Source organism: Lepidochelys kempii, chromosome 6 (assembly GCF_965140285.1).
Source record: "Lepidochelys kempii isolate rLepKem1 chromosome 6, rLepKem1.hap1, whole genome shotgun sequence".
NCBI classification, from domain to species: domain Eukaryota; kingdom Metazoa; phylum Chordata; order Testudines; family Cheloniidae; genus Lepidochelys; species Lepidochelys kempii.
This window is the reverse complement of record NC_136385.1, coordinates 84,596,578-84,884,935: the sequence shown is the minus strand read 5'-3', so window position 1 is coordinate 84,884,935 and position 288,358 is coordinate 84,596,578. Positions and strand designations below refer to the sequence as shown.

At 41.6% G+C, this 288,358-nt stretch overlaps 1 protein-coding gene and 1 pseudogene across 4 annotated transcripts; one reads left to right on the top strand and one right to left on the bottom strand.

Annotated features, from left to right (window-relative positions):
* Nucleotides 1-104,423: 104,423 nt before the first annotated feature.
* NUBPL (NUBP iron-sulfur cluster assembly factor, mitochondrial) lies at nt 104,424-256,680 on the bottom strand. 4 transcript variants are annotated; one of them, XM_073348971.2, is made up of 11 exons: nt 256,488-256,675; nt 253,110-253,257; nt 248,543-248,577; nt 230,576-230,666; nt 209,735-209,774; nt 209,540-209,630; nt 164,326-164,419; nt 147,347-147,432; nt 134,484-134,604; nt 125,786-125,868; nt 104,560-109,972 (listed from the first exon to the last, which is right to left on the bottom strand). In XM_073348971.2, the coding sequence occupies exons 1-11, from the start codon at nt 256,590-256,592 to the stop codon at nt 109,910-109,912; spliced, it is 957 nt and encodes a 318-aa protein (XP_073205072.1). In that variant the 5' UTR covers nt 256,593-256,675; the 3' UTR covers nt 104,560-109,909. The 4 variants fall into 4 exon arrangements, with proteins under 4 accessions (XP_073205073.1, XP_073205074.1, XP_073205072.1 ...); XM_073348974.2 differs by lacking the exon at nt 104,560-109,972 and adding an exon at nt 118,068-118,751 and having other exon boundaries at nt 256,488-256,680; XM_073348972.2 differs by lacking the exon at nt 125,786-125,868 and having other exon boundaries at nt 104,424-109,972; nt 256,488-256,677.
* Nucleotides 142,725-142,894, top strand: LOC140913968 (U2 spliceosomal RNA; annotated as a pseudogene).
* Nucleotides 256,681-288,358: the final 31,678 nt, after the last annotated feature.

Genomic DNA, 288,358 nt, shown 5'->3' with positions numbered 1-288,358 from the left:
GAGGTTACAGTGGACAAGAAGCTGGATATGAGTCAACAGTGTGCCGTTGTTGCCAAGAAGGCCAATGGCATTTTGGGATGTATAAGTAGGGGCATTGCCAGCAGATCGAGAGATGTGATCTTTCCCCTCTACTCGACATTGGTGAGGCCTCATCTGGAGGACTATGTCCAGTTTTGGGCCCCACACTACAAGAAGGATGTGGAAAAATTGGAAAACGTCCAGCGGAGAGCAACAAAAATGATTAGGGGATTGGAACACATGAGTTATGAGGAGAGGTTGAGGGAACTGGGATTGTTTAGTCTGCGGAAGAGAAGAATGAGGGGGGATTTGATAGCTGCTTTCAGCTACCTGAAAGGGGGTTCCAAAGAGGATGGATCTAGACTGTTCTCAGTGGTAGCAGATGACAGAATGAGGAGTAATGGTCTCAAGTTGCAGTGAGGGAGGTTTAGGTTGGATATTAGGAAAAACTTTTTCACTAGGAGGGTGGTGAAACACTGGAATGCGTTAGCTAGGGAGGTGGTGGAATCTCCTTTCTTAGAAGTTTTTTAGGTCAGGCTTGATAAAGCCCTGGCTGGGATGATTTAGTTGGGGATTGGTCCTGCTTTGAGCAGGGGTTTGGACTAGATGACCTCCTGAGGTCCCTTCCAACCCTGATATTCTATGATTCTATGCCTGCCTCCTAAGTCTTTCTTGGCAGTATGGCTCCTGCTTTTTTCTCTATGTCCTTCCCCAACATTTCTAATGACTATGAAAACAGAAGCCCGCATGTACATTCAGTCTCAACCTATGACCTGACGTATTCAGTGATGTCACAATCCAGTTGCATTTGCCACTTCAGAATACACTAACATAGCATTAATCAGAAATGGTGACAGAAAATGCAAAGGAGAGATCCTAATAAGGTCTTTTAAAAAGAGGACAGTTTTCCCTCTTCAAACCCAATCATTTTATTTTATATTGTTTGATCCTTCTCCCATTGAAATAAATGGCAACATTCCTACAAGCTTAAGTGGATACAAGATTTAGCTCGTAGCCGCATCTGTCTATACATAAAATGGATCATGCAGTAGAGAACAAATTCATCATTTGCTTCTCTGCGACTCGTTGTTTTTGAACCTATGGTCAGATTAGGGAGTTTGACAGATGGTACTTTCAATTTAAATGGATTTATATGCCATTAAAAGAAATATTTGCTGTGGCTAACAAGGGCATTGACTGAGGAAGTCAGAGCTCTAGATCATTTCCTCTGAGAATATATCAGTATCCTTCCAATTAGTCAGTCAATATAATGTTCTTATAAAGATGATACTTTATTTTTCTCCAGAGGTTTCCTTCTACCCACATTCAGGATGTTTCTGAAAAGGACTAAACCTTTTTCAAAGCATCTACTCCTCCAGCACAGTGTTTATGATTAATATTCATTCCCATGTTATGAATGATAAAGAAACACATGTACTACTGCTTGCTCTGTTCACACAATGAACATTTGCTGCAGTTGGCTATAAATCAAACTTTCCTTTTTTTGGTAATAATTAGATAAATTATACCAGTAACCAATCATCATAATACAATAATCAATCGTACCCATAACTTCCACCAAGGACCTTTTCCAGTACGTAGTTGAAAAATATAACATTGTATTTGCAGTTACATAATTCAGTATAGATTTCTCATCATCTGCACTTTTTTAGAAAAACCAACTCTGGTATTAATCACAGCAACAACTTTCTATCTGCCTTCTTAAGCCACAAGTTATCCTTTACAGGACTAGTGATTGCAAATATTTCAAATGGAATCTTAATCTTAAGAAAAAATGTAATTAAGCTTATTAAAAGATCCTTAGGTGTTTAATTGGATTCTAATTAAACAAAAATATTTTCACTAATATCTCATTTGAATAAAATATATCAATGTAGGATTAAATTCATCCCAGTGTAGAAGATTCATGCAAGGTTGTCCCCACCATTTAAATGCCAAATGGCTGCCTATTGCACTAGGATAAAGAAAAAACAAAGTTAACATTTATCATTATCACTATACCAAATATCAAACCCAATCCTAGAAATACTTTCTACTTCACTCCTGTGATTAGCCTCTTTGGAATTATGATGGTAAGTGCTACACACAATGTTTGCTGGACCAGACCTTTATAGTGTGATGCTGCAAACATAGGGTTTGATCCTTCAAACAAACACGAGTAATTTTAAAAGGGATGGGTTTCAGAGTAGCAGCCGTGTTAATCTGTATTCGCAAAAAGAAAGGGAGTACTTGTGGCACCTTAGAGACTAACCAATTTATTTGAGCATAAGCTTTCGTGAGCTACAGCTCACTTCATCGGATGCATCAGCTGTAGCTCACGAAAGCTCATGCTCAAATAAATTGGTTAGTCTCTAAGGTGCCACAAGTACTCCTTTTCTTTTTTTAAAAGGGATGATTAGTTTCACTGAGTTCAATGGGACAACTCACATGAGTACAGTTACTTCAGGATGAGTAAGTGTTTACAGGATCAGGACAGTCTTACAATGGGGGGCGGGAAGGGGAGGAGGGAAAGAGACAAACAAAAAACAACCTACGTGTTTTGCAAAATTTCACTCCCAAGAAGTGAAATTCTGCATGTTTGCAATCTGAAATAAAATAGCAGAATGTTAGTAAAACATTTTGCAGATCTGTTTCACCATTTCACACAACTCTAAAACCAATCACAATCCAGGAAATTTAGACTCTTCCAGCATGCTGAGATTTTGATCCTGGCACAAGAATTATCTAGCGTGTGCTTCTTTTAAGGCTATAAAAATACTCCTAAAGCTGAATCCTGGTCCCTTGTGCAAAGCCCAGGTAAACAGTCCTTTCACAAGGGGAATTCTGCATAAGCCAGGTATATGTAGTTTTTCTCTTAAGCCGAGGAGCACCAGCAAAGCTGCTGTACATCTGATGTCACAAACCATCCCTACATGGGTGAGTCTGACCAGTTAATCCACATAGTCATAGATCCAGTGTTTGTACTCTTTACCCCTCCCCCAAACAACACACTACACTGCCCTCTTGTTGAAGCAGCTGCACCAAAACAGCAATCAGTGGCATATACAGATGCAGACTCCCTCATGTGGCTTCTCCTTAATATAGCCCCTGACCAGCCAAGTTGTCTGAGCTCTTCAGCCCTTGTTCATGAGACTTTGATCCTTAATATACATTTCTGATGCTGAGTGATCTAGGAATTAAGTGAACTGCTGTGTTAAAACTGTGGTTAAAACATATCTCTTTGGCAATAAGCATCTTGATACAGCCCTCGACCAGATAGGTAAATCCCCATTTTAATAAACTGGTATGGAGATGGAGATATTTTTAGTGTTTGCTTTGTATTGTTCTTTTGTAAGGAGTTTCATTCTGTAACTAGCTTTTCTACTTTCCTCTTTTTTGGGGGGGTGGGGGGGAGGGTTCTTGAAAACAGTTCTTGTAGTAGCAAAGAGCTTGTACTGAGAGGAATACATATGCTCTTGCTGAGTTTGGGTAATACCAACGGGGTAACTGGGAGTTATGGATGTACACTCAATTCCCTACTGTCTTCTACTTGCTTTTGAAAGGGAAATACAGAATATTAACATTAACATTGGAAAGAGCCTGAATGGCTGGAGAAAAAAGTTCACGTAAAATAAGGAATGTGTTAGAGTCTGGGGGGTGATTTTTGAAAGCTTGTAATATTTCAAAAACTATTCAAAAGGAAGAAAATGCTTTGCTTTTAAAACTAAAGATTTTAAGTGACACACAGCTCATGGATATTTTAACATATCATATCCTATAGAACAGCTCCAGTTCTGGAGAAAGATATTTATTGAATACAAAGTTTTATTGATAATTGTTTTTCCTCTAGCTCTGAAAGTAACAGTAACAGACTCTAAAGCTATGAGGGAGAAACTGAAAAAAAAAAACTTATGTTTACATTTCTCCAGTTGGCTGGAAAACATCTCTTTAAAACCTATATAGTTTGTTTTTTAAATCTAAACAGAATAATTACACCATTTCCAAGGTGTGCTTGAACTTTTCCCATCACTACAACCGCACACATTGATCTTAAGCAACCCCAGAAGGTACACAGCCTGAGCTACTATATGTTGTTGGTAAGAATTCCTGACAGAAGAAATGCCTGGCCCCAACCCCCACGAAAAACCAACAATGAGCCTAACCCAGTTCAGCAAACAAGCTGTACTGTAGATGTGTCATGTAGGGCCCAAGCCTATGGTTTTTATGCAGACAAAAATCTCATTGACTTCAAAGGAGATGTTGTTTATGCAGATAAAAACTCCTTGAGGAATGGGGCTATTAGTAACAATATACAACTTTTCATATAGTAGTACTTAATCTACAGATTTATAGTTTGCTTTTCATCAGGATATCAAGGGACCAAATACAAAACTAATAAAGAGGTATGTTATCTATACAGTTTTATTTTTGTCATCATTTGAAACTTACAGTTTAGTTTCACTGTCCAAACAGAATGATAAGAAAAGAAGTGTATACAGTGAACGGTCAGTTAACAGAGGCGCAAATATATATAAACTCTGGGCCCAGTAGTGGAACTTACTCACATGAGTAGTCCATGAGATTACTTGCATAAGTAAGTGCTCCCTACTTCCTGGGAATTAGAGTCCAAACACTGCTCAATTTACTTAAGCAAGGAGGCCCATTGACATAAACAGGACTATTAGTGTGATTCAGGGCTTCAGGATCAGACTGAAGTTTTGTAAAATAGCGCTATACAAACTCTTGCTGTGATGGGCCTAGACTGTGCTCCTTTGGTGTAAAGCTGCCAAGTAATTCACTGTAGGTGTCCACACAGCTATGTGCTACCATTGATATGATGACAAATGTCAGCTCTATGGTATTTTCACCCCCTCCTCTTACTGCCTCTCTTTTGTTCTCCACTCAGTTTGAGTCATGAAACTTAGTATAGTCATGAACAGAGAAATGCAAAACCACATAGAAGAGTTATTTCCTTAACCCAGATACAATGAGGGTTTGGGGAAGGAATAGATTTATTTATAGGTGCATCGTCATTAACATTCAAAATGTGCAAAGGGGGAAGGCTGACTGATTACCAAAGAACATTTTTGCATTTCTTTCAGTTATATTTAAATGAGCTAAATTAGCAAAATGAACTAGCATTCATGTTCACTTTTACTGTGTGCATCATAATTACATAATCTATAATATTTGTAAATAAGTGCCTTGCTAATTAGAACAGAAAAAAACCCTGTGAACCTCAATCCTGTTCTGTATCCAAACGGATTTCTCCCTGTACCTGCTAGGTAGGGCTAGTGAGGTGTTGAAAACCCCAGTCCCACTGAAGTCAAACAGGAGTGAAGGGTGAAAAATGCCTTGTATTACCCTATAGGTCCAGATATTTAAAGGATTAAGGCCTCTAAAGATGCAGATAGGGGTCTAATGGGATTTTCAAAAGCATCCAGATGCGTAACTTATTGATTTCAGTAGGAGTTAGGCATCTAGGGGTTTTGAAAATCCCATTAGACCCCATCTGCATCTTTGGGGGGCCTAAATCCTTTAAAAAATCTGGCCCTTCATTCCCAATTATTTAATTAAAAAAATGCTTTTAGCTACATAAGTTTAATTCTAGTGAATTTACTAACATAATGGGAATTTACAGACTAACCATATTGCAGCAAGTTTGCCTTAGTGTTAGTCCTTATGCTGACACACAGCCCTGGTCTACACTATGAGTTTAGGTTGAATTTAGCAGCATTAGATCAATGTAACCCTGCACCCGTCCACACCACGAAGCCTTTTTTCCCTACTTAACGGGCTCTGTACTCCTCCCCCGACAAGGGGATGAGCACTGAAATCGACCTGGCTGGGTCGAATTTGGGGAAGTGTAGGGTAGCATGGTCGCAATTTGACAATCTTGGCCGCCGGGAGCTATCCCAGAGTGCTGCATTGTGACTGCTCTGGACAACGCTCTCAATTCAGATGCACTGGCCAGGTAGACAGAAAAAGGCCCAAAGTTTTGAATCTCATTTCCTGTTTGGCAAGCTGCAGGTGAGTGCGGATCTCATCAGCAGAGGTGACCATGATGGAGTCCCAGAATCGCAAAAGAGCTCTAGCATGGACCAAAGGGGAGGTACTGATCTGATCGCTGTATGGGGAGACAAATCCGTGCTATCAGATCTCTGTTCCAAAAGATGAAATGCCCAAACATTTGAAAAAATCTCCAAGGGCATGAAGGACAGAGGCTATAACAGGGACCCGCAGCAGTACCGCATGAAACTTAAGGAGCTCAGGCAAGCCTACCAAAAAACCAGAGAGGCAAATGGCCGCTCGGGGTCAGATCCCCAGACATGCCACTTCTATGATGAGCTACTTGCCATTCTAGGGGGTTCAGCCACCACTACTACCCCACCCCTGTGCTTTGACGCCGTCAATGGATTATCATGCAACAGGGATGCACATTTTGGGGAGGAGGAAGATGAGGAGGAGGTTGAAAATAGCTCACAGCAAGGAAGCAGAGAAACCGTTTTCCTTGAGAGCCAGGAACTCACCGTGGACCTGGAGCCAGTACCCTGCCCCGAATGCACCCAAGGTGGGCTCCTGGACCTGCCAGGCAGAGAAGGACCTCTGGTGAGTGTACCTTTGTAAATATAATACATGGTTTAAAAGCAAATGTGTTTATGATTAATTTTCTCTGAAGACTTGGGATGCATTCGCGGTCCATACAGTTACTGGAAAAGTCTGTTAACGTGTCTCGGGATGGAGCAGAAATCCTCCAGGGACATCTCCATAAAGTTCTCCTGGATGGTCACTCCTCATGGTCACCTGGTTGAAATAGGGTAATTTTATTAAGGGGACATTCAGAGGTGGCCGTTCCTGCTGGGCTGTGTGCCTGTGGTTGAAAAGAAATATTCCCCGCTGTTATCCACGCAGTGGGGGGAGGGGTGAAGCAATCATCCCAGAGAATTGTGTGTGGGGGGGTGGTGGTTTAGTTGGGTTTGTGCTGCACCTTAACCTGAAAACTGCAGCCCCTCCTTTTAAATTGCCAACCCATTTTAAATGGCCAACCCAACGCTGCTTGGTATGGGAAATGAGGGTGCTGCTGTTTGAAACCATTCCCACATGTTATGAAGGTTAAAGAAGCCAAGAGACTGTGGCTTATCATGGCTGCCTGCAAGCTGACTTCGGTTTCCCAACCCTGCATGTGTGATCTCTCACACCAAACCGGCAGACCCTCAATATAAGAGGCAAAATGCGACCTTGTGCTGAAAGCACATGTGCTACGTAATGTTAACTGCAAGGTTCACTGTCAAAGAGTCTACCCACTGTTCTCTAAAATGTGGGTTTTTACCTACTACTCTCCTTTTTTCCCCTCCTGCAACTGCAAATGTTTCAACGCTCACACTATCATCTCCGTCCCAGAGGCTAGCGAAGATTAGAAGGTGAAAAAAAACACACTCACGATAAAGCATTCTGAGCTCATGCAGTCCTCCCACACTGAAAGATCCCAGCAGAATGTGTGGGGGCAAGCAATGTCAGAGTCCAGGAAAGCACAATTTGAACACGAGGACAGGTGGCGGGTTGAAGAGGATAGGTGGCATCAGCTTGCTGACAGAAGGCAGGCGGCAATGCTTCAGGGCAGGGGAAAGGAAGTCACAGAGTTCCATGAAAGTGTCCTTAAGCATGCGAAAGTTTTGCAGCACTGGAAATCATCCCAGATCTGCAACACTGTGCAGTCCCACCAGTCTGTGCTGGTTTCCCAGGCCCAGAATCAGCATTCCATGGCATAAACCTGCTCCATTACCACCATGATGTCCAAATTGCCGGGGCCTGTACTTTGAGAGAAGTCTGTGTCCATGTCTTCATCACTCATCACCGCGCTGCCATCGCCTCCTCACCTGCTTTTGCAGGTTCTGCATATACTGCTGGTGTTTACAACACTCTTAACTGCCGCGGTGATCTGAGCGGGCTCCATGCTTGCCATGGTATGGCGTCTGCAGGAGAGCAGAGTGGCAGCAGAAGCAACGGGTGGATGATTATGCTGACAGCAATGTGGCGCCCGCAAGGAAAAAGACGCGAAAGTGTTGTCGGCTATTGCTTTCATGGAGGGAGACAGTGAGGAGCAAGGGGTAGGCTGACAGCAGACAGTAGCTGTCATCATTTCCAGATGGACTGAATCTCCATGAGATGAAATTTATGGGAGTGACTCCAGGTCATTCTCTTTTATGTCCAGGCACCCCTGACAGACCTCACTGAGGTCGGCCAGGAGCACCCATGTCTGCCCAGGCACCCCCAACTGACCTCACCGAGGTCGGCCAAGAGCACCCAGGAGACAATGACGGCTACCAGTCGTACTGCACCATCTGCTGCCACAAGGCAATGAACTGCTGTTGTGTAGCAATACAGTACCACATCTGCCAGAACCCAGGACACGTATAGTGATGATGAGCTGAGTGGGCTCCAGGCTTGCCATGGTATGGCGTCTGCACGGGTAACCCAGGAAAAAAGGCGTGAAACGATTGTCTGCCGTTGCTTTCACGGGGGAGAGGGGCCCTGACAACATGTACCCAGAACCACCCACAACAATGTTTTTGCCCCATCAGGCATTGGGATCTCAACCCAGAATTCCAATGGGCGGCAGAGACTACGGGATAGCTACCCACAGTGCAACGCTCCGGAAGTCTATGCTAGCCTCGGTACTGTGGACGCACTCCACCGACTTAATAGTCTTAAGTGGGGACACACACACACTCGACTTTATAAAATAGATTTCTAAAAATATCGACTTCTATAAATTCAACTTAATTTTGTAGTGTCGACATATCCTTAGATAAACTAGAATTCCAGCTCTGATGAGAAACAGCATGATATTAGTCTCTGGCAAATACTTGCAAATTAAAAACCAAAGGGAGTAAGGACAGCAGTGTAATGTATTACTCCCTAACATCAGAAACAGCTTCTCTTCAAGACTTGGCTAGCCAGCCTCACACACAAGCTTACCTTTTATGGAACAGAAGTTTATTGGTTCTTAATTTTTATTCTTAAAAAATGTGATCTAATCTATAATTTGGAATGAGTGTGTGATTAAGTTAGAAACAGAAGACCTAACACCTGTGGAGTTACTGTGGCATAAAGCAGTGGTGAATCAAGCCTTATGATTCTAATGAGCCAGAAACACCAAGAAGGATCAAGAAATTCTGGCTTCTGTAAGTGTAAATTGACTTGTTCAAGGATCCGTTTTCATTTCTTGTAACCTTTATGCTATCATAGAAATTCTAGTCTTTTCTCCTCTGCCCTTTACTGCATGATCAGCTAGCCTATAGGTTTTTGCTATACACTATTTCCCTGGTCAGTCTTCAGAGCACCGAATGTTAAAATTGAAATCTTTGAGGTGTCTGAATCAGAAGTTGTTTTTTTTAAATAAAACTCTCACTTGCCAGAGTTACTCATCCCTCAGTAACATTGTGAAATCAAGTTTCCCAGTTGCTTACAGCTCTCAGCATTTAGTTAATTACTGCAAGCAATGAAAGTGATAGACACTCATATCAGCCAAAGCATCTTCCTCTCTAGCGAAGCATGCAGTTGAAATACTGTGCCACTGGCTGATTCAAGGATCAGAAAGGAAAAATCCGCAGCAGATACGTATTCTTGACTCTGAACTCCTTTGGATGGTCAGTTATTTATTATTATTGTCACTCTTTTTGAACCCAAATGACGAGTCAAATTTCAGAGCCGTGGGGATGTTCCAGTTGGAAGTAGAAACTGATGCAGTTTTGTTTTTTTACAAATGTGACAAAGCGCTTAGAAGGGCAGGCAGCCTAGAAATTAGTGCACCTGCTCTTTGGCCCCTTACCTCCATCAGGGCAGTAGAAGTGCCTGGTTCCTGCCCCTAAGCTGGGAATCATCTGCCGCCACACACATCTGGATAACAGCCTTTAAGGGGATGTGGTAGGGGAACCCAGGCTCTCCCTCTCCACTGGTTTCCAGCCCAGGGCCCTGTGGGAAGCAACACTAGGAGGTGCCTTCCTGCAGAGTCTACATTCACAGCCCTGGACTACTTGCTACCTGTATGTCCCTTCAGTCTGGGGCATGGCCCCGATAATTCAACCAATCACTTTAAAAAATAAAAAAAGCCAAATGAGCAGGGCTTTAGAGGACTTGCTGGTTCTCAAGGAAGGGTGGGGGGTGGAGATTGGATCTGTCTGAGGGTCTTACCCACTCTGTTGTCCCCTCTCTGTCTCAACCCTCTGTTTATGTTCCTGTAGGAGAGAAGAATTCTCCTTTAACCTGTCCACTCACTCTTGCATGGCCTTCTGAGCTCCTTTTAGCCCGTTCCTCAGTCAGAATGTAATATTGAGGCACCCTGGTGTTCTGCAGGTGGGATCGAACCTAGGAGCTCTGGAGCTAAATGCATGAGCCCCTCCTATATGAGCTAAAAGCCACATACCTCTTAGCTAAGACTGTAGCAGACTCATTAATCTCCAAGTGGTTTCGGTGCCACTAGAGGGGTACAAAGCACTACACCCAGGAGGTGTGGGTTACAAGAACATGCTCTGCAAGCCTGGAGAGATGGGGCTATCTGGGTCCAGTATTGACCTTTGGCCTTTTTGGGCCCAGTGTGGAGTGTACACACCCCATCACACAGACAGAGTACAAAGTCTTGTATCTCTGAAGGAAGAAGGGATCAAATAGCAGGAAATAGCTTATTTTGCTCACAGCACCAAGAACATTATCAGCCTGCACCCTGACCCAAAAACCTCTTCCCAGGTTTCTTCCTCAGTCAGTGTTTTCAGCTGCTCACTCAGGCACTTTCTCTCTCTCTCATATATCATATGTTGTCAGGGTTCCCCCCCTCACACACACAGTGAACTCTGGGGTATAGATGTGGGGACCTGCATAAAAGACCCCCTAAGCTTATATTTTACCAGTTTAGGTTAAAACTTCCCAAGGCCCAAATTCCTTTCCTTGTCCTTGGATTGTATTGCTGCCACCACCAAGTGTTTTTACACAATTTCAGGGAAGGGTCACTTGGAATCCCTATGCCCCCAAAATATCCCCCCCCCAGCTGCTTTACCCCCTTTCCTGGGGAGGCTTGAGAATGTTAACCAATTGGTTGGTATATTAATGTGAGCATAGACCAAACCCTTTGTTTTTAGGAGACTGAAAATCAATCAGGTTCTTAAAAGAAGAACTTTATTTATAAAGAAAAGGTAAAAGAATCACACCTGCAAAATCAGGATGGAAGGTAACTTTACAGGGTAAATAAAAAGATTTAAAAACACAGAGGATTCCTCTCTGGTTCAGCTTCACAGTTACAAAAACAGGAATAAAACTACCTCTGGAGCATAGGAAAATTCACAAGTCAAAACAAATGATAACCTAATGCATTTCCTTGCCTTACTTACAATTTCTGTCATTTTAGATGGATCATTCCAGGTACATTTTCAGGAGATGTTGTACCTGCTTGGTCTCTCCCTCTGTCCGGAGAGGGAACAAACAAAGAGCCCAAACAAAACCTCCCCCCCCTCGAGATTTGAAATTATCTTCTTTTCTAATTGGTCCTTCTGGTCATGTGCCAACTAGGTTATTGAACTGTTTAACCCCTTACAGGTAAGGCAATTCAGTACAGCTGCCAAGGAGGGATGTTATGCTACTCTTTTCTCTATATTTATGACATGTCTATCCTACAAGTGCTACAGCAGTACAGCTGCAGCTACACTGCTGTAGTATATAGACACTACAACGACAGAAGGGGTTTTTCCTTTGCCCTAGTAAATCCCCACTCCCTCCAGAGGTGGCAGCTAGGTCAACAGAATACTTCTGTTGACCTAATGGTGTGTACTTGGGACTGCTTAACTACATCTTTAAGGAGTGTGATTTTTTTTACATCCCTGAGTGACATAGCTAGGTCCACCTGAGTTTTAGGCATAGACCAGGGCTCAGCCTTTCAATATTCTGTGTGTTCTCTCTGCCCCACACACCTAACTAGTAACACCTAGATGACGCTTCTGCCCACTTGGTGCTAATTTCTGAGCAGACTATTAGGCTTTGTTTTAGGTGTTGCCCCTTAACTCTTACAATTGTATTAAATGAGGGACACATTCACACATTTTTCAAATGAGGTTTTAACTCAACCCATAACGTCCATCATGCTCATAACCTTATTCTAGCCATCAGTAATTACTGGTTACGAGCAGGCCATGGCTATATGACAATGATATATTGTGTGTGTGTGTTCGTTCCTCTTCCATTTAGAAATGCAGCTTGTAAAAGATGTAAAGGAAAGGGACAAATTTATTATGGTATCATAGCATTTAGATTTTGAATTTAAAAGGATTCCTATGCTAAACTTTAATTAAACTCATTACCTATTGATGAACATGACAGCTTAAAGGTTTTGAAAAAGGACACAGGGTAAAAGGTTAGCCCATGAAAGCTCATGCCCAAATAAATTTGTTAATCTCTAAGGTGCTGCAAGCACTCCTCGTTCTTTTTGTTGATACAGACTAACACGGCTGCTACTCTGAAAGAAGCCTACAAGTGAGACTTAGCAGCTTCTGTCTCTTTTTCAAAAGTGATTTTGTGCTAAATTGATGATATTTAGACACCTAAAGATGATGATGGGCACTTAACTAGGGACCATCGTAAACCTCACCACTTTCTGCTCCAAGGTCAAGGCACATTTCTTTCATCTTCCCTAAAATACATAGCAACATGTATATTTAAAACAAAAAATTAAAACCCTTTCAAAACAAGACACTCCACTGAACACTCTTCTCCCCCTGGGAAGAGGGTGAGAGAACAAAACTACTATCTGTCATACTGCTTAATGCACTACTGAAAGACACTTATACTATGTTCATCACCATAATATCTAAGGAATGACAAATAGAATAGAAAAGTGCTGAGCAAGCAAAAGAAACTCACCTCTTAGTGAGTCCAGAAAGAATGTACCCAGGCACGAGGCAGGTTTTTGCAAATGTGAACTCCTCCATACTTTCCTTACAAAGCACATTCTTTTGTTTAAGAAAGATCCATATTATTCCTATATATAAAAGGACAACCCTGTAAATAAACCCTCGGTTAAAAACCTGAAAGGTGATCAGCACCTCGAAGGTGGTGCTAAACACTTGTAAGTTCAGAACCCATATAAAAAACATTATTAGAACTAGCAAGGGTTGGCAACAGAAGTCTATAAATTGTGTAATGAAAATTATCAGGTTATATCTGTCAAACAAACAGAACAAACGAACTATTACAGATCCTTTAGGGTTTGTCTATTTACCAGAGACTGGTATTTCAGCCATTAACGATTAGGGCAATAAGATGTTAACAAAAAGCTAAAAGGATGGGGGGGACCACAGTTTTTTGTTTTTCCATCTAATTCAGAGCAAAATTACTGTTAAAATAATGTAGGACTTTCCTGGAATTATTAAATTATATTGCTCCTAAATTGATTTAGCTGAGAAAATCATTAAATATTTTACTCTAACTCAGCACAAGAGGACATTAACAACAAAGCTGCTGTCCTGGTAAATTTGGCAGGAGCATTATTCTGCTACGTAGAATATCCAGTTTTGCAGTGAATTTAGGCTTCACTTCTGGTGGTTCCATGGTTCAGACTGACTAACAGACAGGCATGTTAAGACTCCAATAGAAGAAAAAGGTGAAAAAAGCAGAGGATGTTAATAGTGCAATATTTCTGCATCCTTACCCTCAATTAGCACCTCTGCTTCCTAGGCAGAGATACAGTACTGGATTCTGACTTCAAATATAACTTGTTAATTCAAATTAACTCAACTGAAATTTGTGGTGCAACTCTGGATTGAGATCAAAATCTGGCCCATAACATGTGACCCTGTGTGTCTAATGGAAATGGGGATACATTAGTTGCCTTAACTGAAGTGAAGGAACCAGAGGATGGACATTTGGAGGGTCCTTTGTTAGCAGTAGGTGCAGCAAGAAAAATCTCATGTCCCAGCTGGAGCAAAGAAGGGCACGAGTGCCAGTTCAAAACAGAAAATAAAAGCTTAAAAGTGACTTACAATTTATTCTGTTCCAAATTCAATCATGAGTTTTATTTTCTAGTTTCCACTGTGTAGGTCTATGTAAGTGTCACCAGGACAAACATTAATAAATAATTTCAAACATAATTCTACAGTATTAACTCTGGTCTGCACACAAACTTGGACTGAAATAACTAGACCACATTTAATTCACACTGTTATTTTGGAACAGATCAGTGTGTGGACAGCATTATTTCAGAATAAAGGTGCTCTTCCTTGATTTTCCATAAGTGGATAATAAAACTAAGTCTGACACTCATTCTGAAATAAGATCATCCAAATATAGACTTACCAAAACAACAAAAGATGTGAATTAAAACCAAGTTAGTTATTTCAATGCAAGTTTACATATAGACCAGCTTAGTTACACATACATTATATACAATCCATAAAAAGTGTTATTGCAAGCCTATTACACTATCAGAACAAGTATTTACAATAGTGTTTCCCCATCTATAATACACACAATATATATTTCAGAACTAGGTCTCTCTATTTTTAGTACTTAACAAATCTTCTATCATTCAACAGAACAGACCCAAATCTTAAAATCTTTTCTCTCATGTTTCTACTTTGAATGGCAAGATTGTAAGCTCTGAAGATTCAATTTCTTTAAGGGCACAGTGGCAAAACAGTAAAGAAATTATCCATCTGTATAACTAATAGTACCTTCATTTCATGGATTTTCTCTTTTTCTTTAGTTTCAATTTCCCATTCTCATGCACTAGCACAAACTTATTCTATTTGGGTTTCTTACACTGCAAGGGAATGTTTAATTCTAAAAATGATATGCACTAAGTGAAATTAACAAACATTAATTATCCAAAAACCCCACCCAGTTCTGTTAGCTTTAGTTTTTTAAAGTCCTTCTTTAAATCCAACATTTAGCTTAATTTAGCCTAAAATTTGAGCTGAAACCATTTGTTGATTTCCCTTTAAATTTCAATGAGAGAAATTGAGGAAGTTGGAAATAATTCCATAGCATCTGAATCCTTTGTCCTACTCATTACAAAGGGCAGGTCCAGCCTTTACTGTAGCAGTTCAGGAAAAACTGCATACCAGTGCAACATCTTGCTACAGTGCAATTCAGCATGCTGCAGCTACAAGGAAATCCCTAGTGCCTTTCACTATAGCTAATATGCTGTCATGGGAGAAGCAATACAATGAAATATGGTAACTTCTAACTGCCACTCATTATATCCCTTCTCTAGAGTAATCTCCTTATCTGTAATTAGAAAGAACATGCATCTTAACTTCCTGAGATAAGCTGTTGTGTAGAGTTGTTGTGTGCTGTTAAAGAGTTGTCACATTCCACCCCAGAGATAGTTACATTTAAGGATGAAAGAAAAGGAGGACATGTAGCACCTTAGAGGCTAACAAATTTGAGCATAAGCTTTCGTGAGCTATAGCTCACTTCATTGGATGCATGTAGTGGAAAATATAGTGGGGAGATTTTATATATACAGAGAACATGAAACATTGGGTGTTACCATACACACTGTAACAGGAGTGATCAGGTAGGGTGTACCAGCAGGAGAGCGGGGGGGAGGGGGTGAGGAGAAAAGCTTTTGTAGTGATAATCAAGGTGGGCCATTTCCAGCAGTTGACAAGAATGTCTGAAGAATAGTGGGGGTCGGGGGGAAATAGTTTTACTTTGTGTAATGACCCATCCACTCGCAGTCTCTATTCAAGCCTAAATTAATTGTATCCAGTTTGCAAATTAATTCCAACTCAGTAGTCTCTCCTTGGAGTCTGTTTTTGAAGTTTTTTTGTTGTAATAGTGCCACTTTTAGGTCTGTAATCGAGTGACCAGGGAGATTGAAGTGTTCTCCGACTGGTTTTTGAATGTTATAATTCTTGACGTCTGATTTGTGTCCATTTATTCTTTTATGTAGAGACTGTCCGGTTTGACCAATGTACATGGCAGAAGGGCATTGCTGGCACATATCACATTGGTAGATGTGCAGGTGAACGAGCCTCTGATAGTGTGGCTGATGTGATTAGGCCCTATGATGGTGTCCCCTGAATAGATATGTGCACACAGTTGGCAACAGGCTTTGTTGCAAGGCTAGGTTCCTGGGTTAGTGGTTCTGTTGTGTGGGGTGTGGTTGCTGGTGAGTATTTGCTTCAGGTTGGGGGGCTGTCTCTAAACAAGGACTGGCCTGTCTCCCAAGATCTATGAGAGTCATGGGTCGTCCTTCAGAATAGGTTGTAGATCCTTGATGATGCGCTGGAGAGGTTTTAGTTGGGGGCTGAAGGTGATGGCTAGTGGCGTTCTGTTATTTTCTTTGTTGGGCCTGTCCTGTAGTAGGTGACTTCTGGGTACTCTTCTGGCTCTGTCAATCTGATTCTTTACTTCAGCAGGTGGGTATTGTAGTTGTAACAATGCTTGACAGAGATCTTGTAGGTGTTTGTCTCTGTCTGAGGGGTTGGAGCAAATGCGCTTGTATCTTAGAGCTTAGCTGTAGACAATGGATCATGTGGTGTGGTCTGGATGAAAGCAGGAGGCATATAGGTAGACACAGTGGTCAGCAGGTTTCCAGTATAGGGTGGTGGTTATGTGACCATCGCTTATTAGCACCGTAGTGTCCAGGAAGTGGATCTCATGTGGACTGGTCCAGGCTGAGGTTGATGGTGGGATGGAAATTGTTGAAATCATGTGCAATTCCTCAAGGGCTTCTTTTCCATGGGTCCAGATGATGAAGATGTCATCAGTGTAGCGCAAGTAGAGTAGGGGCATTAGGGGACGAGAGCTGAGGAAGCGTTGTTCTAAGTCAGCCATAAAAATGTTGGCATACTGTGGGGCCATGCGAGTACCCATAGCAGTGCCACTGATTTGAAGGTATACATTGTCCCCAAATGTGAAATAGTTATGGGTGAGGACAAAGTCAAAGTTCAGCCACCAGATTTGCCGTGACATTATCTGGGATACTGTTCCTGACAGCTTGTAGTCCATGTTTGTGTGGAATGTTGGTGTAGAGGGCTTCTACATCCATAGTGGCCAGGATGGTGATTTTAGGAAGATCACCAATGGATTGTAGTTTCCTCAGGAAGTCAGTGGTGTCTTGAAGACAGCTGGGAGTGCTGGTAGCGTAGAGCCTGTGGAGGGAGTCTACATAGCCAGACAATCCTGCTGTCAGGGTGCCAAAGCCTGAGATGATGGGGCATCCAGGATTTCCAGGTTTATGGATCTTGGGTAGCAGATAGACACACCCCTGGAACCCAGACGAGGGGTATTCTGTGTGGTTTTGTTCTTGTGCTTTTTCAGCGAGTTTCTTGAGCAAATGCTGTAGTTTCTTTTGGTAACCCTCAGTGGGATCAGAAGGTAATGGCTTGTAGAAAGTGGTATTGGAGAGCTGCCTAGTAGCCTCTTGTTCATATTCCGACCTATTCATGACGAAAGCACCTCCTTTGTCAGCCTTTTTGATTATGATGTCAGAGTTGTTTCTGAGGCTGTGGACGGCATTGTGTTCTGCACGGCTGAGGTTATGGGGCAAGTGATGCTGCTTCTCCACAATTTCAGCCCGTGCACGTCGGCGGAAGCACTCTATGGAGAAGTCCGGTCTGTTGTTTCGACCTTCAGGAGGAGTCCACCCAGAATCCTTCTTTTTGTAGTGTTTGTAGGAAGGTCTCTGTGGGTTAGTATGTTGTTCAGAGGTGTGTTGGAAATATTCCTTGAGTCGGAGACGTCAAAAATAGGATTCTAGGTCACCATAAAACCGTATCATGTTTGTGGGGGTGGAAGGGCAGAAGGAGAGGCCCCAAGATAGCCCAGCAGAAGAATCTGTCTTAAGAGTATAGTCAGATTAATGATATTGTTGGGTGGGTTAAGGGAACCACTGCTGTGGCCCCTTGTGGCATGTAGTAGTTTAGATAGTTTAGTGTCCTTTTTCTTTTGTAGAGAAGCAAAGTGTGTGTTGTAAATGGCTTGTCTAGTTTTTGTAAAGTCCAGCCATGAGGAAGTTGGTGTGGAAGATTGTTTTTTTATGAGAGTATCCAGTTTTGAGAGCTCATTCTTAATCTTTCTGTTTGCTGTACAAGATGTTGATCAGGTGGTTCCGCAGTTTCTCTGAGAGCGTGTGGCACAAGCTGTCAGCATAGTCTGTGTGGTATGTAGATTGTAATGGATTTTTTACCTTCAGTCCTTTTGGTACGATGTCCATCTGTTTGCATTTGGAAAGGAAGATTATGTCTGTCTGTATCTGTACGAGTTTTTTTCCATGAAGTTGATAGATTTCCACTCCATATGGCTAAATTCAGTGCCTTGCATAATGACAGGTTTCAGAGTAGCAGCTGGGTTAGTCTGTATCTGCAAAAAGAAAAGGAGTACTTGTGGCACCTTAGAGACTAACAAATTTATTTAAGCATAAGCTTTCATGTGCTACAGCTCACTTCATCAGATGCATGTAGGCTTGAATAAAGACTGGGAGTGGATGTGTCATTACACAAAGTAAAACTATTTCCACATGTTTATTTTCTCCTCCCCTTACTGTTCCTCACAAGTTCTTGTGAGCTGCTGGAAATGGCCCACCTTGATTATCACTACAAAAGGTTCCTCCCTGCCCCCCAGCTCTCCTGCTGGTACACCCTACCTGATCACTCTCCTCACAGTGTGTATGGTAACACCCATTGTTTCATGTTCTCTGTGTATATAAAATCTCCCCACTGTATTTTCCACTACATGCATCCGATGAAGTGAGCTGTAGCTCACAAAGGCTTATGCTCAAATAAATTTGTTAGTCTCTAAGGTGCCACAAGTACTCCTTTTCTTATTGCTGCCTTATGTTTCCCTTTGAGTTTCATGGTGTCTCTGTGTCCTGGGCACCCAGAATCTGGCCCATAGTTTGTAAATCAGTTTATAAAGCTTTTGGGGCTCATTCTGGAAGAAGGGTGCTAAATACATTAAAGTAAATATTACCTACATTGGGCCAAACTTTCAGAACTGAATACCTAAAATCATATCCACAAAATTTATACCCAACATAGCCACAAACAGGCAACTGTATTGTATTTATTAATTTTATATATGTGAATTTATCATCGGAGTATTGCACCAATCACTTACTAACATCTCTTATTTTATATTAGAAATACACGAGCATTAAAGGGAGTAAAGAAAAATGTTTTCAGTTCCTTTATTTTGTAGTTGAAAAAAAAGTAACATTAAGAAGCTGTTTAAAGCATACAACTCTGTAAAATGCTTTAATATAAAAGCCACAAAATGAGGCCCAAAACGCATATTTGTTTTGAAATTATTCTTTGGGGTAAAATTAAAGTAACCTGTATCCCTTTTATCACTGTGCTAGCAATTCATTAGCTTTCTGTTAAAAAAAGATTTTACAATACAATATTTTAAAATGGGCACGCCACCACCATTGGAATCATGCTTTACAAATCCATGAGTTGTTTTCGCAAAGCTAGTTTCATATGTTGTATTTCTTCTCTCAGTTTCAGAGTGCATTTTGCATGTACTATATGCCAACACAAAAAAGCAAAAACAACAACAGATAGGCACTGTAGCATTGCAGTAATTAATTTAAAATAAGGTTGATTTGTTCTACTGCTTCTTTCCCTGAGGCCAATAACTGGGAGCTAGTTATACTTCAATTCAATAAGACAGAGGAAAAACACCTGTTGCATATGATTACAGCCTATTAAAATGCAATGAATAATTCAACATGAATATTTTAAACAGCAGCACTGTTGTCTTGCCACCAGCTTCTCAAGAGTATGTATGAGGCTGAAGAGAGACAGGGTCAAGTCAACCCAATAAGTTTCTGTCCTGTCAAGTAACTCATCCCCTCCACTTCCTCACATCTTGGAGGCATTCTGTTGTGGCTTTGTTTTCTTTCAGCCACTGACTGAAAGAGAAAGAACTGTGGTATTGTGCTTTTAACTTAGACTCCGCACCTTCTGTGTTTAATTTTATCTCACACAGAGATGAGCCCAAACCTAAAACTCGAATCTGAACAGTGGCTGGCAGTTATGTATATAGGGGGCCAAATCAAAAACCCTGATCTAAACACCCCCCAAATGCTGGGAAAGTCTGGATCTGAATTTTTTGTGTTTAGGCCCTAATCTTAAAAAGTTATTGCTCCTTCTAGAAGATACAAGTGTTCTCTCAGGATGAAGGTTCTACTTCCATCTGTTTTTCTTACAGCCAAATCCTAGGCTCTCTGAAGTCAATGGCAAAGGTCCCATGTACTTCAGCTGGACTAAGACTTGACCCATAGGCTCTAATCCAACTCCACTGAAGTCAATGTGAGTTTTTTCATTAACTCCAAAGGGAGCTGGAATGGATCCTTACTGCATCCTGGTGCCATGTTACTACTACTTAGATTAGAAGCTCTTTGGGACAGGGACTGTCATTTCAGCTACCCTGAGGTTAAGGACTACGGATTCCGGTAGCCTAACCTTAACTACTCTCGTGGGAAGGAAAGGAATATTAATCCCTGTAGCAAAGCGAGGTCAAAGACTCACCAGCACAGCACCTCCTGGTGGTTGTCTTGGGAATTAGCTCTTCCCAGCCTTCAGAGCACTCGCTGCCAGCATCTCGCCTGCCTCAGGCACCGTGTCCCTCCCAGACCCTAGTGCCCTTTTCCTCAGGGTTCTGCCCCAGCAATACCCCCACACTCTGGGTCTCCCCTCCCAGGGGAACCCCCAACCCTCTAAACCCACCTTGCCTCAGTGGCTACTGCCAGTCATCATCTAGCCCCCGCTCACTGCAGTCTATAAACCACTCATCACTGGCAAGGGGGTTTGGTCTAGCTGCCTCTGTCTAACCCCAGAATGTACTTCTGCAGCCCCAGTACCTTCTTTAGGCCTTACACAAGGCCTGCAACCTAGAGAGTTACTAGGCTGGAGCTCCCCGGCTCTACTCTACCTCAGGTACCCTTCGCTCCCAAGCAGCCAGGTCCTTCTCTCTCCAGAGATCGATAAAGACTGACTCAGCTCCTGGCTCACAGCCCTTTTATAGGGCCAACTGGGCCCTGATTGAGCTGGTCACAGCTGTGGCTGCTTCCACAATCAGCCTCGCTTGGCTGCTTTTAAACACCCTGTTCCCCAGGAGTGGGGCTGCTGCCCTCTTGAGGTGACCAATCATTCCCCACACATTGAGCCAAGGTAAGCAGAAGTCCTTCTCCTATCTGGCTCTGGCTCTTTTGCATTTTCACAGATCCTCAAGTGGTCAGAGACTACGGAAAAAAGTCCCTTCTCCTTCATGACTGTAGTTACTTTTGTCATCTCCCAAGCAGCTGTCTTACACTCTATTTGGGCACTTCCCACCCTGGTGTGCGTGTGTCATAGACTTAGCAGTGCACTACAGCTGCCTCAGTGTCCCTACTTCTGGCTAGAGTCACTGCCATTACCACGCTTTGAAAGCCTACCTTCACCAGGGACCCAGAGGCGAAAGAACTTATTTCTCTGAGACCAGAGAATTCTCCTTGAAGCCAGTAGTTCTCATCACTCCCCTCTTCTTGGGTATTTGTTTGCCTACTCTGGGAAAGTAACTAGATTCCTCTTCACCTCTGGCAGGGGGAATGCCACCCTTCCCCCAGCTTTTCTATTTGCATTTTGGCTCAGAATGTCTCTTGCCTGTCTGGAACTTACTTAGGGGACCCAATTTCCTCCTCCTGCTTTCAAAACTATAATATCATTGCCTGAAAGCGAAGATTATGGACTATCTAACAATGCACCTACAGTCACCACCTGTGACCCTTCCTGGGTCTGTATAAAAAACTGTACTGTAGGTAGAGTGAAGGCTTTACCACAGTAACTTTAACCCACATTTCACACATTGGGAGCATTTGATGGGGCTTAAATATAGCCTTAGCTGTCTCAGTAACCCCCATGCAGTGAATGTCTCCCCGTTAATTACCATCTTCCTCTCCTACTGATGATCTAATGGACCTGCATCTGGGAGGGTGTAACATGGTGTGTAGGTGGTGGATTGGGGGGTGAATGGTTCAGCATGAACATTATATGCCATCTGCAGACTGGCTGTGTGACTCCCTCCCTCCAGAGATTCAGTCACAGAGTTAAATCTGAGGTTGGGGTGAAGCTGGTCTTTCCAGCACTGCACTGGTACTCAGCGGGCAACATGGGTATTCTGGTCAAAGTCACCCCGCTGGTTACACAGGGAACACTGCTTTTCCCTACCGGACCCAGAGCTTCTCAGAGGTGTTTTCATTTTCCCCTGGGTGAGGGTCTCAGCATAGTCCTAATACCTATCCTCTGAGCTCCATTCCATTCCTACCATGTTTTCTATTAACCCCAGGCTGACTATCTGGATATTGGTCTTCCCATTTCCCAGCTATGTTTACATCCCTGGGGTTTTTGTCTATTAACCATGATTTCAGATTAGAGGGGCAGAGTTTAAAGAATTGCTCTATACCCATTGCAAAGAGGCCCATTAGTACTAGCTGGCAATGGGTTCACTACTCTGTGTCAGCAACTCCTAACAGGCCAGACAAACTCACTACAACGAACACACTACTTTCAAAGTGTTTATCCATAAAGAATATCATGTCAGATCTTAAATGAAAGCCACATCATGCAATGACCAGCATGATCCTATGTATGGATGATATTTAAAAAGTTGTGGGTATGTATGAAAATATATCCTGAGAGTCTGTATCAAGGTATGAGTCACCAGCAAAGATAGATTTTCCCTCAGACCAAGACTCTGTGTCCATCTAGTTAATTGACATGTAAATTAAGCATTGTATTGTTTCACAATGGGCCTGCCCTCACTGGTTTGAACTGAATGCTAATTAAGAACAGAGATATGTGAAGTCAACAGGAAAAACAAGCAATGAGGGGAAGAGTCCTATCTAGGGGTGCACTTCAAAGGTTTACTGGCCTATAACAGGAAGACAAACATTTTGTCATCTTTCTGAGTAACAGCCGTGTTAGTCTGTATTCGCAAAAAGAAAAGGAGTACTTGTGGCACCTTAGAGACTAACCAATTTATTTGAGCATAAGCTTTCGTGAGCTCATGCATCCGATGAAGTGCTCAAATAAATTGGTTAGTCTCTAAGGTGCCACAAGTACTCCTTTTCATTTTGTCATCTATTCATGGAGAAAACCCATGGAAAGGTGTGGGGTGTTCATGAAAGCTTGCATTCTGGCTCTGACTGAAAACCAGCAACCCTGTCTCCCAAGGATTCAGTCTTTGACAATCTACTTTATCAAATATGAAAGGTAACTATTGATAAGTTAGGATTATGTTTTATGTTTTGTTTTATTTGTGAAACCATTTCTGTTTTCATTATCCTTACTCGATATCTCTTAAATCTTAATATTTGTTAATAAAGATATGATTGTTTTCACAATAATTAAATCTCAGTGCAGGGGTTCTATAAAGGACCTGATCCTGAGTTGTATCGGTCAAGCTGTGTCTCTACGGTTTCTTTGGGAATAGCACACATGGTAATTACTGTGAGTGGGGCTGGATACTAAAGGGTGAGGCTTTCTGAGGGCCTTGGGGTGCAACTAGTGTTAACCTGCAAGGCAAAGTAAGGGCTGGCAGAGCTCTGAGAAGATTAGATTGTATGGGTTGCTAATAGATTGGTGGGGTCAGGGAGTTGATACCCAGGTAAGCACAAGTCTCTCTCTCAGTGAGGTGAGGTAACAAGGTGGCTCACAATCCTGGGCACCCTGAGCTGGAGTCACACCCATTAATACGTAGGCCTCAGTGACTCTTTTCTGGACTCCCTAAGACGTTCTCCTACAAGCTTGACAAGTCAGTTTAAACTTTTGCAAAAAATCTTGTTTTCATTCATAATCTTTATAGTTCTCTGTCCATAAGGGTGAAAATGTCCAAGGCCTTTGTTTCAGTCCATAATGGAGCCAGGTTCCATATCATGTCCTCCTTCTCCTACCTTAGTCAATTCATAGCCAATTTCAAAAGCATTTAGAAACACATCCATGTCATTCCCCTCCCTAAAGTGAGGAATAATTTGGAGTCTATGTCACCCACCGGGACAGGTTCAGGAGCCCTGGCTTCACCTACCAGCTTAAAGTGTTGAAGGAACAGTTTCCTCCATCTCAAGCTGATATTGACGTTCCTTGTCCTTCTCTTTCTCATCATAATGGTGCTACTTCTCCTGTTCTTCTGTCTGGTGCTGGTTCTTCTTCTCCTCTTTCTCATAGTGATGCTGGTTGTCCTCTTCTCTCTCATACTGATGCTGGTGTTCACGGTTTGCGAGCTTCTGGATCTCCAGATGTACTCAATTCCTCTCCAGCTGCAGCTTCCCCCTGTCGGAACTGTTGCTGGGGAACAAAGGGACACCATGCACCCACCCTAGAACTGCCAGGGAGGTGGGAATGGGAGGAGCAGGTCTCAGGTTTACACCAAAATGTTTTGGGATAACAAGGGGCATATGAGAACTCCGCCCCAGAGGTTTGTAAAGAGAGACATTATACAGGATGATTGACAAACTGTATGGATTTTTGAAAGATGTATGCTTGCTTCCTAGCAGACTCTTTATTATGTACATAATTGAAATATGAACTTATGAAAAGTAATGGCAGAAATGGCAGGGAATAAACCTGTCCAGGAAATAAGTCAATGGGTGCCCCTAGGATGCCTGTCAAGCACCCTAGTTATACCCACTTCTTTAGAAGGGAGAGGTGACGGAGATGACAATATCCTGCAATAACCTGGACAAACCTTACTGACTTAAGTTTAAGTATTTTAGGAGTTCACTTTATTAAAAATGCAAATGTTTATGTACTATTGAGGGATTGTATGTATTTCCATGGGGGATGGGGACCACAGCTCTCCAGGAACGAAGAACAGTGAGGAGAGGCTAGGCAAATTCATGCAAGTTGTAACATGTCCAGAGAGCTTCCACCACCTGGGTGGGGAGAGGCTCATAGATACTGGTTCAAACTGAATTTTCCAGGGACCTACAGAAAACAAAAGGATTTTTGGTTACATAGCCTGAGTTAAAATTTACTTCTTTCTGATTTAGCAAATGGACATGACCTTGGTTCAAGGGAGGCCCCAATCCTTAGGAAAAGGTTGGCAGGACTTTGGCCTACTGGGGCCCCATAAGACTGAGGGGGCTTGTTCTGAGCTGAAGTTGTGATGAACTTGTGGCCACAGGAAAAACTACTGTGTAGGGTTTGGAGAACTGTTCACCAGCCAGAGCCCTTGCTGCAGTTGGGGGTGATCTCTGCTAAACTTATTAGTATTTGTGTAAGTTCTTATAAGATGTTTTTTTCTGTAATGTTTGTATCTTCAGAATAAATGTGTTTGCTTAGACAGAGCTGTGTGGTAACCCAACAGTGGCAATTACATTGTGTACTGTCTCTGAGGAGAGAAGCAAAGCAGGCCTGGTTTGCTAGGGAGTTGGGGAACTGTGCAGCCTTTAAATGCCCCAGTCAGAAGAGAGAGAGGTAACAGCTGAGGAGCCTGGACCCGAGAGTGAGTGCCCTTGCCAGATCATAGAGGGGGAATACAGGTGTAAATGGTCTGAAATGTGACAGATACTAGATTATAAGCTCTTTGGAGCAGGTACTATCTCTTTGCCAAGTGTCAGAACAGTGCCTAGCACAATGGGATGCTGGTCCAGGACTGGGACTCATAGAGGCTACCAGAATATAAATAAATAATAATACTTAACATTCATATGTCCATATTTAAATCTTAAATACTGCAGTGTTGGAGTAGTAGCAAGTCAGAATATTGAGAGGAAGCTACAGCTCATGCAAATATTTTCAAGGGACTTTATAGACTAAGCTGTTTTGTCCCTAATCAGCTGCTGAAAACAGGGTTTATTTGCATCACCTCTATATCACTGGTTCAGATCTAGGTTAGTTCAGTAGTGATGAAAAATTGTGGGCATCTGAGGGAATTTTTCAATGGCCTATATAAAGTTAATTAGTGGTGTTAGTTAATTTCATAATAGAACATCCCAACACAATCTCATAAAACTGCAAATAAAATAATCACAATCAGCATCTGTCTAATTACTGCTGCAACTAAAAATAAACAATATTTTGCACTTTTCAGCCAGAGATCACAAAGCACTTTACACACCTGACTGAGGATTACCCTTCCTGTTTTGCAGATGGAGTATCTACCTTAGGAGCAGGTAGGCTAAAGGTCATGTCCCTCACACAAGAGTCAGGCGTAAAACTGGAAATAGAGCCCATGGACTAGATTCTCATTCTAAATTCAATCAGCACGGAGAATAAACTACCCTCTACCTTAAAGACCTCTACAGATGGTCTCTCCAAGTCAGGAGCATTGAGGCTGAGGCAAACTGATGTGGCAGCATGGGAAAGCTTATACTGACACTGACTTTCCATGATTTACCCACTGGGTGAAACCCTTGCCTCATTGAAGTCAATAGAAAAACTCCCATTGACTTCAATAGGGTCAGGATTTCACCCTCTCTAACTACATAGAGGACATTAATTGCCAAAACAGTCAATCCAGCGTATTTTACAAGCAATATTTAATTTAAACCATTATTGAAAGTCATAAAAAGTTTGTACACATTTCTGAATACCCATGTTTAAGAGCCTGCTATTGTGAAAAGCTCAAAAACATAGATACTAAGGTCAGAAGGGACCATTATGATCATCTAGTCTGACCTCCTGCACAACGCAGGCCACATAATCTCAACCACCCACTCCTGCAAAAAACCTCTCACCTATGTCTGAGCTATTGAAGTCCTCAAATCGTGGTTTAAAGACTTCAACGAGCAGAGAATCCTTCAGCAAGTGACCCGTGCCCCATGCTACAGAGGAAGGCGAAAAACCCCCAGGGCCTATGCTAATCTGCCCCGGAGGAAAATTCCTTCCCGACCCCAAATATGGCGATCAGCTAAACCCTGAGCATATGGGCAAGATTCACCAGCCAGATACTACAGAAAATTCTTTCCTGAGTAACTCAGAACTCCACCCCATCTAACATCCCGTCACAGGCCATTAGGCCTATTTACTATGAATATTTAATTACCAAGGATTCAAATTTGCAAGATATGAGGTACCTAAAAGAAAATGCTGAGTGGCTCTCATTAAATGCATTGGGAGTCAAGGGATTCAGCATATTGCAAGATCAGGCCCTAATGAAATAAAAATGCCTTTTCTCACCATAGCTGGAAATGAGATAGACACAACAGTTGGTTTTCACCCAGACAACTCAATGGAAGAGCTGCTTAGGTGTTAATGAGGATTGTATTTGGCCCAGCTACAGCAGAAAGATGGTGATCCTGAAAAGAGACTATGGGGGAGATTTTTAAAGGCACAAAAGGCCAATTGGCTCTAATTCTAACTAGTTTCCCAATAAGGAAGCTGCATGCTTTGCCCTGGATATAGGGGAGAGAACCACAAAAACAGCAAGTAAAGGGGCTGCACTCATTCTCTGTGGGAATCTTAATAACTGTTCCAATTCCCCTGACTTTTAAAACATTTAATAAGTCATTCAGAAACTGTCATGGTTACGTTTTAACTGACTTCCTCCTGAAAGTCACTGTGACGATGGAAATCTAAACTCCAAATCATTTACATCTAAAAGCCTAATTCATTCAGAAAACGACTTACAGAACCAGATTGTACTGTTCTTTCTACGGTTTTACGATATACTGGGAAGACAATCAATAGTACCCATGATGATTCATAAAGGGAAATATCCCTTTTGTTAAAGTGCTACCTACTGGCAGATGGGGCAGTGAATTCAGTCATTTGGAAGCAGGCTTTTTTATGTCCTTCCATGAACCGATTGTTTAATTCATATTCTCACTGGGTGTCCTGTTCCTGATTAGAGCTCTGTGTAAATACTTGTACCCAAAGGGAAACTGACATATTCTCGGCTTTTCAACAGCTATTCTTTTTGGGTTTGAAATTTCTAATGATTCTTTCTCAAGTTTTGCAGTAGCAAAAAAAAACAAAAAAAAAACAAAAACCAAAACTTTTTTAAGATTGACTGTTTTTCTCTCAACCCTAAGGAAAAAATTGTAACATTCCGACTTAAACTAGGCCAAAGGATATTTTAAAACTTCTCAATGTGGATGCAAAGGGGAGAGGGAAGTTCCTCACCCCAGTCCTTTCTTGCTTATTTTCCACAAAAGGGCTACAATTGCTTAACTATTGGAGTATCTGGTGACGTCCTGCACTAGGCCATACAGGAATCAGGGTTTAAACAAGGCAAGACCCCATCTTACGAGATAGACAAGTCTTCTGTCCTGACTAAAGTTTTATTTTCCTTTATTTTCCAAAGACTTAGAAGGTCCTTGTTTCACATCATTTCTCCACTAGGCTGGGATGGAAGGTTGTAGATGTCACTATTTTCATTTTCACAATTTTCACCAAAACATTTTGTGTCCTGTTCTATTCATAAATATTAATAGCCACCATTTCTTTGCATTTGCTTTACCAACTATAAAAGTGTAGTGTATCACTTATGCATACTAGAGCTCTCCCTTATATTTAGTATCCCCTCCTGATTCCCTCCTTTTATCCCAGATTCCCATGATCATGTCAATTCCTGGGCTCTCTGGACACATACCATATATAGTACATCATGCATTAAACATCATCTCCACATCATACACAAGCTTCTTGCCTTTATCATTAAGGCTCTTCGCATCTTAGCCCCACCCTACCAAGTTGATCTAGTAACATATCATAACACTGACCCTCAACCTTCACTCTCTGATAACATTTCCAACCTTTAATGCCCACCTGTCAGCTTCTGCGCTAAACACCTTTGTGCTTTCTCCCACACCACCCCTTATGGATGGGGAAAACTTCCTGATGTGAACCATACAGCCACGAGCTTATCATCTTATAAATCCATCTGCCATGATGCTGATAAAACTCCACTTGCTGACCTTGGCTAGACAGGTGACGAGCTGTGGCTGTCTCTCTTCCCTTTCCTTCCTTTTCCTGCTCCCCTTTCATTCATTCTTGACATTCCCCCTCTCTCTACCCTTACCCCTGATTTTAAAAATTGGGAGCAAAATGAAAACAAGTAACACCATAACGTAACTAAGAAAGTTGTGTCAATTCTTCACCGTATTCATTTACTTGTATGTTATGCCCTTATCCCCTACTCTTTGTCTGTTTTTGGTTGGTTAGACTGTAAGTGCTCTGGGGCAGGGATTGTCTCACATCCATGTTGGTTTGTACAGCAGCCAGCACACTGGGCCTTTGGGAGCTGCCATAATTTACTATTTCTAACAGGTTATGCTGGCTCTTAAAGGACAGGCGCAGCCTCTTCACACTTCCCAGGGTCTTTTTACATCCTGCCTACCTCTAGACTTCCTCCAGGACTGTCCACAGGCCCTTTTCCAACAGATCCTCCTGCACTGCCTCCCTGCCTCTTTTGGCGGAGACCCTTACACAGGTCTTATCTCAGCCCCAGTTTTGCCAGACTGGACAAGAAACTTGTCTTACATAGTCCTGCATTTTCCATCCTCTCTTGCTACCCCAGCCCTTATTTTGGACTGAAGTCAGGAACAGGCTGTGCTGGCCTGTGCCTACTCTTAAAGGGTTACCACAACTTGTTACTTTACTACAGGCTACTGATAATATTAATAATACAGTGACTGATTTTCTACCACTATACTATGATTTCACGTACCACCTTCACCAAGCTATACAGGTGAGATCTTGGTATAACTGGAAAACAACCTTTGCAGCTTTCCGGGGTCCAATTACATATTAAAACGTATAAGGTGAAGCACTGTAAAAAATGCAAAACTCTTTTCTCTCTCCATCTATATCTACATATTATAAAGACATATTATAATAATCTACATATTATAGACACATATACATGAAATTTCAACTATATACAGAATACCACCAACATAAAAGCAAAAGAGAAAAATGGAAAAGATCCCTGTGTGTAATCTGGCAAGTATTGCCTCTGAGGTACATTATACCATGCCTGTATCTGTTGATCTTTTTAATTTGATATTTGTTTATGTTACCTGTAACAAACCCGAAGTACTACCACTTCTCACACTAATCCCTCAGTATAAATTTATATTGCCTTGAGTCAGTTTCTTCAACAGAGACTCTCCTGAATACAAAATAATAAACAGGTTGTGGTTTAATTATTCTTGGTACTGATGTCTTTAACAGGTTTAAGAAAACACAGAACTTACATATAATGAAAACACACAAAAGCCCCATGTGCTTTCTATTCTTACTGAAATCATTAAAACAACAGATTTCCCTCAGTTCAGTTTTGTAGCAATTACTGTAACTCCGTACTGGACTTTTATTATTTGTAGCAATTTTCTATTCTTTGTCATTTGCAGCTCTCTGCTGTTTTGTTCAAAGCTACAGAGTAAGAAGAATCATGTCACTAATCCTCAGTTATATGAATAGGAAGAAAAATCAATACATTGAGCCCAAATATATCTGTAAATGGAGTTAATCCATTATAAGTTCATTATGTTGTACTGGGACAATATAGGGATTCTTTCCTTACTTTGGAGAATTCACAGCTGTAATATTTCAGTTCTGCTTTGCAGGGTTTTATCACCATTTTAATGAAGTGTAGTTGATTTTGAAGTAAAATCTGTCAGTTTTCATGAAAAGAATTAGATTCTTGTCTTGTGTCGCCTGATCAGTTTTAAAATAGGACTTAATTCCCATTATCCTGTGAACAATATATTTTCTAAAAATTAATTGTAGTGGTATATTTTAACTTGATGTGACGACAGGCTCATTATCAGGAGTAGTATGCCAGCTGGCAAAGATGGATTATCCAGGAAAAACAGATTCATGGAAAGGAAATTTAAAAGATTAGACTGTTTCCTGGGCAAAGGGTCCCTTTGCTGAAGGGAAGAACCTGAAATTACCCTATCTCTCTGTATCCACATGCACTTTTTGTAGGAAAGCCCCCCTCCACCACCACCACTACCCCCACACCATCATTTTGGTCTATTAGTTACGGTAGAAGGTAAGAACAGTGGGAGGCAGGCCAGTAGGCAGGCACATGGATATTCACCTTGCTTCTTAAAAGGTGCCTCTGGGATAACCTTTCATGTCTGACCCTCAGTTCCCTCAGGCCCTGATGTCGTCAGTGGGCTTCTTGACAGTGGGCTTGGCTCACTAGCCACATTGGTTGTTTCACATCCTTCATTTAACAACTTCTATCAGTGGGTGACAGACTATAAACTCCCTGAAATAACTGGAAGTGGTCAAAATATAATTATCTGTCCTCTCTCTGCTGTACTGATGCCCAGCTAAAACTACCCCTTGGGACTTCCGATGCCTGGGTCCCTCCGTCTCTTTAGAGAATTGCTTCCTTGCTCTGAGACCAAGTTGCTCAGCATGTGCTTATCAGCCTTCCCCACAGATTGGCTGTTTCCTCCTTCCTTCCACAGCAACCAGTGTACTGCTTCTACAATTCCCAGATCCTAGATCCCAGTGCAGCCTCAGGGCTGCTCCTGCTGGCTTTGCCTTGTCCCTGCCTGGCTCCCTGACAGTTACCACAGCAACTCCAAGGCAGTTCCAATCATGACTCCATTTCCAACCCCTTAGGCAGAAAGCAGGATCAGCAAGCAGGATCTTCTAGTTCTGTTCAGGCCCGTGCACCCCCTCTGTCACAGCTGAGTTGATTGTGTGTTTCTGAGGTTCAGCGGCTTCCTTTTCCCAGGCTCTCAATATCACCTCCCTGCATGGTTGCCTAGCAGTCACAGGTAGCTACTGTTTGCATGCACTGCTGTTTGCATGCTACCCCAGCGTCTCCACGCTACAACCACCCTTTCTAGCCTCTAGTTGCCCTGAGTCCTACTGTCACCTCCTCTGTGCTCTGATAGGCAAGGACTTCTCAAGCAGTAGGTAGTGATCAACACACTAATTATGAAGAGGTATCCCAAAGGGTCTCACCCTACTGGTTGAAAAGCAAAAACAATCAGTAAACATCCTCTGGCACTAAGGCCCAGAGGGAGCCTGTGAAGAGAAGGAAAGGAATAGCATGCTCCTTGTCTGCCTCCTCCACCCAAGCCCCACCTCACCAAACTTCAGAGACAGTCAGACTGCCTGTCTACTTCCCTCTCCCATGCACAGCATTCAGCTCTGGTGAAGAAGTGCTGCTTGGAGATATAGCGCAGCTAATTCTGCTGCCCCTTGAAGCAGTGCTTGTCTGGAACTGTGCTCCGCCTGTAGGGAAAGGAAGCAGGGAGGCTAATGGACAAATACATTAGCCACTTTAAATGGCCCTTACATGAGAAAGAGGACGGTTGATGCAGTGTAGTGGTTTTACTAAAAGGGAAGCAGAATGGGCTGGAGAAAATCTGTCTCAGATGGTTTGGTAGTGAGAGAGGAAAGAGCATGTCAATATTTTTAAAATCTCTCCAACACACAGAAATTTTGGTCTGCCAGAGAGTGCTGTTATAATGGGGATACAGCCAGGAAATGGTGGCACAGAATATATATGAGCCTTAAAACAGCAATAACAAACAGAATGGTAAATGTCTGAGAAAATCAAGAACTTGGAGAAGACCAATAAAACTCTTAGGAATTTCTATTACAAAGTTACATTCTTCACAAGGGGTTAGACAGAAGGAAAGACTAGAGAAATATATATCTGTAGCTTTAAACTTCCCAGAGAGGATACAAAGAATCTAGGCAGTCCTATACAAAAAGAAGAATGGAGATCTGTCCTAAAAGATTTAAACAAAGGGGAAATTCCTAGAGGGAGACGATCCTGGTGATATTAAAAAAAAAAAAAAAAAAAAAAAAAAGGGCGATCACCTAATTCCACTGGTTAGTTAGTGAAGGCCTTGAATTAAGGAGTCTTGCTGGGAACTATGAGTAATGCTTCTACAATTCTCTTTACAGAACCTGGGAGAGACCCAACAGATTGAGGAAGCTACAAACTTGTTTCACTTCTAAACGATGACTGCAAATTACTGGCAGAAATTCTGGCTTCCCAGCTGCAAGATAAAACACCCCAAAATAATATACGCCAATTAGGTGGGGTTTATGAAGGAGTGGCTGCTGCCTGACAAAATGAGGAAACTGATAAATCAGACAAAATGCATTAGAGGCAGCTGCAGTTTTTGCAGTAGACTCAGACAAAGCAGTCAGCAAAGCTGAATGGGGTTTTCTGTGTAAGATTATGGAGCATTACAGGATAAGAAATTTATTGATTATGTGGATTAAACTTTAACACAAGGCACCCTCAACAGTAGTTATCACCAGTGACACTACTTCAGAAAACTTTTTCCTAGGCCAGGTACAAAGCAGAGACTGCTGCTATCCCCCATTGCTCTTGCTGTTGGTGGTGGGATTTCTTGCACGGCAATTGTAGGATCACCAGGAATAGAAGGAATCAAATTTTGGGATATGTAGGTAAAGGCCAGCCTACACAAAATAGGCTTGAGGAACTCTGAGAAAGCCTAACAAACTGGAGAGAAAAAATGAAGACTATCCAGGAATTTGGGGCATGGTCTCATCTTACTGTCAATGTTCTTACATCAGACTGTATCCTTAAATGAAAAATGCATTAGGCCCCAGATTGAATTGTGGTTTAAATTAAAAGACCAGGGCCTCAAATGCCTGCAAGTTAAAATACACCCCAAATTAGGGATATGCTCGTTGTCCCACCCTTAGCAGATTCTGTTAAGCAAGTTTTTAATTGATGGAATTCATTACCCCTTCACATCTGGGATATAAATGATTTGTTACAGATGTCTTTAGACAGAGTGATAAAAAGTGACTAGATCTAGTTCTCACAAAATATTAATATATGTTTAAAGAATAAATATGGAGCATTAAGGCCCCTAAATTGTATGTTTAACGTTATCAATATTATCTGAATGGTATGACATTTCTTTAAACTGTTAAAGTGGTTGGTGTAGCCATAGCTGGATTGCTTATTTTGCAAAAAATTATACTGGAAAAAGTCTATGGAGTTCATACAAAAAAAAAAATCCTGTCCACAATGTTGAAAAGTGGAATACATACTCTTCATGGGTTTGAGCCAAAAATACAGCTGTGCTCAAATATCTTTAACCAAAGCTTAAAAATTCTCATTTTAAATTTTTCTTTAGTTCTGCTTTTGGATATAAAATTTCCAGTATTTCAGATACTTTTTTGTGACTAGGAGAGAAAAAAGTTTCCACAACTAAAACCTGCTTTTCTTGACTGAAAAAAACCCTTTCCTCTTATGATTTTTTTAAAGGGAGGTCAATGAACAAAAGAATTTTGAAAAAATCATCCTTTTCTGAGAAACATGAGGAAAGCGGGAGAGTTTTATTTGGGACCCTGGGATAGGACTAGCCTGACTTGTTTTGTCACACCTCAGCTTGCTGAGAAGTAAATGGGAGTCCCTGAGGTACATCTCTAGCCACAGGTTAAAAACAACTATCCCACAACTACCAGCTGCCACCACAACAGCTCGCATCCCTGCAAAATTTCGTTTTGTTTGACGTGATCTTTACCAACTGGAAGGACTCTGCTAGGCAATTAGCTCGTCAGACTTACAAAACCATTAAAGGAAGGCCAGCACTGGACCAGAAGGTCCACCAGAGAAATTGTCTTTTACTGTTTTTCTTCAGGAACAGGAAGGTGTTGTGTGATTTTCCCACCATGTGGAAATATATTATGTGTTATGTATGTATATTACTTTTACTAAATATTTTAAAGTAGATTAAATTGCATTAAGATTTGTATTTTGCCATTCAAACCTTCTGCAATTCCCAGCCCTGCAGGGAAGAACTAGCCCTGCTGTCATATTCCATGCAGGGGTGAAGCTTATGCTGGCCTGTACTGCGGGCCTGATCCATTGGCCTGTATGTTTGGAGTCAGCGCCATAGCCCCATTTCCTGCCCCTTTGGAGTGGTTTATGCCCTACAAGGCACAAGCAGAGAATAGTCTCTGCATCCAGAAGAGCACACTAAAGCTTCTCACACTCCTTTCCCCTTCCCCCGCCCCCCACCCTTGGAGTGGAGAGACAATCTATCATCTAGCCCACAATGGGTCTGATCTTACTCTCAGTAAAGTCAATAGGAATTTTGCTATTGAGGTCAAAAGGTGTAGAATTGGTCCCTACTTTTTTAGCTAATAAATAAGAAGCATAATGACATACAAAGATCAGGCACAACAGCATCATGCAGCATTCAAAATTACCCTATTCTCCTTTCTCAAGTCTCCCCAAACCTCTCTCATTGTCCTTTACAGCCTGTGGAGAGTAAAGCCTTTTCAGCACCCGAAGGAAGTTGAATGGATAATTTCCTGGTCCAGTTGCTATGAGAGTTCTATTACTATTGTTTTCATCATTTTAGTTTTTTAGGTTGTAATGTGGTTGCTCACTTTTGAGCATTTATTCAGTCAATTGAAATAGGCATAACCTCTGAAAGACTAGCCCATGTTTCATGGGAAACTGGGTGGAAAAAATACTGTTGGGTAACAATTCTCTGTTGCCTTAGCCCTGGTGTATCCATTTATACCTGTGCAAAGGGATGCCAAATGCTACCAAGGCAGAATGGTGCACAGGTGTAAATGATTTCTCCTGTCATGGGCTTTGTGCAAAGGTCCTTGTGCCTATTAGAGCTGACATTTCCTGTTTTTTCCTCCTCGGTGCATTATTACCAGGGATATTACTATGGAAACAAGAACTTTTTTTCAGCTGCTTCTGCTGTTTATTTCATACCTAAAGCCCAGGGACACATCTTGGCCCCCACTCCAGCCCCTTTGAGACACTCTGACGGTACTAAGGATGATAGACAGCTGGCAAATACAGCCAAATGGAGATTTCTCCAGCAATGGGGAACCTCTGGCTCTGCATCAACCCATTTGAGCCCTCCTGGTGCAGGAGCATGGCTGTTACCAGCCAGCACAAATTAGAGTATTAAAGCCGCTGTAAATCTACTTTAACTTGGGCCAGGGACTGAATTAGCCCTAGCTCCATTCAGGATCCAAAGGGAGGGAGTTCTACAGTACCAATTTCCCCTACAGCCCTCAGTCCTGTGCTAAGCAAAGCATGGCTGCACACAAGGATTTGATCTTTAGATCCTTTCTTCCTTGATGCCTGTGTCAATTACTATAGTGTCATATACCGAATTGTAAGATTTCAGATGGGACATTTGAATGGAAGCAGATGAACACAGATCCCACTTTCATGCCACTGTCCAGGCTAAACTAAAAGTGCGGGGAAAAGAATACAGAAAATATGATACCTGCAGATCTTCCTCACCTCCTATGCATGTGGTTTTTTACACAGTGGATCCATGTAGTCACAGCTTTATTTGACATACCTCCATTGCTCCCCTAGACTGGTAAAATAGGCAGAATGGTTATTAAACAGATATTCATCAAACTTTTCCATGAAGCGTCAACAGGGATAAGTTAAAATGTACCAAAAGGTCATCCTCCTCCTCTCATCTACTCCTCCTCTTTCTAGACTGTAGCATGACTCAGAAAAATAAACAACTGAAGAGCCTTTGTTAAACTCTGAGATGCAGATTTGGTTTTGGCTTTTTTAAAACTTTGTTTTATTCAGGTCATTGTGTGGACTATGTGGAATAAAATAAATTCTTAAAAACGTTATAGGGAAAGCAATAACATTTTACCTGTGTTTAACAGTATCTTAAATGTAGTGTCTTTATCCCCAAGAGATCTCCGATACAGAGATCATTTTGTAAAACTGGACTCCCCCGCTATGTTTATATATATATATATATAATGGAATTGTACCTCTTCTCTACTGGGTATTCGAGAGACAAGGTAGATGAGGTAATATCTTTTATTTGACCAACTTCTGTTGGTGAGAGAGACAAGCTTTTGAGCTTACACAGAGCTCTTCTTCAGGTCTGGGAAACTAAATCAAAGTATCAACGTTTGAACAGATTGTTTATCTCTCTCACCAACAGAAGTTGGTCCAATAAAAGATACTACCTCACCCACCTAGTCTCCCTAATATCCTGGGACCAACATGGCTACAACAACACTGCAAACATTCTGCTGGGGAGTCGGTTATATTCTCTAGTGCCAAATCCTGCAGAAGGGCCACGGAAGACCTCAAAGGCAATGGAACTGGAGCAGTTTGGCTGCACCGGGGTATTCTAGCAATGAAAAGGACATACAAAGGAATTTTGTTCACCTGAGCAACAGTTCACTGCAGCTGTCTCTGCACCACTGGATGGGGGACAGGCTAGAGAAGCAACAGAGGTGTAGCAAATAAATATGTGACTACATGGATTCACAGTGCAAAAAACACATGCATAGGTGATAAGCAAGGACTGCAAGTTGTCCTGCTGCAGTAGCAAGAACTCCTCTGCTAGGCAGAAATTCAGCTCTGTGCGGTTGGCCAGTGCAAGACACACACCCCACTTAAATGTCACTTAAACTTTCAGAACAGGGCTTGGGTGGTGCATAGGCTTTGTGCTGTTCCTCTGCAAAGGTTTGGATTTAATTCCTCTAATTTTGTGACCCACGGGGAATTCTCTCCCCTGTGACTCCCTTGAATAGCCCTGTATGCAAGACTCATCTTGAATATGGTTTGTGTGTAGAAAATGGCTGTTGGTTTCTTTGCTCTGCTCCTTAGGGTATATTTTCAGAGTTACAGTGAGTTTCAATTTCACAGTCACCTTCCATTGGCTTGAAACCTCATAAGTTTCTTTGACAATGTATCTTCGAGGGCTTCTATTTTACCTCACTTTTTATTTCAATTTCCCTTTTTATGTGCTTTACTTCTGAGTTTGGGGTTAGTTTGAATGAGAAGTTGATTTTCAAGGGGATTTTCCTTTTATGTGACGGCCAGTTTGGATGTGTTCTGCTTTCAGCCTATCCTCTTGTTATTTTCTGTTCTACTTTTCATGAGTGCATTTTTGTTGCTGCATGCAATTTATTTTGTTTGTTTGGTTTGTCAGCATGCATGCAAGCAAAGCTTCTATTACCTCCGAGTCAAACGTGTATAACCTTCTGGTGAGTGGTTTTATAATTTAAGTGTAACTGTAAGCTATGCCAGACCCGCAGCACTAATGTGGTTATACAATGTAATCAGGGCCCACCTGAGTCTCCATAAAGTGTTTTCCCTACAGTGTCAGTGCATTTTTCCCTTTTTAAAAAGTAACATTTTTCAACCACTTTCACACAGAAACTTTATAATAATGACTCATGTGCTACTATAAAGGTTTCTGTATGAGACACAACAGCCAGCCTCACTGATGACTCAGGCTCTGAGCTGCTGAATGATAACATGATCCACTACTCAGACTTCTGGGCCGGCCAGATTTAGGATTCCCATGTGGCATTTCTTTTGTGTGACTGAGGCATGCTCCCCTGTGTTGATAAAAATTGATTTGTTTCCAGAAATTCTTTAGGTATTCATAGTAGTAATTATTCCTATTTATACACAAAGGTGCACATGACCATAGACTGTTGAACAAAGGTGCCAGAAGATCTGGTGTGCATAGTTATTTCTCATTGGCAGCTCTGTATTATCCTAACGATACCAGTTTTGTTGTCAGTTGTACAGCTGTCACTGTATTGTCAGCTACAGTGAAATACATCCCAAAGGTTAGGGAAATGAAAATTTCTCTTTGCAGCGTTTAGACATATGGCCAGAGTTAATATCATATACATTTAAGCCTTACTTGGTTGCAGGCTGTTAATAATTTAAAATCATATTAAGAAATTATGCCAGCACAAAGAATTTCTTGGGTGCTGCTTCAAGACGATTGTCCTGATTTTGAAAGGAAACCATAAGAGAATCAGATTATCAAAGCTTTAGAAGGACATCCCTCCAACTAGTAACAAATCTCCAGAAGCATCCCTCCATCCACAGAGGCTACCAGTTCTTCAGGCCGGAGGCATCCACTGGTGAGAAGAGGTTGCTCAAAGGAACACTACTTAACAAGGTTTCTAATAGTGTTTTAAGAGAACGCTCACTCATAGAGAGAAGGGGCTCAATTCTCCCTTGTGTCCATGCTTTACTCAGTACAGCAGAGTTGGGGCCAGTTGGGAGCTGGTTGAGGCGTCTTTATCTGGGGCTGGGCAAACCCTGGCATTAAAGTAACTGAGGAGAGGCTCTAACATACACCCCCGGCATAAGGTCCATCTCTTTCCTGACCCACCAACATGCATGCCCCCAAACTGGCCTGGAAGGGAGTCAGTTGGTGCAGAGCCAGCTCTGCCATCTCCACTGACTTAATACCAGTGGGGGAATTCCCCTCTGCAAGGGAAATTCTCCATTGGATGTTTCTAGCCAGAATCTGTCCTCTTTTTGTGCTGCCTGAGGACAGCTAGATTGTGTAACCTCTATTTGCATTCGTGAATAATTATCCACACAAGTAGTTCCATTGACTTCAGTGGGATTAATTATGTGAGTAAATGCTCACCATCATGGGGAGAGTTGCCTAATCCAGTTCTCAATAGATTACACTGGGGGATTAGCATACGGTAAGTACCGTGGTAGACAGAAATTACCTCACTCAACTGGGTCCATGTAGGCACCATAAAATAACTGCTCTGAAGCCAGCTTTATCCATGGTTGCATTTCAGAGATTACGTTAGACTGTTTTCCCCAAGAACGACGTGAAGATCATGCAGGACAAGCTTTTAATACAGACCAAGGGAAATGTCTCTCAGGAAAGAGAAGACTCCACACAGTTAGATCTTCCTTCCACTGTCAACTCAATGCAAAACATCCTCCTTGTAAGTAGAATGAATGCATCTGTAATTTGTGTACTTGCTAGCTGACCAACCATCTATTTCACTGTTGATATTGCCATTCTGCTTTCACTGACCACTCCACTATCTCGTATCTGTGGAAAACCTGCATTAGATGCAGTGAAGGTCGGAAGCGCCTATTATTTTGGTGGTGAAAGCTGGCTCCAAAGAGACACTTATATATGGGCCTGAGCCACAAAATTCAGATCTGGCTTTGAACTTTCACCAGTTCAGGAGAGTTCAGATGCAGGGAAAGTTCTGGTTCAGGCTTTTACCTTTTAATGAGAAAACACTGGATATTCTTCTTTGTAAATCAAAGCCAAGTATTTAAATTCTTCTGGGCTATCCCTGATAAGAAGTGGCTTACCATAGCACTGGACTGATTAGTAACTTGGAATTGATAAGTAGAGGAATACTCTAAAAGCTACAAATATTGATTATTGTCAAATGGGACTAAACCTGCATGAGTTTATATTCCTAACTGAAAAAACTTGTTTTCATCACTAATTAATCTAATCTATTATGTTAAATTAAATTATCTTTCTACTCCATTACCTACTATAGTAGTTACCTTTTCTCATCTTATTTTATTCAGAATAAATATATTTACTTTGATTAAATCCTAGTGGCAAAAAGAATATGTAAGACTAACTTTCACCTTACAAATAGTTTCAATCTTTTCTCCAATCTCCAAAAAGATTTTCTAAGTATGCAAGCCAATATGAATACTGTTCTAGATATATAGATACACACACACATACATACATTGCCTATATCTATTTCTAATGATGATTAATTGTATTCTGTTTTTCTTCATGAACACAGACTTCATGTATTTTTAGTTTTAAATGACTTGTTTGAATGCAATGCTGATTGTTCAGCAAAGTTCCAGATTCAGCGACCTTATATCAATGAAATGCCAAAGAACTGGAAACTGGAAATTTCCAATGACTGGTAGAGGCAAGTCTTCCTATTCAGAATCAACAATCTCTTTTTGTAAAAGTGAAAACTAAAAACCATGGCTTTATTTATTAGATACTGCCCACCAATAATCAGCTGTTTAAATGATAGAATAATGAGGTATCTGGTAATAAAGGCCTTAAATTCAATTTTAGTGAGTAATCACACATGACTGTTAAGCATTTGTATACCTACAACAAATAAGCTAAATCGATAAATAGATAAGGACATTTAATTAGCATGTTATATTTATCACAACTAATCACCAAATTATAGTAATTAGAATTTCTCCTCTCTATAGGTGAATAATGAGCAGCATTTTAATCCATTATGTATTTAAAATATGCATTACTAATATCACTTGATTATATATTTCAGTTTGATACATTTAAGAGCAGAATGTGATTCCCGCCCCCCCACCCCCGGGGTTTGGAATGCCACCATTTTTAGTGTCAAATATCAGTGATGCTGTAATTACAAATCAACATTATTTTCCTCATAGACTGTGCATATCTAGCAATGAAGTTCAGACAGTTGATTTGGTCTTTGCTGCACAATGATACATTTATTTTTAGTGAATGTCAGATAAAATAAGAGCATGTGAAAGAAGAAATTGGGTCACCTAGGGACATTACTGGGAGCAGAAGAATATTCAGGAGAAGTAAGTTCATATGTGTGTGCAGTCAGACGTGCAGAGTTTCATACGAGAAAATGACAAGGTGACCACAATAATTGGTTACAGTGCTGGAGCAGAGAGAAAGGAATGCCATAGTTACTATATTCAATGCTCTTCACTATTAATGAGAAAATACAACATACTAAGGGTGAATGCCTCCAGTGCTCCCTCCTGATTCTGGGCTACTCTGGGGCTGGAATGACCCCTACCATAATTCAGACAGTCATGGAGGACTGTCTAACTTATAGCAACCAATCTCCAGTGACCTACAGCAATAGTGTTGCTCAGAATCTCCACAGCACATTGGGCTCCTGCCCCATCCTAGACAGCTCCCTATGCTAGAGTATGTAAAGGGGTACTCGGTATTCTTCCCCAGTTCCCATGGTGGGGGAATTCTCCCCTGGCTGGATATGGAGCTTTTAGAGCAGTGTTACATTGCGCCAGCCACTTTACCCAGCATACAAAGGCTGGAACAAGTGTGAGAAGCTCACCCCAAGAGAGTGTGCTAAGAGATACTCACAGACTCCAACACCTCACTAAGCTCTTTGGTACAAGGACTGCCTCTTGCTATGTGTCTGTACCATGCCCAGCACTATGGGGACTCTAGGCACTATTCACTGTAATACAAATAGATAAATAAACAACTTACTCTGCATGTGATGTTTTTTCTTTCCAGTATTGTAATATGCTGGGTAGTGTGCTTGTGCATCACTGCCCTCTCCTTCAGAGGATCAGACCTGCTCAAGTATGCATCATCATTTCACCCTCTGGGGGTGACAGTAGCTGATAAACTGAGTAGCTTTCTGTCACTAATCTCAGGTGAGCAATCCCGGCCAAAATTCCTGAACAGGATTATACAGCATAATACATAACCCCTGCCAAAAATAACAAATAAACTAATAAAACATAATAACCAAGAGAGTTCAAAACTCATCCAATGCTAGCCCCAGGGTTCCGCCACCATCCCCATGTGTTAATGAGGGCTTTCGGTTGTAGGGTCTGTGAGCCAAGACCTTTGCCCTGTTTTAGCTGTAGGGTGCTGCACACCTACCGTGCAGTGTAATTTAATAAATAAATAAAGCAAATAAATAAATGTCATTGTTAGAATGAAGATATGAAGGTTGTGGTTTATCTGAACACTCCCTTTTCATTCAGTGGTTATGGCAGAGATATAAAGAAAAAGTCTACAAATTTTTGTTAATTCAAGATCTATACAAATCTGGGCACACACTCTTCGATAGACAAGTCAAATGCCAGTTTTATTTGTTTGGGGAAGCAAAAAAGTCCTCATTTACAAACAACAAACCTCTAGCTGCTGCACTGGCTGATCACAAATAGCAGAATGGCAGGGCATCTTGACCTTCCAACCTACAATGACTGAACTGTATTTAAAGGAAGGAGAGGGCCTTCCTCCCTGATGCAGTCCACTCCTTTTAATTCTCTCTCCCCCTTCATGAAATGCCCTGGTATCATGGTAACCCACCCGGTGTCTGAAGAGCATTGGATGCAATTCCCTTTGGAGTGTGTCTACACTTCTTCAAAAATCAGCCTGTAGGGGTCACTCAAAAGCATAAGGCAGTCTCCTCCACACAGAAGCTAAGGGGCCAAACATGTTGTCTACATAACACTCCCACAGCTTTTCCTGGCTGAGGAGTCAAGCTCAGCACCCAAACTTAGATCTCTGGGATTGTGTCTGCACCAGCAGTTTTCAGGAAATCTTTTCCCATTGTCCTGGTAATAGTGCTAGTATGAATACGACACTGGTGTTTATAGAACAATATCCTTTGGTTATGCTTTGAGCTGGGGTAGGAGATGCTGTGGTAAAAATGCCTTTGCATGGTCTACACCAGTATCTTACCTTTACCACCATTGATGGAGCTGCAGGGCTAAATTAGGCCCAGCCTGTGTGACACACTATACAGCCAAAGGACTACCAGAGTGTCCCAGAAAAACAATATCTAAGGCACCCTTTATGCACCCAGTTATACAAGGCTGAATTAGGACTTGGGCATTTTTGATAAATGAGGAGCTTTACAGATATTACAGAGTTTGTTTCACTGAGATCAGATGAGATATACGTGCTGCGAAATTCCATAGGTCAAGCACTTTTAAACTCTGAAAGGAAATACATCAACAACAAAAGAGCAAGCACTGGTCATTCCAACAGTAATATGAGACATCAGAAACTGCAGTCAGTATGCAGTTCTGGAGTTTCTCACTAGTGCTGCATGGAAGGTGCTAGGGAAATGATGTTCACACTATTTCTGCCACCTGTGTAACACTATTCCTGACTTCCTGTGTTCTAGGGAACACCCTTCACTGAGATTCCACACAAAAGAGCTTTGTGGGGTGTAGGCAGGGTAGACTAACATCAACCAAGAGACTGACTATTCTCTGTTGTTCCATCCTTACCGCATGGAAATCCAGGAAGGAATACAGTTTAGCACTGTATAAACTCCATCCAGGTCTTGTCTGCTGCTGATACTGAGCAATGACAGCAGGGTTCCTGTAGGAGCCAGAGTGACTAGGGAATCCATGAAACAGCATGCAAGCAAGAGCAATCCATGTGGCTGGGTCCTTCTGGTATGGATTTGGGGGACAGGAATATCTAAGGGTGAGGAAGCCTCACCCATTCCAAATTCCATAGGCCTCCAAGTCCCTTCCTCTTGAGAGGATACAGACATCACAGAACATTCCGCAAGGAGAGCTTTGTCATGTTTTCCTGTTCCTTCGGCCTCTTCCCATGTGTTCTGCCACATGCGTTCTGTAGCTCAAACTTCCCCCATGTCTGTCCCTGTAAAACAAAGCCCAGTAGTATTTCAGTCCCGCATTATTTGTGCTTCTGCCCTCCATGCATTAATCTTTTCACAGCAAAGCAGTTGTTTGTGCTGACACGTGATACCATTGTACCAAACATCACTGTGTATCCCACTAAAAAAAGAAAATGCATCTCTACTAAAGAGCAGTGTTCACTGGAATCCTGTCTGAGCTGTACATTGAAATTATGACGACACAGGTTTTGAGCATGAATAGGAAGTGGCTTTGGTGAGTTTTATTTGAAATAAATGAAACCTTAGAAATAAAAACATCTTCTGTAGCTCGAGATCTAGAGTCAGATGCTTTACGGGGGTGTATAACAATGTGTGCTCCTCCAATCCACAGGGCTGCTAGTGTATGTCTATGCTGCAGTATAAGCCTAGGCTCGGACTCAGGCTTGAGCCCAAGCCCCACTTCCATCTGCACACAAATCTCTCAGACTTGGGCTCAGACCTAGGGTACTGGGACCCTGCTGGGGTAGAAGGTCTGAGCCCAAGTCAAGCCAGGACACAGGGTTTGAGCCCTACTGATTTGCAGTATAGATCCAGCTCCATTTGACTCAGGTCCTGGGAGTCCTTCAAAAGTACCCACAATCCCATGGGCCAATTTCCTTTGTCCTCTCTCAAGAATCTCCAGTCAACTCAAGTGAAAATGGAAGCAACCCCCCTTAGCATACAGCAGCATGTGAGTCAGTGTTAACCCTTCCATTTTCTTCTGACCACCAAGCTACAAACACACCATCAGAGTTTATTGCTATCACTGCATCTCATCATACAATCAGTATATGAAATATAAAGCTAAACACATGGTCAGGAACAATTAGAAATTAATAAGCAAACCCTATTCCTCTATGCAATTAGGCACAACAATCCACACTTCAATCATTCCTTATATAACTCCATATTGTGAATCATCCCGCATCTCCACCCCTACTTCATAAGTGATCGTGTCATTCATAAGTACATTGCATGGCAATCCAGTTCTCAAGCACTGACCCCCGAACCAATTAGCCCCATCCTCCTGACAAGCACATTAATAGAAGTACTATTCACCCTCTTCCATTGGCCTATGCAAGTCCATAATGTGGGAGCACGAAGCATCCCTGGTTTCTGTTGCCTGGGTGCGTCCAGCTCCAGGTGTGTCAATTGCACTTTCTGGCTGAATGTACTGGTTCAGCAGCCCCTCACTGTCATCGGTCCAGTCGGGGGGAAATGGCTCGCCTCTGGCTTCACAGAGATTGTGAAGAGCACAGTAAGCCACGGTAATGCAGACAGCACTGATGACACTGGCATCCAAATGGGTCTGTAAACATCTTGAATGGGACTTCAGCCTGCCAAAAGCACATTCAGCAACCATTCTATACCTGATAAGAGTATGATTAAACCATCTTTTCCCAGGGCCACTGAAATCAGTCTATGGTTTCACAAGCCTCGGCAAAAGGGTGTATGTGTGGACCTCCAGAATAACAGGTGGGACAGTAACTCTGTTTATGACAATGTCATTTAGTGGGACTTGTGTCCCAGCCTGTCCATCAATGTAGACTCTCAATTGGTGAAAAGCCCTGGCATCATGAACTTTCCTAGTGCAGTCCACATTGACATTCAGAAATTGACCCCTGTGGTCCACAAGGGCCTGCAGAACAATGGAGTAATGCCTATTGCTGTTTATGTACTTATGTGCTCCTTCAGGAAGGCAAACTGTGGGCACATCAGCCCAATAAAGGGCTCCAGCACAGTTTGGAAACCCTGTTCTCTCAAATCCAGCAATTACCTCGGGAATATCTTTTATACCCATCACCCTGGGGTAAACCACAGGCCTGATTGCCTCAGAAATCTCTGCCACCACTTTACCCACAGTCAACTTTCCAACACCATAGTGGCTGGCAATGGATCTGTAGCAACCTGGGGTAGGCAACTTCCAGTCAGCTATAGCAACCCATTTCTGGACTTGCAAGGGTGGCCTCATGTGTGTCTCTTTGTGCTGGCGGATCAGGGCAAGCTGCTTACAAAGCTCCAGAAATGTATCTTCCTTCATTCAAAAGTTCTGGACTCACTGCTGGTCATTCCAGGTCTACATGATAATGTGATCCCATCAATCTGTGCTTGTGGCTCTGTTCCAGAAGCACCAGTCTACGCAGGGGGCATCATCAGCTGTACCAAGTGTAATGAACAGCATCAGCCAGTGCGAGTCTGCCATGCCTGGGTACTGCTCCTCTGCCTCCTCCTGCTCCAGCCTAACCTCTGTCAACTGCCTTTGGTGGGTCAGAAAACATTGCTGAAATGTCCACCAGCACCTCAATGCAGCTCTGCCCATTTTCTGACATTACAGAGAAGTAAAAGCAAAAGCAAGAGAAGTTCTTCCAAAGGGGTTCTTCCAGGATGTGTTGGCAGCCTGTTCAACCTTCCTACAATGTGCAATATGGCAGTAATGTTTTCATAGTCAAAGAGCTAGAGTCAGGGCCGGCTCTACGCTTTTTGCCACCCCAAGCACTGCAGCTCCAAATGAAGACAAAGTTTTAACATTTTGGCTCTTGATTTTTATATATTACCTTTGACGCTAAACCAAATACTAGAAATGCAGTAGGTGTTGGTATGTTATAGTATAGCACATACTCTACATATATATACTGTACTTCTATAGAGAAATATGTATTACATATGCAAAAAATACAGGATATGAGTACATACTGTAGCTCATCCTACTGACAGGAGCAGTAATCTGGATCCTTTCAATGGGAGTAAGGACTTCAAGATTTGGCCCTATAATTAAATTTCAGTAAAAAGTAACATAATAACGTACCAAATATTTTAGATATAAATTGCATTTTCAGACATTTTATGAGATGCTAGGGAATACTCATTAACTACTGGCACAAATATGGATGTTTAGTGTTTGTATGTAAATAGTATTCATGGTGCTACGTAGTCAAAAGAAAACAAGCTCTATTCATCAGCCCTTACTCACACTTTACCTCAGCCAAACTCCCACTGACTTGACTTGAAGTCAGTGGGAGTCTGGCCAAAGAACAGAGTGCTGAAGAGGGTTCTTTGTTGATAAGAATTATTTCTGTGGTGTATGTCAGTAAGTATATAACTGAAAGGAGTGATTGTCATTCTGGTTTTGCACTACTGCATCTTTAAAAGAAGAGGAGTCCGCCTCTTTGTGGCAGAGGCAGATACTCTTGTCCCACACACCACTGGAAGAAAGACAACATCAGGAATGTAGTTTAACTAGGCAACAACTTTATTAAATAACATGTCTGGGAACTACCCAGCAATACCCATCCAGTGCTCCTCATCCTTCCTTTATAATTTGTCCCATCTGGGGGAGGGCTGCCGTCAGCTCCACACCCCATTAACCTGCTTCCAGGACCCTCAAAACTGGGATGCCCACAGCAAGGACCCAGAACTCAGTCCTATTCTAATCCCAAGGAGGAGGTAGGTTTACTTCGCAGGATAGACTGGCACTCAGAGCTGGGGAAGGACTTAAAAGCCCTCCCCTTCGGTGTGTGGGAGCCAACAGGCTTATATCACATCTCTCCTTCCAACCATTCAGTCACAGAACCCCGTCTCCTCTTCTCAAGTACATGAGGAAGGTGCAGTCCTTAAAAGAGCCAAGGGTCTTCTTTCCCCTTCGGGTACAGACAAAGTCCCCTCACTGCTGAGGTTGCAAGGGGAGAGGCAGGTGGTTTTTGTGTTTCAGTTCAGTTGTGGCATGTTCCAGAATAAGTCACTGACCTCCCTCTCACACACATAGGGACTTTCTTTCATGTTTTCCTGTGTCTGAAATGAATCATCAAGATGGGAAATACCTGTTTCGTTTTTCGCATTTCAGGAAGGCAGCTTCTCAGAAGGCAAAAGGAATAGAGTGAGACATGGTTTTATCCATATTAGATACAGTACAGTGACATCAACAGCTTTCAGATGCACCTATCCTTTCCAAATATCTGAAAAACAAACCTGTTTCACACACACGAAGAAGCTTTCTTCGCATAGGACTATACAGCATTTTGACAGAGGAATTGTGAGTCTGTTAAAATGTTACTTGGAGTTTCAGTGGTGTTGCTGGAAATAAGCAAACAAAAATATTGTTTCCCCCAAGTAATACATCTACAGCTTAGAAAATTTCCATATTCCCAGAGTTTCTTTTCAGTGGAGCAAACATGAAAGAAGCACTGTGAATAAACAAAAGGAGATTTGGACTTCAAGATACACTGCATGTAACCCAGGCTTTTAGCATGCAATATAGTTTGCTAGGAGGCAGTTTTGATGCCACTGTTCTTTCCCCTGAAGACACCCCTCATTACTGAAAGCTACATGTTGCCCTCTTGGTCTGGAAGAAACATTTAATTAACTACAGTATCACTGTAGATTGCATCTAGTTGCCATAGAAACTTTAGAGAAGAAGCTTGGTTTTATCCCTTGGACTGGACTTACTTTTGCCACCCGACATCATTACTACTATAAAAAGATTGTGTTTCTCTTATTGGGCTGTATCCTTAAGTTTAAAAACTGAAAGCTGTTGATAAATCACAGGGGGTCTGTGGCTGTCCAATATTTTTATTACAATATACACTATTCAGTTGGGAAGTTAATTGGAAAATCTGTTTAACTGGAATCTCTCTCAGGGAACCATTTTAAGACTGGGTGAAATCCTGGCTCCATTAAAGTCAATGGAGAAAACTTTGATTGACTTCAATAAAGGCATGATTTCACCCCAGCCATTTAAGAGCTAAAGCTGCTGTATAATGGGAAAGGAAATTCTGTTTAATGGGGACACCTTTCTGGTGACTAAGTGGTACAGTACTTGGAAAGCAAGAATGTTTTTCTGGTTAAGGTTTAGGATGAAGAGTCAGGAAATTTAGGTTCTGTTCCTGGCTTTGTCACGGTCTTCCTGTGTGACATTGGGCAGGTAATTCAATCTCTGTACTTCAGTTTCTTCTTCTGTCTAATGGGATAACAGTCTATCCCATCAGGTTATTTCCAGGTTTAATTAATTAATACTTCTGAAATGTTTTGAGATTCTCAAATGGAAGGTGGCTGTTCTGGCCTCACCCCAATCCCGTAGGCCTGTCCAGTCAAATGATGGGTTCTGCAGCTCCCTGTACAGACAGCAGCAGTGCTATTAAAATGGCGTCCTCTGCTATCTGTGATTTCCTCTTAATGGGTACAAAAGACATAAACTCCAGGGTTTCACGATTAAGAGAATATACTTCTGTCTTCCAAAGCCAAATGACAACGCTTTCTGTGGTAGCTAAATAGTGCATGCTCTGAGGAGGCATCAATTCCCTCTACAACTGGCCGGACAATTCTATATTTGACTGCACTTTGGACTTGCCCTACACCACATTTTTACTCTGCTGGTCTCATTTCTTGCACACAAAAGTGAGTGGTCTGTTGATTCTGCCACTTCCCATTCACACTAGCACAAGGGTAAGCTGTGCAAGGGTGCGCTATCAGTCAGTGAAGATTCCTTCTGTTTTGCCAGACTACATAAAAATGCTAAATGTTCTAGCCTCTGAGAGGTCTCAAGCCTTCTGTCTCCTTTGTGTTCTCATTTCCCTACCTTTTACAAATACATCAACTTGACAAACAAAAATTTAAAGTTGCAGCAGTGGAAGGCCCAGTGTTTGTCTCCTGCCAATGTTCTTTGCAGGGTGGCATCTGCACACTGGCACTATTGTTCTTTTTGCTACAAGCTCTTTTCAGTGTGAAAAGTTCATCCTCTAGTTACTGCTGGTTTTGTTCCGAAAGAAAAACTGAAGGTCTGTGTGTGTGCGCGTGCGTGTGTGTGTAATTTGATATTAAGATTCACTGGTCTACATTGTGCAACCCTCACTCATGCTGGTGAGCACTTAGTAACCCAAATAGTGCCACTGAAACCAATGAAAACGTAGTACCTTATTATTTCAAAGCATATAATGTTAATTGCAACAGAAATGATCATAACAAATCACATTCATTGTGAAGTCAATGGGACTATTCGTGCAAGTGTTCACCAGCATGAGTGAGGATTGCACAATCCAGCCAAGGACATGCTATTTTTCAAAGAAATAACAGCTCAGTATTTTCTGACAGGTTTAGTGCCTTTACTTGATAAAATCAGCATTAACAAGAGTGCCTCACCTGAGAAAACTATACAGTGAACCTGTTTCTGCTTTGAATAGCTAATTTGTCTCCAGGGCATAGCTCCCAAGGAATGTAGTTATTGCTTTGGAAGCACTATTGGATTACAAAGAGTTTGATGCTTTTAGCTGGTTGGCTAGCAGGTCGTTTGAACAAAGGATTTTGCGTCCTTGAGCTGCGTTGGCTGTAAATGGTGATACTCAATTTTAAATATCTCATAACTGAAGTACCACCTTTTAATGAAGCACGCGTGGAAATCCAAATGAACGGTAAATGGTTCATTATGATAATTTCTATTATAATAACTATTATATGATTTTAAGTAATAAAATACTACAGTGAAATACCATCACGTGAATAAAGAACTTCAAACCGTCAGTCTCACCTTCTACAGGTGTTCTATATTTAAGTTTGAAAATAAAAACTCCAGTAAACTCAGCAAGCCCATGCAATCTGAGAGGAGATATCTTGTCAAACGTAATCCCAGCTGCACACACAGGTACCGGTTTAATATGACATTACTAGAAAAACTGCTACAGATAACATCTTGTGAAGTTATTGCTCTTGCACCAGGCAATAGCAGGTTCTCAGGTTACAACAGTATGGTGGCTTTAAACACATATAGACACAGGTACACTGTTCTGAGAGTATTTGCCATTGCATGTTGGAAGATTTGAACAGAGGTCTCCCCAGGCCTGTTCAACTGCCTGCCAAGTTCCATTCCTATCTCTCCTTTTATTTTTCAACATGAAAAAACTGGAATGCAAACCCACAGTCACAAGACACAAAAAATTCTTTGAGTTTTATGCCATTGACCACTTTGAAAGGACAGCCTCAGTTAGACTTTTTCTGGAGGGTCCAGACACTGCACTTCTCTTTTTAGAGGGTGCAGAGTGCACTCCCTCTTCTTCTGGGGCACGAGGAGAGAGGATGAGGCTATGACCTTGTCTCTTCTTGTTCATTTTGGGAGGGTACTGTCACTAGCAGCTGTAGACTAGTACAGTGCCTGTGCTCCCCACCTTCAGCTGGGCTGGTCTAGCCCTCTGGGAATAAAGTGGTTAGGTACTGGCAATGCTTTGACCCGGGGGAGTGTTTGGAGAAGAAGAGATGACCTCTCGTGGTCCCTGCAGCCTTACACTTCTATGATTCTATGAAAACAGAACAATGGGAAATAGATACCAAGTCAACGCAGTTCCATTTTATAATGAATGTATTTGTTGATACTAATCTTTGTTTGAATACAAGGATGTTCTTCTTTCAACTGTTTAAAGCCCACCCTTGCTATCCCACTGATGTTTCCCAGAAGTAGAAAGAAAGTGAGGATAACACCACTGTGACCTCTCTCTCATGCTCATCATCTGTCCCTACAGAGTGATTGATCACTACTGGGATGTACAATTCCATAATCAGAAATCTTGGGAATGTAGATCTCAATATTTCTAGTGCACTAAACTTTCTTTTAAGACCTGTTCCCTTACCTGTCCCAAATAGTTTGTCTATGGCAGGGGTTCCCAAACTTGGTTTGCGGCTTGTTCAGGGTAAGCCCCTGGTGGGCCGCAAGACCCTTTGTTTACCTGAGCGTCCGCAGGTACAGCCACTCACAGCTCCCAGTGGCCACAGTTCACCGTTCACTCTTTCACATTGCAAACTCTCAAGAATTGGGTGCTATAAAATAATTTGGGATGAGATTGCCCCTACACTTTCAAAACTGGATGGTGGCATTTAGGGGTACATCTTATATTAAAGTCAATGGGATTGGTTTCCCTAAATCCCCACAGTCGAATTTGAAAATGCAGAGGGTGCATTTTCTATTAAGTAGGGTTTGTGTCTGCATAAATATTTTATCTATAATAACTCTGTAACTTTCTGAGACAAAACTGTAACTAACATATGTAACGGATGCATTTCCACAGCAATTCTACCTACAGACATCCAGTCACACGGAGACCAAATGTCAATTCAACATCAAAAAGACAATCTCTTGAGCCTCAAAAGAGCAAATAGTTCTTACAGAGAAAAAGGGGAAAAAAAACATCTGTCTAAACATTCTTGTACAAAACACTACAGTATTTAGAAAAATAATCAAAAAAACCATGTAGTAACAACTATTGTGTTCTGGACCATCACTGCAGATTATAGTTGATTTGCTATGATTTTCAGAAGTGGTAAGTGTCTTTGGGATGTCCCAAGTTTTTGGTGCCCAATTTGAGCCAGCCCAGAGAAGCCTGATTTTCATAGGGCAAGTGTTCAGCACTGACTGAAAATCAGATCCTTTTAAAGAGTTGGGTACCCAAAAACTGAAACACTGAAAATCACTAACCACCTTTGAAAATCAGGGCCTACTAGTCTTGTTTTGTTTTTAAATAGGTTAGATTATTCTTATATGCACATGTATTTATACCACGGGCTTTTAATTTTAATAATAAATTGATACTTAACAAGAATGTGCCAAAACAGCAGACATACCAATAAATGTTTTATTTTATTGACTTAAAGTTGAAACAATATACACATTCCACAGCTATTGAGCAGCGTAGTCCAGTGGCCAAGCTACATGACTGAAAATTGGGTGACCTGAGTTCTATTCACAGTTGTGCCATCATTTGATGTGACAAAAGCCAGTCATTTGAAATATGTGTCTCAGTTTTCTAGTGTGCAAAATGGGGATAACAATGCCTAACAATGCCTCTGTAAAGCACACTGAAATCTATGAATGAAAAACTGAATGAATGAGTGAAGAGGTATTATACAAGTAAAAGTAATATCAAATAAGTGATGCTAAATTAATTACAAAATTAATTTGTAATTAAAAAATTATTGCTACCCAAAAATATAAAACAGATATACCTCTACCCCGATATAACTCAACCCGATATAACACCAATTCGGATATAACGCAGTAAAGCAGTGCTCTGGGGGGTGAGGGGGTGGGGCTGCGTGCTCCAGTGGATCAAAGCAAGTTCGATATAATGCAGTTTCATCTATAACACGGTAAGATTTTTTGGCTCCCGAGGACAGCGTTATATCAGGGTAGAGGTATACTTTTTTCAATCAGCTTTTAGGCTCAGCAGACATCATTGCAAATAAATCACTGGAAAACAAAAGTTTATGTTTTTTTAATGATTTGAAAAATAAATGGTTAAAACTGAAAGCCCTACAGATGTGACTATTTGTTAGTGCTCTTCATACTGTATATTCATTATACCACAGATATTCAACTGGTCTTTGTAAGTGAATAATAAAAGACTGAGAAACGTTCAATACTCAATCACCCAGTCTTATTGACTGGTTCTGAGACAGGAAAACCCTTGGAGTGATATTCAAGCAGATTAAATGAAAAGGATTATTTATCCACAGATCTTAGACCATGAGTTAATTGCACTTGGTGGAGTACAAACAATGTACTATAGAGAAAATTCCTGAGTCACTAAAACTAGTTTACCACCTCCACAGGCACTTTCACAGTATCTTTTATGAGGCTGAGAAAAAGTAAACCCTTGAGATAGATGCATTTACAGTGCTAAAATTTAGTAAAGTGTATAGTATGTCATCGAAATCCTGTTTTAAGATGAATGTGTAATGCCCCCCCTGAATCACAAGATTCAGCTTTTCAAAGAGAATACTGTTTATCCTGGGTATGCAAACATTTTGCTTTAGGAGCTTCTTGCAGACAGAAATCTCCTCAGGGCCTAGCTAGAGGCCAGCCTCCTTTGCTGGAGCAGCAATCCCATGCTCCTGCTCTCTAGCCCCTGCAGTAAGTAGCTCAGTTAGTTTGCCCTTATCTTATTCTCAAAGAGGCAAATAAAAATAGATAAAATAATAAATAAATATTCAAAATGAATGCTAACTATAAAAATGAAGCTATTTCTAAAGCATCTATTCCACAGACCCCACATAAGCTAGCTACAGCAACCACTATTGACAGAACACTTGCTGCTGCAGAAGAGCAATGCATATCTACTTTTCCTTCAGTTTTGAACACAGAAGCATTATAACAATCACAAATAGATACTTAAAAAGAAAAGGAGGACTTGTGGCACCTTAGAGACGAACAAATTTATTTGAGCTTAAGCTTTCGTGAGCTACAGCTCACTTCATTGGATGCATGCAGTGGAAAATAGAGTAGGGGGATTTTATATACACAGAGAACATGAAACAGTGGGTGTTACCATACACACTGTAAGGAGAGTGATCACTTAAGATGAGCTAATACCAGCAGGAGAGCGGGGAGAAGGGCGGTCGGGGGGGGGGGGGGGGGAGAAAACCTTTTGTAGTGATAATCAAGGTGGGCCATTTCCAGCAGTTGACAAAAACATGTGAGGAACAGTGGCGGGGCGGGGGGGAATAAACAGGGAAAATAGTTTTACTTTGTGTAATGACACATCCACTCCCAGCCTTTATTCAAGCCTAACTTAATGGTGTCCAGTTTGCAAATTAATTCCAATTCAACAGTCTCTCCTTGGAGTCTGTTTTTGAAGCTTTTTTGTTGTAATATTGCCACTTTTAGGTCTGTAATCAAGTGACCAGAGAGATTGAAGTGTTCTCCAACTGGTTTTTGAATGTTATGATTCTTGACGTCTGATTTGTGTCCATTTATACTGTTACATAGAGACTGACCAGTTTGGCCAATGTACATGGCAGAGGGGCATTGCTGGCACATGATGGCATATAGCACATTGGTAGATGTGCAGGTGAACGAGCCTCTGATAGTATGGCTGCTCCCACTATATTTTTGCATGGTTCGCTCTTCAGGGACACAGTATTGACCCTAGCCATCTTGCCCAAGTCCTAGTATGACTGAATGGGTAATTTGCTGTTAATGTCAATATTAATTGTCATGGGAAGTGCTGTGAGGTGACTTCCACAGTGCTAGGGCTTGATGTTGGCTTAATATCTGCAAGTCCTGTCTATGAAGGTGAGTTATTTCATGAGGTGTGGTATGGCTAAATCAGATGTTTATTATTTTCTTTGGCTTAAAGAAATTATTCCTGCCAATATTTTAAATTAATGGCATTCACACTTTAATGTTCTGCATAATTTGCACTTCCTAGTAATCAGTGCTACACTTAATGAATTTGTTAACCATCCACTACCTTAGCTTGCAAAAAAAACCCTGAAGTCTATGTTAATACTGTCATGTGGTCCTCTTTTAGGCATGGAACACCATGCCAGAACAATTTTATTTGATTATGCTATTTATACACATAAGTTTGTGTACTTATTAGCCTACACTACTATATTCAGTCAATGTGTACTTACTGTATCAATCTCCTGTTTGCTTTGCCCCTCCTGGGATACAAGTGGTGACAGAGGGAGCGGAGCATTCACAGGAAAAGCTAGAGACAGCTTCAGAATACTTTGCTGGTTTACATGCAAAGCCCCATCTGACTGTCATGCCACTCCCCAGACTTATTAGTGGTGTTCATAGGGAGAAATTGGGACCCTTGGGCGACCAGTTCAGCTGTAAAATCTATCCTGGGAAGAGGGCGGGAGAATCAGGCTCAAATATTTTAAGCCAAATAATCAGCTGGTGTCAATTATGTGTTGTCAAGGTTCCTTCCCCACTCTGAACTCTAGGGTACAGATGAGGGGACCTGCATGAAAAACCCCCTAAGCTTATTTTTACCAGCTTAGGTTAAAATTTCCCCAAGGTACAAACTATTTTACCTTTTGTCCCTGGACTTTATTGCTGCCACCACCAAGCATCTAACAAATATAACTGGGCAAGAGCCCACTTGGAAACGTCTTTCCCCCCAAAATCCCCCCAAGCCCTATACCCCCTTTCCTGGGGAAGGCTTGATAAAAATCCTCACCAATTTGCATAGGTGAACCCAAACCCTTGGATCTTAAGAACAATGTAAAAGCAATCAGGTTCTTAAAAGAAGAATTTTAACTGAAGAAAAAGTAAAAGAATCACCTCTGTAAAATCAGGATGGTAAATACCTTACAGGGTAATCAGATTCAAAACACAGAGAATCCCTCTATGCAAAACCTTAAGTTACAAAAAGACACAAAAACAGGAATATACATTCCATTCAGCACAACTTCTTTTATCAGCCATTTAAACAAAACAGAATCTAACACATATCTAACTAGATTGCTTACTAACTCTTTACAGGAGTTCTGACCTGCATTCCTGCTCTGGTCCCATCAAAAGCAACACACAGACAGAGAGAGAGAACCCTTTGTTCCCCCCCCGCCCGCCCCCCGACTTTGAAAGTATCTTGTCTCCTCATTGGTCATTTTGGTCAGGTGCCAGCGAGGTTGTCTTAGCTTCTTAACCCTTTATAGGTGAAAGGTTTTTCCTCGGGCCAGGAGGGATTTAAAGGTGTTTACCCTTCCCTTTATTTTTATGACATGTGTATTTCTGAGCCGACCCCTCTGTAGGCCGCTGTAGCAGCGGTCCAGATATGGTGATGGTTACATCCATTCTAGAGATCGCCAGTTAGTGATTTCATTGGTACTTTCACAGTCTCTGCACTGTTTCCAGAGATGGATAAGAATGCTGTTGATTTTAGTGATAATGATGAGATAGAGAAGATAATGTCAAGCAATTTCAGCCAGGATTGACTCTGAGGTCTGCAAGGACAATGTCTTTTAAAGACAGGTGACCAATCAGCATACAAGTTGGTAACATGTCACAAATAAAGGCTGGGATTTTCAAAGAAGCTTAAGGGAGTTAGACACACAAATCCAATTGAATTTCAAATGCTAAACCCCATACAACTGAGCACCTAATTCCCTGAGGCTCCTTTGAAAATCCCAGCCAAAATAAAATAGGTGACTGATGTTGCCTCATATCCACCCTGCTACTTTGCACAGTGATCTTGTATGTGAGATTATTCCTGCGAGGAGACCTCCAGGAGCCTTTCTTCAAAGAACAGAGTGTGAACAACATGGGAACATTAAGCAAGACCACTGCAGTGCGATGGTGCCTTTTTTGGCTTTGGAAGATTTCTGGTGGATGTCACAAAGGTGAATAAACTTGAAGAGGATCCCATGAAAGATGCTGAGGTTGAGACACAAATATCCCAGAGAAAATAGGTATGAAGTCAAAATTTTGGAGCTATTATATAAATGGGCCTTACGGGCATAACCCTCTTGTGTGTACACTACTGAGGGGTACATCTGTACTGCCATCAGAGCTGCGATTGCAGCCCCTGTAGATGTACCCAAGCTAGCTTTGGTCCAGCTAGCTCAAATAACAGTAGTAAAGCTACTAAAAACATCCTCACTGCATTTTCCACTTTTCTGCAGAATTCATTTGCAAATTGGATACAATTAACCTAGGCTTGAATAGAGACTGGGAGTGGCTAAGTCATTATGTAAGGTAACCTATTTCCCCTTGTTTTTTCCTCCCTGCCCCCCCATTCCTCAGATGTTCTGGTTAAACCCCGGATTTGTGCTGGAAATGGCCCACCTTGATTATCATACACATTGTAAGGAGAGTGATCACTTTAGATAAGCTATTACCAGCAGAAGAGTGAGGTGGGGGGAGAGAAAACCTTTTGAAGTGATAAATACCCATTTTTTCATAATCTGTGTGTATAAAAACATCCTAACTGCATTTTCCACTTTTATGCATCCGATGAAGTGAGCTGTAGCTCACGAAAGCTTATGCTCAAATAAATTGGTTAGTCTCTAAGGTGCCACAAGTACTCCTTTTCTTTTTGCGAATACAGACTAACACGGCTGCTACTCTGAAAGTAGTAAAGCTTTGGCAGCAGTAAAGCTGTGGCAGCCTGGGCTGTACAAGCCTGCCCAGAAGAGACAGGACTTGCTATACTTGTCCCAGGAAATAACCAGATGGCTATTAAGAACAAAAATCAAAACAGAAAGGTGAAGAGGAAAGTCCAAGGCAAATCATAAAAACGTAATAGATGTACCCATATTATTGCAAAGCAGGCCTTCTGGCAATGTTACAGCTAGGCTTCAGCTAGTGGTCCATTATACACCCCAAATATAAAGCAGGCTCATCCTGCCACAGGCCAAACAAAAGGGAAATTAGTATTTACATAATTTCCTTTTTTGTTTTAAAATAAAGATTTTAAATCTGCATTGTGTACACAGTGGCATTGTAACAATTTGTATAGTAGTGGTGCTGAGAGCCACTGAACAAAACTGTAAACCCTGTATATGAGGGAAACCACTTCAAGCCAGATGGTGCTGCTGCACCCTCAACACCCCTACTTCCAGCATCACTACGTGTGGATGTATGTGTGCTTGAATATAAATATGTAACTTGCAGCTGAGAATCGCTGCACACAATATGCTGAACTGCTTTTATTTGTGCTGGAAGAAGAAGGAAGGGAGGCTGAAATAGATGAATATAGCTCAGGGGAAAGGGTAGTCAAAGGTGCTGATCACCAGGCTTATGCCCAAATAAATGTGTTAGTATCTAAGGTGCCACAAGGACTCCTCGTTGTTCATGCAAAAAAGGTTACAGGAGATAACTACAGCTTAATATTGTATGGAGGGGTAGGGTGTGATTGAAGAATGGAAGTTGGGCTCATTTTCTGTGAATGTTTGGCTTTAAGGAAGAACAATGACCAGGGAAACCCAACGCATGTTGTGTTTCTCCCTGCAGTAAAGTGTTGTTATGTATAATTTATGTGCTTAGCAAGAATATTAACAAGTAACTATCATTAGGAACAGTGAAAGCCTGAGAAATTCAATCAACAGCTGGAAGAGCCCCAACCTCCCCAGTGCACAAGCTTCAAGCAACTAACAACAAGACTCCAACAAAAGGGAAAAAGGGGAGTAACACATTAGTGCAGTGTAGAATATACTATTCAATTATGAGAAAGCTCATGTGTCCAGGATAAACACAGCTCAATGGAGAATGGGAAATGTGTATGACATGGTGATAAAGCTGCCATCTGCTGCGCACCACTGGAAAAGATGTTGCTTTTGTTTATATCACAGCTTGCAAGGAACATTTTATAGTGCTGACAGTGAGATAGAAAAAAATTGTTATGGAAATGAACAACTTTTTAAGTGTGGCCAGTGTAGCTCATCACTTTTCTTATTGCCGTAACTCTGAACAAGAGAATTCGTATTTGTTAACTGGTATTATTGGATCATCAAGCAGAAATTCTCCAGTTCATGAGAGACAAAGTAAAGTTCCCAATGACACTATTCACTTACTCACTGATGTGGTGATTCCTTTTTAGGGGAAATACTTTCTACCATCACTAACTCCTCTTTCACTTTACTTGTCACATCTGGGCAACAGAGATTGAGAAATGTGGCCCATTAACCCACCTCAGCAATTCAACTCCACCTAGACAACATAATCTAGCGGTGAGGCATATGTTCAGCAGCCTGGCACCATTCCTGTTACACCCGTGATGAGAAACTCTGATGTAATATAAATGTGACCAGACTCAGTCTATTTATTTGACAAAATATTAGAATATTCATCTAATCCACATTCTATATTTTGCCTGATGTGTCAGAGCACAAAGGCAAGATAGGCATACACAACACGGTCCCTATTGCCAGTTTGGTTACTGCTTTGGCTTTAGTCTCCTCATCCCTGCCCCTTAAATCAAAGTAAAACTGCCTGTCAATGGATTTTAGGAGATTGGGAAGTCTCTAGCGGCTCCATTACTTCACTACAATAATTTATTCTTGATGAGAACACTGTCATATATTATCCTTCAATTATACCGGGAAGAAACACAAGAAGGAGGGTACAAGACAGGAAACCTCCTGATTCATATGGAGAAAGTAGGGCAATCGACTAGCTATCTTAGGTGCACGTACACAAATGCAAGAAGCCTGGGAAACAAGCAGGAAGAATTGGAAATCTTAGCACAATCAAGGAACTATGACATGATTGGAATAACAGAAACTTGGTGGGGCAATTCACATGACTGGAGCACTGCTATGGATGGGTATAAACTGTTCAGGAAGGACAGGTATGGGAGGAAAGGTGGAGGAGTTGCATTGTATGTAAAAGAGCAGTATGATTGCTCAGAGCTCCAGTTTGAAACTGAACAAAAGCCAGTTGAGAGTCTTTGGGTTAAATTTGGAGGGGAGAGCAACAAGGGTGATGTCGTGTTGGGCGTGTGCTATACACCACAAGATCAGAAGGATGAGGTAGACAAGGCTTTCTTCGGGTAACTAACTGAGGTTTCACAGTTCCTGGTACTAATGGGGACTTCAATCACCCTGACATCTCCTGGGAGAGCAATATAGCAATACACAGACAATCCAGGAAGTTTTTGGAGCTTGTTGGGTACAAGTGCTGGAGCAACCGACTAGGGGCCGTGCTCCTCTTGATCTGCTGCTTACAAACAGGGAAGAATTGGTAGGGGAAGTAGAAGTGGGTGGCAACACAGGCAGCAATGACCATGAGATGGTTGAGTTCAGGATCCTCACAAAAGGAAGAAAGGAGAGTAGCAAAACACAGGCCTTGGACTTCAGAAAAGCAAACAGACTCCCTTAGGGAACTGATGGGCAGGATCCCCTGGGAAGCTAATATGAGGGGGCAACAAGTCCAGGAGAGCTGGCTGTATTTTAAAGAAGCCTTACTGAGGGTGCAGGAACAAACCATCCCGAAGTGCAGAAAGAATAGCAAATATGGCAGGTGACCAGCTTGGCTTAACAGTGACATCTTCAGTGAGCTTAAACTCAAAAAGAAAGCTTACAAGTAGTGGAAATTTGGACAGATGACTAGGGAGGAGTATAAAAATATTTCTAGAGCATGCAGGGGTGTAATCAGGAAGGCCAAGGCACTGTTGGAGTTGCAGCTAGCAAGAGATGTGAAGGGTAAGAAGAAGGGTTTCTACAGGTATGTTAGCAACAAGAAGAATGTCAGAGAAAGTGTGAGACCCTTACTGAATGGGGGAGGCAACATAGTGACAGATCATGTGGAAAAAGCTGAAGTACTCAATGCTTTTTTTGCTTCCGTCTTCACAGACAAGGTCAGCTCCCAGACTGCTGCACTGGACAACACAGTATGGGAAGGAGATGAGCAGCCCTCAGTGGTGAAAGAACAGGTTAAGGACTATTTAGAAAAGCTGGATGTGCTCAAGTCCATGGGTCCAGATTTAATGCATCCAAGGGTGCGGAGGGAGTTGGCTGATGTGATTGCAGAGCCACTGGCCATTATCTTTGAAAATTCGTGGCGACTGGGGAAGGACCCGGACGATTGGAAAAAGGGAAATATAGTGCCCATATTTTAAAAAGGGAAGAAAAAGAACCTGGGGAACTACAGACCATTCAGCCTCACTTCAGTCTCCGGCAAAATCATGGAGCAGGTCCTCAAGGAGTCTATTTTGAAGCACTTGGAGGAGAGGAAAGTGATCGGGAACAGTCAACATGGGTTCACCAAGGGCAAGTCATGCCTGACCAACCTGATTGCCTTCTGCGACGAGATAACTGGCTCTGTGGATATGGATAAAGCGGTGGATATGATATAGCTTGACTTTAGCAAAGCTTTGATATTCTTGCCAGCAAGTTAAAAAAGTATGGATTGGATGAATGGACTATAAGGTGGATAGAAAGCTGGCTAGATCACCAGGCTCAACGGGTAGTGATCAACGGCTCGATGTCTAGTTGGCAGCCAGTATCAAGCGGTGTGTCCCAGGGGTCAGTCCTGGGGCCGGTTTTGTTCAATATCTTTATCAATGATTTGGATGATGGGATTAATTGCACCCTCGGCAAGTTCGCAGATGACACTAAGCTGGGGGGTAGGGATAGGGTCCAGAGTGACCTAGACAAATTGGAGGATTGGGCCAAAAGAAATCTGATGAGGTTCAACAAGTACAAGTGCAGAGTCCTGCACTTAGGAAGGAAGAATCCCATGCACTGCTACAGGCTGGGAACCGACTGGCTAAGCAGCAGTTCTGCAGAAAAGGACCTGGGGATTACAGTGGACGAGAAGCTGGATATGAGTCAGCAGTGTGCCCTCGTTGCCAAGAAGGCAGACGGCATATTGGACTGTATTAGTAGGAGCACTGCCAGCAGATCGAGGGAAGTGATTATTCCCCTCTATTCGGCACTCGTGAGGCCACACCTGGAGTACTGCGTCCAGTTTTGGTCCCCCCACTACAGAAAGGATGTGGACAAATTGGAGAGAGTCCAGCGGAGGGCAACAAAAATGATTAGGGGGCTGGAGCACATGACTTACAAGGAGAGGATGAGGAAACTGGGGTTATTAGGTCTGCAGAAGAGAAGAGTGAGGGGGCAGCCTTCAACTACCTGAAGGGGGATTCCAAAGAGGATGGAGTGAGGCTGTTCTCAGTGGTGGCAGATGACAGAACAAGAAGCAATGGTCTCAAGTTGCAGTGGGGGAGGTCTAGGTTGGATATTAGGAAACACTATTTCACTAGGAGGGTGGTGAAGCACTGGAATGGGTTACCAAGGGAAATGGTGGAATCTCCTCCTTTTTCGGTTTTTAAGGCCCGGCTTGACAAAGCCTTGGCTGGGTTGATTTAGTTGGTGTTGGTCCTGCTTTGTGCAGGGGATTGGACTAGTTGACCTCCTGAGGTCTCTTCCAACCCTAATATTCTATTATTCTAATAAAATTCATACTTCTTGCTTCTTTAAATATATTCAATACAAAGTATACTTAGAAGCAAGGTCATGTAGACAAACACTTGTCTGGGATTGTTTAGGTTTACTTGGTCCTCCCTAAGCATTAGGGAAATGGACTAGATGACCTCTCAGGTCCCTTCCTGCCCTACATTTTTATGATTCTATGTAAAGAAAACCTACAGAACTACAAAAGTCTAAACTATTTAGATATTTATGATGCATTCATTGCCACAGTACCTAGGACAAAGATCTCTTGCTTTTATACAGCTAACTTTATTGACATGTCAAGTTACACCTGTATTGTCAAAGCTAGTAATATAATATAAACTGAACAAATACTGCATAATTAACAGACTTTTTGGAAAAAAATATTATTTTACATCTTTCTAATCTGGAGACAAGATGAACATATGAGATTTTTCTGTTTCTTTCATTTCTCCTAACGTAGAAATACATTTTATCTCTTTCACTTTTTAGCATGAAGGTTTATTATTTCAGATAACCAAAGGGAAAAAAAAATCTTATTTCCTGTTATTCCCTCTATTTTTTAAACAATGGAGAGCAGACCCTCTCTGTGTTTAGTTTTCTCTGCTCTTAAACTGCTAGCAATAACTCTTTGGAGCGAGCGTTAGGTCTGCCAGTTTTGACTTTGACTTCATTGTGGGCAGGATAACACAGTTTATCCTGCTCCCATTCAAGTCAATGGAAAAACTCACCTTAACTTTAATGGGGCAGGATCAAGACCTTTGAGCACGAGCCAGGGCCCACTGAATGACTTCTGTTGATTTCAGTGGGCTTCTGATTAGACTTTTGCTGAGGTGTTTCCCAACATTTGGAATGTGCCAACCTTATAGATTAATCTATTAGAGTAGTCTCTATTCAGAGACATTTAACTATCTAAGTAGACAAAAATATTATTTGTTCTTTTCAACAACTTTAGTGTTTTCAGAATTACCCACTCTCACTTTAAGCTGCAGAAACCCTGTATAATCACTTGGCCTAGAAGGGATGATAGATAGGCAGGTTTTTGATTTAGGTCTTTTAATGGTAAGAAGTTATGTCATTTGGGCTGAGTAGACATCATTGTAAATTCCTTTTTTTACATGCTGATACAAAGAGGAAATCAGCCTAGCTTTGCTCTGCAGCCAGTGTTGGGAGAATTTCTGTACCAATGTAGGGAGAAGGTCTGCTGGCACAACCGCCACTGCATGAGTTATTTCTAGTGGTGTTTGGCCCTATTCTGTATAATTTGTATGGCCTGCTGGACCTCAGACTTCACTCCCATCCCATACACAGAGAATGTGTATAATAAACTCTCAATAACTGCGATATTCACCACAGAACACTGGTTCTATAAGCAGTTTTATTTCCCAACTTATGCCTTTTAAATTATCTCATGTAGGGGATAGAGTCATGTGCAGGGTCCTTCTGCTGTGGAGTGCATTTCACTGTTAGGCCTTCAGCTGAGGAGCAAATAATGGGGCAAACCAAATTTGAAAATGGGTATGAGGTTTGAGCAAAATTACTACAGTTAACAACAAGAAAAGTGCAAATGTTCATACTGAGAATTCAAAATAACAGATTCCAAAATTAGCTTTTACCAAAATTAGATGTTGTACAACATCATAGTGTAGCAGAAAAGCAAAAGCTAAAGCTTATCATTTGCAAAACTAAATCATACCCCTGAGAGGGAAGAACAACTGCAGGATCTGGCACAAGAGTTCTTTAGTTGCTTCAGAAAGGGGGGACTTTTTCTCCTTTGGTGGATGGGTTAAATCAAAACTATTTCCAGCAGGTAGAAACTAAGGCAGTGGCTTCACCACACAATATGGAGGTGGGCACCACTGCCATAGACCCCTGTTAGTAACAGAACTGGATTGTTTCACATATTGTACAAAGAGAGTAAAAGATGATCTGTGCCCCAAACAGCATGCAAGCTGATTAAGACCAAGTGCAACAAGTGGCTGCAATAAACGATCTGAAAGAACACGAGAGAGAGAATGAAGGAAGCAGTAATAAGAGCATATTTTTTTACAATAGGCCAGAGGTGAGCACAGCTAGATTATTTCAAGTCAGGTGTTTATTGTAATAAATTGTAAGATATGGAGTACCTACACAGAACAGCAAGAGAAGTATCAGAAGTCCCTACAGGCCATCTATCTGCTGTTACCAGTTGGAAGTCACTGTTGACATTCTACTGGAAGTGGGTCTTGAGGAGAATTTTGAAGGAGGAGAGGCTTGAGGAGTGTTCTTTGCTGTGTAAAATGATACTACATTTGTTTCATCTTTCAGATTATATGTCCCCCTGCATCCAATCTGTTGTCTGTCTTTGGATTGCCTTGCAGCAGCAACTCTCCTTCTTATGTGTATGCAAATTGCTTAGCACATAGAGAGTGCTACCACTAATAATAATCCTATGAAGTTCTACCTTTATTATGGACAAACAGTGCTGAAATCCTTATGCAAAATGTCCATTGACTTTAATGGGAATTTCCCCTGAGTAAAAACTCCAGCGAAGGCTACATTAGAGAATTTACAGTGGTGCAGCTGCGCTGCAAGTGCAGACGCTCTAAGTTTACAGGAGAGAACTCGAATGAATCCACCCCCAATAAGCAGCGGTAGCTATGCCAGTGGGAGAAGCTCTCCCGCCAACATAGCACTGCTCACACCGGCGCTTAGGTCAGTGTAACTTACATCACTCAGGGGGTAGCTTATTCACACCCCTGAACGACATAACTTATATCGACCTAGGATATAGCGTAGCTGTAGCCTAAAATCTAAAACTACATCCTAAGGCAGATGGTAATGCAGTGCTGACAAATCCACTTAATTTTAAGCTTTTTTTATTTTCTCCTTATATTGTCAACTACTGATCACCTCTAATAGCTGGGTAAAAAAAAAATATAACCATGTAACCAGATAGACTGTCTCTTCTGAGACTCCTGTCATTTAATCCATTATTTATCATATTTGGGGGCCACTCCCTTCCAGTTGAAAGCATTATCCTTTTCAACACTCAGTGCCTCTTCTTGGCTAGAGAATAAAAGTCTCGTAATTACCATAAAACTTGGAGTTCATACATTGTAGGCCGTTGTGCAACCAGGTCAACTGCTACTGCTGCAGTCCCAGCCCCACAAGCAGATACTTATAATTTACAATAAGGGCTAGTCCCCTGACTTTTCAATGTATATAAGATTATTTTTGCAACTGTTTATAAACACTTATCTCTATCATCAGGGTGTACATAATAAATTACTCTATTATTCTAACGACGGTAACCTAAGGATACTAAAGTTATTGCCATATCAATTCAATTGGAACAACACCCAAAATCAAAGAATAGTTACTGTGAGCCTTTGGCAATTAACTATAACAAGTCACAACCCTAGTAGCCACAGTACTAATGATCACCGAAGAATAACTGAATCCTCAAACAAACAAAAAACAATAATGGAGGCTTGTCCCAAACAGGAGGTGCTACTCAAATTTGCAAGATCCTCACTTTACTTTCCATGATATCTTCCCATTGATCTCAATGGCAGCTCCATTTTCAGTGCTCCTTGGGATTACTGATTTCTGGTGCATGCATATAATGGTTTTCTCTTCAGAGTCCCCCATATATGTCTCTAACTCAGTCCTGTGGATTCCCCTACATTCCCTCATCTGTCATCCCCACTCTCAGTGTCTCACATCCTGGCCACCATTCTCCTGGCAGAAGAGGATTGGATGGGACTGCCTTTGGAGCCCATCAGAGTGCAGCTTCAATTACCCCAAACAGTTATTACTGAGCAAAGCAGGGCATGCCCTTGTTCACATGGACAAACATGCTGCCTTCACGTCCCTTTGCCAATCAAGGGAGTAAGAGGCTGGTAGCTGAAACCCGGTCTCCTACATGGTGTTGCAGAATGCTCCCATTATGCCAATGGGCTAGTACTGGTTTGGGTGAGTTGGTGCATATGCTGTCCTCATTGCCAGAAGAATTGCCTAGAGTCTGTGTCTTGGTCTCAGACTGGGTTACTTCTGCTTTCAGTGGGGTTTCCAAAGAAAAGTATGAGTGAGGTTTCCAGTAATGTATACAACAGAGACATTAACTGAAACACCAAAGGTAATGAAGAGATGCAGAATTTGTATATTAGTTTTAATGCAGAAGCCTAGAGAGAAGGGAATTGCTTGTCTTGTAGAGCCTGATCATTGCATTTGTTGCTTGCTCTTTCTCAATTTTCAGTTCTCCAATCTTTTTTTTTCTGCTTGCTTCTGTTGCATCAAAGCACTCACATAGAAAAGGGCATGGCAGGACATGCCAGGAACAAGATTGTGTTCAGTCATGAGTCTTTGATCTTACGGACTGTTCAACTGTACACTGGGCAGAAAGGTGCAGGCTCAGTACAAACTAGACAGAGAAAAAAGACCAGTGGTTAGTTTTGTACAGTGACTGAAGAGTTACTGTAGGTCAATAAATGCAGTGTGCACCATTTTCCATTGCTGATGTGTAGCTTTAAAACACTGAGGATATGTAGAAGGAAGCCCCAATGGGCGGTAAATTGCTGCATCCAGATTTTTCTATTTTTGTCATACAGTGCATTTTTAGAGATGTACAAGGAATGAAATCTTCTACCAGCAGAAAGTGTAAATGTTACATTCCAACCGACAGTATGCTATTGATGTTTGCAAACCAAATACATGCAAAAAATAGGGTGGGTAACATATTCATAGTTTTTAAGGTGCTTTCTCATAATCCTGCCTCAGCATAGTAGGATTTAGCCCTACAGTTTTATAATTCTATGCTCATTATTATCCAAATCTCTGTTGGATACTTTGAAAGCTGGACGAGCACAAGTCCATGGGGCCGGAGGCGCTGCATCCAAGAGTGCTAAAGGAGTTGGTGGATGTGATTGCAGAGCCATTGGCCATTACCTTTGAAAATTCATGGCGATCGGGGGAGGTCCCGGTCGACTGGAAAAAGGCTAATGTAGTGCCCATCTTTAATAAAGGGAAGGAGGAGCATCCTGGGAACTACAGGCCAGTCAGCCTCACCTCAGTCCCTGGAAAAATCATGGAGCAAGTCCTCAAGGAATCAGTTCTGAAGCACTTAGAGGAAAGTGATCAGGAACAGTCAGCATGGATTCACCAAGGGCAAGTCCTGCCTGACTAATCTAATTGCCTTCTATGATGACATAACTGGCTCTGTGGATGAGGGGAAAGCAGTGGACGTGTCGTTCCTTGACTTTAGCAAAGCTTTTGACATGGTCTCCCACAGTATTCTTGCCAGCAAGTTAAAGTAGTATGGGCTGGATGAATGGACTATAAGGTGGATAGAAAGTTGGCTAGATCGTCGGGCTCAAAGGGTAGTGATCAATGGTTCCATGTCTAGTTGGCAGCTGGTATCAAGCGGAGTGCCCCAAGGATCAGTCCTGGGGCCGGTTTTGTTCAATATCTTCATTAATGATCTGGAGAATGGCGTGGTCTGCACCCTCAGGAAGTTTGCTGATGACACTAAACTGGGAGGAGTGGTAGATATGCTGCAGGGTAGGGATAGGGTACAGAGGGACCTAGACAAATTAGAGGATTGGGCCAAAAGAAATCTGATGAGGTTCAACAAGGACAAGTGTAGAGTCCTGCACTTAGGATGGAAGAATCCCATGCACCGCTACAGTCTAGTGACCGAATGGCTAGGCAGCAGTTCTGCGGAAAAGGACCTAGGGGTTACAGTGGACAAGAAGCTGGATATGAGTCAGCAATGTGCCCTTGTTGCCAAGAAGGCTAATGGCATTTTGGGATGTATAAGTAGGGGCATTGCCAGCAGATCGAGGGACGTGATTGTTCCCCTTTATTCGACATTGGTGAGGCCTCATCTGGAGTACTGTCTCCAGTTTTGGACCCCACACTGCAAGTTGGATGTGGAAAAATTGGAAAGCGTCCAGCGGAGAACAACAAAAACTATTACGGGACTGGAACACATGACTTATGAGGAGAGGGTGAGGGAACTGGGATTGTTTAGTCTGCAGAAAAGAAGAATGAGGGGGGATTTGATAGCTGCTTTCAACTACCTGAAAGGGGGTTCCAAAGAGGATGGATCTAGACTGTTCTCAGTGGTAGCAGATGACAGAATGAGGAGTAATGGTCGCAAATTGCAGTGGGGGAGGTTTAGGTTGGATATTAGGAAAAAACTTTTTCACTACGAGGGTGGTGAAACACTGGAAGGCGTTACCTAGGTGGAATCTCCTTCCTTAGAAGTTTTTAAGGTCAGGCTTGACAAAGCCCTGGCTGGGATGATTTAGTTGGGGATTGGTCCTGCTTTGAGCAGGGGGTTGGACTAGATGACCTCCTGAGGTCCCTTCCAATCCTGATAGTCTATGAAACTTCTCTGTACATACTTCTCCCCTTTACTAAAGCAGCTGTTTCAGTGTTTCTTTGCTCTCGTGATGTTATGACTAGAAAAACCAAAACCAAAAACAAAAAAAACCTTTCTTCCTAGTCTAGAACTTCACCCCAGGTTCTATATTGATAACAAACATAATAGAATTTTGTTTCTGAGAAAGAAAAGGATATATATAATTAATTATGAACCATATGTTTTGATTTCCAGGGGCAGCCACTATCTCTACTTAGGAAACAAGCACCAGTCCATGGGGGGGGGGGGGGGGCGCACATACCACAGTTGGGAAGAGGTTGATGATGCCATTGTGATTTCTTTTCACTGGGGTTTATTAAGTCTTTATTATACTCATGTCATTACCAACTTGGTGCTATCAATGGGTAAATGCCAATCTGTCTAAGTATTAATTGAATTCTTTATCTTATCAAAGGCACCAAGAGCTTGTAATGGGTGATCTTTTGTACTAGCACAAATCTAAATTTAAAAATATATACATACACACACACAACTGATCGGAACTGGATGGGTACCTTGTGTCAGCAAAGTGTATATGGAGGATATTGCTGGGTCAAATTCATGTTGGATTAAATTTGCTCCTGCACAGATGGCCTCCAGAAAGACCTGTATACATAGCTTAAGGCTCAGGCTAAGGACTTAAGAGACAAATAAGGCCTCCTGGAGCCATTTGCACATGGGTTACTTTCACCCTTACAGATACGCCAATAAAGTGGTAATTTTTTTGCAGGTTAAAATACATTTCTTGTGAAAAACAAATAATTGACTACATTTGATGGACTAGCCATCACCTTCAGCCCCCAACTAAAACCCCTCCAACGCATTATTAAGGATCTACAACCTATCCTGAAGGATGACCCAACACTCTCACAAATCTTGGGAGACAGGTCAGTCCTTGCCTACAGACAGCCCCCCAACCTGAAGCAAATACTCTCCAGCAACCACATACCACACAACAGAACCACTAACCCAGGAACCTATCCTTGCAACAAAGCCTGTTGCCAACTGTGCCCACATATCTATTCAGGGGACACCATCACAGGGCCTAATAACATCAGCCACACTAGCAGAGGCTCGTTCACCTGCACATTCACCAATGTGATATATGCCATCATGTGCCAGCAATGCCCTTCTGCCATGTACATTGGTCAAACTGGACAGTCTCTACATAAAAGAATAAATGGACACAAATCAGATGTCAAGAATTATAACATTCATAAACCAGTCGGAGAACACTTCAATCTCTCTGGTCACGTGATTACAGACATGAAAGTTGCGATATTACAACAAAAAAACTTCAAAACCAGACTCCAGCGAGAGACTGTTGAATTGGAATTCATTTGCAAATTGGATACAATTAACTTAGGCTTGAATAGAGACTGGGAGTGTCTAAGTCATTATGCAAGGTAACCTATTTCCCCTTGTTTTTTCCTCCCCCCCAAGATGTTCTTGTTAAACCCTGGATTTGTGCTGGAAATGGCCCACCTTAATTATCATACACATTGTAAGGAGAGTGATCACTTTAGATAAGCTATTACCAGCAGGAGAATGGGGTGGGGGGAGAGAAATCCTTTTGTAGTGGTAAACACGCATTTTTTCATGCTTCGTGTGTATAAAAAGATCTTCTATACTTTCCACAGTGTGCATCCGATGAAGTGAGCTGTAGCTCACGAAAGCTTATGCTCAAATAAATTGGTTAGTCTCTAAGGTGCCACAAGTACTCATCATCATTTCAGTGTCTGTTCCATATAATTACAGTGTAATTGCAAGCTTGCCGGGGGAAAGCTATCTGTCTTTGGAATTCTTGTAATGACATTTTATTTAAAATAAAATATCTAGTGTCATAAATATAAAGGGAAGGGTAAACCCCTCTGAAATCCCTCCTGGCCAGGGGAAAGCTCCTCTCACCTGTAAAGGGTTAAGAAGCTAAAGGTAACCTCGCTGGCACCTGACCAAAATGACCAATGAGGAGACAAGATACTTTCAAAAGCTGGGAGGAGGGATTGAAACAAAGGGTCTGTGTCTGTCTATATGCTGGTCTTTACTGGGGATAGACCAGGAATGGAGCCTTAGAACTTTTAGTAAGTAATCTAGCTAGGTATGTGTTAGATTATGATTTCTTTAAATGGCTGAGAAAAGAATTGTGCTGAATAGAATAACTATTTCTGTCTGTGTATCTTTTTTGTAACTTAAGGTTTTGCCTAGAGGGGTTCTCTATGTTTTTGAATCTAATTACCCTGTAAGATATCTACCATCCTGATTTTACAGGGGGGATTTCTTTATTTCTATTTACTTCTATTTTTTATTAAAAGTCTTCTTGTAAAAAACTGAATGCTTTTTCATTGTTCTCAGATCCAAGGGTTTGGGTCTGTGGTCACCTATGCAAATTGGTGAGGCTTTTTATCCAACATTTCCCAGGAAAGGGGGGGTGCAAGTGTTGGGAGGATTGTTCATTGTTCTTAAGATCCAAGGGTCTGGGTCTGTAGTCACCTAGGCAAATTGGTGAGGCTTTTTACCAAACCTTGTCCAGGAAGTGGGGTGCAAGGTTTTGGGAAGTATTTTGGGGGGAAGGACGCGTCCAAACAGCTCTTCCCCAGTAACCAGTATTAGTTTGGTGGTGGTAGCGGCCAGTCCAAGGACAACGGGTGGAATATTTTGTACCTTGGGGAAGTTTTGACCTAAGCTGGTAAAGAGAAGCTTAGGAGGTTTTTCATGCAGGTCCCCACATCTGTACCCTAGAGTTCAGAGTGGGGGAGGAACCTTGACATCTAGTCTAAGGGAAAACAGTCAGGGACTTTTCAACATCTATTGAAGCGCACACTGCTTTTATTAGAACATTGTAAATGGCGTTTTCCAATGAAGTAAACTGATTCTCCGAAACTCTGATTCCAACAGTGCCATTAACACAACTTATCAGCTAATGAGAACTCACTCCTCTTTACTAGGCACAGATGATATTAAAAAAATGAATCTTCAACAGACCACTTCCCTAATACAAATAATTTATGCCCCAATCCTACAGACAACTCCACAAGGTGGACCCCTGTGCTTGCACAGACCCCCACTGAATTCAATGGAGCAATCTCAATTGGTGTTAATCAACTATGGTCAGCAAAGCTAAACTAGCTGAGGACCTGGCTCAATGTGGCTCTGTGCAGTGCTCATTGCGGGATCAGGGCCTTAAAATGCAGAGGAAAGAATAAAAGGATTCATGTTACACAATCCCGATGTTTTTAGAACAAGAGTATTTTTACAGTTTAAAATGGTTTAAAAGATTTAAAACAAAATAATGTGACTAATTCAACAACCGAAACTTAAAAAAAAAATACCACCACCACAACCCTCACTACTTTCCATTTTACCAATGCCAGCAAGCCTAAGCATAGAGAATTCAGTCCTGCAAGGCACTGTACACCTGGGCGCTGAACCAGCAAACGATTTAAATACATGCTTAACTTTAAGCATGTGAGTAGTCCTATTGAACTCAGTGGTGCTATTTATCTGCTTCAAATACTTGCTGAATTAGCACCAGAGGCTCAGCACCATACAGGATCTGGTCTAGTAGTAGCAAATACACGGTTTCTCATTGTAAGGGTCTCATCCTGGTCTGTAGGAGTTACAGACTGGTTTAAATTTTAATGCATGAGGTCGAATGTCCATTCCAAATGTTTTTTTTATCATTACATATGAGAACTCTGGATATTCTTGATATTCATATAAATGTCCAATCCCTTTTTGAATCTTGACAAATTCTTGGCCAAAATGACTTCCTGTGGCAATGACTTCCACAATCTAATTACACCTTGTGTGAGAAAGTATTTCCTTGGATCAGTTTTGAGTTTGCCACTTTTTAACTTCATTGCACATTACCTTGTTCTTATGTAAATAGGCAGTCCCATTTGTAATGAAACAATGTGACTTTTGGTAAAAGTTAGCTGTGATAGGTGAGTGATACAATCATTCAAAACACAATGCTGCACTGGTACATACTCAGTGTAAATTGAAGCTTGTGGACTTTCCTAAGAGTGACATTCCAAACCTCCTTTTGCATTTCAGTATCTAAACTTTTAAGGGGGGCAGTGTCATACATTTTATTAAGTGCATTGGAGGAACAAATAGAATTTGGAGATTAATGATGAACTTTAAGTTCTGCTTTATTATGCTGGCTTCAGGCTGAGGTGAAAACTAAAAGTAGATTTACAAACAAAGAGTTGGAGATGGACAATATATAATTTGCTAGTTAAATGAAAATTATGTTTAACCTCATATGAGAGACACTGGTTGTCTTCAAATCAGTCTGAGATACTACTGAGGCCATTGGATATCTAGCTAGTGAAATGTTTGTTTCAAAGTCTGGTAAGGAATGTATTCATTCACGTATATATGAGAAAGGTGCAATGAACTCGCTCATACATTTTCAAATATTATTCCAGGTTTGTAACAATCTTTTGTTGTAGTAATGATTTGATCTAGCAATGTGTTTGTATGATATGGGACTAGGGGGAGGTTATGTGTGGAAGTAATAGGGAAAGCTTATAAGGATGTATTGTCTATTTTTCTGTCAGATGGGTCCTGCACAGGGAAATGTTGACATCCACAAATGGTTCAGAATGACGTTTCACAACTGAATCATATCATTTCCAGTTTTAAAAGGCTACAGATCACTTTTAACATGTTTAGTTTAAGCTTTTAATTCTTCCTTAAAATTGCCTTATGACTTTACCTCGGAGTTTCTTATGCTGAGAGAAAAAGTAAATAAGTAATATTTGAAAGGGGTATAAATGTCCTGGAGCTTTTGCTCATTTTAATTATGTGGATATATAAGTTTAACCATATCTTGCAAGGTCCGAATGTATTTTTGTTAGTAAAGAAGGGGGAAGCATTGTAATAGATAGTGATTGCCATGCCTAAACATTTAGATCATAGGGTGTTACCCAGGGTTCTCTCAACCCAAAGCTCTTGGTAACTTTTACTCTGTGCGAGGTGGTGTCAGGAAATAAATCAGGGGAGACACGGCCGTCCGATCAATAGATGGCTGGCACAAACAGGACAACACAAGAGTGCTTTCACTTGAAGCTAAGCACTTACACACGTCTGCAACAGGTTAGTAGAACACCCCCAACCCTTGATAATTACCAAAGCTGAGTGTGGCGCTCAAGTGGCACAGCGGCAGGCTTCTGGTGGCCAAATCTTCCATCTGCCGCTAGGGATGGCAAGATGTATCCAGAGGGAGAGTCCAGAAGAGTCCAACTACCTCAAACTTTTCCCCCTTATTTATACATTAGTAATACAATGACATGTCCCTTAAAGAAAATTTGTTAAACAAGCAGTTTCAATGGTCAAGCAACAGGTTCCTTCTGATTATTGATTAACCAGGTGTGGATTTTTCCAGAGTTTTCAGCCTTGAGGCCCTAATAGACATTCCTGGGGACATGTCCTGCTCTTCTAAAATGCATGTATCAGCAATTTCAACACAATTCTTATCAGGAAGGATGCGGGGTCAAGCTGCCCTTTCTGTGGCACCCAAAACTCCCTCTCCAGCCTTGGTCAAGCCGAGGTTGCTGCATAGCCACTTTATGGCCTGCTGACTTGGCTGCTTTTAGCAATCAGCCATAGTGGTGTCAGGCACTTTACTGGTTTGCCTGTACCTCCCCGTACAAGGGCTACCATTTCAATTGAAAGTCTTGAAGTAAATCTTTTTGAAAAGATGGCTAACAGTAGTGGCTACTAATTTCTGAATGTCCACATTGAGTCTGGAGAGATCACCATAGTATTTGAACAGACCATGTAGTTGTGGGTGAGAGATGCTGGATGATTTTGTGTCTCGTTAGTTACTGAAAAAAGATGTATGTATGTAAAGCCAAACATTAATTCCTAAATTATTTGGTTCTGCACATACTGCTGTTGCCAGAGATTCAATGGCCACTGCAAACCAGAGAGTAGGAGTAAGTATCCCTGTCTAGTTCCTCATTTGAGATTAAAGGATGGTGCTTATATACGGGTCACACATGAGACTCAAGAAAATTAAGAGAGTATCTGAATCCTGGAAATGCATTATGGACAAAACCCTAATGCAAAGAAATTAAAAAGTGAGAGCTATCAGAGAATAATAAACAGCTCTATCACCCTAACATTTATGCGCATGAGTAACTTTATGCATGTAACTTCACGTATATCTGTGCTTGAGTAGCACTTGTAAATTAGAACATGTATGTTAGCATAAATGGAGATGATTTTTAGGTGAAACAGCTGGCTGGGAATACCAGGGCTATATTTTTCAGCTCCATGTCCCTTACGTTTTGGAAATGTGCTGGAAAGGTCAGAGGGACGCAGCTATAGTGAGCAGGGTGTGGTCACAGAAGAGTTTGCTGCTCCTGGGACACGCTCCAGTACTGGGGCTTGTGCAAAATGTGTATGTTTGTTTGATTCTGATAAAAGTTTTAATAGATGTTCAACTTTAAACAGCACCCTGCTCTGGGAATGTAATATGTGCAGAATCAGGGCCTGTGTGAGTATCTATTTGTTACATATGTTTAAGGACTAAGAAGACTTCCAGTCTGTGAAGCGTTGAGTACCTTCAGTTCCCAGTGAAGTCCCATGATCAGGATTTCCACTTAAGGCTCAGATTTGGGACCATTCATTGCTTGTTCTTTCAGTTACATCCAGACGCTTGCTTACTGTTGGGTTATAAAAGAAGAGCTAGCCAGGATCTGCAAAATTTCTGGTTATTTTAACCTTTTCCTTTTCTATTTAATACTTTCAATAATCCAATAAAAATGCTGCTGGCCATTTAAATCATTATATTCACAGAGTATCAGAAGGGTAGCCATGTGAGTCTGGATCTGTAAAAGCGGCAAAGAGTAATGTGGCACCTTATAGACTAACAGACCTACTGGAGCATGTCACAGAGTGGTAAATAGTGAGGGAGTGGAGAGATTGTTGCGATAACTATTGATGCCACCTCTCAAGCAGACACAGAATGACAGCCTTATCACCTGGATTAACTTCTGAAAGCACACATTAAAATTATTACAGCAGCTACCAGGCAGTTCCTGAGAAGCATCATTCACTTTAATGGCAGACTACTGCAGCAGAGTGTCAGGATCCCTGGATCCTGAACCCAGGCCTCCAGGCTGCTGGCATGTCCACACCACCACCCAACAGCTCTACTAATGCCTTGACAATTTGGATCCGTAGGGCCTTACTTGCCACAAAAGAGACAGCCCACAGGGACCTGCTTAGAGGAGTCCTGGAGCCCATGATTGGACCAAGTACAGTATTTCAGTCAGAGACATAGGAAGTTGTCTGTGCAACAAGGTGAATCCTGGCTTCTTGCTGCTACAGGCCCTGCTGACTGCTACTTGACTTCCAGTTTCATTCCCAGTTCCTGACTTCCCTGCCTCGTCCCTGGCTCCTGCCTTGTTCCTGGTCCCCACCCCCCCGTCCTTGTTCGCTGATTCCAACTTCAGCTCCAACTCTGACCTTTGGCTTGGCTCTGACCCTTGGCTTTGGACTCTGCCTCTGCTCTGACCACTAGACATGACTCTGGATCTGACACAGAGTAAAATTCAGGGAAACAGGAGGGAGACGACCTGTAGTTCAGACTATTCTTACTTTTGGGAGGACAAAAATCCACAGATAATACCTAGGAGAGTTTGGGGGTTTGTCAGGAGTAAAGCCCTGCAGCAGCACTTGCTCAGTATTCCTGACACCCTAATAGGGCAGCTAAACTGCCTGACCGGCTAAGGAAGCCAGCAGACTGGTTCTTAAGCCTAGCAGCAGCTCACTGACTGCTCAGTGCACATGCCCATGGACTCTGCCTCCCTGTGCTCATCTCTCCAAGCACTGCTCCTGCTCTGTTCCTCCACTTCTCCATCCCAGATCCTACCCTGCACCAAGCCTTGTTCCCATCCTGTCCCAGCCTTACTCCTGCCTCAGGACCAGCCCAGGTCCTGCCTTCCCTAACTGCTGGTAATCTTGTTCTGACCCTCGGCTCTGATTCCTGTCTGGCCCTGTGTTGATCTCTGGCTCTGGCATTTGGACTCAGACCACTAAGCCTGACTCCCACTCCTACCACTATGCCTGACCACGGGGCTTGACACTGTCCATAGACCAGGTCATACTACACATAATTTAGGTTTGACTCACCTCTCACCCCAGTGTATGAGAGATGTAATTTCATTGACTTCAACCCACCAGTGTAAGTGGGAGGAAAATCAGACCTGGTGGGTAAAATTGTCAAAAATAATACCACTGAATTTCAGTGGTGAACATTTGCTGCCTAGTCCCCCCTCATTGTGTTGAGAGGTACGATAGCACCCTTCACTGAAACTGGCAGACTATTCCATGGATGCACCTCCCTCTGATCACTAAAGAATATACTACTCAAATACACACTACTCAATAAGAGTCTTGTACACTGCAAACATACTGTACAAATAAATATATTAAAATGCATTTTTACTTAACTTGTGAAGTTATATTAATAGCCTCTGCATGATGACAGAATCAGCTTTGTTTACTGACCTTTTAGACAAACCTTAAAAGGGAAGGATCGCTCAAACTCTTACTACACAGGCAACTGAGAGTTTACCACAGCTAAATCGCCTTATGTGGGAGAGAGACACTTACCCTTATCCTTAATCTGTACATCATTTTATTATAATTGTTGAACCACCACATTATTCCCAGTAGTTACTGCCTGGAACTCTTCTACTTTCCATAAATGAGCAGTAAATATTAGTACTCTGGGTGTGCACATGTGTACTCAAGTTGGACCCCTAAAGCAAATGAATGGAGCTAATTAAGCTGCCTATTTTATTATTGCTTTTATGCTTACACCCAGCTGAGTATACCGTGTAGCAGTAAGTGAGAGATATAACAGAAACATTTCACAAAGCCCATTTAAAATGTAATTAGTTTAAAACACTGTTGAAACCAACAGGACACCAGTTTAGCGGACAAATTGGTAGCAGTTTAAGTCACAAGATACATATATTGCTGAAGTGGAAACTACTGACCATTTAACTACTTAAAAATTATTATGTAGTGGCATTGCAAGAGCACAGTAAGTACCATATCATTACAGGATTATAGCCTTCTAAACCACAATGCCAGAATTAAGGTTATATGCTTGCTAATTTTGGATTTACTAAAGGTAATTACACAGTAATCTGCATGTAGTTACATGGTATTCATTAGTAAGCCTTATTACTATGTAATTAAAGAATGCTTGCATGATATTCCTGCCTTGTAAAGTCTATTATTGCCAGTAAAGTTAAAATTAACAGATGTTTATAGTTCACATAGTTTACAGTGCTATAGTTTATACCTCTCAGTATCAGGACAAGCATAAGGCAGCAAAATATACACAATCAGAGGAGATGCCACTTTTTCAATCCATGGAAAATGATGCCACATTTCGCAAACCACTATCTAGTTTCAGTAACGAGAGGGAGGACAATCCTACTGTGGCTCCTGTTTTCACTTCTTTTACTCTTCTCCCTATACTTTTCCTCAACACCTTTTCTAACATCTTCTAAGGTCTTCTAAATACTGTTTGGTTTATTTCTGCCTCTTTACTATAGCTGCGTTCTCCTAAATTCTTTTGGTGTATTTAAGCCAGATTCCCTGCTAACTCACCTCTGTTATACCCTCCTTTTCTTTTTCTCTTCTTCTCTCCCTCCCATCAGATTTTGCCTTTCAGTAATTTTACTCCTTTTTCCTGCTGATTTATGTTCTCTGTTTCACTGTATTTTTTTCCTCTACTTCCTTCTGCTTGCTTTTCTTGTGCACCCACTTTGCCTCATCCCCTTTCTGCAGAGGGGAATTTGCATACTGCGTTCAACTGGCCAAAACTCAAAATGTCTATTCTGTAGGAAATTCCAACATTTCAAAAACTCTTTCATTCCAAATTGGAATGAAAAGTCAACATTTGCTGCAAAACACAATTTCTGAAATGTTTTATTTCAACTCAGTCAGAATATTTAGTTTTGATTTTGACTTTTTATATCTTTTTATTTTTTATGTTTATATTTTTCATTTTATTTGAATATTTATTTTATATTGTTTAAAACTATATGCTCCTGGGAAAAGACTATATTCAAAATGAAAAGCCAATCTGAAATGGAAAAATCAAACCATTCTGTTCCTAGAAGCTTGAAACACTTAATTTTGATTTGTTTTTCAAAACAAATTTTAATCTAAATCAGCATGTTCCCACAGAACGTTTTGATTTCAATGAATCAGCATTTTCAGACAGAAATTTTCCACCAGCTCTGCTTCTGAGTTATAAATCTGCCCAAGGTTTTCCTTGCCTGTTTAACTATGTTGAGGCACAGAAAGGGAAATGTGTTAATGGTGACTCCTACACAAGGATGCAGAAAACCAGGAGAAAGTCTTGCTAACTGAGTACTAAGAGCACAATGTTCAGTCACATATGGCACAATGAAGTATGAGAGGGCTTTGCTCTCTGCATAGCTCCAAAGTACTAAGTGCTGTGCACTTCCATAGTAGGAATCCAGGTATAATCCCTGCTCTCTGTCCTTTGCCCCCTGGACCAATAAAAGACCTGGAAAGGCTCCAGGGAAGGAAGTGCCTTGCATTACTCAATAGCACCCTCTCTGGCTGGCTGGGGAGCAGTGTTGAAAGACCATAGGGGGTACTATTCCATCTTCTGCAAGTAGGAAACAAAACAGAGATGTGGGGTTGGATGGGTGTTAAACAGGGAAAGTAAATGGAAATTCCTCAAGGCTCCAGTATGGTAAAAGTCTCACAAAAATAAGTGAAGTTGTTGGTTAGTGCACCCTATAGTCTATATTGTCTATATACTGAGTTAGTATTATCCATAAAAGTGTGCTAGACAAAGAAAAGACAGAGCGGAGGCAGTGATTAATAGTACAGTTCAATACCAGTGATGACAAATGCAATGCCCTGCTCTGCTCTCTTCTCCTTTTGCTCTATTATTTCACATCCCTTCACCCTCCGCTGCTTTTAAAGACACAGCGCTAGATTCCTCGGGGATCAATCCAGGCAGTTGGCTCTGACACTGGGGAGGCTGTAGTAGCCTTTGAGTTGTCTGGTAGAAGGTTAGCAAAGCCCAAACAGTGGGTTGTGCCGCTCAGGGAGGGCACACAGACAGGGTAGCTGGAGAATGCACTGAGTTATTGCTTTCAGCCTGATCAGCTCCTATAAAACATTGGTGGGAATGATAGCTGCTTCCCTTCTCTGCCTAGAAGGAACCTAAAAGAGCATGGAGGTAACACCATCTGCCTGCCTCTGGATTGAATCTGGTGCCAAGAGAGTCAATAGGGGCATTACTATGCCTTTAAGTAGAGGCAACATCACATTCTGCTATTCCCCATATGACCTCACTCCATGGTGCTGTGGCAGCAGGACCATTTTTTTTTTCCAAATATCAGAAAAGCAGAAACTGGACAGAAGTGCAGTAAGGATCCACTATTTTTAGGCTGTTGCACAATAGCTAGTTCTTCAGCACACACAGCTAGTCTATGCTGTAATAGCCTATTATTTCTGCTTGTTTGCTTTATCCATTGATTTTTGTCCTTTAGAGAAGCCTTTGGAACAGGAATAGTCTGACTAGTGATTTTGATGCCTAACTTGACATACTGTAAATGGGCCTGATTTGCTGAGGGCAAATGTTCATGGCTTATGAAAATCAGGCCACTTGATGATTTCTCAAGTCGACAGTCGAAAATCACTAGTTAGTTTGGAAAATTTAGGCCTCTATATTTATACTGAGCCTGGCACAGTGGGGCCGTAACCTGGTTGAGGCCACTTGATGCGAACATAATATAAACAAGAACAACAACAGGTGCACAGCACTGTTAGTATTTGCCTCTCCAATTGTTGGCTTAAGCCCGAAATAAAAGGAGAAGTTTCTATTTTTAAAAAAATTTCGCCTTTCATTTTATTTCACCTTTCAAGATTTGCCACCTTCCGTTTCTCTCACAGCTTCCAATATAATTCGATGAAATCCAGGTTCTATGGCCACTGAGAAAATAAATTGGATAAAAAAGTGTGTATTTTTTCAACATGCTTTCTAATCCAACTCCACACCAAACCAGGGTGCAGGAAGGGGGAGGGGGAGATGAGGGGAGGGAAGAGAAGCTGTATACAGTAACCTTCAAGTCTGAAATTAATTTCACTTCCTGGATCACTGACCACAGGCTGATGGCTCAAACAAAAGAAAACAAAAGTCTGCACCATGTCAGGAAGGTCCACTGAAAGGGGATGTCACACTGAACAATTAAGTCTGATTGCAAAACTTGCTGGCTCTGGAACAAGTCTGCTGGGCCAGTGCATTCACACTACAGAGTAGCTTACACGTGTTCAGAATTAAATGGGCAGCCTTCTAATGAATGCTCCCCTTATATATTTACATAAGGACTTGGCATCCAGGTTAGCCACTGCTGACTCAAACTACTGGAAAATTAAGTAATGCTAAGCAACAAGTACAAGCATCTCCCACTATTACTTCAACTTAGAGATAGCAAAGGCTGTTATTAATTAACAGCAAAGGCTACAACGGTAAAAGAGATTACGATTTCTCTATATGTATGGCGAAACTGGGTCTTTCCAGAAATTCAGTTACATTTTATTAGCATGCAGGCATATGCTTCCAAGCAATTTATGGCCTATTATATGAAAGTAGTGCAAAGAGACCACTTTGCCCCCATTAATTTTTGCTCTGCAACAAACAAATCCAGAACCTGGATCTAATTTAACCACTTCCAACCTCTGGGGAACCTCTCTGAGATGTTTCACAAGGAGGCACTCATTGGATTGTCTGCCAACTGAAAAGGAGAAATATCAGCACAATTCCTCAGTTGATAGGGCCCAGCAGAAGCCAAGGCAGGGGAGAAGTAATTGCCTCCTTTCTTTCTTCCTCCTACCGTTGCCCCACTTCTGTGCTGCCCAACTCTCCCTCAAAGGCAATCACAGTGGTGCTCACTTCCTCCTTTCTCCACCCCTCCCTGCCACAGCACTCAGCTCTGGGTCAGAGGAAGAGGCTGTGGAGCGGTCTTAGAGCAACCCTGTCCCAGAACTGAGGTGTGGGTCACTGAGCTAGGAGAAGTGACATACAGCACATACACAGCAACTAGTCCTCTGCCAGCCCTAAAACAAGCCCTCCACTGTATTTCAAATGTCCATTACCTCACATTTTCAAATGTTAAATAAAGAAACACTCTGAAACACTGGGAAAATAGTAAGTGGGGGATATCCTGGGATTACTGATGAATAACACGTGTGGTCAAAAATAGGACCTAAGAAGCATTATGAAAATATGACTTGGCTGATCTTTTAGAACAGGCTGGAATATTCTTAAACCCATTGTGTGTGAATAGTCATGGTGGAGTTTAAAAAGCAGAGTAGCTGCACCACTGTGTACGCAGGAAATGGATTATAAGTGTGTGCTGGTAAACTTTAAGCATAGTCAACTCCCACAGGCACTATTTTGGTCAGACCACCACGTTAATGGAGAAAACATACTGAAAGACCCTGACAGCTGTATTCATGATTTTTGGATGGCCAGGAACACCAATCAGAAAGCATCTAATAGGCATCAATTACTAATATTCATAGTAAGAATGCTCTTCAGACTGTAATGTTGTCACAAATGCTTCTGAAGGGAATATTTTACATAGTGTTTCTTTCATCCTGTTCCTTCCATTCCAGTTCTGGGGCTGCCTTAGTCCCCAGTTCCCAGCACACAGCCAAAGGTACCATGCCATCAAGGAGGCCACTGTGCTAGAATTTTCTCATCTAGGGTAAGGAAGGAGACCATGGGGAGAGGAAGCACACATTAGAAAGGGTGGTGCACGACCAGTAGTTAGTAAAGCTACAGAAATCCCCTTTCCTCTAGAGTGCTTGATCTCTGTGCTTGTCTCTCCCCAATTTATTAGCCAAGCCCAGTGAGGTCCAACACTCAACTCAATGGCTTTTCTGTTTGTCTGTAACATGATCATTTTGGAATGCTACATCCAAGCCATTCCACAATTTCAGGGGAGAGTCTAGGCACCAGTGAGCACAAGTCTGTTGATTCTGATGCCAAGCGGAACACCAGAAAAGCCTGATTCACATGAAAATCAGGGCCCCCACATTGCCCAGTGCTGCAATCAGCAGAATCTCTCTGCCACCCTCTGCTGCTGCCTACACATATCAGAGCCAGCAACTTAACTTGCTGCTTGAGGACGGTGTCTATACTCTGGCAGCTAACAGAGCCTTATAGGGATGCTTTGTTAGGGGGGAAGCGGGGACCCAGAGGGGCTGACTCGGGGGAAGCAGCAGGGACCAGAAGGATGGGACAGTGGGCACTGGGGAAAGCAGGGACCCAGGGACTGGGGTGGAATTGAGTTGAAGTGGGAAGGAAACAGGACCCAGAAGGCCTGAGGGGAGTGGTGGTGGTTAAGGGAAACAAGGACTCAGGCAGAGGGTACTGAGTATGTGTGCATGGAGTGGGTTGGGGGGAACAGAGTTGGTGAGGAGAAAGTGGGAAAAGGGGGAAAAGGAGTGGGAGGAGGGACTGGAGACAGGGAAGTGGGGAACACCAATACCATATGAGGGGAGGGAGTAATGGGAGGCAGAGCCCCTGATATGGGGGAGATGGTGAGGGGACTTTGAGGGAGTCCTTGAAATAGAGGCAGTTGGGAGGGTTGCACACAGGGAGAGAACGGAGCAATGCAAGATGCTTCTGGTAGGTGCAATGCGCTCAGCCAACATGAGATATGAAATGTGTTCCCCTCTCGTTAATAAATAGAAGAAATAATAAATAATAATTCCTAATGCTTTATAAAATGTTTTTGATGGGCAATCTCAAAGTGCTGCGTAAGAAAGGTGAGTATAATTATCCCCATTTTACAGATGGAGAAACTGAGGCACAGAGCAGTGACATGCTGAGGGTTACGAAGTTGCAGAGCTTGGAATACAGCCCAGATTGCCAAAATCCCAGTGCTCTACCCACTAGGCAAAAATGCCTCTCTTCCCCTTTTCCTCCTTCTGCAATGTGTCGGTCTATGCTTTCTCTTCCTCCTCAAGCAGAAAGAGCTGAGGGGCCGATTAGTCAGATTTCTCTTTTCAAAAGGATAAGCCAAATGGGCCAAAGATTTTCCCTTCGCTGACTCCACATAGCAGAACGAGCAGCCTAACCACAAGATTCACCATCTCCACCTTCTGCTCCTTTCCATTAAGCCTAACCACTTTGCAGCAGAAATCCACAGGAGTCAGCTATCTGAACTGGTGGTTAAGGTATTTGCAACGATGTATGCTTCAATTTGATTATCACACACAACGACCAGGTTACTGGGCCAGAGCAGAGGTGGGGAATAAAATAATTAGAAATATTGCTAAGACAGTGTGTGAGGTTTCTGTACTGTTTCTTTAAAACTTCAGTAGGAAGACCAGCAGGTGTGGGGCTGGGAAATGTGCTATAAAGTTCTACAATGAAGCAGAGGCAGAAAGGCTAGCAGAGCACCATCAGGGGTAATAATGTTTTTCTTATTCTAATAAAGGTCCATGTACAGTGTTATAAGAAACTCTCTTTCTGCAATTCTTTACTATTATCACCTGATACACTGTATTCACTGCATACATATTACCTCACTTCAGGCATTTTGCCCATGGTAGATCATTGCACCAGCACCGAGGTGCATTATGGCAGGGTTATGTCTCCCTCTGAAATAACTAGTATAGTATAGAGACAACATACTGAACTAGATGGACTATCTGTTCCAATATGCCAATTTCCAAAGGTATAGGCCTGTCCTCAGATTTTAGAGTAAATGGAAGTGTGTGTATTAAGTAAATTCCTCATTCTCTCAACAATAGCACTCAACAAACTCAGCAGGCTATGGTGGCTCTCATTAAAATAAAAGTTTCTAGCCATTTTCATTGCAGAGCAAAGCATGAAAACATGAATCCTAATGGCTCAAAAACCAGACAGCATTTAAAAATCCCCAACATTTATTGTTTTTAAATATCTTTTAAGCCGGCCACGATTTAGGAGGCAAGATCTGTCTTATATTTTTTAAGCTCTTGGGCTTGACTGTACTGAACTTGGATACACTGTTAAGTCAATGTTAACTGTTGGCTTTCCGTTCTCACCTTAACTTTTGTTTCCATTTTTAACTGAAGAAAGGGCAGATCAGCAACTAGGAAGTATTTTAAAATATGAACTAAAAATTCGCCTCACTTTATTTTTGCCACTCTAACCTCTTTTTCCTCTGGAAAGAGAGCTGGAGAGGTCATGATGACAGAATTCTCACATCTCAGCTGTTAACTGCTGAAATCTACAAGGGCTGATTGAAAAAAAAAACAAAAAAAACCACAGTAACTCACTTGAGGAATCTTTTGACTCCTAAGGGTACTAGATTTCAAATTGGAGAAGAGTGTATTTTCACTCATGTTTTAATTCTTATTTTTTGGTCAGTTTTAATTATTAATTATTTTATTAATTTATTATTATTATTTTAGAGGGCAACTTGTCTAACAAGTTTCAGCTTATGCAATGACACTAAGTATTCACATAGTTGGATCCTGTGTCAGCCAGACAGAACCTCTTTTGATAATTCCTACTTCATTCTGCCATATAAAGAAGTAAAAATTTCCATTAATTCATACCATGCAGAAAAAAAAAATCAATTGCTTAGTGAACATCCAGAAGGCCTGAAAGGCCACATGCAGAAAGCACCAACCTGATAATTATTGCAATTTCCCTATAAGATGTGCTAGCACTGTAATTTGTGTATGAAAGCACATTGGAAAAGGGGTGGGAGAGTGTTATAACAGCTTCATTATACACTGGAGCAACATTGAAACACAGACTTTAACGATAAACGTGAGCTGTAATTAACCACCACTTAGTGGGGAAGAGGTTTAATAACATCCATAAGAAACAGGATAAGTTGACTTTTTCAGATTAAGAAAGAGACGTGATTAAGGAACCTGATTTAACATGGAAGCACAAGGCAAACCTACGTATTATTTTGGTTTATTTTAAACTGTTCAAAGTCAAATGACCTTCCAGGCCTGGGCTCCCTGTTCCACAATCTACTTACCTCACTGTGTTTAGAGAATGTTTTCCTCAGCCTTTGGAAAGTTTCCTCTTTTGTGCTGGACCTGCTGCCTCAATCCATAGAAAATAGATATGTTTACAACAGGCACAAAGGAAACAAAATTCATCCCCCAAAAGTAATTCTCTCTCTAAAAGAATAATAAAAGTATTAATTCTTAATGCTTTCTACCAAAAGGATAATGTATTAAGCAGCATACATTAATGTCCTGATTAATAAATTTCAAAACAAACAGATGCAAAAGTCACTTACAATGTGTTATAAAGTTGTTTATGTTAATGCTCAAGATCAGAGGCATTTTTAGAAGTTTGTTTGCATAGGGAAAATACCAGAATGTTGCTGTGCCAAGAGTCAGCTTTGAAATAGATGTAATGAATAGTTACCTATTGTTCTTAAAGAATATCCGGCAGTATTTGACTATATATACACACAGAAGATGACCTTCCTCTTTAGTAGCAATTTCCACTCATTATTTCCTAAGCTCATTATGGGTGTGCTCCAAAAAGAGCAAAAATGCCTGATGCTTCTATTAACAAATAAGATTCACATCTGGGCATTTCAATCAGGTATGGAAAAAAGTCTAATTTAATAGAAAGAGTGTTTTAATGCCTATATGAAAACAAAGAATGAATCACTAACAAATAGTTTTAAATTCTTTCATAAAAAACAGAGAGAATAACTGACCGTCAAATAGGAAGTTGCCATTTTAAGAATCTGATCATGGAGAGTGGGACAGAAAGGTTATCTCCTATTGGAATGCATGAAAAAGCAGGGTTTCTCAAGCCTCTTGAGGTAGGGCCTTTATTTGGATATTTTAACTCAACAACTAAGAAATACAGAGTTTATCTTACAACAATTTTGAACACTGTTAATTTTCTATTAATTCAAGTAGAAGCTCCATTTTTCAGACTACTGCTGCAAACATCAAACTAGAGCTCCTACTGAGAAGTGTTAGGTACAGTGGCAACTTCTACTGAGTAGCTATTCACACTTATGGAGACAGTGAAATAGTGACAGATACTTAACAGGTTGCAGTTTACAGTGATGTTTACAGTTAAATCTACATGCAAAATACACAGGTCCACATAGATCTTCTGGCATATACCCAGTATTATCAGGTAAGGCAAGGTAGGAATAGCTGTAGTTGGTACAGTGTCATTTCACACAAATATATACACAAATACTTACAGGGCCAGCCCACAACATTTTGGCACCTGAGGTGGAGAGCTCAAATGACGCCCCCATACCCCCTTGCTTGGGCCAAAACTTTGAAAGATCTCAATTCTGCCTTCTTCCTGTTCTACTCTCATGGTAGCGCTCTGCTACCTACCCCAATAAAGGAGAACAACTTAAAATGCCTTGTTCAAAAATGTTAAGTAACACTTAACTTTCAAATGTGTGAACAGCAAATGTAACTTTTCTTGTCTGCATAGTAAACACTGGCATTTTTATCTGTTTGAATAATCAAAGCGGTGCTTTCCGTGCCTTCTTGGTTGCAAAGATTTAAACTGCTTCCTGAAGGTCCACAGTCTGGGCCAGCTCATGCTCTACTGAGATAGTTGCAAGGCCGACCAGCCTCTCGTGTCATTGTGGAGCGTAGATGTGTTTTTATTGACTTCAGCTTGGGAGAAGCTGTGTTCTCCACTGGCAACTGTTACTGGAAGTGTTTGAAGTATGCGCAGAGCAATAAAAGCATTTGGAAAGAGGGTGGTTATCTTATTTGTGCACATATATTCCAGAACAGCCTTTGGAGTTGATCCTGCTGAAATGCATCTTGAAAGGGCTTTCAGTTCATCACCTAAATCACTCACATCAATATCGCGTATGTCATCATGTGTCAACACTGTCTCTAGTGCCCTGCATTGCTGGTGTAGGTCTTCTTCAGGTATAGTGAGGAGTTCTGGAATATTATAAAACATCCCAAATATACTGCTGTGTTCCTTAAGCTGCATGAAACATTCTTCAACTGACTCTATTGCATAATCTAGCACCTGGTTAAAGAATTCAGCTTTGAACTGTTGTTTGGGGTCTTTTATGGGATTATCCCGTGCCTCGTAATGAAAATGTCTTCTTCTTCGGGGACTCTTGTATTCTTGAATGGGTGGGAAAATAGCTTCAGTGTGAAGTTCCTCTGCCAACTTCTGTGCACTCTTCAGAATGTTTTGAAATCCCTCATCTGACCGGTAAGACTGTAGGTATGACTTTGCTTTGTCCAGTTGTTCCATTGATCCAGATATATCAAGGTCAACACCTTGGAGTCTCTTGCTTACAACATTTGTTTCAAACAGTATGTCATGCCACAACACTAAGACACACAGAAATTTGAAGTTATGTATGTTTCTGGTGATTCCATTTCCCCCCTGCCACTGTTCTCCCACAAACAGTTCCTGTCATAGCATTATCCACCATACTGGCAACTATGGCATCATCTATCTTCCCAATTTGGTGTTCGATAGGCTTTATCGCCTCCACTTGACTTTCCCATCATGTGGTACTCAGTGGTTTCAGTGTCAGAGAGGATGTTCCCAGATGTTGCTTCAAAATTTACCATCAGTGAGTTGATGCAGAGAAAAATACATAGATGCTTTGAATTACATTGAAAAATTCAGCAGCCTCACTAGAAGCTGATGCTGCATCACTGACCACCAAGTTCAATGAATGAGAACTGCATGGGACAAAAAAAGCTCGAGGATCCATGTCTGCACTCCTCTGTTCTTTCCTCTCATGTTGGCACCATTATCGTAGCCCGGACCTCTCATGTCAGCTATAACAATTCCCGTATCTTCCAGCTTTTTAAGAAGCACATTTGTCATACCAGCTCTTGTATCATCAATGTCAGTAACTTCTAGAAAATGCTCTTTGACAGTCACCATTTCAGGGACATTTTCACTAGGTTCTGTTGTTGTTACAGAACAAATGACTTTAATGGTGTGTTTTGTATGGCTGCTGTCAGGTGTGCAGTCCGGAATAACAGAGTAATATCTTGCTGACTTCAGATCTGCCACAATCTTCAGTTTGACTTTTGTTATCAATAACTGTATGATCTCATTTTGAATTGTTTTTCCAAGGTAGTGGTGAGTGTACATTTCTTGGGTAGTGACTCTTCTTAGATGCTCCTGGAGTACAGCATCAAACACAGCCAACAACTCCACAATTTTAAGGAAGTTTGCATTGTTTGGCACATAAAGCTGATCTGAAGTGCTGCGCAGTGCTAGGTTTTGGGTAGCAAGCATTCTGACAATGGCAATGAGCCTTTTCAGAACATTTTGCCAGTAAAGAGACTCTGATGCAATCTTTTCATGATGCTGATCATCTATGGTGGCCTTTAACCTTAGTCTCATCTCAAGCTCTTTCCACCTATGGAATGCTCTCTGGTGATTTGCTGCCTTCTCATGGCATGCCAGATTTCTAGCCAGATTTTTCCAGTCCTTTGTTCCTGTAGAACCCAATGTGGCTGGAACATTAGACTGGAAGACTTTGCAACAAAAACAGTATGCAGCATTCTGAGTTTTTGAGTACATAAGCAATGGCCTCTCCACTTTGTCACCATTGGGGAGTTCACGCCAATAATGTGTTGGATGGAAACTTCTATTTTTATTGTCTTTGGGGAACGTGAAGTTTTTCACTTGCTGTGGCCCATGCAGTACAAGGAAGTCCCTCAGGCTACTGCTCAAGTGGGTTCACAGTCCTGGATCATCTAGACTTAAGGAACTAAACTCAGCAGCAGCTGTTTCTTTGCCTCCACCACACTCTTCTCTGATCTACACTTTCCTTCAGGAATGTGCATGGTTATATCCATTTGAGATGGAGATATGGATGCTGCAGTAGCTGCCAGGTCAACTGCACTCTGACTAACCAGAAGATCAGGCGTTTCCTCACCACTCACATCCTCACTGCGGCCAGAAGGCTCACCGTGAACATTTGTGTCTATGTATCTCAGGAGAGCTCCTTCCTGCTTAGATAGAAAAGCTTCCTTTGCTTTCTTTCTTTTTCTGAATGCTGCCCCAGAGGGGCATTTTCTTCTTTCACTCATGACTGCTGTTCTGTGCCAGCTATAGTGGCTCTCAACACTCAGTTGAAGGGGACAAATAAGCAGGCTGGTAGCAGGGCCGGAGAGAGGGAAGATATCAGCGTCTTAAGGGCCTAACTGGCTCCTACTACTTCAGTTGACTGCCTGTTTCCTCAAGTGGGTTCAGGGAAGCCGCAGGAAACAGGAAGCTCCCTGAGAAGCTGGTGTTAATCAGTCCAGGCTCCTGGGCGTGCTAGAGAGGTACAGAAGAGGCTCCTCCTCCTCTCTGTCCCTGCAGCTCCAGCTGCTTTCTGTTATTTCCTCTCACCTTTTCTCCTGCCTGCCTGTTATGTCTCTTGTGCCCTCCTTCCTCCAGCACAGCACTCCACCATCTCTGTGCATCTAGAGCAGAGAGAATACATATGTGCCAGCAGCAGACACAATTTTCTACACTCTGGGTCCTAGTGGCGCCCCGCCCCCGACAGTCTGGCATCTGAGGCGGCCGCCTCAGTTTGCCTCATGGTAAGGCCAGCCCTGAATACTTAGTGCAGCACTACTGTATACTGAAAATAGAGTGAGAGATGAGCCTAAGTGACAAACTTCTGCAATGCTCACGGAAGGGAATGTCTCAAGATTGAATATTACAGTTTAAGAATGTTATATAAGTAATGGGCAGGCATTCATATTTCAGGCCCATTTGTTCACTGGAGCAGGGTTTTTTAATATATATACACTGGGGCAGTTGTATGGGGATTTTGTACAGAATTGCTATACCCTGAGGGTAAGCAGGTATCAGTTATTCAGTTTATAAATGATATATTTCTAAATACTGTAGTTTAAGATATTCAAGTTGGTGCTTGAGGTCACTGTTTGTCTTTGTTTCCTGTGTTTGGTTGCAGCTGTGTTCCTTGAAGTTCATTGGCTAAAGCCCAGTTTTCCTCCATCTGGTCGTGGAGCTGTTCTAATCCAAGCTGTGATCTGGACCATCTCTCATTTCTTGTATTCTGTTTAACCATATTACATGTGTTGTATTTCTCCTGTGAGCCATGGTGTGGTGATGCATTTCTTTACCCCTGCTGTCAGTGTTCTGAATAAATCTCTGTTTTGTAGATTTTTGGGAGGACGACAGTGGGATGACTCAGCACAAGAATCACAATGCCATGCAGAAAGCATTTGTAGGACAGACCCCCTGTTTAATAAGCAGATATGTTGTTATACCTTGTCAGATCGGTGTTCCTTTAAAAATAGTTTTATTTATTTTAGCTTTTTTATTGGGTCCTACTGTAAATAAAATCATACTCATGGCCCCATCTTAACATCTTAAAATTAAAAGCAGTCTAAGTATCTGCTACAATGCTGGTGAAATAACAGATGGAAAATATCTTGTGACCTGCATAAAGACTAAGTTGTTTGCAACAGCAGATCTTCAAGTGGGAGTTGTATTTTTTCAGAACAAGGCAGGACAGAGAGAGATGATTTATCCACAATCAGTCACCGCTTTGCTCCACGTGATTCTCTCGCTTTATCCTTTCCCAAGACTGCTCACACAGTTGCACAGCTATTTTTTACCATTTTAAATTCATGTAAATAAGAGTAGCTACAGAAATAGAGGTTTAAAGAGAGCTGTGATCTAGTACGTGACGTATTAAAATCTGGAAAGGGCCTTGGAGTCCCAGTTCATTCAATGTTGGAAATAAAAGCCTTGAAATTTCCAGTTCTGTTGTGATCAAGTGAACAACAATGTACTTATTTTAGACATAGAAAAGGTTCAATAAGTGAAAAAAGCTTCTGTTATTAAACCTATTCTTGAGGCAGGAGTGTAGCACATGTGTTATCCATGCACATGTTTCATTGTTCGTGTTATGAAAATAGACGGCCAAAAGATTTGCCCAAAAAGAACTGAGTAATGATATTGGCAATTACCACACTTTTTTAGATTAGTGGATTCAGAAGGACTCCACCTAAACTGTAGTGTAAGCTCCAAAGACCACTAGTATCAGGAATTTGTAAATGAGACTTTGCCTCAAAAGATTATTGGTCAAATAATTTTCTTCCTTTAAAGAAAGTGAAAACTCAAAGCAGAATCTAAATACAAAAATAAAAGAAATTTCTTGATTATGTTCTAGGAAAATTTTGGCTCAGAAGACAAATTATTCGCAGGACCGGAATTCACATTTCTCTCTACTGCTTTTCTGATGATGCAATTTACATATACCCTGTGTAATTAGTCATAAAGACGACATACACAACATTTCTAACAATATAATATAAACTTTTAATCCTATTAACTCAAATAAAAGATAATGGTAAGATAAACAATGATGTCTTATTTCACTCTGTTACAAACATTTAAAGAAAATCTGGCTAATGCATCATAAGGATTATGAAAATTGCAGTCATAATGGGGCAAATTTGTCTGTGCAGAAGTGTCAAAGAATTTAGCTCAGTCATTTTTCCTCTGACTTCAAAAAGTTGAATCCACATGACAAAATAGTAGGGGCTAAATATTTGTGACCTGTGAGCTTTACTGTGTGAATTGAGAGCCAGAGCAAAAACTTCCATTGAGCTACTTCTTTTACATTAGACCAAGCTGCTGAATTTTTGTTTCTTTCCATTATAGTTTTCATTCCCCTTCCCCCACCCCCCATGCCATTTTGGGATGAAACACTCCATTATTTTTACTTTGGAAATGATGTCTTGCAGAGTACATGCAAAGCTGAGATTCTGAACGTGTAGTCATGAAAAAAAAATATCATGGCACTTTATGCGAGGAAGAGGATGTTGGGATGCTGGTCAAATTTCCAGCTTGGAAAATTAGCTTCTGCCTAACACAATCTTCCCAATAGTTTCAACTGGCTATGGTATTTGTACTCTATTGCTCCAAGTGTTATTAAAACAGAAGTCATCTTTCACTCCCATGGCTGGCTAGATTTGAGTGGAAAATGATTGATTACAGATGGCTAAATCCTGACAAGTGCACAGGCCATTGCTCCCACATAGATTGCCTGCCATGCAATGGTTTAAACCAATCCCAGGACAGTTAGGTCAGTGCAGAATAGGATTACCATATTTGAACATCCAAAAAAGAGGACACTCCACGGTGGGGGGGAAGATCAACTCTCCTTTGGGGAAAAATAATAATGGCAAAATCCTGAATGTTTTTAGATATTTAAAAATTCCTCCCAGACGGTGATTTAAGAACTAAAAAGCCGGACATGTCTGGGAAAATATGGACATATGGTAACCCTAGTGCAGAACAGGGTGCAGCTTTAATTTTAGGGTCCCACAGAGCAGTTGACGGGGAAAGGAAACTCATGCAACTGAGGAGCAGTAGGGACAGACTTGGCCCTTGAGGGTAGTAAGATGGGATCTGTGCGATTCACTGCTCTCTCCAATTCTCATAGATTCCAAGGCCAGAAGGGACCATTGTGATCCTCTAGCCTGACCTCCTGTGTGACACAGGCCATAGAACTTCCCCACAACAAATCCCAGAGCAGATCTTTCAGAAAAACATCCTATCTTGATTTAAGAATCGTCAGCGATGGACAATCTCTCTTACCCTTGGTAAGTTGTTCCAAAGGTTAATTACTCTCACCATGAAGAATGTATGCCTGTAGTGGTCCCTCGCTCTCAAGTGGGGAGGAAGGCCACTCCGCCTCACTGCACCAGGCAGCAACACTCAGGCTTAGGTCCCACTGGCAGGGTTGAGCAGTAAGCAATCTATAGCTCGTAGCCTCCTAGCAGGGGCAAACAACTGTTAACAGTCTGGAGCTCTTGCCCCCTCCAAAGGGGTAGAGCAGTAAGCAGTCTTTAGTCCAGAGTCTGCCAGCTAGGGCTGCTGCCAATCAAGAGTCTAGGGCTCTGGCCCTCTAGGTGGGGCAGAGCACAAGTGGTCTTTAGCTCACAGCTGCCTGGCTGGGGCAGACAGCAATTAACAGTCTACAAGGGATGCTCTGTCCCTCTGGGCAGGGCAGAGCAGGGAGCAGGCTTTACCGTAAGCCTCCTGGCTAAGGCAGCCTGCAAACAGACAGTCTAGAGTTCAGTCTCCTGGCTGGGGCAAGCCACAAGCAACACACAGGTCTTTTGGTCTAGGCGTGAATAGGTCATGACCCCAGCGGTGGTGTTGATGGCAGGGGGTAGAGGGACCTGGGCCCCACTCTACTCCTCTGAATTCCAGCCCAGGGTCCTAACAGTGGCGAATGGTTCTGCCACTGGGTCAACAGACATCCTACTGAAACACGCTGACTCATGATCTGGCAACAAAACCGGACTAAAGTCTGGTTTCCCTGGGCTACTTCCTACCACGGTCTGGGCGGGGTGTTCCGTAGTCCACAGGTCCTTGGGGTACACTGTGGACGGCAATCCCACAACTCCTCTCCAGGGGCAGGTGCTGTACAGTGCAGGTTCAGCTCCGGAGTTCTGCAGTGGGCTGGAAGTATCTGGCTCAACTGATCGGCAGGGTCCTCTCTTTATACTTCCTGTCCCACCCCAGTATTTCCAGCAAGGGGGGCGGAGCGGTTTTGGTTCCATCCCCCAAGGGGAGTGTAGTGGTCCCTCACTCTCAAGTCTGGAGGGAGGCCACTCCGGCTCACTACAATGCCTTATTCCCAGTCTGAACAGGTTGAGGGGAGATATTTATTGTGAATAGGCCCAACCTGTTCAGTTGCGAGCTCTGTAACAGGGCTGGCAAGCCATTTCCTCCCTGCTAATTCTGTTTCCCCAGGGGTCACTCATCTGGGGGAACTGCCCATTTAGAGATGTTAGGGAAGATATCTCCTCCCCTTGACATCACTCCCTGAAGCTCCCTCTGCCATAAGCACCAGTTAAGGAAATATAGTCTCCCTCAAAAATCATTTAGTGCTCTGTGCCTATGCAGCACAAGGATCGGAATTTGGCCCATGGTTTGTACAATTTGCAAAGTGTTTTGCAATCTGTTTAAACTGAAGCACCTGTAGCAAGCTCATCACCCTCACCACCACTTTGCCTTGAGCCAGTCTCCTCCCTCTGCCTTTCCCCCAGCATAGCAATCATAGACTATCACAGCTGGTGACTGGACCCTAAACTGTCTGAATATGACTCAGTTGCTCTGCAGAAAGCTAACACATGATCAGTTTCTACTGTAGTGCTAAATACTATGTCAAGTTACATTCAGCTACATAGCTGTTGTGGATAGTTGAGAAAGGAGGTGGTAGATTTGCCATTCATAAAACTGAGTATGCAAAGTACATTGCAAAATAGAAGTATCAGTTTCAGTAGTGAGAGACTTTACCACAAGAAACAATGTGATTATGCAATTCAGTTTGCTGCTGAATGAAAATGAACACTCCTCAAAGAGATGTGCTAATTTACAGAGCAAAAACTAAAGTACAATTACTATATTGCATCAAAACCCTAGAACGCAGTACAGTTTACTACCATTGTTGAATCTCTTGACACTTACTGAAGAACATTAGTAATGAACCAGGATAAATTAGTTTTAATTCAATTCATACCCCTGCAGGGACAGGCCCTGTCTTTCCCTTTTGGTGGTTAAAATGTCACCATCCCCAAGGGTATCCCTCAGGGGAGGTGAGGTTTAAAATGTGACTAGGGCCCTATAGAAACCCTGATGGCAGAGGCTGCCTGAGGGATGCCCTGAATTGGTGCAGTCTCTGAGCAGCTGGGCCATGCTCCTTCTCCCAGCCTCTACCCAAAGCCATTCACTTTTAGGGCTGCACTGAATTGCGCTGGGCCCCCCAGCCAAATATGAGTTGCAGGTGCTTTGCAGCATTTCAAGCAGGCAAACATTTCACCATCAGGGAACCAGCACTCTGGGCTATGTCAGTAGAAGCTGATGTATCCCAGGGGTGAATGAAGCTTTCTGTGTATCACATTACCAAAACTTAGAGTTTTTATCTGAATCAAAATGCAGTAAAGTTATCTAAGAGTAATAAATTTGCTGCTAACAAACTTCAGTTTTAAAGCTGCCCCTATCATCAAGTGGAAATTGACCACCCACAGAGACAGTTCACTGGTTCTCCACAATACATCGCTTCAGTGAAATGAATTCCCATTTACTATCAAGGAAGCAGAAGTTGTAAATTTTACTTTAAATGTGCTTGTATATGCAAAGCTATGAGGATTCCAGTGAGATCACTGCAGTTACAGCTCAGATGGAAGAGAAAAGCACCTTCTTGCCTCGCCTCTGCTACAATGCAAATACCAAAGTGCCCCCCCTTTTTTGATATTACAACAGCAACTCTCCCCCACCTGCAAAATACACAAACACACACTGATTCAGTCACATGAAACATCATCCTTCTTGGTGTTAGATAATTTTAGTGGCATTTGTACTGATGAATACTATATGAAAATATGAGCTAGAGACAGTATGATGGATAGTGGAGAGAAAGATGATTATGTAAATAAATAAATAAAGAGTATGTTGATTATGAGTGACGGTTGTGCAATCTTCTCCAAGTATTTGCTTCTTAGTTAAATTAATTCAATTTTGTCACATCCTACAGAAGCAGCCACGTCTTGTAAAAGGATATAGACAACATTCTCAAACAGACACTTCAGGAGAGTAATAAAAGATACGCAAGGCAAGAATGTCCTCATTTTACCATATGGATTTTGCTGACAATAAACCAATTCCAAGCCTATTTTCCATTCACATTTTTGGAGAAGGGCAGGAGGCTGGAAGGGGGTTATTAGATTTGCTGCACTGAGTTGGGGTATTAGTTTGTTAGATTTACTGGATACGTTTATTTATTCTACAAAGTGGGATAAACAGCCCAGTAGAGTAAATTATGTAATTTACATTGTGAATGTTAACAGTGTGTGTAATGGCCACCCAGAGTATATTGACATTTATACTTTTATAAGTATCAGAACACTTTCCACTGGACTGAAGAGCAATTTGAAACATATGTATATATGAAGCCTCTGTTGTAAACCTACTTACCCTTTTATGGGTACAGCATACAAATATTAATGATAGGGGGTTATCAAATTACTACCTTACAATGTTGCACAAAAGGGGAGCAAAGCAGCTCAAAATCCAGAGCATGGTCTTCGGGGTGAAAAGTTAGTTCTTAAACTTCTTTGAATAAGAAAAAGAGAAGAGCAGTTCCAGGTTCCACCAAGGTACCCTTTATTGAGTTCAGAGTCTGACAAGAATGCGGCCAGCTGCTTACTACATACTATCTCTCTCTCTGTTATTGGTCATACTTATCTAGGTGATTTGGAATCCCAGCCATTCACACAGGCCTTTCAAGGCAAGAAGGGAGGGGGTCACTCTGTGTTTCCATTGGGAGTGCTGTTGCCTACAGTGTCTGTCTCTCCCCACTCTGCCTAAGGTCCTGGAGTTACAGGACCCAGCATCCTTATTAAAAGGCCAGTCTTGAGACAATATTTGACTCACATGTCACAGCAACTGGAAACACTTGTGCAAGAGAGGGCCACACAGACCACCCATAATACATGCAGTATTATTTAAACTAAATAGCAGATAAAAGTTACGTGCACAGTGTTAAATTATGTCTGGCTATGTTGTCATTGTTAGAAAGCATGTTCCCCATTTTATATACCTTTTAGTGCAGGGCATTGCACATTATTATCCTTCAACAAAAGAAAGTACTAGATACCAATCTTTAAAACCAATACAATAAAGATTGAGCAGTACAAACCTTAAGTACAAGCATCATAAAGACAGATAAAGAGCAGTGACACATAAAAAGTCAAACAGATTCCTACTCTTCAGGGAGAGAAAGCCATCATGTGAAGAGTAAATATTTAAATGAGTCATTTCCTATGTTAAGGAAATATGAGTGCACAGTCTAAAAGTTTAGCATTATTACAATTCAGGGCGTGGCTTCTTATCTCAGTCTCAGTTCAGAGCCTGAGCTGTTGCACTTTGGCTGTTGAAACTGTAATATCTTTAAAAATCAGAGTTGCTATGGCATTACTTAATATGGCCAGCTTTTATCATGCCAATGTGCACATACTCTGTACTGAAAATCTGGGCTCAGGAGAGAGGGTGTTTGTACTATATTTAACTCCAAATAATTAATTCACATGCTTCTCAAATGCCCTTTCCACTTTATCTGCTGAATCCTAACAGTTAATGATTACTCACATGCCAATGAGGATAAAGGTAACATAAAGAGACATTTAAACAATATAAAAGCAGACTTTAGTGGTAGGTAAATACCGATAGTCTCAAGACTCAGGTTCTTTCATAACTAGTCAAAATAACTCCATCAAACTATGCAATGGAGGACGTTACTAAATGTCACACTCACTAAGGGGAAGATGACAAAACTCCTCCTGTAAAACACCCCCAAACATTCTTTTGATTCCATTGAATAAGGTAAAGTGGCATTCAGTTAGTTTTTTAGATGTCATATAATCTGACAGCCAAATTAAAATTTCCCAGAAAACTCCCAACATGCAAATGTATTAGAAATCTACATCTGATCAAGGAACAGTAACAGTAAAGTCCAGAAATAGGAAACTTGAAATGTTTTTGAAAGGCTTGTTGCAAAATTGATTGGGATGGGATGAAACTTTCAGTAATTTTGTGCTCTGCAAGAAGAATTCAGTGAGCTGTCCAAAATGACTCCTTGATTTTTTTAAGAGGTATCAATACAGAAAAAAACCCCACCCTACTCTGCAGTGATTGTATAGCCATTTTTGTATCCAATTCATCAGTATCTTCTCTACCAAGAAGTAATTTTAATACAGGTTGTGGAATGGTTGGTATAGTCTGTACCCATATAGTCTTCCACCTCTGCAACCTCTCCCCTACAGAGGTCACCACTGATATGCTACAACACTTACCAACAATCAGGGCATGTCTACACTTGCCATTTAAAGCGCAAAATGTCCCTTTTTTGCACTAAAACCGTGGGAGCATCTACACTTGTTATTGACTTCTCGCAGTGAAACTCAGAAGTTCCACCTCAAAAAGAAAACCGCCTTCATGAGAGGCACACAGTTCTTTCCGCTGTTCTTTTTGCGTTGTTGTGAAAGTGAAGACACATTCTTCCTATGTAAACACCTTTTGGCCTCTGGAGGATATCCCATAGTTCCAAAAGTGACCACTTTGGCCAGCATCTCAGCTGCTCTGACACCAAGTAAATGGACATCCGCCCCTCTCCCTGTAAAGCCCTGGGAAGTTTGAAACTCCCTTTCCTGTTGCAAATGCTCATCTGCCCAGGTGACCATGGCTGTTCCATGTAGCAAACGATCCCCTGCTTGGAGCAATGCCGAGCTACTAGACCTGATCAGTGTTTGGGGAGAGGAGGCTATGCAGTGCCAGCTGCATTCCAGCAGTATGAATTTCAATACCTACAAGCAGATTGCACAGTGGTGCGTTTCTTACCAGTGGTGCGTTTCTTACCAGTGGTGTATTTCAATGTACACTGATTCCCGTATGTATGTTTCACAGCAATGTCTTGCTTTTGTCTCCCCAGAAATGACGGTGGAAGACCCACCCCCCACTATAGCAGACTGTCTGTGACGCATAAGAAAGTGGCCAAGATGCACTAAGGCAGACTTGTTTCGTGAGGGGATTCTGCACTCCCAAGTGGAGACACATGATAAAAATAAATGGAGAGAAACCATGACAAAGTGGAAAGAGGGAGAGAACAAAGACCAAAACGAGAATAATGCTTTTCATAGGGAAGCCACGGAGAGGCTAATCAACATTCTGGAGCATCAGACAGATCTGTTGCATTCTCTCATTACACTGCAGAATGACCTGATTCGTGCCCGCCCCCCCATTGCAGCAAGTGCAGAATCCTTTCCCATGCACTCCCCAAACTCCCACTGCACATTCTTATAGGCTCGCTGCAAATTTTTCCATTCCTCAACAATCCACACCCCCAGACAGCTTGTCAAACGACAGCTGGCGTTACACACAGCTGTGAGGTATATGGGGCCCCCATCCTGTTCCCCACCATCACTCAGGATTGATATATGTGCATGTGGTGTTTGCTCTGTTTTTAAAATAAAAGCACACATTTTTCAAAAAGAAGCAAGCTTTATTTGTGTGTTCACAGTTCTGTACATGTCATCATAGCTACAAGTCAACCAGCACTTCATCTTCACTGAAATTACAGACAGAACCGCCAGGCAGGACAGCAAGTACTGATAACACTTCCTTTCCCAAGCACAGCAGCAAGGTTTAATTATTTTAATTTTCGAACTTTTCCCTCAAGGCATCCTGGATCCTAACTGCCACGTGTTGTGCCCCTCTAATAGCCCTGGTATCTGGCTGCTGCAACTCAGCAACCAGGCGTTCGGCCTCCACGCTCCACATGAATCAACCCTTCACCCTTCCCTCCTCACTCATTTCCTGTCTACTGTATGAACATCTCCAGCGCCCTTTCAAACGGCCAAATGCACATTCGATAGCCATTCTGCACCTACTCAGCCTGTTGTTGAAAGATTCCTTACTGACATCTCGGTTTCCAGTGTATGGCTTCATGAACCCTGGCATCAGTGGGTAAGCTGGGTCTCCCAGGATCACAATGGGCATTTCCACTTCCCTGACGGTAATCCGCTGGTCTGGAAAGAAAGTCCCCACTTGCAGCTTTCTGTATAGGCCAGTGTTTTTAAAGATATGTGCGTCATGCACGTTTCTGGGCCATCCAGCATTAATATCAGTGAAACGCCCCCGGTGATCCACTAGTGCCTGCAAAACTATGGCGAAGTACTCCTTATGATTTATGTACTCGGTGCCAAGGTGGGCTAGGGCAACAAGAGGGATGTACGTTTCATCTATCATCCCACCACAGTTAGGGAAGCCCGTTTCTGAAAAGCCATCCAAAATGTCATTCACATTACCAAGAGTCACGGTCTTGTGCAGTAGGATGCGATTAATGACCTTGCACACTTGAGTTACCACGGCACTAACTTGAGTTACCACTGCCCTAGAGCGCTGCTCTCATTGGCAACAGAAGTGCTGCTAACATAAACACTCTCTGACACCTGAGGAATGAAGTGAGTACACAGACCAGTGCTTTACTTTCACCAGTTCCCTGTCACTGGCAAAACTTACAGTGCAAAAACTCTGCGAGTGTAGACAAACCCTTAGTTACCACACAGCGGACACTACCCAAGATGTGGAAGGATTCCCCTAGACTTGAACGGGAAATAATTTCAATATTTGGGCTCACCCTGTGTGACAATGTTTTGCAAATGTTGACTTTTAAGTGCAGATCTTTGTATCTTTCCTACATATGGACAAATTATGTCAGACATTGGCAGGAAATGGATGGTATCTAATGAACTATTCTGCCCCACCATCTCTGGGACATGTCAATCGAGTCAATGTTGTCCCCCAGTGCCAAGTAGTTCAGCTCAAACCTATACTAGTGGACAGCTATAATATTGGAATCGAAGCATGTGTGATTGTATTTCTGAAAGTATGACTATTTTTCATTCCTTTTTTATGCCAACAATATTTATTAACTGGATATACTCTCCTTTACCATGGCCCATCTTCTTCTACTAGAGACATAATTTTACTTGTATTTCTACCTTTCCTACCAGTGACTTGAAAGCTTCTCTGCACCCCAACGCGCATGATATCTGCCAATGCCCATCTAAGGCCCCCATGTCCCTCCTTGGCACTCCTCCAGCTGTAACTGTGGATTTACACATATAACTGTTTCCATGCATGTTGACATTGAATTATATATACATTGTACGGGTCAAATTCTATGCTGGTTTAAGTGGGAAAAATTCCACTGAAGTCAATTGAGAAGCATCCATTGCCCCAGCAGAGAATTTGGCCCTATGTCTTTATTATAATCCTTGTTTTGTGAAAAATGTTGTGTTTGGAAAATGGAAACTCAAGAATATTTTAAATGAAATAAACTATTCTGGAAGTTTGTAATGTTGTTAAGTTTCATTAGATAACGCACCTGTTAATTAAAAAGTATTTTATTAGTACCTTTCATTTCATATTAATAAGGTTTCCATTTCCCATTAAGATATAAAGGCAACGACATGCATAGAGACGGATTACAAATTTCCTGTGTAAACCCCACTCAGGGAATGGGGTATTCTGCTTCAAACAAGCCTTATCACTTTTCCCCTAAGTAATAACTTTCTAGTTTAGTTACCCATAGTCATAGAAAACCATGTTAGAATAAGGGGTTTATTCACACTGTAGATAAATGAAGTCAAAACTGAAGGGGCAGCATCTATTCTAACAACAAATGCATTTGTAAAATGTGCAAACACCACATAGCCAAAGGATTTCTAAGAGCTGAGGATATTAAGGTGTTACAAAAGAGATGTCAATTGTGCAGGCATTCACAAATAAGTGGGTGTATTATACTACGTTTTCAAAGCTTAGCTGCTTATGAGGCACATTTTCCCAGCCTTTTAACACTTATTTCAAAAAGTAACTCTCCAAAATAGCTATTGGATCCTATTATTCACCAACAGGAAGTGGTTAGTGTAAAGCTGAACTGTGACTGCTTCAATCTAAAATGACAGGTTTCAGAGGAACAGCCGTGTTAGTCTGTATTCGCAAAAAGAAAAGGAGTACTTGTGGCACCTTAGAGACTAACCAATTTATTTGAGCATGCTAGCTCATGCTCAAATAAATTGGTTAGTCTCTAAGGTGCCACAAGTACTCCTTTTCTTTCAATCTAAAATGTAATTAATGAGAGGCCTCAAGGTATCAGAGACAAAAGCCTGCTTACATGGAATATTTTCCAATAGAAAGAAACATAGGAACTGCCTGATTCAGCAGATAACATATAAACTCATCATAGCCTGCCTTCCCTTTCCCCAATCAACTCTCACACAAAAATGCACAATTTTGTAGAACAATGAAATGTTCAGACTCTTTGTGCCCTTATCTGTTTTAACTTAGTTTTTTTTAATAGGATCTTTAAAAAAAAATCAACAACATTCTATTAGAAGCACCAGATCTATCTACCAGTCGTAGCACATAGTAAGTTTAAAAATACCAGTTTTGCCAACCATTTATTCTTCTCAAATATACACCTAAAGTGGACTTAAAATTACATCGTCACATTTTCTCCAACATTAGTCTGAAAAAAAACATTTCCCCTTGCAGGGAAGGGAAAAAAGAAAAGAAAAATCACTCACATACTAAAGAAAAATCTATGAAATGTTTCACAGAAAAAGTTCTTAGGTCTTCTTAAACTAAACCCTGTGTAGTCAGAGAAAACATTCACAGGGTTTGGGTGTCCCCCCCCCCGCCCTTACAGGAAAAATGAAACAAATCTTTGGACCACAGGAAATAACACAAGTATTAGAAAATCCCAGTGGTCTGAGTGAAAATACTTTAGAAGGATCTGTGAGCCCTCTAAACGATGTTAAAGGACAACAGATGTTCATCCCCCCAAGCTTATTCTCAAGACTCACGTATTCCAAAAGAGGTTTTATTTGTGAATACTTGGTTCAATACTCATATAAACAGAGATACTGAGGGTAATAGATAAATAAGGAAAGGGAGGCTGCATCTGCCCTCTACCTGCTGAAAAGAGAGCAGAAAACTCCCACTGTGTATGTGAAGATAATGGAAAAGTAAAGCTCTTTGGGTACAGAAAATGGTATTTGTTTTTCTCTGCTATGTCTTATGATGTAAAACAGAATTCAGAAAATATAGTCTGATACGTGATTGTAAAGTTCTTTATGGTAGGGACTGTTTCTTTGTTGTATGTTGTACAGTGCATAGCACAGTGATTTTCAACCTGTGGTCATCAGACAGTTGGGGGCCAGCAAACTATGTCCACGATAGGTTGCTGTTACCATAGAACGGTGGTTTTCAACCTGTAGTCCATGGATCTCTGGGGGCTTCAGACTATGTCTAAGATTTCCAAAAGGATCCACACCTCCATTCAAAGTTTTTTAGGGGTCTGCAAATGAAAAAAGGTTGAAAAACACTGATCTAGTAGAATCTAGTACCTGGCCTGTAGGTACTGCTAAATTACCAAAATACTATTAATAATAAAAACCCAGTTCATTATTAATTAATTCTGACACTAAATCACAGACCCCATATTGCACCTTAGTGCCTAATGTCACTAAGATCCTTATTGAGAAATACTGACTGGTTCCAGTGGAAATCTTGCCCTACTTGGTCAGAAGGATGGTAACTTGATTCTTGATCCAGCCCCACTGAAATCAATGGGAGCTTTGCCATTAACTTCAATGGATGCAAGGTAAAGGTAGCACAATGAACATGGCTGTATAAAGGAAACAAACTATCTGAAGATCTCGACAGAGGCACAAAATCTTTGAGAAGAATAATAAAAGCAGTTGAAAAATGTCAATCAGCTGCTAATGATTGTTTAAAAAGCACTTTGAAGTGCTGTAGAAGTGTTACCTACATACATACATTATATACACACACACTCACCCTTAAGGAAATAAAGAGGTTCTTGTCAAGTGTTTCTTGAACTAGACCCCTTTTTCCATTTAAAGTTTGATTTTATCTCTCTTTTTTAACTCTGTTACAAAAGGAAATAAAGCCTTAGATACACCAATTGGTAAAGGAACCCGATGGCTTTGTTTAATTAATTCCCAGGAATACCAGATACTGATTTAGTAAAAAGTTAGGTGGGTCAAGTTTTTTAAAGTAATTCAAAATTTTATTTCTGCTGTCAGATCTATCCTGATCCAGAAACGTGTTTCAGTCTGTTGCTAACTACTGTGCTGTCATTTCTGAAATACTTTTATTTGCACAGTATTGAACAGGTAGTTATTAAAATACACACACAAGAACAATGTAACATACATAACAACATTAAAATGGTGTTTTAAAAAGGTTTCCATGCAGCTTGCAGACATTTCACTCTTGTGACATTTCCATTTAACCACCTTCCTCATTTTTGTGTAGTTTACCTTTTTGAAGTGAAAAAGCTGCTATGGTGGGCTTCTTTGGTATTTTCCCCACCACAAAGATGTTAAATTTAATTACATTGCTGTAATTTATTACTGAGTTCAGCTATATTCACCTCTTGGACCAGATCCCGTGCTCCACTTAGGATTAAATCAAGAACTGCCTCTCCTCTTGTGGGTTCCAGAACTAGCTGCTCCAAGAAGCAGCCATTAATGATTTCTAGAAATTTTATCTCTGCATCCTGTCCTGAAGTGACATGTATCAAGTTGAAATCCTCCATTATTATAGTGTTTTCTATTTTTAAAGCCTCTCTAATCTGCCTAAGCATTTCACAGTCACAATCACCATCCTGGTCAGGTGGTCGGTAGTATATTCCTATTGCTATATTCTTATTATTCAAGCATGGAATTTCTATCCATAGAGATTCTATGGTACTTCATTTAAGATTTGGTAATTCATTTAAGATTTTTACTAAATTTGACTCTATGCTTTCTTTCACATAGATAGTGCCACTCCCCCATCAGCGTGACCTAGTCTGTCGTTCTCATATATTTTGTGCCCTGGTATCAGTGTCCCAATTGATTAATCATTTCACTACGTTTCTGTGATGCGTCATTTAATACCAAGTATCAGAAGGGTGGCCGTGTTAGTCTGTAGCCACAAAAACAACGAGGAGTCCGGTGGCACCTTAAAGACTAACAGATTTATTTGGGCATAAGCTTTCATCGGTAAAAAACCCGCTTCTTCAGATGCATGGCGTGAAAATTACAGATACAGGCATAAATACATATTGACACATGAAGAAAAGGAAGTGTGACTTTACAAGTGGAGAACCAATGTTGAAGGCCAATTCAGTCAGGGTGGATGTGGTCCACTCCCAATACTTGATGAGGTGGTGTCAATACTAAGAAAGGGAAAATTGTTTTTGTAGCGAGCCAGCCACTCCCAGTCCCTATAGGTCTCTGAAGGCTATGAGCTCCTTGCACCAAATGCACTCATACAGCACCTGTCCACAAGGCAGGTAATCATACAGGCTGAGCCAATGGAGCATCTTGCAAAGCAAACTCACCATATTTTACAGCAATCATATTAACCTTCAACCATAGGCGCGGACTCCGTAGGCACTCCAGGTCTGGAGCACCCACGGGAAAAAAACAGTAGGTGCTCAGCCCCCACTGGCAGCCCCACAGATCAGCGCCCCCTGCCCACCAGTGGCCATGCCGATCAGCTCCTCCCCCACCATCCCACTGTGATCAGCTGTTCAAGCAGCGCACAGGAGGTACTGGGGAGGGGGAAGAGTGGGGGCAGGAAGAGGTGGGGTAGGTGTGGGGGCTTGGGAGAAGCGGTGGAGTGGAGGCAGAGCCTGGGGAAGGCTGGGGTGGAACAGGAAGAGGCGGAGTGGGGTCCTGGGGGAAGGGGTGAAGTGGGGGCAGGGATCAAGCATCCCCCGGAACTGAGGAAGTCAGCGCCTATGCCTTCAACTCAGGATGGCACACCTGGGCCTTATGCTCCACAAAAGGAAATAAAAGTCTTTTACACTTAAACAACATAAAGGTACATTTAGAATTAGGCTCATACCAAACCAGGCTTTTTGGGTTAAGACAGAAAGAAGATCCATCTTCTCCTGTCCTAGATTCACCCATCCCTAGCTCCTGACAGAAGCAGCCAGCCATTTTTTACTGGCATGTTGGGCCCTAACTGGCCTCTGCCTGCTCTTGGCCCTTCTAGACACTAGAGGACCAAGTCTCACTATTTCCGCGTGCAGCTGATCCTGGGAGGCCTCTCTAGGCAACCCTTGGAGGTCTGAACTCACAGCACTTTTCTTCTTAAAAGGAGAGCTCCATAAAGCAGGGCACCACAAGGCAGCAGGGTCTTTGGCAGGGTATGCTTGTGACACAGGGATTCCACAACCTCCCTAGAAACCTGTTCCACTGCTTATGAAATATCAAATCCCGTAGTTGAAAGTAAACTACTGTGGTGAGGATAGTAAACAAAATATATTTTATGATGTTATGTCTTTAACTTACCATATGTATTGTTTTATAGTCAAATATTGCCTTTCCTATGTAGTGCCTTTCACTAATACTCAAAATCAAGTCATCCAGTAATTAATTCCAGTCATTTGTGTGAATTAGCCTGGCTCTACAGTAATTTCAGCAGCATTCAAAACTAATCATCAGTACACACTGTATAATCAAAAAAAGTGCAAGTATCTATATAGTGTAAAAGCCATAGTCGTGGTGCATCAACAGACTTACATTCATTAGCAGAAACAGTAATAGGAGGAAGATTCTTTTATCCATTAGTGATGACAAGGCATGTAATGCTAATTCGTTTTGATTTTAGTTTTGTTTTGAATATGGTTGCCCTTATATGCAAGGATAATTCTTTCAGTGGCATACTCGCAAGGCCCTTTATTTATTATAAGTGTTTTAAACGGTTGATACCACTCTTTATTAAAAAAATCTAATTTCATCCACTACAGTGAGCATTAAACATTATTTACAAATATGCACAGGACAATCCTTCCATGAAGGCATTTAATTAAAAAGCATTTTGCATATTCTTTCGGAAACTATGTTTACAAATTTTCCCAGGACACTGGTAGTTAACCGAAAGGTATTAAAGGTAGCTTAATAGCAGCAGGACTCGAAAGAGTAAAACCTAATGCTTTGGGTTTTTTTGTTTTTTTTAAAAAGAACATTATAAAAACCTAACTTGATCCCTCACACCAACCAAGGATGTGGAGAAACATAAAAAAACCCCAAAAAACAGTCCTCTAATTGAATTATGATAGTTCTAATCCTGAACTGGAAATGTCAGTAGCCACTCACAAACTTGCTAACATCAAGAGTGAAGATAATAAATACTAAATTTGGAAAGCCTGACATAGACTTTTTTAAATTTTAAAAACAACTTTGGAAATCCAAGCTTTGCACTGAGAGTTAACATGTCCTACAGTACTACGGTGATGAGAGCTCTACAAATGTTTACAGACATACACACATGCAGATAAATTAATATTACTCTGGTGGGTGCAACAGAAATGCCTACATAGAGAGAAAACTTCTTACCAAACCAACAAGGCAAATAGTTATCAATGAAGTGACAAGAGGAAGCACACCATTAAGAGTTTAATTTTTGTAAAATATATCACTAGACAATTGCAAATGATTGGATACTTGTGTTTGAATAAAGGTACAATCCAAAAGCTGGAAATAACATGGCTACTGAAACAGCTGCAATTTTACTTCTCTGCACTTTTTTCCAGGTACATAAATGAGAGCTAAGATAAAAAAAATCAGTCATCTTAAAATACATTATTTTTCATATTTACAAAACTCCACTCAAGTCTGAGATTCAATTAATAATTTGAAGCAAAATTTTAATTTCACTTTCAGTGCATATGTTTTAAGTGTGCCCAGGCTCAAAGAATGCCAAATTCTATTTTATGTCATATTATTTCAAGAGGAGAAAAGCGACAGGAACAATGGCGTAAACAAAGGGTGAAATCCTGGCCCTAGTGAAGTCAAAGGCAAAACTCCATAAGGATACATATTTGAATGGTGTGAAATAGTCTTGACTATAAATTCAAACTTCTAATTGTAAATGGAAGCCTGTGCCACAGAATCATGTTTTTTCATCCATAGAAATTATACCAACCGAAAAATAAGGATCATAGAACACAAGACAATAAAAAACAAAAGAGGTCTTGCAGTCTGACGATTGTATCTTTGTATAAACTAAAGATGTAACTACAGAAGCAAACTTTCAGATCCTGCATTGTTACTTTGATTTGGGAACACATGCTTGTATGCAGCCATGAAATTAATTAATTTTTGTCATTTATTTCGCTTGCCAAGTTGAACTCAGATATGATAGGTCTTACAATGAAGACCTTGCTGTTACCTAGTTTTCTATCTGGGTTCAACATAACACAAAGCAGGCAAGTAATTTGCCTACAGGTCATATAGTCCATTATCCCGTAAGTAGGAAATTACCTCATAACCCAATATAATCCAATAGGGAAGAAATTTGCTCTTGAACCATTAGGAAAAGTCATTACAGAATATGCAGATCATATTGTTTTTGAGGCTTAAGTGTAAATGTACACAAACATATGGTAATTACGTAGTTTTTCCATTTGCTAATTAAGTACTTGATGCTTTGCCCAATTTAAGACCATGTTGGCAATTTAACAAGAGCACCGAGGTCTGAATAAAAATGTACATAAATTGGGGAAATTGCAGATGCCCTCATCTTTTATACAGTTGTGAGCCAGGGACTATAATCCTCAACATGCCATGGTCCACTTTTGAGTCTTTCTGCTTGGATGAAGATGGCACATTGTATTCTGGGACTGCAGTTTCCACAGGCTGAACCTTCACATTAAAACTGAGGGAAACTCCATTGCTGAATGATGCACTTTGTCCTTGTTGTTCAAGGATATTAAAAATCAGCAGCGGACAACCATATAAAAATGTCACGTACCATCTCCTTCAATCCATTTGAATGTAACCAAATGATGTCATGACAAATATAAAATAACAATACTTTCAAACTTTGTTTCCTAAACTTCAAAATAATTTTTTTACAAATACAATAGATAATCCATAGAGTTATGCACTTCTGCTTGTTCCACCACTGCTTACACCATCGAATCACTTTACTGTTAAGTTCTGATCACCGGTACCCGAGATGAGCACATCATGCTGGAGGAGTTGGCAATCTCCTTACTATTTCAGTAGCTATCCTTAGATAGGCTTTGGCCTGTAAAAACAAAAACATATCTATTACCTTTTGTTTTCTATATGAAAGCAGAAGAAATATAAAAACTTCTGTTCATGCTATGTTCTTCCACACACATTCAGAGAAGTATTTCAATTTCAGTGTTGCCTTTTTGCTGGTGAAATAAAATTATAATAATTAAAACTTAAGTGTTAGTAAGTATCAAGGAAAAAATCAACTCCAAATATGGTCAGTTATTTTTAAAATGCCAGTCCAAAACTCAGCTGAACAATCTGCCCTGTCCAGCAGGCAGTGCTTGTGTTCTTCCTGTGAAGGACCCCTTCGTCCCTGACAGAAAATGTTATTCCTCAAGTTTCTCTGTCCTGTCAAGTTGGTCGAGGTGCTGCATACACAATTTCAAACTTCAGACAAAAAACAAATAAAATACTAAAAAGCCAAGTAAATGACATCATTACGCACTGGGGTGCACTAAGGAGAATATGACAGAGTCAACAGAGATTAAAAATGAAAATACTTTTTAAAAGACCTTTTTTCCAAGAGATTCAGGTGGATGTCCAAATGGACCAAATTCCAAGTGATTAATGACCACCCCAGTAAAGGTCAATCACACACCAACCTATGGTGTGATGGTGGAGTCCCTAACAAGGTAGATGATGTCAGAACATGGACGCTTACCAAAATAACACTCAAGGAGACAGTCTTATTATATGTACCAAGGTCCTTTTCCATTAACAACTTTAAAAGCCAACAGAGCCAGGTTCATTATCAAACTGATCATAGATTCATAGACTAAGTCCAGAAAGGACCAGAACTCTGACCTCTGACATAGCACAGACCACAGAGTTGGACCCAGTAATCCTTGTATAAAGCTCAATAACTGGTGTCTGAACTACAGCATATTTTAGAAAGACATTCAGTCTTGGTTTAAAGATTTCAAACAATGGAGAACCAACCAAGAGGGCTTGGTAAATTGTTCCAGTGATTTTACCTTCACTGTTAAAAATCTGCATCTTATTTCCACTTTGAATTCTTCAAGCCACTGGATTTTATTATGCCTTTGTCTGCTAGAATAGACCTTTCTGCTACTTAGCTTTTTTCCCCCTATTTAGATACTTATAGGGAATGATCAAGTGACCTCTTAATTTTCTCACAATGAGCTTGCGTTTCTGGCCCACCCTACACTCCCGCTGTAATGGGTATTTTGCAGAGAATGTCTTGCCTGTTTTGTTAGAAAAGAAAGACATGGCTAGAAGGATCACCAATGTGTTACTCTCCCCGCCACCCGCACCCTCACCCACATGCTTCCAATACCTGGAGGCTACTCTCAGCCCCTCCATCCTTCTTTGTGCCATTCCCAGCCCCACTGCTTTACCACTGTGATATCAGGTGCACTTCTTGTTACTTAAGTGTTCACGTATCCATAGAACTGGCCCTCAAGCTTTGGGTACATAAGGAATGCAGGATCAAGGCCTTTATAAATAGTACACAAGGCGCGTATAATATAATCACAATTGATAAAATGAAGGGCCCCAGTGCTACAAAGACACATGATTAACTGTATTCTTGTGAGCAATCCCACTGAAGTCAATAGGACTACTTACGAGAGTAAAGTGACTCACTTACCTAAGTCTTTGCATGGTCAGCCTCAAGTGCAGTAGCAGTATGTTGACACTGCTAAGACTTGTTTAAAATAAGAACTACCAGGATGAACAACAGTATTTCCTATTCTGCAGTTCAGCTTGGAGGCAGCTTTTTCTTCTTTCAAAAGCAATTCAGAACATTAATACTGCCTAAGAGAGGTCCAAAAATGCAATTCTAATAATATAATTATCATTAGCTTTTTTTCAAAAGACTAGCACCATTGATGTCGCTCATATTTCCTCCATATGCCCATTCTATAATGATAGTTTCTGTGGGTACTGGATAATGTAACTACATGAAACAGTAGCAGACTTCTCCAACCATTAATCTACCAATTTGTGCACTTATAAATCAGTGCTAAATCAAGGTGACAAATAGCTAACTGAAGAAACTCTACAAGAGATTCTGAAGAATTTAGTTCTGTTTAATCATTCCTACTACGCAGGAAATAAGTCTTGTGCTAGGGGTTACTTAACATTCTTCAACACATTGTCTTATTTGTACAGTTGTCATTTTGAAAAAGGCAAGCTATTTTTAAAAACAGAGTCCCAAATTATTGGGTACAATTCTTTTTACCATTTAGTACTATACATGCTTCAAAAATTCTTAGTTTACTCTATAAAGTGTTAAGATCTTTAACAAGAGAATGATTTAGGGTAATTTTATGATCAGCAAAACCAGCCACCACAACTCACTTTTATAGTCCCCAAAATATAGTACAGAAGAAAAGTATGGAGACTGCACAGTTATGATGTATTATTTTGCATATAATTATGATGTAACCCCATAAACCAATATTTTAATAAATTAATTTTCTACAATGTAGTTACAAGCAAGTCTGACATCACTGAGTGAAATAGAATGAAATGAAAATGTATTTAAAAACTTCTGTTCACAATTCACTAAGAAGTACAAACAGGAGGTATGTCATGGAGTTAAGTTATTTAAGTTAGACATAAGCCATCAGAATTATAAAGTCCCATTGCTGTACCACAACAGTCAAGCCTTCACTTTTCAATAAAATTCCCATCAAAGATTAGGGGCAATCCTGCTCCTCCTTATCCACAATATATATATAAAACCCAATGCACTGCAGAAACCATGTGTCTACTTCCAGAGCAGGAGGAGTCAGGGCACGGCATTCCAATAGAAGTAAAAAGAAAAGGAGTACTTGTGGCACCTTAGAGACTAACAAATTTATGCATCCGATGAAGTGAGCTGTAGCTCACAAAAGCTTATGTTCTAATAAATTTGTTAGTCTCTAAGGTGCCACAAGTACTCCCTGTCTTTTTACGGATACACGGCTGCTACTCTGAAACCCAATAGAAGTAGACTATACATCCCTTTACAGGCTATGGTGACTAAAATTTCAAGGCCTTGAAACCCAATTCATTTTTGAAACTGGGTTTTCCAGACCCTGGTCAAGGTAAAAAAGGAAACAAAGATTTTCCCTCACGGGATTTTCACTAGCTTTTTTTTTTTTTTTTAAATGACAAAAGCAGCAACTCAGCTAGTTTATGCAACCAAAACATGAATGTGTCCTAGAGCGGGGATTTTTCTAGAGAGCATTTTCCTCTTTTTCCACAAGGAGGGGCTGATTCATAGAAGCAGCTATCTTTGACTTGTCTGAACACAACTTTCTGATGGGGAGAAGTGCATGATCCAACCATCTGGCCCAACCATACTTCTGTGCAGCCTCTGCACTTACTATGCGCAGCTGTGGTCTCCCTCTACTCAGGGAGAGTAGATCAATCATCTCCCTGCTAACCATGTGACTGAGACTGTGAAGAGAAGACATTTTTCAATTACCTATATACCAGTAATAGGAGTCTGAGTAACAAGCAAGGAGAACTGGGAATGCTTACTGATGAGTAGAAATTTGATATATCTGGCATTACTGAAATTTGGTGGGATGACTCGCATGATTGGAATGTTATAATCACTGGTTCAGAAAGGACACAGTGAGCAAAAAAGGTGCGTGTGGGAGGGCTGGCACTCTACATTAACACCATTACCTGTTTTAGGAGTTACTGATAACTCAGAGCCACAGGATTTTTCATACATACAGATCAATGTGCAAACTAACAAAGTCCAGGAGGGTGAATAGTTGGAGGCCTGTTAGCAACCACTGAATCAAATCAGAGAACAGGATGATTTAATCCTTAAACATATGTCTGCAACATGTAGAAAATTAAATTGTGTTGTGATGGAAGACTTCAGTTTAGGAGACATATGCTAGAGGTCTCAGAGTTTCTAAAAATGATAGATGATAATTTTCTAACACAAAATATATTGCACCCAACACAAGATAACTATATTTTGGGCCTCATTATGATGAATAAAGATGAATTAATCACCGAACTGGAAGCTGGTGGTTGCCTTGGGACCAGAGATCATGATCTGATTACATTCAATATGGGCAAAACGAGGAAATCCCCACCCGGAGTAGATTTATTTGGTGCTTCAAAGGGGTTAATTTCCGAAAGCTAATAACAATTATGAGTGAAAATGCTTGGGAGCACAAATTTTGACGGAAAAGTGACGAAAATTGGGAGTTCTTTAGAAGACATTATTAGATGGCCAAACAGTCATGATTCCACAGTCAAGAAAACTTTGGCCAAATGCCCATCCTGATTCAGTGGTTAAGCGAAGGCAGCACTTAGAAATAAAAAAGCAATACATAACAAATGGAAAATGGGAGAAATAAATAGGAACTGATATAAATCAGAAGATATGAAGTGCAGAATACTGATAAGGGAAGCTTAAGACACGAGGGAAAAGTCCATGGCTGGCGGCGCCAAGGACAACAGAGAGCTTTTTACATATAACAAGAATAACAACAACAGAAATTCTAGCAGTGGTGCAGACCCATTCCTAAATGGAGATGATAATAATGATGATGCAGAAAAGACAGCAGTGTTCAATAAATATTTCATTTTTGTATTTGAAAGAAGCAGGATGATGTACTCAAATCAGATGAAGATGATGAAATACTTTCCAGTCCACAGTAACTGAGAAGGATGTTTGAAGTATTTAGCTGCCAGCTTCTAACAATTATAAGTCTGTCATTCTGACATTGACCCTGGGCAAGATAATGAAGAAACTGATATGGGACTCAATTAGGGCTGTCAAGCAATTAAAAAAATTAATCATGATTAAATGCATGATTAAAAAAATGAATTGCAATTAATCGTGATGTTAAACAATAGAATACCATTTATTTAAATATTTTGGATGTTTTCTACATTTTCAAATATATTGATTTCAATTACAACACAGAATACAAAGTGTACAGTTCTCAATTTATATTTATTTTTGATTACAAGTATTTGCACTGTAAAAAGCAATAGTATTTTTCAATTCACCAACTACAAGTACTGTAGAACAATCATGAAAGTTGAACTTACAAATATAGAATTATGTACAAAAAAACCTGCATTCCAAAGTATAAATGTAAAACTTTGGAGCCTACAAGTCCAATCAGTCCTCCTTGTTCAGCGAATCGCTCAAACAAGTTTGTTTACATTTGCAGAAGATAATGCTGCCTGCTTCTTGTTGACAATGTCACCTGAAAGTGAGAAAGGCGTTTGCATGGCACTGATGTATCTGGCATAGCAAGATATTTACATGTCAGATGCACTAAAGATTCATACATTCCTTCATGCTTCAACCACCATTCCAGAAGACATGCATCCATGCTGATAAGGATCCAAGGCAGTGCGGACCGACACATGTTCATTTTCATCATCATGAGTCAGCTGCCACCAGCAAAAGGTTGATTTTCTTTTTTGCTGGTTTGGGTTTGTAATTTCCACATCAGAGTGTTGCTCTTTTAAGACTTCTGAAAGCATGCTCCACACTTCATCCCTCTCAGATTTTGGAAGGCACTTCAGATTCTTAAATCTTGGGTTGGAGTGCTGTAGATGTTTTTAGAAATTTCATATTGGTATCTTCTTTGCATTTTGTCAAATTTGCCATGAAAGTGTTCTTAAAGCGAACAACATGTGCTGGTTCATCATTCGAGACTGCTATAACATGAAATATATGGCAGAATGAGGGTAAAACAGAGTAGGAGATATACTATTCTTCCCTCAAGGAGTTCAGTCACAAATTTAATTAATGAATTATTTTTTTAATGAGCATCACCAGCATGGAAGCATGTCCTTTGGAACAATGGCCGAAGCATATGAATCTTTAGCGCAGCCAGCATGTAAATATCTTGTGACGCCTGCTACAACAGTGCTATGCGAACACCTGTTCTCACTTTCAGGTGACATTGTAAACAAGAAGTGGGCAGCAGTATCTTTCTGCAAATGTAGACAAACTAGTGAGTCTGAGCGACTGGCTGAACAAGACGTAGGACAGATTGGATTCGCAGGCTCTAAAGTTTTACATTTTTATTTTTGAATGCAGGGTTTTTTGTACATAATTCTACATTTGTAAGTTCAACTTTCATGATAAAGAGATTGCACAACAGTACTTGTATTAAGTGAACTGAAAAATAAAATGTTTTGTTTTTTACAGTGCAAATATTTGTAATCAAAAATAAATATTAAGTGAGCACGTGTACACTTTGTATTCTGTGTTATAAATGAAATTGATATATTTGAAAATGTAGAAAAACATCCAAAATAGTTAATAAATTTCAATGGGTATTCTATTGTTTAACAGTGCGATTAATTGTGATTAATTTTTTTAATCGCGATTAATTTTTTTGAGTTAATCTCATGAGTTAACTGAAATTATTCAACAGCCCCAGACACAATTAATAAAGAATTAAAGGTGAATAATACAATTAATGCTAGTAACATGGATTTATGGAAAACAGACCCTGTCAAACTATCTTTTTTTGATGAGCTTACAAGTTTGGTTGATAAAGGTAACTGCAAAGATGTAATAGATGTAGCTTTTTTGTAAGTCATTTGACTTAGTACCACATGACATTCTGATTAAAAAATTAGCACTGTACAATAGCCACAGAGCGCACACTGACTGGATTAAGAACTGGCTAACAGATCTTAAAAATAAGTTGTCAGTGGGGAATCAGCACTGAATGGAAGTGTTTCTAGTGGAGTTCCACAGGATTGGTACTAGTCAACATTTTCATCAATGATCTGGAACTAAATATAAAATTACTGCTGATAAAATTTGTGGATGACACAGATTGGAAGTGTGGTAAATAATGATGAGGACATGGCAGCCATATAGTGACACCTAGATCACTTGGTAAATGGGGCCCATTCAAACAAAATACAGCCAAATGCAAATCTATTTATCTAAGAACCAGGAATGCAGGCCATACTCACAGAATGGTAGATCAGGAATTGGCAACTTTTGGCAGGCGGCCCGCCAGGGTAAGCCCCATGGCGGGCCGGGCCGGTTTGTTTACCTGCTGCATCCGCAAGTTCGGCCGATCGTGGCTCCCACTGGCCGCGGTTCGCCGCTCCACGCCAATGGGGGCTGCAGGAAGTGGCGGTCAGTACACTGAAAAGCTGTACACTGAAAAGCAGCGACTCTCAAGAGGATTTAGGGGTCATAATGAATAAGCCACTCAACATGAGCCTCCCGTGTGATGCTGTGCTGAAAAGGGCTAATATGATGCTTAGATGTGTAAACAAGGGACAAGTGAGTAAGAGCAGGCAGGTGATTTTATCTCTGCATATGCCACTGGTGAAACGGATACTGGAATACTGTGTTCAATTCTGGGCTCCGCATTTTTAAAAATGATGCTGGAAAACTGGAGAGGGTGAAGAGAAGGGCCACAACAATTATTCGAAAGCTAAAGAAAATGGATTACAGTGACAAATTCAACGAGCTCAATTGGTTTAGCTTTTGAGAGACTTAAAGAGATTAATCTGTTCAACTTCTCAAAAAGCAGCATGAGAGGTGACTTGATTACAGTTTATAAGTACCTTCACAGGGAGAAAATACCAGGTACTGAAAGGCTCTTTAATCTAGCAGAGAAGGGCACAACAAGAACAAGCGGTTGGAAGCAGACACCAGACAAATTCAAACTACAAATCAAGCCCAAATTCTGCACAGTGAGAGGGATTAACCCCTGGAAAAAACTACCAATGGAAGCAGTGTATTCTGTATCCCTTGATGTCTTCAAATCAAGCCTGCATGCCTTTCTGAAAGATACGCTTTAGCCAAACACAAATTATGCTTAAGTGAAACAAAAGTTATTGGACTCAATTACCGGGATAAGTGGGTGAAATGTAATATCCTGTGATATAAAGAAGGTCAGACTAGATGACCTAATGGTTCCTTCTGACCTTAAACCATGTGTGTCCATGTGTGTCCAGGTCCTATGAGATGATAACCCTTCACCATAGACACAACTCAGTTCCTGTGGACTGAACCAGGATTTGGACAGTAAACATCAATATACACATACCAATGAATGGAACATAAAACTGTTGGTCACTTTTTAACAACACATTTCAGTTTTAAAAGATTTCAGAAATGCAAGATTAATTTTCCTACATCAAGGTTCGAGAACAGTTTAATTAGGTGATTTGACCTAGACTTGTTTCCTCCAAAGTGATTAAAAAGTGAAATCTCTATCTTGGTGAGAAATTCAGTCGTTCATCCAAAGCTAATAAAATGGCAGTAACACAAACAACATATGTGAAAAGTCTAAACAGGATTTCCAATTATCAATACTCCCTTCATTACACAAACTCAACTCTTCATATATTGAACTTTTTCTCCTATTCATGATCTTTTTAATGTGCCATCTGTAGACTTGAATAATACGGCTGAGTTCAGTTGTTTATTCTCTCATTACTAAGCAACAGAAGATGGCTTGCAACAAAAATAGAAACTTTTTTCTTTTTGGGTGGAAAGGGCATGGAGAGAGGAAGAGGATTTTGAGTTCGTATCTATCACTCACAGCTACCTTCCTATTAATACAAAATGATTAATCTTTAGAGATTATAGTTTTTCCTTTGTTATTTGGAGGCTCTCTAATAGGAATTAGTTTATAGTCCTTCTTTCTGAAAGCAAGCAGTTCATCTGTGGAAATTTAAAAAAAAAACAAACCCAACAATTTCAAATATATCAATAACTTACTGGGTAGTTACTTGGAGGTCAAAAACTCCTTCCTTTTGCTTGTGGGGCTGAGGGGAGCAGAAGAGCACAAGAAGGAGCAGAAATGCTTTGAAAACAGAAAGAGGGTGTGTGTAAGTAGAGCCTAAGTAGCACAGTCCCTTCTTCACCAATGCTGTGCGGCCTGGGCTCTGTCAATATTTATTTTACAGGAGGGAGGAGGTATATTGCAAGGGAGAAGTGTTGAGGAGTTGTCACTCTACTTCTACACACACACACACCCCTCGAAAACTGGCATATAATACTGCCAGACAAAAAAAGCGAAATTCCAGCTTTAGATTTTGTTATATAACCACTCCCCCTCTTTGGGGAGATGGGTACAGGAATGGTGAGCAGATAAATGGCAACAAAGTTCCTGAATCAGCAGAAGCAAGATGTATGGAAAAGTGTGGAGGGTTTCCTTCAGGAAAAGGAGTGAAATTTCCTGCGTATCTTTGAACTGTGTGCAAATGAAAGACACACACAAGGATCGATTTAAACAGCAGGCTGCAACTCTACTAACTTAACAATGGAGAGGGGCACTATCGACCCACCCACTCTCACATACTAGGCATTTAATTGGGTCCAGTGCAGAGTTTCTAGACTCCTACCATATACTCAGGGTAGACCTTCTTCAGTTTACCAACAGGACTCAACTAATTTCCAATCCTCATGCCCTCCCTCACACAAGAGGGGAAGAGAATGCCAAAGGAGACCTTGGTCTGCAAAGACTTTAGGTCTCACCTTCTCCTTACAGGCAAAAGGTCCCAGGTCTCATTTACCTCTGGGAGCGGTTTTTTTTTTTTTTTTAGCCTGTATCTGCACTGGCACATTCGGGGTGCCAGTAATTAGTGTGGTCACACCTTCACCCCACAGTCTGTTACGTATTTCATGCCTAATCCAATTCCTAAAGTCTCCAAGCCAAATGCCAGACCCTCTGTCCAGCAAGGGCACTCTATCACATCTAAAAATTCAGGCACATGATACCAGATGTCCCTGAGCCACCCCATGTCCAAAGATGACTCTGACAACATCACAGTTCATGCTCTTCCAAGCCCTAACCCCATGGGCTGGTTTGACCACGCCTTGACATACTCACCTTGCAAATATTTCTGACCCAATTAATCTCATGCTCTGTCAGTCTACTCCATCCCATGCCCCTCTGAATCCTAATTCACAAATTTACCCCAAGGCAGGCCCCCAGATCATTTCCCCTGAGCTGAGCAATCAGGATATTAGATGGATGTAGTTCAGACATCTACAAGAGCAGAAGAGGCATGAGCTGATCTGACAACATGCCCCTTCTCCCAAACCATTGCAGGTGGATAGCCTCACACCTGAAGCTCAGCTGTAACACATGCCAAGCTGACCGTCTGCTTATAGGTCATATTTCAGTCCGATTTACTTGCCTGCAGCCTCTGAGAGTTGAAAACCCTCCAGTGCTGTGAACAGCGCTGCACCCATCCTAAAAGAACGAATGCCATAATTTGCCAGATTGGGATCCAAATGGGCTAATGCCTCCCCCATTACCACAGCAAATGGTACCTAGTCAGAGGTATAAAGGGCCTTGCTCCTGCATCCACATGGTTATCACAAACTCTTTTACTGGACATACCTGTTCATACAAGCATTCTCTTAGCTCTTCTGTGGCTCCTTTTCTGGATTGATAGGGTTGTAAATACCTTAATTTTCAAGGGCACTGCTCCTTGTTTAAGTTGCACATCTACCAATTTGAGGGCACTCCTGGAGCTGTCCCCTTGACACCAGCACACCCTCACTAACCCTGAAGGCACTGAAAACAGCAATGACAAATGCAGCTTTAAACAAATCCACATGCACCCCAATGTAGGTAAAGCTTCCAATCACTGAAACAAATGCTTTATGGTTATGGGGTGCCTGAAACCTATGCAGCATCCCTCTCCTCTGGACCATCCCTCCAAAAGCTTCCTTAGTAAGAATTTTCCACATGTGTTAGTAAATCCTGCCAGCGTGCAACAAAATGACAGGCCAGCAATGCTGCTACAAGTTGGCGAAAATTTTTGAACCAATAGTTTATTCATTAAAAAAAATGCAGTTTTAATCAATTTGCAAATTTGATCTAATTATTTTTTATTGAGGAAACCTTTATGCATGTCAGCAAAACTGTGAGTCCATATCAACCTGCCCCTTTATAACCTTTTGCCCAGTGGTTTGGGCACTTGCCAGGGATGTAGCAGACCCAGGTTTGAATCCTCACTAGATATCCCTCGCTCCAGGTGAGCATCCCTAGCCACCAAGCTATCAGCTGATTTGGGGTGGGTTGCTCTCAGTCTCTTGTGTTGAAGCTGTTCCACTACATATAAATAGAAATATTCATTGTTCCAAACAGCGAGTGAGCGAGAACAACTTCATAGCCTGGGAGGTAGATCTGGATTCAAATCCCTCCAATGAATCAGGCAGAGAAGATTTGAATCCACATCTCCTACCTTCTAGGTGAGTGCCTTAATCACCAGGCTATACAGTTGTTCTCACTCACTCTCTCTTTGGCTCAATGAATATTGATTTACACACAGTGCAACAGCTTCAACAAGACAGAGAGTGACACACTCCAAAATAGTCTATAGTCTGGCGGTTAGGATGCTCACCTATGAGGGGGCAATATCTAGTGGAGATTCAAACCTAGGTCTACCACATCCCAAGCAAGTTCCCTAACAGTTGGCCTACAGATATTAAGGGACACGGATGGATGGACAGACGGACACACAATCCCTTTTCTAATTTGCTTATGTGGAAAAAGTTTTGCCATTTTCAGAATCTTATGAATATTTTTTGATTTTTTTGGCTTGCTGGACAAGCCAAAAAAATCAGTTATTTGCCCACCTCTAAAGGTGACTCACTATAGCCAATGATGCCAATCTACAATGCACCAAAGACACCGCATAATTCACCACCTGAAACTCAGGGATGTACTAAACATACGGAAGGCTTCCTCAATGCTAATCTATGAACTCAACAAAACTAGCCTCATAAACCCGTAATGTCCTTGGGGCAATGGAATTTTCCACCAATCCTAAAGCTGTCAGGAGCCATGGTTCCACAAACTGTGAGGCATCACCTGTGGGTCTTGGCGGCAAACAGCACTAGGTTCTGTAATCGGTCATCCTGAAACTGAGATAGAGCATGGACAATCCCATTATCAACACCAGAAACATGTACTACACAGAAAATATGTTAAACAAACAGCAGTGCAATACAAATGCCCTTACCAGCCACATTACTTCGTTGACTCTGAATTAATGTGAATCTCTGCCTGTTTGTCAGACTAAAATCAAAACCATTTAATTCCTCACCCCAAATAGTGACAGCCACCAATATCAGAAAAAACTTAATAGAAGTAATCTCTTATTATACTATGCTTTGACCACTCTTCAGGCCACCTCTATGCACACCAAGTCCCTTGGTAATGAACTCCAAAACCAATTTTCCCAGAGGCGTCAGACAGTCCCCGTAATGCTGATCCTAGCATTCAATTGGGTCACTGAACTGATAACCCATTAAACTGCTATAAGAACGCTTCCCCTAATCCAAATCGGCCCTTACTTCTTTTGGTCATCCTGACAAAGCGATGAGGATTCTTGGCTCCAGAAGTGTTAGCCACCACATGGGCACAAAAGACTCTAGCCAAGGCCACTGCCCTACATGCAAAATTTAAATGTCCCAATAGTTACTTATTCCTGTTTTAGAGTGGCTTTCGTAGAACTTTTGATTGTCCTTATCTACACCTTTACCTTACCTAAGCTGTCTCTGGGTATCCATGATACACACTGTTTTGAATCCAATTCAGTTCCCAAATATGTTAACTGTGCTGGGCCTTCTGCCTTTTCTGAGGCCAGTGAGACCCCAAGCACTCGGTCATCTCCAGAAATGCTCTCAACAGGCAGCTGTGCTCTACTGATCATATTTTCTGCCAAGAGGAAGTCACTGAAACAGTGAACTGCCTTGGGTGCAAGCTCGTTTCCCTCAGATCTGACCATTCCAATGTCATGCTTAACCTTTCAAAGGCTGAACATGATGTGGAGCAAGGGCATGGCCTTGTCAAAACAGTAATATTCCTCAAACTGAAGACCGAACCAGTTACTATTTTTGTAATGAACACAGAGTAATGTTGTATTTTGCTACCTGTGTCCTTATGCTGCATTCCTTAACCATGGCTACTGCTGCATCAAATGAGGACTATCAAAGTGAACATAATTGAGGGTCAATACTGTCTTTAAAGGAAGCTTTGAAGGTAAGATAAATGGTTGATAATCCTGTATTATCCATTAACTTTTTTAGGCACCACACCCAGGAGAGCTGTAGATCTCTACTGGTAATTTCAAAAAAGGAACAACTATTCTTTCTACCTGACGTTTTCCCAAACTATTTGTTCTAGTTCTTTAATAAGTTATAAATTTTCAGCCCACACACGTAACCTTTCCCCCTCGTATGTAGGCTTGGCAGAATTTGATTTTTATTTTTTATAATTTTGATAGCTAGTATTGATATTTATTTTTAAGAAGTATTTTCCAATTCTTATCTATTTACATTTTCACAGTTGCAAGAAATTACGGAGGGGAGCGCCAGACAATGAGGGGTAAACAATAATTGTTTAATTACAGTAAATGTTGAGATTCAAAAACCTTAAATCAAACTCTAATACATTCCCAAGCAGCATTTTTCTCACTTTGTCTATCTGTAAATGTCAATGATTGATAGTAATACTTTTTCATAGGTTTGTATGTGTACTTGGTAATAGATGTTTACTGACATTTATCGATAAAATTATAATCCTTCCAAGCCTACTCACATGGGATCTGAAACCCTACCAGATGTCCCTTGCATATATATGCCCCATCTGTTTTGTTAGGATAATCCCATAGTAGGGTCCTTAGTACCTCTAATTTAGCTGGAGATTGGGCTGAAAGGGATTGAGGGTAGTGACAGCAACCATCTAATCAGCTTGCCGAACTTGTCTTACCCATCCAATATACCAGGGTCGCTGTCTTCTTGTAAGCACGGGGCTGGGGAGGTGGTAAATGGCCTTCCTTAGGGTAGCTCCCCTGAAGGCTTTTAGGAGTCTCCTTTATGAGCTACAGAGCCCTCCCCAGCTGCCTGCTCTCTCCCAGAACTGCCTCGCAACTGCTGAGAATTCCTCTTTTTAAGACCTTATTCCATCCTTGACATTATTGACAGGGCTGAAGGGGCAGGACCAGCCTTGCCCACAGCCTCTCTTTAACCCCTTCATCACTGGTGTGGGGATTATATACCTTTTATTCTAGTCTTAACAGAACCTAAAACGTGACAGTTAAACTCAGCACATTTTTTTCTGAGGACTCAGTCACTCTCCCTATAGCCCACTGTTTTATTCAGCTATGTATTGTTTCAGCCCTATAACTCTATTTCATTTATAAAAGTTCACTAAGGAAAGCGGAACAGATGTTTTTAATATTTCTGAATCTAAGGACAAGAGTGGAGATAATTTCAACAGTGCAATGCATAATGTCCTCTATCTGAAAAATACGTGGTTTTTCATGAATGAACAGCCGCAATTTTAGTTTATTTGAGAAACATGATGATGGATGTTATATATTGAAGATTAGAATCTGACCTCATAGAACCTCTCTAACCATTGTTTATGTGCTGTGAATTTTATATTATTTAAAGAAAGAAATAAGATAGATACATTAAAGTTCTCTCTCATTCAAATGAGAAGTGGTGGGGGGGAGACAAGCAATTTTAAATTGCACAAAGATTAGTGACTTTTTACTTTTTCTTTGTGGGGGAAGTGATTATCTTACAAAGACAATGAGAAAGTGTAAAAAAAGTTCCCTCTACTGAGGCACAGTAAGTGTTAAAAATTTACTTATTTCATATTTAACTTGATGTCGATAATGGAGTTATCCCCCGATTTCTTCCTAATGCCATTACCAGTGCAAGTGTGGGCAGGAATTAGATGCCAGATTAGAAACAAACTCACAAATGTAGATGGCAGATCTACAGAATTTTACTGTATTTCTCTTTAAATAGGAAAGTACTGCTTGTAAAGTGTGACAGCCTGATGAATGGAGACTGAAGACTCTTCATCTATCCAGAGAACAGATAAACCAGAACATCACACAACCATTTCACAGATCAATAGTGATCTGTGATCAATAGTAGTACAGGCCTTATCCCAGACTAGTGAATGTGTTGCATTCTATTAGTAGTCTTATAAGGTACTCTGCTGCAACTTCTCTCTTAAAAACAAAATTAACAAGTACAACAATGTTTAGGTTTTGCTACTACTCTCCAGAATGTTGGTAACCATATAAAAATTGAGCCCTATTGTGATAGGCACTGTACAAATGAGGTAACAGACAGTCCCTGCTTTTGAGAGCTTACAATCCAAACAGAGGAGATAGGCACAGGGTAGGGAAAAGATGTACTAGGCAGAAAAGTACTGTACTGTCAACATGTATGACAATATCTTATGTACAAGACTACTTTTCTGGAAAGATAAGTCTGTTTTTTCCCCCACCTTCTCAATACACCAGTGCTTTCATTTGGCAATAAAATGCTATGGTGAATTCACAGAAACATCCCATTGCCTCCTGTATACAAATTCCTCCACTTCCTACTAACTATATTCTAGGTATTGACAATGTGCAGGTTCTTGTTACACAGACCTTTTGACAGAACTAACCTTCCCCTTTGATCCTCTCGTGACTCAACTACCAAAGGATCAACAGACAGCTTTAGAAGACCTATGTTATTAGTGAGATCTCGTGTGTCCCGACACTTACCCTTATTCTTCTTGGCATGCAAGCATCTGGATTGAGTCTTTTGCTACTGAGACTATGGTTCAGACTAATCAAACAAAAAACATGTGCACAAAGAGAAAAAGACAGCAAGGACAACCCACATACCTGTGTACCTCGGTTTTGGAGCAAGTACATAAATTAATTAAATTTTCAGGATTTATTTCCTTATTTTAACAAGACGGTTTCCCCTCTTAAAATAACAGAGACCTTTCCCTCCTCCCTCCCCACTCTTCAGGGTATTTTTGTTTGTTTATTTATTTTTTTAAGTTCATAGCACTAAACTTACCGTGTCACTTTGAGGCTGTGAGATAACAATAGGCTGGCCGGCATCACATGTCTCTCTTATATTAACATGCAATGGAATGTCTCCTGCATTAAAAACACCAAAATACATTTACATAAAGACTCAATATTTCATAAGTGCATTTCATTAAACTAGCCCTGAAGCTACCTGAAATCAAATTCTAGTTCAGGCTATCCTTTGAATTACTTAATCTCTAAAATTAGCATTTAAAATGAAAATTAGCTGCAGCAGAGTTCCACATATCCACAATCATTAGTACCAAATATATTTCAAATTTATTCATTTTCTGGAAAAAGAGCAGATCGCTTTGCAGTAATTTATAATGACAGGAAGTTTGCTTTATTGCTTTCTGGAGATGCAGAAAAGCTCAAACTGAGACATTTCTATGGTCTAGACATTTTGGATAGGTACAAAATAAAAACACTTCTTTGAGTGTCAGGATAACATACTATTCAACATATTTCTTACTTTTGTATTTCAAAAGTGTTTTGAGATATTAATCAATATCCAAACTATAGCACATTTTGTTGCCAAACAACAAAATGTGCTATAGTCCTTAGTAGGCCATTGATTTAATTAAGTGCTAGCTATATATTCAACTCATTCTCTTTTACAAGAGCTAACTACTGTGTGTTTTGCTTGTGTAATCAGCAGGGAACTGTTATAGAAGAAAAATGTTCTGAAGGAAAAATCATTTATCAACCCAATGGATATTTTCACTTAATTCTGAAATATTTTTCCAGCACCGAATACAGTAAATTTTTAAAAGTTCCCATAATTACTATATCACAACACAGATACTGCCTATGATATAAAATGCAGTTAAAAACTGATCTTCTACCAGTATTAAATTTACAGCATGCTGGAGGCCTGGCTACTCTTCACGCAAGCCTTGTCTATACTCAGAAGTTTCACTGACTTAACTAAAAGTGTGTTTTTAAACCATTTTAATTAAACTGGTGCAAAATCCTGTGTAGGTACTCTTAGTTTGGCTACAAAGTGTGTTATTTTGCTTTAACTTAATTTATTTTTAACACCAGATTAAGATAAATTAAAAAATAGCTAAACTGAAATAAGTATTCGTTTATAAACTTGCACTGGTTTAACTAAAATAGTTTAAAAGCAAACCTCTAGTTAAACAGACACAAGCATGGGTGTTGTCAAACCTTTATATGTAAGTAAATACAAGAGTTGGTCCAAGAAATATCTGTAGTTGAGCCCCTATGTAACCGTGATCAAAATAAATTTTAAGTTTAACATCATTAGAGAAGGAAATATATTGAAATCTTGCACTGAACTTTAAAAGAGGATTTTAAAAAATAGTTAAGGATGCTAGTAAAAGAAGACCCTAAAAGAAAAAAATAAAAATAAATAATAAAAAAAAAGTATGGAGTTGCTGGTCTTGACTCTGTAATTAAGGTAGAGTTGAATTTTGTACTTAAAGAAGAGATGCAACCTCTATATAAAGACTACAATCTATCCTCCCCAAAATTGCTCAGTACATATGCTTTTGGCACAGAATGAATTTTCTGAGAATTTAAGTAAATCCACGATTTTTTTTTTTAGTTAAATTTAGTTAAAAATTGTTTGTTTTTTTTTCATAAATTTACCATTGGAGGTCAGATCTTTTCTTGGTCCCAAATGTTCTTAGTAATGGAATAATGCAGACTAATCAAAGTCCCACATAGTTAAATCTATAGTTTTCTATGGGGGGAGGGATAGCTCAGTGGTTTGAGCTTTGGCCTGCTAAACCCAGGCTTGTGAGTTCAATCCTTGAGGGGGCCATTTAGGGATATGGGGCAAAAATTGGGGATTGGTCCTGCTTTGAGCAGGGGGTTGGACTAGATGATCTCCTGAGGTCCCTTCCAACCCTGATATTCTATGATTCTAAATATTACTGTTATCTTGTACATAGGTCACATTTTGAAGACTTATTTTTAGGATTCAGAGTAAATTTTTTGCAGTCACTCTTCACAACTAAAATTTACTACTTCAGCAGCAACAGAATTCCACAAAGAACTGCTCTTTTTCAAAATGGCTGCCATCTCCGACTGTTCTCAAAAGGATTGAGGGCCACATTTATGAAGGTATTTATGTGCTTAAAGATGCAGATAGGTGCCCAGTGTGATTTACAAAAGTACCTAATTGAGTTAAAGACAGTAGCTAAAGATATAAAAAGAAACAAATAATTCTGTAAGTATATTAGAAGCAGAAAACCTGCAAGAAAATCAGTGGGTCTGCTGGACCACCATGGGTAAAGCAAGCAATTAAGGAAGATAAGGTTATTGCTGAGAAACTAAATGATTTCTTTGCACAATTCTTCATCACAGAGCATACCTGCCTGGCACCTACTCTTTTCTGGTAATAACAATGAAGCACTATCAGAGAGTGAGGTAACAAAAAAAGAAGGGCTGGAACAAACTGATAATTTAAAAAGCAACAAATCCATTGAGTCCAGATGGTATATGCCCAAGAGTTTACAACATATCTAAGAATAAAGTTGCTGAGCTGCTAAGCAAAAACAGGCACATTTTAATTTTTTTTAAAAGTTACTATACCAGGGGATTGAAGGGTAGCAATTGTTGTGTGTTTTAAAAAGGTGCTAGAAATGATCTGGGATATTACAGACAAGTAAGCCTTATTTATATATCTGGTAAATGTATTGAAAAACAATTAAAAATAGAATTATAAGAGATCTAGGAGATCACAAATTTATTAGGGTCTAACCAGCATAGCTTCTGCATAGGAAAATGTCTCTACAAATTTGTTTGAATTAACTGAATGTGTTAATACAGAAATCAATAAAGGGGAACTGGCTGATGTACTTTACTTGAACTTTTGAAGGCCCTTAACAAAGCTTCTTACAAGAAGCTACTAGAGAAACTAAGTACTCATACTGTGTTGGTCAAAGTAATGGATCAGAAACTGGCTGAGACACAGAAAAGAAATGGCCAATTTTCATCATGATAAAATGTAGAGTGTCACAATGTTCTATACTAGGATCAGTGTTGTTTAACGTAGTCATCAATGACATAAAAAAGGGGGTGAGCAGTGACGTTGCAAAATTTGCAGATGACACAAAATTATTTGGTTAGCCAAAACTGGAGAAGACTCAGGACCATCAGAGCCTTCCAAAACTAGGTGTCAGGTGCTACCTCTCAGTAGTCAGGCTTAGTGGCTGGACGAAAGGTCAAAGCCAGACTTTTGAGTTGGGACTGGACCAAGAGTGGCACTGGAATCGAGATCTGGGGACAGGCCAGGGTCAGAACCAAGATCAGGGTCCATCGTGAAGCCAGGAGTCCATAGCTGGAGTTCAGATGCAAGCCAGGGGTTGAAGCAAGATGGTCAGAGTCCAGGGACAAGCCAAGTCACAGTCATAGCCAGAGTCCAGATACAGACCAAAGATCAAAGCCAGGTAGTCAGAGTCCAGGGGTCTAGGTAGGGTCAGCAGGCAGAGGTAAGCCTGGAGCAGGTCAATAACAGGGCTGGAGCAAGGGCAGGGTAGGGCAAGGACAAGACTGGAACAGGGCTTGGGCAAGGCTGGGGCAGAAACAGGAACAGGGTCAAGAGCAGGCTGGGAGTCTCAAGAGTCTGAGACTCTGTGAGGCAGCATGAGGATTTCTGGCTGGGTAGTTGCACAGACTGATCTACAGCTCTGGTGGAGTTGAGGAAATACTTGAACCTGGAGGATAGGCTGCAGCCATATGCCTGAAGATTGAGTCACTGCAGGCTCTGTGCGAAGATTAAGTCAGTGCACCTACTGAAGCACTGGGGATGGGCGGGCAAAAGCCTGCCCACATCTAAAGGCCCCTGCTCACAGTCTAAGGGGAAGAGCCACCAGACCCAGACATCAAATGATTATGGGAGACAACCAATGAAAAGAAAGGGATGGAAGTGGTGGGTCACAGGTTCAAAATCAGGGATCCAGATGGGGATACCAAGCAGAAGACCCCAGACAGTGCCCACTGCTCCTCAAGACATCCAAGGAGCATGGCCCAGAGGAACTCTGTCCAGAGACTTGAGGGAGGATCAGAAGTAGGTCCCATAGTCATAGAGCAACCTCCCATTCAGCTTCCTCCTCATGGTATGGTGGATGGCCACCCTGGCTAGCACCAGGAGAAGGTTGATGAGGATATCTTGCGATTTCGTGGGGCCATGGATAGGGTGTGCATAAAGCAGGAGGTGCAGGGAAAAGTGCAGCCAAAATTGGAGGAGGTGGTTCTGGAAAAGCTGGAAGAGGGGCTGCAACCTGGCGCACTTAATGTAAATGCATGCGAGGGTCTCCCTCTCACTGCAGAAGGAGCAGATGTCGGGGGAAGTGGTGAACTGCACCCAGTACATGCCCATGCTCATGACTCCGTGAAGGAGCCACCAACTAACATCCCCAGTGGGCCGTGGAACCAGGGTGGAATATGGACTAGCCCATCAGGGTTGTTTGCCCTCCGTGGGTGGTAGGAGGTCCCTCCACTTGGTGTCGGGTGGGACATGAGGGTGATGAAATGAACAGTGCGGAGCACAAGCACATACAGCTGTTTCCTGAGCGTGGTTCAGAGACTGATCGGCTGCATGTCTCGCAGCCAGCTCAGATGGTGAGTGGGGGGTCAGGGCGGGAAGGTGGCGGCTGGGGAGGCTTGTGGGGCAAGAGCCCAAAGGTAAAGATCAAGCGGGCAAGGGGGAGCACCCTCCCGCAAGACCCGTTCAAGGAAAATGTGAGAGACAGGCTGTAGGGCTGCCATTACCTCCTGGAACACGCGACAGGGGACACAAGGGGTGGAAAGCCCCATATATTAACAGACCGCAATGGGATACAACCAGTCTCCTCAGTCGTAGTCCAGGAGATCCTGGTGGTACCAGCAAAGACCAACCTCCAGTGCAGCAAGAGAGACTCTTGCACTCTTAGATGCTGGGATGTGTACGAAGGGCTCAGCAAAAAGGTTCACCCCCTTGGTGGCTGCCATGGACCTGGTCACCGAGACTAGCTTCCAGGTCCTGAGGAGGTCCTGGTAAAAGACCGGCAGCTCAGATTGGTTTTGGGGGGCACCCTCGTGTGGAGGTACAAGAGCTGCTGGTTGTAACAGAGCCCTCAGAGGGGGTGGATGAAAACATGCCCAGCACACTTCATGCCTTACTACCTACACTGTAAGGAATTCTGCAGGGCCTTGAGGTGGAAGACACAGACCTAACTGCAGACACAAAGCTGGCCCTTTCTCCCTCCTCCAGGGAAGGCTCAGGACACCTGCAGAGACCCAGTGCAGCCCGAGCCAGAAAAACTCCAGGATCTTCTGGAGGCTGACTGGGGTGTCCGGGGGCAGGCTCAGGGTGTTGAGCTGGTGCCAGAGGACCAGCTGGTGCCGGACAGGACCAGATGGTTAAGCACTAGTGCCCTCCCTCATAGGGAAAGGCACCAGAGCAACTTCGTCCACTTCCTGTCCTTCGTCCACTTCCGGTCCTCGAGATCCACAGTCAGCCACCCTGGCCTCGAGATCTACCCAATTCTCCAGCGGGGAGAGATTGGTGGCAGAAAGGTGAATGCCCAGCTAGAGCAGCAGGCCCACACTCTACTAGATGGCTGGGAGTGCTGTAACAAATCGCTTTGCTTAGAATCATTTAAACTATATGCTATTATAGTTTGAATGCTCTTTAACTTGCAATAAGAGATTGGTGTCAGGGATTTTGTACCTGGTTTAGGATTTTTAGATCATATAGTAGTAGGGATTATTAGTTACTTTACTAAAATGATACTTCATTTTGGAAAGCAATACTGCCTGTGTCAATTACTTTATTGGAAGGTTACATCCGTGTCTTTCGGTGTTTCCTTCACAACACCAGGAACTTATACCTCGGAACAGAGTAAGGGGGCATTAGGCAAGTTATTCACTGACAGCAGATTTTAAATTGCTCTGAAATTGACATATATATGATACAATTAACAACATCCTCGGCCTTCAGGCCAAAGCTCTTGACGCAGCTGAAGGAGGCCGCCAAGTAGATGGCTTGGCAAGTCTCCACCTGCGCCAGGTCATCTGGGTCCTGGGCCATGAGGAGCACGTTGACAACATATGCCAATGGGGACTACCCACAAATCTGGCTCTCTAAACACCAACCTTGTAATCCTTTTGCCGAGAAGACAATGTTGGAAGGGCAGCTGAGCAAGCAGCCCTGATTTGGCTGCAGATTTGCCTCACAACAGATGAATGGGCAACATAATGATGGATTCATTCAGTGTTGGTTAATGCACAAATGCATGAATTGGAGGGAATAATTTGAACAGTTAATTGTATCAAGCAAAGAAGAAGACTTGGTATTAGCAAAGACCTCTGTTCAATATGGACAAAAATAGAAATGTTAGGATACATAAGGAATAGGATAGAATGGAGAATAATACAGAAATTATTATTATATTTCCTTACATAAATCAATGACACAATTTAATTTGGAATATTGTGTTTAGTTCTTGTCACCCCCTTTCTAAAAGCATTTAGAGAAATAGAAGAATTCCAGTAATAAGGGCAAGAATAATTAGTGACTGATAATCTCTCATCTGAAGAATGACAAGACAAATTATTTCCTATAATGAGGAGATTAATAAAATGGCATGATAAAAAGCAAATAAAATAATGAATGATACTGAAAAGTTATATTGGGAACTTCAATTCAGCGTCTCTCATAATACAAGAACAAGGGGGACACTCGATGATATTAAAAAGTGGCAAATTCCAAACAGATAAAGGAAATACTTTTTCACTCAAAACACTGACAAGTTCCTCAGGCTAACAAGGTATCATTGGGTATGTCTACAGTGTAATAAAACACCCTCAGCTGACCCGTGTCAGCTGCACCACGGGACTGAGTCAGCTGACATAGGGCAGGTGCAGGTGTTTTATTGCAGTGTAGACATACACACTGAGGCCAAGAGCTTAGTAGGATTCAAAATACATTTACATGGATCACAAGGATGTCCACATTTTTACTTATAAATACGAACAAAAACACACCCAAGAGCTTTGGAAAGTGTAATATAAACCCTCAGAACTTTTGGTCATAAGTCAGACTCTAACCATTGGGCACTGGAAGGAGATATTCCCTATGGGCAGGTTATATCACAACTAACTGTTGCAGGTTTTCTTCCTTTGAAGTATCAGATACTGGCCATTGTTGGAGACAGGACAGATACTGGTCTGATCCAGTATGGTAATTCCTATGCTTCTATGTACAATACAAACTAACTTTAACCCTTACAGCACTATATTCATGCTCTTTAATGAGCAGCTGGAGAACAGTATGTTTGTATCCACTCCTCTTCAAACCTCTTCCTCCCGAATCAGCAAATCCCTTGGCTCCACCCGCTTCCCATCCTTGGCCAACGGTACCCATCTTGGGGACAGCAAAAGCCACTTATGGGGACCAATGGCTGACCAAGCACCTTGTGCCACTGCAGATGGAGGCTTTGCACCCAGTGTAACCCAGGGCTGAAGCAATCCCCTTTGACTCTGATCCCCACACATTATGCTTCCATCAGGTGACCCTAATGTGCGCCTTCAATTCTAAATTCCATTCCTATGTTAGATTTGTATCAGACCTTGATGTTTTTATGAAGATTTTAAATGAACTTCCTGGTTCATTTTAATGATAAGCTGTGGAATATCATTGACATAATTACAGTAATACATGGAGATACATCATTAGCATGCACAATTATCTCATTTACCAACTTAAATATGCTTTTATGTTTTATAACCTCTTCCTGATCACTCAGGTTTAAACATACCTTCTTTAAAAATAGCAAGCAATTAATCCACATTTTAAAATTATACATAATTCCACATTAAATCAATATATGAACAATTCTTGTTTAGAATTACTTACAAGTGAAGATACATTTTCTTTTGAAACCACATTTTGCAATCCAGTATATTCCTGAAATCCCAACTAACACTTAAAGACAATAGTTAAGGTGGTCTAATCATAATTAAATTATGTTTAGTCTAAACATAACTGACCTTGGATAACCAGTGTGTGTGATTCAAAGCAAAAATGTAAACTACTTATTTGCCATGCAAACGCAACAATTCAATATTCTATATGTAGGTATAAAAGTAACGGGTCTAATGCATTGCTGTTCAAATTACAATCTTTTCCCACATACATAAAAAGGACATTCCTGTTCCCAGTAGAGTCAATGGGACAACTCCCACTGACTCCAATGGGAAGAATTTAGATCCTAGATGTCACTGCATATATGTTACAAAATTTCACCATAAGTAACAGTACACTTTATTATTTAACAATTATTTAATTTATTTGATAAATAATACTATATGTTGTATGCTGTATAAGATATAAATATCAAAACAGTCCATGTTCTGAAGAGTTTACAATCTAGAAGACCGTCAAGATCACCGAGATCCAGTGGATGGAGTTTCCTTAGACACTTCCTCTCCCACTTGTGGCCCTTATATATGTGAGTACTAGTCATATTTGTCACAAACTTCCAAATCTAGCCAGCATTTCATTAAAAGGAAAAATCCTGAGACAATGATCACAAACAGCACAAAAACTGTAATAAAACTCAGCAATTTAAGATTATTACTGCACCATTTTTTTTCTATTTGACCATTATTTGAACATACAGTATCATTAATTTGTCCGTCAACAATAAAAATCATATCAGTATTCTTACCTAAAACATCTAGTCCAAGGGTTTTTGCTAGATCTCTCACACCATCAGCTCCAAAAATATGGGTCTCATGTTTACATTTCGGGCATTGGAAAACACTCATATTTTGGACAAGTCCCAAAACCTGTTAAGTTAAAAAAGAATGTTCAAATCTAGAGTCTTAGTATCAATACTGGTACATTACATCTATCCACACATAGCATCAGAGAATAGATCTCAAACAAGGTATCTTAAAAGTATTAGTTTAAAATGAATAGACCGTTTTAAACAGTGTCACCACAACCCCTAGATTCCAGGCTCAGCAACTAAGTAATTTAATAGTGTTTTTATTTGATCATTTTATAAATATTTATATATTATATACTTCATATTCATTACAAGATTGCTGCCTTTCAAGTCAAGATTATCAAGCACATTTGTTATAAAACATCTCTTATACTCCCCAAACTACAGTACTTAACTTACGAACACCACTTTATAACATCTCACTAAAACAATTGTTGTATCACATAACTTTGAACCCTGGAGGTTTCATGTGCTGTGTTTTACAGTCTTCTTGTTTAGAGTTTAATTTCATGAACTGTGACATATTACAAGAAGTGAGACAAGCTGGGGGAGGTAATATCTTTTATTGGACCAACTTTATAAGATATTACCTCACCCATCCTGTCTCTCTAATATTGTGGGACCAACATGGCCACCACTGCACTGCATTACAAGAAGTGTCACAATTGGACCTATTTTTTAAAAAAAAAGACTTTTTTGGCTATTCAGCAGGAAAATATCTTCAAAAACGAACCCAGATTTGCTATTCTTGCTGAGGAGCAGAGAGACATTTAAAGATCAAAACAATAGAAATAATTATGCAAGGCAGAAACCGACAAAAACTGTGGGACAAAAATCTAATATACACATATTAGGTGTCTTTTTGTTGATGTCCAATTTCCAACATCTTCTTTGCAAAAATATAAAGAAAGTTTGCCACTCTGGGCATAAAATCTACGCTTCAACATTTTAGAATGATGCTGATGAGAACACTAATCACACTGTGTTTATCTGTCAAACAAAGTTAAGCACGAGGGATGACCGGAATTTTGCAAACCTGCCAGGAATAACTTACACCCAAATTTGACATGTTATAAGGCTCTTGTGGTTTATTAATCAACAGAAAACCTGCACAATCTTAGCTTCATATTAAAATTCTATAAACAGAAAATAAATAGATCACCTAGATACGATACCCAAAATTTCCAAACTTCAGAGTGAAAGTTACAAGATACAGAGGGCCTTTGAAAATTTCACCTTAAATTCCTAAACTTTGGCACCTGAATAAAGTGGCCTTGTTTTCAGAAGTGCTGATCATCCACAGTTTCCACTGAAGTTAATGGGAGCCGCAGGGGTTCAGCACCACTAAAAATCAATTACATTACTTAGGTTGCTATTTACAACAAGCACCCGACCTTTGGCACCCAAGTTTGAAAATATTGGCCAATGTAAAGAATACAGAGAGAGGAATATAAGCAAATGAACATGTTATTTTTACTTTATAGTACATAACTGTGCTCAAAGTGCAATCAAATACAACTAAAATAAAAAAATTTGAGTGCGCGTCAGCTTTGGTGTACTGGCTTTTCTATGCCTGCATTTGGCGTTCTGAATTTTTCACATGGTAGCATAGGTTTACTATGTAGAGCTTTCAGAGGATTTACATCAGGGCAGGTTTTACTCTGAGTTCTTTGGCTGGGAAAGACTACAGCTGTTGAAGGGGCAGCACATTCAATTTCCAATGGGAGGCACAGGGAAGGAGGAAGACAGACAGTGTTTTATAGAGCTCTCTGTAGCCAGCGTAAGTGCTCTGTTGATGGACTCCTAAACGATTAATACTATAACATGGGGATTTCAACGTGTGTGTAAACTGGAAACTGAATGATAACGAAGTAGGATGATGCTTTGAGATTTGAGAGACATCTCCCGAAGGGGGCAGAGAATAAGATGATTTACCCAATTAATTCAGTCTATTCCTCACACCATACAAAAGAAAACTTGCACTTGTCGTACAAATGTACTCACCCATTTTCAAGCACCTAGCTTTTTAAATTTCTGTAGTCCTCTTAGAGTACATGAACACAGCACACTGCTTTTGGTGACATTTAGAGTACCTACCTGCATAGCCCTCAAAGGATGGATATTAAATTGCAGTGTGGCCAGTGAGGCATGGCTTAGGCAAACAAAGACACGCCTGAAGGGCGTGGGTATGTATGGGAGTACATCCCCAACACCGTCTCTACTCGCCCAACCCAGACCTCCTCATCTACACTGATATTTTTAGCAATATAGTGTCCCACTACCTCCTCACTGCCGAAGCCTTTCGCTGCTGCAGGAAAAGACTTCAGGGGGGAAAGGCTTGGGCACCTCTCACAGCTGGAGCCCTTCCCCACAGCGGGGAAAGACTGGCAGCAGGGAGCCTCCCCTCTGCCAGACCCTTTTCACTGCCAACTACAGCTGCACACTTGGATGCAGCCTGCTTCTCACTGTGGTGAGTAGCTACACGTACTGTGCGTACTGTAGACACAGCATTAAAGTATCAAAAAAAAAACCCAAACAAAACCAAACAAAACACATGATCACAGAACAAGTGATGTAGTCTTAGTGTTTTATTTAAATGTTTTATAGCTGTTTTTATAACCGTTTCATGAATCCTTTGATGATAGCAACACACCACCAGAAAAAGTAACTGTACCAGAGCTTTATTAAGACAATGCTACTGTAGCTGTATCCTCCATGCTACATCATGTGTTAATGTCTCATTTATGATCTTTTTTCTTCAGCTAGTCTTACTGAAAGCAAATGACTCTGTGACGCGGGTAAACCAGGTACCAGCTCTTGCCAAGTCTGTAGGCATAAGCTGAGCACTGACAAATTCATAGCTGGAAACCAGTCCAGCTCACCTATATGGTAATATTGTTTAAGGTAGGTGTTTGACTTGTAAGGACGTATTTAGACTCTGTAAAATGCTTGTAAGTTGATACATGCATTAATCTCATTTGTAGTGTCTGTATTGCATGCTACAAGGAAAAATATAAATTTGTTTTATAAAACTGTAAAAATGCCTGCTCTGAACGTGTGAACTCAGATGGGAAGAGGGGCTCCCCACACCCATACAGGAGGACTACCAAATTCAATGGGCAATCACAAAACAAAAGTTTTGTTAATTGCTCCATCCACCCATGGAGAAGTACATGCAGAAGGCTTGTCCCATTGGTTTGAATGCTGGAAGAGGGAAATAAAAATAAAATGAAGATTTTCCATATCTTTGCAAGTTTGTACTCTAACCAGGGCTGGAGCTAAGAAACAAAAAGCAGAGATCCCCAGGGTTGACATGGTTAAGCCCTAAAAAGACATTCAGGGGTGACAGATTACTACATCTCTGTCACTTTTTGAATCAGACAAACTCATTTGTGTATATATGCTTGCTTGAACCTGTAAATAACTTTTATTTCTTCTTTCCTAGTTAATAAACCTTTGGTTAGTTTATTACAGTATTGGCTACAGGCTTTGTCTTTGGTGTGCGATTGAAAGTACAAATTGATCTGGGGTAAGTCACTGGTCTCTTGACACTGGGAGCAACCTGAAAATTTTTTGTGATTTTTTTGGTGTAAGTGACCATCTATCACTAAGCCCCGCTTGCCTGGGTGGCAAGATAGACTGGAGAACCCAAGGGGACTGTCTATGACTCCATGGTAAGACAGTTAAAGTGATCTAGGAGTTAATGTTTGTTACTGGGTTAGTGAAATCTAACTGTAGAACATAGCACCAGTGAGGCGGGGTCTGCCCTGCTTTTGACAGTCTGCCCTGAGATTGGCACTCTCGATCATGAGTCACTCCAGATGGCGTGACAGACACACAGTCCCTTAATGCCTGCGCCACATGCCCATTTTACATTCCTTCTGCATTAATCTTGTCTATCATCTATCTAGTAGTATATTTTAAGGTATAAATGGTTCCTTCTGAATATCAGCAGAGCTTTTGAATACTGGACTGTTCACTCTCAGTGTGCAATATTATGCAGAGTCCACTAGGCTCATTTTTTTCTCATTTAGGATTCTATTATTTATTTATATAATTATTAACTAAGTTATTTTTATTATGTGAGTTACTGTAACGCCTAGGAGCCCTAATCACGGACCAGGACCCCCTTGTGCTAGGCGCTGAACTAACACATTTTGCCCCAAAATTTACAATCTAAGTGTAAGACAAGAGAACAGATGGACACAGACAGTTTGGGGGAGTACAAGGAAACAATCAGGTAATATTGATCAGGATGACAGATTGTGGTCTCAGCATACCAGTGGCCTAACTTCTCATGTTTTTTGTAAGCATCACTGAAAAGGAACATTTTAAGGAGGTTTTAGAAGGAGGATAATGTGTTAGGTTTGTGGATGGTCCTGGGAAGCTCTTCTCGAGCATGAGGGGCAGCATGGGAGAAAGCACAAAGATGTTTGTTTGAAAATTTAACAAAGAAGCGTGTCAAACACAATTTTCACATGGATATTACTGTGGGTTTACAATTCCTTCTGGTTGAAATTTGTTCTTCAAAGTACTGGTGTCAGAGGAACCAATATAGTAAAATTGGAAAACAAATGATTTAATAAATTTGAACAGCAGCAGCTCAAAAGATGCATTTTACAATTTTGTGGGACTTTTGTGCACTACAATTATAAATTAAAAGTTTGAGGTTTTCTCCCCAGATCAAATTTCTCAGTTCATTAGTTCACATTATGCATTAATCAAAATGACTATTTTAAAAAGCTATTATAATTTATATAAACGTTTTTATCACTCAGATGTATTTGTTAATACGTATATTGTTGCATATTTACAGAAAGATAGTAAGACTTCACTATTATCCTCAAAGTTTTTAAATCCACAGACTGAAAGTAATAAGTCTTGCTAATGAAGACTGCAAAAGCTCTCATTTCCCTGTTCAAACAACAGATTTGAAAAGGTTACAAAGTCCATTACGGTCTACACAAACTATCCCATAAGTATGTATGAATCTAATTTCACTCCCTAGTCTTTTGTGAGCTGAGCCTAAGAAGGTCAAAACCTTTTTTAGTTATAGAAGATAAAATTAGAGAATGAAAGCCCTTCATGACATCTTTAGAGATTCTGAGGGAAATCCTGGCTCTACTGAAGTCAATGGGAGTTTTGCCATTGACTTTAAATAGGGCCAGGACCATCCTTTCCCCCTCCCCCATGTTTCAACGGTCCAAATCTCAAAATTTCTACCAGTCAGCATTTCAACTTTTCAGATGTCCAGTTCACTTGTGTCAGTGACCACCCATGTGCCTCCTCTTGCTCAGCAGCCCTACACCCCAAGTTACTTTGGCCTGGCCAGATACTATTTGTACTACTTTAGTAACTGAATCATCTGTTAAACTGCAAGTACAAGATGTGGTAAAGACATTGGACTAGGACTCAGCAGACCTGGGTTTCAATTCCCTCTCTGGGCTGCCACAGATTTGCCTGTGTGACCTTGGGCAAGTCACTTCACGTATCTTTACTTCAGTTCACTATTTACAAAATGGGGATAATAATACTTCCTTTCCATCCCTCCTCATCTGATTGCAAACAATTCAGGCCAGGGACTGACTCTTACTATGTGCATGGGTCCTCTAGGTGCTACAGTGATACAAATAAATAGCCAGATAGACAACAGTTGAAGTGTCTTTAGAAGAAAATACACCTCAGATTCTTTCTCCAGTACAACAGCCAATTGTATATACAGCTGGCCTTTGGAACCTGTGAAATCCACAACTCCCACCAATCTGAACATCCTGGACAGAGGATCTCAGCTTTATTAAAACCAAACAAGTTAGTCCTTCTCCTTTCAGAGATAGTCTTGAAAATATAAACCAACAGAAACTCTAAAGTTGAAAGTACTTCACTGATTTTTCCTAAATAGTCCGAATTATTCATGGATTTCCCCACCAGGTGCCCTGTGCTGGCCTTTGGGGTTCATGAAAGCCACAGCCACAGATTCTTAGATTTAGGGTAGATTCCAAAAATTCACAGCTATGGGAGGCAGTGTCACATTGCAGCAGCTCCAGTGCAACAGAGGCAGGCACACTCCCTGCCAAGTGGACGGCAGCAGTTGAACTGACTCCTCTGCTCACAGCAAGTGAGACTGCTGCCCAAAGCAGGTAGAGTTTAAGACAATGAGAGGGTACATGATCTTCTCATGGAGAAGTCACTGGACTTAAAACTAGAGACTCTTGCATTGTAATTTTGTCTCCAACATGGATACACCTCTGTAGCCTTGGTCAAATCATTTAATCTTTCTGTTTTAGTGTCCAAGCTGTAAATACTATGGACCTAAATACCTCACTTGGGGGTTAATCTGTTAATGTTTGTAAAAAGCACTGTACGTGTGATAAAATTCACCAGAATGCATGCAAAATCCTTTAATGGCTATGGGTTTAGCAGCCCACAGGCCATCAACTTATCTGGAAAGCTGTCCCTTATCAAATCCTTTTAGACAGTGGTAACTATGAATGGATTCCAGTGCAAGCAGGTGGTCTCCATTTCTGCAGCAGGCCACTACAGTTTCAAGGATTCCACCTCTTCCAGGCCTGCCAACAGCAATTCCAGCAGTTCAAGGCCTTTGCCTGGTGGAAAAATCCAAACCAAAAGTAGTAAGAGGGAGTTACCAATGTCCAAGGTTGTAGGATACTTCCCTCTCTGGTTGTCTCTGGGGTGGGTCGTCCCTTCCCTCAAGGAGGGCCCCTTTGGGCAGCAGTGTCGGAGCCTTTAGGCTTCCCTCTGCTCTGCCACCCAAATAAGATAATTCCCTGCCTTTTAATTCCTCCAGCAGATGGAGCATTTGCTGCAGGTGTGGCGGGGCAGGGCTGGCTGAGCCCAAAATGATCCCTTAACCCCTTGTTGCTCAGTGTGGGGTTTGTACACCTCATCACACATCTCTAGCACAAAATGCAACAGATATTTTATACTTTGAAATTTTGGTTACTGAAAAATTGATGTACATGTACATGCTTCAGCAGCCAACAAACGACATTCATATTTATTGAACCCATTCATATATTTTCTTTGTTAAGATATCCTGTGAATTAAAAATCAAGTAAAGGCAGTAATTTCAACATTTCTGTCTCAGTTTCTATTAAAAGTAAATTAGGCATTAAAGAAATTTCTACTTTTTAAAACAGAATATAAATGTTATCTAAATAGGTAATGGAGAAAATGTGCATCGCCAGAGGGAACTTTTTAAGGAGAAGACTGAAAAAAATGAAGTGTACAGGATGCTTTCCTTTTTAATTAATATTTAAAATTAGCAGATATTTGAATCTGCATGTTTCTTTCCATACTTGTATTCTTTATGAAAAATACATTTTTGTGGTCATATTCAAGAATGCAATACTTTGTTATTTAGAAACTCGTATTACGGTGTCAAGTCCAAAACACAATTTAATATGTTTTCTGAAAAACACTATTTGATTATTTACTGTGACAAAAGTTTCTTTTCTAGCTTGGTGGGTCCTGCACTTATTGGCAGATTTGCTCGCCTCAGAGATTCACGGCAGCCCTCAGTTTGGCCACTTTCGTGGCTCAAATCCACTGTTCATCACTGGCCAGCATGGGGAAAAGGAAGTAGAACAATCCCCGCACTCTCTGCTGATCCACCATGTGGGTCAGGGAACAGGCCCTCTGGTGGAACCCACAGTCCTGGTCAACTCCTCCTGTGTCTGATCAGGAGTTGGGAGGCTTGAGGGGAACCCGGGCCCGCCCTCTACTCCGGGTTCCAGCCCAGAGCCCTGTGGACGACAGCTGTCTAGAGTGCCTCCTGGAACAGCTGTGCAATAGCTACAACTCCCTGGGCTACTTCCCCATGGCCTTCTCCCAACACCTTCTTTATCCTCACCACAGGATCTTCCACCTGGTGTCTGATAATGCTTGTACTCGTCAGTCCTCCAGCACTACACCTTCTCACTCTCAGCTCCTAGTGCCTCTTGCTCCCAGCTCCTCGCATGCACACCACAAACTGAAGGGAGGTCCTTTTTAAACTCAGGTGCCTTGATTAGCCAGCCTGCCCTAATTGATTCTAGCAGCTTCTTAATTGGTCCTAATTAGCCTACCTGCCTGAATTTGTTCCAGCAAGTTCCTTCTTGTTCTGGAACTGCCCCTGTTACCTTACCCAGAGAAAATGGACCTGCTTAATCTGGGACTAATATATCTGCCTTCTAACACTCTCCTGTAGTATCTGTTCTTATCAGTTTAATATCTGATATGTCCTCTATCTGAGGACTATATATTAAATGGATTTTTGGAACAGGGAGATGGAATAGGAGCTTGCTCCATCCACTCCACGCATCGAATATCTCCAAAAAAATCCAACACTCTCCTGTAGCCATCTGGCCTGACCCTGTCACATAACCTAGTTAATATTTAAATAATACTTATCTTTTTTGTCCAGACATTAGAATTCAATTTCAAGTCCTTTCACTGTGAACTTTTGTTAAGCTTTTGATTTTTACATTTTAAATGTTACATTTAAAAATTAATTCAATGAAAAAAGTAGCAAGGCTATAATTAAAAGGTTCATAGAAAACTGACACGCAGGAAATTTGGAGTCAAAGCTGTTACCATGTCTAATTTTCCCGCATTCCCTACAGATATTACTGAAGTTTCCAAATTTTGTGTGATCTCAAGTATTGGTGCCACCACTTATGCTGCAGTAACTAGCTAGAATAAGGTAAATTAAATATAGAGGCAGACCTCAGCTGGTTTCACTGATCTGTATTAAAATCAGTTTCTTAATTTACTGTAATGTTGTACTGTATTTAATGCCTTTTTTTTTTTTTGTACTTTTCCCAGGTTTTATCTCTTAAAAGTAATTTACATTTCATAGGCCTGATCCTAACACACTAGATCATGCTGCCTCTCATGGTCTTGAGCTCAGTGGGAGTTGAAAGAGCTCAGCACCTTGTAAAATTTGCTCCATTACAGCAATCAGCAACTAACTAGTTTTCGCAAGATAGATTTGTACCAGGATAGATCCCTACAGAGAAGAAAGATGATTGATATTATCAATAATGAAACGTAATGATACATCTTATGAGTAATAATTGTTCCTTAATAATTGTACGTAAATGAAGCAAACATTTCAAGACGCTGGACTGTTCTTTTTCCTTAAAGATTAAAGTAATTGACAACATGCAAAATGCTGAGGAGGTGTGAGGGAGAGAGACAACACAGGGGAAATCAAATCAACAGTGGGAAAACGTCTGATCATCATGTTAAAATACACATACTATACACAGGTGAACATACGATAAACAAGACTGTCTGGAAAGGGGAAGACTATACAGTGACCTGCTGCAGGGCTGAGTCATGAATCATAGAATCACAGAAGATTAGGACTGGAAGAGACCTCAGGAAGTCATCTCGTCCAACCCCCTGCTCAAAGCAGGACCAACCCCAACTAAATCATCCCAGCCAAGGCTTTGTAAAGCTGGGCCTTAAAAACCTCTAAGGATGGAGATTCCACCATCTCCCTAGGTAACCCATTTCAGTGCTTCTCCATCCTTCGAGTGAAATAGTTTTTCCTAATATCCAACCTAGACCTCCCCCACTGCAACTTGAGACCGTTGCTCCTTGTTCTGTCATCTGCCACCATTGAGATCAGCCTAGCTCCATCCTCTTTGGAACCCCCCTTCACGTAATTGAAGGCTCCTATCAAATACCCCTCACCCTTCTCTTCTACAGACTGAATAATCCCAGTTCCCTCAGCCTCTCCTCATAAATCATGTGCCTCAGCCCCCTAATCATTTTCGTTGCCCTCCACTGGACTCTCTCCAATTTGTCCACATCCTTCCTGTAGTGGGGGATGCAATACTCCAGATATGGCCTCACCAGTGCCATATAGAGGGGAATAATCACTTCCCTCAATCTGCTGGCAATGCTCGTACTAATGTTGTAGCCCAATATGCCATTAGCCTTGGCACCAGGGGCATACTGTTGACTCATATCCAGCTTCTCATCCACTGTAATACCCAGGTCCTTTTCTGCAGAACTGCCGCTTAGCCAGTTGGTCCCCAGCCTGTAGCAGTGCCTGGGTTTCTTCCGTACTAAGTGCAGGACTCTGCACTTGTCCTTGTTGAACCTCACCAGATTTCTTTTGCCCAATCCTCCAATTTGTCTAGGTCACTCTCGATCCTATCCCTACCTTCCAGCTTATCCACCTCTCCCCCCAGCTTAGTGTCATCTGCAAACTTGCTGAGGGTGCAATCTATCCCATCATCCAGATCATTAATGAAGACATTGAACAAAACTGGGCTCAGGACCGACCCCTAGGACACTCTGCTTGATACCGGCTGCCAACTAGGCATCGAGCAGTTGATCACTACCTGTTGAGCCTGGTGATCTAGCCAGCTTTCTATCCACCTTATAGTCCATTCATCCAGCCCATACTTCTTTAACTTGCTGGCAAGAATACTGTGGGAGACCGAATCATAAGCTTTGCTAAGAGGTCAAGATATATCACATCCACCGCTTTCCCTATATCCACAAAGTCAGTTATCTCATCATAGAAGGCAATCAGGTTAGTCAAGTATGATTTGCCCTTGGTGAATCCATGTTGACTATTCCTGATCACTTCCCTCTCCTCCAAGTGCTTCAAAATGAATTCCTTGAGGACCTGCTCCATGATTTTTCCAGAGACTGAGGTGAGGCTGACCAGTCTGTAGTTCCCCAGATTCTCCTTCTTCCCTTTATTAAAGATGAGCACTATATTTGCCTTTTTCAAATTGTCTGGGACCTCCCTGGATCAGCACGAGTTTTCAAAGATAATGGCCAATGGCTCTGCAATCACATCAGCCATCTCCCTCAGCCCCTCGGATGCACTGCATCTGGCCCCATGGACTTGTGCTCATCCAGCTTTTCTCGATAAGCTGGACATGCAGCTCATTTAGAAGAGGGAGCACTCCGAATCCCAGAGAACAAGAGGGGATTTGTTGAGAACAGCTGCCGAAAGGAACGGTATCAGACCTGACTGGAGCTTAATCTATGGACACAGCCAAAAAGAGGTGCTCAATAGTGAGAAAACCCCATGACAAGGCTAACCACCTGAAATGTTGTCTTAAGCACTGTATACCTACTTTGTTATTTTAGTTTTCCAGAAATGGTCCCTACTCCTGAGCCAAGTTTGACTCTAGATCCAAACCTCAAAACATGTTCCAATTTGGGGTGTTTCTTCTCTAACAAACAACATGAAAATCTAAACGGAAAGTAACTTTTTTGTGCAAACCACTACCTAGTCACCAGCAAAGGAATATGGTGCACATAAAGATTGGATATATAACATACAAAGAAGGCTGATTTATAATCCAGTCTATTTGGGACTATAAGGTCATTTTATTTTAGAACATCAAGTGGTATTGTGATCTCAATTAAATTCTAAAACAGATTCTTTCCATCATCCTGTTAAAGCAAGCAAACACGCTTCTGCCTTTTATATCACAGGCTAGAGAAATATACTAGTTTTTAGGTGTTTTACCGAAACAGAATTTGTGAAATTCAGTAAAAACAATGAGGAGTCCTTGAGGCACCTTAGAGACTAACAAATTTATTTGGGCATAAGCTTTAATGGGCCATAACCCACTTCATCAGATGCACGGAGTGAAAAAAAAGTAGGCAGGTATAAATATACAGCACATGAAAAGATGGGAGTTGCCTTACCAAGTGGGAGGTCAGTGCTAACGAAGCCAATTCAGTTAGGGTGGATGTAGCCCATTCCCAACAGCTGACAAGAAGGGGGGAATGTCAACACAGGGAAAATTACTTTTTGTAGTGCTAATGAGGCCAATTCAATCATGGTGGATGTATCCATTTATTCATTTGAGTAGAGACTCTCCGGTTTGGCCAATGTACATGGCAGAGGGGCACTGGACACAAATCAGACATCAAGAATTGTAACATTCAAAAACCAGTAGGAGAGCACTTCAGTCTCCCTGGACACTCAACAACAGACTTAAAAGTGGCCATTCTTCAACAAAAAAAACTTCAAAAACGGACTTCAACGAGAAACTGCAGAACTGGAATTAATGTGCAAACTTGACATCATCAAATTAGGCCTGAATAAAGACTGGAAGTGGCTGGGTCACTACAAAAAATAAATTTTCCCTCTGTTGATACTCACAGCTTCTTGTCAACTGATGGGAATGGCCACATCCACCATGATTGAATTGGCTTCGTTATCAACTTGCGAAGACAACTCCCTTCTTTTCATGTACTGTATATTTATACCTGCCCACTTTTTTTCACTCCATGCATCTGATGAAGTGGGTTATAGCCCATTGTCAACGTTCCTTCACCACTCTGAACTCTAGGGTAGCTAGATTACTTACTAAATTAACAGGAGTTGGAAGGCTTGCATTTCTGATCTGTTCCCGGCAAAAACATCACACAGACAGACAGAACCCTTTGTCCCTGTCCCAGTCTGCTCCAGATTTGAAAGTATCTTGTCCCCTCATTGGTCATTTTGGGTCAGGTGCCAGTGAGGTTATCTTAGCTTCTTAACCCTTTACAGGTGAAAGAGTTTTGCCTCTGGCCAGGAGGGATTTTATAGCACTGTATACGGAAAGGTGGTTACCTTTTCCTTTATATTTATGACACCCAAATAAATGTGTTAGTCTCTAAGGTGCCACAAGGACTCCTCATTTTTGCTGATACAGACTAACACAGCCACCCCTCTGAAACCTGAAATTCAGTAGTTCATTTAAAAAATTCACCTGTCTCCACAATTTAGAAATGTTTCACCTTTTGGAAGAATATATTTCTTTCTAAATGCTTACAGGCACATGGACTTTTCGAAACATCTCAGCTCCTTTGCGTGCATCCAGTAAAGCAATGTCTTGTGGAGTGGAAACAATCACTGCCCCTGGGAACAGAAAACATAAAATTAGGTTTAAAACTTATAGTGTAAATTATACTACCAAGCTTATTTTGGAGTATTTTACTTCACTGAAGAAAAAGTTGCTTCTTTATATACTTAAAATATACGCAAAAAAATAAAAATGATGCTGAAGAGTTTAGTTTTAGATTATAAAATGACTGGACCCAAGGTTCCCAAATTATGGTACAGAGAGCTAAAATACATTATACGCTTTCTAATATTATTTTTCTATGTAAACAATTGTTGTCGTTGCTACATTATTGGGAGGGAAAGGGAGTGCTGCCCATGCAATCACAGAAGGGAAGAGAGATGTTCCATGAGACAATGTGTTCATAAAAATGTGGTCCACTGTATGAAAAAGTTGGAGAACCTTTGGATTAACCGTAACAATAGCCTATCTCCAAGTAATAAGGCAGACAAGACACCCAGTGACCAGCCCACTGGCTTTGTGGCAGGGTTATGCCAATTGACACAAGTGATCTATGGGCATGAGCCTGCAACTGCTACACTAGGAATAGTTCCTTTGAGTGCTTTAGGTTTCTCATGTGAACAAGACTACTTGCATGAGTACGAATATGTATGTTTGGCTTTTTGTCTAGAAATACGGGTTTTTTTACATCTGTACAATATGCCCAAAGCACTTCAGCCTTTTTTCTCAAATCATTGTCTTTACATCAGCATTAGTTACTATTTATTCCACCAATGGACACCAAGTATTCTCAGCAAGCGTCTATGTTGGAATGCATCAAGTTTTCTGCTATGGGCTTCTGCTATTTGCCCAGTTTCAAAATCATATAACAATACTGGTATCATAATAACATTGTACAATTGTATCTTGCTTCTTGTGTGAGTCTCCCTGTTTTTCCAAATATTTGCCCGTCACAAAAAAAGCTCTACTTATCGTCCACATTTTTGCTTACGCCTCCTTATAGAGTTGGCACTCAGCACTAACTGTGCTCCCAAGATATACAAAATCACTAATACCACCACACTCCAGTGATGATATCAAACCAATTGGCTGTCTTTCTCTCTCTTACAGCATTTTGACCTTCATAAAGCATCTTGATCAGTGACACTGTTTATAGGAAACTCTTTTGTTGCAGGATCTTCATCAGCAACTCTCTATGAATGCATTCAAAAGCCTTGGTGAAATCTATGAAGTTCAAGACTAATCTTCTATCATAGGGAAGCCCTTTCTCAATCAATCGTCTCAGGATAAATATGTGATCTACTCACAATCTTTCTGGTCTAAAGCCTGCTTGCTCATTACACAGTTTTTCATCTATATCCAGTTTGACTCTGTTCCACAGCATACTGCAAAACACTTTTCTAGGTACTGAAAATAATGTTATTCCTCATAAGTTATCGTATACCACTTCTTTTTTTAATAATTTACTGATCCTACCTTTCTTCCAATCCTCTAGGCAAAGTTCTTTTTCCCAAACTGTATTATAAATTAATATCCAGATCCATCCTTTTGAAGGTGTGCCTTGAGGAGAAAACCCATTGTCTTGCTGAATACCTATTTACAGTCTCTTCAAAGACCCAAAATGGATAAAGAAGTGACTCAGATTCACAAGTGTGCTTGTTCTGAACCAAAGGACTCCTCATTATTATGTAATCACAGGAAAAACTCTGGGGTTTAAAGGATTGTTCACCAGCCACAGCCCTTGTTGGAGTCACAGGGCAATCTCAGGTAAGCTTAGTAGTATGTGTGTAGGTTCTTTTATTGTTTTTAATATGTTTTCTCTAACATTTTTACTATAAGAATACATGTGCTTGCTTATAAAGAACTATGTGGTAACTGAACTGTGGCAATTACACTATTTATAGCCTTTGAAGAGTAAGCAAAGCACAGAGGCATCCTGTTTAGGCAGTCTTCCTTGCTGGAGAATAACACAGTGTAGGCAGGGAACTGTGCAGCCTGGAAAAAATCTCAGTAAGCGGGGAGAGAGATGCGGGTCTCTGCCCAACAAAGGTGATGGCTGGAGAAGTGGAAGCCTGAGAGTGGGTGTCCTTGCTGGATCATGGAGGGGGAATACAGATAAAACTGCCCTGAACTGTGACAGACACCACTGCGACTTGGGAAGTATGATGATAACTGCTTACACACCTGGAACAATTTCTTGGAGTTGCCTCATTTATGCTTCTTTCGCTTTTCTCACTTTTTTTGGTCAAGCTATTCTTTCATCTTTTGGATACAACTTCTTTATTTCTAACTTTTTCTGCATACTCCCATTGCAGGATGTATTGTCATTTGCCATATTTTAGCTGCTTAATTGCTTTCTCTATTTCTGCTTCTAAAATTGGACTGGATGAAGAAGACTCCATTCAGACCATATTCAGTACCCTACTCAAGCAGGCAAGATGACATTTACATGGACGGAGTTGAATAATCCTTGACAACACCAACCCTAGTGGAATGGGAATTAGCCGACTCAAATCACAAGACATGTTTTGTTACAAATCACAATAAAATTAATTATCCTCCAGTGTTGAACGACATAGAGGAACAATGGGCTTGCTTTAGAGATGTTTGCTGGAAGCCGCCAGAAATTCACTTGTATCAAGAGGATGAAGAAAAGAAGTGTGGATACAGCCACACATGGAAACTGGTAGGGGGAAGAAAAGCCTTAAAAGAGAGGCAAGCATAGGGAACACAGCAAGAAAAACAACCAACAGTGCAAGGGTAGTATCTAGAGAGACAAAAGTTATGTCAAAGATGAGAGAAAACAGCTGGATAAAAAAGCAAGAGAAGGAGAAGAAGCATTAAAAAGAGAAAAGGAGTACTTGTGGCACCTTAGAGACTAACCAATTTATTTGAGCATAAGCTTTCGTGAGCTACAGCTCACTTCATCGGATGCAACTGTAGCTCACGAAAGCTTATGCTCAAATAAATTGGTTTGTCTCTAAGGTGCCACAAGTACTCCTTTTCTTTTTGCGAAAACAGACTAACACGGCTGTTACTCTGAAACCTGTCATCAGAAAGAGGTGACTCTAAGAAACTGTTTTTGGTGTGTAAGCAATTGTCATTATGGTTTCACAGAGTTACAGTGATACCATAAAAGCAAAAGATGGAAGATTGTAAACACCACAAAAGGAATCATGGTGAGAACATTTTAATGGAGTATTCAGCCAACCGCAGCCAACAATTCAAATTAATAAATGTGAAGAAAGTGAAGTAGTCCAGCTGAGGGGGAGCAAGGAAACCCTAAAAATGATCTGTTAAATATCGCAAATTCCCATTTCTTACAAACTAGTTTAACATGTGTGGTAAAGCAAAGATCCTGCACCCATGAATGGGAAGTTACCAAATACAATTTATACATTTTCCCATTGCACCTTTTTGCCCAAAATTAATAAGAGGAGTAAACAAAGCATTGCCAATATCAACAATCTGATTCCAGGGCCTCCTATATTTTAGAGTGATGTGACTCTCGTTATGTACTTCAAAACGTCCTCATCCACATCAAATCACAGAAATTGTTATTCACTTGCCATGTTTAGACCAAAGTATAGAAGTATCAAGTATTTATTTCTAACATTACATTTTTGTTTGCTCTCCATTGCCTACTACTTTCTTAAAATATTAGCCCAGTAAGTGTTCCCTCTCCTCTGCAACACTATCTCCATACCCGTCCTGGGCTCATTACTAATACCTCTGTGGGCCCAACGATCAGCATGGGAGGAAGAGGTGGAGACTGGGAAGTAACAGAGCATTATTCCTACAGTCCCACACAATTTACCGAGGAAGATATTGCAGCTCAGGAGTATATTGTCTTTTCTGCAGAGCCTTGACCAAAGGAGTCTTGATGGGAGCTGCAATCAGGGAGCTTCTGATAGTGTAGTGCCAATGTAGACACACTGTCAGATTTTAGGTCAAATATGGTGCCAGAGCTGGTGTGGGACCAAGGTCCCTACATGGAAAGCCCTAGCTGTCCATATATCCCACGATCAACACAGGTTTGGGTATAATCCAAACGACCTTAGGAGGAGATCTTATGCTACCAATGGGTTAAGGGTGGGAGGGTGGGCAGTGACATTTTCTCTTCCACATCCCCTTTGACCTTCAAAACACATGATCTGGGCCACTGACCATAACATTTCTTTCCCAACTAGTTTTGTTCTTTTCCCTTTGCGAGCACTGAGTTGTTCTTGTTTCTTCAGGAGCAGAAAGCAATATAAATCTCTTTAGTTTATCTACCTCTATTGGCATCATCACCAAGGACAGTACATCTTTGGGAAGGGAGTGAGAACTTGTGCTCCCTCTACTGACCATATAGATATAGTAACAGCACAAAAATCTTGCATAATTTCAAAATAGTAGCTCAGAGAAAAGAACAGTTTTTTTTCCCAAAAATCTACATAAATTATGATAATTTGGTGAGTTTTCTCATCTGATGCTAAAATGATTCCCTATGGCCCAAACTACTTAACAGTGTCCTCAGTATTTCTATCCCATTCTCTTCCAAATTAAAATGAGACAGACCTTCTCCTAATTTAAAATTTCTTGTATCAAAATGTAAAGTCAATGAGGTCTCCAGCAAGTACTGCATATCAACAGTGCCTGCAATAAAAATAAGTATTTAGTATTTATTTTCTTTTTATTCAAGGAGAATCTGAACCATTTTCAATAACTTTATTTCTGAAAGGGTTTAGCTGAACATAGCTGACTATTACAGTATAAGTGCAGTTCTGCTCTTACAGGGGTAACAGTTTGTATTCTGGTTCCATTTATAAAAGGTTTATAAAGGGTTAAGAAATGATTAATAGATGCTATAAGCATGTTACAGATGTGAGTAGTATGTGTTGTAGATGGTTATAAGCTATGGATATAACCTACCTACTGACTCACTGGATTCTATAAGAATATATAACAATTTACTACAATATCTATCAATCATTTAACCCTTTATAAAATACTGACCCATGGAACATTAAGTCTAACCCTCAAAAGTGACTCTCTAAATCCTGAAGAAGAGCTCTGTGTAATTTGAGAGCTTGTCGCTCTCACCAACAGAAGCTGGCCTAATGAAAGATACTACCTCACCCACCTTGTTTCTTTAAAAATGTCACTGTGGGCAATTGTGTCTCTACCTTCACATTAAACATGGTCTTTTTGAAAGTTTTTCGTTTGGTTGGTATGTTTTTTGTTTAAATTGTCAGCACAGCAAACTCACCCTGGGATCTGAGACTTCAGATGGGTTTTTTGTTTTTTAATACTTAACCACTAGTAATAGAACTTGTATAGGCCAATTTAGGCTCTAAGGGACACATGTGCAAGTCCACTCCTTTCAAAATTGTCACACAGGTGTAACTGAAGTAAATAGTTCTACTGATGCACAAGAAAGAATCCAGCTCTCTACTTTTTTGCTGTGTTGGCTCTCCAGGGTTAATAGCAGCCAACAATAGTAAAACATTACTTGATCCCTAAAGTAATCAAATATGTCTGAATTCATACATGCAGGAGGTCTCTTGAAGAAAAATGTGCAATTTTTAAATAGTTGCCTTTCAGAGTGAACCATACACAAGGTTGATTAATTGCACAAACAAGAAGTTGAACAGATCAAAATGCTATCACGGCATGTCCTGAAATTCTTCATATTTTGTGTACATTTCTGTGCAGAAGAATAATTTCTGTGCCTTGAGTATACTACAGACTTCTAAGTTCAGCCTGGATACATGTAAGTGACTAATCTACTTGTTTTTATTTAAGTAATTTGGAAATATATTGGTTGCAAAACCACTGATGTGGGTTGTACTAATACAAACTATTCTATCATCATTTTAATATTTAACATGCATAAAATGAAATAACAGTAGCGTGTCAGTGTTATTTGCATTCCATTCAACTCCAGACATGCAGTTTGATCACTGTTAATATACATCACATTAACACTGACTTCTGACTAGGGAGCTAATCTTACACAGGAAGTTAAAAGCATTGAAGGAACTATTCCACTTTTTTATAAAAAAAGTATCTGCATACATTGGAACTATTCAGAATTTATCGGGAGGAGTGCAGGTCACAAGAGGTTATGGAATGGGCCTTGTGTACAGCCAAATTCTTGGCAACCTAGAAATACTACTTAATATGATAAAGGAACATGAGTAATGGTAATTATCTGCCCAGGAGTGCTGTAAATGTAGTGCTCTGGACAATGAGATACAAGGTATCTCTGTAGCATCTCCTTCTGCAGATACAGAGTGACATGGTGTTCTTGGAAGGGATCTGTGATGGGGTGTACCTGGCCTTTGTGGCCCCGAGCTGGTGACCCCGCAGTCCTACTACACCCTGCCCCAGGAAAAGAGTGGCTAGAGAGATTCATGGAAGCCCAGCAGGCTCAGATAAAAGGAGCTGCAGGGCCTTAGTAGGTCAGTTTGTAGTTGGGACAAAAAGAGCAAAGCACAGAGCTCCTCTCTGGCCAAAGGAGCTCAAGGGATAACCAGAGTTTGTTTGTGGCTGCATTTGCCTAAGCTGAGAGAAAACCTGAGGTAAAGGGACCAAGGAAATAACGACAGAAGACTGAAGTAAGCAGTATGCGGCTACTGTTTACAGGATCCCAGCCCACTACTCAGGGTTCCCCCAACCAGGAAAGTGGTATAAACCCCAAGGTTTATTGGGAAACCCGAGTGAAGGATTGAATTTAAAGGACTGAAGGCCCTAGTAAGAACTCTTTTGCTACCCCAGAAAGGGTTCATTTTGATTGTGTGACTGGGCCACTGAAGACCTGTCAAGTGAGCTCAACAATCTATCAGGGGTGCCAAGTGCGTGAAAGGCCTGCAGTACTGCATGCATCAGCAGGTGGCGCTCAAGAGGTGAGTGCCCCCATTACAGAGTCACATGCAGACCGCAGTGCAATGACAGACGGCTTGATCTGACCATGTCTCACACTTTCCTCCAGCTTTGAATCCCCCTTTTCCACTAAAAGAACAAGATTCTTTTAGACAAGATTTCCAGATTGTAGATAAACTGAAGAATCTGTGCTGCCTCCACTCTATAACTGCTTTGAGCTGCTCCCATTGTGATGAAATGGCTTGTTATTTTTCAGATAAATTTGATCCTATTCGGGATGAGCTGTTCGCTTCTGTGGTGACAGTGCAAGGTCTGGAAGGAACCAAGGGCCTTATTTTCTGTGCTAGAGTTTCAGCTGGTGATGCTCACTGAGGTACTGGAGGTGTGGAGAAAACTCAGTCCCGCAACCTGTACTTTGGATCCATGTCCTTCCTGTTTTCTGAAGGTGAGTGGAAAAGTTCTTGGTCCTCGACTTGTGGAGACTGTCAATACTTCTGTTAGAGAGCAGGCTGCCTATTGTTTTGAAGGAAGCACCAGTGTTTCACCGTTAGTTGTGACTTTGCTCAGAAAGTCATTGTTTGATGTTGACACTCTAGTTAATTCTTGGCCAGTGTCACGTATTCCCTCTTGGGTAAGATTGTGGAGAGAAGGCTGTAGTGAGAATTCTCTCAGTACCTAGATTCCTTTGATCTCCTTGACTCTTGTCAATCTGGGTATAGACCTGGCCAGGGCACAGGGACTGCATTGACTGGTGGTGGATGAAGATCAGGTGTCCATGCCGATATTATTAGGTCTACAAGATGCCTTTGATCATGAAGTGTTGTTAACTCACCTGAGGACACTGGTGGGAATGAACAGGGCTTCCCTTCAGTATCTTCATTCTTTTCTCTTGGAGAGATCTCAGTGGATAATAGCTATCATTTGCTCCTATTCCTGAAGAGCTCTTAGATGTCCTGTGCCACAGGGTACCATGCTGTCAACCCTCCTGTTCAACATATATATGGAGCTGTCAAAGGAGGCATAGGGAGCAGTATTTTCAGTATGCTGATGGCACTCAGGTGTAGATCTCTATCTCATCCAACTCTGACTGCAGTTCCACACCTCAGCCCATATCCAGTTGCGATTGGGTCATGCAGGAGAGGGAGTTGTCTGAAGCTCAACCCACACCAGATTGAGGTGAAGGAGGTGGGTTGGGGAAAGCAGCAAGAGGAGATGGGGCACAACAGGAGTCCCTTTAATTGAGGGGGGGCATTCACCATTAGTTATTAGGGTTTACAATTTAGGGGCAGTTCTAAAACCCAAGCTGCTGCTGGATGATAATATTACAGCAGTAACCCAGTCCACTTTTTAACATCTGTGTCTGGCTAGACAGTTGTGACCTTTCCTTTTGGATACAGATCTTGACAACATTACCCAAGGCCTTGTTACTTCAAAATTAGACTATTGCAATGCCTTCTGCATGGTGCAAAGCCTCAATACATTCAGAGGCTGAAGCTGATGTAGAATAAAGCAGCTTGCTTACTGAGTGGAGACAACATCCTGGGAGCATAGGACAACAGTACTCCGAAATGAGTAGACAATTAGCATGCATCCCAAAGTAGAGTTTACGGTGTTAACTATGACCTATAAAGCCCTTAACAACCTCAGAACTGCCTGCTTGAGAGACTGCCACTCTCCCTGTTCCATACTGCCACAGCAACAATCCGCAGAGGCTCTCAAGGTAGATCCTTTCTTGTTAAAGGAAAGGAGGCTGCTAGCAGGCCATTTACTGTGAGGTCTCCTAGACACTGGAACTTGCTCCCCCTTGATCCAAAATAGCCCAAATGTGGTGACACTATGGGTACATTAAAAAAAGAAATGTATTTGGCAGGATTTTGGGAGATGGCTGAGAGTATGTTCCTAAAATGATAATGGGGAAGAAAGGAGCTTTTTTTTTTGTAGGAGGCTAATTGGTTGAGTTCCTGTCTGAATGACCATTTTTATACTGTGAGGATTATGTTGTGATATTAATTAAGTATTAGGGCACCCAGAGCCTTTGTACAAACATCTTTTTTATTATATAAATCAAAATAGTCACGGCCTCGGAGACTCTGCATACTTCTCCCTTTTCTGAGTTATCAGCTCTTGCCTCTTTCTGCCCTGTCACACTCCACCAGTCATACAGCCTTGAATGCTCACTTGCCTGATTATCTACAGATTAAATCAAAATCTGAATGTTCTCCTTTGATGGACAATCATTTTTTTTTTTTAAAAAAAGCACCACTTCTGGGAAACTTTTAAGCCAAGGGATGAAAATGTGGTAAAGGAGGTCTAATTTCCACAGAAGAGCATACGTTTTATTTGTAAAAGAAGACACGGCACTAAGGTGCAGCTTTAGTTACCTCCAAACACCATCCTATAGTTGATATGTTTTAAAGCATTTATTTTGTCACCCTCTGAGGAAATAACTAGAGAAGAGGATACAGTACCATTAATCATATGGGTGTCTCTCACCTTTTGTTACTGTCAGACCAACAGTACCCTGAATGCATCCGATGAAGTGAGCTGTAGCTCATGAAAGCTTATGCTCAAATAGATTTGTTAGTCTCTAAGGTGCCACAAGTACTCCTTTTCTTTTTGCGAGTACCCTTGTTGTATCTTCCTGTTCGTAATACTTGGTCTACAAATGTAGCCATCACAGCTGATCTAGTACTTATCATATATTTACGCCTCTGTTGGCGAAGCCCAGAGAGTACCTCGGATAGTAAATACAGTATACTGTGCTGCTTTTTCCAATACATAGATACGATTTTCCAGGAATAAAAATGTTCATAGAAGTCTGACTGAATATATAAGCACTTCAACCAGTCCCTGAAATATGTGTTAAATCAATCTGCATGCACCATCAAAGAGATACTCACATTTAAATCTATATTGAAAAAGTTCTGAGCCATTCATGCATTAACCTGTACTATATTTGGATCTACAAATTATATTTATAATGTCTGCTGTGGACAGAAGACTCACACTGAAATACTAAGTGTGTCCAAAAATTAGATAACCCTGGGTGATTATCTGCGTTCTTCAACCGCCAGCTGCGCTATATCTGACAACAGAAAAAAAAATTTAGTATATGAATTATATCTTGATGAAAACAAAAAAAAAGTTATATAGTCACACCAATGAGAATTATAGATCTGTCCACTATTTAAATTGACCTAAACCTATAAGGATTTTCTTTAGTGCAATCATACAAAAACTGCACTGCGGAAAACTGGAATGCATGTATGGGACAGCATATGACATGACAAATCCATGTGGATGTCTGAATCAACGTGCAAGAATCTCACACAACAAACCTGACTTTAATAATAAAAAAAAAAAAAAAATACCAGCTAACTTCTGCAAAAGTGCCCACAAGAAGCTGCCAAAAAAGGCTGCCTTGCTGACTCGCATCAGTGAGAAAGACTGGAGGATAGAGTGAAGTGTAATGAACAGACTAAAAGATGTGAAAATGACAGTATTTGACTGGATGCATTCCAAACTGGATTTGCATAAGTATAAGGGAGATCCAGTGGTTACACTAGTGGGTAAGTTCAAAAACACCTTTGAACGTAAATTGTATGGACAAATGTGATTTGCTCCTGTTTGGTGAGTTCTGATAGAGCCACATTTCTACAAAGGGTTTTGGTCATTCCTCTTCCCAATGGACCAATGAACAGAAACCCTACCATTGAGTTTGCCATTTCAGCTGGTTCAAAGGGACACAGAACCTGAAAAACCATACATTCTTCTCCCCTAAGGCATGCAATAACATCCTAGAAACATCAATTGCAATTTTATTTCAAATCGGATTTGAAATTCTCCAGTTTTATGACTTGCTTTTATATGTTAATTACTGGGCAGACTGAGAGGGTTGTTTGCACATCTGTGACTTTTGGTTCATGGGCAGGAGCACGACGACATATGATGAGGAACTACTCTGGAAGCCACATACTCTCTCCTCTGTTCACTCTGTAAAACTGTGAGGCCAACACCTCTAGTCTGTAACAGACATGAATTTGAGTAAATTTATCATCTTGCCAATGCATTATATCATGGCTAATAAAACTTTTTACTAATGTAAGCTTCCTGTTTCTATTAATTATTATTATTTGTAAGCTAAAGTTGATCCACTCCAAAGTCTACAGAGTAGAGGTTGGAATGACATTGGTTCTACCTATCCTGTGTCTGTTCTGTTAGAGAAGAGAGACTGTCAGTCTCCAATGCCATCAATCGGTCACATTTCACTAAAACTAATTCCACTTTCATTCAAAATAAAGGGAGAAAAATAGGCAATTTCATGTAGTTTAAAATCAGGCTTGATAATTCAGACTGCCTAGGAGGAAGAAAGGGCCTTATAAATACAAACCTAGATCCTTCTTTCTCTCTAAGAGATCCAATTCCTACTGTCCTTGTGGCCTTCACTGCCCAATGGGGAGATAATCTTCCTAAATGGAGGAATAGATAAATATATCTCTTGGCTATAATTAAATATATATTCATTATGGAAGCTAACCCTAGTTATCTTTAATTTATTCTTCTATATCCAATTGATTCTGGATTTCGGACTTTTTTATACACTATACATTTATATATTGTAGGCCAGTTTCACATACAATATATGAAGGATTCACCTTATCCCCTCCACTTCATTAGTTTATGCCAAATGGCTACCAATTTGATACTGAACACAAAAATTTCCAGCTTCCCAAGTCACAGAGATGTGTTAGGAAATCAGCAGGCAACTCAAAGCATGTGCGTTCAATATAGATGGCGAGGCACCCATCTCTGCACAGTCCATAAGCTGAAAGTGAAATGGGAAAACAACAAACAGGTCAGAAGGAAAACAAACATGAAGGGAATGTAATCAATCATTTCCACTCTAAACTGACTGAGGGAACTGCAATAAAATTCCTTATTGGAAGGCAGATCAATGGCGGAAGAAAGGAGTTCTTGCCAAACAAGAAAAATACATCAGTTTTATCTAGCCACACCTTGTTCAATAGTTTTGTTGACGAATTACAGATAGTATAAGGAAAATAATAGAAGGTTAAAAAATCATGCTATATAACTTGTATCTTGACTGGAATGTGAATCAGAGTGATAAAACCCATAGTGGTTTCCTACCCACCACCCCTTTAAATAAACAGCTGTAGACACACACACCTGCCACCATTTGCTCCCTCCAATCAAAAGAATGAGGATGATTTTTCGCTAATATCACATATTAGTCAGAGTTAAAAAATATATTTCATTGTTTTGTTTCTTACCTGTCATTTGGGTATTGCTCCTACTACCTCCTCTTTGACTGAGGGAATTATCTGTATATGATGTTAGGTTTAAAAAAAAAATCTGGAAGCATTTTTTGAAGCGTCAGTTCCTACCCTACAACCAAAATGTTGTAACCCATCACCATCTCATTTCTCATCTAAGCAACCCTAAAAACAACCAACCTTTGCCAGTACAGTTTTTTTTCCTGATTGTGGGAACATGTGCACATGACTGGCATAGGTTTCATATAGTGAAACCCTCCACTCCAAGTTTCTTTGAAGAAAGAATGAAAGTTTCCATACACTGCCTGTTCTAAGAAAGCCACAGTCAGACAGAATGGAGAAAATGTAATGCAAACACTACATCTGACATGTGCACACCTGCAAATCAAGGCAAATATAAACTTCATGCACACCACATTTGAGACTATACATCTAAATACAAAAAACTAAGCTGTGTAGTAACCTTGAGAGAAAGGATTTATACCACTAGCACTACCATAATCCATGTTACCCTCAAGAGAAACACAAAGTACATGAAAATTAGAGAAGTAACCGATGATGGGGAAACAACAGATTCTTTCTGTAAAAAATGAAAGAAAACACCCAACTAAGAATAAGATGGCAACACAGAAGAGAGCAGCAGAATATTGTATGCAACTCTGCTAGAATTCATTTAGACCCATGTGACACTGGGTATGTCTACACTGCAAAGAAAAACCTGTGGCATTGAGTCTCAGAGCCCAGGTCAACTGATTTGGGCTCACTGGGCTGGTGCAGCAGCACTAAACAAACAAAAGCAGAGAAGACTGAGCAGGAACATCTACATTGTTGTTTTTAGCTCCACAGCCCAAGCCCTGCAATTCCAAATCTCCCAGGGCAGCCAGGAGCTGCAGGCGGGCCCGCACTACCTGCAGTGGCCAGGAGCTGCAGAGTTGGCAGGAAGACCCTGCAGCTGCTGGCCACTGGGGCTGAATTCATGGAGGTTTGGGGAAGTCATGGATTCCGAGATTGCCATGACCTCCCTGAAAAAATCAAAGTCTTAAATCATAATGCTTATAAGGAGTCCTTCTAGCCAGACTGCAAACTATACAAAACATACAACAGCGAGGAAATTCTGGAGAACAGGATGAAGCTCTATAAATCACCATAATCATCTACCCAAGGAAGACCCAAGGAACTATAAATCTAATCAATCCTTGTCGGCTGTGTTCATTTTCAGCAGAAGCACGATGAACTTATTATTACACTGTATTTCAATCAGGCTAGAATCAACCTCAAACTAACACTCTACATAAATGACTACTGGGAATGACAAATGAGACCTGCTGCTGTGTACTGCTAAACCTAACTAGAGAAAATTAGGAATGAAAAAATAAACTTAAATTAATACTGTGGTCAACATCCTCTCATCCCTCAACCCCACTATGTTAAAATAAAGCCCCACCATTTTAGTGTTTAAGTTTAAATGCCATTCTTAACTCAGCCCAGAATTTAGGGTCACGTGAAGTTATGAAAGCTCAGATTGATAAGAAGATATCTTATCAACAGCAACCACCAGTTTTAAAGATGACAGAAAGAGAGAGAAACAAATGAATGTGCCAACTTTTCTGTTTCTTTAGAAAGTTTTAAGAAGGCCTGAATATAATTTTTTTTTAAATGGTGCTCTTTTTTTTTTTTTTTTAACAACAGGTTAGAAAAGAAGATTTTGCACACTCTGCTTCTCTTGGAAAACCTCTATGACATACAGAGAACAAGTAGGTTTATAAGAATCACAAAAACACTGGAAATGAAATCTGATTAACAGTGGATAAATAATTTTCATTCTGTTTAAACAGTGGTTCTAATTCTCCAACTTTTTACACTAGCGTAACTCTTTATATTGGCATAAAATGGCTGCAACCAACAGAAGAATCAAGCACATTTTTGTTTACACCTGTTTAATTCAATGAACCGGCAAATACAGTTAGAAAAAAACCTCCAGTGTTAAGAGTTAATACCCTCACTTTGTCAATTAATAATGTATAGAGCTTCCAATGTATATGGATGGGATTGTATACATAATAAATGGAACCAAAATAACTAAACAGATTGTAATTCACACTTTTAGTTATTTCAGTTCAAGTTTGTGTGTGGACATACTTGTTTCAGAATATAAAAGTGCTCGATTTCAAAATTTATTAAAAACTTTATTAAAAAAAAAATCAAAGTTTTTTCTAAATAAGGAAGTTCTTTTCACTATGTTATAAAACACTTATCCCAGAATCAGAATAAGCCATCTGGTGGTTTATACCAAAATAACTATTCTTGAATAATTTAGGAAGAGCTATTTCGGTAAATTTCTAATTGTAGACAAACCCTAACTTATGCTCTTAAGCAGCTTTCAGGTCTTACAAGCACTACTGTCAAAGGCAAACCTGTGTCTGTCTGATCATTGTTAGCAAGACAAAGCCATAAAGCTTTATATAGCAATTGTTTGTTTGTGACTTATCTAAAGTTCTTTTTTCTTTCATATAACTAATTTATTCTCATATTCTCCTTCAAACACCCTTTCAGATAAAGATAAAGCATACAGAGCATGCTCAGCATACAATATCCTGATTGCACACCACATTCAGTGGTGATATAAGGTACTAAAAAAGTGTGGTATCCGCAGATGTTTCTTAACTACATGCTGGGATTTCTGCACAAGCCTTCAGTTAGCAAATGTAAGGCAGCTCCTTCAAAAACCTAATATAGTTTTAAAAATAAAAGAAAACAGGTTTGACGTTCCATATAGGGTGAGGAATTCCCACCTCAAGATGCATAAACATTTTTCAAATGATTTCTTTTAAAAGGAATTGCTGACAGGAAACAAGCAGTGAAGGAACACACACAAATTAGGTAAGTAGTTTACATATGTTTGTTTGAAAGAACAGCCATGTAATAAACAGCTTTTAGAAGTATACCATACAATTTTATATTCTATTAGCAGCTTGTTAAGAGCCTTAGGCACAAGTGAAATAACCACTGAAAACGTTTACTATTACTTCAATTTGCTGCTGCTTAAAAAGAAAAGTAGGAAGGAAGGAATGCCAAAGGAAATGGATGTATGTATGCCATGTGAGCTTGTCTGTTTGTAACTTTGGTGTCAACAGAGTGGAAGCTGTACAAGGCAATACCATATCATTTTCCTGAGATATCAACATATTTACCTGATAGCAGCAAAAGTATCAGAGCAACTTATCTAATTAAGCTAACAATTGCCATTGAGATTGAGTTATTGTATCTTCCTGGAAACATAATTTAAGACTCCACTCTCTCTTTCTTCTGTCAAATACTAACAGTGGTATGTAATCTATCACTGAAATCAGACTCTGTACCAGATGACCGGAGGATAGCTAATGTAATGTTGCTTTTTAAAAAAGGCCCCAGAGGCAATTCTGGCAATTACAGGCCAGACAACCTAACTTCAGTACCAGGCAAATTGGTTGAAACTATACTAAAGAACAGAATTGTCAGAACTAGATGAACATGATTTGTTGGAGAAGAGTCAACATGACGTTTCTAAAGGGAACTCAAACCTCACCAAGCTATCAGAATTCTTTGAGGGAGTCAACAAGCATGTGGACATGGATAATCAAGTTGATATATTATACTTGGACTTTCAGAAAGCCCCTTCACATAACAGAAGAACCAGGGGTTACCCAATGACGTTAATAGGCAGCAGGTTTAAGACAAACAGAAGGAAGTACTTCTTCACACAATGCACAGTCAACCTACAGAATTCATTGCCGGTGGATGTTTGAAGGCCAAAAGTATAAGAGGGTTCAAAAATGAATTCGATAAGTTCATGGAGAATAGGTCCATCAATGGCTATTAGCCAAGATGATCAGGGATGCGACGCCATGCCCTGGGTCTCCCTAAAATGCTGACTGCCAGAAGCTGGGACTGGATGATGGCAGATGGATCACTCAATAAATTGCCCTGTTCCGTTCATTCCCTCTGAAGCATCTGGTACCAGCCACTGTCTGAAGACAGGATACTGGACTAGATGAACTATTGGTCTGACTCAGCATGGCCACTCTTATGTTTTAAATTTCTGTCATTCATTCTGTTGACTGCTGACGGTGGTCTCTGTCAAAGCATATTAGACGGACAAGCCTACAACAACTCATTCAAGGCCTGATCCTGTGACGAATGCCTTTGCCTTTTGATAGGCAGCATCTTTAATTCCCACGGTGATCCATGGGATTTGTGGACACTGAGTATGACACAGAGTTGAGCCACATGAGTTCAAATCTCTATCTAAAATTCAAATTCAGAACACCAGGGAAAGGAGGATCCATTAGCGTGTTAAAGCACAGTGTAGTTTGCCTGATTAAGCTTTGTGCATTAAGAAGATTGCTTGACTTGTAACTTAAAAAAAAAAAAAAAAAAACACTTATCAAGACAAACTTTTTAAAACTATATTAGTATTCGTATGCCACAATGAAAAGTGACAGGGAATATATTTTCTAATATTAACTCTACCTCCATCAATTTATAATGCAATTGCTTTTTCCTAGAATATTGATTTGTTCAACTTTTCTATATTTCCCAGTCTAACTTAAAAAAAAGAACAACAAAAAACGGTCACTGCTGACATTTTAAAGATTGTTTATACTTTTCATCAGCATTCAGAGAATAGTTTCATAATATGTTTCTACACATTTCCAGTATCTTCAACTGCATTTTCTAAAAGATTTTTCTATTGCTATGAAGAAATAAATATATTGAAATCTTTGAAAAAGAGTCACAGTAAAAGTGTACCTGTAACTGGAACATTCTGTGAGACTGATAACTGTACGTCTCCTGTTCCAGGTGGCATATCAATTACTAAGTAGTCCAGTTGACCCCAGTCTACCTAAAAAAAAGATTGCAAATGCATTTAAAAAAAAAAAAGAGTTGCATTCTTTAGGAAACGCAGCCTGAAATTCAACTTGGTACAATGTATAATAAATGCATCAATGGCACACCTCAGGAGACTGATATTATGAATCCCTTCTCATCTTGCTTTTAAGCAATCAAGACAGATTTTCTAAACAATTTGCAAATTTGTTGGCTACCTGAAGCTATGCCTACGAGCATAACTTTGACATTCTTATGAAGGATGATCTTCTTTGACATTTTTCCCACAAAATGTAATCACAATCTCATTATTTTAAGTTGTTTATATCAGAAATGCGGAATCATGTAACAGAGGTCATAAGAAAGTATTATATAAATCTCAAGTCAAATTACTACTTCTTGTAATAGTATTCCTTAGTAATTGTTTTCATTAATTTTTAAAACAATTTTGCTCACTGTTTATAACTACTTAGATGCTTGAAACTGTTTAAATTGCCTTAATTTTTTTTCTAGTTTGTTATTGCAGTGTTACTCATGCATGAAGAGCTATCAAGACTGGCTTTATATTCGGGAAAAAATAGCAGTGAAGTATTTGTTAAACAAAATCAAAGGAGATAATTATATAGATTTAGCATGTTCATAAGACACACAAAGAATATATAGGTTAGATTTGGTGTCTAACAACCAGCAAAGCTTCCTGTTAAAAATACTGGGCCCAAATCTGGGGTGCTGCGATTATTTTGTATGATGTAAAACTAACATATAGTTTGCTTAAACATTTCCTGAGGAGATTTCCATGCATCATGAGGCTCCCAGTTCAATGCCAAGATGGTATTAAGTGGAACTAGTGAGATCTAACAACCACTGGGTCTTTCCTCTCTCCAGCATCGAGGGAGGCTTTTGAGAGTACAACTGGATGGGGGGGGAGGGGGGCAGAAGGCCGTGTTTCTGATGATAAACACATTGGTCATGGGGTGACCTTTTGGTATATGTCTGACTTACACCTACCTGTGTAAGATAGAGCCTTCGGCTGCTCTAATTTAGGAGAACACCTAGCAAGTAATGGGATTTGGCTAGACTTTTTATTTTACATACTGAATCATAATCAGCAGCATGATATAAGGTGAAAACGCCTGTCAAATTACCATTGTCCCCCCTTTCTTGTTGTTTATCAGCAGTGCATGCATTACTCTGTTTTCAATATGACCTTGTATAGCTAATCATCTGGTGAGGACAATATACTTATCCCAGCAACTGAGTTAGTTGCTGCAGGCAGATCAGGACTGGAGCTATGATCTGTGGTCCTGAGCCAGCTTAGCGCTTTCACTAAGATTTTTTCTCTCCTTGGTAGGAGGTGCTGCAGCAGCAGAATTTTTTATGTCCAGTGTAACCCACATTCCCTTTGGCTATAGGGGGATGCCCCATTAATGGGGGCAGAAGGGATAGAAACTAAGAGGTCAGTAAGAGGCCAACATAGATTTTTGTTTTGTTCTTACATTAAAAGTTTGTGAAAAACTCTTTGTAATTTGTGATAACTGGTTTTGGTAAAGTGGAATCCTGGTACATGGTATCCTGATCTTCAAATCCCCAAAAACTGCTCAAATTAAACAGATGGATTATAATTAAGTATGGATGAGGTGCAAATTAACAAAACTGAGGCTCACCTCACTTAGTGCTGCTTTAACTTACCCCCCTTCTGCTGCCCTACCAGTTTTCAGTATGCATCATCAGATCAAGTTACAGCAAAGAAAAAAGTTACTTACCTCTACTGTAACTGTTGTTCTTCAAGATGTGATGTAGATGTGTATTCCACATAAGTGTATGCACTACCAGCACACCAAAGCCAAAGAATTTTGCCTAAAGGGCCCATAGGGGCAGTGCTTTTGCCCTGCAGCCCTAGCCCCTCCTCTGGCTGTTTAAGGGCTGCACCACCCTGAACCTTCTCAGTTCCTTCGCATTGAACGTTGAGAGCACAGACTCTGATGCAGAGGGGACAGAGGTTGGGTTGTGCAACATGTTTGCATCACATCTCCAAAAACAATTACAATACAAGTAAGTAGCTGTTTTTTCTTCTTCAAATAGATGCAGCTGTGTATTCTACGCAGGTCACTCACAAGCACGGGTGGCACGTTTGTAGAAATTTTGGTGGTTCCCAGAACCCACCCCTGCCCAAACTCCGCCCCCCACCTGCGCAAGGCTCTGGGAGGGGGAGGAGGTCTGGGGTCCAGGCCCTAGGCTGGGGCAGGGAATTGGGGTGCAGGCCCTGGGAGGGAGTCTGAGGATGGGAGGGGGTGCAGCTGCAGATGAGGGGTCTGAGGTATGGGAGGGGCTCAGGGCAAGAATAGGGGTGTGGGGGTGAGGGCTCTGTCTGGAGCTGAGGGGTTTGGGGGGTTAGAGAGGCTCAGGGCTAGGGCAGAGGGTTGGGGTGTGAGGGCTCTGGCTGGGGCTGGAGATGAGGGGTATGTGGTATTGGGGGGTTAGAGAGACTCAGTGCTGAAGCAGAGGGATGAAGTGCAGGGGGATAAGGGCTCTGGCTGGGGCTGGGGATAAGGTGTTTGGAGTGTTAGAGGGGCTCAGGGCTAGGATAGAGGACTGAGGGTGTAGTGGGGGGGTGAAAGCTCTGGCTGGGGGTGTGGGCTCTCGGGTGGGGCAAGGCTGGGGATGAGTTTGGGGTGCAGGCAGGCTGCTCCGGGACAGGGGCCAGAGAGGAAGACTCCCCCCACCCCTTTCCCTGCCAGCAGCAAAGAGCTCTGGGGGAGGAGCCCCCCCTTTTCCGCCCCCCCAGCAGCACACTCACCCCCACCACTGTCACTGCATGTGGTCCTAGGGCTTCTCTCAGGTGCAGGAATCTCCCTCGCCTCCCCTGTGGTGGGTGGCGGGGTGCTGCGTGCACCTCTCCCCCTGCTGTTGCCCCTGACTGTAGCCTCACTGGGGGTGAGGAATGGGGCAGGAGCAGTGACCGTGGGCGGTGGGTAGGCCATGTGCTGGTGGAGGGTCCCGCCGGAAAAGGGAAGGGTCTGAGGTGGAAGGGCAGGCTCAGTCAGTCTGCCCTGGCAGTGGAGTTGGGGGGGGGGCACTAGGACCCTGCGGCAGCAGTTGTTGCAGGGAAGCAGCATAGAGCTGCAGGGCAGAGGCAGAGACGCTCTGCTCCAGGGCCCAGAGAGGCCTGCTCCAGGGCGGGGGGGGGGGGGGGAAAACGGGGGGGGGGGGGACGGAAGAGCCCCGGGAGCAGCAAGAGGGCGCTGGGGAACACTCGGGGGAGGCATGGGGGGGGGGGCAGCAAGTGGGGTCGGGGGAGACACCCGGCACCAAATATTGGTGGAGCTGGGCCCCTGAGCTCTGAATATTCCTGGTGCAAAGGCACCACGTGGAGAGAGAACTCGCTTCCCCTGCTCACAAGTAGTACTCACAGGAGGTGTGGCTCGCATTCTATTTAAACAAGGTTCCAGAGTAGCAGCCGTGTTAGTCTGTATTCGCAAAAAGAAAAGGAGTACTTGTGGCATCTTAGAGACTAACCAACTTGTTAGTCTCTAAGGTGCCACAAGTACTCCTTTTCTTTTATTTAAACAAGGTCTGCTGGATTACCTTCCCAAAATATCTGATCTGGATGCAGTGCCATGGCATAGTGGTTTGTAAACATATGTATAGAGGACAAAACAGCAGCCCCGCAAATGTCCACTACAGGAATGTTACTTAGAAATGCCATCAGCATTGCCTCAGCCCTTGTGAAATGAACTTGTACCGTTTGGGAGGCACAGTCTGAGCTACTTTGTATGCTGTTATGATACAGGAAGTTATCTACCTAGAGATAGTCTGTGGTGAGACTGCTTGCATATAAAACAAACAGATGAGACTAAGAACAGAAAAGTTTAGTCCTATCCAGGTAAAAAGCTAAACATTGCCTGACATCCAATGTGTCAGGACACTATTCATCTGGGGTTGAATACAGTTTAGGGAAGAACACTGGTAGAAATATTACTTGTTTCAAGTGAAACTGAGAAACCACTTTAGATAAACACTTAGGGTGCAGCCACAGGGTTACTTTGTCTTCGGAAAATTGCACATAAGGAGGATCTGCCATCAAAGCTTGCAACTAACACGCTCTCCTTGCAGATGTTATCACCAAAAGAGAGGCAGGAAAGGGAGTATCAAGGTTCCTCCCCCACTCTGAACTCTAGGGTACAGATGTGGGGACCTGCATGAAAACCTCCTAAGCTTATTTTTACCAGCTTAGGTTAAAACTTCCCCAAGGTACAAATTAATTTTATCCTTTGTCCTTGGAATATCCACTGCCACCACCAAACTCTAACTGGGTTTACTGGGAAACATAGTTTGGACACGTCTTTCCCCCCAAAAACCTCCCAACCCTTGCACCCCATTTCCTGGGAAAGGTTTGGTAAAAATCCTCACCAATTTGCATAGGTGACCACAGACCCAAACTCTTGGATCTGAGAACAATGAAAAAGCATTCAGTTTTCTTACAAGAAGACTTTTAATAGAAATAGAAGTAAATAGAGGTAAAGGAATCACCTCTGTAAAATCAGGATGGTAGATACCTTACAGGGTAATTAGATTCAAAACATAGGGAATCCCTCTAGGCAAAACCTTAAATTACAAGAAAGACACACAGACAGAAATAGTCATTCTATTCAGCACAGTTCTTTTCTCAGCCATTTAAATAAATCATAATCTAACGCATACCTAGCTAGATTACTTACTAAAAGTTCTAAGACTCCATTCCTGTTCTATCCCCGGCAAAAGCAGCGTACCGACAGACACAGACCCTTTGTTTCTCTCCCTCCTCCCAGCTTTTGAAAGTATCTTGTCTCCTCATTGGTCATTTTGGTCAGGTGCCAGCGAGGTTACCTTTAGCTTCTTAACCCTTTACAGGTGAGAGGATTTTTCCAATGGCCAGGAGGGATTTTAAAGGGGTTTACCCTTCCCTTTATATTTATGACAGGGAGAAAGAAGAAGTTGCCAGAGGCTTGAATGGAGGTCCCATAACGGCTGCTAAGACAACATTAAGGTCCCACAAAGGAACTGGTTCTTTAACCTGCGGGTGACTCCTTTCAAGAACCTCACAACCATGGAGCTCAAAAATACCCATTTCCTATGGATGGGTGAATGAAAGGTCAAGAATCGCTGCCTGGTGCATTCTCAATGAACTAAGTGCACAACCAGACAACAGAAGGTGCAGCAGGTATTCCAAGATGTCCTGGATACAAGCCATCTTCTGTAGAACTCCCTGGACTAACAACCACATGGAGAACTACTTCCACTTGGCCAAATAGGCCACTGTGGTGGAAGGTTTTCTACTGTTAAGTAAGATTTGCCAGACTGCCTTCAAACACCATTGCTCCTCCTTATCTAACCTTGCTGGAGATGCAAGGAGTTGAACTCTGGATGAAAAATCAGACTGTGATGCTGAACAAGGAGGTCAGGGCAAAGACGAAGAGATATGGGAGGCTGAAACAACAACATGAGGAGGTCAGAGAACCAGCAATGTCTCAGCCATGCTGGAGCAATGAGAATGAGCTTGACATAATCCAATTTCAGCTTGAGAATGACCTGAGGGATGATCAGAATCGGGCATAAAGCATACAGGAGTGCTAAGTCTCAGCTCAGATGAAAAGCACTGGTCAGGGAACCCAGACTGAGATCCCCTTTAAAGTAAAACAGAAAGCATTTTTTGTTGTCTCTCACGACCAGGTCGATTGTTGGGATGTCCCAAACTGTAAAAATGGACCACAGGATGCTGAGCTTCAGGGACCATTTGTGATTCAGGGAGACATTTCTGTCAGATCATTCTGGAACCCAGGTAAGTGAATGGCCATGGAGATCATATTTTCCCCAATGCAAAACTGCCAGAGCCCGATCGCCTCCTCACACAGCATATTGGATTGTTCACATAATACATCACAGTGGTATTGTCAGTAAGGATGTACACTGATGAGTCCCTGATGATCTCAAAGGACATGACAGACATTGTAGATGGCACAAAGCTTCAGGATATTGATGTTCAGAGAACCTTCCTGTTCCAACCACAGGTCTTAACCTTTCAGTAACCCAAGATGTGCCATCCAACCTATTAAGGAGATATCAGTGACATTAGTCCTGGTCAGTGGAAACCGAGCGAAGGGAACACCCAGACACATATTGCCCTGAGACACCCACTACCATAAGGAGCTAGGATCAGCAGAGAAAGTTGGACCACTCTGTCCAAGTGGTGACTGTTCAGATGATAGACTGACTTCAACCATGTATGAAGGAGGATGAAGGTACAACCTGGCATACTGAACTAGCAGTTTGCATGCAGCTGTATGACCTAGCAACCTCAGGCATGCTCAGGCTGTGGCTGTGGGTAGAGACTGCAGTTCCAGACATAGGTGGCAAATTGTATGCAATCTCTCAGTCAGCAGAAACGCTCTCAAACTCAGTCTATCAGGGCCCCTATGAACTCGGTTCTTTGAGTTGGAACCAGTGTTGACTTCCTGCTGTTTAGGATGAGACCTAGACTATCAAATAAGTGTAGCGTGAACTGAATATGAGAGGGGACTTCTTCTCTGGACTTGCCCCTCAGAAACCAATTATCCAGACACAGGAAGATATGAATTCCCCAATTCCTGAGTTACACTGTCACCACAATTATGCATTTGGTAAAATCCCAGGCAGCGGTAAACAGACCAAAAGGGAACATTGTGTACTGATAGTGCTGGTCTTCCACAACAAAGCAGAGAAACCTCCTGTGGCTTGGGAGAATTGCTACATGGAAATCATCGTCTTAACTATCCATGGCAGCAAACCAGTCATTGTGATTTAATGTGAAGAGAATATTTGCAAGTGTGACCATACACAACCTCACTTATCTGATGTATTTGTCGAGGTTGCAAAGGTCAGGAGGGTTGAGACCCGTTCTCCTGGGCTTGTGAACCAAGAAATACAAGGAGTAGAATCCCTGTCCCTAATGCTACAGGGGAAACTCCTCTACAGCCCCCAAAGCCAGTAGAGACTGAACCTGCTCGAGGAGCAGCATGTGTGTGGTGGGGAAAGAGGTGTGCCATAATAAATAGACATGAGGAAAGACTAAGAGAAAGTTCCATTGTTTGTGTTGCACTCCATAGATTTTAATTCTAGCATTTATCTACATGCACTCCAACTGCCTTGACTGTATTAGGTACAGCTATATTGAACGATGGAGGGATTGATTGATGTAGCTTGAAAGAGCTGTTACTGGGATATGACAAAGGAGGTTTCCTGGCATAGCTATATTGACAAACCCTCCTACTATAGATATAGATTATACCAGTAGAAAAGTGCTTCTGCAGGTATAGCTTATGCCAGTTCCCTGAAATACATAAATAGTGCAAGAGCACTTTATGCTAATATAAACTATGTCTATACTGGGGCTTTGTCAGTTAAAAAAAGACCATACCCCTAACTGACATAACTAAGTGCAGATCAGGCCTAACTACAGATAATACTTCCTTTGTTTAATAAATCAGTTAGTTTTAAATACAAAACTTGCTGTGATAAACTTTTTTTTTTAAATGTAACCCCACATTAATGTAGGTTTATTTAACTAATAAAAATAAAATGCTGGTTTTGTGTATTTTAATTAAGTTCCAATGTCCAATTAAACAGATCTTGACACAAATCACAAAGTACTCTATTAAATAAGAATTGAATCATTCACCATTTTCTACTACGTTAAAAATGTAAAATTAAGAATCTGAATATATCTGATTGCTATATAATTGCTTAAATAAATGTGTACAGATATAGAGTATCATCCTGGTTATCAAGAAGAAGTACCAATTTAGTGTAAAGACTATCTTTAGTTGCAAATTAACATGTTTTAATGGTTACCAATCAATAAAAATTAAGCTGTTTATGAAAAACCTAACAAGTACAAAGGCAAAACAAGATTAGAATTGTTTAAATCAAAAGTTTCCTGCCTCATGATTCTAACCTCTATTGAAATCAATGATTTAAAATGCTTTAATATGAATCACCCACCCTGATGCAGAGGAGCACAAGAGTGTCTTCTTCCCATGGTGAGTGGCAGTAGTCTGGTGGCATATGTGACAGTGGTCTCCAGGACTTAGGCCAGGTCTATACTACAAACCTTTTGCCAGCATAGTTATTTTAGCCAGAGTTGAGATAAAGTGGGACTCTCCCTGGCTGACATAGCTGTGCCGACAAACACTCCTGGCATAGACACACTGAAACCAACATTACTGTGTTTTTGCCGATATAGTTTATTTTGCTTGTGGAAAGGCTAGAATAAGCTATACCAGCAAAAGTGCAGTTTTGCCAGTATAAACTCCATCCACACTGGGAGCACTCCTACGTAGTGTAGTCCTCACCTTAGTGGGGGGGGAGGAGGTAAATGAAGGCCATGTCTCAAACAGAATCCTCTAGACAAGGGCGAAAATGTGCTAACATTTAGCAAATCTGGGATGGTTTGTGTGGAACAGATTCAGTGTTTGAGAGTAGGCCAAGTGGTAGGTAGCTCCTGTTTTTGCTACAGAATCATAGAAGATTAGAGTTGGAAGAGACCTCAGGAGATCATCTAGTCCAACCCCCTGCTCAAAGCAGGACAAACCCCTATTAAATCATCCCAGCCAGAGCTTTGTCAAGCTGGGCCTTAAGAACCTCTAAGGATGGAGATTCCACCATCTCCCTACATAACCCATTCCAGTGCTTCACCACCCTCCTACTGAAATAGTTTTTCCTAATATCCAACCTAGACCTCCCCACTGCAACTGGAGACCATTGCTCCTTTTTCTGTCATCTGCCATGACTGAGATCAGCCTAGCTCCATCCTCTTTGGAAGCCCCCTTCAGGGAGTTGAAGGTTGCTATCAAATCCCCCTCACCCTTCTCTTCTGCAGACTAAATAATCCCAGCTCCCTCAGCCCTCCTCATAAATCATGTGCCTCAGCCCCCTAATAATTTTCGTTGCCCTCCGCTAGACTCTCTCCAATTTGTCCACAACCTTTCTGTAGCAAGGAGCCCAAAACTGGACGCAATACTCCAGATGTGGCCTCACCAATGCCAAATAATCACTTCCCTTGATCTGCTGGCAATGCTCCTACTAATGCAGCCCAATATGCCGTTAGCCTTCTTGGCAATAAGGGGACACACTGTTGACACATATCCAGCTTCTCATCCACTGTAATACCCAGGTTCTCTTCTGCAGAACTGCCACTTAGTACTGCCCTAGCAGTGCATGGGCTTCTTCCATCTTAAGTATAGGACTCTGCACTTGTCCTTGTTGAACCTCATCAGATTTCTTTTGATCCAATCCTCCAATTTGTCTAGGTTACTCTGGACCCTATCCCTACCCTCCAGCATATCTACCTCTCCCCGCAGCTTAGTGTCATCCACCCATTGCTGAGGGTGCAATCCATCCTGTCATCCAGATCATTAATGAAGATGTTGAATAAAACCAGCCCCAGGACTGACCCCTGAAGCACTCTGCTTGATACCGGCTGCCAATTAAACACTGAGCCACTGATCACTACATGTTGAGCAAGACAATCTAGCCAGCTTTCTATCCACTTTACAGGCCATTCATCCAATCCATACTACTTTAACTTGCTGGCAAGAATACTGTGGGAGACCGTATCAGAAGTTTTGCTTAAGTCAAGGCATATCACGTCCAACGCTTTCCCCATATCCACAGAGCCAGTTATCTCATCATAGAAGGCAATCAGGTTGGTCAGGCATGACTTGCCCTTGGTGAATCCATGTTGACTGTTCCTGATCACCTTGCTCTCCTCCAAGTGCTTCAAAATAAAGACCTAAACTCAAGTTTTACCTTAGCAAAGAGAAGATGTTAGACTCTCTCCTACCATCGTCATGTGCTCTGATTCCACTGTTCTGTAAGGGCAGAGTACTAGTATGGGTGTTAGTGGCATGTTGGGGCATTGCTCAAAGACAGTAGTGTTAAGACTGAGTTGCAAAAGTGGCTTGCACCTTAACTTTGTATTTCCTGGTACACGTCAAGGCAGGGCAAGGGGCTCGGATACCGCCCCCAAAGATTCCAGCACACACAAAGGGGGTGGAGAGAGGGACACAGATCCCCCCAGAAGGACAAAGCCTCCCAATCTTGGTTCATGTGGGGGTCAGGGAGAGTGGCTCAGACCCTCCAAGAGAGGCATAGCCCCCAGATGTGGGCACACATGAGAAGGGATAATGTGGACCTGACAGACTCCCCCACCCCTAATCTCCCCTACTCCTCCTGCCACCTTCCCCATTTTCCGTCCATCCACTCTCTCTAATTCCACTGGCCTAAGCACCTCCTCAACTCCTCTCTTCTATCATCCACCACCTATTTATCTGCCTCCTCCTATTCTCACCCTATTCCCACTTCTGTCCCCCACCCCGCAATCTCCTAACCCCCATACAACTAACACTGCTCCCACATACACCTACATTCCTCCTTTCCACTCCAACCTCCTATGCTCCCTAGCTCTGCACCAAAAATGTTAAGAACACAACAAGGCCATACTGGGTCAGATCAAAGGTCTATCTAGCCCAGTATCCTGTCTTCTGACATTGGCCAATGCTAGGTGCCCCAGAGGGAATGAACAGAACAGATAATCATCAAGTGATCCATTCCTTGTTGCCCATTCCCAGCTTCTGGCAAACAGAGGAATCTAAAAATGTTATGAGCACTTCATGTTAGGAGACTGTATATCCTGAAACCTTTGACTTTAAGCATACTCAGTTCCATTGTTCTGGAAACACAATTACATTATCCTGTCTTTCATTTTCCCTCCAGTTAATCAATGCTAATTGATTAATCAATGCTGGCACTCTCCTATAATATTTTCCCAGGTGGAAAAGTGGCAACATGCCCAGTAATCATTCTCACATATCTGCACAAAGGATATATAATTTATTATCTTTCAGAAAATAGTTAAAACCTCTTCTAAATTAGCTGTACAAATTAGTAGGGCAAAGTTCCCAGAACAGAGGTGGATTGATGGTAGCAGCATGCCTACATATCATTATCACATTTCTACTAGGGATGCATGAGTGTAGCTCAAGCCCAATGACTATAGCATGTCCCCTTGAATTATCCACCTACTGTGCCTGGAAACCCTCCATGCACACTTTAATCCCTTTTTGGCTCATGAGTTTTGCCATATGCCATTCTTGACATCCAAACTCTGAGGTCAATAACTTTTTCAACACTGCTTTCCCAAAAGGGCCGTAGGTTCATGCACTAACTGAGATAAATGTTGAGTGACTTTGATCAGTTGGGGGACGATCTGAGCAGATCCACAGCCCCAGCTGTGTACAAAAAAAGTTGTAAGAACCAGATGATTTTGTAAAATGGTGGGGGAGGTGGATTTCAGGGAGCTGTATCTTGGGAACATCTTTCTGGAAAGATCCCAAATGTGAACACTACTACTGCCCAGCACCCAATGAGAAACAGAAAATTTCATGACAATCCAAGAAAGAATGTGCTCCACCTTAACTATACAAATAAATATAGTAATGAAAGATGGCAACATGCCTTTGTTAGCAATCTTGGTAGAAGATTTTAGTGAATTCCAGTTATTTTAGATAAAATGTTAAGATATCTCAACCCCTTAGAAAAACCCTAGTTAAGCTTCTGAGATTAGAGATGGAGAACAAAAAGTAAGCATTGTACACAGATGACATTTTATCCTGGAAGTCTCCCATTTTGTTTTTAATATCTAAATTCTGCTTGCTTTTAACACCAGAAAAGATTACACATTCTCAAGAACCTACACATTGGTTGGCCTTTCAGAATTTGTGACACTGTTAAATTAATATTTAAGTCACTGTAAAGACGATAAACTGAAAGGTAAAGGAGGTCCATTGTTAAAAGAAAAGGATATTAAGCAGTTCAGAACATAGGTAAAAAGATTCCAACCCTTTAGATACATGTACCCACATGTACTTCAGAATTCCGAGAAAAACATCCATGTCTGAGCTTACCAATTGATCTGCCACATACAATGCGGGGTACACAATGTCTAGATGTATATACTTTTGAAATAACAAAGGCAAGACAAAAAAGAAGAATGAATGTAACAAATAAACCTGAACTTTTTAATGAGTACATCGAAAAAAATATTCCATCATTCTGAACTAAACATTTTAGTTACAATTTCTAGACTACCTTTCAGCTATGCTGTAGTATAGTGAGCAAGTGAATTTGGCAATGCATTTTGGAAGCTGTACTTCAGTGAGCATATTTCTTACTATTCTTTAGCCAGACACCTTATGGCAGTTTTTAATACTACCATTCTGCATGCCTAAAATATTTCTTTTGAATGGCATATTCCTGAAGAAGATAAATCTGTGTATGAAAATGTAACTATTATGGGTGAAACAGGTTTTCACAACATTTTTGATTTGCTTAGGCAAACCTATGGTAGATTGGTAGGAATCCTAATGTGACAATTAACTTTTGAGGCAGGGTCACAGATCCTTATACTATTAAGAAAAGCAAACTATCTAAGGCCTGGGCTACACTGGGGAGCGCAGGGGGCGGAGGGGAATTTCGAACTAAGATATGCAACTTCAGCTACGCTATTCGTGTAGCTGAAGTCAAAGTATCTTAGTTCGACTTACCTGGCCGTCCTCATGGCAGTGAGTCGACCACAGCGGCTCCCCTGTCAACGCCACTTACTCCTCCTGCCGAGGTGGAGTACAGGCATCGATTCGGTGACCGATTTATCGCGTCTAGACGAGACACGATAAATCGATCCCCGATAGATCGATCACTACCTGCTGATCCAGCGGGTAGTGAAGATGTACCCTAAGAGTCTTTGGAAATTCACCTTAAACTTCTGATTATGCCACAACACAGTAAACAAAGAAGCAGTAGCACTGCATCAAATAGTAGTTATATCAAGTCTACCTCAGCCAATACAATGTTCTTGAATATCAGCTTCAGATCACAGATGATACAGGAAGCCAGAAGCAGGAAGGAGATGGTCTTACAGTTTTGGCAGTCAACTTCACTTTGGGAAGTTGTCTGCCTTTCATAAACCTCTTGATTTTCATGGTTCACAACACAAGCAGAGAGTAACCTTGTATTCACACTTAGGTTATTTATCCTACATATTTTATTTAAACCACAGTGGAGGTTATTTGCAGTCATACAGTCCCTTGACAGGATTCAAAAGCTACCCAGGGTCAGGGCTGATATGTATTTGTATGCTAAAACTCTATAGAAAACCCAAGAAGTGAAGTGAATGATTCAATAGATGGCACACTTCTCTGTATCATTACTGAAGTTGTGCCTCAGCAGTTCTGGTTGCCACTCCGCTATGGAAAGTGACACATGCAAGTGAAATCTTTACAACTTGTGGCCATTAAGGCTAACTCAATGAGCATATAGATCAATGGATATCCATGGAAACAGGCTATGTTTACTGTGTGGGTTTGGGACACAGGATTCACAAAGACAAAGGAACCCCAAGATAAGTCACTAAAGAAGGGACTTCCTGGGGTAAAAGACAATAGTCTGTAACTGCATTAAAAAAAATAGGACAGGGGACAAGATTTCATCCTTCACCAAGGAGACAAACTCACAGCATGTTTGTCTTATGAAAGGAGGGTCAGAGCCACGTTGGGTGGAAAATACTGCAAAGATTTTGGGTGAGCAATATTCTACAAGACATGTTAATTAAGTCTAAGCTCCACAATGCGTGTTACAATTTTGTTTTATATATACCCATTTGTTTCCCGTACTTCTAGTTGCTATTAATTGAATCTCTATACTTCGTTAATACACTTATACTTGATTGCACTATAAACATACCTAAGTGTTTTGTGTTTATAAGAGTGATGATTTGAGGTGACACTGGTAAAAACTGGGGAGGACTGTTTGTTTGGAAGCAGCAAATCTGTGACTACTGCAAGTGTCTAGCGGAACATGGACTGGACACTCCAGAAAGATGATCAGAGGGCTCAACGACTGGAGTGTGCCTTTCACTAACCCTTAAGAGACAGCGGGGCCGCCAAGGCCTAGAGGGGAGTGCTTGCGTTATCCATAGCTGGTAGAGTTGAGGAGGTGACCCCCAGCAAGCACAGACAAGGATTCTTCACGCTAAGGGCAAGCGATAGCAAGATGCCTCTCAGACCTGGGTACTCTTGGGAAGTGTCACACTTCCACAAGGGAAACTTCATGGTGTTTCCTGGCTTGTCTCTGTCCCCTTGTATAGGGTTTTTCCACAAGTGGATATGAGACAGCCCCTTATTAAGCAAATGATTGTATTAAAATTTAATATTTAATAATTAAATATAAAGTGTAAGGATCTCTTATAACAATTTATATCATTTAATGGGAAGTTTTCCAGTACTACTCTTACTGAATCTCAAAAAAAATTAAGAAAGGGAAAGTTTAATTAAATTTGAAATTGGAACAGGAAAATCAGACGACAGACTTTTTGAAATCCACTACTGCTATTTCTTAGACATTATTAAAATGGTATATGTAATCAAGCTATGATATAATATACCCACTTGTACTCAAATCCTGTTTAAATGCAATATTTTACCAAATCATGGCCATTAGTTCTCATGTTCCCAATCACCTCCAAGAACTGTGTCCATATGTAAATACTACTACTTGTGGACAACTAAATGTGCTTAGATTATCAACACATTATAGTGAGGGAACTCCCTTTGCAAGCAAAGTGGATGGTAATGACAAAAATCTGAATTGTAACATCTGATATCTTTGCATGTGAAGCAATGTTTGCTACTTTAATATGTACAGCATATCAAACATTTCAAACCTTGAAAATATAACTGCGCTTTGCATACATGTAGCATTCATCTTTTTTAAAAAAAGATTTAATTTGACATTTATTGTTAAAGCAATGTAATTAAGTGTCATGTGCTTCTATGTATTTTCCCTTACTCAGATACATCATGAATGCTTCTATGTAAATTGCTTTAATCTCTTTGTTTATGTGACAAATCAAACAAAATACCAAGTATTCATAATATGCATTCTGAATGAGTATTTTAAATAGCAAATTTAATGTGAGGCAGAGCATGCAAATCTCAGTGGTATCTGCAGGAAAGTGCACGCAGTGCTGTCTGTAGGAAAGTATATGCACAAGACAGCACTGGAAGAGTTTTAACAAAAGAATTTCTACTTGTGGTTTTGTAGTAATCCTGGCATTTAGTAAACAGAGATATTCTTTATTTATTCTTATCAAGAGAAGCACATGCAGAGTTCCAGTCAAGAAGCACTTCAGATACAGACTTGGCAGCAGCCAAGCAGCTACCACAGCTTGGAACACCACTATTAGAACAGTTCTAAGAGGTTCATTTAAATAGGGTTAAGGTATATTCCCCATCTGATCTCTCCCTCTCAGCAGATACTATATACAAATAATTATCTAAAAGTAAATGGTAAATATGGGGACAGAATGAGGAAGCCCGGAAATTCTCTTCATGACTGCATAGCCACATCTTTTTACATTTTTCAGTTCAAGATTAAACCAATACCAAAAAATAATCTTTCAAGGAAATCTTTTTAGGATCCCACTTAAGCCTACACATACAATTACATAAATGATTTTGACATTAATCATTATTCAAGGCTTTTGACATAGTCCTACATGACATACTCATAAGCAAACTAGGGAAATAATGATATTATAAAGGTGAACACAATCGGTCGAAAGACTGTACTCAAAGAGTAATTAATTATCAGTGGTTCAGTGTCAAACTGGGAGGGCGTATCAAGTGAGGACACACAGGGGTCAGTCCTGGGTACAGTACTATTCAATATTTTCATTTAATTACGTGGATAATGGAATGGGGAGTACGCAGATAAAATTTGAAAATTTACAGAAGACACCAAGCTGGGAAGGGTGGCAAGCACTTTGAAGGACAGGATAAGAATTCAAAATTACTATGACAAACTGGAGAACTGGTCTCAATTCAACAAGATGAAATTCAATAAAGCTAAGTGCAAAGTACAATAAAGTTAAGTGCAAAATCTATAAAATAGGGAATGACTGGCTAGGCGGTAGTACTGCTGAAAAGGATCTGGGGGATATAGTGGAACACAGATTGAATACAAGTCAACAGTATGATACCGTGGCAAAAAAGGCTAGAGGTAATTGTCCTGTTCTGTTCAGCACTAGTGAGTCCTCAGTTGGAACATCATGTCCAATTCTGGGCACCACACTTCAAGGAAGATGAGAAAAAAAAGGAGGGAGTCCAGAGGAAAGCAACGAAAATGATAAAACGTTTACAAAACCTGACCTATAAGGAAGGGTTAAAAAAACTGGAAATGTTTAGTCTTGAGACAAGAAGACTGAAAAGGAGACCTGATAACAGTCTTCAAATATGTTAAGAACGGTTATAAAGAGAACGGAGAACGCTAGAATAGGCTTCCAAGGGAGGCTGTGAAATCCCCATCACTGGCGGTTTTTAAGAACATACTGGACAATCACCTGGCAGGGATGGTCTACATTTATTTGATCCTGCCTCAGGGCACAGAGTTGAACTTCATCACTTCTTGATGTCCCTTCCAGCCCTACATTTCTATGATACCATGATTTAAGAAAATTATTTTAGGAATAAATGGTCTACTTTAGGATTAATATATAATAAAAATGAGCTTATTTGAATAATTTTTCCCTTCTATTTCTTTGAAAATATTTTACAAATTATTTTAAAAAGATGAAGACATTCCCCAAACATACCACCAAAGATCCTTTATCCTTAGTGGAATTTACCATCTGGTATGGAAATGCCTATCTGATCGTAGCAGGATTTCCGACAGATCCTAAGTAACTTAGGCCTGGTCTACAATATGCGATTATTTCAGAATTAGCCGAGTTACCTCAAAATAAAAACTGATTCCATCCACACGACCAAATCAGTTTTTTCGATTTAAAGGGCTCTTTAATCCAATTTCTGTACTTCACCTCGGCAAGTGGAGTAGCGCTAAAATCGAGATCGCAGTTCCAGGTTACAGGTACTGTGGATGCAATTCAACGTCATTGGCCTCCGGGAGCTATCCAAGAATGCTCCCTTGTGACCACTCTGGACGACACTCTCAACTCTGATGCACTAGCCAGGTAGGCAGTAAAAGTCCTGGGAACTTTTGAATTTCCTGTTTGGTCACCATCAGCACAGGTGACCATCAGCACAGTCCACCAGCACAGGCGACCATGCAGTCCTGGATTCGCAGATGAGCTCCAGCATGCTCCGAACGGGAGGTACTGGATCTCATTGCATTTTGGGGAGAAGAATCTGTTATGGCAGAACTACGTTTCAAAAAAAAGAAATGCAAATACATACGCTAAAGTCTCCAGGGCCATGACGGAAAGAGGCTCCTCCAGGAACACAGAGCAGTGTCGTAAAAAAATCAAGGAGCTCAGGCAAGGGTACCAAAAATCCAGGTAGCCGAACGGGCGCTCAGGGTCACAACCCCATACATGCCGCTTCTACCTTGAGCTTCATGCAATTATGGAGGGTGACGCCACCACTACCCCACACCACCATCCGTGGACACCTGCAAGGGGGGAGTAGCATGGAGCGAGGAGGATGAGTTTTTGGAGGACAAAGGAGAAGGAGGACAGTGCTAAAGTGCGGAATCTGTTTCCCCCCCTAGCTAGGAACTATTCTTAAAGCTGGAGCCAATAGCCTCCCCCCACTCCCAAAGCATGCTCCCAGACCATGACCCTGGACAAGGCACTTCTGGTGAGTGAGAGCTTGATCAGAGCCACATGGTGGGGGGGAACCCAGCTGTGCTGTGCTGTTCGCATTTAGTTTAAAGGGCTCATCCCTGCTCAGAGCCCCATCGGAGCACCGCGGTGCGGGGGGGAAGGTGTTGTGTGAAGCGATCATCCCAGAGAGCCCGCAAGCTGAATTCTGTTGCCTGGCCGTGTGTGATGGCTTACTCACACCGAAGTGGCAGGCACTTCAGTAGAAGAGGCAAAATGAGACCTTGTACAGAAAAAACATGTGCTGTGTACTATGAATTGCCTGTTTCACTAAGAAACAGTGTCCCCTTTGTTCTCTAAAATGTACCTTTTAAAATACTACCCTCCCTTTTTCTCCTCCTGAAGCAGGTGCAAATGTTTCAACATGGCCCCTATCTACTCCATCCCAGAGGCTGGTCCAGATTAGAAGGCGGAAAAAATGAACTCGGGACAACATGTTCGCCGAGCTCATGCAGTCCTCCCGCACTGATAGGGCCCAGTTGAATGCATGGAGGCAAACAACTGTGGAGTTGCGTAAAGAGTTACATGAATACAAAGAGAGGAGGGACGTGCGCAATGAGAGCAGACAGGATGCTCTGGTCAAGCTCATGGGGCAGCAAACTGACATGCTCTGCTGTATGATGGATCTAATTCGGGAAAGGCAGCAAGACACAGACTGCTGCTGCAGCCCCTGAATAACCGCCCTCCCTCCCCCCGATGTTCCATAGCCTCCTCACCCAGACACCCAAGATCACGGTGCGGGGGGGGGGGGGGGAAGAGGAGGCAACAGGGACCCAAACAGTCAACCCCAGAGGATTGCACAAGCAGCAGAAAGCTGGCTTAGCTGAAATTTTGATTTGGTTTCTGGACTTTTCCTTCCCTCCTCCTCCTCCACCCCCCTCACCCAATACCCCCCTCCCCTATCTAGCTTCTGATTTCTCTCAATGTTTTGTGCAACAAATAATAAAGAACGTTTTTTAAACAATTGTGACTATTTCCTTTCATATATATAGGGGGCGGGTAACTTTAAGAGAAACAAAACTGTCACACTGGACCCTGGCCAGTCAAGAAACTGGCTTTCAAAGCTTCTTTGATGTGCAGCGCACCCTGCTGTGCTCTTCTAATCGCCCTGTTGTCTGGCTGTGCAAAACTGGCCACCAGGCGAGTTGCCTTAACCTCCCATCTCATCATAAACGTCTCCCCCTTACTGTCACAGATATTGTGGAGCACACAACAAGCAGCAATCACAATTGGAATATTGGTTGTGCTGAGATCTAACCGAGTCAGTACACTGCACCAGCGTGCTTTCAAACATCCAAAAGCACATTCTACCACCATTCTGCACTTGCTCAGCCTATAGCTGAACTGCTCCTACTACTGTCCAGGGTGCCTGTATACGGCTTCATGAGCCATGGCATTAAGGGGTAGGCTGCGTCCCCAAGGATAACTATAGGCATTTCAACATCCCCAACAGTAATTTTCTGGTCTGGGAAGTAAGTCCCTTCTTGCAGCTGCTCGAACAGCCTGGAGTTCTTTGGGCAAGTCATTTAACTTTTCTAAGCTTCAGTTTATTAAGCTGTAAAATGACTATACAAATACATTTATTTTGGGGAAACTGAGAATCTTAATTTGCTGCCTATAAAGTATCAGCTTGATTTTAAATTGAAAAACTGTGTATAAAAGATCATTTAAAATTCCAGGTTAAGGTCCAGGGCTGACAATTCTGCATCTCAGGCACAATAGGTTTGTTCATGAGATGCAGTTCTCTCCGGGACCAGCCCAAGACTGACAAGAACTCCTGCAGGAACTATGAACCATTACAAGCCATAACACCTTCTTCTCCAAGTGCAAGGATCGGTTCTTTGATCTTGCTTTCCTTATTACAGGCACACAGCACAGGGCATGTATAATAATAAAATATCCTACCAGGACAAACGGTACAAATAATTTTCCCTATGTAGAGAAGATGAGAGAGTGACTAACATCTATCACTTGTGGTTTGTTCATGTCATTCTTGGAAGACACTCAGATACTACTATGGTGAGGGCAGAATAGAATAGAATAAATAGGAGACTGCTAAATTGGGGACAAAAAGAGTAAATGTATACCTGACTATCCAATGAGAAACAGTAAGTAATCAATTCCTTGAGAATCAGCTGCTTTGGTGTAAAACATCCTATGATTATCCGTAGCAAAAAAGATGTCCGTGTTCTCCGTTTCCTTTTTTGAATAATTTGATATTTAAAATATGGATTAAACTGCACCCCCATAGTTTTCCACGTTTAAATTTCACCACCAAATCCCGAACAGTCATTGAATAAACAGGAACCAAACCAGCCTTACCAAGCCAGCATAGTTGGGTGTGTTTGAATTGTCCTGGAGCACAGCAATCAATAGCACCCACAGAATATAAATCCCAGCTACCCTACAAAATTACAATTCCAATTCCAGAAGATGCTATTAAGAGACAAGGCATTAACTGTTGAGTTATTGATTTGTTGAGGAGGGATGCTCAGTCAGAGCCTGATCCACAGCCCACTGATGCCAATAGGAGTCTTTCCATCAACTTTAATATGCTTTAAATCAACTGCTCAGAGAGGAACAATTGCACAGCAATTTTCCTGGCATAGAATAGGGGGGAAGGATGGGCAACAGAAAAGCATAGACCAAAAAGTCAAGAAAAAGAAACATTTAAAAGTCATCTATAAATTTACATACAAAATTTCTTCACCTTAAGCAACACAGTATGTACTGAATGTCTGCATTAGCCTTGCTATTATGAGCATTATATTATGGACCAGATAGTCTGTGAAAGGTTACCTGTAAAATTGTTCAGCTCCCTGTTTTGCCTATAGAACTATGTATTTGTATTGACCCATGATTACTTACATGTGCAAATAGGCTAATTGCTTTCATAAGAGGGTACAGTACAGCAACAGATATTTGGTTGCAAATACAAGGTTTTTGTGGACACATCGTGCCCACAGCTATGAATTTGGGTCCCATAAATTAGAAACTACATTAGCTTTTTCAATTTACAGTTAGTGTGCTGAGGGCCCATTGCTAAACTGAGGAACCACCTCCATATTTTCCTTTAGTCTTTAATCTCCTGAAATTTTGTTTTATTATTTCTTATACTTTTTTACAGAGGAAATGTATGTATATCTAAACAGAAAAAATCATTTCAAAATGGGTTCCCATTTAGTTTAATAAAATAAATGCATTCCAAAGGCACTGTTCTTCTGGCATAATAAATTTTCACTCTAAAAGATAATGTTGATGGAGGAGAACATTGTCACAGAAGAAAGGTCTCCTGCTGCTAGATAAATAGCATAGCAAAGAGAAGATATTTATTTTCAAAGCCAAAGACATTGATCTCCACTAGATATAAAGTAATTGCAATAAAGTCAAGTCAATCATTTGGTATGAGAGAGACAATCATTTTCACCAATGGATGCTGGTGCAACAGAACACCACAGATATACGCTCATGGTACTCTTATTGAATGTTTGCCTTTTTATTGGGTTAAGGCCCATCTTTTTCTGTGTTTCAGCTACTCAGTGAGCAGTTTATTCATTTAAGCTTATTCATTTCAAAAGCAAACTAGCTTTATAAATAAGCTACTTTGTGACTAACTTATTTTTAAAAATTAAGCCAATAAGGAAATAACAGAAGTATGTGGTATCTGTTCCCCATTTTAGACATTGACTGTTTACTATAGTTGTGACATTCCGCTCTGGTGTTATACGGACCAGTGATCTGCTAGGTCACTCCAATCCTTGACTCTGGGAGCCAGCCTTACCCTGCTCTGCTGTGAGAACCCCCACTCCTGGGATGTTCACACACAGCCTCTAGCATGTAAGCTGCTCCTTGGATTGTGCAACCAAATGACACTAGCCAATATCTCCGGTCCCAGACGCAAGCCTCGAAACCTCTGACTTGCAGTGTCCAGTTATGCCCACTGGACGCTGCAAGCTCATATGAGTTTGTCAATTTTACAAAGAAATTGATATGTACCAGGCTTGTTATCCCAAGGGGAGTCTCTAACACGCTTCAGACCAAATGCTCTGCTTCAGGTAGAACAAACAAACAGATTTATTAACTACAAAGATAAATTTTAAGTGACTATAAGTCAAAGCATAACAAGTCAGATTTGGTCAAATGAAATAACAGCAAAACGCTTTCTAAGCTGATCTTAACACTTTCAATGCCCAAACTTAGATGCTTCTCACCACAGGCTGGCTGGTTGCTCTTCAGCCAAGCTCTCCCCTTTGATCAGCACTTCAGTCGCTTGGTGTGGTGTATGTAGATGTAGGTGGAAGAGAGAGGAAGAGCATGACAAACGTCTCTCCCTTTTAATCATGTATTTTCTTCCCTCCTGGCTTTGTCTCCCCATGGTTCAGAGTCAGGTGAGCATTACCTCATCACAGTCCCAAACTGACCAAAGGAAGGGGGATGACTCACTCAAGAGTCCAACAGATCCTTTGTTGTTGCCTAGACCAGTTCCTTTGTTCCTGTGAGGCTGGCCTGGGTTTGTCCCACACATGCCCTCATGAGGTGTGAGCTGCCCCTCTGCTTTTGGAGAGTTTTTGCCTGGGTTTGCTTTAAGCCATGAGAATACATTTTCAGCGTCATAACTATATACATGAAATTATAACCTATAACATTACTGTAACCATTACTATAACAACAATGCTCATTGCATCATGAGCCTTCCGAACACACCCAACATGACAAACTTTGCATTGGATACCACACTATCATTTTATAAGGATGAACATGGGGGTGCAGGGTGTTCCCACGAGGTACAGAACATCACAGTAGTGTTCTCTTTACATTGTTTAAAGAAAATTCCTGATATATATCTGACGCCTGCATTCTTGATCGGTGTATCTGATATTTGGGCTATTTTTCACTGTCATTCTGATCAAGAATATAGAGAGAACTTTATGCAAGAGTTGAAAAAGCCAGTGCCAGGTAATTTGCTTGCCTGGCCTCCATATCTGTATTCAGAAGCAACCTCAACAATCTTTTAAAGATCTGGGATATTTAATTTAAAAACCGTTTTTGGTTTCATTTTGAAAAATCTGCTTTTCGTGAGCTTGGATTTACTTGCTTCCTTTTTTGTTCTTCTCCACCATGTCAATCCACACATTTGTGAACTTCAAATATGGCCTCAGGGCTCTAGAAACTCAGTGCATGTTGTCACACTGGGCTTGCCAATATTCAAATAATTTGGCAATCACCCATCAAAACTTCTCTCACTATATTCCGTTGGATAGCACTCATGGAAATAACTCGTGAAAAAAGTAGTAGAAAAATCTGTAGTCTGTGCACATTGAACGTCTAAAAAGCATGGTAAATTTAATCATCTTGGTTTTGTTTCATCTATGATGAGAATGATAGTATTCTCTGTCCAATGCCCTTCAGGGATCTGTTTATAATTTGTATTTTCTTGATAATTATGTACCCCGCATTGTGGATGGGTCTGAAGGGGTTAAAGTCATGGTCCATGACTTTTTATTTATTTCATTTAGCACAGCTCTATTGGTGCCTTTTCCTCTGCCTCCTTCCAGTTTGAATTAGAGTTTTGTCCAAAACATGTAGGCTAAATTTTTCATGTTGCTAAGGAAGATGTCCCTGGGCATAGGCCACTGAGGGCCTAGAATAAAGGACTGAGACCTTATATTTGACTCAATATTCCATAGGAAGCCAAAGAGAAGAGGACAGGTTTGATGTGTGATCACAATAGTCTTATTATGCTCATGGTAGCTCTGTTAGCAAAATACATATTCCTCTTTAGTAAATATTTAAGCACATGCTTAAATCCATCTCTCTTCAGCAAACCATTTAAGCACGTTTAGCTTCCACTTCAGTGAGATTCAGCCACAAGCTTCAGAGCTTTGCAGATGGAGGATGGACTTAAAATGTATACTTAATGCTATGCTAAATTGGGACCTTTATACGGTCCACTCAAGCATGCTCTCCCTTCGTTAATGACCATTCAAATCCAGAAAAATCAGTTGTAGCCATAAGGTGGCCATTTTGGAAAAAAAAAGTAGCAGTCTTCCATTTCTTCCCTTCCAGCCACTGCCAAGCAGTTTTGTGCAAAAAAAGTGCAATTGTGTTTTATGATAAAAGCATGAAATTTGCCAGTCTTGAGGCATGACCTAATGAAGATTTTCGGATATGGGGCCATCATCAACTTATGCCACATTGGTTGTGGCAGTCATTTTAATACCATTGCAATAATCAGCAAACGTTATTTTACATTTGGAGATACAAAGGGATGTATTCTTGATTTTCAGGACACATTTTGTACAAATTCTGATGGTCAAAGTGGTCTTGTTGACTGGGTAATAACTGTATACAGTAGCAAAAGATATTAGATTACTATTGGTTATTACTGGTCTTCAAACATGTCAGAAAGATACAAGTTTCTTTGAGAGTAAGATCCATCAACAAGACATTCTATTCCTCTACTGACTGGGTCAAGTGCTGGAAGACATAGGTGCACAGTTGATTAATCCAGCAGAATTAAAAAGAGAGTACATTGGATCTGACTACCAAACTAACAGAAAAGCAGAATGCACTTCCCAGATCTATAGAAATATGTAGATTATATCATGGTAATGGTATTGAAAAGGCTTTGAACAGGAACAATAGAAGCTGGCACAAATCCTGTTACATCATGTTTCGCAGGACCAAACTTAAGAGGGCTAGGAAAATAAAGAATTGAGAAAGCTGAGGATCGTCCTACTCAACTGTAGAGGAAATATACACATTTAAGTGACCAACACAGAGGACATCCAGTAGAAGAATGCTTTATTTGTGAAATGAACATATCATCAGAAGACCTCCATGAAGCTTCTACCCTCAGCAATGATAGTGGAGTCCGCAACCACGCCCTTTAGCTGCACGAATAGCGCTTGCTTGCAAAACTAGGTGCAGGGAACTTATAGTATGTCTACACAGCAAAGAAAAACCTGCGGCTGGCCTATGCCAACCGACTTGGGCTCGGGCTGCTGGGATGTTTCATTGCTGTGTAGGTTTTGGGGCTAGAGCTGGAGCCTGGGCTCTAGGACCTGTAAGGTGCGAGCATTCCAGAGCTCAGGCTCCAGCCTGAGCCCAGAGATCTACACAGCAATGAAAAAGCCCTGTAACCCGAGCTCTGGCACAGGCCCGCCACAGGTTTTTCTTTGCTGTGCAGACACACGCTCAGTGACCCCAAAGGCAAAGTATCATTCAAGATGTTTGGTGTCTCTACAAAAGTCAGGGTGAAGAAAACTGAGCAAAGCAACAAAAATAAAATGTCACATGGGATTGCCTTTGCTGAACTGATAGCATATGCTGAAGATGCAAGATTGAATGAAGATGGCTTCAGTCTTTCAACGAGCAGACCTCATGAGGCTCTATACAGTTAGACTAGAACAGCTGGGGATGACGCTGGTTGGGCGCATTCACAGCACTGAACTAAAATCCAGTATCCTTTCACACATTCCAGATCTTCAAGCACACAAAGGAGGACATGATCTACTTCTTGCCTTCAAACAGGATATTGGACGTGACCTCCAAAAAGAACGTGAGGAAGACTGTGAAGAAGCAGCACCTTACCTGTCCCAAAACAACAAACATTATTTGAACAAAAAGAAAAGGAGTACCTGTGGCACCTTAGAGACTAACAAATTTGAGCATAAGCTTTCATCCAATGAAGTGAGCTGTAGCTCACGAAAGCTTATGCTCAAATAAATTTGTTCGTCTCTAACGTGCCACAAGTACTCCTTTTCTTTTTGCAGATACAGACTAACACAGCTGCTACTCTGAAACCTGTCATTATTTGAACAGACATGTTTCAAGTGAAAAACACAATTTGCTGGATCATTTGACCCCAGATGCCAAGCAAAATCTGTGCCTGATTCACTAGTGGCACTGATGCCCATGATATTTGATGGGCCAAACATTAACAACTCAGCCAGAACAAGTTTCCATTCATCCATCTACCCTTATTCTGGCACCATTTTTGCAGTACAACAGTAATGTCCATTGCCATGAAGGAACAGAGAAACTCCTTTACTGGTCTATGTTGGTTTGACACTTCATGCACAGACATGAAGAGTGACCTAGTAGATACCTTCTTTAAACTTGGATTGTCCACCTCCTATTACAGAGTGTTGGCCATCTCTACCTGCATGGGAAACAATGCATGCCACCACCTTGAAGCTAAGAATGTGGTCTGTCCTCTAAAGCTTTGGGATGGTCTGTTCACTTCTGCAGCCACAAACACCACAAACCACAATCCCAGCTCCACCACGGCAACAGACTCCTTTCACGGAACCAGTATATCACTTTTTCGCATGCCAGTACTCAAGTGGAGGAGTTCATCACTGAAGAAGACTACACCCTCACTTCCGAAGTCTTACACAATTGGCCCACCATTGATCTTGAAGAAAACCAATGCTTCCATTTCTGCCACAAATGGTGAAATTAAGACTGACTGCCAACTTATTGCCCAAGACCTACAAGAAGAAGGCCGGTGGCTTGAACAAGTAAGGCAATCAGCAAGCCTTGATACCTTCAACAGAGATCAAGACATTTCCTGGGCAGCTTACCAGGCCAGCAAGCAGCCAGTGGCAGACCACCCCAGACATTCACTGTACTTCTTCCCATCTTCTTCCCAGATGACTCCAAGTCTGTAGCACTAATTCATCACACCCTGGATGTGAAAAGGAATGCTGTACACACCTAAACCCGTGCCAAGTGTCAGTGATCATCGGATGCAAGAGGGTGATCCACAGTGAAGTGAGCTGTAGCTCACGAAAGCTCATGCTCAAATAAATTGGTTAGTCTCTAAGGTGCCACAAGTACTCCTTTCCTCTTGTCACCATAAACAAACAAACAGACACAGTGGACCTGGCCTGCTGGGTATGGAGAGGACAAATCTGTTGGTCTTCATCTAGAAATGGCAAGCCTCAAGCTGACTGGAGACTGGCTTAGAAGGTAGTGGGTGGATGGAAGCCCTTGTTCAGGCCGAAGTGGCCTCCCCAGGAAAGGCTGACTCCTTCAAAGTGTCTCACGTCACACATACTAGTTGTGCACACCAAATAACTGCCAGCAGTTTGTACATCTTGCTCCAAAACACATACACACAGTATACCCAAGATCTCATGGGAGAGGAGGCTCCCACAGTGAATGATAAATGATCTGACAAATGAAAACTAGAAAACTCACTGTTCCACTTCTGGGAAATCACACTTCCTCCACAGCTTCCTGTATTGACCTATGAGCCATCAATCCACCAGGAAAACTTTGCTCTCTATATTGATTGCCCTGGAAAGCGGTCACCCTGGCTCCTCACACTAGCTCATACTAATTAAGCTCATTAGGTGCCTGTTCACCCCCAGGACATGGTAAGCCATCACACAGTGCATCCATGCAGCTAGACAGTTCCTAAATGGGAACTTCACAGTTTATGAGACACAGAATGTTTTCTCTGCAATAGCACTTGACAAAGTTCATGAGCAAAATAATGGCATAATCAAAGGGAAAAGTGGAGCTGTTGGTCTAACACAAAGCCCAGAGGCCCTTCAGTAATGGATAATAGCAGAACCAGAGGTGGCCAGGTTGATAGGAGAATTTGAAGATACAGCCGAGAAAGGAACCACCTGAAAAGGGGATAACATAACGCATCATGAGCAAATGAAAGATGTCCAGATTCCTTTTAAACAACACGTCAAAGCACCTGTTGGGGTCATGGAAGACATGGGTAACCCCTTCTCACAAGAGAGTGCAGACCTAGTTAAACTGGACATCAAAGACCTTGCTGTGGTTGTCTCTGTTAGGGAGTTTGAGAAGACTGGGAAGCAGTAGTACACCATGTTTGTAAACAGGGAGATTGTAAAACAAAACCAAGCCATTAACAGCATATCAAGCCAACTAAACTCCCCTGGTTCAGCAAACCCCCTGCCAGGGAGACTTCCAAAAGCTTGAAGCTCTCCTCCTCCTCAAAAAATGACTTCTCCCTTATCTTAAAGCTGTAGATAGCTTCCTAAACATGTGGTAGTAATCTGGATGATTTCTTTCAGCATGAAAATCAGGCATGCCCCTCTTTGTTGTCTCAGATGAGAAAACTACACCTTGGAAAGAAATCTGACCTAATGGGTATTCTGGAGCACTATGTTCAACTGCAAGATATGGCTCAAGCAGTCAATGACATAGTTTTTATAGGACACCTCCTGTGAACATGTGGAAATCCGTTGCTAGAAACACATCTGATGACTATGCTATGATAAGTTTTAATTCCATACCTCAAGACACAGCTGCACTGTTGTAGAAGGATGGGATGTTTACATTGCCAACCATCTCAGGCCCAGACCAGAAGAAAAGAAGGGAAAGGGAAAGGGAGTGGAGTGAAGAGGCAGGCCAAACCTTACATCCCTCTATTACTAAAGTGGCTAGAGTTTCTGCACATCAGTGAAAATGAAAATGAACTCTTCAACTTCCTTGCAAAGTATATGGCAAAGTTGGCAGTAGAAGGCAAAGAAGTAATCACCACAGATAGTCAAGATGCACACTACAGCCCTACACATGGTAAGACCAGCCTTTCCTCATGCAACTACAAGGAAACAGATACCAGAATGATACTGGGTGCTGCTGATGCATTCAGTCGAGGATTTACTGAAGTTCTCATATGCACAATTGATACAGATGTGGCAGTCTTTGCTATTACATATGTACAAAAGATTCAGATCCCTGAACTGTGGATTGGATTTGTGACCAGCCAACACTCAAGATACCTCCTCAAGACACAGTTTCTTCACTTGGCTCAAACAAGTCAAAGGCTTTACCAGCGTTTCATGCCCATACTGGTTGCATTACAGTGTCTGCCTTTGCTAGAAAAAGAAAGAAGTCCACATGGGAGCCCCTTGAAGGCATTGGAAGACGCAATCCCTGCTTTTCCCTGGGTTTGTCTGATGTACACCGTCTATAGACGGTAGAACTATGTCTCTATTAGAGTGCTTTGTTGTGCTTCTGTACGATAGGACAATTGGCACTAACAGTGCTGGTGAGGCCCATAAGACCTGTGGAATCCCTCCCACCAACCACAGCTACTTTAGTTCAATACATTAGGCAAACTGCAAACCAAGCAGGACATTCCTGGGGTCATACCTTGATACCTGCTCCTGAGTACCCCTCACCCAAGGAATGAGGATGGGTTCGGGGCACTGATGGATGGACAACCCTTCCAGAAGCAAGTGATTATTGTCATGATCTCCTAAGATGTGACTGCATAATAGGGTGCCAGGCAAGGTAAAATGGGGTGCCAGCCAAGGCATTTCAATGTTAGTGAATGTTAGGGACCTGACAATCTAAAGCCCGGCGAAATCAATGTCAAGTCTCCTACTGATTTCAACAGACTTTGGATTAGATTTTAGAGCTGTGATACTCAGATCTACTGATGGGACAATTTGAGAATTTTATGGTAAGACGTGAGCCATTTGCACAGAAAGCTAACAAAATAAAATTTTAAAAAATAACTTCAGTTGCCAACAAATGAAGACTTAGAAACACTAATACTTACATTGCAATCGATCTTTCAACAAAGTTTATATAAATCAACATTACCACCTGTGTTCGTGTTAATCTCTAATGGGAGAGGTGATATCGATGACCTCTGGCAAGCTTTGTGAAGAGTGGTTTGTAAGAAGTCAAGGCAAGGCATATGCACTGGTGAAGATGCTAATCTGCCAAGCAATTGCAGTGTTGGGTTTTTTTTGTAATATTCATGGTAGAAAACACAGATGTAGGGGTACGTTGATCTGAATGTTAAAAGATAGATGGCTAGATTCTGGCTATTTTGAAACTGGTCAGCATATTGAGTCCAGAATTCACAAAGTCTCACTCCTCTGAATTTTCCCTTCAAGATATCCGAGTTCTGGAACTTTAAAATTTCTAATTGAAAGGCACCTTCATAAACTGAATCAGGCATAAATTTCATAAATTAAAATTATCCAGCAAACATTATAAAACCAGCAAACATTGTGCTGCAACAGGTCACTATAAAACAGGTCATCTTGTAAAAGAGCTTTGAAAAGATGATGTTGCAAACAAGAAGTTGAGTGTATGTAGTTCACTAATCACACTACCCATTTTTTTCAAATTCCCCAGACAACTTATTGCGCAGGAGTCTGGTGAATGACGCACTGAAGTGTATTTAATGAAGAGAGCATTGCTGCCAAACGTGATGCAAAGCCCTTCACTTTCCCTGTCAGAATGGAACCTTGGTCTGTAACAAGCAAATTTACTTTCTGCAGGTCTAAACCATTTTTTTCAAAAAAGCCTTTTACCCTTTTCAAAAATGCTCTCCTACAGTGCAGGTTTCTAATGCTATTAAGCAGAAAAATTCTTCTTTGAAAATGTCACCATCATAAAATCGAACAAACAACGTTAGCTGGGCAGTGTTACTTAAATCACTTGATTCATCCACTGCAAGAGACGTGTTTGGCATTTTTTTTAAATTGGAAAGCAGTGCTGACAAACAATCCTCGTAAAATATCTCCAATCTTTGCACTGCCATGGAATCACAGGGGAACTTGCCTCACATGGTTCACAATTCTTTGTTTTTATCTCTGGCAAAAAGCTCCTCCAGCATTTCCAATGTCACTCCTTCACAAACTCAGGATCCAGGCAAGGCTTTTTCTTTTTTGCTAGTACCAACATTATTTGAAGAGAAGCAGCTGTTGCTTTTTCCTGTACAGTCGCTGGTGTTGTGAGAATGACATTTGAAGTGTGTGATATGAACACTTAGGGTTTTCAATTTTGTCACGTCCTGCAACACTGCCAGGAGGATAGGCTACATTGAAGTTACTGTGCTTTGATTCAAAGTGGCACCTCACGTTGATGACCTTACAGACAGATGCAGTGGTTTGGCATACTAAACACAGAGGTTTTGCATTTAAATTAAATGGCATAATAAAAAGAGAATCCACTGTCCAGTTTGGGTTAAAAGCTCAGTTTTCGCTGTCGACTTTGCGATGGTTACTCCCACTCGCATTCATTTTTGGCTCCATTTCCATCACTGATGAAAAAATGAGTGGTGTCCTAGCTCAATTGCTTCCACATAATATTTCTTTTCTTCCCTCTTTGAGGTGGGGGGCAGACAAGGAGTTTGCCACAGGGTCTTGACTGGACCCATTTCAGCCCCATTAATGGGTAAAGTCACTTTGGAGGGAACTGCTGCAGCCAGAATGTCAATAAGGCTGTGGGATGATTCCTTAAGCTCCTCAATCTGCAGCCCCAGGTTAGCTGCTATCCACTTCAGAAGGTCCTGATAGGCCCTAAAATCATCCTGTGGAAGCAAGCTACTCAGCCCCAAAATGGCCTCATCTCAGGAGGAGAAGGAGACGGTGTCTTGCACCAGAAGAGGGACTCCTTCCTCTTCCTCAATGACGTCCATGGGAGCCACATTCTGGACATCGGTGCCAGGGTCAGTAATGGAGTCGTGGTCTGGTGCTTAGTGGGAAGAGGAGGTAGCCCGCCTCTCAGAAACCACAGAGTATGATCGATGGGAGGGAGGACCCGGTATCATGGGAAAACACCAAGGGTTCCAGAATAGCCACTGCTTAGGCCACTGACCCGTTGGCCAAGTGTCGGTGGGAGACCTGCACCAAGGTCTGGTGGTGTGTAGGGTGGGCACCGGTGGTGGCCCTTAGCCTGAATGTAGGATTCCCCTTTGGGCTCAGAAGAAGAATCCTTCCCTCAGTGACCACAGTGGAGCGGTAGCCTTCTCTGCCTTGTGATACAGCATGGCCAGAAGGCAGCAGGAGAGTGATATAGGAGAGATATGCAAGCCTCAGGATGAGGAGAAGCCTTATTCCCTGTAGAGGGAAGAAAGGTTGCTACAGATTTAATTAAAGCACCTGAAACCAGTCACCTGATAAAAAACCCCTGCTTCAGACAGCCAGGGAAAGGAGTTGGAGCAGAGTGGTTTGGTGTTGGAGCAGAGAGCAGTTTGAAGAAGAGCAGTTTGGAGGAGTTGAAGTAGAAGAGAGTTTGGAGAAGTGCCGTGGCTGGCTAGAAGACCAAGACCCTAGGTAAAGAGACACCCAGCTTGTGCAGAGAGAAAGCAGGAAGCTCCACAAGCTGAAGAACAGGAGAGAGAAGTAACCCAGGGGAAGGAAGCACTAGTTCAAGTGGTTTGCCACTATCCCTAGGGCCCCTAGGCTGGGACCCAGAGTAGAGGGCGAGCCCAGGTCCCTCCCTCTCCACTACCCTTCTCTGGGTTACGAGTGGAACAGTAGATACCCTAGTTCAGGGGCAGAAAACTGTGCCCTGAATGCCCCCCACAAGAAAAGGAAGCGCGAGACCCATCATAATTGGGCCAGCAATTTGCCACAGCCTCCATTTGGTGCTGGGAGTCCAGGGACGATGGTGGACATGAGATGGTTGCAACAACGGTATCAGGATCGGCTTGCCCCTAGAAGGTCCTGGGGGGCCTAGTGTAGGGAAGGAGCTCGAAGTTCCATGCTCCTTCCTGCTCAAGAACATCATAGCCAGCAGCTGTCCCACCGGAGTCAGGGGAACCAAGAGTGAAAGTAAGTCTCTGGCCACTGCAAAGACCTCCAGGGTTGATGGAACCACTAGACCTCTGGTGCCATAGTGCCTTATGGGTGTTGGCAGAGGGTCCCACAGTAGACTCACTCTGGGTGGAGTCAACAGTGCCACCATGGGCCTGGAGGAATGGCCCAATACAGCTCACACACTGCTGCTTTCCCCATGCTTGTCCTTCTTCTGCATTGGCGAGTGCCCTGTGTCGGTGCATTGCTTTTTGTGCTTCTTCCATGGCACTGGAGATGGTGAATGGTGCCGGGATGAGCACAGTGCTGGAGGAGTGCTTCGCACTGAGGCCGAAGGTGCAAAATCAGAGAGGGTTGGCTCTGAGGATGATCTGAGAGCAGCTTCCATTAGAACAGTCTTCAGCCTTATTTCTCTATCTTTTTTGTGTGAGGTCTAAAGTCCCAACAAATCTGGCACTTACAGTCACATGAATTACTCCCAAGTACTTCAAGCAGCTGGAGTGCAGGTCGCTCACAGGTATAGATCTGCTGCAGGAGACACAAGGTTTGAAGCCCAGGGACTGGGGCATGCCCAGGCCCTGGTGTAAAGAGTCCCTCAGTGATAGGGACTACCTGTTTACATTAATTTACACTAATGCTAACTACAATATCTATGCCTTGCATGGTGACAGGTTTCAGAGTGGTAGCCATGTTAGTCTGTATCAGCAAAAACAACAAGGAGTCCCTGTGGTGTCTTAGACACTAACAAATTCATTTGGGCATAAGCTTTCGTGGGCTAGAACCCACTTCATCAGATTCATGGAATGGAAAACACAGGAGCAGTTATAAATACATGAAAAGTTGTGAGTTCCCTTACCAAGTGTGAGGTCAGTCTAACGAGACAATTGAATTAACAGCAGAATACCAAGGGAGAAAAAATAACTTTTGAAGTGGTAATGAGAGTGGCTCATTTCAGACAGTTGACAAGAAGGTGTGAACAACAGTAGGGGAAAATTAGGTTTAGGTTTTGCAATGACCCAACCACTCCCAGTCTTTATTCAGGCCTAATCTGATGGCATCCAGTTTGCAAATTAATTCCAGTTCTGCAGTTTCAGGTTGGAGTCTGTTTTTGAAGTTTTGTTGAAGAATTGTTCAAGTGGGTTCTAGCCCACAAAAGCTTATGCCCAAATAAATTAGTCTCTAAGGTGCCACAAGGACTCCTCGTTGTTTTTACAATATCTGTATACACTAAAACTATACTTAAAACAAACAATGAATCAGAGTCCACGGAGACGAAGCCTTGCCAAAGCAAGAAGGGTCATTCCAGCAACCGCCACAGGAGGTAAGAAGGAACTGAGAGGGTGCGTCCAGCGGCGCCCCTTATACCAGCGCATGAGCGCATGGCACCACGGGGTGCAAGAGCCAGCCCCACGAATACTACCAAGGGGAAAATCTCCGGCACATTCCTAATGTGGAATGGACATGAGCAAGCACTCTAAGCAGAACAATAGATAAATGAAGGAAGCAATTCTCTGTAACAGCTATCTTTAAGTAATGAGCAGATTGTCCCTTTTGCTGACCTCAAAACAGAAAACACCTTACAGACCCTTGATAAAATTAAGTACTCTGGTTTGCTTCACCTCCACCTCCCCACATACTTTATATAAAGATTCACTAATGACTCATGAAAAACTTTGACATTCTAAACAATGCTATCTAGGTCTTATTTTCTGTGGGTCATTTGTACATGTGCATGGAAAACCAGGTGCAGGCTTTTGGCAAATTGTCATGGCAGCCCTCATTGCTGTGAAGTTTGTGCACCACTGATTTGGGGTGCTGAACATGATACACTATCTCACCTTTTCTGAGAAAAGCACAAATATATGTAAACGAACAAACCTATGTGCAGCGAAGACTTGTCTGTAGTGTTCCATTTTTATACTTCAGTTTGGATAAAAACCAGTAAAAAGGCACCTCACGTCACTAAAGATGCTCCTGTTTTACTGCTCTAAAGAAAAGTAGCATCTTAGACACAAAGCAGTAAGTTAAGACAGCAAAACTTATCTGGGCTGACAATTTCTATATCAAGTTTCAGCACAAGACAATTCAAAACAGGCAAATCAAATTCTGGGAAAATAAAAAAAGTCAGGGTTTATTATGGAAATGCTGGCAGAGCTTTCATTATAAGGATACTTGGTGAGACTAGTATATTTTAGAACTGTATATAGCACAGTAAGTATGAGGACTAAGTAAAATGTAAAAATGTGTCTGTAGTTTATAACATAAAGGGAGCTCTATGTAGTTCTATAAAATCTGACTGAAATAAAAGGTGATTTGCTTGGAAAAGAAACTCAGTGCTGTGGGGGAAGAATAGTCTGGAGATCTGCGACCTGTTATTAGACCAACTCTGCCTCAATTTTAACGTCCATGTATTTTCTCTATTTTACAGATGGTATGTGGCTGAAGCCAAGCTTACAAAACACTTTGAGATCCTCTAATGGAAGATGCTGCAGAGACGCAAACTATTATAATGAGAAGCAGAACTGAACAGAATGCAACATTAAGGAATCAGCACTTGGCAATATATACATATTTAAGATCAAAAATGGGAAAAAAGTTATATGTTTAAGTATGAAAAATATTAACTTAGTTACTTCTCTCTGTCCACCTTACCTCTTTCAGCACTGCCCCACTTGTCCCCTGAATTTTTCTGTCAGCCTAGCCACTGCCATGCAGGAAATTGGACTACCTAGGTTGACAGAAAAACCTCTTTGTGACACTGGTAGACTAGGTGCCAGCTGATACCAAGGCCCCTAGGCCTCACTGAACACTCATAAATGCATAGCTGGAAGCTAGTCTGGCTCACCTGTGTGGCAGTATTATCGAAACAGATATTAGAGTTATAACAATGTGTTTAGCGTTTAGACTTTATGGAAGTCTTGTAGGATGCTGTATGTATCACACCTACCTATAATAACGTGTGATACAGATATAAGGTAATGTTTAAATGTTTGCTCTGCAACTATAAAAAATGTTTGTTAAGACTGTAAATTCCCTCAGTTAGGGGAGAAACCTTACCAAGTGTGCAACATTAGTTCACTCCAAGAGGTGGTATCTCCAGCCCATGAGGAAGGACTACTGAATCCAAATGGGCCATTGTGGAACAAAGACTTGGTTGATTGCTCCCCCACACACCCATGAAAAGGTGATATGCAGGCACTCTCATTCCATCAGCTTGGATTCTGAGGTGAGGGGGGATAAAAATTCCTGACAAGAACCACCTCCATCTTTTATGCTGTCTGGACATTGAGTGGCAAACATTCCTAAACATAAGCAAGAGATCCTCATGCTGCTTGGCACGGGTCAGCCTTAAAGGACATATAGAGCTGCTTATTACAGAAGCTTATATTAGCTTTTTAAATCTAAGACTGTAACTCATTTGTGTATGTATGTTTCCTGTTTTAACTTAGTAAATAGCTCTCTTATTTCTTTCTTAGTTAATAAATCTTTAGTTAGTTTATTACAGGATTGGCTACAGGTGTATCCAGATTTAGGTTGAAATCTGAGTACAACTGACCCGGGGTAAGTGTCTGGTCCTTTGGGACTGGTAGTAAACTGAATATTGGTATGATTTTTGGAGTAAAGTGACCATCTATCACATAGCCCCATTGGGCATTCCAGTCTATCTTGCCACCCAGGCAAACTGGTCTATCTGTGACTCCACTGTAAGACTTATGGTGTGTCTACACAGCAACTAGACATCTGCAGCTGGCCTATGCCAGCGGACTTGGGCTCACGGGTCTCAGACTGCAGGGTTATTTTACTGCTGTGTAGACTTCTGGGCTCAGGCTGGAAATCAGGCTCTAGGACCCTGCAAGGTGGGAGGGTCCTAGAGCTCAGGCTTCTGCCTGAGCCAGCAAGTCTGGCTGATTTAATTGGATTATTAATTTAATTTAAGGATGATTTAATTGGAGATTGGTCCTGCTTTTGAGCAGGGGGTTGGACTACATGACCTTCTGAGGTCCCTTCCAACCCTGATATTCTATGATTCTAAGTTTGCACAGCAAGGAAGCAGCCCTATAGCCCGAGCCCCACAAACCCGAGTTGGTTGGCATGGGCCAGCTGCGGGTTTTTCTTTGCCATGTAGACATACCCTCATAGTGCTTTAGGAGTTCTCACTTGTTACTGGGTGGTGAAATCTAATTATAGAACAAACAGTTTGGGGTTTCTGCCCTGCTTTTTGACAGTCTGCCCTGAGGTTGACACTCATGGTCGTGAGCCATTCCAAACAGCAAGATACCCAGCAGCATAGCTGCAACACTGCAGCTGTACCGCTATAGCCCCCATAGCGTAGATATGGCTTTAGCTTGTTGCCCTTTGCTTTTTCTCCAGATTTACGCATTCCTTTATGCCCTACTTGAACTTCTCTTTTAAAATAATATAATTTTAAGATTTGTTCTCCATGGGTGACTCATTTTTATTTATTTTAACCTTCATTTCTCCTTTCCCTGTCACCTTAATATTCTATGTTTGTCCCAATTTAGATTGTAAAATTTTCAGGGTAGAGACTGTATTTTTAATCTGTGAAAGAGACCATTAAGGGGTAGTAGTAAGAATCATTAGATTAGATAAATAATTTGCTTTATATGCTCTGGGACCCTACAATATAAAATGTACTATGGACTCCAGAGAATACATAAGAACGGCCATACTGGGTCAGACCAAGGGTCCATCTAACCCAGCATCATGCTTCTGACAGTGGCCAATGCCAGGTGCCCCACAAGGAATGAACAGAACAGGTAATCATCAAGTGATCCATACCCTGTTATCCATTCCCAGCTTCTGGCAAACAGAGGCTCGGGACATCATCCCTGTCCATCCTGGATGATAGCCATTGAGGGACCTATCCTCCATGAACTTTAGTTCTTTTTTGAATCCTGTTATAGTCTTGGCCTTCACAACATCCTCTGGCAAGGAGTTCCATGGGTTGACTGTGTGTTGTGTGAAAAAATACTTCCTTTTGTTTGTTTTAAACCTGCTGCCTATTAATTTCAGTTGGTGACCTGTAGTTCGTGTGTTATGAGGAGTAAATAATACTTCCTTATTTACTTTCTCCACACCAGTCATGATTTTATAGATCTCTATCATATCCCCCCTTAGTTCTCTCTTTTCCAAGCTGAAAAGTCCCAGTCTTATTAATCTCTCCTCATATGGCAGCCATTCCAAACCCCGAACAATTTTTGTTGCCCCTTTTCTGAAACTTTTCCAATTCCAATATACCTTTTTTAAAATGAGGCAACTACATCTGTACACAATATTCAAGATGTGGGCATACCATATACTTACATGTATAAGTAGGGAGATAGCGAGCAGATCGAGGGACGTGATCGTTCCCCTCTATTCGACATTGGTGAGGCCTCATCTGGAGTACTGTGTCCAGTTTTGGGCCCCACACTTCAAGAAGGATGTGGATAAATTGGAGAGAGTCCAGCGAAGGGCAACAAAAATGATTAGGGGACTGGAACACATGACTTATGAGGAGAGGCTGAGGGAGCTGGGATTGTTTAGCCTGCAGAAGAGAAGAATGAGGGGGGATTTGATAGCTGCTTTCAACTACCTGAAAGGGGGTTCCAAAGAGGATGGCTCTAGACTGTTCTCAATGGTAGCAGATGACAGAACGAGGAGTAATGGTCTCAAGTTGCAGTGGGGGAGGTTTAGATTGGATATTAGGAAAAACTTTTTCACTAAGAGGGTGGTGAAACACTGGAATGAGTTACCTAGGGAGGTGGTAGAATCTCCTTCCTTAGAGGTTTTTAAGGTCAGGCTTGACAAAGCCCTGGCTGGGATGATTTAACTGGGAATTGGTCCTGCTTTGAGCAGGGGGTTGGACTAGATGACCTTCTGGGGTCCCTTCCAACCCTGATATTCTATGATTCTATGATTCTCTAGCACTCAGAAATACTGGCTGAGGTTGAGGGAACTGGGCTTGTTTAGTCTGCAGAAGAGAAGAGTGAGGGGGGGATTTGATAGCAGCCTTTAACTACCTGAAGGGGGGTTCCAAAGAGGATGGAGCTCGGTTGTTCTCAGTGTGGCAGATGACAGAACAAGGAGCAACGGTCTCAAGTTGCAGTGAGGGAGGTCTAGATTGGATATTAGGAAAAACTCTTTCACTAGGAAGGTGGTGAAGCACTGGAATACGTTACCTAGGGAGGTGGTGGAATCACCATCCTTAGAGTTTTTTAAGGCCCGGCTTGACAAAGCCCTGGCTGGGATGATTCAGTTAGGGTTGGTCCTGCTTTGAGCAGGGGGTTGGACTAGATGATCTCCTGAGGTCTCTACCAACCCTAATCTGCTATGATTCTGCTATGATTCATGGATTTATATAGAGGCAATGTGATATTTTCTGTCTTATTATCTATCCCTTTCTTAATTATTCCCAACATTCTGTTAGCTTTTTTGACTGCCACTGCACGCTGAGTGGATGTTTTCAGAGTCCTATACACAATGACTTCAAGATCTCTTCCTTGAGTGATAACAGTCAATTTAGACCCCACCATTTTATATGTATAGAATGCTAAATTGCAGTTTGGCAGTGTTTTGGGAAAGCAGTTCACACCTTTTCATGTCCCTCTTGCCATCAAGCACAGTTCATATAATAAAACTGATATTTTCCTACCCTCTGATCTTTAACATAGTTAGAGGGAGTCTAGCAAGTCAGGCAGTCTTTCTGCTAGACTTCACACACCCATACAACTAATTTAAAATTCTGTACTTTTTGTGTGGCTCAACTTTAGCAACCTACTAAACACCTGACTGTCAGATATTATCTTTTTCACTACCTTTTTTTTTTTAAATAAAAACACACACATACACCCAAGCAGGCCATCTTATTTAACACAACTATTTGCATCTCTTGCATTTAATATATATTAGAGATGAACCCAAACAACAGAAGTTGAGATTTGAATTTAAACTTATTTACAGTAACAGATTTCATTTGGCCCTTCTCCTCTTTTCATAATAATGGAATGAAAGGCCTTGGTAACATGGCGATTAGTAACTTTAATGTTGTACAAGTGTGATGGCACTGAAGAATTTTGAAGGGCCTATTATATATATTACTTTTATTGTCCTGGAAAAGGGTAAGAACGAATTTAGCATTTCACCTGACGCTATGACAACATTGAAAGCATGGGATGCTTTAGTAACTAGAATCTGTGATTACTATGGTAAGTTATGACTAACCAAAAATATTGCATGACTACTGTTATGTTAATGGAATGCATTGTAACGGCAATATTTTGATCATCTCTCAACAAAACAATGACTGGTATTTCTTTAAAAACAGACTTGAAATAATGTTATAACAACAGAATGTCAACATGAATAGTAATTTGATATGCAAAGCTCTGTTGCTAACTATACTGGAGTTTGCTTTGCTTTATTTTTCCCCCTACAATAAGAAACCATTGCTATTATAGCTATTACATTTCACAGTTATGTTGACATATGGTTACCTCTCAATATTTTTGTAAAGCACTGTTGCAGGGTTAGGAGCAGGTCGCATACGGCGAGAAGGAGGAAAAAAACTGAAAAGCAGCCAGTTAGGTCCCTCGTTCATGACCCTATCAAATGTCGTAGTACAGCCTAGTGGCCAGTGTCAATAAAGCGGTGCTTCCTCCCAGGGCAGCGGGGCCCAATGGCCAGAGTCAATAAGCGGCCCTTCCACCGGGACAGCGTGGCCTACTGGCTGGAGTCAATAGAGTAGCCCACCCCTGTGGGATTGTGTGGCCTATTGGAAGATCTGCAGGAAGGCTCCTTTCCTCAGGCGGCTCTTTCACCCCTGTAATGTGTGCTGTGCAGAAAGACTAAAGGACGGCAGTTGTGACTCTTGACTTGCCCTCTTATGAGATGGCACCCTGTAGAACTGGTCACCATAAGTGGTACAGGGGTTTCAAGCAGCTCACTTTGGTGGGATGTAAGAGAAAGGGGCAGGACCCCAATATTGTCCTTGCCAGAGTTAAGTGTATCCCCTGCTAAATGTTTCGTCGTCAGAATGTACCCTGATTAAAGGAGATTGAAAAGGGGAACGCTGTTTAGACACACCTGAATCTGAGGAGGACTCATTTACTGTGTCAACTGGGGGCGGGAGGGGGAAGGGAAATGGTATTGGTACCAGTGGAAGAGTCAGTAGTGGGAGCCAAAAGGGATCCTGTAATTGTGTAGGTACCGGAAGCTGTTGATAAGAAGCTATTGGATGGTGTCGAGTTTATACTGTTCAGAAATGTGTCTGTGAACCCTCAAAGCATTTATTAGGGACTGGAGGCCGTGACAGTACCAGACAGCAAGACATCATTCAAGTTGGTAGCAGAGGGTAAGTAGGCTCCAGCAGAAGAGAGAAGCAGCAGTGGGGAGTGTCTCTTGGTACCCCTCAGTAACAGTGACTCAGGCTCTTCTGGGAGCTGAAAGGGCACACGGCTCAAAAGACTGGAGAGTACCAGGGACTCTGGATAGGAAACACTGGGAGTCAGAATATCTAGTGGTACCAGAGACAGTACTGAAGTACAACTGGTAAGTCCTTCGTGTGTGATTGCGGCAGGCTACAACAATAATTTAGGCCAAGCTCTGGAGTCCTCGCAGTCACAGAATCTGATGCCAATATAGGCATCACTTTATATAGTTTACCAGATGATTTCTCAGTAAGTGGCATGGTCTTCTTAGCCAGTACTGTGGTCTCAGTACTGGAGAGGACAGGTGCCTCAGCAGCACCCGTAATGAAGCGAGGTCTCCTGAGACCCAGATCAAGGGAATGACTTTTCCTTTCCCTTATTCCATTCTGGGGAAGGGGCCTTCTCTTCTTTGCTTATCGTAGCAGTACAGATGATAATTGGAGCTCTCCGAGGATCTGATGTACAGAGGCCTGACTTGGATCCCATGAGTCTCAGCAAGTACTCCATTAACAGAAGTCTGAGCCTGTCCTACCCTGAATTTCTTAGATTTGCTCTTAAAACCTGAGCTGACCTTACATTTGGAGGGGATGGGAAACTCCTTGGGAAGCGAAGTGAATGTCCACCAATGCGGGGAAAGATCTACGGGCAGGTCTGGCAGGTTTTGAAGCTTAGGATCATGGGCATAACCTGCACTTGAGGCAACGATTCAAATGTCGAAATTGAGCATTAAAAAAAAAGAAAAGGGGCAGAAACTCTCCTTTTCAAAAGCAGAAATTGTGCTAAACCAAAAGTAAAGAAAGAAAGAAAAAATTCTAAGAAAATACAGAAATTTTAGCAAGAGGTGTAGCAAGCCACGGGCTAGCTAGACGATACCATAATGCTCTGTCTCAAGCTGCAGGCAGTTGATAAAGAACTGGAGTGGTGGCGGGTCCATTTCTCCCTATATGCCCTCATACCAGAGTATGAGCTCTCCGAGGCCCATGAAGGAGAATGTTTAAACAACTTTAGGGGTGGACCTTTTGACGTCAGGGTCTGGGGTGGCTGAACTGTGGAGTCCCAAGTCCCAAGGACAGGCTCAGAGAAGAGGTCTGCACCTGGGAGTGTGCCTTACAGACACAGAGCTCAAACTAGAAACTGCCCAGACCCAGTTGGCTTGGAAGCACAAGGAATTAGATCCACTTGCAACACACAGGTGACATTACAGAGGGAATAGTAGGCCAGGTTGTAACACAGATCACATTGTTCTTGGTTCTGTTACATACTATGTATGAGACGAGAACCTTGGACAACCTATCTGTGTGTCCCTCATTTACAATGGGTTTAACACTAGTTTCCCTACCTCAAAGGGTTATTGTGAGGCTTGATGTTTGCAAAGAATTTTGGAACGTGAGAGTGTAAGATGCTATACACAGTAAGTGCTAAGTATTATTAGTAACACAATTTACTTTACAAAAAAAAGAATTGTATATCCGTGAACCGTAGAGGTTCCAAAAAAATGGGAGAGACAGACAAAAGGTGGTTAAGTACCATCAATACTGTTGTCCAGATCCATCATCACACAATGAATTTGCATCCTAAACCTTTTGATTCCTCACTGGAATTTCTGAAGCACTGAACAGATGCTGTGGATCAAGTTTATTTGTATATTAAAAAAAAGAAATAAGAGCTTGTTAAATGTACTTAATGGTGCAAAGCTATACACTGGAATGCATAAGTAGGTTTTGTACTCAAACTGATAAAGAACAGTATTACCTATTTTTAATGGGAAAACCTATGAACTTTTTCTATTTGATGCCATAAAATGCATTTGCAGTCTCAGAGCCGGCTGACTTAATTATCTCAGAAACTTTACTTAATATTTTATCTCCTTGTCTGAATGTCTGGGAGCTCCTTAAATTCAATATATTATACTATAAACCTTGATTAAGCGAGTAATTTGGATTGTTTATCTGTAGCTGAAGGGGGAGAATGAACTATTTCTTGAGGACGTGCTTTAAACTACTAAGAGATTAGTGTGAATACAAACAACTAGAAGAATTTTGATCTCCTGCAAAGGATCAAACCTCAGACTAAAAAATAATCCTGTTGAACAACAGTTAATGGCTGGAACTGATCAGTGACAGATTAAGAGAATTCAAGTCCTAGAGGGAGAGATTTAAGAACCCCTAAATATCACTATATAATTTCCAATGTATAATGGAACACTACCATATTTAATAATAATATGGAATGTCCGGTTCCTCTGTAATTTAGGTGCCCCGACCACAGCTCTATCAGCCCTACAATTAAACCGATCTCAAGACTGACTGGTAATCATGTGACTAGGAAATTTCATAACCTCTTAAAGGTATTAAAATAGCACGTGTCAAGGTGGCTAATTGATTAGTAATTTACTAAAAACTACATGTTCACTGGAATCTACTGATGCTTCCTGTGATCTATGAGTTTCTTTTTTCCTGGAGAGGAAGTCAACAATTTCTTTTTATGGAGGATTAATGGAGACTAGTCCACACATGCACACACAAGAAAATTCTTGCCAAAAAACAAAAACCACTAGCAGTTTAAACCTGCCTCATTCAAAAGCAAAATTCCATTCTCAGGAAAATCAGTAATGCCCCCATAGTCAAGGAACTATGTTTCATTCCTAATGAAGGATCTGCTGGAGTGCAACTGCTTCTTTAGTTGCTAGGTAACAACCAACTCATTATATACCATTATCAGCACCCTGGAAAAGGAAACTGGCATCTGCTTCCCATTTGGCGACACCAATGATTGAAATAATAGCAATGGTCTGCCTGCCAAAAATCCTTGGCCTCCCAGAGACTGGTTTGTGAATACAGCAGGTGCTGATTTCAGCATCATCTCTGAAGTTTTAGGTTCTGTAGCTTTTGTGATCTTAACCAACACAGCATGCCAAGGAGATGGAGTTGCCTGTCCCAGCCATTGGCACATTATTAATGCAGAAAAATATCCTCCCCCTAAATTATGGCTTATCTGATTGGTGGGATGTTAACCACAAAGACCTATTGTGAAGCCTGTACCAGAAACAGGGGAAATCAACAGCACTAGGATGGGAACAGGCTGGAAATGAAGTGATTTGGAAGAACTTGCTGAGGTCAAGCAGAACTCTTGCAGTCGCTTAGCTGTATTTTTTTAAATCACTGAAATAGATGTCAACAGTGAGCAATGTGGGCCACTATGCAAAAGCCTAACCATGTAGCCTTAATGCATTTCTTTTAGTTCATTAGTACATCACAGTTCCATTCATATTGAGAAGGGAAAATATGTCTGCCAACAAACAAAAAAGCCACCCATCTTCCAAATGTCAAAACCAGAAAATGAATACATTAACTAATGATAAATTTGCATTACACAGAGACAATGTCTAACGATTTTCATATAGTATACACATGAGCACCCTATCTGGGTGGTAGGTGAATAAACAAACGTGTGAAGAAAGTAGGTCCTAAAGACATGCATGGTTCCTTGTATTCATATTCAAATATCTACATCTGATTTAGTCAAATCTGAAAACGCCACCATTTTAAAAAATAGTATAAAACCCACAAAAAGTATCAGAAAAGATATAAACATTGGAGTTGAATACTTTAAGCATGGCCCCTACCACAGCTTTGTCTGAGGAGCATACTGAAATGCAACAAGTTTTACTTTTCCTCTTTCTTAATGCTTAGGTTCAATTCTCTAACCCTCAATAGGGTTGAAAGCCCACCATAGTTAAGTGGAAGATACCGGTTTTAAATTTAATACATAAACTGAATGTATAGGAACCAAAATGAATGGAATACCCAGAGATTTTAATTCTTAACAGAAATAAAGTCTCAGCTCTGAACATCCATTCAAGAAAATTATGAGCAGTGACACTGAAAACGCTGATATCATGAGGCTTAAAGTTAGGCATATGCTTAAATATCTGACTGAAGCAGGGTCATTCTGAACTCTGCTCCTACACTGGACTATTTTCACAAGTGTCCGTTTCCACACTAGTGGTATGCTTATTTTATTTATGCACATTCCTTGTCATTGGTGTATTAATCCTGCAACTTTCAACTGGACATAAAGGAATAGATTTTCTAACAGTTAAGCATGACTCCCACCAAGTTTCAATGGGAGTTAAGTGTCATTTGAGTCTTTGAAATTTCCCCTGAAGTGACTGATATTAAGAAGAAAGTTAATTACTATAAAGCATATTTTCCCTTTTGCAGTACCCAAAAGCCAGTGCAAAACACTAAGTCATGGAAAATGCACATTTGAAACATTGTGAATGTGCAACACACGTTCAAACATTGCACACAAAGGGCATTTCTTTCAACAATTGCTCAGCTTGGAGTTCAGCCTTCAGAGGCGCTTTTTTCCATCAAGCAAAAAAAACATTTTAGGTAACACCTTACCTGCCTCAACAATTTCTCTATAGCTGACATTACCATGAGTCCTCTCCACACAACTGGTGCAGTCTCTTCTACTAAGAAACCCATCGACATACTGAAACAGTAAAGCAAAAATTTATCTTTCAAACAGGATACAAAATAAAATTATGTGAAATACATCTGTAAAGTAGCTTGATTTAAAATAAAACATATGCTCACCATGCAACGCCATAGTTCTTAAGGGGTCTCATTAAGTTTTCTAAAATAGAAACAAAATTATTCGATTTTTTAAAAAACTAAGCAATTACTTTAGATTCATAAATACATACTTCCTCATCTAGTCTTACTGAGGTAGTTTTTCACCCAAATCAGCAGTAGGAGCTGCCTCAGCTCCTCCAATATTCTCTCTGTCTAGCCACATTTTCAAAGTAGCTATCTGCATGATGGTGAGTTCTCAGTCCCATCCCTTTCTTAGAATCTGAGGCCAGGTTTACACTACAAAAACTTTCATCAGTATAACAGCATCGCTCAAAGGTGTGAAAAATTCACACTTCTGAGCGACGTACTTATACCTACCTAACCCCAGGCATAGACAGCGCTACATTGACCGGAGAGCTTGTCCCATTGACATAGCTACCACCTCTTGTGGACATGGATTAACTCTCCCAACAGCTTGGTAGCATCTTCACTAAAGCACTACAGAAGCACAGCTTTTTAAGTGTGGATCTGCCCTCAATCTCTACTAGCTCAGGCTTCAGCCGTCAGATATATCTCTATTAGAGGGCATCAATACCAACTCAATCACGCCTTCTGCGACATCCTATGCAAAAAGAGATCAAGCTTTCTCAAGTGGTCTGCCCAGGATACCATGTGATCAATCGATACCTTACGTATTTCCTTTGTTAGCCTTCTACCAAAACCTGTAGGACTTGTTAATCACAAGCTGTATATGGTGAGTACAGTAGGTCTACCTTATAATGAATAGTTATGATATGAATATAGCCGATGAATGCAACACCCTGGTGTGACCCAGAGGCCCCTTGCCAAAGATTCCTCCCTCTTCTTTGCAAAAAACTCATCTCAGATGACGACAACACCAAACATATCTTACAGAGTATTTATCCACAAGGGATAACATGTAAGGTATCTACAGAAAGCTCATAACTTGTGAAGACTCAATCATTCTGATATGTGCATAAAAGTAATATTGATGAAACAATGTAACTACATTGAAACTATGCTTTACAGACTTGGATGTAAGAGTTAGTCACGGTGGAATAATACATGATGGCCAATTGGAGCAGGAGGAAGTTGTCGCTCCTCCCTGGTTAGTCAGGTATGTAATGCGAGTCTCAAGTGTCTAGCCTTGCTCCATCCCAAAACTAGCACTGGTAAACCATCAGAGACAACTGCAAACAATCAAAACTTCTTGGAAGTAAAAAGGAACATTATTACACACAGGATCTCTCTGTCTATGAAGACACACAAAAGACTGTTTCAGTGTAATACAGAGTGAGGAGAGGAAACACCTTGTGGAAAAGGGGTGGTTTTTATGGAAGTTTGGATCCTGCTTCAGGTGAAGCCAGCCAGTTCTGCAACAGATTAAACTTTGGGAATGGAAACCTACTTTATTAGAAGGAAAAGGTAATTATTAATAAATGTAGGCCCTACCTCCCATTTTATGATTTTATTTTATATTGTAATCATTTGTTTCTACCACTCTCTATTCTTTCTTAAATAAACTTTATCTTGTTTTATTACAACTGCTGTGTGTTATTCAGGAGCACTGGTTTAAGGTAAAACTGGGGTACACTGCTTCTTTGGGAGCAGAGAATCTGGGATTTCTGTGAATATTAGCGTCAGGGGCTGGACATCACAGGGGAATGCTTCAAAGGTAATTCAGGTACAAGGGTGCATCTCTTGTTAATCTGTAAGGCAAAGACAGGGCTGCCATTGCTCAGAGAAGAGTGCTTGAGTGGCTAACACGCTGGTGGAGTTAGAAAGCTAACACCCAACCAATATGTGCAAGGCTACCTCTCACTAGAGGCAGGGGGGTAACAAGATAGAATCATAGAATATCAGGGTTGGAAGGGACCTCAGGAGGTCATCTAGTCCAACCTCCTGCTCAAAGCAGGACGAATCCCCAATTTTTGCCCCAGATCCCTAAATGGCCCCCTCAAGGATTGAACTCACAACCCTGGGTTTAGCAGGCCAATGCTCAAACCACTGAGCTGTCCCTCCCCATACTCCTGTGTACCCTGAGAACCATCACACGTAGCCAATCTCTTTTGAGGAAGCATAGCATGTAGCTGAAATAGATAGACTTTTGCCATCACAGGAGTTTGATTTTGTGGAAAAATAGTTAAACAAGTGACTGGAAAGCATATATATGCTCCTGATGGCAATCCCTGCTACTACTATCTTGAAAAGACTATTTCACAATGTTAATCTTCCCAGCCTTTGCATTTCAACTTAAAACAACACCAACAATATTCTTTACAGGGATAATCACTTGTTGTATGTATGACTACACTAAAAATATTAGAAAGTTTGCAAAGTCAAACACTCAGAAGTCAGGAATACCAGAATTAAGGTTGCCTATGCAATCTAGATTTGGTCCCTTTGTGTGCATGCATTACGATAGAGTCTTTAATTACATGATCATACACCATTTGTTCCTCGGGATGCTTCATCATTCAGTGCACAGGATGGACCATGCTCAGTGAATGAGTAGTTATTTCTTTTTATCCTCATCATTCAGTGTGTGGCCCCAGAGCTTATTTAACATATACTGTCCAAGCCCTGCAAGGAATACAAAATTATTAATCTCTCCATGGGCTTTTCTATGACTTTCATCATTGTAGCTTGTGAGTGCTTCACAAACATTAATAAATTTATGTTCACAACATCCCTGTGAGATGAAGTGGTCTTATTATATCTATTTTACTGACAGGCATCTGAGACAAAGATTAAGGCCAAAATTGTTAGAAATGTCCACTATCTGGGACTCCCAAGTTGACATGCCAAGAGTAGTTTTGAGCACAATTAGCATTTTTAATAACATTATATGTTTAAAAACAAAACCCCCTCCAGACAACTTCAGTTGCAGTTGTTAACACTTATGCAAAATTTGGCTCCAGCCATCTCAAGTGGGCACACTTAAAATAAGGAACACTCAGTTAGTTGCCACTTGTGAAAATTCTGATGTAATTGACTTGCCCAACATTACACAGGAACTCTGTGATAGCGGCCTGGGTAGAATCCAGTTCTCCAGGGCAGCATCCAACTGCCTTAATCACAAAACCATCCTGTCTCATTCACTATACACTTTCCAACTTCTACACCAAATGAGGCAAGGTCCTACAGAGAACACGCTCATCCCCAGTCCATGTCCCTGTGCCCAAGTGTTCACCTCCCCTCCCCCCTTAGCTCCTTACCCCTTTGCATTTGAGCCAGGCGCCTTGCTCCTTCTCTATGCTGTCTGGGCACCAGCAGGGGAAGAATGGAGAGCACAAGTCTCCCTGCTCTCAGTGCTGGTGCCTGGAACCACAGCAGCCCTCCAGCTTCCAAGAGGAGCAATTACAGAAGTCCTGATCAGCCTGAGCATGCACCATGTTCATTCACTCTGAGCATGTGCAAACTGAGATTTTTCAGAGGTTTACAACTTGGCCAAAGTTGGGCAGATTTTCATGGGAGCAACAAAAAGCAAAACCCCCTATATTGAATTTCAAGTCACTGCTCCAAAGAATGAGGTGTTAAGGCTTTTCAGTGTAAAAGATTCTTACTATTGTTAATAGGGGAAAACAATGCATCCTCATTTTTAGATACCTCTAAACCATAAACTGTAAACATAACCTTGTTTTTAAAAATACCTAAGTCATTTTAGTTGAAACTTTCCCAAAAAATTCAGCCTGAAGCAGACACCTTGCGCGAAAAATTTCAGCCTAAACAGTTAAAGTTTGGCAATGCTACAGGCAACTGAAAACAAGGTCTTATAATGGAAAATGTTAGACAATCTTGACTATAGGTGGATCTACCAGCTCCACCTGTGCCACACACATCTGTGTGACTACAAAAATACTCACCATGTACAGTAGGTATTTTATTGACCTACCAATGATTTAGCTCATTAAACATGGCTGGTCTCATTGTTCAGAAGATAGAGAATACCTTGACTAACTTCATGTAGAGTAGTTTTAACTCACCATGTGTGATTACATACATGAATACTCCTGTTGACAATGAGTATTTGTGCAAGTAACAGCCCACCAGTGAGAATAAGGAACTCACAATCTGTTTATCTAATTCCAGGAGAGCACCTGATAAAAGCACCTTAACTGATACAGCAAACACAAGAAAGGAGGACTGTTTTTCCTATAAAGAGGTCTAGATACCAAAAAAAAATACGGTAATTTTATATTGGCTATACCAACTGACAAGTTTTTTCCAAATCCATTTGAGCAATAAGCAAGCCCTGGTCTTGAAATCAAGTCCATAATCACCTTGCTCCACTGGCTTCAAAAGGCATTCCATGCAAGCATACAGGTCTGTCTACTGAGGTCCCATGATGGTATCAGAGCCGTACTTTGATGTGTGTTTATCTCTTGTGCTCTATCGCATGAATTTGTGTGGCCCTCATTACTGTAGTATTTGAGCATTTCACAATCTTTAATATATTTATCTTCACAAGACTCTTGTGAAGTAGGGTAGTACTATTATCCCCATGTTATAGATGGGGAACCAAGCCACACACACAGAGAGACTATGTGACTTATCCAAGATCACACAGGAAGTCTGTGGTGAAGTAGACTTGAGCCATTCTTCTTCTCATCCTTTCACTCATAACAAAGTACTTCAAAACTGGTTGATTATAAACAAAACATCTCAGAAATGTGGGTCAGTTTTGTTGCTTTACTAAAGCTATTTAATATTTTCCTTTGGTGAGGAGAAAAAGTCTGGGCATAAAGTAAAAATAAACTACTGTAAGAAATGCAGCACCAATGGTTACATTTCTCAATGTATTTTCCCTCAAGTCTCTAAACAATATTTTTAATGCTTAAAACTAGCTAGTTTATACATGAGATCCTGTAGTAACTATAGATTTAACAGTGTATTTATGACTAAAAGTACTAATTCCTCTACCACAACATTTTATTTAAATAAAAATCATGCAGTAACCTCTCTACATGCATTTAAGAAAAATTATAGCAAGCTAGTATTTGTTCAAAGTTTATACTGAAGCTTAGGAATCCACTGCACTGTGAACAAAAGCTTTCTGTGGAGTTCTTCATTAGCTGAGTTTATCATAATATAGGTCATTATTTCCCACCTCCTCACATCTCCAGGATGTCTCATCACTTAAAACACAAAAAAGACTCTTACTACAAGACAAACTGTGTCATTGCCACAATGCCAGTGAAGGAGTGAATGACATATTGCAGCATATACGCTGTATTCTGTAACATAAAAGCAATACTGACTATATGAGTCATCCATTTAGTTAATATACTATCTGTACATGCTATTTGGAGCAGATTTTAAGCCTTCTCCATTTGTAAAATCTTGAATAATTTTGCATCACATGATTTTTAAAATGTCTGATTTGGTACTGCAGTGACTGTAAATTCTTCCCCCACCACCTTAATTAGGATTCCAGTTTCTGCAACACTGTATATTACTCACAGTAAACAGCAATTCTCGGATGTCATCTGTCTGAAAGAATGAGAAAAAACATACTTGCTGCTTTCCTGGATCCAAAAAGGAATTTCCAGTTACATTCCAAGACTGACAGCCTATCATGGTTTACCACAGAGGATTTTGGGCCAAGTCAAGGATCTGAAAGCTCCAAACTATAGGAGACTAAACAGAAAGAACTACAAAAAGGACTGAAGAAAACAGACATGAGGCTGTGGAAGTTAAAGGGAGATTTGACATCTCGGGACATAACTAAAAGAAAAGAGTTTTGACAAGAGGGAGAAAAGTAAAAAAATCAGGAGACAGAAAAGAATACAGATTTGTAAAGCCATTCAAAGGGAAAAAGAATAAAAGGGGAAATATGACAGGCTTCAACACCATATCTGTTCAAGGCTCGACCCCATAAAGTACCTGAAAGGCCCAGTTTCAAGCCACAATAGCGTTTGTCTCCTTGGCTTTTATACTTTGTGGGAAAAATAAAAATAAATACCCCAAGGCCAGCGATTCTCAATCTGAGGGCGGCGCCAAAATCTTCAGGGGAAGCGCACCTGTCTTTCTGGCCTGCTACCTGCACATTCTACTTGATGCTAGAGAGTGCGGCTCTCTGAACGTGGCCCACTAGTCTCTACGGCAACATGCACACAGTCATGCTGTCTAGTAGGGAAAAGATACAACATATAGTGACTGAACAGAACAGAACTGAAGGTGAGAGGAGAACAGAAGATATGGAGCAAATAACAGAAAGCAAAATCATAAACAAAGGAAAACATGAGATTACAATTAAAAAAAACACACACACACAAAAAGAAAAGGGCAAGAGGGAAAGTGGCAAGGTGGGCTGCAACAAGAGTTCCAGGGCATGGCAGAGGAGGACACAGGAGGCACCAATCAACTGCAGAGGTGAGGAGTGCTGCACCCAAAGAGGGGTTAATCATCCAGTTACAAATTTTAAAAATCCAACCATTACTTTAGTTGCTTATGCCAGAAGGCCAAAATAGTCTCATTGAGACTTCAGGTTTGGTTTCACACTATATTATCAATGTAAATGTAGTACTACCTCAAAGGTACTGCAATTGGTATTTTCAGTTTTCTCACTAACAGTCTGGCTTGGACTAGGACTACAGAAGGAACCGAAGCACTGCCATTATATCCTGCATTAATAGCGTTATTTAACCATCAAGATACCCCTGTATATACTCTAATATAATGAAAAAAAAACCCAATGAAACATAAAATAACGTTATCCAACAATAATGTTCTCGAAGTGCAGTTCTCTCAGAAATGACTGTAGAAATAGGGACCTCCCTATTCAACAGATCTGCTCCTTGTATTTAGTCATATCGGTGCAAATACTCTCCAGCAACCACACAAAAAAAACCCATGAACCCAGGAACCTAACCTTGCAACAAAGCCCGATGCCAACTCTGTCCATTTATTTATTCAAGGGACACCATCATAGGACCTAATCACATTAGCCACGCCAACAGCGGCTCGTTCACCTGCATGTCTACCCATGTGCTATATGCCATCATGTGCCAGCAATGCCCCTCTGCCATGTACTTTGCCCAAACCGGACAGTCTCTACATAAAAGAATACATGTACACAAATCTGACATCAGGAATCATAACATTCAAAAACCAGTAGGAGAACACTTCAACCACTCTGGCTACTCAGTAACAGATTTAAAGGTAGCAATTTTGCAACAGAAAAACTTCAAAAACAGACTCCAATGAGAAACTGCTGAGCTTGAATTAATATGCAAACTAGATACCATTAACTTGGGTTTGAATAGAGACTGGGAGTGGCTGGGTCATTACACATATTGAATCTATTTCCCTATGTTAAGTATCCTCACACCTTCTTGCCAACTGTCTAAATGGGCCATCACTACAAAAGTTTTTTTCTCCTGCTGATAATAGCTCATCTTAATAAATTAGCCTCTTACTCCACCTTTTCATATTCTCTGTATATATATTCTTCTTACTATATGTTCCATTCTATGCATCCGTTGAAGCGGGCTGTAGCCCACAAAAGCTTATGCTCAAATAAATTTGTTAGTCTCTAAGGTGCCACAAGTACTCCTGTTCTTTTTGTGGATATAGACTAACACGGCTGCTACTCTGAAATCTATTACTCATGAAGCTCAGTGAACAGGAAAGAACTCATACAATGCCATTTTTTAGGGAACATAAACATTCCTTTTCATAACTATGAAACTGTTAGCTCTCTACGAACACAAACATTTTTCATTTCAAATCATGCTTTAAATAGCAATTCTCATCCATATTGTGTGCTGTCACTGTTAAATCCAATCCTTTTTTTTTCCTTCCCTTTCTAAGGGGAGCAGCAAATTTGAGTGCGCCTTACATGGGCTTCTTATGTTTCTTCAAGCATTTGAGTAAGACTATATATGAGGCATTGCTCAGCTTTAGCTTCCTAATGGTAAAGTAGTATATAATCCCCAAATGAAGTCTAAAGAAGTTATGAAATGCTAATTTTCTGAAATAATTAGGCTCATTTTTGACATTATGATTTTTTCCCCAATTATAAAACACTCACCGACCATCAACTCAAATCACCAAAAACACAGAAAAGCTTAAAAAGAAGTTTACAAACCCTCCACAGCCCTTCCACTTTATAACACAGCTCTTTTTTTCCCCCAATCAATTCCTATTACATTCATTTTCTGGGTGTAAAAAGCAATTAATTCAGAATGCATCAACTCAATTTTAAAGAGTTAAAAAAAGCAAAAACACAGCTGCTTGTTGTAAGATTATGATTCAAAGGTAAGTCTGGCATAAGTAGGAAAAATATGCTGATTTTGATCGTGTATTAGTCAACTACATTTCAAAGTAGTTGAAATGTATGGTTTTGTACTAAAAGCACAAGATGGGTGAGTTCTCTGAAGCCAGTACCTTCCGTCAAAAGTGCCTTCCCCCCAATCATCAAAATGATGCACAAAATAGCCTTGAGGTCTTTGTGGATCCAAAGCCTTTTTCTACCTGTAGCTGGTCAGAAGACAGAGCGTTATTCCATTAAACTGATTTGGCTACAGTGAACCACAAATTAGTGACCACCATGATTGATTATTGAATTCATTGTATCTAAGAGGAATGAAGCTGACAACTCTGAAAAACTTCCACTTGATTCAAGATGCAGCATCCCACCTACTCAGCAGCAGATCTCTCTGCATAGCTCTATGAGCAGCACACAACCAAATTCACGGTTTTTGTCCAAATATTCAAAAGCCATTTACTGGATTAGCCCATGCTACCTGAAGAACTGACTACCTCCCTCTACACAACTATAGCTGCCCCAGTCAGCTAGTGCACTAGAAAGGTCAACAACAACAATGAGAATTATGAGGGCAGTGGACAGCGCTTACCTACAACTGAACTGCAATTCTGAAATTAACTTCTATAAAAACATCAGACATCCATCTTCAGAACAAAATGCAAAGCTCACTTATTTAAGTTAGCTCTCTCAGAGCAAATAAATTCATTAATACACAAAGATAAAACTGATAGAAGAAAAGGAAACTGGAGATAAAGGTCCTGTTAAAAATGTATTTTAACAGTTGTAATACCCCGAAATACCTTGGTGATGAGCATGGTATGAAAATGAAGGTAGGTAAACTGAGCTGTATTTCCAAATCTACCAAAAATTATTTTTTTAGATTTATTGAATGCCTTAGTTCTTTTTGTGCCACTTTCAGCAAGTCAAGTCTTTGTAGCCCAGATTCTCCAATTGTAAAATGGACCTACTACATGCTTCACAAGGATGCTGTGAGGCTTAGAAAACACTATCAGCCTAAAAAAAATATTTTAGACAGGTGTCATTTTTACTTCTTTATTGTTACTTTTAACACCTATAAGCATTAAAGAACACCCACATTTTCTCTATTTTCCTATTTGTTTATGTACTCAATAACACTTGAGATCTCTTAAATTTCACCGTTTCTCCTGGAATCAGTAAATTTTACTGTATGTGGGACGGTTTCATAAAAGAACAAGGGCAAGAAAATGTTAAAAATAGGAAAGTGTGATTGTAAGATGACAAAAATTAGCAGAAAGATTCAGGAATACATGTATATTTAAAACTACTTTAAAATTAATTTTTAAATTGGCTAGATTTTAAGTTGTCTATGACGTTTTAATAGCTCTATTCTACTGAGAAAAGTGACTTTAAAAATGGCATTCTGGGTTTCCATATTTTTTGCCTGTCAATTTATTCTAGATCAAATATATTCAGCTTGCAGACAGACACACAAGTACACATACAAACACATTTATGACTGCCATTCTTAAAAACTCTACCTGAAAGCTCAGAGCTAATCTGGTTTCTTCCTTTATTATGGTGGATGATGCATAAGAAAAGTTATGCAAACTAACTTATTCTCCAATTTGCCCTTGTGCAACCTAATTGTTTTCGGTGAGGTTGTACAGATGTAATGTATTGGTCCTTATGATAAATGAGATGGGGAACAGCTCCTTCTTGTGGGCACTCAGCCAGCCAGCTAGCTCTAGAATCCCTCTTGGTAGTTGTTCACCACTTGCTTTACCTGTAAAGGGTTAACAAGCCCACAGGTAAAAGGAAAGGAGTGGGTACCTGACCAAAAGAGCCAATAGGAGGGCTAGAACTTTTTAAAATGGGGAGGGGGTGGGGGGAGGAAAGAACTTCCCTTTGTCTGTGTGTTGTGGTTCTCTGGGGAAGAAGGGAACAGGACAGCAGTTATTCTGTGAAGCTTTAAGCCAGGTATGAAAAACCATCAAATCATACCTAGAGATTGCTTATCTGAAATCCAGATATGTAAGTAAATTAGGGAATGTCTAGGAAGATGCGATTAGGTTTGTTTCTGTTTATTTCTTATTGGCTTGTGAACTCCTCTGTGCTAACCCCAAATGTTTTTGTTTTGCTTGTAACCTTTAAGCTGGATCGCAAGAAGGTTATTCTTGATGTTTAATTTTTGTAAGTGGGTTTTTTAAAATCTAACAAAAGCCTAAGTTTTAGATGTATTTTCTTTCTTTTTGTTTTTAATAAAATTTACCTTTTTTAAGAACAGGATTGGATTTTGGTGTCCTAAGAAGTTTGTGCATATGTTGTTTAATTAGCTGGGGGCAACAGTTAATTTCCTTTGTTTTCCTTCTCAGCTCTTCCCCGGAGGGGAGGTGTGTGTGAAAGGGCTTGAGGGTACCGTACAGGAAGGAATTCCCAAGTGAGCCTTCCTGGGTTCCAAGGGGTTTTGCATTTGGCAGCATCTACCCACCCAAGGTCAGAGAGAAGCTGTGAGCTTCGTAGTTTAATACCAGTTTGGAGTGGCCAATATTAATTTTTAGAATCCATGTGGGCCCCCACCTTCTGCACTCAACGTGCCAGAGTGGAGAAATCAGCCTTGACAGCGCTATAAGTGAAATTTACTAAGTAATTCTAGGTAGTGACATACTGGCTCAAACTAGTTGTTCACCAAGTCCAAGATTCTGTTTTTGATGATAGTGGCAAATTCCAGATGCTGCTGAAGAGGGTGTTAGATCCCTTTAAGAGTTAATTATCGACTAATGTACCTAAATCCCTCCCCCCCAGAGTTAGTGACTAATGGTTTATATTCTTTTTTAATTCCTATCCAGTGTAATTTAATATTAGACATTAAGATGGATAATGAGTGTAACTTTTTAATATTTTCTGTGCTCTTGGACACCATGGGTATTGTGGTAATGAGTTCCACAAGCTAATTATATTTAACTGAGTCAACTGTAAATCTGTTCCTATTCAGATTTGTTTGAATGGCACCTTGTTCTTGTACTGTGAGAAAGTGTAAGAAGTCTCTTTTCCCTTCTCTGTACCATTATTTTAGTCTCCTGATGATACACAAGAAGGAACAAAATGTAGGTTCATCTCTCATAACTGCTGTCACTACACAGCTAACACCAAGACTAGATTAAGGCAATCCAGGGCCCGAGCATACCTCACATGCCCCTCACTCCCAATAATCCCATCCTTATGCTGTGGATTGGCATCATGGATCCTGTCCCTGCTGGCAGTGGCAGAAGCCACCTGTGCAAGAGCCATCTTCTGGGCAGACTAGGGGCTCCCCGTCTCTGGACCCCTGCTCCTTGTCTTCAAGCAGGCTGAGTGTCCTGGAGGAGTAAGGACTTAGGTGGGTGGGGCCTAAGCAAAGGATTCTGCTGGGGGCTACCAAGGTTGCAGGACAGGTGTTGACACATCCCATCACTGTCTGCACCCTGGAATGTGGCACTTAAATAGTAACACACAGTTCTATGCCAGGATGGTGTTAGTGGGACCTGCAGATTTGGGGTTTCCATACTTAACGACTCACTAAGATGAATAGACAAGTTCATCCCTTGGATCTACGATTTCAGGCAATCCGCAAGTCAGGAAAAATTCACCATGACAGTTAAACTTGAAAACATGATCAGAGGGTATCTTTGCAACCACAAGGGCTAGAAATAAGTTTAGTTTCTTGCATTTTTTTTTTAAATTACAGATGAGATTCTGACACCTTGTGACTTCAGGAGCTCAGGTCAGATGGGTAGGCATATAGTACCTATGCTTTAATACAGCTCTGGTTAACAGAAGTAGTTTAAAATACAACCATCACGACACACTTATTTTTGTTACAGAAGTAAACACAGAAAGAACAGGACTTATTGATTAACATGTTGCTATTTTTACACTGTCTCTTTTCAGAGTAGAGCCAAACTAACGCATTCATGTATGCAAAGATTTCAAGATATTCAGTCAGAAGCTGTTGAAAACATACAAAGTATTAATAAAAGCACAAAACTGCAGATTAATTTTAACAACCTGCCAACAGTTTATCTTGCTTTGATATCAAAACCCAATCACCTTATATACTGTCCAAGATTTAGTTACAAACATGATTTAGTTACAAATCTGAAAATATTACATTTTAGTCTCTTGTACTAACTGAAGGAAAAACCCTGCTTTAAATCTCAAGAGGTGCTGGATAATACTGATTGCTTCTCAATTACGCTACAATCATTTCATTAAGCTTTTCAGCTTTCTACTTCATGTAGTCAGCAGCATCAAGAACAAGAGCTTCCAAATCAGCAGCAGCAGGTGGGAACTGTGAAGCCAAGTCTCAACCAAGCACAGACAGCACCGCAGCAAAGGCTAATCTTGCAACTGGCTATAGAATTTGATATATAATTTAAAGGGACACTGCCAAATAGATTTTTTTTTTTTTACATTGACTAATTTTTTTTTATTTTTTATTTTTTTAATTCTGGTAGCACCCTTTTATTAAAATATCCGGAATTTTTTAAAATTCCTATTTTAATTGAATGTTAATTTTTCTACTCCGGGGATGTTTTTAAAAGGGTTTGAGGACTAAACTGACCAAGAAGTTCAACCCCACCCACCTTCAACCCCCACTATCTCTGCCTGCACACATTCACCTGTTACCCCTTTCAGTTTTAGCTTTGCTACTGCCACTGCCTGACATACTTCCCTTTGTAAATCCTAAAATAGTCCAAGAAGTTGCAGTCCCACAAGAGCCGTGCATGACAGTAATGCGGCAAAGGAATGCCTCTATACATGAAGTGCTGCCAAATGCACATACTAAACTAACAGAGAAAAATAATTTCCTCCAATCTTTCTCTTTCAGTAATCTTAAAGGTCACTCATAACGTCAGCTGAGTACGAAATGTTCAGATACACGTGTGATTTTTCAAGTTGACCATATTCCTTTAACAACCACAATGTTCCTATCAGAAAAATACAGTACACAGTACTTTACCTAAAATGTTATGCATCTAAACATAATCAGAACTTTAGTTTCACACAATATACTACAATAGCTAGAAAAATCAGATGATATGAAAAATGTGCACTTGCATAAAAATGTTCAACTGTTGAGCAAGCACAGATTTATCTAAAAGAAATGCCAGCAATTTAAAAGGTTAACACTCAATTATTATCCTGCATTAAACAGTATCAGAGTAAAACAATTTTAAAAAACTGAACAAGCAGGTAAACATTTTGCAACCACTATAAAAATCTATCTTCACTCAAGAATTAGAATAGCTATTTCAGACTAAGAAATTTGTAATTATGGTTGTTTGAAGAAAGCAACAAGGATATTCGTCTCACTTGCTCAGAGGCCAGCCCACCTCACCCTTCCTAGATCACTCTCCCCTTCCCAGAGCCTTATTTTGAGAGCTAAAAATATCAAACATTTGACTGAAGATTCTGTTATTTGTAATGGAGGTGAAATTAGGTCAGCTTGAAAGAACTCCAGTCTACTTATTCCTAAAGGTTGTATCTTGTAAAAATCAAAACTTCAGTTAAACAAAATTAAGTCAAGTCATTCCAAAAACAGCCTTCAATGTGAAACAGAAGTAATAATATCTATCTACCGAAGTCTGCAGATAGCTTGTAACAACAAGAAAAGGAGTACTTGTGGCACCTTAGAGACTAACCAATTTATTTGAGCATGAGCTTTCGTGAGCTGATGACGTGAGCTGTAGCTCACGAAAGCTCATGCTCAAATAAATTGGTTAGTCTCTAAGGTGCCAAAAGTACTCCTTTTCTTTTTGCAAATACAGACTAACACGGCTGGTACTCAAACTTTTAACAGTTTCAAGACAGGTTTCAGAGTAGCAGCCGTGTCAGTCTGTATTCACAAAAAGAAAAGGAGTACTTGTGGCACCTTAGAGGCTAACCAATTTATTTGAGCATAAGCTTTCATGAGCTAAAGCTCATTTCATCGGATGCATTCAGTGGAAAATACAGTGGGGAGATTTAAATACATAGAGAACATGAAACAATGGATGTTACCGTACACACTGTAACAAGAGTGATCAGGTAAGGTGAGCTATTACCAGCAGGAGAGCAGGGGGGGGGAGAGGGGAGGAGAGGAACCTTTTGTAGTGATAATCAAGGTGGGCCATTTCCAGCAGTTGACAAGAGCGTCTGAGACAGTTGTGAACTTCCCCCATTTAAGGAAGTATTTATTCTGAAACCTAATGAAGACAATTAAATATCAAAATTGTTTAGTATGTCATTTCTGATTAAAATATGAAAAAAAGGATGATTCAATTAAACAAACTGGGACAATCTACTACGAGCAACCTCATATTTTTGGTTTCGTCATTAGACAGAGTTTGGGTTGGGAATGGAGATTGGGAAAGTATCACTATTTTTTATTTCCTAATGTGATTTCTGATTTACATCTTTTAAAGATATATTCTGATTCTTGTTCTATTATGTCCTGGCCAATAAATCTAAACACACTATTATCAAGCTACAGTCACACTAAATAGATTTTTGTGTTAAACCAAATCAGTAGTAATACGGTTAATAGCAGCAAAAATGAACTGTAGTCATTAAGTTTCAGAATTAACATATTACTGTGACAGCACACATCTCTTTAGAGCTTTCAGGTAAAATTCTCTCCTGGTGTCAACTGGTGCAGCTCCTACCTGGCCCATTATTTCAGCCCATCTACAGACCTCGGTTTGTGTCAGTTCACGTCAATAAGGTTTTCAGTCTACCATAAGTTAATTTTCTTGGCAGCTAGAGGGGTTAACAGTTTCTTTTTAAAGTGACATCTTACATTAAGGAAATAAATGGAAATTCACGTAAAGAGCCTAAAACTGTACAGTGTGGAATTTTCACAGCACAAATTTGTAGTTACACTAATTGTGGCTGATGCCTGGTTTAGGTCTTTACCAAGTTTGGGGAGGTCGATGCTTTTTGACATGCACCAGATTCTCAGTAGTCTTCCTTTATTGGTGACCCTTGTGAAGAACTGAGCCAGCCAAAAGCAGGAGCATGCTTTTTTTTTTTTTTTTTGCCTCAGTCTTCACAGACAAGGTCAGCTCCCAGACTGCTGCACTGGGCAGCACAGTATGGGGAGGAGGTGACCAGCCCTCTGTGGTGAAAGAGCAGGATAAGGACTATTTAGAAAAGCTGGACGTGCACAACTCCATGCAGCCAGATCGAATGCATCAGAGGGTGCTGAGGGAGTTGGCTGATGTGATTGCAGAGCCATTGGCCATTATCTTCGAGAACTCATGGCAATCAGGGGAGGTGCCGGACAATTGGAAAAAGGCAAATATAGTGCCCATCTTTCAAAAAGGGAAGAAGGAGAATCCGCGGAACTACAGCCTCACCTCAGTCTCTGGAAAAATCATGGAGCAGGTCCTCAAGGAATCCATTTTGAAGCACTTGGAGGAGAGGAAGGTGATCAGGAACAGTCAACATAGATTCACCAAGGGCAAGTCAGACCTGACCAACCTGATTGCCTTCTATGAGTAGATAATTGGTTCTGCGGATATGGGGAAAGTGGTGGACATGATATACCTTGACTTTAGCAAAGCTTTTGAATACTCCCACAGTATTCTTGCCAGCAAGTTAAAGTAGTATGGAATGGATGAATGGACTATATGGTGGATAGAAATCTGGCTAGATCGTTGGGCTCAATGGGTAGTGATCAACGGCTCCATGTCTAGTTGGCAGCCGGTATCAAGCGGAGTGCCCAAAGGGTTGGACCTGGGGCTGGTTTTGTTCAACATCTTCATTAACGATCTGAATGATGGGATGGATTGCACTCTGAGCAAGTCTGCATGACGCTAAGTTGTGGGGAGAGGTAGATACACTGGAGGGTAGGAAGAGAGTCCAGAGTGACCTAGACAAATAGGAGGATACTTTTAGCGTGTCAATGGGCCAGGTTGGAGCTGCACCAGAGTCCTGCACTTGGGATGGAATAATCCTTGGAACAGGCTGGGGACCGACTGGCTAAGCGGCAGTTCTGCAGAAAAGGATCTGAGGATTATAGAGGACAAGAAGTTGGATATTAGTCAACAGTGTGCCCTTTTTTCCAAGAAGGCTAATGGCATATTGGGCTGCATTAATAGGGGCTCTGCCAGCAGATTGAGAGAAGTGATTATTGCCCTCTATTTGGCACTGGTGAGGCCGCATCTGCAGTATTACGTCCAGTTTTGGGCCCCCCACGACAAGAAAGGATGTGGACAAACTGGAGATAGTCCACTGGAGGGCAACGAAAATGATTAGGGGGCTGGGGCACATGACTTATGAGGAGAGGCTGAGGGAACTGAGCTTGTTTACTCTGCAGAAGAGAAGAGTGAGGGGAGATTTGATAGCAGCCTTCAACTACCTGAAGGGGGGTTCCAAAGAGGATTGAGCTTGGCTGTTCTCAGTGGTGGCAGATGACAGAACAAGGAGCAATGGTCTCAAGTTGCAGTGGGGGAGGTCTAGGTTGGATATTAGGAAACACTATTTCACTAGGAGGGTGGTGAAGCACTGAAATGTGTTACCTAGGGAGGTGGTGGAATCTCCATCCTTAGAGGATTTTAAGGCCTGGCTTGACAAAGCCCTGGCTGGGATGATTTAGTTGGTGATTGGTCCTGCTTTGAGCAGGGGGTTGGACTAGATGACCTCCTGTGGTCTACTTCCAACCCATATCTTCTATGAACGTGGGCCACGGCTAAGGAGTAACTTGTTTACAGTCTATATAACAAGGGTGGCCAAACCATGGCTCACAAGCTGCATGTGGCTATTTTACAGTTGAAGTGGGGCTCATGGAGCTCCTCTCCTCTCCCCCCTCCCCTCCGCCATTTTCCACTTACCAGCCTGAGGGGAAAGAAGCTCAAGGCTTCAACTCTGCAGGGGCTTCTGCCAGAGACAACTGATATCTGCTGAGTGGGGGGGGGGGCACAATTTAAAGGTTCACACCCAGCCCCGCCCCCCCCTTACCTTCAACGGCCTCTCCCTGCAGCTCCCAAGTGTTACTCCATGTGGAGAGGCAGTGGCAAACAGCTGGGACCTGCAGGGAGGGACCAAAGCTTTAGCTCCACAGAAAAAGGCAGCAGCAAAAGCAGTTGCTCTCCCTGCAGCTCTTAACTGTTTGCTGCTGCCTCTCCCCACAGCCACAGGTCCCAGATTGCTGGCTCCAGCAGCTGCCATGGAAGGGGCCCTGCTGCACCATGTAACCAATCAGGGCCAGCAAGCCCTGTCAAAGACCCCCACCCCATGTATTGCCTCTGGCTTCTGCCCAGCGGGGAACGGGGGTCTCGGGGCTCCAGTCCCATGGGGTGCACCTGCCAGGGCTCAGGGCTTCAGCAGGAGCGGGGCTGAAGCCCCAAGCCCTGGCAGGTGCGCCCCAGTTCTCAAACTTTTCAAGATTGTCAGCGGCACTGCTATGGGTACCCGCATGGCCCCACAGTATGCCAACATTTTTATGGCTGATTTAGAACAACGCTTCCTCAGCTCTCGTCCCCTAAAGCCCCTACTCTACTTGCGCTATATTGATGACATCTTCATCATCTGGACCCATGGAAAAGAAGCCCTTGAGGAATTCCACCATGATTTCAACAATTTCCATCCCACCACCAACCTCAGCCTGGTCCAGTCCACACAAGAGATCCACTTCCTGGACACTACAGTGCTAATAAACAATGGTCACATAAACACCACCCTATACCGGAAACCTACTGACCGCTATTCCTACCTGCATGCCTCCAGCTTTCACCCTGACCACACCACACGATCCATCGTCTACAGCCAAGCTCTGCGATACAACCGCATTTGCTCCAACCCCTCAGACAGAGACAAACACCTACAAGATCTCTGTCAAGCTTTCTTACAACTACAATACCCACCTGCAGAAGTAAAGAAACAGATTGATAGAGCCAGAAGAGTTCCCAGAAGTTACCTACTACAGGACAGGCCTAACAAAGAAAATAACAGAACGCCACTAGCCGTCACCTTCAGCCCCCAACTAAAACCCCTCCAACGCATTATTAAGGATCTACAACCTATCCTAAAGGATGACCCAACACTCTCACAAATCTTGGGAGACAGGCCAGTCCTTGCCTACAGACAGCCCCGCAACCTGAAGCAAATACTCACCAACAACCACATACCACACAACAGAACCACTAACCCAGGAACTTATCCTTGCAACAAAGCCCGTTGCCAACTGTGCCCACATATCTATTCAGGGGACACCATCACAGGGCCTAATAACATCAGCCACACTATCAGAGGCTCGTTCACCTGCACATCCACCAATGTGATATATGCCATCATGTGCCAGCAATGCCCCTCTGCCATGTACATTGGTCAAACTGGACAGTCTCTACGTAAAAGAATAAATGGACACAAATCAGATGTCAAGAACTATAACATTCATAAACCAGTCGGAGAACACTTCAATCTCTCTGGTCACGCGATCACAGACATGAAGGTCGCTATCTTAAAACAAAAAAACTTCAAATCCAGACTCCAGCGAGAAACTGCTGAATTGGAATTCATTTGCAAATTGGATACTATTAATTTAGGCTTAAATAGAGACTTGGAGTGGCTAAGTCATTATGCAAGGTAGCCTGTTTCCTCTTGTTTTTTCCTACCCCCCCCCCCCCAGATGTTCTGGTTTAACTTGGATTTTAACTTGAAGAGTGGTCAGTTTGGATGAGCTATTACCAGCAGGAGAGTGAGTTTGTGTGTGTATGGGGGTGGGGGGGATGTGAGAACCTGGATTTATGCAGGAAATAGCCCAGCTTGATTGTCATGCACATTGTGTAAAGAGTTGTCACTTTGGATGGGCTATCACCAGCAGGAGAGTGAATTTGTGTGGGGGGGTGGAGGGTGAGAAAACCTGGATTTGTGCTGGAAATCACTTTAGATAAGCTATTACCAGCAGGACAGTGGGGTGGGAATAGGTATTGTTTCATATTCTCTGTGTATATATAAAGCCTGCTGCAGTTTCCACGATATGCATCTGAGGAAGTGAGCTGTAGCTCACGAAAGCTTATGCTCTAATAAATTGGTTAGTCTCTAAGGTGCCACAAGTCCTCCTTTTCTTTTTGCGAATACAGACTAACACGGCTGTTACTCTGAAAATAGTCAAGTCTTGTAGCTCATGCAATAGAAGCCAGTGCTGAAAATTCAGGGATTAAACTTTGCTTGTGCTGCTTGGGGTTATTACAGTTGTATATAAACAGAATTGGAGGGGGTGGGGGGGCTCCTTTAAAAAAAAAAACTAGGAAATTATAAACAAACAAAAAAATCCATAAAAGTTTATTATTTAGGTTTCAAACTCAAGCATAAAATTAGGAAATGCCAAATTTACAATTGCCTGCACAGTCCTAAATTTGCCCCCCCACGTATATATTCATTATGATACAGCATTCAATTTTATGATCATATTCTATACACATGCTGGAAGCTCAAGGGGGCAAAGTAAGTTTGAACAGGAAAACTTAAATTTAGCATATTTCCTAACTTTTGAGTGCTTGACTTTGCATTCTAAAAAAAGGACATTTAATAAGATATCATATTAACCACACAAAGATAATGCTATAGATAAAAAGCTAGAAGGTGTGACACTGCCTTTTACTTAGCAGTGAACTCCTGTCCAGAAACATTGTGGCTGCCAATGATTCTTGGTAAAGTTGCAGCCCATGACAGTATTGTCCATTTGTCAGCTGAATGACAATACTTGATCATCACTGGGTAGAGAGTATTGTAGTGAGGAGGATGGTTTTATTTGTGGCCAAATATTTTTAATTTTTGTAAATGGGCTCAGTTATTGTCATGACGGATACAACAAATCATTAAATACATTCTGTTTTCGTAATTTGGGTAGAAAGAGATTCTCTACTGTACCTGAGCTCTGCCTAGGCACTTTGTAGAGGAGAGACTTACAAGGAAATGATTGTGGCTCTTGGATTCTCAGGTGTCTGACCCTGGTCTACATTAGACACAGCATAGCCTTGGCCTCTCCAAGCCCTCTTCTCTCCCCATCCCTTTCTTCCCCTTCCATTCTCCCTCACCCTTCCCTCTCCCAAACACATCCCTTCTCTCTTCTAATGCAAGAGGCAGCAAAAAACTTCCTCTCCCATTTTTACACTGATGGAGGTTTCCCCTACCCAGGGGAAACTCTCCAGCACAAATCTCCTGCCAAAAATCACTGTGGTGTACTGGACAATCTGGCCCCAAAGCATTAAGGGAAAGGACAGCCAAATACATTATATCAAACATCTTTAACCATCATAATCGCCCTTCTCCTCTTCTCCAGATATATTTCAAAGTGTTAGTTTTGAAAACAAGTTCATTTGGAAAAATTGAAACAATCATAGAAAGCAAATACACCACGTCTTTATTCTTATATTAGAATTCAACCTCATACTTAAAATACGGCAGATTTTTAGGAAGTACTGAATGAGGCTTGACCAGCAACATAGAAAAAATATTAAAGCAAATAAGCCTTGTTAAAATAACTCTCATAACTTGAAGAAATCTATTTTCTTCAGAAACTCCATGAGATATTTAACAAAAAAGTTATGTAAATTTACACTTACTTGGTGATAATTCTGGATTTCCTTTCAAATTCATCATCTTTGGAATCGAAGGGCCATATACATCTGCATCAAGCAAACCAACTGCTTTTGTCTGTAGGACCAAAAAAATTGTAAAGGTCAACACTCTTTTCTGCTTCAAGAAAAATTATCAGTTGAGCAAAGTTTCAAAGCTGGTTTCAGAAATAAATGTGTGATCTTTATTTCATCCTTAATTTAACACTGTTCTCTCCCTTTCTAAGTTACATTTGAAGTAAAAAGTATTATGCATGAAGTACAACAACATTGTCCCTCTAGGATTTGAGCCATTGGATTCAATTGCAAGAACTACTTTCTCAATAACCAGCATCCTCACTCACACAATGAAATATTCCTTATTCATGGTGTTTGATGTAGATTATTTATGGAAAACCACACCACAAACTTCCTCCTCTGTACACACACACATATACACAGAAGTGTCACAGTCTGGCAAAATATATTCTGCCTCATTATACTTAAATTTGACGTTTTCTATTTTAACTAACTGGTAGTGGACAAAGAAATAAAATGAAATAATAAAAGGTGAAAATGAATAAAACGAAATATATTTATGGAACCAGAATCCTTGTCTTCAGATTTCCAAAACAGTTAAAAGAAAATTCAGACTGATGAAGCCAACTGAAGCTGTTATACTTGATCCATATTTATTACAAAAAGATGCCTAAAATGTTTTCATTTTTGAATTGCTGCCATTGACAAGAGAAATAAAAATATCAGATTATTCAAATGTGTAGAGAGGAAATTATTTAGACAAGGAACTTTACATACAAAATTTCTAACTTCTGTTTCCAGGCTTACAACAAAAGTCATTTCAAGAATGGTTACGTAAATTTTAATTTTAGCAAAAGATGCGTTATTAGCACCGACAGCCAAGATGCACTGCAGGTTACAGCATCTTACGAACTATCAAGTAAGGAACCAGTTTCATAAGTTCTTGAGCACCTTCAACTTCAATGAAAGTTGATGGCATTGAACACCTTACAGACTCAGGACCTCAGTAAGCAAACAAAATTTGGGCCTGTTTTAAAGCCTATGGGACCTTTTCAGGGGACTCCAGTTCACTTTGAATCAGGCCGTTAATGGCCATGCACCAAAAAACATACTTCGGTATTTATTTTGAATGAAGTCTTAATAATATGGGACCTCAACACCATAGCATTCTCCTGTCACATCTGTGATGAGAAGTAGGGTGTGACAGCTGAGCTCTTGAAAATAATCATCATATTTGTGGCTTTGAGTGTAGAGAGGCTTCTACTAAATATCTTAGAACTTAATACAAAAGTGTCTCTGACCTTGAACAACATATCCAAATGTGAAATGATATCCATAACGTCATTCAGGTTAATATGTATTTTATAATATCACAAAATAGCTTTCGTTAATCAAGTTTTCCAAGTCAGATATGTTAAAAAAAATTATGAAAGAAATGTACTTTAATCAAAACTATAAATATTCAGTTCACTACTTGTTAAATTATTCTGAATTATAAAGTACATATTCTAAATTTTTCAAGTTTTGAATAGGCAGGATTTAATTCATAAAAATGTGTGCAACTGAGTGGTAAGCTTGTCGGTTTATTTAACACTATTTTATTACTAGGTTATCAGTCAAGAGCATTAGAGATTTATATTGTTATAACAGAATTCAGAAAGAGAGCAATAATACTTAATTTAAAAGGTTTCATCTTTGCAGCATATAAACATAGTGCACTAAGAAGTAATTGTGATGAGAAGTGAAAACTTATTGCTATAAATCATGGTTGTGATCTATAAATAAAAAGTAACTCAATCAACTGTCACCATAAACTCAAACTAGAATGTGGCTACGTAACATTCTGTTCTCTGTTCTTGAATATGTTTTTTTTTATCTGCACACTGGCAAACGGGAAAGTAAACGTAATCACAGAGATGAAAGTTTCAGACCTCATTTAGTGGGGTGGGTTTTTTTTGTTTTTTTCTTTTTACTTTATAATTTATAACATCCTGTGAAAGCTATTAAAAAAAATACTGTCATTACTCTGACACATTATACTGTTTCATGCCTAATGTATGAAAGCTGCAATTTAAAAGATCAGAAAGCCCCATTTTTATTTCCGATTTCAAAGGCACCAACAACAGTTTTTGTGCTGCTTTGTTCTTTGACAAAATGCATATTTTAAAAGATTATAAAGATTCCTGACTCAGTCCTTTTATCCATGTCAGCAGCTAATCAAACCCATCAAAACATCATTTTAGGGATGTGCCATTCTAATTACTTCTGAAATCAAAGTAAATATTTCCAGCAGAACCTACCTACTGTTTTAAAACTGATTGACATTATTCTTCCCTTCACTGCTTTTTGTGGGTTTTTTGCAACAAATCCCATGAACATCCAGAGAGGTAATGGAATGAGTTCTGGGAACTCCTTGCTACAATTTTGACATCAGACTGAGGGAAGTGAAGGTTTAAGATAATTTCACTGCCACTGACTGAGTTCATGCTCCCTCGGTATACTGCCAAACCATCCCCACCAGAGATGATTTCTTCCTGGGATTAAAAATACTCATGAGCAGCAAATATTGTGCCTATAGAGTGCAACAGATTACACTAAGACCTAGATGTATAAAATAAATAAGTATTCTGGGGGCAATACCTTCGTACATCATGGTCTTCATACCCCAATCAAACACTTTCATATTACAAATCTAATCGTTATACAAAATATACAGTGCTAGCTTAATACATTTCCTCCAAAAATTAATTTGCTTGCCAAGCAATTTTGCTGCTTTCCAGGGTTACGGTTAAAATGAAGTGTTTTTGTAATAACAGAAGAAAAAGAAACAACAATAGATTCTCTAGTTGCTTAACCTCTCTTTTCTGCAAGCACAAAAACCTCTGGTATGTGAGGTTTGTCACACGCTCATAGAAAAAGGTCTCTTGGGAACCCTCTGCTAAAACATTGGCAGAACATCACTGTAGACATCGTCATGTAGGTTATTCTTCGCCAAGCCATTCAATCCCATATGCCGAGAGGGCTCAGATCTCGCCAAGGCAGCAGCTTGCACAGGAAAGGTTGGCCTCAGTAAGTGAGCTTTTATTTTTTCCTCCAACCTTTCATTTTAGTCAGCCAAGTACCCCTTGTGTACTAATATCAATCCTTTATTCTATTTTAATTACACTGGCAGAAGCTTACTGCTGCTACCAAGGAATCTTCTAAGATTGGCGCAGGCTGAAGCATCTCTTCCAACATTTTCACAATGCTCTAAATCCCCACAGGGCCGAGAGAAGACAACTTAAGGGTACACCAGGATACGATCCTTATATCACATTGCTGTATTAGAGCTATTCATCCAGGCTATTTCAGATACAGATCAGAATGTAATGCAGGTATATGAAATCTGTATTTAAAAATAAGAGATAATTTAAGGAACTCGAATAAACTCCTTTACTACTTTTACCTACACGTCTCTTGGAATGGTATAAATATTTAAATGTCCTAATATAATTAAAACTAAAGCTGTCAAGCCATTAAAAACATTAATCGAGATTAATCGCACTATAATAGAATACCATTTATTTAAATATTTTTGGATGTTTTCTACATTTTCAAATATATTATTTCAATTATAACAGAATATAAAGTGTACAGTGCTCACTTTGATTTATTTTTATTACAAATATTTGCACTGTAAAAAAAACAGTACTTTTCAATTCACCTAATACAAGTACTGTAGTGCAATCTCTTTATCATGAAAGTTGAATTTACAAATGTAGAATTATGTACAAAAAAAACTGCATTCAAAAATAAAACAATGTAAAACTGTAGAGCCTACAAGACCACTCAGTTCTATTTCTTGTTCAGCCAGTCACTCGAACAAGTTTGTCTACGTTTGCAGGAGATAATGCTACTGGCTTCTTATTTACATCACCTGAAATTGAGAACAGGTATTCTCATAGCACTGTTGTAGCCAGCATCACAAAATATTTACATGCCAGATGCGCTAAAGATTCTTATGTCCCGTTATGCTTCAACCACCATTCCAGAGGACATGCGTCCATGCTGATGACAGGTTCTGCTCAATAAAAATCCAAGCAGTTTAGACCGATGCATGTTCATTTTCATCATCTCGGTCAGATGTCACCAGCAGAAGGCTGATTTTCTTTTTTGCTGGTTCAGGTTCTGTAGTTCAGAGCGTTGCTCTTTTAAGACTTCAAAAAGCATGCTCCAGACCTCATTCCTCTCCGATTTTGGAAGGCACTTCAGATTCTTAAACCTTGGGAAGAGTGCTGTAACTATCTTTAGAAATCTCACATTGGTACCTTCTTTGTGTTTTGTCAAATCTGCAGCGAAAGTGTTTTCAGAATGAACAACCTGTGCTGAATCATCATCCGAGACTACTATAACATGAAATATATGGCAGAATGCAGGTAAAATAAAGCCGGAGACATACAATTCTCCCCCAATGAGTTCAGTCACAAATTTAATTAACGCATTATTTTTTTAACGAACATCATCAGCATGAAAGCATGTCCTCTGGGATGGTGGCAGAAGCATGAAGGGACATATGACTGTTTAGCATATCTGGCATGTAAATACCTTGCAATGCTGGCTGCAAAAGTCCCATGTGAACACCTGTTCTCACTTTCAGGTGACATTGTAAATAAGAAGCGGGCAGCATTATCTCCTGCAAATGTAAACAAACTTGTTTGTATCAGTGATTGGCTGAACTAGAAGTAGGACTGAGTGGATTTGTAGGCTCTAAAGTTTTGCATTGTTTTGTTTTTGAGTGCAGTTATGTAACAAACAAATTTAATTTGTAAGGTGCACTTTCACGATAAAGAGCTTGCACTACAGTACTTGTATGAGGAATTGAAAAATAGTTTCTTTTGTTTATCTTTCTAAAGTGCAAAGTATTCTGTGTTTTAATTGAAATCAATATATTGGAAAATGTACAAAAACATCCAAAATATTTAATATACTTCAATTGGTATTCTACTGTTTAATGACACGATTAAAACTGCGATTAATCACAATTACTTTTTTTGAGTTAATTACGTGAGTTATATACAATTAATCAACAGCCCTAATAAAAACACATATCGATTAGAAAACTAACTCAGTTTCTCACTTATGGGTCAGCAGGAACTGCAATAGGAGCTGACCCACATGAGACCTGTAATTTCCTTACCCTTCTCAACACTGCCAAAACCTCTTGATAAACTATAAATAGTATCTCCCAATCAATGTACACAGTTTCTTCTAAATTTACAGAAGGATACTAGTATTATTAACACCAATAGCAATTAAAAAGCTCCTTACTCTATAAGCAAAAAAAAAAAAAAACACCACACCATCAATGTATAAAGAGCAAGGCCTTGTGGTTTGCAGTGCTGCAGACGCTGAGAGAAAGGATGGTAGAAATGAGGCATAAACTTTTCTTCACATTATAAACATTCAGCCTCTCAGCTCATGTTATTTGCTAAACATTCCAACAGCTGATTTTGATAATATCAAGAAAAAACAGTTTCTCTTGAATTTCACATGAGACTCTTCCTTCACCCATATTCTGAAGTGCTTCTCATATAAGGACTACCAAAAACAGACACTTATAGATTAGAAACATTTACAAAGTATTTTGTACATTATTGATATGCAAAACCCAAATACTTCAGGATTTCTTGTCTTATTGGGAGTGCTACCTCAAGATATCATGAACTGACTGAACCGCTTTACACTGCAGTTCTAATTTTACACGCTCAAAAATTTAAAAAAAAAAAAAAACCTCTTATATCTTCCCATACCTAATTCATTTTTAATGGATGTGAGGAAATTTGACATATGCTTTCAGTAGAAGAGGAAATAGAATTTAATCTCCATTCTGTTATAAAAAAAATGTGGGTACAAGGTCCCATACCCTAGAAAGTACAGTAAGTTTGTGGCCTGGCTCTTAGAGGAGGACTCTCAAGCATGGAAAATCAATAATGGCATCCTGAGACAAGTACACATCAAATTATTTTAATGAATGTTTAACCAGCAACATGGACAGGACCTCAGCAACAGACTGCAGGATAAGAGCCATAGTAGGATTCACACACACACACACACACACTAGTTATTTCAGATACCTGTATTTATTTAAATACAAAACATCTCTGAGGAACCTAGTAGAAAGTTACTGGATTCTGAGAGAGACAAGTGATAACACATTCATTTCCACTGTAAGACACTGATATCACAAGACTATTTGCCTACCTCTGACATATTCAATGCATTTTGGGATAGTTTTCAAATAAATTTACCAGTGTCCTTATTTCTCTAATTATTTGCCCATTTTATAGAACTGAGCAAACAATATGAATATTAGCAAATATATACAAAAGTAATGACATTTTTTTGAATAAAGTATTCTTTTGTAAATATATCATTCACCCAGCTCTACCCAGGACTAACTTCACTGCAAGGATTTAAAAAAAAAAAAAAAAAAAAAAACACAACCCAAGAGGTGGATTATGAACCATTTCTATTTTCTCAAACACCTATTTTTCTTTAACCAAAGAATACACAAGCTTTGAAACAAAGCAAAACTCACAAGGATTAGCTCTAATCACACTAAATTTATGCATAATATATAAGTTTCGTATTTAAAAATTCTTCCCTTTTCATTTTTCCATTCTACATTGTTTACAATACTGTCTTAATAGCTTGAATACACTTTTCCTCCAACTGTGTTTGCTGTCCTTCTCCATTTAGCTAATCATTCACTTTTCTGCATTTATCCTGCATTATGAGGCAATGTGTTTATGTTTATCATTTCACTGTGTGATAATGAAGATAATAAAACAGTTGTTGTTGAAGATGCATATGTTAACTGGAGCTCCTTATGCTGGTTGGCTGCTTCTTTAACAACACAACAAAATATTGAAAGTGCTTATATTAAAAATGCTTTTATATTTCTTTGCAACCAAATGGTTTGCTATGGAAACCCAAGTCTATTCCCTAAAAATGACAAATTTAAAGACAAACAAATTTTGATCCCAATCTACTTGACAAACTCCCTTTACAAGGAGCAGGTTAGAATATGTAAAACCAAATACTTACCCATTACATAACCAAACTACTCTAAGCAGAAGCCATTTGTTTAAACTTACACACTAATTTGTTCCGTACTGTTTTACCCCTGGCTCCTCTGCCCCTCACACCATAATAAATGGTTTCACTCTTTACTTCGGAATGTAAATCTTCTTGGGAAGAAAAGGGGATTCTAAAGGCGGCTGACTAGAGAGTTTGCCTCATAGTGACAGGATAAACATACAGTCTCCCAACTGGATTTATGCCATCCTTACTCACGCACAGCTGGTGTTTGCTCACTAAAATACTCTGTTCATAAACAAGCAATCTCAATCCTATTATTGCTGGCATCTATTAATTCAAGTTGTTTCAACTATAATAAATTGTCTCTGGCCATGCAGCTTTCATAGTCATTCCACTCTGAATACGAATCATCTGGCATAAAAACCAAAAATTCTTTAGAGTACTCCTGAGGGAGCGGAACTAACTGCTGCAACATCAAAGGAACTAGAAGAATCGTCTGTCAAAACTAAGCAATCAATTAAAAATAGGACAAGAGTAAAACTTAAGTTACCTCCCTAAAAGTATAGATTTATACATCTCAGTACAGCCGCAAGAGCTTGCACAACTCTTAGCACTAAATTAACTAATCCATATATAACAGGTAACCCACAGGTGCCACAAGTCTGAGGAGCCAGCACTAAGTCAAAGCTACATTCCTAGCCTTTCTGGCCTTGCATAACAAAAAAAAAAACAAAACAAAAAACCACAACTTTACTTTGGACATGATGTTTTCATTAGATATCTAAATGAAATCCTCTGTTTAAAATTAAATTATTTTCTGTTTAATTAGTCAGAGTTGGTTTATATGGGGTGAGTTCAAACTGCCTAGTGAAAGCCATCGCACTGCACCTGAGAGAGGACGCCGTGAACTGCGCCATCCCCAGCACTGACAGCCCGTTGCAACCCGACGCGGTAGTCACCGACAAGGCCCAGAAAAAGATCATCCTCGTCGACATCACGGTCCCCTTCGAGAACAGGACCCCGGCCTTCTGAGAAGCCCGAGCTCGGAAGCTGGAAAAATACGCCCCCTGGCCAACACCCTGAGAGCAAAGGGCTACGAGGTGCAGATGGATGCCCTGACTGTCGGAGCCCTGGGCGCTTGGGACCCCTGCAACGAGCGTGTGCTGCAGACCTGTGGGATCGGTCGACGCGACGCATGGCTCATGCGGCGCCTCATGGTCTCGGACACCATCCGATAGTCAAGGGACATCTACATCGAACACATCACCAGCCACCAACATTACCAGGAGGTGGGAGCTGGTACGACATCGTGCATCCACCATGGGAAAGGGACTGAGAGGCTTTTTCCATTAGACTGTATGAACTGGAACCATAAACTCACTAAACATTAAATCCCACCAAATGAGGGTAGATCCATCCCCATCATCGTATCCGCTCATTATACTCCACACCTGAACATCGCCATTATATGGACAACATACCCCCATATCTCAATGTCTGTACTTTGACCGGTCGAACTTTTACCCCCAATCGGGGAGATTGCAGATTATGTTTTCCTTATGCCACCAGTTCCTAACCGAATTTCGCACCTCTGATAATCTGCACCGTATTCCCTGATAACCAGAAACTTCTATGCTTGAACTCTGTACTGCTTTCTTTTTATTTCAATGTTATCTTAATAAAATTATTAAATCTCTGCATAGCAGACAGCCACACCCGCAGGGATGGTTTGCTTGCACCTGGTCCTGGCAACTCACTCAACTCTCACCAGTGGTCTAGGTAGCTGCGTGTGACAAGGCCACACCTTGGGACCTTGCCTTGGCTTGAATGCTAAACCTACTGAGGGTAACTAAATAGTGACAAACACTAGTGAAAGGGCGTACCTGGCCCACTAAATGCACAAAAGTCTCTAACAGTGAAGCCAGCAAAACAACTTCCAAAAGTATAACAAAAACAGAAAGTGCTGTACCAAGCTAGTGGATAGCTAACAGCAGTGTTGCAAAACAGATTATGATACACTGATCAACCAGAAAGCCAAGAAGTCATGGTCGAATACTTGACAAATATTGGACGACAGAAACTAAACGAAGAATGGAAGGAGAAACAAAAGCATGCCAGCTTGCTCTTCGTCCAGACAAACAAGGGCCAACGCGTTCATCACTCAGAAACCGAGGTGGGGGTGCGTGAAAAGAATGCACACAGAACAGAGAATTATGTGATGAACTTGAAGGATAAGACATGTATATAACATGTATATAAGATTATACCATGCTGGAGCACTTGCAGTAATGGTTGACGAATTGAAAAGATACAAGTGGGAAATCACTGGTCTATGCAAAACAAGAAGGCAAAGGACAGTTTTATCATGATGAACTGACAGTGCACACCAGGACAAAGTTGCACTGGTGCTAAAGTAGAAGGCAAGCCAGGCTCTTAACGCATTTCACATGATATCGCCTCATACAATGAAGGCAAAAAAATGTAATAAAGATGGGAGGTTTTAATGCAAAAGTAGGACTGGACTGGAATTCCTGGGCTCCTGCAATAGACAGATTTGGACTCAGTGAAGAAAACAAACAGGAAGAAAAGCCACTAAATTTCTGCCAAATCAACAACCTGGTCGTAACAAACAGGCTACTTCAACAAAGAAAGCCGCAGAGGAAATGGATTGGATATAACCTGATGAGCAAACAAAGATGACAGACTTTATATTTGTGAATCACAGATAGATATCATGCAGATCATTTGTGGCCAGTATCAGGTCATAAATTAGTGTTGGCATCAATGAAGTCAAGACTGAGAACCACCTAAAGAGTGCCAAAAACTAAGATTTATGACAAGGACAAATTGAAAGAGCTAGACAATCAAAAAATACAAAAAAAAAAAAAGCCACGCAGAAAAACATCACATCTCTGGTGAAAGAAAAAATGAATGCTGAAGAGACATGGAACAGTGTAAAAAATGGGATTACCAGAGCAGCTGAATGCGCATTGGGCCAAAACAAAGAAAGTAAAGTAGATAACGGATGAAATACTGAAGTTGAGTGACAAGTATAGGAAGCTGAAGTAAAGTGAAAAGGAAGACACTAACATAAGAGGTTGACCAGAGAGATAAAACAGAAAGCGGGGAGAAACAGAAACAACTGGATAAGCAAACTGTGAAGAATACACAAACAGAAAAATAAGAGAACTGAGTCAGACATACAAGTTGAAGATGGCAGTGAAAGAAAAGCTCAGGTAAATAACTGAGGATGAACAAGTGAAGAATAAACACTGAAAAGAATATTTTGGAAGAGCTGTAAAATGTGCAGAACACAGTATATAAAATGGACTTAGAGAAGCTTTCCAGTACAAATGAGGAAGAGCAGATACCAGAATTCTTAGAAAAAAGTAGTAAAGATCTCAATAGAAACACTGAAAAAGAAAAAAGGTGCTGGAAAATGACAACATAACTATAGAGCTGCTGCAAGCAAGAGAGAAACACAGAGGAAAGACTATGCAAAAAGTTATTCAACAAGATTTGCAAAGAAGAGCATGTGCTGAGCTAATAGGGGAAAGCAATAATAGTATCAATCTATAAAGAAGGGAGATAAGTGAGTCCAAGAACCAGAGAGGAATCATCTTATTGATAGTTCCAGGAAAAGCATTCACCAAGACATTGTAGAAGCAAATGAAGAGATACACAGAAGTGGTGCTTGCAGAGGAACAGGCTGGATTTAGAACCAATACAAAATACAATACATCAGCTATTTGTGATAAGACAGATATCGAAGGAGTACATAGAACACAACCAAAGCTGCTACAACAACTTTATAGACTTCAAACCGGCTTCCGAGACCATTTGGCAGACAGGGTTATAGTAAGTTAAGTTCTGAAAATGTATTGCATTCCTGAGAAATTGATCAAGCTGATGGAAAACATTTATGGCAAGTCAAGGAGTGCAGTGAGAGCAGACAAGATAATGGAATGGTTCAGGACAACTATAGGAATGAGACAAGGATGCATGCTACCACCAGATTTTTTCAACTTGATACTGAAAGCAACAATGGCTGTTGCACTGAGAGATGCAACAGGAGTAGTCATATTATGTGGGAGGACAGTGCACAACTTCAGACTTTTAGACAACGTTGACCTCAAAGTATTGACCAAGGAGGATTGTCACAGGCTGACTGGCCCCTTAAGAGGGATCTGGGGTCAATACACCTGGACTAATTACCTGATTGATTAAAAGGAGGGAATCTGGGCTCATAGGTAATGGGTGGCTAGGGCTAGAGAGGTGTCATCCCCCCGCATATCTATTTTCTGAGCTACCCCACTGCCTGCCCAGTTCAGCAAGTGAAGCTCCATATCTGGTGGCTCCAGGGCAAGGAAGGTGACAGAGTGGGACACTGCAGGGGGAGGTCCCCACCTACACACTGAATTCCCAACAGGTGGAACTAGATTCCTCATTGTCACTAGGAAGAGCTGGCTTCTGAGCCACGCTTCCATGAAGGTTCGCTGGAAGGGGGCAAGAGTTCTGGGGGAAGGAGGTGGATCCTGGGGTGATTGAGAAGGCAAGAGGGAGGAGAGTCTCAGAAGAAGGGGAAGATACTGAGGTGATTGGTCTCAGTCCCCCAAGACAGGAGCCACCACTTTAGGGTGAGTGCAAGGCAGGGCCTGCTCTCTCGTCCACCTCCCAAAGAATATTTTCACCAGCTGCCTATGCCTGGGCTTTGTAAGGGACTGAGTGCCTCCTAAAAAGAGGTATTTAATTATAAACAACTTTAAACCCAGCTATGGGGAGAAAATCAAAAAGAAAAGATAAGTAGTGTTGAAAACTCAGAGAGAGCAGTGAGGGCCAGGAGTCAGGAGCAGGGGAATGCTGCTGGAGACAACAAGGACAAGTTGGAGAGCTGGCTGAGTTGGGTCTGGGCTCCTAAGAGAAACAGGTTGGTACGCCTTTATGGACCCACCTGAAAAGTCAGAAAGGCTGCAACCCCAGGAAAAGGGTCCTGAGAAACCTCATTACTCTATAGGGAAAAAAGCTGGGAAAGTAGCCAGGGAGGCTGAGGTTTGTTTGGCTGTGTACAATGGAGGACAGACCAAAGGTGATGGGGGGAGGGGAGAGACTGTTTGCCAGGTGGGAGACTGAGAGAATCTAAGTTTGTCCAGTAGGAAGCTGGGAGGAGGAAGTCAAGAGTTGAAACAGTAAAGCGCCCAGACCACAGAAAAGAGAAACTGTGACCCACTGAGAGATTGGGAAGAGACTGTTTTACTTATTACATACTAATGACCTAGCTCCAAGAATGGGTGTATTACATGACTCTAGTCTTGGTCATATGATAAAGAGCCCTAGGGAAAAGAAAAACAAAGGACAGATACTGCTAAGCTGCCCAAGACAAGGATGGGACGCTACAGAGCAAGTGTATACATCTACAAGGATGTACAGAGAATAACTCACAAGGTAGGCAAAAGGCAGAAAATTTGGACTGAAGATCAGCACAGAGAATACAAAAATTATGGCAACTGGAAGACAAAGAGGAAGACGTAAAGATCAAAGTTGAAGACCAAGAACTAGAACAAATGGGAAAATGTGTATGACTGGTATCGAACAATGGGAACTGTCAAGATGACATATAAAGAAAAGTTGGACTAGCCACTACTGCATTTGGAAAATTCTGGAAGATCTGAAAGGCTGAAGACATTTCAAGAAACGTGAAGCATATATGAGACAACTGTTGTGCCAAAACTGCTGAATGAGTCAGAAAGCAGATAAACAAAATATACTGACTGCAGATACAACCTGGCTGAGGGGAACAACAATTGATTCAAGGCTGTAGAAAATAAAAAATGAAGTGATAAGAAAATGGCTTGGGCAACAAATAACTCTGTTACAGAAGGTTCAAGAAAGAAGATTGCAGTGGTCTGGACATGTGTCCAAGAAGGACCCAGAAAGGAGATCATTCATGGAGATACATACCAGAATGCAAGGAACTAGAAAAAAAGGAAGACAGAGGATGTGTTGGATAGATACAGAACTAAAAGATTAAAGATGAACAAAGCCGTAAAAATGGTACAAGACAGAAAGCTGCAAAGGGTACAACTCCATCGTTATGTAGGTTCTTGTGGACCACAGAGGACAATTTATGAACGTCAATGTGAGTTGCACTGGAAAAGATCATGATGCCCACGTTTTCCGCTGATCACAAGTCTACACTCATGGACAGGCTAAGACACTATTTCTACCAAGTGACATTGTCATAAATGGAGTTACTGTGCCCTCTGTTATTCTGGGGGACCCTGCAAACCTCCTTTTTACTAGGAGTATGAATCCATACCCTGATTTCAGAGGCCCTGGCAAAAGAGGATTTAATTACACACTCAGCAGGTGAAGAATGGTCGTTGAATGTGCTTTTGGGAGATTGAATCCCATTGGAGACTTTTACAGAACCACTTGGATGCCAGTGTCATTGATGCTGTCCGAATTACTGTGGCTTGCTGTGCACTTCACAATCTTTGTGAAGCCAGACGCAAGCCATTTCCCTCTGAACGGACCTATGACAGTGAGATCGGTACATTCAGTGAATCAGTACATTCAGCCAGAAAGTGCACCTACCACAGCTGGAGCTCGATGCATCCAGGCAACAGAGATCAGAGATGCTTTGTGTTCCCACACTGTGGACTTGTCTGGCCCAATGGAAGAGAGGGAATAGTACAGTTACTCCTCACTTAAAGTTGTCCCGGTTAACATCGTTTCGTTGCTGCTCAATTAGTGAACATGCTCGTTTAAAGTTGCACAGTGCTCCCTTATAACATTGTTTGGCAACTGCCTGCTTCGTCCACAGCTTGCAGAAAGAGCAGCCCGTTGCAGCTACCTGGTGGGGGCTTGGAACCAGGGTGGACCGGCAGCCCCCCACTCCCCCAAGTTCCTTGTGCAGCAGCTGCCCAGCAGGCTATCAGTTGCCAGCAGTTCAGCGGTCCCTCCCGCCACTACCATGTGCTGCTCCTGCCCTCTACCTTGGAGCTGCTCCCAGGAGCCTCCTGCTTGTTGCACAATGGGGAAGAGGGGGGCTAATATCAGGGTGTGTCCCTCCCCCTGCTCCTGCTGACCCTATCTCCCTAGAGCAGGGGACATGACAGGGCTCAGGATGGAGGAAGCTTGCAGACAGCAGCTGCTGTCTCAACTTCCTGATCTAAAAAAGTAGTGTACTTAAAGTGAGGCCAGCATACTTAAAGGGGCAATGCGCATCTCTCTCTCTCTCACACACACACACACAGGGTGTGTGTCTCTGTCTGCCATGCTGTCTCCCTCCCTCTATTTGTGCTGCCTTGTAGAGTGTGAGGCTACATTAACAACCTGTTAACCCTTGAGAGCTCAGCCGAATGCTAGTTCAGCATTTAGCAGTAAGGCATTCCCTTGGAAATATCCCATCCTCTTACTCCACCACCTCAACCAAGCTTCACAATCACCATCATTGCTATGTACAGTATTAAATTGTTTCTTTAAAACTTATACTGTGTATACATATATATAATATAGTCTTTTGTCTGGTGAAAAAAATTTCCCTGGAACCTACCCCCCCCCCTTTACATTAATTCTTATGGGGAAATTGGATTCGCTTACCATTGTTTCACTTAAAGTCCCATTTTTCAGGAACATAACTACAATGTTAAGCGAGGAGTTACTGTACCTTTATGAATGTGCTGGGGAGGGAGAGTATGGGGGCAGGTAGGGTGTTTGGGGAGAGGTGTGGAATTTTAGTGCCAATGTGATGTACTTATGAATGACATGACCACATATAAATGGGAGAGGGATATTATTCACAGTACAGAACCATAGGGTTAGAAGGGACCATAAGGGTCATCTACTCTAACCCCCTACCAAAATGCAGGATTTTTTGTCTAAACCACCCAAGACAGATGGCTATCCAGCCTCCTTTTGAAAAACTCCAGTGAAGAAGCTTCTACAACTTCCTTCAGGAGTCTGTTCCATTGTCCTACTGTTCTTACAGTAAGGAAGTTTTACCTGATATTTAATCTAAGTCTGTGTAGATTGATGTAAAGAAGTGATTGAAGTACGAACTGCTATAGATAACTATATTGACGGATAATCTTTGCATACTAATTGTCCCTGCTCATGTGTTTACCTTTATTATTTTGAATATACATTGTATGATGTGAAGTAGTGACAGAAATAAACTTTCTTGATTAAATAAAAAAAAAAAAAAATGTATAAACATGTGTAGGAAAAGTACAACGTTCACCCATTGCCAGGCTGGTCAGCTGCCATTACCACACCAAAACCCCAGTACTAGCAGAACCTTACAGAAAAAACAAAACCAAAAAACCACCAACTTTCACTAAATGCCGCCGGGGGGACCAACCCCGAATTAAGTTTTAACCCAGTGGTTAGAGTACTTACCTAGGATGAATGAGACCCCCCCAGTTCAAGTCCCCCATCCTCCTGAGAGGAAGAAGAGATTTGAACATTCATCTCCCACCTCTCAGGTGAATGTCCTAACCACCGGGCTATGGGATATTCTGATGTAGTGCTCCCTCAATCTCTCCTGTTGAAACTGTTTCACTATGCATAAAATAATGAAAAACTCTTTGGGCCAAAGAGAAAGACAGCAAGCATGAGGATGACTCTGTAGCTTTGTAGTTAGAGCACTCACCTGGGAGATCCAGAATCCAGCTCCCTGCTCCAATGACTTTTTTTTTTAAAGTTATTTACCAACAGTGGAACAACTTCAACAGAAGTGACCGGCAGAGCCTTACATCAGATTATCCCATAACCCAATGGATAGGGCATTCCCTTCAGAGATTACAACTCCCTGTTCAAATCCCATCTCTGATGGAAGAGAAAATTGAGCTGGGGCATTTCCCACATCCCAGGTGAGAACTCTAACCACTGGGCTAAAGGTTATGATGGAGGTTGTTCTTCTCCTCCAGCTTCTTGTAAAAGCAGCTGTCATAAAACATAAAGCTAAGGGTAGCATAAAATCCCTCCTTTACCTGTAAGGGGTTAAGAAGCTCAAATAACCTGGTTGGCACCTGACCAAAAGGACCAATAACAGAAGAAGATCCTTTCATATCGGGGGGGTTTGTTTGTGCTCTCTTGGGTCAGAGAGTAGGACCAGACAGAAAAAACCCTCTCCTAAAACTCTATCTGAAATAAGCATCTACGATTACAAAAACTAAGTAAAGCAAGGAAATGCGTCAGATTATCTTTTGTTTTAGCTTGTGAATTTTCCCTATGCCAAGAGGGAGGTTTATTCCTGTTTTTTGTAACCTTAAAGTTTTTCAGAGAGGGGAATCCTCTGTGTTTTATATCTTATTACCCTGTAAAATTACCTTCCATCCTGATTTTACAGAGGTGCTTCTTTTACTTTTTTCTTTATAATAAAGTTCTGCTTTTAAGAACTTTTTTACTGTCCTAAAAACCCCAAGGGTCTGGTCTGTGCTCACCTTGTTTACCTATTTGGTTGGTATATTATTCTCAAGCCTCCCCAGGAAAGGGAGTGAAGGGGCTTTGGGGGATATTTTGGGGAAACAGGAACTCCAAGTGGTCCTTCTCCTGAATCTCTGTCTAACCCACTTGGTGGTGGCAGCAATACCGTCCAAGGACAAGGAAGAACTTGTGCCTTGGGGAAGTTTTTAACCTAAGCTGGTAGAAATAAGCTTAGGGGGTCTTTCATGCGGGTCCCCACATCTGCACCCCAGAGTTCAGAATGGGGAGGGAACCCTGACAGCAGCATTTGCATCTAACCCCAAAGAGTTTGCAGCTGAGAATCCCAAACAGAGGGAAGTGTCTCCCTTCCAACTGAACTTGGTCACCAAACTGCCAGGGGGTAGGGCTTAGGACACAACCGTCACATTGGCACCTCCCATTGGCTAGCTTAGACAGGTTGTCACCTAGCATGATGGCTTTTGTGCATCCAATTTGGAGGTGCCTACATCTCCCCATTCATTGTATAAGGAGCCTTAGGTGCCTAACTCAGGCTTAGAGAATCCCAATGATTTTGTAGGTACTTAAAATTTAGGCATCATCATACCTAAGTTTCTTTCTGAATCTCCTCCTATGTATATTTGCTCTATATAGCAGCTAATGCCTTATCCATACAAACAGTATTTTATAGATCTTCCTTTGCTCTTAAATATAACGGATACTTGCGTAAGACACAAAGAACCTGGCCTACTTCTGAGAGGACTTACTTCAATGCACGTACTCCCAATTTACAGTGGCTGGTAAGCATAATGAAGCTCTCTTATTCTTAAGAGTACACTGGTTCCAGCTGCCCATTTCTGACCTGAAATTACAGTCTTAGCTTTGTGATATCACAACTAGTTACAGTAATAATTTTGTGTTAGTCTTTACAAATAACTGACTTTAAGGCTTCAGAGAGACATTTAGTTCCTTTTTCTTCAGCCTTTCATTTTAAGTATTTTTGTATATTAATTTCTGCCGTAGAAGAGTAAACCTCTGTTACCATGACAGATGTTTTGAGTATTATCTATCACCTACACAACTATTTTTCCAAATCGGTGTCAAGAAAAAGTAGACCCAATGCTGTGCCAGTAGCCACTAGTATGGACCTCTGTGCCCTTGCAGAATCACAGCAAACTCACTGAGACACTGATAGGGGCAGAGTACAGTGCTAACAAACCCAGATGAAGAATCAGGACTACTGACTCATTCACTGTGCCAACATAATAAACAAATCAACATAGAACGTAAAATGCTATGAAAAATAAAGGAATTTACTCAGAGTAAATACTTTGATTTCATTTAACTGGTGGCCCCTAATAGTAACTTTTTATTTACATTGCTCACAGCAAACTAAGTTTATTTAAGTTTGATAAATAATTATTCACTTACCGAATCACATGCTGCTAATGCAAGGGCTACGTTTACTGTAAGAAAAGAAGAAGAAAAAAAAGTTAATCACAGCAGAATTTTATTTCCCAAATATTTTACAATATTATGAACCTCCACAAGAAAGGAAGAGACATCTAATATAAATATTGATCATGTGATTATAATTGCCACTTTAGTTCTTAAGGCTTGTCTTCTTCGCTGCAACAGTTAGGGCTCGTCTTCACCAGCAACGCTGCCGCACTTTAATGTGGCTGTGTAGTCGCAGCACAGCGCCGGGAGACCGCTCTCCCAGCACTATTTAAAAAAAAAAAAAAACCATCTCCACGAGGGGAATGGCTCCCAGTGCTGGTGCACTGTCTACACTGGCACTTTACAGCGCTGAAACTTGCAGTGCTCAGGGGGGTGTTTTTTCACACCACTGAGCGAGAAAGTTGCAGCGCTGTAACGTGCCAGCATAGACAAGCCCTTAGCTCAAGTCAATACACTTGAGTTAACCACCTAGCTCCAGTGAGAGCAGAGTTACCACACTGCAAAACAACGCAGGAGCTATAGAGCGAGTTGATCAGCAACACTGGATTAGCATCTGACGAGTTGTTTTAACTCAAGATGCTGCATCCCCATTGCATGATCAGCTCCAGCATTAGCAGCACTTGATCTTCAACACCCCCACACACCCTAAAGTGCTAACTAGTTTGATCTTAAAAGCACCACTTAACTCAAGCTAGGGATCTGTGAGTGAATGGAATCAGATTAGGGGAAAAACTTGACTCATAGCTCAAACTAATAGTGCAACGAAGGCAAGCCTTTAATTTCTAAGAAACAGTGCAAAATAAAAAGAGGTTTTTCAAAAGGTTTTGGTTTTCTCTACCAAAAGAAAACCTTGAGAAAAATGTTTGAGCTTTCTGTTAGAGAATTTAATACCAATTTGATTTTTTTAAAGGCATACTTAAAAGGTTGTACTTAAAGATTGTACTTAAAAACAAATTCAGATTTCCTTACCACGCTCTCCACTAACCTTTTTAATTTAATGACCAGTGACCTGCACCTTTAAAAATAGGCTTGTGCCATTTTTTGCTTCCTTATGATTTTTTTTTTTTAATTTTTAATTACATTTTCTGTAATAGGAACAAAACCAGGTTTTGCTTGTTACTTTAAATTTCAAATCTTATCTACCCTGGAAGTATCTGTAGCAGTGCTGTTTGGGAAATTTTCAACAACGGGGGAGAGAGGGGAAGAAAATAAAAGCAGATTCATCAAAACAAACTTTTACAGGAACATTCCAGTTTTGACAAAATTTACTCAAAGGTTTCTCAGGTCCAGTTTGGAATTTCTGAGTTTCTTGGCCGAAACAAGAGAGACATTAGCACCTCAGCCTGGTGGCTAGGGCTTTCATCTCAGATGTGGAGACCTAGGTTCAAATCAGTGATCTGAATCATCCTAATAGCCAGGCTATTTGCTGTTCTCTGGATCTTTGGATAGGCCTGTCTGTCTCACTCTCTTACTTACTTCAAAAGGTCTCAAGTTCGCCCCAATACAGAACAGGAACATTTTTGAACTAGTGAAAAATTTTCCACACAATGGGAAAATCATTGTCCACCCCAGTCTAGTGTGGAAGCAACTTAAGAACTTGTGAAATTTTACAAGAAACTGACTACTGAGCAATTGAGAAGAATTTTTAGTCAGATGGTTTATATTTTTGTTTGTTTGTGTCAACCTTTATTTAACGCCAATACTTGGAAAGAAAGGATATTTTTATGAAAGCTTCAACAACCCAACACCTTCAACTAAGGTACAAGAACCTCAAGAAGTCCTTCAGCAAAACCAGAAGGTTTCTTGACCTTCCTAATAGTTCCAAGTTAAAAACAAGCAATAAAAATTAAATAAAAACCTCTTTAGGCCTTCGTTATACATCATACAAAAAAAGGACTACAAACCCAAATTCAATTCTCTAAAGCAGCTCGTCTGTCTTTTTGGTAACGAGAAGGACGAGATAGATTTGTTGCAAGGTTGGTAGGGAAAGGAAAAGTTTAGACAAATTAGAAAAACAGAGCTAAGATCTCTGCATGAAAAAATTCTGGCAAGAGGGAAAACTGGAAGTGGAAGAGAGGAATAAAGAGAGAGGTAGGAAGGAATAAAAATAAACCACTTAATAGGTGGATGGAAAATAGTACAAGAGAGAGAAGAAACACCAAAAGAATAGAAGGAGGAAGAAAAAGCTTTTTCCACACAAAATAGCACCTCCTCTCAGTCACTGAGAGGAACTACTGTTTCCAGAAGATCCAAATCAGGTGTGTGAAAGTGACAGAAGAAAGAGGGAAGTTGATTTGACTTCTCCTGAAGGTAGAAAAGTTATAGGGCAATGGGAGAAAAGGAGAGAAACATCATTCAACAGTAAACACAACGGCTGATTAAGAAATAGTCTTGAATAGGCTTTTCCTGGGATTCCCATCCAGTTGTCCTAATATGGAGGGGTGGTTGAGGCTGGAATGCAAGAATACTTAAGCAATGAAAAATATGGGAAACTGAGGCTCAGAGATACAGAAGTCAAAGATGGGGTGCTGAGGTCTGCAAAGCAGTCACATCTGTAGAAGTATCTCCCCAAGGGTCCTTTAACAAAAATGACAGGGTACACAACTTTAAAAGCAAGTTAATCCCAGATTTCAGCAGCACTGCAATGGGCTGAATAAAAATTCTGCAATTATCTAACCTTTAGATATTCATCTTAACACTGAAATTTATTCTCATTTTGACAAATGAGCACCAAGAGACTGTTTTATCTTCTCAGTACAGATATGCAATACCCGTTTGAAAGGAGACTATAGCTCCAAAACACCAATCCTTGGACAGTGAATTTAGATTTAAGCTACATCTTTTATATTTATTACTTTGTTACGTAGCTGAGAGTGCAGTCCATATATATGGTCAAAACTGGAATCTCTGCCCATATTTTAAAAAAATATAGATTTTAATTAACTTCATCCAGACTCCAATAAGTAGCCATTAATTCAGTTTTTTCATTTGTGGACATAAAGGGGTAAATTGTTTTTATCGTTGGAAAGTCAACTTTACAAACCATACTATCAACAACCTAACTAAGAACAGCGAATTACCATCACCAGTCAGCAACCACACTGTAAAGAAATACACCAATTGATTATTCCTTATGATGTGTCCATAGAGAGATGAAATCTAAAATAAGGAAATTCACTCAATCTGTACTTCAGTTTACAATCACTAAGCAATTCCAAATTAAACATGTCTGTGTTTTGTTTTTGTTTCTTTAATTTAACAGCCTGCCCATTCCATGACTGGCAACCCAGAAAATGAACATATATATATATATATATATATATATATAAATATATAATTTATGTAGAGCTGTGAGCGTCTTTTTTAGAACATAGACTTTGAACAAAGTCAGAATCTGAGGATTTCACCAAGAAATATATATATATTAAGATATTGCCTTCTTAATATGGATTCTTGAAGAGATTTTTAAATAAATTCACAAAGGCTAATATAAAGAGAAATATTTCCCAAATAATTTTACTGTCAACAAGACTTTATTTTTATTGAACAAACCTCTGCAGTGTTATCATCCCAAATGTAACATTATAGTTCTATTGCCGAGGAACCACAGTTAAAAGGTAAATCATTAGTTTGAAATCTAGTTAGATGGGGGAAAAAAAAAGGAGTCAAAGCAGTTTGTACTATACACACTCATGAGACCCCCTACCAATTTTTGTGGTTTGCAATCACTGTTTTGTTTTTCCTTGGGTAACGTCCACACAAACAACTAAGAAAACTGACAAAGGTCCTGATCCTGCCAGCTTCCCTACATGGGCAGATCCCTGCCTTCCACTGAAGAAAATGAGTCTCCACATGTGTCGGAAGTCCACTGCCCTGAGCAGCTTCTAGCAGCAGGATCTAATGGAAGTCTAACTTAGATCCTGCTCCTGCAGTATGGGGTATTTATAGGTAGACCTCTGCATCCATGTGGAACTACTTTGAACGCAGGGAGACCTTGCAGGGGTATAAGGGCCTATCCAAAATGACTGGACTATAGGATCAAGGCATATGAACTCCACAAGGTACACAGGGAAACTGACTTACACAAAGTGTTGTGATTGTCAAATGCAGAAAGACAGACAGACTTTCTCTTCCGCCCGCCCTCCGCAACCCTATTAAAATAATCTTAGGTGTTATTTGCACAATTATAGATGAAAAACTTTCAAACTGACTGTCCTTTTAAACTCTTGCAGACTACACAGAAGTGAAACTGACTTGTCTGGTTTCACAGCTTCAGACTGAATGAAATACAAAAATTGCCTAATAGCTGAAAAGTAAAGTAGATTTTTTAAATGCTTTTAGTTTTTACTAATACTGCCATACCGCAGATCTTTAATAAAGATAAATATGCATGTTTTTATTTTGCTGTTTACCGCTTGTGTAATTAGTTTATTAATGTATTTGTATAAAAATACGATGCTATTATGCATGTTGTAAAACAGAAATAAATACCAATACAATAATAAAAGTGGATGCCAGAGCAAACACGAAAACTTACCTGCTGTTGTTGACTTTCCAACTCCCCCTTTCCCAGAAGCAAAAACCAATACCTGCTTAACTCCTTCTATTGGCTTTTGTTTTGGAAGTCCTCGAGACATGATTTGGGCACGTTTTTCTTTTAGAAACCCATCATTGGTGCTTGATGACTTAAAAAAAAAAAACCCACATATATACTGTTTTGTTACAGATGTACGAGTCCTGTACTTTTTGAAAGAAAAAATTTCAAAGCTGGATTCCAGGAAAGTAACAGTCACCTTAAGACTCAATAGCCCTGTCTACACTTTTGCATGTGAGTAGTCCTGTTTATTCAGTGGGAATTATCTTGTGTGTACAGTTACTCATATACATCTTGCAAGATCAGGGCCTAATTCAGGAGTGATCCAACTGATGTCAGTGAAGTTACAAGTGCGCAAAACCGGTAAAGTATTGCCAGTCTCAAGTGTTCAAAAAATCACAAACTGCACACCCAAAAAATTTTAACTTAAAAATCCTGAGATTTCTAACAATAACTTTTAGATTCTTTTATTTTGTGCTTTTCTCTACAACCATGTGAGCTAGAAACTTATGTTAAAAAAAAAAAAAAGCACCCCGCAAGCTGAGATTCTCACCTACTTATATGACTCCATATGACTCCATGCTGGGACCTGGGGGGGGGGGGGGGATGGTCCACCAGCTGCCATTGGCATTTTAAGCACCATGTCATCTAATCTTACTCAGAAAAGCAACTCAGGCTGACCCACTGATTAAAAAGGCAGAGGATATTGGTGGCCGTTCTACAGTAGGGTTCCCAGCATTGCTAACAGCAATGAATCTGAACCACTGTTAGCAACAGTGGCTAATTTTTAACCTTGATAAGACTTTTTTGGCCTGATTCTGATCTGAATTTAACTAAACCAGTTTTACATATATAACATCACGAATGTCACTGGAATTACTCCTGATTTACACAAGAGCAGAATCAGATCCAATAATTTTCTATGTCCTGCAGACACCCTACTGTATGGTATATAAGGAATTTCAGCTAGGAGTTTGACACATATACACACACACACATGCCAGTCGACGTCTTGCCTGTCACCAGGGGCAACCTTAGACAAAAGTATAACAAATAGATACTTGAGACCCTGTAATTCTGGAGGATTGTCTGTGGGACAACCCAGGAAACACTCAGCCATTGGCAGCTCCTCCTCCTCCAGGTCCTGTTGCTGAACTAATGTCTTGTCTACAGCAGGAAACTGACAGCATATCTATAGCAGAATAACTATTAAGCTGTAAGCTATTCAGCTATAACTCCCCTGTATTGTATGGCCACTCTATTCCAGAATAAAAGTGACTTTATTCCAGAACAATTACTCCAAAGGAGTGGACTAATCATTCCAGAATAACGAGGAGTCCCGTGGCACCTTAAAGACTAACAGATTTATTTGGGTATAAGCTTTTGTGGGTAAAAAACCCACTTCTTCAGATGCATGGAGTGAAAATTATAGATACAGGCATAAATATATAGCTGCGCATGAAGAGATGTGAGTTACCTTACAAGTGGAGAACCAATGTTGAAGGCCATTTCAGTCAGGGTGGTTGTGGTCCACTCCCAATAATTGATGAGATTGTGTCAATACCAAGAGAGGGGAAATTGCTTTTGTAGTGAGCCATGCACTCTCAGTCCCTATTCAAGCCCAAATTGATGGTTTGGCCAGCATACATGGCAGAGGGGCATTGCTGGCACATGATGGCATATATCACAATAGTAGATGTGCAAGTGAATGAGCTTCTGATGGTGTGGCTCAGCCCTATGATGGTGTCGCTAGAGGAGATATGGGACAGAGAAGGCAACGGGGTTTGTTACAGGGACACCATTGGCCATCACATACAGTCCCCAGCTAAAACCTCTCCAGCGCATCATCAACAATCTACAACCTATCCCGCAAAACGATCCCCCACTCTCACAGGCCTTGGGAGGCAGGCCAATCCTAGCTTTTGGACAGCCCTCCAACCTGAAGCAAATACTCACCAGCAACTACATAGACCACAGAACACTAACCCAGGAACCAATTCTTGTAACAAACCCCGTTGTATTCTCTGTCCCCATATGCCGCTCTGCCCTGTACAATGGCCAAACCAGACAGTCTCTATGTAAAAGGATAAATGGACACAATTCAGACACCAGGAATGGTAACACACAAAAGCCAGTAGGAGAACACTTCAATCTCCCTGGACACTCAATAACAGATTTAAAAGTAGTCATTCTTCAACAACAAAAACTTAAAAACAGACTTCAAAGAGAAACCGCAGAGCTACAATTTATTTGCAAATTTAACACCATCAATTTGGGCTTGAATAGAGACTGGGTATGGCTGGCTCACTACAAAAGCAAATTTCCCTCTCTTGGTATTGACACTTCCTCATCAATTATTGGGAGTGGACCTCACCCACATGGACTAAATTGGCCTTCAACATCGGTTCTCCACTTGTAAGGTAACTCACTTCTCTTCATGTGCCACTATATCTTTATGCCTGTATCTGTAATTTTCACGCCATGCATCTTAAGAAGTGGGGTTTTTATCCACAAAAGCTTATGCCCAAATAAATCTGTTAGTCTTTAAGATGCCACCAGATTCCTCGTTTTTGTGGATACAGACTAACACAGCTACCCCTCTGATACTTCATTCCAGAATAGACTGTCCCCCCAATACCAAAACACCTACAGCTCAAAAAATTGGTTAGTCTTTAAGATGCCACTAGTACTCCTTTTCTTTTTGCGAATACAGACTAACATGGCTGCTACTCTGAAACCTACAGCTCAAAAGTTACTCTGCTTTAGCTATGCCAATCAATTTCCCCCATGTAGACAAGCCCGGAGATACGGCCACTTACCATGAGCAGCAAATATATCATTATGGGCTGCGCTGCCAAGCCCCTGAGACATAAAGCTCTTGCGGGACTGGCAGAAAGGGGAAGACCCGCTCCCGCAAAGGACCCTGCCAGCGGGACCCAGCAGCACGGAGCGAGCGAGGGCCACTGGGAGAGCCAGTCCCCGCGGGCAAGAAGCATTAGGGGACCCAGCCCATGGTGGGGCGCATGCACCCCCTACACTACAGGCCCCGTCCTGTTGGGCTGGGGTCCTGCGAATGGGCCTTTCAGAGACCCAAAATGGGGCCTATTCCCTCACGGGACCCACCCCACAGTCCCTATGGGGGCTGCTAGGGGACCCCACTCCACGTGGCCACAGCGCTCCCCACACAGGGCGCGGGCAGACCTGCCCTACGCTTGGTGTTTGCGCGCCCCGCCGCCAGTACAAACAGCCGGGGCGGAGCCCGCACCCAGGGAAGCGGCGGTGGCGGCTCCGCTCCTCCTGGTTCCCCCGGGCTGCACTTACCAGCGAGCGAGAGGAGAAGGTGGCGCTGCCCCAGCCATGCAGGCGGCGCGGAGCCCCAGGACGGAGCCTGGCGCATAGCCCCCGGTACCACACTTGGGCCACCATCTCCTCTACTGCCCCGGGCGCGCTGAGATGGCGTCGCTTAACCCCGCCTCAGCATCCCGCCCCCTTCCCCTGTCGGGCCGAAGCACAGCTCTAGGGAGGCGTCTGCCTGCCCCGCACTCTGCCGGGCCCCGCGTGCTCCGCTCCGCTCCGCTCCGCTCCTTCAGGAAGGGGCCGTCAGGCCGAGGCGCTGAACTCAATCTTCCCGCCCCAACGGGAGCGGAGGCTGCTCAACGCCTCCCTGGCCTCAGGCCCTTGTAATTTGTACATTTAAAGGGCTCCGCAGGAGGATGTGTGGCAAAACCCTTGCTTGGCGTGCACCGTGCTCTTGGCACTGCAGAGGCAGGGTCCTGGCATCATACTGGTTCATAGGCAAACGCCACACACCATGCAATTTCAAACAAGAGGGGACTTGTTTCTTCGTCAGAGTTTATCACCGTGACACGCCACGAGGTCTGTGTCTACCATGGGTCCCTGTGGATACAAGGTCATCCTGATTCGCTTTGGGGACAGGCTAAAGATAACGCTCTCTTCGGCTATTAAGGGTTCCCGCCCATCTGTTGCCTAATGCTTTGCAAACCAGGAGAAGGCACTGCTAGCAGGAAAGTAATCTATAGTTAATGCTTTTTATCAAAAGATATAAAAACCTCTTGCTTCAGTGTTTAAGGCAGTCTCTATTAGCAATTAGGGTGACAATTTCTTGCATCTTCCACTGAAGCACTTGGTGGAAACTTTTAACAGTGCAAGTAATTAAGCACTGGAACAATTTACCCAGGGTTGGGGTGAATTCTCCATCACTGACAACTTTTAAAATAGTGGTTCTCAAATTTTTGTATTGGTTACCCCTTTCGCATAGCAAGTCTCTGAGTGTGACCCCCCCCCCTTATAAATTAAAAACACTTTTTAGTCTATTTAACACCATTATAAATGCTGTAGCAAAGCTGGGTTTGGGGTGGAGGCTGACAGGTCGTACCCCCCCGCCCATGTAATTACCTTGTGACCCCCTGAGGGGTCCCGACCCTCAGTTTGAGAACCCCTGTTTTAAATCATGAATGAGTGTTCTAAAGATCTCCTCTAGGAATTATTTTGAGAAGTTCCAAAGGACTCATCTACCCTTAGAATCTATGCTGGTTACTGTTGGGGACAGGATACTGAACTAGATGTAGCACAAGACTGATATGGTATGGCAATTCCTATGTTCCAATATAGGGTGTGCATTCCCAAGCAGTGACCATAGAAAGAAGCTGTGACAGTTCCTAATTAAAATTTACAGAACTACCAATACCATGAATGAAACATTGTTGGGTGATGGCATCCCTTAAAAAATAAGCTTTGACACATATCTTTCGTAGAGTTGTTATTTATTGCCTTAAAATGGGGTTGATCACACTATACTATTTCATCAGTAAGGCTACATTTTAGTCATGGGTATTTTTAGTAAAAGTCATGGACAGGTCACGGGCAGAAAGGGGAAGACCCGCTTCCGCAAAGGACCCTGCCAGCGGGACCCAGCAGCACGGAGCGAGTGAGGGCCACTGGGAGACCCATTCCCCGCGGGCAAGAAGCATTATGAGACCTAGCCCATGGTGGGGCACATGCACCCCCTACACTACAGGCCCCATCCTGTTGGGCTGGGGGAGGTGTCCTGCGAATAGGCCTTTCAGGGACCCAAAATGGGGCCTATTCCCTCACGGGACCCACCCCACAGTCCCTATGGGAGCTGCTAGGGACCCCCACTCCATGTGGCCACAGCGTAAACAAAAATTCACAGCCTGTGACCTGTCCATGACTTGTACTACATACCCCTAACTAAAACTTGGGCTGAGGGGCCGTGGGTGTTCTGGGGGAGTGGTCTAGGGGCGCCGTGGGCGCTGGGTGGTGGCCCAGGACCTCTGCTGGTACTGGGGTGGCCAGGCAGCATGTGACCTGAGACCCCCGCTGATGCAGGGGGGAGCAGGGGGGTGATGCATGGCTCAGGACCCTGGCTGGTATTGGGGGTGGGTTTGGTGGGGCTGGCAGGCTCCCTACCTGGCTCCGTGTGTCCCTGCAACTCCTAAGGGGATGGAAGGCCAGGGGGGCTCCACATGCTGCCCCTGTCACAAGCTCCACTCTGCAGCTCCCATTGGCCAGGAACTGCCGCCTAATGGGAGCTGTGAGGGTGGTGCCTGCAAGCAGCGACAGCATGCAGAGCCCCCATGGCTCCTCCACCTAGGTCAGGAGCTGCAGGGTGATGCCGGCCGCTTTTGGGGCACCGTGAATTCCGTGACCTCTGTGACAGACACACAGCCTTATTCATGAGACGCCCACGGGACGCCCGTGATTCCACAACATGGTTTGTTGCTGTCCATGCTGGAAAGACCAAACCCTATTTATACAGAATTCCCCAACATAGTAAATTTTGCATTGTGGATAGTCCCTTAAAAAGGACTGAAAACCTAATACAAAATTATCTTTTTGTTTACACAAGTTTAAATCAGGAGTAAATCAATGGTCTATAATCTGTTGAGTCTACTGTAGTCTGTTGAGTTATATTAGTGTAAAACTGATGTAAAAGGAAAGTCAGGCCTGAGGCAAAAATACTGTTGAAGTCCTGACTACAGAGGCCAGCCAAACTGTATTTTAATCCAGTTTTTTTGGAATTCAGTTTAAACTAAGTTCTCATGCAAGGCCCAATTTTGCAAATCCTTACTGTCATGAATAGTCCTTATTCCATGCTAGTAATTCCGACCCTTGCAGGTTCACGCCTTTAGTTTTCAAACATAAACCCCAATGTGTAGCTAGTGTTCCATTGTTGTAGATACTTGCAGTGTGTGATGGCTCCAATTTTCTAAAATCAATTTAAAATGTTATTATAACAAGGCCTACAGTTGTTTTACTTTCAGGAGAATTTTTACCATCATTTTTAAATGTTTTATTTTTTGTCCTATATTTTTAAAACACAGATAATCAAGCATTTTGTTGAAACACACTAACTTCAAAGACTTAGTTCAGGCTTCAAAGATCTCAGGCAGCCTCAGAAAAATTAAAAGATAAGAATACAATATTTTAGCTTACCAACAAATGGCTCTTACTCAAATTGCCATTTTTGTGCTAACCATAGAAGCAAATTTTGCATAGAACTGACAGAGGCATGTGCAGAGGTCATATACCCAGAAACTTACCTTTGATGCAAACCAAAGAGGCAAAAGAATACTGAAGTCAGATGAGCAGTACTTCATCTGGAGAATTATTAATTTTAGAAATCCGACATAGTTATATTCCAAAGACCCTGCCCTGTCTTCACTGACCAGGGAAGCTGTGTTAGCACCTTCCTAGAGTAGCTGGAGCCAATGTTAAAGTAGTGCAAAATGTTATGCATATCACAGAAAATAAACAGGTATTACAAAATTAATGTTTTGCATACATTTTAGCTATACATCACTATATAGGCAACAATATGTAAAAAAAAAAATGGCAAAAGAGCTGTACCACACTCTTTTCAGGTTTCAGAGTGGTAGCTGTGTTAGTCTGTATCAGGAAAAACAACGAGGAGTCCTTGTGGCACCTTAGAGACTAACAAATGTAATTGGGCATAAGCTCCCGTGGGCTAGAACCCACTGTATCAGATGCATGGAGTGGAAAATACAGGAGCAGGTATAAATACATGAAAGGATGGGGGTTGCCTTACCAAGTGTGAGATCAGTCTAATGAGATAAATCAATTCACAGCAAGATACCATGGCAGGAAAAATAACTTTTGAAGTGGTAATGAGAGTGGCTCATTACAGACTGTAGACAAGAAGGTGTGAGTAACAGTAGGGAGAAATTAGTATGAGGGAAATCAGGTTTAGGTTTTGTAATGACACAACCACTCCCAGTCTTTATTCAGGCCTAATCTGATGGTGTCCAGTTTGCAAATTAATTCCAGTTCTGCAGTTTCACGTTGGAGTCTGTTTTTGAAGTTTTTTTGTTGAAGAATTGCCACTTTTAGGTCTGTTATTGAGTGACCAGGGAGATTGAAGTGTTCTCTTACTGGTTTTTGAATGTTATGATTCCTGATGTCAGATTTGTGTCCATTTATTCTTTTGTGTAGAGACTGTCCGGTTTGACCAGTGTACATGGCAGAGGGGCACTGCTGGCACATGATGGCATATATCACATTGGTAGCTCTGCAAGAGAACAAGCCCCTGATGGTGTGGCTGATGTGGTTAGGTCTTATGATAGTGTCCCTTGAATAAATATGTGGACAGAGTTGGCACCAGGGTTTGTTGCAGGGTTTGGTTCCTGGGTTGGTGTTTTTGTTGTGTGGTATGTGGTTGCTGGTGAGTATTTGCTTCAGGTTGAGGGGGCTGTCTGTAAGCAAGGACTGGCCTCTTTCCCAAGATCTGTGAGAGTGAGGGATCATCCTGCAGGATAGGTTGTAGATCCTTGATGATGTGCTGAAGAAGTTTTAGTTGGGGGCTGAAGGTGACGGCTAGTGGCGTTCTGTTATTTGCTTTGTTGGGCCTATCCTGTAGTAGTTGACTTCTGGGTACTCTTCTGGCTCTGTCAATCTGTTTCTTCACTTCATCAGGTGGGTATTGTAGTTTTAAGAATGCTTGATAGAGATCCTGTAGGTGTTTGTCTGAGGGATCAGAGCAAATGTGTTTGTATCTTAGAGCTTGGCTGTAGACAATGGGTCATGTAATGTGGTCCGGATGAAAGCTGAAGGCATGTAGGTAGTATAGCAGTCAGTCGGTTTTCAGTATAGGGTGGTGTTTATGTGACCATCGCTTATTAGCACTGTAGTGTCTAGGAAGTGGACACTACTTGGGCAAGTTTCTTGCCCTTTTAAGCCCTGTCTACCCTTGCACGAAGCAAAATTGATTTTGAGAACAATTTAATGTTGCTAAGTGTCACATTCTAGGGTGCAAACAGTGATGGGATGTGTCAACACCTGTCCTGCAACCTTGGTAGACTCACAAAGTTTTGCTGTTGGACCTTCCAACCGGGGTTACTCACAAACAGCATGCAAGTCACACCCCGAGTGCCTGTGTACAGCTGCAGTCCTTGTCCGGCAACTCTGATCCCAGCAGCCTGTCAGCCACACACCAGCTCCACTCTGGCTTACTACTTGCAAGTTGACCTGAACACATTCCCAGTCCCAAATTTCCCCCAAAGTGTTTGTTCTGCATTGCCCAGCCCCCTTATGGACAGTTCAGATATTATAAGTCTGTTGCCCTTATAAGGGGTCAATATCCAACAGCCTGCTATTTTAAATGGAGTTACCAAACAGCTCGGTTTAAACACAACACTGGATTAGTTTTGATTAAAAAATAAAACAAGTTTATTTATCTACAAAAAGATAGATTTTAAGTGAGTACAAGTAAAAGGTATTTAAGTCAGAAATGGTTAGAAGAGAAATAAAGATCAAACAGGGCATGTTGGAGAGAGGCTACAACAGGGACACACAGCAGTGCCACGTGAAAGTTAAGGAGCTCAGGCAACCCTACCAAAATACAAAGGAGGCAAACGGTCGCTCCAGGTCAGAGCCCCATACATGCCGCTTCTATGATCAGCTGCATGGCATTCTGGGAGGGACCCTACCACTACCCCACCACTGTCCATGGACACCTGCAAGGGGGAGAGTCTTACACAACAGGGAGGGGCATTTTGTGGATGAGGAGGAGGAGGAGAATGCGCAGCAGGCAAGCGGTGAATCCGTTCTCCCCCTAGAGCCAATACCCTCCGAAGGCGGGATCCCCAACCCTGAAGCTGGAGAAGGCACCTCAGGTGAGTGCACAATTGTAACTACAGTACAGGGTTTAAAAGCAATAGTGTTTAATGTTTGATTTGCCCTTAAGAATTAGGATGCATTCGCGGCCAGTACAGCTACTGGAAAAGTCTGTTCACATGTCTGGGGATGGAGCGGGAATCCTCCAGGGAGATCTCCATGAAGCTCTCCTGGAGGTACTCTGAAAGTATTCTGGAATCATTGCAGCAAAAAGCATGGCAGCAAATGGTCCTGGAATTGGTCGCATTCAAGCAACATTCAGTCTATATCTTTCTGTGTTAGCATCAGGAGAGTGATATCATTCATGGTCACCTGGCTGAAATAGGGGATTTTTTGTAAGGGAACAGTAAAGGGACCCCATTCATCCTGGGCTGTTTGCGCTTGGCTAAAAGGGATCATCCCGGAGAATAGCCACGTGATGGAGTGGGGGGAGGTGTGTGCTGCACATCCACTCAAAAACCACAGCCCCTCCTTTTAAATGTGAAACCCAACCCATTGCTTGCTATGGGAAAGGATGGTGCTGCAGTTTGAAACCATTCCCACATGTTATGCGTAAGAAGCCAACCCCGCATACCCTGTGCCTTACCATGGCTACATGGAAACCAAATTCTGTTGCCCAGCCATGTGTGATGTGTCACCATACCAGCAGGCGCTCAATATAAAAGGCAAAATGCGACCTTGTACCTAAAGCACATGTGCTGTCTGCTGTGAATTGGTTGATTCACTGTGAAAGAGTCTCCCTTTTGTTCTCAGAAATGTATCATCTTAAATTTTACTCTCCATTTTTATCTCCCTCCAGGTGCAAATGTTTCTAGGCTCCCCTTATCATCTCCATCCCTGAGGTTATTGCAGATTAGAAGGCGAAAAAAATGCACTCGTGATGACATGTTTTCCGAGCTCATGCAGTCCTCCTGCACTGATAGGGCACAGCTGAATGCATGGAGGCATTCAGTGTTAGAGGCTAGGAAAGCATTAAGTGAGTGCGAAGATCAGAGGTAGGAGGCAATGTTAAGGCTAATGGGGGAGCAAAAGGACATGGTGAAGCGTCTGGTGCAGCTGCAGAAAAGCCAACAAGAGCACAGCCCCCCGCTGCATCCATTGTACAACTGCTTGACCTCCTCCCCAAGTTCCATATCCTCCTCACCCAGACGCCCAAAAATGCAGAGGTGGGGGAGGCTTCGGGCACCCAGCCACTCCACTCCCGAGGATGGCCCAAGCAACAGAAGGCTGTCATTCGAACAGTTTGATTTGTAGTGTGGCTACAATAAGCAATGTGGCCTTGTCCTTCCCTCCTCCCCCACCCCACAACACCCAGGCTACCTTGTCAGTTATCTCCCTTTTTTGAAAATTAATAAAGAAAGAATGCATGGTTTCAAAACAATAGTTACTTTATTTCAAAGCTGGGAGGGTGGTTGGCTTACAGGGAATTAAAATCAACAAAGGGGGTGGGTTTGCATCAGGGAGAAACACACACAACTGTCACACCGAAGCCTGGCCAGTCATGAAACTGGTTTTCAAAGCCTCTCTGATGCGCAGCACGCCTTGCTGTGCTCCTCTAATCACCCTGATGTCTGGCTGCTCAAAATTGGATGCCAGGTGATTTGCCTCAACCGCCCACCCTGCCATAAACGTCTCCACCTTAATATCTGTGAGAGTACGGCGCACACAGGAAGCAGCAATAACAATGGGAATGTTGGTTGCGCTGAGGTCTGACCTAGTCAGCAAACAGCACCAGAGAGCTTTTAAATGTCCAAAGGCACATTCTACCACCATTCTGCATTTGCTCAGCCTATAGTTGAACTGCTCCTTACTACTGTCCAGTCTGCCTGTGTACGGCTTCATGAGCCATGGGAGCAAGGGGTAGGCTGGGTCCCCAAAGATAATTATTGGCATTTCAACATCCCCAATGGTAATTTTCTGGTCTGGGAAGTAAGTCCCTTCTTGCAGCTGCTTGAACAGCCCGGAGTTCCTAAAGATGCAAGCATCATGCACCTTTCCCAGCCATCCCATGTTGATGTCGGTGAAACGTCCCTTGTGCTTGCAGCACCATTAAGAAGTACCCCTTGCAGTTTATGTACTGGTTGGCAAGGTGGACAGGTGCCAAGATAGGGATATCCATTCCCTATCGCCCCACCACAGTTAGGGAAACCCATTGCAGCAAAGTTTCAGAGTAGCAGCTGTGTTAGCCTGTATCTGCAAAAAGAGCAGGAGTACTTGTGGCACCTTAGAGACTAACAAATTTATTAGAGCATAAGCTTTTGTGGCCACGAAAGCCCATGAAAGCTTATGCTCTAATAAATTTGTTAGTCTCTAAGGTGCCACAAGTACTTCCATTGCAGCAAAGCCATCCACTTTGACCTGCGCATTTCCCAGAGTCACTACCCTTGATAACAGAACGTCAATGATTGCATTGGCTACTTGGATCACAGCAGCCCCCACAGTAGATTTGCCCACTCCAAATTGATTCCTGACTAACTGATAGCAGTCAGGCGTAGCAAGCTTCCACAGGGCTATCGCCACTCATTTCTCAACTGTCAGGGCAGCTCTCATCTTGGTATTCCTGCGCTTCAGGGCAGGGGAAAGCAACTCACAGAGTTCCAGGAAAGTGGTCTTACGAATGCAAAAGTTTTGCAGCCACTCTGAATCATCCCATACCCGCAACACTAAGCGGACCCACCAGTCTGTGCTTGTTTGCTGGGCCCAGAATCAGCAGTCCACTGTATCAACCAGCCCCACTGCCACCATGATGTCCCAATTGCCAGAGCCCGTGCTTTCAGGAACGTCTGTGTCCATTTCCTCATCAAAATCATCCTCGTGCTGGAGTCTCTTAGCCCGGTTCTGCATATACTCCAGGATAATACGTGAGGTGTCTATAATGCTCACAACAGCAGTGGTGAGCTGAGCCGGCTCCATGTTTGCCGTGGTATGGCATCTGCAGGAAAGCGGGAGAGCAGAGTTGCAGCGGAAGCGGTGGATGACAAGGGATGCCATGAGAATAGATATTTATACAGAATGCCGAGAGGACCTGCAAGGTGGATTCAGGAGAGCAGGAGAGCAGAGTTGCAGTGGAAGAGGTGGATGACGACAACATGGAGAAATTTGCTATTGAGACTGAGCTCATTTACAAGAGCAGGAGAGCAGAGTTGCAGCGGAAGCGGTGGATGACTATGGTTAGCTGTCATACTGCACCGTCTGCTGACAGCAGCACCCAGGACACAACAGCAGCAGTGATGGTGAGCTGAGCTGAGCGGGCTCCATGCTTGCAGTGGTATGGCATCTGCACAGAAAAAAGGCACGAAACGATTGTCTGCGGTTGCTTTCACGGAGGGGGGGCGACTGATGACATGTACCCAAAACCCCCCATGACAATGTTTTTGCCCCATCAGGCATTGGGAGCTTAACCCAGAATTCCAATGGGCAGCGGAGACTGCGGGAACTGTGGGATAGCTACCCACAGTGCACCGCTCCGTAAGTCGATGCTAGCCACAGTAGTGAGGACATACTCCGCCGACTTAATGCACTTAGTGTGAACATAGACAATCGACTGTATAAAATCAATTTCTAAAAATCAACTTCTATAAAATCGACCTAATTTCGTAGTGTAGACATACCCTTTCTGTCAAGAGTCCAACGAACATTTCATTTTACCATCCATATATCACCAATTACTCTATAACGTCTTTTTGTCAGACTCTTATAATGTCAGTAAAGCTATGATAAAAAGCATACCTACTACAGAATGTTAAAATCACCACCGCAAAAGGAAAAAAAGATATGTAATTGCAGAAATTGCTAATATTTAATTCTACCTACATTAGGCATCAACTTAATCTATACCCACTTCTATCCCTGCACTGGCAAAATAGGAGAACTCCACATCTCTTGTTTTGCTTGCATGCCTATTGCAGATTATGTTCACATAAGCAACAGCCTCAGGTTATACAGCTTCTCTGTCCGGCTATGCATAATTTATTACAAAGCGTGCTGCCTTTTTACTCCACAGTGTATTGAACACTTTACAAATACAAATTCTATGTTGAATACAAAAGACAGTCTGATAGCCATATTGTTGATTGCACTCTTTTTATATGTCAGACATCTTCAACTTGCTTTAAATGCACCCACCACCACTATCCTGCACCAGTTGAGTCTGTGATAGAATCATTTTCTATCTGGGTTTGTATAATCAGGATATGGCTTCAGGAGCCAGGGAAGCAATGTATATGCAGGGTCACTGAGACATAAAGAGGAGATAGATGCCCTATAAATATCAGTTCTATGGCAATTGCCACTTTCTTTTCCACAGTGAGAGGAGATATCATCTTGAAGGCCTGATGTGGAAATGTAGGACTAAGACTGGTACAGTGGTAGAGACGGTCTGCTTTCTCATCCTGAATTTCTCCAGGTACTGTTGCTCATCCCAGGTCTTGAGACAACAGAGTACCAGTAGGCTCTGGTGTGCTCAGGATCTGAATGCAAAAGTGGAACTTCACCTGGTGAATCTCTTCTTGAAGTGAAGAAAGTGAAAGAAAGGGAAACCTGGGTTTGGCAGCATGAACCTCCATTAATGGTGTCTCTCTTTTTTATGGCTTTCTACTAGTAGGCCTTGGCCACAGTAAGTTTTTTCCTCCTAAAATTTTCTGACCATTGTGACATTTGGTACATCTCCTCTTGGGAAGCACTAGTGTAAGCAAAGTGCTTGGAGCCACTGGGACAGGATGAACTTTGATTGTGGTTCAGGTCAGCAGACTGAGCAATTGAAATTTTTCTTATAAATGAAGATATGAATTATTAATTTTTTCAAATGCATCATTATTAATCATGTATAGAGCACTCAAAATGTGCTAAGTGTTTTACCGACAACTGCCATCCCTCCCCCAAATCGCTTAGGCCCAGGTCCTCAAAAGTATTTAGGCTCGTAACTTCCATTGAAATCAATAGAAAAATCAGAGACAAAGCAAATGTTTAAGGAAAGGAAAGGCACAATTACAATAACAACAAAATAATGTAGTTGCCTAGCGTCAGATCCCATCCCTCTCTGACTCACAATGTATAGAACCTTACTCCATGAGGAGTCCCACTGAAAACAATAAGATTATTTTCAGAGAAAGATGCTACTTATTGGAAGAGTGGTAGAATCTGGCCATTAGGTAGTTATCAGAGCTGATCAAATAAGAAGGTGAAAAAATTCAAGATAATTTAATGATTGGTGTTGGATGGGGGGAATTGTTGATTACATTATTTGCAAATATCATTCACTCACTAGTAATTATGCACATATCTCAATAGATTTTATGCTCGTTTTTATTTTTTGTTTCTTTTAATATTTAGACATTCACGATTGAAAATTTTGGCCTAAATGACTTGCCCAAGATGGTTGGACCACACTACAAGTCAGTCATAAAGTTGGGATTAGAACTCATAAGAATGATACCATGATGAGTTATACCTGGCCATTGTGGCCCCCTGCTGGAGGCCCTGCAACTCTGTTGCACACCACCTCAGGAAGCAGCTTTCAAAGAGTTAAAGAGCAGCAAGTGTTAGATCTCTGGGCTTGCCTAGAGAGGTGTCTTGGGAGCAGCCATTTTGGGAACTATTAAGATGGGGAAGTGGCACGGGCCGCAGGGATGTGCTGGCTGATGCTTCCCACAGGTCCCATTGGCCAGGAATGGTGAACCATGGCCAGTGGGAGCTGCAGGTGTCCATGCCTGCGGACAGTCAATGTAAACAAACTGTCTCATGGCCCGTCATCTTTCATAAAAATATACTCCTGACTCTTTAATAATTATATAAATTGGAAAAATCCAGTGTTTAATTGTCATGCAAATTAATAAATGTTTCCTTTAAGTACGAGCAAGAAAATGTTTCAAAGACTTGACATTTGCAGTCAGATTTGATTCTGAAATGGTAGAACTATAATTGATTTTATTAAAAAAAATATTAAATTGTCTTGTGTTTTAAATATATTCTTCTTCTACCCCAAATCAATTGAGGGAATCCTGGTATATCTAGAATATATTCACAGCCAAATCAGTGCTAATTTCAAAAGTGATTTTGCATTTGAATAGTGAATTATTAAATTATTTGGTTGAAGAAATAAGCAGCTGTATAGCATATTATTTTATAAAGATTACTTGAAGTTTCAAACCTAATAGTCATATGTTTCTATTGTAATTTCTGGGCCTCTATGTCTTTTCATATTGTTTTAATATCAGGAATTAGGACCATCGGACACAACCCTTAGGCTTGCCAACTTTCTACTTGCATAGAACTGAACACCCTTTCCCTGCCCCCTGCCCCGCCCCTTTTCCGAGGTCCCACCTTCTGCTCACTCCATTCCCCTTGCCTCTGTTGCTCGTTCTCCCCACCCTCACACACTCACTCATTTTCACTGGGCTAGCTCAGGGGATTGCGGTGCAGGAGGGCGTGAGGGCTCCTGTTGGGGGTGCAGGCTCCGGGGTGGGGCCAGAAATGAGGAATTCAGGGTGTGGGATGAGGCTCCAGGCTGAGGAAGTGGGTTGGGATGTGGGAGGAAGTGAGGGCTCTGGCTGCGGGGGTGGGCTCTGGGGTGGGGCCATGGATGAGAGGTTTGGGCTGCAGGAGGGGGCTCCAGGCTGGGGAGTGGAGTTGAAGGGTTCGGAGTATGGGAGGGGGAGCTGGGCTGAGGCAGAGAGTGTGGGTGTGGAAGGGGGTTTGGGCTCTGGGGATGAGTGATATGGGGTGTAGGAGGGTGCTCCAGTCTGGGATTGAGGGGTTTGGAGGGCAAGAGGAGGATCAGGACTGGGACAGAGGGTTGGGGCGTGGGAGGGGGTCAGGGATGCAAGCTCCAGGCCGCACTTACCTCAGGCAGCTCCCAGAAGCAGCAGCATGTCCCCCTGTGGCTCCTACGCAGAGGCACAGCCGGGCGGCTCTGCGCACAGCCCCATCCGCAGGCACCGCCCCCCACAGCTCCCATTGACCATGGTTCCCAGCCAATGGGAGATGCGGAGCTGGCGCTTGTGGCAGGGGCAGCGTGCGGAGCCCCCTGGCCATCCCTACGGATAGGAGCCAGAAGGGAAAAATGCCACTGCTTCCAGGAGCCCCACAGAGCCAGGGCACGCAGGAAGCCTGCCTTAGCCCCAGTGCACTGCCGACCAGATTTTTAATGGCCCAGTCAGCAGTGCTGACCGGAGCCACCAGGGTACCTTTTCGCCCAGGCATTCCAGTAAAAAACCGGACACCTGTCAACCCTACCAACCCTGCAAACTACTACTCGCATGAGTAGTTTCACTGATTTGGGCCATAATTTAGATTACAAATCATATTAAAGAGGGGCTTGTAAAACTCAGTTATAAGATATAAATTACTAAATGTAAAATAGCCTTCCAAAGTAAGGGCCTGATCCTGTTATGTTCTGTCAGCACCTCATGAACAGGCTTCATATTTTTGGCTCCAAGGATACAATTACGTGTTTGTGTAGGGTGCTTTTGTGCTTTTAGTCAAATCAATTGGTGTTAAGTTAAAGAAGTTTAAAAAGCAGCTGTCTTGTATTTTCAGGCTTTTTTATTCCCTCTCTATGACTCAAAACAGCTTTGATTTTGAAAATTAAGATTTGCAGGTCTACAGGCAAGCACTAATACATTTCAGTTCATCACAGAGCAAAGGGAAAGCCTGCGCTCCAGCCTCCTGCAAGGTTTCAGGCTATTTAAAGCAGTTCAAGTGGCAAACAATAAAAGGTTATTCATAGATTAAGGGACCAGCGTGATCACCTAGTCTGACTTTTTTACATAACAAAGTCTATAGATTTCCCAGAATTAATTCCTGTTTGGACTAGAGCTTATTTTTTAGAAAGACATTCAATCTTGATTTACAGGTTTCTAGTGGTAGAGAATTCACCACAACCCTTGATAAATTGTTCCACTGGTTAATTAACCTCACTGTTTAAAAAAAACTGCACCTTATTTCTAGACTAAATTTGTCTTGCTTCAACATTCAGCTTGTTTTACCTTTATATTATCAAATTTATTGTTCCCCAATAAACTGTGATCAAGTCATCCCTTAACTTTCTCTTTGTTAAACTTGCCAGATTGAGCTTCTTGCGTCTATGACTGTAAGGCATGTTTTCTAAACTTTTTTAATCATTCTCATGGCTCTCTCCAATTTTTCAACATCCTTCTTCAATTGTGGACACCAGAACTACTCACAGTATTCCAGCAGCGGTCACACCTGTGCCAAATACAAAGGTAATGTGACCATCCTACTCCTATTCAGTGTTCCCTTGTTTATATATCCCAGGATTGTATCAGTCCTTTTGGCCATATATTGCACTCAGAGCTCATGTTCAGCTGATTATCCAACAAAACAACCAATCTCTTTCAGAGTCACTGTCTCCCAAGATAGAGTCCCTCATTCTGTAAGTTTGGCCTGCATTCCTCATTCCTAGATGTCTAACTTTACATTTGGATTTATTAAAACACATATTGTGTGCTTGCGCTCCGGTTACCAAGTGATTTGAGATCACTCTGTATCAATGACCCATCTTCTTCATTACTTACCACTTCCCTCTATCTTAATGTCATCTGCAAACTCTATCAGTAACGATTTTATGTTTTCTTCCAGGTCAGTGACAAAAATGTTAAATAGCATAGGGCCAAGAACTGATCCCTTTGGAATCACGCTAGAAACACACCCACTTGATAATGATTCTCTGTTTCCAGTTATGTTTTGAGATTGGTAAATTAACCAGTTTTTAATCCATGTAATGTATGCCATGTTTATATTGTACTGTTCTAGTTGTTTAGTCAAAATGTTGTATGATACCAAACCAAATCCGTTTATCACTATTACCTTTATCAATTTAACTTGTAATCTCAGCAAGATACCCAGTTCATTTGAAAGGATCATTTTCCATAAACTCATGTTGATTGGCATTACTTTTATCACCTTCTTTTATTAGAAGAGTTCCATATTAGCCATTCCATTATTTTGCTCCAGCTTGATGTGAGCCTCATAGGCCTATAATTATCTGGGTTATCCCATTTGTTCTTTTTAAATATTGACACAATAGTAGGTTTCTTCTAGTCTTTTGGAAATTTCCCAGTGTTCCAAGAGTTATTGAAAATCAACATTAATGATCCAGTGAGCGCCTCAGTCCGTGATTTTAAAACTTGGATGCAAGTGTGGTAGAGATAATTGTCTACTACACTCTGCCTGAACTGAACTTGTCTGAGGCATGTCACGTCCTGGTGACCTGCCTTTAACTTCAAGAACTTAATTTCCAATGTAGACACAAAACTTCTTAAATATTACCCATACATACATTTTGCAGTGATGATGAGGAATAGGAATTCTGGGAGACATTTGTGCTTCAGGCAGGTAAAATACCTTCTGGAGTTCCCAGAAAGCGCAGCCACTATGATAGCCTTTTACAGGATGTGACTTCTGGTCCCTTCTGAACCCAGCCAACTCTGCTGGCCCATGGGGAAGGACATGTAGTGTCATCACATTCCCTTTGCCCCTTACTATCACCTTTGAGATGGAGCAGTTCTTATACTCAGGAACAAGAATTGCAATTGTGTCTGGCCCCTGTGTAGGTGCACAATGTAGGGAGAGATGCTAAATCTGACCCACTATCATTATTCCATTCATTATAATCTCTTTTTGCATCTTTTTCCACTATGCCTAGGTATCAAGCTGGCATTGACTTTAATTGTGCCCCCAGTACCCCTGGACCAGAGCAGGTGAGCCCAATCCAGCCAATTAAAGAGGGCGGGACTACACCTGGATCTATAAAAGGCTGCTAGTAAGCAGATGGGGGAGATTAAACTGAGACAGGCTGCACCCTGGGAGGAAAGGCCCATCCTGGAATGGAGCTAGCGCCTATGGTTGGTGTCTGGAGCCAGAGACTCGGGAAAGCAGCGCTGGGGCTGTTGCTCCAAGAAGGGAGCAGAATCAACTGAGACTGGGAAGCTGCCGTAGCTAGAGGGCCAGACACTCCAAGGAGGAGTGGCCTCAAAGCTTGGGGCCAAGGATTAACTTAAAAGACTTTTCTGTTTGTTTGCTAACCTGTTAAAGAAATAAACCTGTGTGAAAGAGAATGGGCATGGCAACACATGCTTTGGAGCTGGGGCAGAAGCTTGGCTTGGTGAAATGCCCATTAATATCAGCAGCAAATTTGGTCCATGGTATTTTGGGACAATGTGTGATTTCAAATATCCAGAACAAAAGGAGGTTTCTTTCACATATAGAATTTTTATTTCAGAAGTAGAATTGCTCATTATACCCTGCCATAGTCTGAACAGCAGCATATTAACAGGCAAAATGCAAATAGAGAGCAACTAATGACAGATTTGTTTTGCATAATCATTCATGTAACTCTTAGTAAATATAAAAACACAGAAGTTGTTTGCATGCAATTTAATAATTAGGTTGCTTTGCCAATTCTTAAACTAAGAAAAAAAAATTAAAGTCCTCCCCTTAAAGGCTTCAGAATCATGCTTGGCTAAATAAGTTTGCAGTGCTTCCACAACAGGAGCCCCATATAGTTTGCATATTGTTTCTTCATGTGATCTTGGCTCATCCTCCTCATTACAGTCAAGAATGGCTGGAAAACCTAATTTAAAAGCTAAAAGAAAACTATTAAAAATCAGTCAGTAAGTCTCTCAAGTTAATATATCCTAATTTAGCAAAAACATATATCCAGATCCAGCCCCGGGTGATTTTGCAGAGCTTTTGCAGCCTTGAGCAGGTTTCTGTGGATCAGAAACTAAGAAATTTATTTTGTTGAATATGCCCTTCAGTCACAGGGCCACACGTTCTTCTTAGAAATTTACAAACAAAAACAAAATATTCAAATCTTCTTCAATAGGCCTGACTAACTAAAGAGAGATTTCCATATTTGAGGAGTGAATTTTTTTTAAATCATTTTACCCACTCTCTGCCAAATTATTTTATTGCAATTATTATTGCGGCAGCGCCAAAGAATCCAAGTCATAGATCAGGACCTTATGCCAACCACTGTACAAGGGAACAAACTCAATAAATTAAACAAACAAACAAACCAGTTTCTACCCCCAAAGAGCTTACAACCTTAGAATAGTGTTGGACTCCACTATTCTGCTTTGAATTACTGACTATGTCAAATGGGGTTTGGTCATAATTTCTGAAATCAGGGTGAGTGGTTTTGCTTCTTAAATATTTTAGGTGTAGAACAGTTACATCATGGTGATAATCACAGTAATGTAAAATGTGTCTATTTTAGTGACAAAAGCTTTCTTCCAATCCTTACTTTCAGAAGATTCATAGTCCTGACAACTGGCTATAGAATTCAAGAACAATTTGAACAACGTTCTGAAATTTGAGCTTGTAGAATGAAATGCCCTTCCATCCCCTCACATCACTTCCGCAACACACCATATTCACCTGCCTGAAGGAGTTTTCATCCATATCGAAGCTCCACAAGGAAGCCATTCTTGAACTTTTGGCTCATTGATCACTCTGGTCTGTCCTGCACAAGACCCCCAGACTTTCTCAGGTTTTTTGTTTTTGTTTTTTAAACCTTTTATTTAAGGCTTTTCATTGTGCTCCCTCTAATGGATAATAATAGCATTCATTGCAGGTGAAGACCAGTCATCAATTGTTTAATAATAAAGGGTGAAATACAATTAATTTGAATATGATATTATATGAGTAAATGAAATTAAGCAGAGCAAATGTGTCACTTGAAGCCTGCAAGGATATTACGGGGAATCAGTCTCTATCCTGTGTAAAATGATGACGAATGAATGTTGTCTGTTTTACTGTCTTGCATGAGAGAGTTTTTGTAGCAGATGAGAAATAAAACCTAAATCCTGACCATTTATGGCACATTTTGCATGGGCAAAGATGCTTATCCTAGTACCCTGGCCAAATTTAAGATGGATAATGAAATTCTACCTCCAGTTTCACAGGGCTATGGTAGTCTTCTCTTTTTAATTTTCAGCATGGTATTGTGCAGTTAATGTTTTCGCTTCAGAGGTAGTTGCACCTGATTGGTGGGCAAAGCAAGTTTTGAATATACATTGTATGAAGTCCCGAGCCTGCAGTTTTGTCTCATGGTGACAGCAGGAGGACTCTACTTGTGTGAATAAGGTTTTCTCACATAAGTAAGTTTAGCAGGATTTGGCCCATAGTTTGTACAAATACTATGGATGAAAGCATTGTGTATGTGGTTTTTTCCAGCCGCAGCACTTCACAAACCTTATGGTAATGATAACATGTATGCAGTGAGAAAAGGAGTACTTGTGGCACCTTAGAGACTAACCAATTTATTTGAGCATGAGCTTTCGTGAGCTACAGCTCACTTCATCAGATGTTTACCGTGGAAACTGCAGCAGACTTTATATACACACAGAAATCATGAAACAATACCTCCTCCCACCCCACTGTCCTGCTGGTAATAGCTTATCTAAAGTGATCAACAGGTGGGCCATTTCCAGCACAAATCCAGGTTTTGTGGTGAGCTAGAGCCGGTTCGCACTGGTTTGCTAGAACTTGTTAAATTTGTTAAATTTAAACTTTGTTAAATTTAGAAGCCCTTTTAGAACCGGTTGTTCCACGAGGGACAACCTGTTCTAAAAGGGCTTCTAAATTTAACTGGCCAAAACTGGCGCCTTAGGCACTGACTCCACAGGTGCTCCAGCCCTGGAGCACCCAAGGGGAAAATTTGGTGGGTGCAGAGCACCCACCGGCAGCTCCCCGCCCCACCCCCGGCCCTAGCTCACTTCCGCTCTGCCTCCACCTCCTCCCCTGAACGCGCCGCCCCGCTCTGCTTCTCTGCCCCCAGAGAACAGAATCAGCTGTTTGCGCAGCAAGCCTGGGAGGGCTGAGAAGCAGGCCATGGCTTCCCGCTCAGGCCTAGGGAGGCGGAGGTGAGCTGGGGCGGGGGGGGGGGACGGGACACAAGGAGGGCCACCCGCGCCGCAGCAGGTAACCTGGGGGGGGGTGCAGGGGAACCGCTCCCTGCCCCAGCTCACATCCGCCACTCTCGGCCTGAGCGGGAAGCCGCAGCCTGCTTTGCAGTCCTCCCCGGCTTCCCGCCAAACAGCTGATTCGCGGGAAGCAGCGGGGGGACGCGAAGAACCAGAGCGGGGCGGTGGGTTCAGGGGAGGAGGCGGAGGCGAGCTGGGGCTGGGCGCGGAGCTGCCGGTGGGTGCTCTGCACCCACCAAATTTTCCCTGTGGGTGCTCCAGCCCCAGAGCACCTAGGGAGTCAGCGCCTAAGGCGCAACTTTTGATGTGATCAGTGGGGGAGCAGCCGCTCCCCCTGCTCCCCACCTAGCTATGCTCCCCTGCCCCTAGGAGCCAGAGGGACCTGCTGGATGCTTCCTGGGAGCTGTCCCAGATAAACACCGCTGGGACTCCCCACCTTGTCCCCCGGCAGGTGCCTCTGGCTCTTAGGGGTGGGGTGGGCACCCACTATGGTGGCCCACGAGACCCTCCTGCCCGGTTCTGGGGGCAGTCAGGGGACAGGGGAGGGGGGTGGATGGGGCAGGAGTCCCAGGGGCGTGGGTGGGCAACAACCCCCTCGTGGGGTGATGAGGGAACCCCTTGTTAAAATTTTGGCAGCTTATCACTGCATGTGTGTATATATATTACAAGAACTCATTTCCAAAACAAATAATATATTGTTATGGCAAATGTGATGTAGTGTGCTTCATGGTGCTGAAGTGATGTGGTTGTAATGGATGTAAAGGAGATTTTTATTACTTCCTCAAGACTAGAATAGGATGCTGTATCGCTTCCTGGTTTTCCATTATTTGACATTGGTGTAGTAGTAGCATCCAAAGACCACAGTCAGAATTCAGGCTTCACTGTATCCACACTGTAAAAAAAAAAAAAAAAAGCATAGGAAGGTAGGATGCCTGCTTCAAAAACCTTGCAGTTTAAATACAAAAGATAAAAACAACAGAAAAGTTGAATGACAAAGGTCATTGTGTCAAAGGTATCTTGTTGGTTACATTTTTTTAACTATTTCCCCAAACCATCCCTCACATGCCCATTATCTTGTCAATCTATCTGTTCCATCATTGCTTCCCTAATGCACCCTCCTTGACATTGCACACAAGCACTGTATAGAGATAGGCATAGTGTGAGCGAGAGTGTCTGAAATCCATTGTGGAGGGTCCCTCTTTAGTTCCAGTGATCTCCAGCAGTTCTTTGCCATTGGAGGGGAGAAAGATTGCTTCTAGTAGGGGTTCTGGGCTCTCAGACTAAAACAGGGTGTTGTTCTCCTGTAGCCACACCCAGCCTATTTATTACAATACTCCACCACCGTAGCTAGCTTTCACGTTGATGGATAGGATGTAAGCAATGGGTGTTCTGGTGTTTGTCTTGATAAGAAAATCCTTAACAGTTTGGGAACAAGTTACCAGACAGGTGACCCAATTTATTGCTGCCCTATAGGTCCTTTCCCCATTCAGCAGGCATAACACCTTCCCCTAGTTCAAGGGGGCACACCTGTCACTTTCTGAGCTGGGCTAGTGCTGGCTTAGGGAGATTGGAGACATGGTCAGGACCTCCCTATGCAATGGTGACTACATGCCTTCATAAGGCCCATAAGACTTTTTACGTTTGTTTTTCTGCCCATAGTTGTGGCCATGCTAGTTCTACATGTAACCACTTTTTTTTTTTTTTTTTTGAGGCGGGGAGGGAGTGGCAGATAGCTAGCACACTGCAGAGCAGTGAGGGAATGAGGAAATTTTGGTTTACACCATTGGAGAGAACAGCCCTGTTTATGAAAAAGTGTTATGAATACCTGATGTCCATAGAGTGCACGCACAACTTCAGTTTTCAAAGGTTTAATTCAAAAGACCCATAGTCAGTACACTGCCTGGGCCTTGACTTCTGTACTGCACAGGATGAAGAGCTGCATTCACCTGGATGGGACTTGCACCTCTAGTTCCAAGAAATTCTAGATGTTTCAGATGTAAAACATAAACCACACTGATCTACAACTGTGGCATAATTTTGAGGGCTGACAGTGATGTTGCACTGTGTTTCCCCCAGACTTACACGTTTATATTTTTATCCCTGTTGTGGCAGGGTTAGTTTTAGAATATAAGAACAGCCATAGTGGGTCAGATCAATGGTCCATCTAGCCCAGTATCCTGTCTTCCAACTGGCCCATGCCAGGTGCTTCAGAGGCAATGAACAGAACAGGCAATCACAGTGATCCATCCCATCATTCACTCCGAGCTTTTGGTAAACAGAGGCTAGTGACATTTATCCCATTACATCCCATTTGTGCTACTTGGAACTATTTATGTAATTTCTCTGTGCACAAGGAAAAGATCAGATCCCTTTAAATGGTTCTGAGACATCAAAAGTTACAGCACAATTGTTTCACCAATTTGTCATTTATATATGCTCTTTAATGGCCTAGAGCCATACCACAGCTCCTTTATCTCAGTGTAGACATACCCTAGATGGTTGAACTCTGAAATACAGTTGTCAATCCAGAAGACTTAAAGACATCTTTGGGTCACAGCTCCAATAAGTCTCTTCCTAGGCATACTGATGTTCAGCCAATCAAGACAGAAGACACTTTATATAGGTCATTAGAATATGCTCTGAATAGGAAACCCCTGATGTCATTCCCAGGAGCTGTTTTCCATGCATCCTGATAAAACTGAGTGAATCTGAAGAGGAAGTAATAGAATGCCTCATCTGTTATTTGGCAGTTTCTGGAGACAGGCTACTTTGTGCCCAGAGTACAGCAGTCTCTTTAGCTGACTAGTCCAAGAAACTTGTCAAAGTTTAGTGGGTTGAGTTGTTACCCGAGGTTCTTTCAACCCAAAGCTCTTGGTAACTTTTACTGTGTGCGAGGTGGTGTCAGGAGATGAATCAGGGGAGACATGGCCATCCAACTGATAGATGGCTGGTACAAACAAGACAACACAAGAGCGCTTTCACTTAAAGCTAAACTTTACTTAGTCTCAAGCACTTACACATGTCCGCAACAGGTTAGTAAAACACCCCCAACCCTTGATAGTTACCGAAGCTGAGGGTGGCTCTTGAGTTGCACAGTGGCAGCCCATCTGCCGATGGGGAACACAAGATGCATCCAGAGTAAGAGTCCAGTCCCGAAGAGTCCCACTATCTCAAACTTTTCCCCCTAATTTATACATTAGTAATACAATGACATGTCCCTTAAAGAAAACTTGTTAAGCAAGCAGTTTCAATGGTCAAACAAGGGGTTTCCTTCTAATTATTGATTAACCAGGTGTAGGTTTTTCCTAGAGATTGCAGCCTTGAGGCCCTAACAGACATTCCTGAGGGCACATCCTGCTCTTCTAAAACGCATATATCAGCAACTTCAACTCAATTCTTATCAGGAAGGACGTGGGGTCAAGCTGTCCTTTCTGTGGCACCCAAAATCCCCTCCTCTCCTGCCTTGGTCAAGCTGAGGCTGCTATATGGCCACTTTACGGCCTGCTGACTTGGCCGATTTTAGCAATGAGCAATAGTGGTTTCAGGCACTTCACTGGTTTGCCAAAATCTCCCCATACAGAGTAGGTTTGCCATCTTTTGAAAGTTTATTTCTCTCATGACATTCTGGTACAACATCTTCACATAGTTATTACAACAGGTGACATTCCATAAAGTGTCATCACACCACTACACAGAATGATGGCGTCCCATAAACATGTCATCACAGTAGGACACATTGTTGTCTTATGATCATGTTTTTCTGGCCTCAAATCACTTTCATCATGGTAAAACTCTCCTACCAGCACCACATCAAATTCAGAACAAATGGCAATCTAAACAACCACAGAGGCTTATTTTGTCAGGTGTCAGCCCATATTTTTCAGTAAAGAAAATGTATTAACTGAGACAATACTGTACCTGCTTTACTGGTCTTACTTCTTTCATAAGTTTCTAATCAAACATAACTGCCAGTGATTTTGATTTTCCTTTGGTTCTATGTGGAAAGTAAAATGGCTTGGGAAAGAGTGAAATAATAGAAGTCTGTAAATTACTAATGAATATACATTGAGTCACGTAAGATAGTAAACCAGGGATTGGCAACGTTTGGCATGTGGCCTGCCAGGGTAAGCCCCGTGGCAGGCTGGGCCAGTTTGTTTACCTGCCGCATCTGCAGGTTTGGCCGATCGCAGTTCCCACTGGCTTCGGTTCGCTACTCCAGGCCAATGGGGGCTGTGGGAAGCAGTGGCCAGCACATCCCTCAGCCCGTGTCGCCTCCTGCAGCCCCCATTGGCCTGGAGCGGCGAACCGCAGCCAGTGGGAGCTGTGATCGGCCAAACCTGCGGACGCGGCAGGTAAACAAACTGGCCCAGCCTGCCATGGGGCTTACCCTGGTGGGCCGCATGCCAAACATTGCCAATCCCTGTAGTAGACCATGTCCCAGCAAGTTATTTTGCTTTCTGTAAGACTTTCAGTATAGCTTAAAATATTTCATAGACTCTTCACTGCTGAGAGCTTTTTAAAATTTTTTTTTTGCATTTCTCAACTGTCGTAAAGCATAGGATTTTCAACATGTTTGATACCCTATTTAGCATTTAATCCCAGAGATGGGATGTACTCCTCACACTGGCTCTGAAAGATCTGAATTAGGCCAGGTGGGCCCAATCAGTTAAGATGCAAATAGGGGGAGTCTTTCAAAGTCCTTCTGTACCAATACATCAGGCAGTCCTCATGCCCACTGGCCTGATTATGTCCCTCCCTCAGTCTTCCTATTCATTGCACCTACCAAAACCACTCTAGAACCCAGGCCTACTCTCTAATCTGGGTTCCAGTTGAAGGCCTATAACAAGTATTTAAGGTCTGGGACTTCACCAATCTTACTATTCTCTTCCCTGGACTACTTTCTGTTGTGCTTCCTTAAGCTCCTTCTTCATCAGTCTTCCTAGTCAGACACCCCACTCCACTTTAGGCATGCTAGGTAAACCCTTCCTTCTGGATTCCTATCAACCCTTCCTTTTCCCTTAACTCAGAGAGAGGCTGCAGGTTTCCTTCATCCACTGTTTCCAGACTTCTAGCTTTTCAAAAGCACCATCTGTTCCCTCCCAGGCGAGACTCCTTCTAAGCAGTGCCCTCCACTCAGCTTAAATCTCCTCTGTTTGCACCTTAATTGGTTGAATGGGTCCACCTGGCCTAATTCATCTCTTAGCAGGGCTGGTATAGGGAGGGCACTCCACCACAATACCCTAGAAGAACACCAAGGCTGAAAAAGGATATTTTTCCACATAATGTTAGATTTTAAAACTTCTGAAGGGTTGATCTTTCTGCTTTTTACAATGAAAGCTAAGTAGCTGCTACACAGTAGAAGAATATCAAATATAAAATGTTTCCTAACATACACAGGAAACAAATATTTGGTATTAGACTTTCTAAAGAACATTTTTTTTGTTTTTTTTGTTTTGTTTTTTGTTTTTAATTTTACATGAGAGTTTTGTCACTTGCTCTGGGCATTAGACCCTCACCCTTCATGGGTTCTCCAAGTCCAGGCACCAGCCCAAGCCCAGATGTCTACGCTGTAATTTTATAGAGTCAGCTGACCTGGGCTCTGAGATTCAGTGCAGTGTAGTCATACCCATAAAGAAAGGAGACACCACATGGCCTAAGGATTATCCCTACACACAACAGTGATTAGAGGAGAATCCCCCTGACAACGTAAGGATAGTAAAAAGCTATTCACAATATTCTTCAAAGAAGGAGAGCCACATCTCTGCTCACAGGAAAATTGTTTTGAAGGTGAGGCCTTATGCCAGGACAATCATCATCTGTCCTCCTCACATCTGGCATTTGCTGCAGCCCTAGCAGGGGTAGTAACTTTCAGTGCCAATGCAGCCCAGTGACAAGTCATCACTGACAGTCTTGGCAGGAGGCATGAATGCAGCACATATAGGCATACCGGAGTTTAGCATTCTAAAAGTAGTGTAGCTCTGCTGCCTGAATACAATCCTCCCCAGAACCCTGAATCTTGCTCAGGTATGCCTACATGTGCTGCATTCACACCTCCCAGTGGCACTGTAGACATACCCAAAGAGTTAACTGACAAAAACACTTCTCCAAAGTGTTCCTCGTTATTGCAAAGCTGTTTATTTGGTGGGGAGATAGGGAATGTAACAGTATCCACTGAAGAGAGTGCATACTAATTCCCTTTTGTGAGAGGTGTCGTAGGATAGTGTAGTTACAGGAGACTATGACAGACTAGGCCTTCTGCTTACCAGATTGCTTTACTGCAAAGACAGCATCTGCATTCTTCTGGACTTTACATGCGTAGGAAGACAGATGATGTATTCGGCTTAGACCCTAAAGGATCTATTTCCCCCCTTACCCCCCCCCCCATTCATTATGTATGAATGCTTTAACAGGTCTACTCCCTCCAGGTCCAGTCCTGCCCCACTGAAGTCAATAGTAGTTGAATTGGACTCGTTAACACCACTGTGACTTATGCACACAAATGCCTTGCGCAACAGACATTTGAGTAAGGAAAAGCACAATACATTAACATCAGAACTTCATTAAAGTGTTAGACACCTGTAGACAAAAGACCATGTTTAGCAATATTCTTTTCTTCTTTCAGGAACTGTGGTGAGTAAGCAGATACCTTTATCTAGCAACCTTTTCAACAGAGGCAAATGTCTACTTCTCACTTAGGAGTGGCATAACTGTGAAGTCTCTGTCAGATACATTTAGTGTTATTTTATTCAGAAGTTTAATTAAATTTTGATTACTCTAACATATGCCACTGTTTCGTAATTGTATTAAAGACTAAACAAAACTAATCTATTTGTAACGTAGTAATGGGTTTTTTTGCTGTGTACTGTAAATGTGCATAAAATTAACTGCTCAAATTCTGCCACTGCTCCCACACAAGAGGAATGACTGTTTATTGTAAACTGTATTCTGCCATTTATGGGTAAGACAAATTTCCTAAGCTACAAAGACCTACTGAAAAAGCTGCACACAGCGAGGGAACCACAGATTCAAGGTTTCTGCCTGCTAAGTGCCTAAAAGGACTTAAAAGAATAAATAGATTCTAAGGGGTCTAGCCACCTTTTAGCTAGTGAAAATGCCTGTTTAGGGCTTGGTCATGTGTTTGCAGCTCAGCACTGTACTGTGGGGAGAGCTAGAGAGTTGCACCAACCCAGGGTATGTCTACACTACGGAATTAGGTCGAATTTATAGAAGTCGGTTTTTTAGAAATCGGTTTTATATATTCAAGTGTGTGTGTCCCCACAGAAAATACTCTAAGTGCATTAAGTGCATTAACTCGGCGGAGTGCTTCCACAGTACCGAGGCTAGAGTCTACTTCCGGAGCGTTGCACTGTGGATAGCTATCCCACAGTTCCCGCAGTCTCCACTGCCCATTGGAATTCTGGGTTGAGATCCCAATGCCCGATGGGGCTAAAACATTGTCACGGGCGGTTCTGGGTACATATCGTCAGGCCCCCGTTCCCTCCCTCCCTCCGTGAAAGCAAGGGCAGACAATCGTTTCGCGCCTTTTTTCCTGAGTTACCTGGGCAGACGCCATACCACGGCAAGCATGGAGCCCGCTCAGGTAACCGTCACCGTATGTCTCCTGGGTGCTGGCAGACGTGGTACTGCATTGCTACATAGTAGCAGCAACCCATTGCCTTATGGCAGCAAACGGTGCAATAGGACTGGTAGCTGTCATTGTCATGTCTGAGGTGCTCCTGGCCACGTCGACCAGGAGCGCCTGGGCAGACATGGGCGCAGGGACTAAATTTGGAGTGACTTGACCAGGTCATTCTCTTTAGTCCTGCAGTCAGTACTATTGAACCGTCTTATGGTGAGCAGGCAGGCAATACAGATTGCTAGCAGTTGTATTGTACCATCTTCTGCCAGGCAGGCAAGAGATGAGGATGGCTCGCAGTTCTATTGTGCCATCTTCTGCCGAGCAGCCATGAGGTGTGGATGGCATGCAGTCCTTCTGCACCGTCTGCTACCAGCCAAAGATGTAAAAGATAGATGGAGTGGATCAAAACAAGAAATAGACCAGATTTGTTTTGTACTCATTTGCTTCCCTCCTCCTCCGTCTAGGGGACTCATTCCTCTAAGTCACACTGCAGTCACACAGAGAAGGTGCAGCGAGGTAAATCTAGCCATGTATCAATCAGAGGCCAGACTAACCTCCTTTTTCCAATAAGAACAATAACTTAGGTGCACCATTTCTTATTGGAACCCTCCGTGAAGTCCTGCCTGAAATACTCCTTGATGTAAAGCCACCCCCTTTGTTGATTTTAGCTCCCTGAAGCCAACCCTGTAAGCCGTGTCTGTCAGTCGCCCCTCCCTCCGTCAGAGCAATAGCAGACAATTGTTCCGTGCCTTTTTTCTGTGCAGACGCCATACCAAGGCATGCATGGAGGCCGCTCAGCTCACTTTGGCAATTAGGAGCACATTAAACACCACACACATTATCCAGCAGTATATGCGGCACCAGAACCTGGCAGAGCGATACCGGGCGAGGCGGCGACGTCAGCGCGATCATGTGAGCGATCAGGACATGGACACAGATTTCTCTGAAAGCATGGGCCCTGCCAATGCATGCATCATGGTGCTAATGGGGCAGGTTCATGCTGTAGAACGCCGATTCCGGGCTCAGGAAACAAGCACAGACTGGTGGGACCGCATAGTGTTGCGGGTCTGGGACGATTCCCAGTGGCTGCGAAACTTTTGCATGCGTAAGGGCACTTTCATGGAACTTTGTGACTTGCTTGCCCCGCCCTGAAGTGCGTGAATACCAAGATGAGAGCAGCCCTCACAACTGAGAAGCAAGTGGCGATAGCCCTGTGGAAGCTTGCAATGCCAGACAGCTACTGGTCAGCTGGGAATCAATTTGGAGCGGGCAAATCTACTGTGGGGGCTGCTCTGATGGAAGTAGCCCATGCAATCAAAGATCTGCTGATATCAAGGGGAGTGACCCTGGGAAATGTGCAGGTCATAGTGGATGGCTTTGCTGCAATGGGATTCCCTAACTGTGGTGGGGCCATAGACGGAACCCATATCCCTATGTTGACACCGGAGCACCAAGCCGGCAAGTACATAAACCGCAAGGGGTACTTTTCAATAGTGCTGCAAGCTCTGGTGGATCACAAGGGATGTTGTTTCACCAACATCAATGTGGGATGGCCAGGAAAGGTACATGACGCTCACATCTTCGGGAACTCAGGTCTGTTTCAAAAGCTGCAGGAAGGGACTTTATTCCCAGACCAGAAAATAACTGTTGGGAACGTTGAAATGCCTATAGTTATCCAGCCTACCCCTTAATGCCATGGCTCATGAAGCTGTACACAGGCAGCCTGGACAGTAGTCACGAGCTGTTCAACTACAGGCTGAGCAAGTGCAGAGTGGTGGTAGAATGTGCATTTGGACGTTTAAAGGCTCGCTGGCGCAGTTTACTGACTCGCTTAGACCTCAGTGAAACCAATATTCCCACTGTTATTACTGCTTGCTGTGTGCTCCACAATATCTGTGAGAGTAGGGGGGGGGAAGAGACGTTTATGGAAGGGTGGGAGGTTGAGGCAAATCGCCTGGCTGCTGGTTACGTGCAGCCAGACACCAGGGCTGTTAGAAGAGCACAGGAGGGCGCGGTACGCATCAGAGAAGCTTTGAAAACCAGTTTCATGACTGGCCAGGCTACAGTGTGAAAGTTCTCTTTGTTTCTCCTTGATGAAACCCCCCGCCCCTTGGTTCACTCTACTTCCCTGTAAGCTAACCACCCTCCCCTCCTCCCTTCGATCATGGCTTGCAGAGGCAATAAAGTCATTGTTGCTTCACATTCATGCATTCTTTATTCATTCATCACACAAATAGGGGGATGACTACTAAGGTAGCCCAGGAGGGGTGGTGGAGGAGGAGGGAAGGAAAATGCTACACAGCACGTTAAAAGTTTACAACTTTATAATTTATTGAATGCCAGCCTTCTTTTTTTGGGCAATCCTCTGTGGCAGAGTGGCTGGTTGGCCGGTGGCCCCCCCACCGTGTTCTTGGGCGTCGAGGCTATGGAACTTGGGGAGGAGGGTGGTTGGTTACACAGGGGCTGTAGTGGCAGTCTGTGCTCCAGCTGCCTTTGCTGCAGCTCAACCATACATTGGAGCATACTGTGTGGTCCTCCAGCAGCCTCAGCATTGAATCCCGCCTCCTCTCATCACGCTGCCACCACATTTGAGCTTCAGGCCACAACCTCTCCTCCTGGTCATTTTGTGCTTTCCTGCACTCTGACATTATTTGCCTCCACACATTCGTCTGTGCTCTGTCAGTGTGGGAGGACAGCATGAGCTCAGAGAACATTTCATCACGAGTGCGTTTTTTTCTTTTCTTTCTAATCTTCACTAGCCTCTGGGAAGGAGAAGATCCTGTGATCATTGAAACACATACAGCTGGTGGAGAAAAAAAAAAAAAAGGGACAGCGGTATTTTAAAAGACATTTTATAAAACAGTGGCTACACTCTTTCAGGGTAAACCTTGTTGTTGACATTACATACATAGGACATGTGCTTTCGTTACAAGGTCGCATTTTGCCTCCCCCCACCGCGTGGCTACCCCCGCAACCCTCTCCGTGGCTAACAGCGGGGAACATTTCTGTTCAGCCACAGGCAAACAGCCCAGCAGGAACGGGCTCCTCTGAGTGTCCCCTGAAGAAAAGCACCCTATTTCAACCAGGTGACCATGAATGGTATCTCACTCTCCTGAGGATAACACAGAGAGATAAAGAACGGATGCTGTTTGAATGCCAGCAAACACACACTGCAATGCTTTGTTGTACAATGATTCCCGAGTACGTGTTACTGGCCTGGAGTGGTAAAGTGTCCTACCATGAAGGACGCAATAAGGCTGCCCTCCCCAGAAACCTTTCGCAAAGGCTTTGGGAGTACATCCAGGAGAGCCGCCAATGCCAGGGCAAATTAATCCTTTCACATGCTTGCTTTTACACCATGTATAGTATTTTAAAAAGGTACACTCACCGGAGGTCCCTTCTCCGCCTGGCAGGTCCGGGAGGCAGCCTTGGGTGGGTACGGGGGGTACTGGCTCCACGTCCAAGGTGAGAAACAGTTCCTGACTGTTGGGAAAAGCGGTTTCTCCGCTTGCTTGCTGTGAGCTATCTTCTTCATCCCCAAAACCTGCTTCCGTGTTGCCTCCATCTCCATTGAATGAGTCAAACAACACGGCTGGGGTAGTGGTGGCTGAACCCCTAAAATGGCATGCAGCTCATCATAGAAGCAGCATGTTTGGGGCTCTGACCCGGAGTGGCCGTTCGCCTCTCTGGTTTTCTGGTAGGCTTGCCTCAGCTCCTTAAGTTTCACGCGGCACTGCTTCGGGTCCCTGTTATGGCCTCTGTCCTTCATGCCCTGGGACATTTTGAGAAATGTTTTGGCATTTCGAAAACTGGAACGGAGTTCTGATAGCATGGATTCCTCTCCCCATACAGCGATCCGATTCCGTACCTCCCGTTCAGTCCATACTGGAGCTCTTTTGCTATTCTGGGACTCCATCATGGTCACCTCTGCTGATGAGCTCTGCATGGTCACCTGCAGCTTGCCACGCTGGCCAAACAGGAAACGAGATTCAAAAGTTTGCAGTTCTTTTCCTGTCTACCTGGCCAGTGCATCGGAGTTCAGAGTGCTGTCCAGAGCGGTCACAATGGAGCACTCTGGGATAGCTCCCAGAGGCCAATACTGTCGAATTGTGTCCACAGTACCCCAAATTCGACCCGGCAAGGCCGATTTAAGCGCTAATCCACTTGTCAGGGGTGAAGTAAGGAAATCGATTTTAAGTCAAAATAAAGGGCTTCATCGTGTGGATGGGTGCAGGTTTACATCAATTTAACACTACTAAATTCGACCTAAAGTCCTACTGTAGACCAGGGCTCAGTGAGAACTCAAATATTGTGCCTGAAGGCTTTCCAAGAGCTCTGGAGCACAGAAGGGAGTGTAATCACTGAGCCATGACCTTGGAAGCGTCTGCAATGTCTACCACCATTTGCGCTTACCCAGCTCTGTTGACCAGTATGGCCACCTCCTATAGAAGGGCTGCCATTTTGCCTGGCTTTTGCTTGATGGTTTTAGAGAAGGAAATTCCTTGTTCCCTCTCCTCACCCTCCTTTTGCGTAATGTGTGGCCAAGCATAATTTTGCCCTTAATGTCTACACCGTGCTTTGAACATATAACATGCAAAATACATACTAAATAGTATTGTAATAATCCATATTGATAATTGTAACACAATCCTCTCTTTATTCACATCCCTTTTTCAATATGGCTTCTCCCTTGGAGTCAATCAATATTAACTCAGCGTGACTGGAGATAGTCTTAATGATTGTCTGGTTGCAGAGGATAGGAAATATTCTTAATCTTGAACTGGACAAACTGGCTGGAATAAATCACCAAAATGGGTGGGCCAGAACCCTTTTACCATGGCATGGATGAATGGGTTCAGGGGCTAGAAAGAGAGACAAAGGGGAGAGCTGAGAGAAAGGTAAGAAAGAAAGGTTCACCCAAAGAAATGAGAGAACCTGGCTCAGCTCAGGATGCAAGATTTTAAACTTCATCTGTAAAAAACCCAACCCAGTAGGTGAAGGGTTATTTTGAAAGTAGCTTTATATCCCAGTATGAAGCATTACAATTTATTTTACAGTCTTTGATTAACTGGTTGTTTTTATATCAGCTTAACTAGGATTATTGCAAGTGCTTCAAGGACTGTCCAGGTGTCCACTCACCACAGGTAGCACCTCCTCTTGGCTGCTCTGAGGATTAGTTCTTTCCAAGACAGGAGCCTCCCTTCAGCTGCTCACTGTATGCACAGCTGCTGCTCTCATTCTCTGCAACTTACGGTGCTCCCTCATTGTGATTTGGCTCTCCTGTCAGGTCACTATGCATGTTTCCCCCTTCTGCGGTATCACAGTCTTTTCTTCCTAACAGTCTTAAGCAGCCATTCCATTCACTGTCCCTATAGGGGCACTTCCCCACTAGCTGGTAGACTAGAGGAACCCAGGCCCACCCTCTATTCCAG

Coding starts and splice junctions, on each gene's coding strand:
- NUBPL (XM_073348974.2), bottom strand. CDS start 256,592: ATGGTGGCCCAAGTGTGGTACCGGGGGCTATGCGCCAGGCTCCGTCCT. Junction 253,258..256,487: donor CCTTCTCCTCTCGCTCGCTG/GTAAGTGCAGCC, acceptor TTTTTTTTTAAG/TCATCAAGCACCAATGATGG. Junction 209,775..230,575: donor AAATCCAGAATTATCACCAA/GTAAGTGTAAAT, acceptor TTTCTATTTTAG/AAAACTTAATGAGACCCCTT.